The 275,969-nt window shown below is 50.6% G+C and overlaps 21 protein-coding genes, 1 long non-coding RNA gene and 3 other non-coding genes across 59 annotated transcripts; 11 read left to right on the plus strand and 14 right to left on the minus strand.

Annotated features, from left to right (window-relative positions):
- The first annotated feature begins 6,025 nt into the window (after positions 1-6,025).
- LOC144988042 (uncharacterized) lies at positions 6,026-7,303 on the plus strand. Its single transcript, XM_078938113.1, has 2 exons — positions 6,026-6,155; positions 6,340-7,303. The coding sequence occupies exons 1-2, from the start codon at positions 6,026-6,028 to the stop codon at positions 7,170-7,172; spliced, it is 963 nt and encodes a 320-aa protein (XP_078794239.1). The 3' UTR covers positions 7,173-7,303.
- Positions 7,304-15,743: 8,440 nt separating this feature from the next.
- On the minus strand, positions 15,744-18,072 carry LOC101175551 (protein Tob1). The gene is made up of 2 exons (XM_004086784.4): positions 17,847-18,072; positions 15,744-17,452 (listed from the first exon to the last, which is right to left on the minus strand). The coding sequence occupies exon 2, from the start codon at positions 17,394-17,396 to the stop codon at positions 16,434-16,436; it is 963 nt and encodes a 320-aa protein (XP_004086832.1). The 5' UTR covers positions 17,397-17,452; positions 17,847-18,072; the 3' UTR covers positions 15,744-16,433.
- Positions 18,073-25,194: 7,122 nt separating this feature from the next.
- On the minus strand, positions 25,195-44,832 carry spag9b (sperm associated antigen 9b). 11 transcript variants are annotated; one of them, XM_078937179.1, is made up of 30 exons: positions 44,161-44,832; positions 39,211-39,331; positions 38,388-38,458; positions 38,158-38,249; positions 36,388-36,535; positions 35,125-35,455; positions 34,947-35,040; positions 34,697-34,821; positions 34,438-34,452; positions 34,303-34,360; positions 33,740-33,892; positions 33,608-33,665; positions 33,376-33,506; positions 33,221-33,277; positions 31,599-31,784; positions 30,650-30,779; positions 30,496-30,582; positions 29,270-29,431; positions 29,037-29,208; positions 28,677-28,971; positions 28,326-28,451; positions 28,165-28,245; positions 28,025-28,092; positions 27,808-27,956; positions 26,959-27,130; positions 26,771-26,884; positions 26,096-26,272; positions 25,880-26,008; positions 25,665-25,817; positions 25,195-25,544 (listed from the first exon to the last, which is right to left on the minus strand). In XM_078937179.1, exons 1-29 carry the CDS (start codon positions 44,458-44,460, stop codon positions 25,699-25,701), a joined length of 3,921 nt encoding a protein of 1,306 aa, XP_078793305.1. In that variant the 5' UTR covers positions 44,461-44,832; the 3' UTR covers positions 25,195-25,544; positions 25,665-25,698. The 11 variants fall into 11 exon arrangements, 9 of the variants coding, with proteins under 9 accessions (XP_078793305.1, XP_078793303.1, XP_078793299.1 ...); XM_078937177.1 differs by having other exon boundaries at positions 26,096-26,275; positions 31,599-31,786; positions 33,220-33,277; XM_078937173.1 differs by having other exon boundaries at positions 25,880-26,272; positions 31,599-31,786; positions 33,220-33,277.
- Positions 44,833-45,455: 623 nt separating this feature from the next.
- On the minus strand, positions 45,456-51,377 carry daglb (diacylglycerol lipase, beta). Of its 2 annotated transcripts, none has more exons than XM_011473465.3 (15): positions 50,720-51,377; positions 50,500-50,651; positions 49,944-50,118; positions 49,610-49,877; positions 49,408-49,530; positions 49,205-49,332; positions 48,998-49,124; positions 48,852-48,935; positions 48,662-48,739; positions 48,518-48,598; positions 47,298-47,425; positions 47,157-47,199; positions 46,979-47,051; positions 46,650-46,903; positions 45,456-46,027 (listed from the first exon to the last, which is right to left on the minus strand). In XM_011473465.3, the coding sequence occupies exons 1-14, from the start codon at positions 50,812-50,814 to the stop codon at positions 46,668-46,670; spliced, it is 1,791 nt and encodes a 596-aa protein (XP_011471767.1). In that variant the 5' UTR covers positions 50,815-51,377; the 3' UTR covers positions 45,456-46,027; positions 46,650-46,667. The 2 variants fall into 2 exon arrangements, with proteins under 2 accessions (XP_011471767.1, XP_004086833.1); XM_004086785.4 differs by having other exon boundaries at positions 47,157-47,225.
- Positions 51,378-51,626: 249 nt separating this feature from the next.
- On the plus strand, positions 51,627-51,698 carry trnaq-cug (transfer RNA glutamine (anticodon CUG)). The gene has a single exon. It is a non-coding gene; the product is annotated as a tRNA-Gln (tRNA).
- Positions 51,699-51,867: 169 nt separating this feature from the next.
- Positions 51,868-52,916, plus strand: mrpl58 (mitochondrial ribosomal protein L58). 2 transcript variants are annotated; one of them, XM_020701982.2, is made up of 6 exons: positions 51,868-52,010; positions 52,118-52,142; positions 52,216-52,275; positions 52,351-52,433; positions 52,483-52,676; positions 52,743-52,916. In XM_020701982.2, exons 1-6 carry the CDS (start codon positions 51,882-51,884, stop codon positions 52,825-52,827), a joined length of 576 nt encoding a protein of 191 aa, XP_020557641.1. In that variant the 5' UTR covers positions 51,868-51,881; the 3' UTR covers positions 52,828-52,916. The 2 variants fall into 2 exon arrangements, with proteins under 2 accessions (XP_020557641.1, XP_004086834.1); XM_004086786.5 differs by having other exon boundaries at positions 52,507-52,676.
- A 110-nt stretch (positions 52,917-53,026) lies between these two features.
- Positions 53,027-53,098, minus strand: trnam-cau (transfer RNA methionine (anticodon CAU)). Its single transcript has one exon. It is a non-coding gene; the product is annotated as a tRNA-Met (tRNA).
- Positions 53,099-53,525: 427 nt separating this feature from the next.
- On the minus strand, positions 53,526-53,598 carry trnar-ucg (transfer RNA arginine (anticodon UCG)). Its single transcript has one exon. It is a non-coding gene; the product is annotated as a tRNA-Arg (tRNA).
- A 955-nt stretch (positions 53,599-54,553) lies between these two features.
- On the minus strand, positions 54,554-65,484 carry LOC101157929 (cerebellar degeneration-related protein 2-like). The gene is made up of 6 exons (XM_023949580.2): positions 65,171-65,484; positions 59,054-59,166; positions 57,276-57,424; positions 57,044-57,208; positions 56,763-56,970; positions 54,554-56,096 (listed from the first exon to the last, which is right to left on the minus strand). The coding sequence occupies exons 1-6, from the start codon at positions 65,247-65,249 to the stop codon at positions 55,329-55,331; spliced, it is 1,482 nt and encodes a 493-aa protein (XP_023805348.1). The 5' UTR covers positions 65,250-65,484; the 3' UTR covers positions 54,554-55,328.
- An 11,358-nt stretch (positions 65,485-76,842) lies between these two features.
- sap30bp (SAP30 binding protein) lies at positions 76,843-88,451 on the plus strand. Of its 3 annotated transcripts, none has more exons than XR_002289859.3 (10): positions 76,843-77,033; positions 77,452-77,567; positions 78,661-78,705; positions 81,886-81,925; positions 83,751-83,839; positions 85,317-85,408; positions 85,905-86,017; positions 86,086-86,302; positions 86,408-86,501; positions 87,097-88,451. XR_002289859.3 is itself a non-coding variant. In XM_004086787.5 (10 exons), exons 1-10 carry the CDS (start codon positions 76,940-76,942, stop codon positions 87,273-87,275), a joined length of 921 nt encoding a protein of 306 aa, XP_004086835.1. In that variant the 5' UTR covers positions 76,843-76,939; the 3' UTR covers positions 87,276-88,451. The 3 variants fall into 3 exon arrangements, 2 of the variants coding, with proteins under 2 accessions (XP_004086835.1, XP_020557643.1); XM_004086787.5 differs by having other exon boundaries at positions 86,086-86,144; XM_020701984.3 differs by lacking the exon at positions 78,661-78,705 and having other exon boundaries at positions 76,858-77,033; positions 86,086-86,144.
- Positions 88,452-91,318: 2,867 nt separating this feature from the next.
- Positions 91,319-106,866, plus strand: itgb4 (integrin, beta 4). 6 transcript variants are annotated; one of them, XR_013651449.1, is made up of 43 exons: positions 91,319-91,609; positions 92,565-92,647; positions 92,876-92,958; positions 93,042-93,143; positions 93,212-93,416; positions 93,486-93,582; positions 93,660-93,831; positions 94,174-94,437; positions 94,524-94,613; positions 94,682-94,804; positions 94,884-95,051; positions 95,125-95,201; positions 95,290-95,498; positions 98,854-98,957; positions 99,025-99,120; positions 99,182-99,314; positions 99,384-99,503; positions 99,678-99,796; positions 99,869-99,902; positions 99,982-100,176; positions 100,266-100,369; positions 100,442-100,500; positions 100,587-100,610; positions 100,685-100,833; positions 100,920-101,099; positions 101,367-101,515; positions 101,590-101,797; positions 101,870-102,417; positions 102,482-102,662; positions 102,756-102,893; positions 102,971-103,153; positions 103,407-103,535; positions 103,833-103,979; positions 104,393-104,536; positions 104,606-104,755; positions 104,875-104,979; positions 105,089-105,238; positions 105,306-105,494; positions 105,569-105,724; positions 106,008-106,172; positions 106,243-106,341; positions 106,409-106,593; positions 106,635-106,866. XR_013651449.1 is itself a non-coding variant. In XM_023949223.2 (43 exons), exons 2-43 carry the CDS (start codon positions 92,572-92,574, stop codon positions 106,537-106,539), a joined length of 5,886 nt encoding a protein of 1,961 aa, XP_023804991.1. In that variant the 5' UTR covers positions 91,319-91,609; positions 92,565-92,571; the 3' UTR covers positions 106,540-106,866. The 6 variants fall into 6 exon arrangements, 5 of the variants coding, with proteins under 5 accessions (XP_023804991.1, XP_023804990.1, XP_078793297.1 ...); XM_023949223.2 differs by having other exon boundaries at positions 101,870-102,187; positions 102,257-102,417; positions 106,409-106,866; XM_023949222.2 differs by having other exon boundaries at positions 106,409-106,866.
- Positions 106,827-113,439, minus strand: zgc:194990 (butyrophilin subfamily 1 member A1). 3 transcript variants are annotated; one of them, XM_023949227.2, is made up of 10 exons: positions 113,303-113,439; positions 112,562-112,658; positions 112,307-112,405; positions 112,135-112,242; positions 111,914-112,063; positions 111,700-111,840; positions 111,577-111,628; positions 111,247-111,273; positions 107,820-107,846; positions 106,827-107,691 (listed from the first exon to the last, which is right to left on the minus strand). In XM_023949227.2, exons 2-10 carry the CDS (start codon positions 112,622-112,624, stop codon positions 107,132-107,134), a joined length of 1,227 nt encoding a protein of 408 aa, XP_023804995.1. In that variant the 5' UTR covers positions 112,625-112,658; positions 113,303-113,439; the 3' UTR covers positions 106,827-107,131. The 3 variants fall into 3 exon arrangements, with proteins under 3 accessions (XP_023804995.1, XP_023804996.1, XP_078793320.1); XM_023949228.2 differs by lacking the exon at positions 113,303-113,439 and adding an exon at positions 112,732-112,865; XM_078937194.1 differs by lacking the exon at positions 107,820-107,846.
- Positions 107,818-110,349, minus strand: LOC144988043 (uncharacterized; the record flags this gene model as incomplete). The annotated part of the gene is made up of 1 exon (XM_078938114.1): positions 107,818-110,349. A coding segment is annotated over one exon (2,406 nt), but the record flags the coding sequence as incomplete, so codon positions are not given.
- Positions 113,440-114,264: 825 nt separating the features above from the next.
- LOC101160039 (histone H3.3A) lies at positions 114,265-116,153 on the minus strand. The gene is made up of 4 exons (XM_004084058.5): positions 115,902-116,153; positions 115,121-115,258; positions 114,891-115,044; positions 114,265-114,815 (listed from the first exon to the last, which is right to left on the minus strand). Exons 2-4 carry the CDS (start codon positions 115,246-115,248, stop codon positions 114,687-114,689), a joined length of 411 nt encoding a protein of 136 aa, XP_004084106.1. The 5' UTR covers positions 115,249-115,258; positions 115,902-116,153; the 3' UTR covers positions 114,265-114,686.
- A 230-nt stretch (positions 116,154-116,383) lies between these two features.
- Positions 116,384-125,025, plus strand: unk (unk zinc finger). 2 transcript variants are annotated; one of them, XM_078937188.1, is made up of 15 exons: positions 116,384-116,529; positions 118,913-119,122; positions 120,122-120,298; positions 120,360-120,490; positions 120,559-120,694; positions 120,861-120,978; positions 121,149-121,233; positions 121,312-121,580; positions 121,657-121,716; positions 121,969-122,152; positions 122,221-122,316; positions 122,409-122,594; positions 122,671-122,856; positions 122,964-123,224; positions 124,268-125,025. In XM_078937188.1, exons 1-15 carry the CDS (start codon positions 116,384-116,386, stop codon positions 124,630-124,632), a joined length of 2,610 nt encoding a protein of 869 aa, XP_078793314.1. In that variant the 3' UTR covers positions 124,633-125,025. The 2 variants fall into 2 exon arrangements, with proteins under 2 accessions (XP_078793314.1, XP_023804994.1); XM_023949226.2 differs by having other exon boundaries at positions 122,671-122,852.
- On the minus strand, positions 124,115-172,014 carry unc13d (unc-13 homolog D (C. elegans)). 6 transcript variants are annotated; one of them, XM_078937181.1, is made up of 35 exons: positions 171,876-172,014; positions 171,698-171,802; positions 152,897-152,923; positions 149,655-149,714; positions 149,523-149,573; positions 149,347-149,454; positions 149,211-149,270; positions 149,047-149,113; positions 148,570-148,750; positions 148,453-148,497; positions 148,307-148,378; positions 148,168-148,237; positions 147,985-148,089; positions 147,812-147,904; positions 147,640-147,740; positions 131,947-132,064; positions 131,725-131,846; positions 131,544-131,634; positions 131,422-131,478; positions 131,249-131,346; positions 131,058-131,109; positions 130,853-130,983; positions 129,834-129,951; positions 129,611-129,763; positions 129,440-129,535; positions 129,162-129,368; positions 128,935-129,009; positions 128,779-128,858; positions 128,586-128,700; positions 128,252-128,323; positions 128,096-128,179; positions 127,907-128,027; positions 127,713-127,836; positions 126,042-126,259; positions 124,115-125,157 (listed from the first exon to the last, which is right to left on the minus strand). In XM_078937181.1, exons 2-35 carry the CDS (start codon positions 171,755-171,757, stop codon positions 125,048-125,050), a joined length of 3,342 nt encoding a protein of 1,113 aa, XP_078793307.1. In that variant the 5' UTR covers positions 171,758-171,802; positions 171,876-172,014; the 3' UTR covers positions 124,115-125,047. The 6 variants fall into 6 exon arrangements, with proteins under 6 accessions (XP_078793307.1, XP_078793308.1, XP_078793309.1 ...); XM_078937182.1 differs by having other exon boundaries at positions 171,698-171,798; positions 171,876-171,981; XM_078937183.1 differs by lacking the exon at positions 152,897-152,923.
- Positions 172,015-173,363: 1,349 nt separating this feature from the next.
- LOC144987780 (uncharacterized) lies at positions 173,364-181,588 on the minus strand. The gene is made up of 2 exons (XM_078937187.1): positions 181,473-181,588; positions 173,364-176,747 (listed from the first exon to the last, which is right to left on the minus strand). The coding sequence occupies exons 1-2, from the start codon at positions 181,500-181,502 to the stop codon at positions 173,478-173,480; spliced, it is 3,300 nt and encodes a 1,099-aa protein (XP_078793313.1). The 5' UTR covers positions 181,503-181,588; the 3' UTR covers positions 173,364-173,477.
- Positions 178,640-182,099, plus strand: wbp2 (WW domain binding protein 2). 5 transcript variants are annotated; one of them, XM_078937198.1, is made up of 9 exons: positions 178,659-178,866; positions 179,743-179,854; positions 179,920-180,055; positions 180,131-180,223; positions 180,293-180,442; positions 180,523-180,645; positions 180,924-180,994; positions 181,545-181,614; positions 181,725-181,934. In XM_078937198.1, the coding sequence occupies exons 1-8, from the start codon at positions 178,808-178,810 to the stop codon at positions 181,590-181,592; spliced, it is 792 nt and encodes a 263-aa protein (XP_078793324.1). In that variant the 5' UTR covers positions 178,659-178,807; the 3' UTR covers positions 181,593-181,614; positions 181,725-181,934. The 5 variants fall into 5 exon arrangements, with proteins under 5 accessions (XP_078793325.1, XP_078793327.1, XP_078793324.1 ...); XM_078937199.1 differs by having other exon boundaries at positions 178,640-178,866; positions 179,746-179,854; positions 181,545-182,099; XM_078937201.1 differs by having other exon boundaries at positions 178,640-178,866; positions 179,746-179,854; positions 180,927-180,994; positions 181,545-182,099.
- trim65 (tripartite motif containing 65) lies at positions 181,708-186,343 on the minus strand. Of its 3 annotated transcripts, none has more exons than XM_078937191.1 (8): positions 186,226-186,343; positions 185,033-185,478; positions 184,864-184,959; positions 184,332-184,562; positions 183,957-184,125; positions 183,791-183,880; positions 183,282-183,499; positions 181,708-183,199 (listed from the first exon to the last, which is right to left on the minus strand). In XM_078937191.1, the coding sequence occupies exons 2-8, from the start codon at positions 185,453-185,455 to the stop codon at positions 182,891-182,893; spliced, it is 1,536 nt and encodes a 511-aa protein (XP_078793317.1). In that variant the 5' UTR covers positions 185,456-185,478; positions 186,226-186,343; the 3' UTR covers positions 181,708-182,890. The 3 variants fall into 3 exon arrangements, with proteins under 3 accessions (XP_078793317.1, XP_078793316.1, XP_078793318.1); XM_078937190.1 differs by lacking the exon at positions 186,226-186,343 and adding an exon at positions 185,560-185,744; XM_078937192.1 differs by lacking the exon at positions 186,226-186,343 and adding an exon at positions 185,600-185,739.
- Positions 186,344-186,633: 290 nt separating this feature from the next.
- Positions 186,634-195,596, plus strand: mrpl38 (mitochondrial ribosomal protein L38). The gene is made up of 9 exons (XM_078937195.1): positions 186,634-186,793; positions 187,274-187,462; positions 187,528-187,659; positions 194,109-194,311; positions 194,387-194,459; positions 194,680-194,725; positions 194,808-194,966; positions 195,206-195,342; positions 195,416-195,596. Exons 1-9 carry the CDS (start codon positions 186,709-186,711, stop codon positions 195,550-195,552), a joined length of 1,161 nt encoding a protein of 386 aa, XP_078793321.1. The 5' UTR covers positions 186,634-186,708; the 3' UTR covers positions 195,553-195,596.
- Positions 195,597-204,660: 9,064 nt separating this feature from the next.
- Positions 204,661-205,482, plus strand: LOC144987786 (uncharacterized). The gene is made up of 3 exons (XM_078937205.1): positions 204,661-204,816; positions 204,886-204,944; positions 205,010-205,482. The coding sequence occupies exons 1-3, from the start codon at positions 204,761-204,763 to the stop codon at positions 205,369-205,371; spliced, it is 477 nt and encodes a 158-aa protein (XP_078793331.1). The 5' UTR covers positions 204,661-204,760; the 3' UTR covers positions 205,372-205,482.
- A 466-nt stretch (positions 205,483-205,948) lies between these two features.
- LOC144987787 (transmembrane protein 273-like) lies at positions 205,949-209,359 on the minus strand. The gene is made up of 5 exons (XM_078937206.1): positions 209,182-209,359; positions 207,426-207,470; positions 206,435-206,542; positions 206,335-206,357; positions 205,949-206,253 (listed from the first exon to the last, which is right to left on the minus strand). Exons 1-5 carry the CDS (start codon positions 209,228-209,230, stop codon positions 206,176-206,178), a joined length of 303 nt encoding a protein of 100 aa, XP_078793332.1. The 5' UTR covers positions 209,231-209,359; the 3' UTR covers positions 205,949-206,175.
- LOC144987784 (uncharacterized) lies at positions 208,373-219,174 on the plus strand. Of its 2 annotated transcripts, XM_078937202.1 has the most exons (3): positions 208,373-208,617; positions 209,621-211,064; positions 211,940-219,174. In XM_078937202.1, exon 3 carries the CDS (start codon positions 212,037-212,039, stop codon positions 217,716-217,718), a length of 5,682 nt encoding a protein of 1,893 aa, XP_078793328.1. In that variant the 5' UTR covers positions 208,373-208,617; positions 209,621-211,064; positions 211,940-212,036; the 3' UTR covers positions 217,719-219,174. The 2 variants fall into 2 exon arrangements, with proteins under 2 accessions (XP_078793328.1, XP_078793329.1); XM_078937203.1 differs by lacking the exon at positions 209,621-211,064.
- Positions 219,175-223,225: 4,051 nt separating this feature from the next.
- Positions 223,226-227,369, minus strand: LOC144987785 (bone morphogenetic protein 2). Its single transcript, XM_078937204.1, has 5 exons — positions 225,456-227,369; positions 225,161-225,300; positions 224,586-224,702; positions 224,329-224,497; positions 223,226-223,734 (listed from the first exon to the last, which is right to left on the minus strand). Exons 1-5 carry the CDS (start codon positions 225,736-225,738, stop codon positions 223,319-223,321), a joined length of 1,125 nt encoding a protein of 374 aa, XP_078793330.1. The 5' UTR covers positions 225,739-227,369; the 3' UTR covers positions 223,226-223,318.
- Positions 227,370-260,290: 32,921 nt separating this feature from the next.
- On the plus strand, positions 260,291-274,378 carry LOC144987788 (uncharacterized). Its single transcript, XR_013651454.1, has 2 exons — positions 260,291-272,227; positions 272,556-274,378. It is a non-coding gene; the product is annotated as an uncharacterized LOC144987788 (long non-coding RNA).
- The last annotated feature ends 1,591 nt before the right edge of the window (positions 274,379-275,969 follow it).

The following is a 275,969-nucleotide window of genomic DNA, read 5'->3' on the forward strand; positions in this document are numbered from 1 at the left end:
AGGAGAACCACAGGGAGGAGGAGAACCAAAGGGAGGAGGAGAACCAAAGGAAGGAGGAGAACCAAAGAAAGGAGGAGAACCAAAGGGAGGAGGAGAACCACAGGGAGGAGGAGAACCACAGGGAGGACGAGAACCACAGGGAGGAGGAGAACCAAAGGGAGGAGGAGAACCAAAGAAAGGAGGAGAACCAAAGGGAGGAGGAGAACCACAGGGAGGAGGAGAACCAAAGGGAGGAGGAGAACCAAAGGGAGGAGGAGAACCACAGGGAGGACGAGAACCAAAGGGAGGAGGAGAACCAAAGGAAGGAGGAGAACCAAAGAAAGGAGGAGAACCAAAGGGAGGAGGAGAACCAAAGGGAGGAGGAGAACCACAGGGAGGACGAGAACCAAAGGGAGGAGGAGAACCAAAGGAAGGAGGAGAACCAAAGAAAGGAGGAGAACCAAAGGGAGGAGGAGAACCACAGGGAGGAGGAGAACCAAAGGGAGGAGGAGAACCAAAGGGAGGAGGAGAACCACAGGGAGGACGAGAACCACAGGGAGGACGAGAACCAAAGGGAGGAGGAGAACCAAAGGAAGGAGGAGAACCAAAGAAAGGAGGAGAACCAAAGGGAGGAGGAGAACCACAGGGAGGAGGAGAACCAAAGGGAGGAGGAGAACCACAGGGAGGACGAGAACCAAAGGGAGGAGGAGAACCAAAGGAAGGAGGAGAACCAAAGAAAGGAGGAGAACCAAAGGGAGGAGGAGAACCACAGGGAGGAGGAGAACCAAAGGGAGGAGGAGAACCAAAGTCAGGAGGAGAACCAAAGGGAGGACGAGAACCAAAGGGAGGAGGAGAAACAAAGGGAGGAGGAGAACCACAGGGAGGAGGAGAACCACAGGGAGGAGGAGAACCAAAGGGAGGAGGAGAACCACAGGGAGGAGGAGAACCAAAGGGAGGAGGAGAACCAAAGTCAGGAGGAGAACCACAGGGAGGACGAGAACCAAAGGGAGGAGGAGAACCACAGGGAGGACGAGAACCACAGGGAGGACGAGAACCAAAGGGAGGAGGAGAACCAAAGGAAGGAGGAGAACCAAAGAAAGGAGGAGAACCAAAGGGAGGAGGAGAACCACAGGGAGGAGGAGAACCAAAGGGAGGAGGAGAACCACAGGGAGGACGAGAACCACAGGGAGGACGAGAACCAAAGGGAGGAGGAGAACCAAAGGAAGGAGGAGAACCAAAGAAAGGAGGAGAACCAAAGGGAGGAGGAGAACCACAGGGAGGAGGAGAACCAAAGGGAGGAGGAGAACCAAAGGGAGGAGGAGAACCACAGGGAGGACGAGAACCAAAGGGAGGAGGAGAACCAAAGGAAGGAGGAGAACCAAAGAAAGGAGGAGAACCAAAGGGAGGAGGAGAACCACAGGGAGGAGGAGAACCAAAGGGAGGAGGAGAACCAAAGTCAGGAGGAGAACCAAAGGGAGGACGAGAACCAAAGGGAGGAGGAGAAACAAAGGGAGGAGGAGAACCACAGGGAGGAGGAGAACCACAGGGAGGAGGAGAACCAAAGGGAGGAGGAGAACCACAGGGAGGAGGAGAACCAAAGGGAGGAGGAGAACCAAAGTCAGGAGGAGAACCACAGGGAGGACGAGAACCAAAGGGAGGAGGAGAACCAAAGGAAGGAGGAGAACCAAAGAAAGGAGGAGAACCAAAGGGAGGAGGAGAACCAAAGGGAGGAGGAGAACCACAGGGAGGACGAGAACCAAAGGGAGGAGGAGAACCAAAGGAAGGAGGAGAACCAAAGAAAGGAGGAGAACCAAAGGGAGGAGGAGAACCACAGGGAGGAGGAGAACCAAAGGGAGGAGGAGAACCAAAGGGAGGAGGAGAACCACAGGGAGGACGAGAACCAAAGGGAGGAGGAGAACCAAAGGAAGGAGGAGAACCAAAGAAAGGAGGAGAACCAAAGGGAGGAGGAGAACCACAGGGAGGAGGAGAACCAAAGGGAGGAGGAGAACCAAAGGGAGGAGGAGAACCACAGGGAGGACGAGAACCAAAGGGAGGAGGAGAAACAAAGGAAGGAAGAGAACCAAAGGGAGGAGGAGAACCACAGGGAGGAGGAGAAACAAAGGGAGGAGGAGAACCACAGGGAGGACGAGAACCAAAGGGAGGAGGAGAACCAAAGGGAGGAGGAGAACCACAGGGAGGACGAGAACCAAAGGGAGGAGGAGAAACAAAGGAAGGAAGAGAACCAAAGGGAGGAGGAGAACCAAAGTCAGGAGGAGAACCACAGGGAGGAGGAGAACCAAAGGGAGGAGGAGAACCACAGGGAGGAGAAGAACCACAGGGAGGACGAAAACCAAAGGGAGGAGGAGAACCAAAGAAAGGAGGAGAACCAAAGGGAGGAGGAGAACCACAGGGAGGAGGAGAACCAAAGGGAGGAGGAGAACCACAGGGAGGAGGAGAACCACAGGGAGGAGGAGAACCACAGGGAGGAGGAGAACCACAGGGAGGAGAAGAAACAAAGGGAGGAGGGTAACCACAGGAAGGAGGAGAACCAAAGGCAGGAGGAGAACCAAAAGGAGGAGGAGAACCACAGGGAGGAGAAGAACCACAGGGAGGACGAGAACCAAAGGGAGGAGGAGAAACAAAGGAAGGAAGAGAACCAAAGGGAGGAGGAGAACCAAAGTCAGGAGGAGAACCACAGGGAGGAGGAGAACCAAAGGGAGGAGGAGAACCACAGGGAGGAGAAGAACCACAGGGAGGACGAAAACCAAAGGGAGGAGGAGAACCAAAGAAAGGAGGAGAACCAAAGGGAGGAGGAGAACCAAAGGGAGGAGGAGAACCACAGGGAGGAGGAGAACCACAGGGAGGAGGAGAACCACAGGGAGGAGAAGAAACAAAGGGAGGAGGGTAACCACAGGAAGGAGGAGAACCAAAGGCAGGAGGAGAACCAAAAGGAGGAGAAGAACCAAAGGGAGGAGGAGGACCAAAGGAAGGAAGAGAACCAAAGAGAGGAGGAGAACCAAAGGAAGGAGGAGAAACAAAGGGAGGAGGATAACCACAGGAAGGAGGAGAACCAAAGGCAGGAGGAGAACCAAAGGGAGGAGGAGAACCACAGGGAGGAGGAGAATCAAAGGGAGGAGAAGAACCACAGGGAGGACGAGAACCAAAGGGAGGAGAAGAACCACAGGGAGGACGAGAACCAAAGGGAGGAGGAGAACCAAAGGAAGGAAGAGAACCAAAGTCAGGAGGAGAACCAAAGGGAGGAGGAGAACCACAGGGAGGAGGAGAACCAAAGGGAGGAGAAGAACCACAGGCAGGACGAGAACCAAAGGGAGGAGGAGAACCAAAAGAAGGAAGAGAACCAAAGAGAGGAGGAGAACCAAAAGAAGGAAGAGAACAAAAGAGAGGAGGAGAACCACAGGGAGGAGGAGAACCAAAGGGAGGAGGAGAACCAAAGGGAGGAGGAGAACCACAGGGAGGAGGATAACCAAAAGGAAGGAGGAAAACCAAAGGGAGGAGGAGAACCACAGGGAAGAGGAAAATCAAAGGAAGGAGGAGAACCAAAGGGAGGGGAAGAACCACAGGGAGGAGGAAAAAACGGAAGGAAGGAGGTGAACCAAAGGGAGGAGGAGAACCACAGGGAGGAGGAGAACCACAGGGAGAAGGATAACCACAGGGAGGAGGAGAACCAAAGGAAGGAGGAGAACCAAAGGGAAGAGGAGAACCACAGGGAGGAGGAGAACCAAAGGGAGGAGGAGAACCACAGGGAGGAGGATAACCACAGGGAGGACGAGAACCAAAGGAAGGAGGAGAACCAAAGGGAGGAGGAGAACCACAGGGAGGAGGAGAACCACAGGAAGGAAGAGAACCAAAGGGAGGAGGAGAACCACAGGGAGGAGGATAACCACAGGGAGGAGGAGAACCAAAGGGAGGAGGAGAACCACAGGGAGGAGGAGAAACAAAGGGAGGAGGATAACCACAGGAAGTAGGAGAACCAAAGGCAGGAGGAGAACCAAAGGGAGGGGGAGAACCAAAGGGAGGAGGAGAACCAAAGGGAGGGGGAGAACCAAAGGGAGGAGGATAACCACAGGGAGGAGGAGAACCAAAGGGAGGAGGAGAACCACAGGGAGGAGGAGAACCAAAGGGAGGAGGAGAACCACAGGGAGGAGGAGAACCAAAGGGAGGAGGAGAACCACAGGGAGGAGGAGAACCAAAGGGAGGAGGAGAACCACAGGGAGGAGGAGAACCACAGGGAGGAGGAGAACCAAAGGGAGGAGGAGAACCAAAGGGAGGAGGAGAACCAAAGGGAGGAGGAGAACCAGGAGGAGGTTCTGAAGAGTAACGTTCTGTCAAAGATTTTTTTATAGTTTTTTTATAACATAACACTAAAACGTTGGGGTCAAATTTTCATTTTTCCAGTTTAAAACACGGATCCAGAGAGACGTGAGAAGCTCCGCCTTCACAACCATCATTTAGACGGTTATCTGAGCGAAGGACAACGTCGTATTGAAAAACGTTCTTTTACTCAGCTGTTCCACCCAGAGGCCTGTTCGGACGCCTGATTGGACGCCTGATTGGACGCCTGCAGACCGCCGCCCGTCTTTACGTCACTTACGTTTTACCTGCTTGCTCAGATCCGCCATGTTCTCCAGCTGACACGTGTTGGCACAGCGCTGGAGGCGTGGCTGACTTCATCCATGACGCCATACGGATGCCAGTATGAGTTTCTGCGTCTGATCCTCCATAAAACGTCTGATCATCCATTCATGCTTCCTCCATTCTGACCCGGCTCACCACGGTTCTGCCTTCACACCTGGCAGTGGACCTTCACGTGTTCCTCTGGACCTGGAGAGAAGAACTGTGACTAAACTCTGTTCTCCTGACTCCATTAGAGACGCCTAATTACAGCAGGTTTCCCTGGGAGCTCATTCTACAGACGTGTGTATGGAAGCATTTCTGTGGCATAATTAAAAATAAAAGTCATTACAGAAATGCTTTTTCGTTCAAATGAAAGCTTCAGTGAAGTCGGTTCCTGTGACTTCATGAGGACCACGATGGAGACGGCGAGCTAAACATCTTTGTTTTCTTTAACATCCACATACAGCTGCTCTCAATCCCAACATTATTGCACCTTAAACCCGACTTGGAGAGGATTTTCTGTACTTCATGAAGTTCTGTAGCGATTCATAAAGAAGCTCCGCCCACAAAGTAAAACCCTGATGTCTGGCTAAAATGGACCCATGGATCAGATCTACAGCAGAACCTTTCAGCTGTCTGTGTGTGTGTAGGTCTGTGTGTGTGTAGGTCTGTGTGTGTGTGTGTTTTCATTCATTCATCTTCTTCCGCTTATTCCCTTTCGGAGTCACAGGGATGGTGGCCAATCCCGTCCACTATATGTATAATGTGACTGACTCTGCTACATCTGAGAGGTTCTGCTGCATCCGTGAAGTTCTGGTGGATCTTTGAGGTTCTGCTGCATGTGTGTTGGCCGTGTGAGAATGTTTCTGTGGGGTTCTGACCGAACAAAGGTCCTGCAGAATTCCTTTAGATGACTTCAGGGTTCAGAACCAGGCCTCTTTAGTGTCTTTGGGCCAGAACCTTGAGGGGAAGGATCCTCCACCGCAGACTGGAGATAAGAACCCTTCAGAACATCACTGAAGGACTCGACTGGACTCCTCGGTTTCCCTGAAGCTAGATGAAGATTTTGTTCTTTTCGTGGAAGAGGAGCTCGGAGGACTTGGAGTCCCTGGTTCAGGTGGAGATCAGGTTGCAGGGCAGGCCTTTGAAGGATGGCGAGGTGTGAATGGAAAGACTGACGGACGTACCTGAGCCCGTCAGCCGGCCCCCGCAGACCAAAGCCTCTCCGGTTTCTGTCCCGTTCACCTGAAACCGGCCGTCAGTCACGGTACGACGGCGGCACAGTGCGGCGCTTCCTCCTCTACATCCTCCAGAACAACAGGATCGGTTTACCGGTTCTCTTGGCCCGTGTCGGTTCTGACTGCAGCTTTGTTCGTCCTGAAGACTTTGACACACGAGCTTCAGCGCCGCGATGTTCATCTCCATCCTCGGCTGCAGCAAAGTCACTCTGACAGGATTCATCAGCCATGATGGACGCGGCGGTTGTTACAGCGCGACCTCTGACCTTCTGCTGCAGAGACGTCTCTCTGATGAGCAGCCAAGCAATCCACTTCCGTCACGGTTTATTTATTAGGCCAATGCTTTTATCCAGACGGACTGACGGCGAGCTGGAAGCTCAGCAGCTTCAGCGTTTGGGGGACAGTCTGACCTCTGAAGCCGACGTTCAGGTGAAGGAACCCGACCAGAAGTTGTGAGCGGGAACCTTTAAACCCAGCAACAAATGAGAACAAACAGCGCTTCGGTTTAACAGATCATGGAAGCAAGACGAAGCTCAGGAAGTGAAGCAGGAAGTGAAACAGGAAGCGAAGCAGGAAGCGAAGCAGGAAGCGAAGCAGGAAGCGAAGCAGGAAGCGAAGCAGGAAGCTCAGGAAGTGAATCAGGAAGCAAAGCAGGAAGCTCAGGAAGTGAAGCAGGAAGTGAAGCAGGAAGTGAAGCAGGAAGCGAAGCAGGAAGCGAAGCAGGAAGCGAAGCAGGACGCGAAGCAGGACGCGCAGCAGGACGCGAAGCAGGACGTGAGGCAGGAAGCGAGGCAGGAAGCGAAGGAAGTGAAGCAGGAAGCTCAGGAAGTGAAGCAGGAAGCGAAGCAGGAAGTGAAGCAGGAAGCGAAGCAGGAAGTGAGGCAGGAAGCGAGGCAGGAAGCGAAGCAGGAAGCGAAGCAGGAAGCTCAGGAAGTGAATCAGGAAGCGAAGCAGGAAGCTCAGGAAGTGAAGCAGGAAGCGAAGCAGGACGCGAAGCAGGACGTGAAACAGGAAGCGAGGCAGGAAGCGAGGCAGGAAGCGAAGGAAGTGAGGCAGGAAGCTCAGGAAGTGAAGCAGGAAGCGAAGCAGGAAGTGAAGCAGGAAGCGAAGCAGGAAGTGAGGCAGGAAGCGAAGCAGGAAGCGAAGCAGGAAGCGAAGCAGGAAGCGAAGCAGGAAGTGAAGCAGGAAGCTCAGGAAGTGAATCAGGAAGCAAAGCAGGAAGCTCAGGAAGTGAAGCAGGAAGCTCAGGAAGTGAAGCAGGAAGCGAAGCAGGACGCGAAGCAGGACGTGAAACAGGAAGCGAGGCAGGAAGCGAGGTAGGAAGCGAAGGAAGTGAAGCAGGAAGCGAAGGAAGTGAAGCAGGAAGTGAAGCAGGAAGCTCAGGAAGTGAAGCAGGAAGCTCAGGAAGTGAAGCAGGAAGCGAAGCAGGAAGCTAAACAGGAAGCGAGGCAGGAAGCGAGGCAGGAAGCGAGACAGGGAGCGAAGCAGGAAGTGAGGAAAGCTGCTCCTTAACACGCTGACACTTCTGCGCCAACATGGAGGCCAAGCGGTTAAGGAGCTGGTTTAGCTCGTGCTGGTTTGCGGCGCCTTCCGTCCATGAAACCAGGGTTCAACTCCGGGCTGCTCCCTGTTCCCTTCTCTACCTCTGAGCCGGTCCCAAGCCCGGTTTGAGAAGGTTGCGTCAGGAAGGGCATCCGGCGTAAAACACTGCCAAATTTACCATGCGACTTGTTCGCTGTGGCGACCCCTGATGGGAGAAGCCGAAAGTGGAAGATGGAGGCCAAGCGGTTGAACCAAACTGGCTGCTGGGGTGTTTTTTCCCATCATGCCTCCTGCTGTCAAACAGCAGCACATCTGGAGCCTCCTCACATGGAGGTGGCAGCTTTCTGCTCATTATTTCATTGCAAGAAGAGATTATGGGATGCGGTGGCTGCAGATCCACCGCTGCATTCAAACGTTGAGTTTTGCTTCCATAATCTGAGAACGTTTTAAATCTCTGAAATTAGACTTTTAGAACTTAAACTTCTCTTTTGTTGGAAATGTAATGACTTTAGTTAAACATTTATTTTAGTTGTATAGAATTTTTTTAGAAAACCTCTATGAAGAAATGACAACCAGGATGAAAGTTTGACGGTTTCAGACGTTCTCATGTCCGTTTGCGTGTTTGCAGTCAGGAACTTCACTCGGGTTCTTTGCTGCTTCATTTGATCGCAGGAACTCGAAACTTTTTATGTTCTTCGTCCCCTTGGTGACAGTTTTCCTTCAGCAGGTAGAAAAACAGAATTTATGGATCCATCAACAGAAAGAACTCGTGAAAGCCCCACATCATCACACTCTCACCGCCGTGTCCGAATGTTGCTCTGCTAGTCTTTCTCTGAAAGTCTTTGCTTGGGTCCAGATGGAAAAAGACCCAAACCTTACAGGACGTTGATCACTGGGGCCCCTGGTCCTTCAGGTGGATCTCTCTGGAAACCTAAAGACGTCTTTGTGATCCTGTCAGTCGTTTCTGCGATGGAAACATCTCAGGAGCGTCCAGAGACGTTTGGGCTAAGATCTTCTTCTTTAAGGATTTTATCCTTTAAAACGTCAGAGTCTTGTTTTTTCCCCACACATTTCTGTGGGTCTGAAGCAGGAACAGTTCAGGACAAGAAGGTTTTAGGTCTTAAACCCTTCGGGTTAATTACTTCTCTCCTAAATATTTTAGGCCAAATTTCTGCTCAGAGACCAAATATCTGATTTCTGATGGTTTATATTTTACTCTGATCGTTTGATGGTTTATCATAAACGTTGCCGTTTGGTTCTCAAAGATTCTTCCTCCAGCTGTGGAGTTATGTGAGGCTACTGGAGCTGCAGTTCCTCCTCTAGTCTCTGGAGGAAACACCGCTTTTGTTTTCAAACCTCCGTCTGACCTGAGAGGTCAGTGGATGTTTCCCTGAGGCGAGCAAAACCGGCGTGACGCCATGAGCGGCGTCAACAACCAACCGTGGAATGTTGAGACGCCACATTCCCCGTTGGAGACCAGAGCTTCCCGGACGACAACCGCAAACATCCACAGTGCTGAGGGTGGAGAAATCCTCATTTCAGTGAAAGTTTTGGACAGAATCTGCTTCCTTCAGCAGCAGGACGGTGACATCATCAAGAATTCCCATCTACCCAAAAAACATCAGGAAACTGTTTCTGTCTTCAGCTCGGCGATTCACAGGGAAGCAGCTCTGCACACACCCACTGCCAATGACTCACACACACACACGCACACACACAAACACAGCATCTCATCCCACAGCTGACAGCTCGCTAAGTTTACATCCCATAATATCCAACACAATCACTTTGCTGAGACAAGCAGATGAAATACAACCGTTTGTCTTCGTAAAAGCTGTTTGCTGCCTGTGATAAACGTTTGTTTTTGTAAATATATATATTCGAATAAAACAAAAGACAAATGAATAAATAATAAACGCTGATCGATGTTGACATTTTGTTGGAAATGTCTGTAAAAGACAGTAGAACAAAAATGTTCAAGGATGTTGAGACAAAAAAGGCAGAAAATCATAGAAAATAATGAACATGAAAGCTACTTTGACCAAAACTACACTCAAAGTGATCCTGATGAATGTGTAGAGATGAACCAATGAACCATCCAGGATAGACCCCGCCTTCACTCAACAGTGGCTGGGATAGGCTCCAGCAACCCAAAATGGGATTAAGTGGGTTTTGAAGACGGACGGATGAACAGTTCGGTTGGATAAAACATGCATTTCTGAAGGAATAATGGTGTCAGGTTTAGAAACAAATCATCAAAACATCATATTTGCTGATGATGCATCGTTTCTTTTCTGTAAGATGATCCTTTTTATTTTATTTTATCAAATTTCTTCAGGAAACAAGGACTCGTCCCCAAAAAACCATTGTGATCTCTGATTTACAGAACGCTGTTCTTAGCAGCATAAAACACCTGAATGCTCATCCTGCAGGTGACGCCATCTTTCATCTCGCAGGTTTGAACCCCGGGTCCTTGAGTTGATGGAAGACCCACTTTTGACAGAATCCCGGCAGAAGTGACCTTCTCCTCGGCCGCAGATAATCCTGCCTCAGAGGCGTCTGATTCATTGCCGCACACGAGCAGCGGGAGAAGGTCGCCGTCAGACGGAGGTCAGGGTTTTTGACTCAGACCTTTGTCCGTCTTTAAAACATCGCCGTTTGGCCGTTTAAACGCAGCCACCATTGCCTGTCTGGCCCCACCCCCTGTTAACCTCCACTGGGTTTCCCTGTTCCTCCTCATCCTCCCCCTCTTCCTCCTTAAAATGCAGCCGCATGTCTCCTCGCCACTTTGAACTGAAGATGAAAGCGTTGATCCTGTAATGAGGATCCTAACAGCAGAGCTGCATGTCCAATCAGAGCAAACGCTGCCGCCGCATGAAAGGGATGTAAGCGTCCTCATGCGACTCCAGCACGTCCCTCCCTGCGGCTCGCCGTGGACGGCCGGCGCCCGTAGAGCGATGAACGCAGACTTCCGGCTCGCAGAGCGTGATGGAAGGCCGTCTCCACTGTGCTGCAGGCAGAGACGCTCCTGCAGGAGCTTGGACCAATCACTGCTCACTAACCTCGTCCGGCTCCAACATGGCGACGTCCGTGTGGCAGAAAAACGGCGACTGAACTGGCTTCATTTGGCTGGAGCCGGAGGTAAGGCATTTTCTTGGGGTGACGTTACACGCGCTCAGTCCACGTCTTTGATACAGTCGATGGTCCGCCCTCTAGTGGTCATGAGTGGTATTGTAGTTTTATTGTCTGTATTTATATAAGAGTAAACATCGATCACTGTCACCTTACCTGCTGTACTATGACGACAACACAAGTCCTGTCCAGGAACATCACATTAGTTCTCTCTGACGAAGGTTTTTATTTGAAACAATTGTTGAAAATATTGACTTTGGTCTTTCTCCACAGACGGCGTGTTTTTAAAGGAAACGCCGGTTTTTAGATGGTAAAAGCGTTTTCTCAAACAGACGAGTTCTGTAGTGCAATGGAACCAGAGGTGAGGAGGAGAACGTTCTTTTCTTCCTTCTTTCTGCCTGGATTTGAAGACGGCCGTCCAGCTGTCCAGCTTCAAATCTGACGCAAGCAGCAAAGATGTGAATCTTTCTTTTCTACCTTGACCTTTCTCTGGGTATCATGAAGCGCATCAGGAGACTATTTTCAATCCAGGATGGTGAAATATTGGAGGAGTGGGCGGGGCCTGTGTACCACGCCGCACTGAGTCATCTCTGGAAAGGTTTCTGTTTTCTCTCTGGTGGCAGAAACCTGCAGGGATCCTCTCAGAGGAAATGACACAGCAGGAACATCAAACAGCAGAGAAACGTCCAGAGCCGGAAGAAGAGAGGGATGAGGGAAAAGAGAGAACGAGCAGAGGACGAGCGAAGCTCCTGCAGAAACGCCACAGCTTCCCTCCCCAGTCTGAGGACTGACATGTGGCTTTGATGACCTTCCCAGAGGTCAGAGGTCACTGAGCATGTCATTGGTGTTGTCATGGGGGGACGGGCTCAGGCTCTGAATGTCAAGAAGAATTATTGTTTTTAAAAGTTAGATGTAGTAAAAATGTTTCTTTGGTTTTTTTCTCATTTTAGTTTCTAAAACGGAACATTTGTGGTTGAAAAGTCAAACGTCAACAAGCTGCTTTGAAAATGTCTTCAATTCAAAACAATCACTTCATCTTTTTCCGCTTAGTCATGGTTTCACTCCGTAAAAACCGTCCCTCTGTTTTCTTCGTCTCCCTCCTGCTTTTCTCGTCTTTCCAGACGTCAACAGGCCGCATTCCTCGCATAGCTCCCGCCACGCCCAGAGCTGGGGAGTGGGCGTGGCTTCACAGCAGCAGGTGATGTGGGTGACCTGCAGCATTAGCATAGGAGGAGTCCCTGCAGAGGAGGGGGGTGGGGGCGGCGAGGATTCTCCTGTGATGACGCAGAAACGCTGCAGCGTCTATTTTTAACTCTATTGATGTGCTCCGCCCCCTCGGCGCTGTAACCTTCAGCTTCAAACCAAAACAAACAGAGAGGCGGGGGGGGGGCCCTGTGGAGCTTATGGAGCTGATGAAAAATGGATCATGTCTGCATGTGGCAGAGATGCGGCGTTTCTCTGAGGCTGGGGGATGATCTCCTCTGAAATGAGATGGCAGCAGATGAAAGCAGCAGCTGACGGACGCCGAACGCCGTTTTCATTAGAGCTCCGGCTGCAGGTTGATCCCCGACACAGCTCCTTTATCCTCTGGTCGGCCGCTCTTCCAGCAGAACGCTGAACTCCTTCCTGAGGTTCATGCGGCTGAGCCTTGGCTCCACGAGCCTCTCAAATGACACGTGCTCGCCGCTCTGTGGCGACCAGGAACAGGTGCTCCCCTCCCACACGGAGCACGCTGTGGGTCAAAACCCAACGGCACCAAAGGACCAAACGTCTCTGAGGGTCCTCCTGGACCTGACACCCGACGTTTCTGGAGGGTTTCTGTCACCAAACTGTCTGAAGGACACAAGACCGTCGTCGGCTTTTAGAAAGATTCAAATCTGAGAGGTTCTGATGACTCCTACAAAATAAAAGTTGTGTTCTGACGGAAGAACTTCTCTGGATGAAGAAGACACGTTTCAAATCCACAAGATGTTCAGCTGATGTGACGAAGCTCAAAGACACCTGGACCACCGACGACCTGATGACCTGACAGACCATCGGCCTGACAAAACCACCTTAAAAAGTGTTGGCTGGACGGTGGTCTGTGACCCGGTTTTTAAGGAGTCAAGGAGTATTCATTGCCATTTTCAGTGAACAGAGTAGATTCACAGAATAGGAATTTGCTGCGGTGCCAATGTGTGACATAAAACACTTAAGGATGGAAAAAATAAACAAGAGTAAGCAAAAAAACAACAACACAAAGGTCAGAACAATAAATAGAAGTACAACAGTGCAAACTGAGGATGGAGAGGGTGCAGGTGATGGTCAGGTGATGGTCAGGTGATGGACAGGTGATGGTCAGGTGATGGACAGGTGATGGTCAGGTGATGGACAGGTGATGGACATATAAGTGAAACGTTTAAGAGGGGAGTTAAAAAGTGTTCATGAGTCTGACTGCAGAGGGAAAGAAACTGTTGTGGTGTTGTGAGGTTCTGGTCCTGATGGACCTTAGCCTCCTGCCTGAAGGGAGGGGCTCCAGTAGACCATGTCCAGGGTGAGTCGGGTCGGCTGCTATCCCACCTACACGTCCCCGGGTTCTGGAGACGTAGAGGTTCTGGACAGATGGAAGGCTGCAGCCAATCACCTCCTCAGCTGAGCGCACAATACGCTGCAGTCTGTTTGTGTCCCTGGTTGTAGCTCCAGTGTACCACATGGTGATGGAGGAGGTGAGGATGGATTCTATGATGGCCGTGTAGAACTGAACCATCATCTGGGCCGGCAGCCTGGCTCTCTTCAACTGCTGCAGGAAGAACATCCTCTGCTGGGCCTTTCTGAGCAGAGAGCTGATGGACGGCCCCCACCTGAGGTCCTGAGTGATGGTGGTCCACTATGGTGATGGGAGAGACTGAAAGGAAAGCAGCTGTTTGACAGAAACAGCTGACCTCTGTGACCTCTGTGGGTGCTAGCTAACGCTGCGGTCACCATGCTAACCCCCCCCATCAGATGACCTCACCTCCCCAAAGCCGGCTGTGATGTGATTCTGACCCTCCTCTTCCTCCTCTCCTGCTTCCCATCAGGCTCTTCCTCCGTTGTCAAAAACATCTTCAAATCTTTCAGCTGACTCATGAACAGTCAACAACCGTTTTTTTATTTGTCCCGTTTCATAGATGAACTTTTGAACGAGTGAAACTGGAAAGGAGACGTTCCTTCAGACGCTCCTGAATCTCCCCCGGCAGGAGGCGGATCTGTGGAAACGTGACGCTCCTGTCCGGACGGCGAGGAGAGAGCAAGATGGAGTCACAGCACGGCGACGCCCCGGACGCCAGGAGCCGCTCAGCTGGTGTGACAGCGGACCATCTGTGGACCTGAGTATCCCAGAGAGCTGCAGAGGAGCGCACACACACACACACACACACACTCCTAACCCTGTGTGCGTGTGTGTGTGTGCTCCTCACACACTCCTAACCCTGTGTGTGTGTGTGTGTGTGTGCTCCTCACACACTCCTAACCCTGTGTGTGTGTGTGTGTGTGTGCTCCTCACACACTCCTAACCCTGTGTGTGTGTGTGTGTGTGCTCCTCACACACTCCTAACCCTGTGTGTGTGTGTGTGTGTGCTCCTCGCACACTCCTAACCCTGTGTGCGTGTTTACCAACAGACCTCCACATGAACCGTGACGTCATTCTTCCATCTGTAGTGACTCACACCTCGCCATCTAACCCTCAGCTCCTCCCCCTTGTTCGGCCCTCCTCTGATGTTGGCGCCGCTCCACGTCACGGTCCAACGCCTGACGATCAAACTCTGATGATCCTCACTGAGACCAGAACCCCGCAGAACCTCCCAACTGGGAGAGAGCTGTCAATCAAAACATGCCGAGTCAGAACGTCTCTGGAACGCCAGACTTTCTGTTCAGGGTTATGTTGGGGGAACAGGAGGAGGGAGGGATCTGGTGAGGGAGGGGTGTCCCGTGTTTTCTGTCTTAATGGTTTTATGGCCATTTTATTTGCTTTCATTTAAAGCTCCTTGTGTTTTCCATTTGAATGAAAGGCACTAAACGAATAGTTTGAGTTTTTGTTGGAATGGAAGCCCTGACGGCGGCCCCTTACGGCGCCCCTGACGGTGGCCCCTTACGGCGGCCCCTGGCGGCGCCCCTGACGGTGGCCCCTTACGGCGGCCCCTTACGGCGCCCCTGACGGTGGCCCCTTACGGCGGCCCCTCTGGTGGAGCTTCAGCTTCGCCTCGGTTGGTGATCTAAACCTCCACAGGTTTCAGAATCTGCAGCAGGAAACTCTGAAATGGGAGAACATTTCATAGATTTGCCAAACTGGATCACTGACATCATCCTTTCCATGGTGTTGCTGTGGCAACCCTGCAAAGTTCTTGACAGTGAAGCAGCAAACTCCTGCAATCAGGCTGAAATTGTTTCCCGGAACCGTTCTCCAGAGAAACCCGGAAGGGATCGTCAGAACGACGACAGCCTGAAGCGTCTGAGAGGGACGATCACGAAGCTCCGCCCCCTCACCTGCTGAATTATTCAAACACTGAAGAGACTCTGACATGCCCATCGTGGCCGTTATACAGAAACATTAGGCCCCGCCCCAAAGGCACCAGCTCCATAGCAACCAGAACACACGAGGCTGACGAAGGCGTGAACCTGTTTTCATACCAAAAGCCAAACCTGATCAGGGTTTTCCAGACTGTTTCACAGCTGCCATGGCCCCATCGTTGCCATGGTTACGCCAGTCTCGCCTGACCAGGGCCTGACTGCAGAAACGTCACGGAAACATTTCCTGTTCTGCCAGTTTTGAGTGTTTTCCGTGAGAGCTTCATGGAAACCCAAGCCGCCCCGTTTCTTATTGATGAGCATCTGTTGCCATGGAGACGGATCATGAAAGAGGGCCGACGTGTTTGGACGTCAGCTCTGCGGGGAGGACATGCGTCTGCTTGGACAAAGACTTTTATGTACGGGGGTTTTATTAGAAACGTAGCTGAGCCGTTTCCATGGCTACAGGACCTGATGGGAGGAGTCAGTGAGGTCAGGTAGGTCACTCCAGGCCTCCGTCTGATGAGGTTTTTGACTTTGCTTTGGTTCTGCAGTAGCGAGACCCGTCTCAAAACACGGGTCTCGAATTCTGGATGACCCGCTTTAGTTCTGAAGCTCTGTCCTGCTCAGCTCCAGCGTTTGGACGGCGCCGGCCCGCCTGTGACCCGGACCCACAGAAGCACAGCAGACGGCGAGTTCAGCCGGAGTTTTTTTATTAAAAAGATCAGGGTGCAAATATCAAATAAAAAAAATAAAGACAAGCATTTTAATAGCATTTAATACAAACTTAATATAAACTATTTCAGTCCCTCGACATTAAGACACTGACTCAAAATACTTGTTATACCGTTTCTGTTTCATTTATCAAGTATTGCACAATTTAGGTACAAAATCAATATTCATAAGATTACATTTTCTCCATAATAGCAAAAATCTTCAACGTCTTAACAGAAAATACGATTCATCTTTGAGAAAAAGCAAACGTTTCTACAGCGTGGAGGAACCGCGGGCGCCGTTCTTCAACCGTCGTTACAAAAGGAACCGAAGGAGAAGCTGCTGCAGCCGTCAATCATCCGGAGTAGAAAGATAGAAATGCAACACCGTCATAGAAACAATATAGACTCTGGAATCTTACAAACTCTGTACTAAATCAAGTTCTACGCTTAGAAAAGAGCCAGAACCACGCGGCGCAGAACCCGGCCGCCGGTTCCGCTTCATCGTCTTCTGGAGGATTTAAAAAAAACTTGTGCTTGTTGGCAAAAAGAAAAAGGATGAGTTGAACTCAGGACGCCGTTCCACAACAAACTCAAAGGCGCCGCCGTCCCCCCAGGCGCATGCACGTCAGTCCCGTCTACCTGTGTTTCTGTCCTTCTGGCTGGGGGGGGCTCAGTTGGCCATGACGGGCTGAAACTGCTGGTTGGAGTGCTGCACGCCGCCCAGGCCCAGCCCGTCCATCAGGGACTTGTCGTTCAGGCCGCCGTAGGCCGCCAACACGTCAAAGGCATTGTTGTACTGCAGCGCCCCCAGGCCCAGGGCGCCCTCCCCCGGGAAGACGGCGCCGGGGCTGGCCTGACCCTGCAGGCTGGAGAACACGAACTCCTTGGCGTTGGGGGAGAGGGCGGAGTTCTGGCCCGGCCCGTACAGAGAGTGCATGGAGGAGGACATGGCTTTCTGCTTCAGGAGGGAGGACACATTCACACCCAGGTGACTGGTGGGGGAGGCGCGGGCTGCCTTGCTGCCCCCCCCACTGCCGCCGCGGCTGCTCTTCATCTTTGTGGAGCCGAACTTGGTGGCGGCGAAGGTGGCGGTGGTGAAGGTTAAGGGCTGGGCGGAGCGCGGCATGAAGGACGGGCTCACCGCCGCCGACTGTCCAAACGGCGGCGAGGGGGAGCTGGACTCGGACGAGGCCCCCGCCGGGTCGCTGATGGGCATGAAGACCTGCGCCTCGGGGTTAAAGCTGTTCTTGATCTCCCTGTCCAGCTCCGAGCCGTTCTCGCCGTTGTCGTCCACGTACAGCACCTTCACCGCCCCCTTCTCCCCGATCTGGTAGGACACCTCGAACGGGTCGATCCACACGCTCAGGTCCTGGGGGAGGTTATTCCGGACGTCCTCGATGTCCAGTCCGCTCTCTTTGGCCGCCCGCTCCACCACCGGGTCCACCTTCTCCCCCACGTGGATGCACCTGAAGCCGGAGCCCTTGTAGGGCTTCTCGGGGTACCAGTGGCCCTCGTACTTCCGCCTCAGCTGGCGCTCCAGCTCCTCCCCGAAGATGTTGACGCGCCTGCGCGGCAGCTTGTTGTACAGGTAGGAGATGATGAAGTTCAGAGCCACCTGGATCTCCAGCTGCATGTCTGCGTCACACGAACCTCCGGGTTTCAGCAGAACTTCAGGTTCGGTCCAGGATCCTGGAATGAGAGCAGAACCGTTCAGAGGCGATGGCGGTCCGGAGGCACGTGGGGCCTGACCTCTGCCGGTGTCACCCCCCCCCCCTCCCCTCCCGTCTGAAACAACGTTACATAATCCGCGTTACCGAGCACATAGACGGACGGCGGAGAGCGCGGGCCCGGCACGCGCTCGCTTCGGTGAATGTTTAGCTCTGCCCCGGTAATCGGTGACCCGTTCACTGCCGGGAGGAGGGCGGAGGCAGCGACGCGAAGCGGCGGTGGTTCGGAACAGACGGTGTCAAACAGCTACGGATCCGGACCGAGCTCGGTTCTTATTCTACAATAATACGCGAGACTCGGAGAATTCCGGCGGTTTCCGCTCCGCCTGTTTATGGCGGCGGGACGTTTTACTCACATTCATTGAGGTCCGCGCCGCTCCGTCTCGGTGCTCCGGGACTCCTGCCGCTCTGTTCTGGAGATTTCCGAGGGCGATGAATATAAAAAAGATTCGGTTCCGTCGTCGTGTCTATTCCTGCTGGCTGTCCGTCGCGGGGGGAGGTGGTTCGGGTCCGGTTCGTGGCGCTGACTCCCCGCAGCCTGGGAGTTTTTACAACTCTGCCCTTTAAAACTTCGGGGGATGTGCTTTTATAGTACCCATCCGCCACGGACACGGTGAAGGTGGTGATGCGGCTCGCAGAGGTCAACACCCAGAGGCGCGTTTCTATTGGATGAGCGTCTCTACGTCACTGGCAAACATGTTTTCTCCATCGATGATTGGCTGAAGCAGTTGTCAATCAGCAGTGGTTCAACACAGCAGAGGTTTGCGTTTCAGGTGCGAACAGACGAGAAGATTTGGTTTTACGGACTTTGTGCTCATTTATTTAGACAAATAGAAAATAAAAACTTTGGAAAACAACTTAGTCATAAAAACGATAACATTTCAGTTTATAAACGTTCCTGAAGACCCGTTTTGTTCACCGAAACAAACTATCGACAGTTAGAGAATCAAAAACTAAATTATTTTAAATTCATTATAGCCTCATTTGTTGTTACTATAATCCGGAATTAGTCTAAATTTAGTTTTAGTTTTCTCAATCCGGGACAAACAGATCTAGTTCTTGTCCACGGCGGAAGGATACCCCAGTCTGAGGTTGTGTTTCTCCCTTCTGCCAATGACATTTGGATGTTTTTCTGTTGGAGCGCTGAAGCTGAGGTTCTCCGTCCGTAGAACCGGTTCTCCTCTGCTCGTTCTCTAAGTCTGAAAAACTGTTCTGACGTCATCTGCTTAGCTGCTCTGCAGTGGAACCTGAAGTCCACTAAGATGAAGACATTTTTCTGTTTTCATAATTCTATGGAAGGCTAAAAGTGACGAAATTATGTTGGTCTAAAGTGCAAAGAAAATCAACAAATCAGTCAAAGCAAAAACATTTTAAAGATCACAATTTAAAAAGCCCAACAATTAATACATATTTTTCTTTGAGAAATTGAAACCAAATTCCAGACACTAAAACACAATTCTAAAGGGAAAAAAACAACAAAGAAGAATAAGAAATAAAATAAACAAAAAACAAAAGGAAATATTTCAGAAAACATTAAAATAAAATGTTAATAATTTGCAGTTAAAAGATGAACAAACGTCTTCATCCAATCAGTGATGTCCCATAATTCTTACCTTTCCGGTTTCTTATGTAAAAGAAACATTTTGTTTTCCAAAATGTTTCTTTTTACCTTTTGCTTCTAGAATTCAGTTTTGATTCCTGTTTGTGTATTACTTGCTTTGCGTTTTTAATTGTCGTAATTTTTAAAATGTTTTCCTGTTGAGTGATTTGTTGATGTGATTTGAACTTCAGGGCCACCGTTCAAAATCCACCACATATTGTTTAAAATCACAAGTTTACTTGTTTACATTTTTTTGTACATCTAAATGTTATGTTTTCTTTTAAGAATAAAAAATAGATTTGTTTTAAAATATGTATATTCCTAGTTAAAAATATGGAATTTTTAAAATTAAAAATAGGTTTTTATTTAATGAATTAAACTAAGATAAAACATAAACAAACGTAGGACATACATATTTTTGGCCTTCATATCTCCATAAATTACTCAGTATTTGTATTAATTATGATCACATTCAAAAGATATGTTATGATTAAAATTTACTATTTTTTATTGTTATATTTCATACAATCTCACAGCACCTATTGTCTCTTTTATAATGGTGATGAATCTTTATTTTTTAGTGTAACTTATGCATATTTATTGTATAGTTGCTTTAGCTAATAAAATTCTCTGTTTTTTTTAGATGCATGTCATTTAAAAAATGGTCTCCTTCATCAAACACACTAACTCTCTTCACTTTTAATTTGATTCTTTTCATGATTTATTTCTCTTTTCTGTGACAGTTTATATTTATACAAGTTTATCTTTTTCCACCAAAGACTCTTACATGACACGTTTCCTTTATTTTGACATGTTTGTCCTCATTTTCTGTAAATGACTTTCATAGTTTGGGAAACTCATTTTGTCCCATTTGGTGCTCCGTACTTCAGGATCTGGTCAGATTCCTGAAGCAGATGATCTGATCTCAGACCTGCTCTGAGGAAAAATCCACAACAGGAACACAAACGTTTCCTGTCTGTTCTGTCCACCATGTGTTTGGAAAATGTGATCAATCAAAGCCAAGAACCCGATCGCTGCTCCATAAACACAGTGGAGGAGGTGCAGGAACCTGCAGGAGGAGGAGGTGCGGGAGGCTGCAGGAGGTGCAGGAGGCTGCAGCCACACAGAGACTTCTTCTAGTGTCCAGATTGCGTCTCGGTGGGGGTGAGAGATGAGTCTCCGGTGATGGATGACCCTCCTGCTCCTTAAACACACCGTGGGAGTCCTGGAGACGCACGAGGCCACCGGGCGGGACGGGCTTTACTCCGTCACGTGATGCTGAGAGTGAAGGGAATCCAGACTTTTCTGTCAGGTTCGTGTCTCCTTCTTGTAGCTCTGAACTCAGTGATGCTGAGAGTTTCTACCAGTACGGAGAGACCGTGAGGGGCGGGGCCTCCCGCCGGCTACAGCCCTGCGGGGCCGTGGACGGATGCTTCTGCACGGTTGTCGGTGTGGAATGACGCTTTCTCTGCTCTGACTGAAATGCCGTGTTCCTCGTGGGCAGCGTGTCCGTAGTGGCAGAAGCTGGAGCTGCAAACACGCGTCGGCTTCACATTTGGGCCCCGGCCTGCAGGGAGCCATCTGGATGAGCTGGACGGTTCCACATAGGGACCAGCTGTGCTCCTCCTTTAGATCAGCTGTGCTCCTCCTTTAGATCAGCTGTGCTCCTCCTTTAGATCAGCTGTGCTCCACCTTTAGATCAGCTGTGCTCCACCTTTAGACCAGCTGTGCTCCTCCTTTAGATCAGCTGTGCTCCTCCTTTAGATCAGCTGTGCTCCTCCTTTAGACCAGCTGTGCTCCACCTTTAGATCAGCTGTGCTCCTCCTTTAGATCAGCTGTGCTCCTCCTTTAGATCAGCTGTGCTCCTCCTTTAGATCAGCTGTGCTCCTCCTTTAGATCAGCTGTGCTCCACCTTTAGATCAGCTGTGCTCCTCCTTTAGATCAGCTGTGCTCCACCTTTAGACCAGCTGTGCTCCTCCTTTAGATCAGCTGTGCTCCACCTTTAGATCAGCTGTGCTCCTCCTTTAGATCAGCGGCGGTGACGTCACTGTTCGGAGGAGTTCGGCGCCGTCATCAGAAAACTTTAGGAGGGAACCTGAACGCACCACCTGAGATGACCTCCTGTGAGCTTCGTCTGTGGCCTCAACGCAGACGTCTGTTCACGTTTATGATGCGCGTCACATGACTGCTCTCTACGGAAGCTTTGAAGGGACTAAATATTACAAGAAGAACTGTAATCTGAATAACAAGGATTTGTCTAAAAGGACAATGAAATGAAATGTTTTATGCAAACAAACATTAAAATATGAAACATTAACCGTCAATTGGGGACCAAATCCAAACCAAACCAAACCACTTCTTTCCTCGGGTCGACTCGATTGTTTGCATGTGAGCAGCAAGCAGGCCTGAACTGAGTTTAGGTGGTGCTGGTTCTGACGGTTACCATGGAGACGTGACCTTTGTTCAGGCCACGGTTCTGGATCCAGATGTTTCACAGAGTTTGATCCAAAACTGCAGCTCTAACATTTCATTGAAGACACTAAAATCCTGCTAGTTTCAGTTGTTTTCCTGTCAGATTCCAGTCAATCTGTTCCAGAGGAGTTTTTCTCTCCAGCCGGCCCGTCTCTGATCCTCTGGACGGGACGGTTTCCTCAGGCGGGTCCAGAGCAGAAACCTCTCGGGTTTCCTGCTGATCTCAGTTTCAGAGCAGGATAATTCATCATGCATTATTGAGAGACAGAAGCGGGACTTGAACGGCCTTCACTGCAGCTCCTCCTGTGCTGGTGAGGAGTTCAAGGTCAGACAGGGAGTCCTGTAACTCTGTGTTTTTACTCACACACACTTTAAGGGGATTAGCTGGAGATCAGGCTCTGGTGGCAGCGATGAAGAACCCTAATCCTCCTAATCGTCTTTCAGGACAGTCCTGGTCGGCTGACGATAACCGGCTGGAACTGTACGTTTGAGGAGAAGTGAGGAGCAACCTGCTCCCCGATCGTCGTCTCCTCATGGACAGCAGGAGGACGTCCATCCCACCCACAGACGGGTTCAGCTGTTGGCTCTGAAGAGCTGATGGCGTTTAGGACGAGCTGGAAGAACTCAAGTCAAAAGTAAAACCAAGCAAACAGCAGAAATATAAAACTTTGGGTAATTGGCCATGAAATTGATTGGTAAATATATATATATATCCATCCATCCATAAATACATCAATATTACTCTGAATAAAAATAGACATGACCTCTTTACCAACACAGATTCAGGTCTTTGGAAATCCATAAGTATTAATGAATAGTGGACGACCTGGTCGCCGAAGGACGGACATCTTCCTCTGCAAACATCTGAATAAGAGGAGCGGCCGTTCAGACTCTGACAGTGACGCCATTGAAGAAACAGAACTGAAGAAAATCATTTACAACCTTTCTAGGCCCAATCCCACCCCCCACAGTAACTGGGGGGCCTTTTGTCCACTTCTCCTGGTGAAACGAAGACACTTTACAGGAAGAAAGTCCACTTTCTGCTCCCAGGTCTGTTCTGGATCCAGTCAGAACCGCCGTTCTTCTTTGTGGTTCTGAGCGGTGGAAACACAGAAAGCCGTGTGACCCCTGACCCTCTGAGGCAGGTCCATGAGTGAGTGTGTGCGTGCACGTCTGCGCCTGCACGTGCACGCACACACGTGCAGGCGCAGACGCAGCACTCAGATCAGCTGTCTGCTGGCATCCGGACCGGGTTTCCTCATTCAGCCCCCCACCCCCCTCCTCTGTGCAGTCAGCTGCTGCACCTCATGAACATGGAAAACATGGAAGCGAGCCTGAACCCAGAACACGGCGTGGAAACCTTCTCAGCTTCTGCTGCTCCAACGTCTGACGTCAGACAAACGCCTCAGTCTGTAGAAACGGAGGTTTTTCAGCTTTACTGATCCAGTTTTTGGCTCCAAATTTGGCATTTTTTCATTTCATATCAGCCGTTTATTTGACTAAGATTCATTTGTTTCTTCACGTTCTACAATTTAGCGTTTGAACCTCTTAAAATGATCCATTCTTGGCTGTTTTTCATGCTCTCCGGGTGTTTTAGGTCAAAGCTTCACTGCAGTTCAGCTGAAGTCAGAAAAACTAGAGGATGGAATCTGAAACCCCAGAGACACGCCATCCTCCTCAATCCCAGCAGGCTTTGCAGCACCATGGTCCCCAAGATGAAGGAGAACTTCTACTCAACTGGACCCGGGACGTCTGACTGGTCCGGGTCCAGCAGCTCCAGGAGGACCTGAGGGTCGAGAGCCACGCCCCTTTTCCAGTCCTCCTGGACTGGCTGATGCAGACTGTGTGTTAGTGGAGAAGGTCTGAGCTCAGGCTGCTGACCCCGTGACCTTTCTCTGGAGGAGATGGATGGAAGGACGGAGGCATTTATGTTCCAGTGAGATCAAACTCACAACAGTGTCAGTGAAAGAAAACGAAGCTCTTCTGTGAGGTTGGTCATATTCTAGAATCATTTTGATTTGAGAGCGTTTTGCTGCAGACGTTCTCGTCTCCTTTCCCCTCGGAGGTCGTTGGTTCCCACAGCGGTCCTTCACCACCATGATTCCAACGGTTCAACTAGTTTGAAACAACTTTGAACTTTTACATGTGTGCGTGTGTCAGCTGTGAATTCCATCCCTGCTCCTTCACATTACGTAGTAAACTGTAGAGGGCCTGGAGAAGAGCCTTGGGGAACTCCACATCTAATTTAAATGTCACACCAAAAGCGTGTTTGTCGTAATGATGTCGCTTTTCCCAGTTCAAATTGTGTGATGACCAGCAGGAAACATGGATGGAGAAGCCGAAGATGGAATCTGGATTCTGTCACATGACTTTTTCTGAGTCCCTTTGCTCAAAGGTTAAGGTTTAAACTCAGCTATAATATTCATGTTATATAGTTTTTTTTACATATAAATTGTAAATTTGTTTTCAAAAAGTAAAAGTCTAAACATGAGGAGCTCAAATCAGCACTTTTCTAGATCAAGTCTGCCATCTAGTGTTGGCAAAGAGAAGTGCAGGTTTTCAACCATTTTTGCCTCAAATTCTCTCAATGTTGACATTTTTCTTCACAGATTCTGGTGAACGGCTTCAACACGACCCATTCTAACTCCAATGAGTTTAAACGTTAGGGGTCCTTAAGGAAGAAGGGCGCCGCCTCCACGCCGTCTGCAGATCAGCAGCAGAAGGACAAACACTCAGACTTCATGGTTTCCACATGTCGGCTTTTATTTTCCGTGTACAAAGATACATTCTGAGCTGCAAAGAGGCAAACAACAGAGATATATACTGACATGGCGAAAATGAAACACACACACACACACACACACACACACACACACACACACACACACACACACACACACACACACACACACACACACACACACACACACACACACACACACACACACACACACACACACACACACACACACACACACACACACACACACACACACACACACACACACACACACACACACACACACACACACACACACACACACACACACACACACACACACACACACACACAAGTTAGCTTTAACGATTGCATTCCTGTTTTGTCTTAAATAGACTCAGCTTTGCTCCAAACCACTTAAAATAAACTTAAAATTCATAAAAAGACAAACTTTTTTCCCGGTTTGAGAGGAAACATTTAAATGTGATGAAGATTAGAAGCCCCTCCCACTACCAAAAATATCATTTTCCTCATAAGAAAGTCTAAAAATAGATCATTGCACAAGAGTTTGTCACCTGCAAAGCCGCCGCTCGCCGCCGGAGCTCGCCGCGGTAGCAAATGGAGCGACCTTCTGAGAAGAACACATGATCCGTGGCGCCCGGCCTCCACGCATCTAGGCCTCTGGCAAAGGGGGGCGCTGCAGGACGAGTTTATTGCTTCTGATTTCCCGCCTGAGTCTCTGGGATGAAGAGCATCGCTGGCTTTGGCTGCTTTCAGACCTTCAAACCGGTGAGGATCCGGCAGATTTCTCTGATTATTTACTAAAGAAACGGATAGAAACGGTTTCTGACCACAGAGAAACCGTCACATCAGCTGATTGGACGACTTTGATGAAGGTCTGAGTTTGAGTCTCTTTCTGTCATTTACGTCTTTATTTATTGGTCTGCATGTCTCAGGGATTGTTGCTACGGTAACAGTCTGGTCTTTGTCGAACCGCTAAATGTCCGCAAACAAGCGGATGATGGAACGGAGGAAGTTTAGACCGTTGAGAAGCACAGTGATTGATGCAGACGCAGCGGCGGAGGATCAGAAACGTCTCTGATCCTCAAAGCTGAACTGAAAACCAGTGAAAAACATCCTCAGAAGAGGAGGCGGCGAGGAGCGGCGCCTGCAGGAGTGCAGACTCATCTCACCATAGCATGATGCATAGTTCATGTCGCTGCAGGGGGAGGAGCTGACCCGGGGTCAGGGGGAGGGGCTGACCTGGGGTCAGGGGGAGGCGCTGACCCGGGGTCAGGGGGAGGGGCTGACCCGGGGTCAGTGGGAGGCGCTGACCCGGGGTCAGGGGGAGGCGCTGACCCGGGGTCAGGGGGAGGGGCTGACCCGGGGTCAGGGGGAGGGGCTGGTTTGGTGAAGCTCACTCGCCGCTCAGCAGGACCTGCCACACGATCAGGTGGCTGCGCTCGGCTTTGGCTGGGGAGGCCTGCAGCTTTAGGAGGGCGGCGTCCGCCTCCTGCGCCTCGCCGTCCTCGTCACCTGCAGACGAAGGCGCGTTAGAGGTTGCGGGTTTATGGCTCCGCCTCTCAGAGTTCACCCACCTATTCTGAAGTCGATGTAGCCCTCCCCTCCGCTCATCACCAGCACGCTCTTCATTCCCTCCTGACAGGAAGCGTCGCTCTTCTCTCCGGCCGCCTCGCCGCCGCTGGACGAAGGCGGGACGGCGTGACCTGGAACCGAACAAAGCATGAGAGTCGGCGCCACAGCAGAGACGGCAGACGTCCGTCTCCGTGGGAACGTTCCTGCAGATGGCTCACCCGGCACTGCGGCGAAGAACTTGACGGCGTCGCGGTGTCCGTGGAAACAGAGCTGCGCCTGAGCCATGGAGCAGTAGGGGATGACGGTCCCGGCCGTCACTCTGTCGCCGCTGTCGTCTCCGTACAGGCGGACCACGGCGCCCGGAAGGTTCCCGGCCGCTTTGGAGGCCTTGCTGGCTGCTGGTGGAGGACAGAGAGACGCTCAGAAACGGACAGAGAGACGCGAGCTCACCGGGTTCACGTCACGGCCCGGTTCTTCTACGTTCTAATTACTGCGTGGGTTTACGCCGTCGCCATGGCAACATGAAATGAGTCAGATCTTTCCTGCTCCATTCTTAAATCTTAAACGGACCACAGCACGGTTGCTATGGTAACCAGGGTGGAGTCAGTGGTCTAACAGTGGATCATGTTTCCATGTTTGAGGTTGAAATGATTGTTTTTAGAAACTTTGTACACTAACACGCGATGACATCACAACTTCTACTGGACCACATTACATAAAAAGAGGTTTACAGAAACGGTTCACTGGATCACAGAAATGTGACTGGCTGAAAGTGACAAAAAGGTTTCCTATGATCCAACAAAAACCCTGTGGGACGACCCGAAGGAAGAACTCCGATAGAAAAACAGGGGCAGAGCTGCGTCACGTGACCCGTTAGGAACCGCTGCACTCACTCTCCGTCAGCGGGATGGAGATGATGACTCCGTTCCCGGTTCCGATCCACAAGCGGTTGCAGGACATCATGAGAGCCGTGATCCTCACGAAGGAGAAGCCCAGTTTGCCCGTTCCTGCAACGGAACCACCAGTCAGAACCCCGCGGTCCGGACCGCGAACCGGAGCGGCCGGACCGCGGGGAACCCACCCAGCATCTTGCTGACGTAGGGCTCGATGTCCACGTCCTGCAGGTGCTGGTAGGTGCGTGCGTGGAACAGCCGGAGGGTGGAGTCCAGCCTGATGGACACCCAGATCCCGTCGCCGTGCCAGGCCAGCTGCCGGACCTGACTGTCCTGACGGGGGTGGGCGTCGAAGGACTTCTGGGGGGGGTCGGTCGACAGTCTCAGAGAAATGTTTGTCTGAAAGCCTAATTAATGTCATCGATGCATTGAAGCTGCCAGCGGCGTTGTATGACCCCCCCCTCCCCCTTTTTTACCTGCCCCCCATACATGAGCGTCTGTTTTAACCCCCTCAACCCCCCTGGTCAGAACTGCACTTTTTCTAAACTGCAGCTTTTCTGGTGGGTTGATCTCCATAGCAACCGTTTTATGTGGCGGTCGTCTGGTGGAGACGGACAGGTGGACGTCATCTTTGGAAGAATCTGCAAAAGTTAACTTTTAGGTTTCCCTGGTAACAGAGGTTTTTGTTAACCACGCCCACATTCCTGATATGTTCATATGGATTACAGTTTCACAATTCTCCACTTTTGTGACCCCCCCAGCCACCAAAAGCTACAGACGGAGCTTCCAATGAGGCTGGAGGGACTTTTGTCCTTTTGATTGAGGTTAGGCAGACTCTTCCCAAGGTCAAAGGTCACCAAAACTTTAGTAGTGGTTGTAGACCTCAGCTGGCGGTGTGTGCGTAAAGGTTTGTGACTCAAAAGGCTTCTTTAGTGTACTTTGAAACGTTTTGAGCCCCGTTCCTTTTTTTGATGGTTTCTCCCGCCGTGATGTCATCACATCACTGGCTGAGGGCGTGTCTCCAACTGTGTCCTCACCTCCACCCTCATGGCCTTTGGCTTCACCACGTAGATCTTGTTCCTGTAGCCGCACCACACCGCGTCGTGCACGACGGTCATGCAGCGAATGGAGTGGGCCGGCCGCCCCAGGTCCAGCAGGTGGTACCGGCCCAGGTCCCACTGTCCGTCTGTGCAGACACGCCCGTTAGAACCCCTCCCGCCGTTCACTCACAGGTCATAGGAGCCCCGCCCTCACCTGCCCCTCGGCGGAAGATGGCGATGGTCCCGTCGGACATGCTGACCAGAACGCGGCCCTTCACGTGTCTGCGGGACAGAGGGTCATTGGTGGGGGAGGGGCGGCGAGGAGAGGACCTCCACCACTTTAAGTAGACTTACACGATGCAGAAGACGGACTCCTTCAGCTTGATGGAATGGAGACGCCTCCTCCAGTGAGCCACGGAGGAGTGGACGTACAGGCTGTGGGGGGGGACGGTCACACACAGGTGGGTGTGTGTGTGTGTGTGTGTGGGGGGGGGGGGTAAATAAAGGACACCTACTGTCCGTCCTGAGCTCCCAGCCACATGGTGGGCTGAACGCTGCTCATCCTCTGAGCCTCCTCCATGGTCAGCTGCTCCTCCTGCTCAGGGTTCGATTCCGCTCCGTCCCTCGGGGGTTCCCCCTCCCTGCTCCAAACACAAACTACTGTCAAGAGTTCTGGAGGTCCAGAGATCACTGCAAAGGTTCTGCGCCACTGAAACTGAACCCTCAGTCTGAGTTCTAAAGGTTCTGGTTCTTTCTAGTCTGTCGGATACAAATCCCCTCCAGATGGTTCTGGTCCGTCTTTCCAAGCAGGTCCAGTTGTTCTGCTGAACACGTGTTGGTTCTGCTCGGGTTCTGCAGCGGCTCACCTCTCTAAAGAACCTTCCCCGGCTCCCAGCGGGTCGGAGAAGCTGGTGTCGGCGTGGACGCTCCTCAGACTCTCTCCCGCTGGTTCCTGGGCTGCTCTGGAATCCACACAGAGGTTCTCACCCGGACCGGCGCCGGCGCCCTCGGCCTCGCAGCCCACCACTGTGATCCCGCCCAGGATGCTGTCACCGGACGGCGAGCTGCTGTCGGCTGAGGCGGAGCTGCCATCTCCGGCAGGCCCCGCCTCCGGGTTTGGAGCTCCTTCTTCTTCAGCGGGATAGTCCGTCTCTCTGGCGCCTGAGAAGACGAATCTGGCTGCAGGTCAGAGGTCACAGGAAGCGGTTCTCCGGCGGATGTCTTACCTGGCACGCTGGTGATGCAGAGCACGTGAGCGTTACAAACCACGAAGCTCTCCAGGATGTTGCCGGGCTGGTTGGCGTCGATGACCACGACTTTGGAGGCGGACTGGGTGCTGGTGCAGATCCAGACCAGGGAGGACAGCCGGTCGTGGTGCTGCAGCTCCTTCTGCTGCTCCTGCAACGCGGACAGTCAGGCCGCCGGCTTCAACCGCGGAGGCGTGCCGGTCCGTCCGTACCTGCAGCTCCTGGTCCAGCTTCTCCAGGCTGCTCTGGGAGCCCGCCTTCTTCTGGGGACCCTCGGAACCGGACAGGTCGTGGTAGAACACGCTGGCTCCCACCAACAGGCCCCCGTCTCTGGTCTTTCCTTCAGACAGGTTCACACCGGCGGCGCACCACAGCTGGGGAGATGAAACGTTTGGTGCTAATCCAGAACGGGGAGGATGAAGAGAACCGCAGTCTAAAGGCCTGTACACACCAGGACGAATATTCGCCAGGCGTTATTCGCCAGCGTTTTTCACCACGTTTTTTGTGTTCACACCCAGGAGATTTTCGCTGACGATGAGCCGAGCGAACATGCAATTTCATTCCCTGACATTAGATGGCGCTTAATGTAAAACAGAAATACTCCTGTACACAAGGTGGCGCTGCGCAACTTCACGCTTCTTAAAGTCGCTTTTCACTCAGAAGAAGAGAGCAAGTATTTACACGCTTGTCAGAATCAATCAAAGAAAACATGAATATTTCAAGCACCAGTAGCTCCAACTGGTGCTTGGTTCGGGGATATTTTAGAATGTCCGTCATTATTGCTTCGCGGCTGTGTAGACGCTACTTGGCGTCTATCTTCTTCGCTGGTATATGTGCTCAGCAAGGCAGTTTTGTGTTTGAGCGCCCCCAAGTTGTGTTTTACTGTAACTTCAGAGGCTCCAGACACGTGTGCAAAAGCGCCGTTCTCATTGGTCGAATAGATTTCGACGCGACGTGACGAAAAAAAAAAAATCGAACCCGAGGTGTTTTTTAAAAAGTGACGCTTTGACGGGTGGCGTTTTTTTCGCGTCGGTGTGCACACTCACATTGGTGCCCTTTGTTTAGTCACGAGGCGTTAAACGTCGGCGAAAATCGCTGGCGAAATTAGTCCCGGTGTGAACAGGCCTTAAGCGCCCGTAATCCAGATTATGGAACATATTCTGCATAATTAATGAAGCTTCACTTAAACTGGATTAACTATGAAGTCTGAATGAGAGAAATTCTGATTAAAACGGATTTTTTAAAACATTTTTTAAAATGTTTCATTTTCACCAAATTAACCAGAAAACTTGTTTGTTGACTCTGTCAATCAAGTGCCGTCACCATGACAACCACACCAACATGAACGCAGATTAAAAATAAGATTGTTTCTCCGTTTTAAGGTCAATTGCTTCATTTCAAACATCATTTTTTGCCGTATTTCGGTTTTCTGCAGCACCTTCATGGAAGCCTCCTTCTCGTCCAGCGGCCGGAGGAAGACCGGCACCGGCAAGTTCTTCATCTTCTCCGCCTGAGCGCCGTTTCCCTGAAAGGTCAGAAGCAGCTCAGAGACTCTGCAGGAACACGGAGAGCGTCCGCCGGCGGCGCCTCACCTTCAGCTTCTTGGGCAGGCTCCACCCGTACGCCTGAACGCGGCCGTCCTCTTTCTGCACGTGGGCTTTGACCTGCTGGTATTGCGCCCTCTTCTGCTCCCTCCGGGTCACTACGCTCTCCGCTGGAGCCCTGCACCACCAAAACACGAAACACACTTCCGTCTGAGCCAAAACAGCGCCACCGAGTGGTTCAGACCGGAACTTCACCTCCCTCGGTTTCGTTTATCAAAAAACGAAATGTTCTGGTTCCTATTAGCCGAACTCGCATTTTATTCCATTTACATTAAAGTGCGTTTGTGTTTATTTTGAAGTTTTTACACCAACGTGAGAATCCTGACTTTGTTCTGTGTTCAAATCCTTCCAACCTGTGCCGTGACGGGTTGGAAGGATTTCCTAGCCGTGGTTTTCCAGAACCGTTCCAGAAACAAACATTTGTGTCAGACTAGAGCAGTCGGTGCCGCAGAATCAAAGAGGCGTGTTCATACATCCAAGTCTGTCCGCCTCGCCGTTAAGACCGCAGCCGCCGTATCAACAGCGGTTTCTGTGGGTGTGGAGGAAACTGCAGGAACGTTTGGAAACGTTCAATTACAATACAGAACTCCGTCTTTGGTCCATTTCTATTAAGAGTCGAGACAAAAGGCCTTCAGAAAAACTGAATCTGTTCTATTTGCTGTTAAAAATGTTCATGATATTCATTGTTTTATACATTTTCACTCATCTTTGAGTAAATCTATTTTAAAGTGACTATCTAGACTAAAACGGTTACTTTACAAACACACTGAACCTCAATCCAGTGGAAATGAAGGATTTTTATCCATAAAAGACTTTTTTTATGTTTTGTTCCGAGTGAATCGGTGAACTACAGAAGCAAAGAAGGACTTCCTTTTCCTGACGTTCGATGTGTGAAAGCGAGGCGTGACGGAGCGGCGGCAGAGCGGCGTGGACTCACTCCTCGTTCAGGAAGTCGAATGCCTTGCTTTTGTCGCTGGGCAGCTGCTGCAGGGTGCTGCTCTTCTTCTTGATGGACGGCTGGATGTGGGAGGTGGGGGCGTTGTACTTGACGTTCACCGGAGCCTCCGCCGCCGCCGCCGGCTTCTTCCCTCCTCCGCCCGACGAGCTAAACAAGCGGCTGAAACTGGAGGTGTAAGGGGGGGGGCGGGAAGTGGGGGGAGGGGAGGGAGGAGCAGACACACAAACGTATAGACGGGTGGACACAAGCGGAGCGCCGACATTCACGGGTCAAAGGTGCCGACTCGGCATGCTGTAGACGTCTGGGAGGGGGCTGCACGGGGGGTGGGGGGCTTTAGCCAGGAAGTTAGTGAGCGGCGCAGCAGGCAGGACTACAAAACACTTCTGCAGGTGATCCAGGTGCCACAGTCACTCCACCCACCAGCGTCACAACATCCTTTACTCAACGGAGACCAACTCGCCATCAGGCGGTCAACTTTGACCTTTCCACCTCAGATGGCGGGTTCGGCTCCGTGATGCGCTTTATAAGAAAACGCCATTTTCCTGCCCAGGGGTACCGGCCCGGCCAACGCTCCAGTGTTGACGCTCGTTCACGCGGTTAACGCCGTTCCAGCGGATTCTGAGGCAGAGACCAGCTGCCGATACGCTGGATGTCAAGAGACTTTTACTCTGTTCCTGTACAGTCGTTGGTGTGAATATCACAATATCACACCGTGTGGTGAATTTTACGTGAACGATTACGTTACTGTGTGAAGTGTTTAACGTAACGTGCGGCGTGGAGAGAAGCGGACGCCAATACGCAGCGCTTTGCATTCCCTGCAGCAGTAAAGCTCACAGAGCTCATGTTTAGGCGTCGCCGCTGTTGAAGGGTTAAACCCCATTGACATGGTTTAATAACCCGTGCCGGGCACGGCGGTGGAGAGATGATGATATGGGACAGTTCTGAAGAACTGAATCGGGACCGTCATCATATATGGAGTATATTTACTTAACAGGAGGTCACCTTTCTCAGGTGTTTCTATGTGAGAAACCGTTTTTACCAAAGACTCTGAATCACTTTCAGAACTTTCCTAATAAATTTGGTGAAAAAGCACAGATTCTATCATGTTAACAGCTTCCTAATCCCCCCCATTTCAGCCCCAACACACCTCCTGCAGACAGATGCCACAGCAGCAGGCAGAGTAAGGGGGGACACAAAGAAACAGAAGGAAGACTCGTCAGATGTCGTTCGTTAGCCCCGCCCCCCAAACGATGTGCATTTTCAAACCAAACGTTTAATCCAAAATCCAAACAGGAGAGCGAGACAGCAGGACGACGCAGAGACCAAAGTTCTGCCCGGGCGCCGGTTCACACAGCAGCAGCCAGACATTTGTTCTTGCATGCTGAAGAACAATCGTCTCCAGACTGGGACAAGAAGAAGCTGAAAGAACTAACAGCTTTGTCCTGCAAGAACAAGCGTCTGCTGCTGGCGTTGAACCAGCAGCCTCTGTGCCCGGCTGCCTTCCAGGCTCTCCTGGGTTCGGGTTTCGTACCCATCACAAAAGTCTAAAAGAAAAGACGTCTGCTGCTGAGGAGCTGCAGCCAACCCAAAGAGAAGCTTACAACTGCCAGAGGCTGGACTTCTTCTTCTCCGGGAGAGCGGGGTTCTCCTTGGACGCCCTGAGACGGCAGAAGAAGGGAGGCCTTATTTTCTCAGAACACCTCCTCAGACTCCTCCTCCTCCTCCTCCTCCTGCTGTGCTTCGTCTCCAGCCTCACCGGATCATTTCGGTCCACCGGACGGCTTCCTGCAGCTCCATCAGCCTCTCCTTGTACTGGTTCCTCTCCATCAGGACTCTGGCCATCTCCACCCTGGTGAAGCGCTTCCTCTGCGCCGTCGGGACGTCGCTCTGCGGCCAAAGCAGACGGGTGATGCAGGGATGTGCGCCTCCACCCAGAGAGGAGCAAAGTGGGCTCTCCTCTGACAGCAGGGTGTGGGGTCTGGACTCACATCGTCCTCGTTCTCGTTCTTGACCTTCTGCTTGGCGTCCTCCAGCTCCGCTCGGACTCTGCAGGAGACAGGCAGGCCGTGAAGGGAGGCTCCTCCCACAGAGCGGCCCAGAGGGGGGAGAGGAGGACTCACGTTTTCAGCTCCTCCTCCAGCTCCTTGTTCTTCTCCTCCAGCTTGGTTTTGGCCTGGATGACGGCGTCCAGTTCTCCTCGCAGAACTTCCTTCTCGCAGGCCAGGTCGTCCACCTGAGCGATCAGGTCGTTCTTCACCACGTTCAGAGCGTTTCTGCAGGAGGACGCAGACGTTCACCTCTGAGCTTCCCGACTTCCTGGATGAACCTCACAGCTAAAGGAGCGGGGTCTGATTAAGAACAGCACCCCCCCCCCACCGGCAAACCGGATTTTTAATCTGAAATGGTTCAAGCGCAGAAAACGCAAAGATTTATCTTTGCGTTTTCACCTAATTTTTTTGGAAAGATATGAAAGCGAAAACATTTTCTTAGGTGAAAAGAGAGGAGCTTCCATTCTGCCGACACAGGCGTGTCACCTGGATCCAGGTAACCTTTCCCTGCACACTGGCAGCGTTAGCAGCCCGATGTGACGCCCACAGCTCTGCCCTGAGGAGCTCCAGAAGTGCTGAGTCATGTTTGGGCTCACAGGCCTCCATCAGGACCCGGAGCTGTCCGTGGTACTAACTTGGTCTCCAGCAGCTGCGCGTTCTCGTGGATGAGGTGCTCCACTTCCCGACCCATTCCTGAAAAAAGCGCACAGACGTGAGGACGGTTTCACAGCAGCTGGTTCTGGTTCTTCTGACGGGTCCTGCGGTCTTACCCAAGTAGCTGCCGTCTGACAGTCATGAAAAGCAGAACCACAGTTAAAGCTCAGAGCATTCCTGCTCCTCACTAGCCTTCATCTACACCTCCAGTACGGAGCAGCGCGGGGACATTACAAATACAGGGGGGGTTCTGACGGCACCCACCAGAAAACTCGTCTGCGGTGAAGGTCCGGTCCAGCAGCACAGACGAGACGGTTCAGAGAATTCCACAAAGCGGGAGATGTTTCCGTAAAAAGAGTGGGAGCAGCTTCTCACCCAGCAGGTCGGCGCCGTCGTCCATGTCGCTGATGAGGTCATTTCCTGCAGACGACAGCTCCTCGAACAGAGAGTCGGTGTTCCGGTTGAAGGCCGGGTTCTCCACGCCTCCTTTGGTCGGCGTGCTGCATGAAGAGCAGACGCCTTCAACTGAGGACGATGATGTTTGACCCAGAAAGACCCGACCTGAGCAGGAAGCTGCAGACCGGAGGTCCCAGAGGTCCCAGAGGACCCGGAGGACCGTGAATACCTGGTTCCTCTGCAGCCCTCCAGGTCCATGTCCAGTTCCGGGGTGGACTCGATGATGGCCTGCACCTCAGAAGGTTCTGCGGCCTCAGACCCGTCTACAGGAACCAGAAATCACAGGAGAGCTTTAGCGCTGCCGAGCTGGCGCCCCCGTGTGTCTGCAGGAGGACGCTGCGACTGACCGTCACCCTGCAGGGGGGGGTGAGCAGACTCCTGGTCGTCTGACCCAAATTGGCCCCACCCTCCTTCCCGCCTTGCAGCGCTGGTCTGGGTTCCTTCCAGAAAAACTCTGTTCAAGTCCAGATTCTGCTGCTCTGATGGTTCCGGGTCCTGGGGGGGCTTCACCAAAGACTCCAGGGAGACGTCTGCAATGACAGAGGAGGAGGCGGGTCCGGTTCTGGACGGCGGCACGGCAGAGCTGCTGGGTTTGGACTCTGAAGCTCCGGTTCTGGAGACATGGTTGGTGGAGGAGCCGGACTTGGACCTTCCATTGGGGAAGTGGGCCAGCTCATCCTGAAGGAGGAGGTGCAGGTCAGGCTGATGCACGGCGCGGCCCCACGCGCTAACACGCCAACATGCTAACACGTTAACCTCTGAAGACTGAGAACGAACATGGAGGGAGGAGGAGCCAAACAGGCCGACTGCTGCGTCACGTTTAGTGAGCAGAACCTTTTCTGCTATAACTGTTAAAAAGCAGAACGTGCAAATAACAGACCGACTTCAGACGCAGAAATGATTAGATTAGATCTGACAGAACGACGAAAAAAAGGAAACATCAGGAAGACGAAAATACGACAACATTGATTTAAAGGAGACGAAAATTAATGAATCAATCACACACACACGGGGGAGCCAGTTTAGCTCGTGCTGGTTTGCGGCGCCTTCCGTCCGTGAAACCCGGGTTCGACTCCGGGCTGCTCCCTGTTCCCCTCTCTACCTCTGCCGGTTCCAAGCCCGGTTTGAGAAGGTTGCGTCAGGAAGGGCATCCGGCGTAAAACATTGCCAAATTTACCATGCGACTTGTTCGCTGTGGCGACCCCTGATGGGAGAAGCCGAAAGTGGAAGTAAAAATCACACACACACGGACACACACACACCTAGACACAAACACACACACCTAGACACAAACACACCAACAGTGGGCTCGTGCTGGAGTCCGGCTGTAGACAAACGTTCATCAGATGTTAACATTCATGGGGGGGCCTGCAGGAAACTCGGTCCCCATCAGCAACAATGCACACAGTCTGCCCCCCCCCCCCCCCCCCATATGGTACCACTTCCCGTACTTCCTGGGCTTTGAGCCACATCTCTCAGACTTCCACACAGAAGCTGCTAGAACGCTCCCAGAAGAGCCCCCCCCCCCCCCCCCCCCCCCGAATGGAGACGTTCTGGCGTCCATTCTGAAGCTCCGTGACCCCCCTGTACACCCCCCAGCCCAGTGGTACCTTGAGGCTGGTGTTGGACCGCGGATGGCTGAGGCTACTGAACCTCCAAGGCTCTGAAGGAGATTCCAGGGGATCCCTGTGGAGGTCAGAGGTCAGCCCTTCACCCCCAGGAAGCTGGAAAAGGCCCATGGAGAGGGGCCGCTCCCTCCTGCAACACAGAGGGAGGGGCTGCTGTCAGGCCAGAAGGCTTTAGAGATCAACCAGTGAAGGAGAAGCAGCTTCATGACTGTGGAAATAATTAACGGATGTTTCCATGTCAGATTCTGATCAATCATCCATCAATAAACATTTCTACAACATGAAAACAGTTTTAGTGAACCAAGAAATGATTCCCTAAATGTTCCATCCTCATCTAATCTGAAAGAACAACCTGCAGGAACCAGAGCTGCTGCAGGAAATAGTCTGTCCCCGGAGGAGACTATCGCCAGAAAAACAAGGTTTTCTGGAGAACAGAGCAGCCAGTGAGAGGCATGGAACCCAGAGCAGAACGTAGAACCCGGAACAGAACGTGGAACCAAATATAGAACAGAACGTGGAACCAAATATATAACAGAACGTGGAACCCAACATGGAACAGAACGTGGAAGCAAACATGGAGCAGAACGTAGAACCCAGAGAACAACGTGGAACCAAACATAGAGCAGAACGTGGAACCAAATATATAACAGAACGTGGAACCCAACATAGAACAGAACGTAGAAACCCAGAGCAGAACGTAGAACCCAGAGAACAACGTGGAACCAAACATAGAGCAGAACGTGGAACCAAATATAGAACAGAACGTGGAACCAAATATATAACAGAACGTGGAACCCAACATGGAACAGAACGTGGAAGCAAACATGGAGCAGAACGTGGAAGCAAACATGGAGCAGAACGTAGAACCCAGAGAACAACGTGGAACCAAACATAGAACAGAACGTGGAACCAAATATATAACAGAACGTGGAACCCAGAGAACAACGTGGAACCCAACATAGAACAGAACGTGGAACCAAATATATAACAGAACGTGGAACCCAACATAGAACAGAACGTAGAAACCCAGAGCAGAACGTAGAACCCAGAGAACAACGTGGAACCCAACATAGAACAGAACGTGGAACCAAATATATAACAGAACGTAGAACCCAACATAGAACAGAACGTGGAACCAAATATATAACAGAACGTAGAACCCAGAGCAGAACGTGGAACCAAACATAGAACAGAACGTAGAACCCAGAGCAGCTAAAACAAACAGCTGATGGTCTAGAGCAGAAGTTCTCCAGCTGGAGAACCGTGGAACGTTCTCCTGATGCGAGCCGCGCACCAACACACCAACATACCAGCGGCGCCGGGGTGAGGAGGGCAGGGGGGGCAGGCCGGGGACGCCCGCGGCGCGGACGGAGAAGTGAACGAGCAGCAGCACCGACAGAGACACCAGAACGGCGGAGTTGATGACCACGGCTCCGCCCACAAAGCCAAAGAGCAGCAGCAGCACGCACCCGGGGGTCATGGCCCCGAGCCGCCGCGGGGGGGTCAGCGAGAGCGTCTGCTGAGTCACATCCAGAGACGAGGGAGCTGCAGTCCCAGCTGATCCTCAGCAGCACTCTGCCCCCCCTCATGCTTTGGGTGACAGGCTCCTCCCCCTGTCTCTCTCTCTCTCTCTCTCTCCACAGCAGAAAAGTGTTCAGCCAGCAGGTCATGGGGGGTCCAGCCTCACAGCTAAACACTGTTGCTTACTAGCCCCGCCCACATGGACCACCCGTCTCTCAGCCTCACACTGACCGTGTTCGCGCCGACGAGGCCGGGTCCGCGGGTTCTGCCGGAGCGGCGCCGTGTTTGCTTCTCTCCAGGTGCTCCATGTAGCTGTGGATCATCTGGAACGGGACAGGGAGGAGCTTTGTGAAATCGCCATGGAGACGAGGGCAGCAGGAGCCGCCCACAGAACCGCCGGTCCAAACACGGACAGCAGGTTTCAGGAAGGGTCAGCGGCGCCGCGGCGTGGAGAAACCCACCTCTGTGTGTCTGTGGTGGAGAGCGTTGTACTCCTTCTTTAGCTCCGCCTCCCGCTCCTCAAACCTGCCGACTGCAGCAAGAAAACAACATGGGAGTCAAAACCCGACATCAACAGAACCACCAGAACCCATTTGTCCTGATCCGTCATTGGTCGGACCGGGATGAGAGTTTCACGTTGTTTCACCCTGTGGAGAAAAATCCGTGAAGTTGACAAGAAATAATCTGTTGTTTTATGAAAAAAAACTCAAAATGAAATTTAAATCATTTCAAAAAAGAAAAAATCCTTTTCTGAATCAACATGAGTAAAGAGTTATTTAGGAATAAAAAATAAAAATAAAAAAAAAAATCAGAAAAGGGAAATGAATTAACCTTCATGCTATCTTATGACCCCCCCCCCTTCCATTGGCGTGTTCTCCCTACCATGACAAAGGTGGATAAAGGTGGAAAGATTTCATGTAATCCATGGACACCAGTGAAGATCACAAATCATTGAAGAAAAAAGGTTCAGAGCTCTGTCTAGTGGGTCTAGATGACCCAACTCCCAATGGTAAAGTGCCTAGGATAGCACAAGGGTTAAGATGTTACCATGACGTATAAAAACATTAAATCTAGTTGTAATGCCACCAGTCAGCCAGCAGGGGGTGCTGACAGAGAAAGAGACGTCTGCCTGACGTCTCAAAGCAGAGACAGACAGGAAGAAGAGAGACAGGAAGACGCTGGACGTCCCCGCCGCCATTTGAAGCTCGCCGTCTCAGCGGTTGACAGATAAAGGCGTAGAACCACAGGTACGGCAGTCGTAGAGCTGCGGGCCGTCACACTCACTCTGGTCTGCGTAGTTCTTGGTCTTCAGCTCCATCTGACGAACCACAGACTGCAGCGTCACCAGCCGAGCCTGCAGGTCCTTCTTCTCGCCGTCCTGGGAGTCCTCCAGCGCGATGAACCTCTGCAGACAAGCAGACGCTGCAGTCAGCCGCAGACAAGCAGACGCTGCAGTCAGCCGCAGACGGACTCATGGGGGTCTGGGCCTCCAGACACCACTCTGGACTTTCTCACAACACCGTTGTTCACACTACAAGGAACCTAGCCCCGTGTGACCCGGACGTCACATGACTTTGGTCTCAGAGATGGAAGTTCCTACCCCCCCCCCCCCCCCCGATCACCTGCAGATAACGAGCAGCTTTGTCTCTGAACGAACGCCACGGCGCCGCCTGAGGCAGAACTGCAGGTCTGATGTGGATCAGATTAAATCCTGCGGACGGCGGGATGAGGTCACTTCCTGCCTCAGGTTAACATTTTCCTGCCGAGCCACCTGAGCGAGATAATGGCGGGAAAACGGCCGTCACCTGAGTCACACCTGAAGCGTTCGACTCTGCTGAAGGTTTTTCAGAAGCATGGATGGACTTAAGCAGAACGTTCTGTCCTGCTGATGAGGAGGAAGAACCACGGAGAAGAACGGAGCAGCAGTGGAACTGGACCTGGTGACAGAACCCCCCCCCACACACACACACACCCCAGGGGTAACCTGCAGAACTGCCCCGGCTCCAGGGGGCCATCCCGTTCTGGAGAGGATCTGAAAGTGGGCAGCTTTGATGTTAGAGAACCCGGTTCCTCCAGGAACCTGGATGCAGCCCGGTTCCTTAAGACCCCCCCCCCACACACACACACACACAAACACACACACTGCTCCTCATATGACGGCGCTCCGGAGAATGACTGTTCCAGCGCTTTAAGGCGCTCTCCTCCAACAATGGCGTCTTTGACGGCGGGCAGCAGCTCCCTCGTGCACGCAGACACATGCTCACCCCCCCACCCCCACCCCCACAAAGACCGAGCAGGGCATCAACGCTCCATCCACAGGGACAGAAATGAGCTCCTTTAGGGGTTTCTGGCAGCTGGGGGGGTTGAGAGCGGTGAAACCCCCAGACTCCCTTCATCTGCTCCACACAGCCGTCTGCAGCTGTGGTTCAGTGGTCCACCTCACGTCCAAGCGCTCTGCCGTCAGCTCTGAGGATGCGTCGGAAAGAGCTGCGATGACACGCTGGTCGTCCGATTATTCCAGATGGGAAAAGTATCTGCAGCTGCAAACCCGTTAGATTACCCCCCTCCCCCCATGACTGTTTAGAAGAATCACATGACGGTCCACAGACTGTGAAGATGTCAGTGGATCCCGACGTTCCTGCAGATTTCCTCGATTCTTCAGATGCAGATCAGCTTTTCCAACATCTTCATTTGTTTCAATCCTTTCAAGTCTATTCCAGAACTTTCAGGACTAAGAAAGAGCTGTTTTTGACTCCTCCCACTTCCTGTTTGAATACGTTCCTCCCGTGGGCTCCATGCTGAACTAGCAAACATCCTGATGGACATCTGCAGGTTCTGATCCAGTTCTGCTGGGTTTGGTTCCTCAGACTTTAACAAACATTCACAGAAACTGATTCAGACGCAGCGTTTCTGCAGCTCTGCTGTGTTTTTGAAGCGTTGGTTGAGTCTGCAGGCTCAGAGGTCCGGATGAACGCCTCTGTCCGTTAAGGGGAGGGAAGTGGTTCTGAAAGGACAGGAAGTGGTTCTGAAAGGACAGGAAGTGGTTCTGAGAGGACAGGAAGTGGTTCTGAGAGGACAGGAAGTGGTTCTGAGAGGACAGGAAGTGGTTCTGAGAGGACAGGAAGTGGTTCTGAGAGGACAGGAAGTGGTTCTGAAAGGACAGGAAGTGGTTCTGAGAGGACAGGAAGTGGTTCTGAGAGGACAGGAAGTGGTTCTGAAAGGACAGGAAGTGGTTCTGAGAGGACAGGAAGTGGTTCTGAAAGGACAGGAAGTGGTTCTGAAAGGACAGGAAGTGGTTCTGAAAGGACAGGAAGTGGTTCTGAGAGGACAGGAAGTGGTTCTGAGAGGACAGGAATGGCGTTTTTCCTGTCCCCAGTTTCCCTCCTCCTGCTGAGAACTGGGATTCCTGCTGGACACAGAAAGGGGCGGGGCTCTCTCCAGCGTCCTCTGAGCCAGCGCCGTGGGTCTGAGAGCTGGGATTCAGGTGTGAACACCTGTTCAGGTGAGGCAAAACCTGAAGATCTGAAATGTGTGACCTTACGAGGTTTATGAAAATTAAAGTTAAACATGCAGCAGTTACGCTTTTTATAAACTGCATTTTTTTCAATATTTATAATTTTAGAAGTTAAAACGACGTCCTAATTAGGGTTGTGCCGATGGACGATGGTATCGTCCACCGTGATGGGTGAGTAGCATCCCGATGGAGAGACACCATCGTGATGCCACGCCCCCGCCACGTTGCGAGTCGACACCATAAGCCGCGGTTACATGTGCAAAATATCTTGATGGGATCAATGGTCGGTCCACTTGACTAGTTAAGTGCGGGAGCGGACTACTTCTTTTCTATTTTGTTTGTTACATTTTTTGTTAAAGTCACTTCCCTCAGTTTATACTGGATCATTGCGGATGAGTCATTAGTTGGGAAATAAAATAAAGTAATAAAGTAAAATAACGAATAGCAATTATATAAGAACGAAAAATTTAAAAATAGCCCCCCCCACGATGATATCATCGTCCATCCCGATGGTTGCAAGCAAACATCGTCAACGGCCAATTTAGGGGACATCGCCCAACCCTAGTCCAAATAAAAGAAAATCACGTCATACGATATATTACCGTAAATTCCGGACTACAAAGCGCACCCGATTACAAGCCGCACCCACCCATATTCACGTGTTTGACTGCTTTTATACATATACAAGCCGCGTCAGAGTACAAGCCGCGTCAGAGTACAAGCCGCACATGTGATAGCCGATATTGTCATCCTGACAGATCACGGCCAGAATCCCAGAGTGAGTGCAATACATTAGCACATTGTGGGTGGTGCCAGTTTTGCCTCTGGGTCACGTATTTGAGTGTATCGACATCTGACAAACAGCATGGACCTATATTCTGTTCACAAGTCCCTCAGTTATGGTGTTTTTATTTCATTTTTTTTTTTTACTTATTGACAATCTAGGTATCTAACATAAAATTACAAACAGTAACCATATAATCAACATTACATCCCTCAGTTATGATGAGGAAATTTACATCCGCGATTCCACATTTCCCATGAGTCTTAGGGGCTAAAGACGGGGCCAACGCCCGGCTCGCCATTCTGTTGTACGTGTTTAAGAATGAGCAAGTAGCAGAAGTGCATGGAGGGGTGAACGGGAAAAGCTCTCCTTCCGCTTGTGTCGCGGCAGCGTTATGGGAGTAACAGGACTGGTTAGAAAACACAACGGTAAAATAAAGCAGCGGCGACTGAAAAGCGCGCGCCTCAGCGCGATACGCGCGCCTCAGCGCGGCGCGTGCGTCAGAATTCAGAAGCCTCTGCGCTCCGCTCCCGCCCCGCGCGCTCCTTGTCTCCCCTTCCTATCTACTCCGACACCTCTGGCCAGCGCGGCTTCAAGGAGGAGCACTTCGTCCCCGTTGCGCCGGTGGATGGAGCAAATCGTTTCTGTGCAAAGCAATCGGACTTAATACTGTACGTTTTGTGTATGAGGGGCGGATGCGTTGTTACGTGTGGGAGCCATCAGACTGCCATCGGCCCCGCAGCTCAATCAGCAGGAGAAGATGTCTCCAGCTCACACGGAGGCTGTGAGTTTTTCAAAGCAAAATTCCGCTTTTACGGTTTCCTTAGAAACCTTAAATGGAGTGTAAATTCACTCCATGCGCGGTTCTCTCCGTCACGCAGCAAACCGGCTTTTCCAAACCCGTTGGTGACGGTGGACTTTTTTACGCTGCTTTTAACGATTGCTTTTAACTTGAAAGCTTCATCATATTGTTGCGGCGATCACGTGCACGTTGGGTCTAATGGCCCCAAAGGATTCTGGGATGCGGCCGGGCATGCGTGTTTCATTTTGTTGAACCATGACTGAAGTGTCTAAGACCTGAAGTCAAGTCCATGCTGTTTGGCTGCTAAGAGGTGTGTTGAATAAAAATGCCTTGAGCTTGGTGTTAGATAAAGAATTCAAACTATTCACTGAGTTCGAAAATACGTGCATGGCGGCCGCTAATTAAATCCATAAATTAGCCGCGTCACTTAAAAAGCCGCAGGGCTGTAAACGCAGGAAAAAAGTAGCGGCTTGTAGTCCGGAAATTACGGGTAATCCAGATTTTCGGTCTTTTAAACAATGTTTAGCATCCGGTAGAGGTTGTTCCTTGGCGGTCCGGCAGACGGACGCACCCTCACGATGGAGGTCAGGAACTCACGTTGGCGCTTGAACTGTGGCGCTGCGGGTCAGAGGGGTCACCTCCCCGTCAGACGCACAGGTCCAACCAGAGGTTCTGCTAAAAAGATCAACTTTCAGGTCTCTGAACCACATTCCAGGTTAGGGTGACCTCACATGACCTGCAAAGGTCAGGACCGGCTTTCTAAAATCAGTCTGTGTGTGTCAACGTTTCCACCAACCAGGATGAATCTACTGGTTTCTAGGGGTTCAGAAGGTCCAATTTACACAAACACAGATTATTAATCCTAATCCCGCCAGATCGATGGATATTGTGAATCTGAGAGGACTTGATAGTTTTTCTATTTTGGATTAGAAATGAAAGATTTGGTCTGATTACTGAATATAAACATTTAAAAACTCGTGATTATTCGGATGAACTGAGGCCACCGGCTGGGCGTTACCATGACAACGGCTGTCTGCCTCCACAGCCCCTCCGACACAACTTCTCCGCGGAGACGCTGCGGTGGACTCCCCGCATGCTCTGGCGGGTCGTTCGGGGGTCCTGCGGAGCACCCACCTCCTCCGCGTGCTTGCGCAGCGCCTTCTCCCGCTCGTACTGCGTGACCAGCTGCTCGTTGTCCTCCTTCAGCAGCTCCAGCTCCACCTCGTGCTCCTGGTTGACCGCGAACACCGAGTCCAGGTTCTCCAGGACGGCCACGACCAGCGGCATCAGCTCCTTCACCACGTCCTCGTCGTACTTCTCGATGAGCCGCTCAAACTCGCGGTAAATGGAGCTGGCCAGGCCGGACACCCGCTCGGACATGACGGCGGAGCTGCCCGGGTCGTCCTGGTACAGAACCGCGTCGTCCAGCTCCATTTTTCGCCCGCGCGAGCACTTCTTTTCCCGGCTAATGAGTTAGCCGCGAGCCTCCGCTGGCCGCGGGAAGTTCGCCCGCACTTTAAGCCAAAGCTGTCCCTCCAACAGTCATCTTTAGTCGGTGTTTGTGCTCAGGGGAGTCCCCAAAAACCCACCAACTCCGTGTGAAGCCGCCGGACGGGCGGCCGGTGGACTTTTCCGGCGCTGTAGCCCAGCAGCTAGCAGCCCTAAAGTCCTGACTTTGACTCCTGATTAGTTTCCCGATCAACAGATGAGCCTCTGCTGCGTTCACGTGCTGTCGGAAAACGGAATCTCGAGAGTAAAAAAAAACAAAACAAAAAAAAACGTGACGTGACGGAGACGATACTGTGCAGCTAAAGCGAATCCTTAGCACATTTATACCCGATTTGAAATTATATAAGTGTCTTCGGGGGCGGAGAACAAACTGCGTCAAACAAGACACTCGTGGTTTCCAGCATCTCTAAAAACAATAGGCGCTTTATTCCATTAAATGTGTTCGCCTTGATGGCAACTTTAAATGTATTTTCATCACTTTTTTGGGATAAGCGATGCAGGTTTGAGAACTTCAATAGTTCACAGAGGAGCCCAGCTATAATCTATTCACAGTTAATAAATGAACGAGCCTCATTGAAGACATCATGGGCGATGACGTCACATTCCATAAAGAGTTGATGGAAATAAAAACACGTGCAAATATTCAGATCTGATCTGTAAAGTAATAATAGACAGTAAGAAATATACTACTGCTAGGTACTATTAATACTAAGAAATATGAATATTATTAACATTTTTCTGTTTTTATGCAATTCTTACCTTATTTTTGGTTTTTTTTACACATTCTATAGGAACAAAATGTAGATGTTATTTTTGCAAAGATGATTTTCCTCATAAATTCCTGATGGTTCCTGATGCTGTGAGGTCAAACTATGCTAAATATTTAACATTTCACACGATTCAATAGTGAAGCAGGACGGTTTGTCATCAATGCCTTTATTTGTGTGAAGGCATTGAAAGCAACTTTATGCAGACATCAGCTGATTTAAGGAAATGACAGCCCCCACCCAGCACAGATGACCCCCTCCTCGGCTCTGCCCGCCCAGACGAGGAGGACGCTGTAAACCCGCTGAGCGGTTCCCCCCTCCCTCTGATGCCAAAACAGCACAGAACACGACAGTCCACATTCACGCGTCACGGCAGGTTCTGCCGTCAAAACGAAGACGCCTCTTCAAAATAAAAGTGCAGCAGAACCAGTCGGCCTCATCCTCCGTTTCCCCTCCACCGCCGCTGCGACCACACCAAATAAAATCGCTGAGTGAAATAAAATGGAGGGTTAAAGCGCCGTCGGGCCTCCAGGTCTCAGCCGCTGTTGTTCCGGCTGCTTCCGGGGGCACAGAGGGGGGAGGAGCGGTCGCGGGTCAGGCTGTTGAGCGCCCCCAGCACGATGTCGGGCATGTGATCCGACAGCATCCTGGGGCTGATCAAAATACTCCTGAACGCCATCTCGCTGGACCACTCTGCCCGGTACCGGACCTGGGAGAAGCAGGACCTGAGGGAACCAAACAAAGTTCTGAATCCTCTCTGTGTAACTCCGCTTCTTCTGTGAGGAGCTCTGAGATCCAGATCTGAGGGAACCCCGTCAGCTGAGGGAGGGGGGCTCACAGAGGAAGAAACTTTACTAACAACACTTATTTGATACAATCCTGAATTCAAACATGTTTAAAGAACCAAAAAGGGACAAAAATAATGAGAAAGAAAGAGAACAAATACATTTCTGATCTTTTCCTGGGTGGGTGGGACTAACCTCAGTCTAAAGCTGATTGGGTGGATTTGGGGAATGAACTGTCAGTTTATTGATGCAGCTAAAAATCGACATATACTTGTTATACATGTTTGAGTGAATTTAAGTGTTCCAGGTAATGCAGGTGCTTTCCACCAGGGGGCAGTGTTGACTCGTTTTAGGGTCAATATGCTTAAACAAGAACACAAGTTGTGTTTTATTTCCTGATGACACATAAACGTTACATAAATATTTCTGTGATCAAAAGCTCATTTTCAGTTGAATGAATCCTTGTTCCTGCGAGCTCCTGATACCAGTCAGCTGTAACGTGAACTTCTGGGGGCGCCTTTTCTAAACACAACCTCAGAAAGTAGAAGATCAGGCCACTGACCTCCGCGATGGTCCGTCTTCAGTGACGTGCAGCACACGGCCTGGCAGGAAGAGGGGGAAGTGCACGGGCGCGTGGGCGGGGGAGTCGTCGGACGCCAGGCTCTGATAGGACGAGGAGTGGCGAATCATGAGGGACTCCTCCCCGAGCAGCGGCTGGCGGAGCGTCTCCTCGCGCCTGTTGTCCATCTCGGTGGGGAAATCGTCCGGGTCGCCCCCGAAGAGTTCGTACCAGCACCCTTGCAGGAGGATGCGGTACTGCAGCAGACAGACCGATCAGAACACGCCACCAGGGGGCGCTTCACGCCATCGCCACAGCTCTGAGGCTCTTACTTTGGGCTTGTTGCAGTTTGAGACCATCTTCAGGATCCGCTTCTTCAGGTCTTCCATGTTGGGAATGCTCAGTCTGAGAAGGGCGACAAAAACAGACGAGACGCTTACGGACTCTGACGCCTTCATGTAACGTGACCGCAGAGCCGCAAACATCAGACGGGCCTCCTGGCCTTCTTACCTGGGAACCAGATCCTTTCCCAGGACGATGGAGACCACGAAACCTTTGGAATAATCAGCCAGAGCTTTACTGCACAAGCAGAAAGAAACGCTTTCAGTTCAAGAAAAAGTCCGACTTGTGTGAAAGCGGAACCCGTCTGACCTGAGGAGGCCCCCTGGTGGAGAGAAGGCATAGCACTGCAGGGTGGGGAAGGAGCTGCGCAGCAGGATGGCGAGCACGGAGGCGGTGCCGGCGCCCAGACTGTGACCTGTGATCACCAGCTTGTACTCCTGATCACAAGACAAGCAGGTTTATCTGATGCAGTTCTTCACAAACGCTTTCTGTGTGAATGTGGAAGAAACGCAGCGCCACAAAGGTTTAAACGAAAGCTTCTGTGTTTGACCCGTCGCCTGCAGACAAACTGGGTGTTTGCTTTTTGAGGAGGGACGTGAAAATAAAGAGAGTAGATGAAACGTGGAGGAAAAACCGCTAAAGTGACTGAAACGGTCAGCAGGAGTTCTGAGCTGAAGTCCATAGACTTATGGCACCTAAAGAAAATCACAACATAAACGATCACTTAACAGAAATGAATCAACATACCACAGCTGGGAGAATCAGCTGATGGTTTTCTGGAACTTCCTTTCCTGACATTGTATCTCTGACTCTAACAGATTTGACGTTTCGTCGTTCGGCGCTTCGGTCTGGACTAAACCAAAACCTCTCAGCGACGCCGGCTTTGATGGGAACTTTTTCCTTCCTTTATGTCAGGGTCGGTTTTCGTGACCAAAAGCTTCTCTGCAGATGGATTCAGTCGGGATGTTTTACTCCATCGTGTGATTTCCTCTACAGCAGACCCCAAAACTTCCTCCAAACACGGCGGCGCAGACGGCCGAGCTGTCTGCAAATCAGACGACCTGCAGCAGCTGGTGTCCGTCTGCTGTCCGTGAGGAGGAAACGGCGGTCGCCTTGGATACGCAGCAGCACCACTGTGGATCTCACATGGCGATTACTTCTGATCTGCATTTGGCAGACGGGAAACAAGATAAGTTGGAAAACGTGTGGAGAAACGTCTGCGTTGTGTTTTGATGTCACCGGGAAGAGCGGCGACGCCGGGTTTTGGCGTGCATGCAGACGTCTGAGCGAGCAGCAGACGGGAGGAGTGAGGAAAATGTGTCTTTTTTTAGAGGCAACAACTGAAACCGTTTGTTTTTCCTTCAAAATAAAGGAAAATAAATAAAAGTTTCCCCCTTATTTTTCTGCTTCAAACGGAGACGTCATGAGTTTGTTGTTGGTTTCTGGATTACAGACACAAACGGCGGCTGTCAGCCCAGTGCAGAAGAACCCCACCTCCCTCCCTGGGGGGTTTCTGAGTGCGTCCTCACCGGGGCGATGGAGAAGGCCTGGTTCAGGATGCCGTCGTTCACCAGCTTCCTGTAGATGTAGCCCGCCGCCTGGCACATGCCCTGCAAACACACCGCTGTCAGAGCGGCTCCTCCCATCCGCACAGACGCGCTCTGAAGCCTCACCTTGTGGGCGTAGCAGGCTCCGGACACGCCCTCCACGGGCAGCTGCTCGCACTCGGCGGACAGGTCCGTCAGGACGTCCTGCAGGAACGAGCAGCAAACGTCTGTGAGAGACTGACACGGCCGCCGCTCCGCCACCGACCCAAAGAAGATCAGGAGACACTGACGCAAACCATCTGAAGGCGCCGCCCACCTTTAAGGAGAGAGTCCCTCTGACCGCCACCACCACCGCCTCTCTCTTATGATCCAGAGCCACAAAGAAGGGGATTTCGTAGATCTGGAAGGCAGAGGTCCAGTGAGCACAGAACCGGGACACGGGACCGGCAGATGGAGCCGTACCTGGTTGTGGAAGCTGACGTGGATGAAGTCCCGGTACTGCAACCCGGTGCTCTCCAGGATGGAGGCGAAGTGGCAGCCGAGGTGGTCCCCGCCCACGATGTCGTAGTCTCCGGCGTGGCTCCGACAGCTGCAACAGGAGCACATTGGGGTTTGGAGCGGGCCGCTCGGCGCCGCCGGCACGGGCGAAAGACGGAGGCGGGCTCTGACCAGTCGCCGCTGAGCTTGCAGGGCGCCGAGAACGGGTTGGAGTAAACGTAGAGCGGCCAGCCGTACGCCGCGGCGGCAAAGGTCATGCAGTGAGCCGCTTTCTCTAGCTCCGCCTCCAGGTCCTGCTCCTGTAGGCAGACAGGAAGCTTTTGACGAGCGGTTGCTTCACTTTTCCCGCTTCTACAGAAGCGACGATGACTTACAATCGGGGAGGAGGGGCTGTGAGAGAGAACGCCGTCCGGGTCTCTGCTCAGCTCCACCTTATCCTGCTCCTGATGCAGCAGAGCCAAACCGGCGGCGATGTCGCTGGGAACCAGATCTGTGTCCTGCAGCACCAACACAAGGTCAATCAGTGGCGGCGAGGACTTTCACCATCACGTCTGCCTCACGGCGAAGCTTCCTCACAGAGAAGAAGTCGCTGAAGAGCTGCGAGATGCTGGCGAAGGCGGCTCTGTGGCCTTCGTCCTGCGGCAGGCAGCAGCAGAGCAGCCGCAGGCGGCATTCCCAAACCTTCGCCGCCACGGAGCGAGCCGTGGACAAGAACTGGGCGCCCTCGCTGCTCTCCATGTCGCGCACCCCCAGCGGCTCCGTGAGCTCAGGCTGACGGCCAGAACTGCCCATCGGGTCAAAGACGAAGACCACCCCCACCCCTGTGAACAGCAGGATGACCCAGCTGGGGGCAGAGCAAAGGTGCTGATTAAACAATCCAACACCCCCCCAAGACACACCTGTCTCTCACCTGGCTACCACAGCAGAAATGACTGCAGCCACGGTGGCGGGGTCGCAGCCCCCGCCGCTGTCAGACACCCAGACGGCCCCCATGCAGGCCCACACCAGCTCGGGCAGGTAGAGCGCCGCCCGCAGGTAGACCAGCGCGGGCATGGAGCGCCGCGGGCCGGGGTTGGTGATGGTGCCTGAGAGACGACCAGGTCAAGTCAACTTTATTCAAACTCAGTCAAACTTTATTTAATCAAACATTAGAAACCAAATAAAGACAAAAAACCTCTCAATGAAGTGCTTTGACTACAATGCTTGAAATGAATCAATAAATCAAATCAATGAAGTATACCAAAGTAAAGAACATATTTAAAGCTTTTCCAGGTATTGATCACCATAGCTACAGATGTGAGACATTCACGGAGGGGGGGGGGGGGCTCAGAGAGGCGGGGGCAGAAGTTGCTCACATCCTATCTATTTCTCAACGACTCTTATTTTGAAATCTCAGCTGCTGTTCTCTGACACCTTCTTTCAAATCTGGCTTCTCCTGAACATCTGGATCGGAACCGGAACCTCACCTTGAGCACTGACGAAGACGATGGCACACAAACAGAGGATGATGAGCATCAGCACCACCAGCAGCCCCACCAGGTAGGCGTGCAGGACGGCCCCCCCTCTGCAGTCGAAGCGCCCCTTGTGAAAAGTGAACAGGATGAGTGTTCCGAGCCACCTGGAGAGAAGGGGCGGGGTCAGCGGCAGAGACGGCGAGGATGATGATGATGAAGGCTGACAACAGACCACAGGACGCGGAGGAAGATCTCAAAGGCTCCCGGGAAGACCAGGTCATCGCTGGCGATCACCCAGCGCCGCCCGAAGGCCACCATCCCCGGCATGTTGACGCCGCTCCCCGCTCTGAACAGACCTCTGCGCCGCTACGCTGAAAGCCGAGAGCTGTTGAGCAACAGCAGCATCGCGTCAGTCATGACTTCATCCCGCGGGAAGCGCGTGCCCCTCCGTCAGCTTCCTTCCTGCCCACGACGGTCTGCGGAGCTCAGGCTCCGTCTTCAACCAAACAATCAAACTTATCAGAATGTCGATGAGCTTCGAAACGGCATCAAAAATTATGTCGACATAAACAAAAGACACTATGGGTTTTTAACATTTACGCATGTCTTCGTCGATTTTAACCGATTTTTGTAGCTAAACGTAAACCAAACGTTAGCATCATCATTATGTTGATGCTAAAAACATTTCGGCTACTTCCAGGAAAAAAGACCGAAGAATTTCAAGCAACTGACGGTTAAACGATCATATATCAAAATATATTTGTACAAAAATCACAATTTTGATAAGGTAACAAAAGGGAATGTAGAATTTAATCTATACAAATTCGTTCTGTTTTTAGTACTGCCGTAATAGTGGTGTGCGCCTTTAAACACTCGGTGGAAACTGAGAGAAAGAAACGTTCCGCTGGGGACACTTTATTTTTTTAACTTTATTTTTTTAACGATGTAGCCACTCAAATGCAACCAAATGAGGCCCCTTTGCACGTATGGCTTTTTTTAAGGTTCTATTTGTAATTGAAATGAATAAAATAAGTGAGAATAAGTCGATAAAAAATGTATTTGCTCAAAGACACTCATGGACATTTGAATTTCGGCTGGAGAAGTAGATATAAACACGCCGGCCCCAAAAGGAGCTAGTTGGTTCCATGGTGTAATGGTTAGCACTCTGGACTCTGAATCCAGCGATCCGAGTTCAAATCTCGGTGGAACCTGTCGTTTTTATTTAGATAGTTTTTTATGTTTTTGTAATCCCTTTTTTTTTGCTTACAAACCAACCAACCACAGAAGTCATACGACCGTGTGATACACGTGAAGGAAGAAGTGATTAAAACTAAATCTAATGCACAACAGGATGGTTTCGACGTCACTTCCTTGGTAGGTGACGTTAATTCATCATGGCGGCAGCATGTCTGACACGACGCGTTTGTTTACTGTCAGATAAAATGACTGTTGTTAGAGCCAACGGTTTAACATTAATGCAAATAAACGCCTTTTCTGTCACCAAATGGGCACACGCCTCCGAGGTCAGTAGAATAAAAAAAAGTCATTTATTTTCCAGTTAAAAGTCCTTCATCTCATGATGCAAATAAACTAAAAGCAGAACTAAAAGCTCTTGGTTGTGATTTTACAGGACACTAAAGTGCACATTCCAGCAGGTAAGAAGGCCCTCTGATGCCAATTTTAAATGCATGTTTATAGTATGTCTTATAGTTGTTTATGCTGTGGTAGAGCGGCTGACAGTCACATACAGCAGGAGCAGTGGTCCAGGAGGACAGCACGTCAATAAAGGTGAATATTCCGTTAAAGAATGTCCTGAAGGAAGTGCTGGTTTCTGGGTTCAGGACTTTCATCCCACACTCACAGTGAACACAAAGGCAAAGGTCCGCTTCCACGTGCACACAGCAGACTGGATACCTGAGGACATTCGACTAAAAGTCATAGAAAAGGTGTGTCTTCAGGTCTGGTTTCCCCTTCATACCTTCTGGTTCATCTAAGATCTTTGCGGGTTTTAAACCACAGAACAGAAGCCGCATGAATAAAGCCGGGGAGCTGCTGGTGAGCTCAGAGGTGAGCAGAAGTCAGCACAGGAATCTCTCCGACTGCCTGCAGAAGATCTCCACCATCCTGGCAGAAGCCAGTGAGAAACCTCATGAACCTACAGCGGAGGACGTGGCTCTGCGGGCAGCCAGGTACTGTCCACCATCACCACCCGGCCTCAGTGTTTGTGTCTAAGCCAGGAATCTGATCTGTTTCAGGTTGAAAAAGAGGAAAGAAGAACGCCTCAAACAGAAAAAGATCCATTCAGGAACCAAACAAAGCAGAAGAGTGGACTTTGATTGACAGATTATTCCTGTTTTTGTGAATATATTTTCCATAAAGATGTACAATATTGTATTCATGTTCCGCTAATAAAATATACAGTATATCAAGTTTGATCTTTGCTGCTCGCTCAGTATATTAATTCACGTACAGCCTTAAGTTTAAAGAAATTCACATCGATACGGTGGCAACAAAAAGCGATGGTGGAAAACGTAACACATAGCAGAGGATGGTTTCGATCCATCGACCTCTGGGTTATGGGCCCAGCACGCTTCCGCTGCGCCACTCTGCTGTGTTCGACTTTTAGCAGGTCAGCAGGTCCAATATCTCTATAATATATTTGTACAATCCACAATGTATATATAATACATTGTAATATATATGTCTGTGGTGTATTTACAATGCCACACATGCGTGCGTGTGTGGACTGGAGCTCAATGGGACAGATGACAAGGTATAAAGGTACATCAAAGGTAAAGGACAACAAATATGTGTGTTAAAGTAAAGATCGACTTAGATTTTATTTTCGGTCAGTTTAGCAGAAGTTAAAATGGCGATCACTGTGTCCGAATTACCCCCCTAAGTTAGTGGGGTGGTAATTAAGAGTTATGCATCAGGGTGGGAATTCAGACACAGTCACAGGTCAGCATTAAATAATACAAATTTATTGTGTTTTTTCCTCTGGCCTACAACACACGGTTAAATGGAGAGACAAAAGACGACCACGAAGGGACTCGAACCCTCAATCTTCTGATCCGAAGTCAGACGCCTTATCCATTAGGCCACGCGGTCTGTATGTCAAAGTCGGCGTTGCAGGACATATTCCTAGATGCCATCACAACCGGCCTAACTGTGGTTAGATTGGGTGTGTTTCAGATAAAAATTAATGTTGGCATTCATGTTTCTTACCTGCAGATAGTCGATGTTTAATACACAAATTACATAAATGCACATCTTTAGCAACACATTTACACCCATGAAGGACTGCCAATCGCAAGGACATTTAGCAAATATAAATCTCTTCTGTAACAGGCAGTGTTTTCTGTGTGAGTCATGTGTGCTATTTACAATCACACCCAGCTGTTCTGTAATGTTAGACAACAACACCCGCGCACGCGCGACATTCTCAATGGATTTTATTTCAGACGCTCGTGTTGAAAAATGGATTTACTGACCGCGATGTAATGTTTGTTTTTCACCACTAGAAGGCGCAGGTGTGAAGTCGGGAGTTAAGGTTCCGTCATTAAAAAGGTTTGTTATATAAAAGCTGTGATACATGTTTTAAAATACAAATGACTGAATCGATGAAAGGTCTCTGAGGCTCTTGGACTCGACGCCAGAATAGGAGGAAAAGTCCAGAATCTTTCCAGTTATGGTGTAAGAAAAGAACCAACACCGAATGTAGCGCGCGCCAAAGATAGCCTAAACGTGAAACATGTGAGCGATTCTGGAACATAATTAAAAATAAAAGTCAAAACCAGAAATACTGTTTCATTTGCAAAATAAAGCTGCATTTTTTTTGACTCAAAATTAAAATGAAAAAGAAATCCGTCAAAATGCTTTTTCATTTTCTTCTTCAACACTGCGTATTCTGTCACTTAATTAAAGTAGCAGAAGTGTATAATACATTCACTTCTGTATAATACATACTTCTATTGACCTTTTATGGTCATTTTCACAGTAATGTGTATCGTTTTTTCCAATAGTTTTGCTCATTTTTTTCACAAATGAACAGAAAAACACAGTATTTCCTTAATGCTTTATTAATGCTTATGGACACAATAACATGTATTAAATGTTTGTGGCAAAGTAGCTGATGAACTCACACTCAACAGATTTAAACCAAATAAAAGCATGAAGCAATATAAATAGTTGTTTTTAACGTTGACATACAGGCACTGCAAAGGTTCAAATCCTTCAGGCACACTGTTTGACCGGAAACGCCATCTGAGGGTGAGACGCTCCTGCAGAGCCTGCAGAGGATGATGAGGGTTTCCTCTCATGATGAAGAGTATAAAACGTTTAGTTAAAGACACACGGAGGGAGAAGCTGCTGCAGCTGTGAGGAAGGTGAGCCTGATAGTTGGAGAAGACCGAAACGTTCAGGTTCTCCGCGTTTGCAGAGAACCTCCACAGTGTCTGTCGGGAGGTCAGTCTGATGATAAACGCCTCAGAACTCAGCTCCTTCTCCTGGATGTTCTCCTCCAGCCTCTGCTCCCCGATGAGGAGAAACAGAAACCGCTGTAGAGAGCGGCGCTCAGGAGGACTGTGACAGGAAGTGACCCAAACAGAAAATAACCACGTCACGCTTTCATTTCTGCGGTTCTCCAGGAGACGTGAGGAGGCGGCTGAAGCTGCAGCAGATGGTTAGCACCATGGAGGAGCAGCGCCCACAGCAGGAGGTCCTCCGTGAAGAAGCTCCTCCTCCTCGTGAAGACGGTCTGACGGTCTTCTGGTGGGGTGGTGCTCTTTTTCAGATCATCTGAGCCCCCCCCCGGCTGCTTCTTCACCTCCTGCAGACCCTCAGTGTTTGCTGGATTTTCCCGATTTTCCCGATTTGCTGACTTTGGCAGCTTTGGTGGCTTTGATGTCCATCTTGGTCTTCTGGATGCGAGAGAAGATCTCCTTGAAGAGGGCCTTGTACTCCGGCGTGTTCTGGCCCAGCCGCTTGTCCACCGCCTCCACCTGCCTGCCGATGCTCTCCAAGGCCTCGGGGGTGGAGGGAGACTGGGTCGGTGTGGGGGGAGGCGCCGGGGCGGGGTCCGCGGCACAGTCTCTCATGGACGGATCTCTGGAGACGGGGCGGGAGGTCTGCACGCCGGCGTGGCACAGGCTCTCCTCGTGACGCCGGCACTTGCCCAGCAGCTCCTCGTACTTCTCCAGCAGGGCGTGGTACTGCTCGTCCACCTCCCTGAGGATGGACATGCCCCTCTTCCTCACGCTGTTGGCGTGGAGCGCGTAGCTGCCCCTCCTGCGGCCGGACGCGTCCCGGGCCACGATGGCGTTGAGCGCCGTGTCGCTGCAGCTCTTTCTGACGGGGTTGGACTCTGGCAAAGCCTCCCCTCCCACCCCTACCCCCCCTTTGGCGTCCTCCCTCACGCCGCCCCCTGATTCCCCGACGCCCACTTCCAGGAAGGTGTCTGTTTCCGGGGTGATGCTGAGGACGGTCTGGGTCAGCGCCACGCCGTCGTCCTCACCGCCCATCAGGAAGGTGCGGGCGCGGCGGAGCTGCTGGAGCTCCTGCAGCTCGCCCTCCAGCTCTCGAACCCTCGCCTGGCAGCTCTCAGCGTCCTGCAGGGAGAGGAGCGTTACACCTGCAGCTTCAAGTGATGCACAAGGACAAAAAACCCATTAACCCTCCTGTTTGCTGGACCGAGTGGCCCCGCCCCCTTGGCGTTTCAAACAGGAAGTACCCACAAATCCCGTAGACTTGTATGGAGACATAAACAGCTGTTCCTCAGTCATTCTATTGGTCAGGAGAACCGTTCTGGATCTGATTCCTGTTTTTCTTCTTTAAAATCCTCTTTTTTCAGGATTTTTTTTCTGTAGTTCAACTTATTCATTTCATAAACTGACCAATCAGATGCCTCAGTAAAAGTGGGCGTGTCCGGCTGGTCCCAACATCCACCATTTAAAATGTGAGACAGATTTTGTGTTGGCCTGCTCACTCCTGATTGGGGAGAGTGGTTGCCATAGAAACGATGACTCACACCGACTCGGACCAATCACTGCTTACAGGCAAAGTCTGGCTCCAACAGAGCGGCGTCCGTATGGCAAAAAAATGGCGACTAAATTGACTTCATTTGGTTGGAGCTGGAAGTGAAGTCGCTCAGTCCAGTTCTTATACAGTCAATGGTTCGGTCCAAACCAGACTTCAGATCAGAATCCAGAGAACCATCAAAGGAAACCAGACCTGGACTGAAGCTGCTAAACGTCTCCCTCTGGTTCTGATCTCACCTGCACTCGGGTCTGCAGCCGGGAGAACTCTGCCACCAGCAGGTTGCACTCCTTCTCCACCCCCTCCCGCTGAGCCCGCTCTGCCCGGACCGCGGCCCGCAGGGCCGACACCGCCTCCCTCAGGTGCTGGTTCTCCTCCTGGAACGGCTGCCGCTTGGCCTCCACGGTGAAGCTCTCAGCTCTTCCCACCACAAACTCGTCCTCGTACCTGACGGGAGCACAGACACGGTCACCCCTTCACCCCCGCGGTGCTCCGCACTCCCCGCCCTCCCCGCTCCCACCTGGGCGCCGTGCACAGCTCCCTCAGGCAGGGGAAGGAGTGGATGGTCTTGCGCCGCTCCCTCTTCTCCCTCTTGACCCGGAGCTGCTCCATGGAGCGAAGCTGCTCCGCCTGTGTAGACAGAGACTCCACCTGGTTCTGCAGCGCCTCGATGGTCACGGTGAGCCTGCAGAAGGGGGCGGGGAAAGGTCAGCGTGTCAGCGGCGAGGGGGGGAGGCGGCGGGCGGGCTGACCTCTCGATCTTCTGCTGCGAGGCCTTGCTGTCCGTCACCAGGCTCAGGTTGGTGCCCTCCAGCTCTCTGGCCGTGCCGTCCAGCTGCTCGTACACTTTGGCGTGTTGTTCGTTCATGTCCCGCAGAACGTCCAGCTGCTTCACCAGGTACTAGAACCGCACAAGCAGACGGAGCGTCCAGACAGATTCTGCAGCTTTTACACCTGTTCTGTCCCACCTTTGTTGTTCAGCAGACGACTCTGAGGCAATAAACACCTGACAGACGCTTCAGTGCTGACCTCCATTAACCATGTCCTAAAACAGGGGTCGGGAACCTATGGCTCGCGAGCCATATATGGCTCTTTTGATGGTCACATGTGGTTCGCAGACACATTTTTAATTTTTTCTTTTTCATTAGACCAGTCCTTCTTGGGCGCGATGCGATGGCAGAGCGCGCAGTAGTAGCGGTGCTTAGAGAGAAGGATCTGCGCCAGCGCTATCAGTTACTATTATCTATTATTTCACAGAGTTTGTAGCAGCCGGAAACCTGTGAATTGCCGTGCCTAAAACTGCGCGCTCCCGTCTCTGAGAAAGAGCGCGTAGATGCGGGGACGGGATGTGTGAGGGAGAAAGCAGAGGGTGAGGGTGGAGTTGTGGGCTCGGTCAGTAAGGTGAACCGCGCAGGGATTGTAAAAACATAAAACCCGCTGCCCGTCACTCACTGCAGCGTGTGAGTGTGTGTTTGGCTCCGTATCTGCATGTGAGCAGTCTTTCTCACATCTACAGAACATTCAGACCTAAGATCACGTTTAAAGTCTCAACGCCTGCATGAAGCAGAAACTCACCACGTATCAACCAGACTAGACCATCAGCAAAACTACCACGAGAAATACTCACCATTTATTAGCAACAGCATAACAATGTTATTAAAAAGAATCCTCAGACTTATTGTACTTTAAAAATGTTGAAATTAAATCAAATGCACACATTCATTTGTATATTTAGTTTTAAACATATTGTAGAAGACTGAGTTTAACGTGGCTGTTGGGCCGCGTTAAAAGTTCTGGAGTTCCTTGAACGCATCAAGCAGAGATCTGATTGGCTCTCAGTTCTGTCGCTCAGCCTGTTGTTAGGTAATTTGGACCAATGGGGTTCAGCTATGGGCCGAATAAGGGAAATGGGAGGGCTGGAGCGGGAGCAGGTGAATATAAAGTTGGGAGAAGCGCTCTCGTCTCGTCTCGGCGGGAGAGATCCAGGAGTTGCTGAATTAATTTACGGCATTTGTTACAGCCTGCATTAACCAGAATAAAGAACCTTAAAAGAGGTTAAGTCTCCGTGTGGGAAAAGGACGCTACATTATTATATGGCTCTTTCGAAATTACATTTCAAAATATGTGGCGTTTATGGCTCTCTTGGCCAAAAAGGTTCCCGACCCCTGTCCTAAAATGTTTCTGGTCCTTTCCTTCACTCAGTTTAAACGTTGAAGTAGCCATGACACTACCACCGCCGTGCTTCCCAGCTGCAGTGAAAATGAATCTGCTTCTAGATGTGAGTTTAGCCTCTTTTTCTGCTGCTCTCCTCCTAACCGACCCGAGTGTGACCGCAGCTGAACGTCTGTTTGTCGTTGAAGGTCAGAAATCGGTTCAATCTTTTGCCGTGAAACCCTCCAAATGTTCCAGAAGCATCACTCTGAGTCCAGATGACAGTCAGACTGGAGGAGCAGGACTGAAGCTGAAGTGGAGACGCACAAATGTTGTCTACATCACACGCAGTAAAACATGGAGAAGCTGGTGGGTTCACCTCGATCTCCTGCACCTGCTCCTCATTGGTGATGTACATCTGCTGCAGGGAGTCCTCCAGCTCCTTGTTCCTCTCCAGCAGAGTCTTCCCCAGCTCCGCCGCCAGGTGAAGGTCTGGCCATGGAAACAAGAAGCCAAAGGTTAGAGGAGGAGTCGCTCTTCATCGTCTCCCTCCAGACCCCAGCCTGCCCATCAGCCCCACTCCTCCTCCTTCTGCCTCAGACGGACAGACTGAGATGAAGGCCAACCGTCCTCTTCCTCTGCAGCTGCAGCGGCGTGAGCCCAGAAGGACCACGTCTACCCACGCGGCGGTACATGGGACACCGGGACGAGCCCTGATGGATGCTGGGACATGTGGGAGACCTGAGTTCCTACATCGTTTTTAGGGGTGAGGGCGGGACTTTGGACCCTGTGAGGGTTCAGAAAGGACTTAAAGCCAGAGGAAGTCATTTCATCCTAAACTAGGATCAAACCGCCGCCATGTGGAGTTAGCATACTAGCTTTAGCCTTGGTAGCGTTTGTACAGTTCATGAGTTCAAAGGTCAAATCAAAAGGTCAGGTGACCTGCTAGCATCAAACTAGCCCAGTCAGACGGGGATGATGACACTCATCTGTCAGTCAAAAGGCCACGCCCCCTTTTTAATCCTCAAACATGCTTCCATTGTAAAGTTGGAGCATAAAGTGAGCCGAGGCCTCCTGGGGGAGCAGCCCCCTAGTGGTGACCAGCTGAACTGCCCCGGCTCCAACTACACTGTTGGGGGGGGTCTCCTGGGTTTCAAAGCAGCTTTAGCTTCCTGTTGCATTATGGGAGCACGGTTACTGTCAGAATGCGGTTAGACCATGGCGTTTTCATGTTTGCTTTGGGGCCACCATGAGAGAAAACATCTTCAACATAAACCTGTCAGATTATGGAGAATCATCCAGATGAGAAAGTCAAAATGTTATAACATAGTAAAACAATTATTATTAGAAAAAGATGTCAAATTATGAGAACAAAGTCTACATTTTAAGTCAATAAAAAAGTCAATATTTTGCTAGAATAAAGTCATAAATGTATTTTTTTAAACTGATCCTTTTTTGTAAATAACTGTACTTTTACAAACTAAAGTCCGATTCTAGCGCTTCCTCTGCAAACTCAAACGGGTTACGTCTGTTGAGACACTTCAAAGCCACATTTCACTTTTCATTTTTAAACTGGAGCAGAAATCTACGACTTTGACTTCTTTCTGATCATTTCCGGACTCTGTTCTGGTCTGTTTTCCTCTCCCATGGGGACGGAAACGCTCCTCGTTTCTCCTCGTTTCTCCTCGTTTCTCCTCCTCCTGTCCTGCAGCAGCTCCATGAGGCGTCATTCCCACAGATGCAGGAATTCCTGTGGGTCGGAGCTTCAGGATTCCTCAGCAGAACATGAGGTTCTCCACGCTCCTCACAGAGCAGCTGCTCTGGACCTGTGATGTGGAAAACATCTGGATGTGTCCGTGTCTTCCTCACAGGGAAGACTGGAAACAGATGCTGCTGCTTTTCAAAGCTAAACTCCCCAAAGGTTTCAGAAATGTTCACACCGACCTCTTCAAGGACCTTCAGGCTCACGTTGATGACAGAAGATCATCCAAACTTTGACAGAGACAGAAATCAAGCGACCGACATCTGTTTTTGTGTTGAAGGCCTCCAGGATCTCCATCAGTGCTGATGACGTCTCACATGTGAGCAAAGGGAAGAGCAAGACTCACATGTTCCTCCAGAGTTCTCAGAGACACGTAGGAGAGCAGACGCGGGTCCAGACGACCCACAGAACCTTACAAACACTGACCAACGTTCTCTTTTTGTTGCTCAGAGACAAACGCAGATCCAGGAAGCAGCAGGAAGCTCCTCGCCGGTACCGAGACGGTCCGCTTCCTTCCTGTTTGACAACTCAACGCCGACTCATGGAAGCTTCAATTACAGCTACCACGCCCGCTTTTATTTTGGAAATATCAATTGTTTTAAAAAATGCTGGTGCATCTCAGAGACTTCCAGCTCGGTTCTGGTTCTAGAGATGCTGTTCTTGAAGGAGGGATGGAGGCTCGTCTCCTGTCTGTCAGACCTCACATCCCGTCCGTCTCCACAGAGACTCTCCTTTCATTTGAACGTTTTACTGTGAAAATCATTTGAATTTAAAGAAGTGGAAAATGGGAATGATAAAGTGGGAGGGGCTAAAAATGGTTAATATTCTGTTGTTTTCTGCAGAGTTTTGATTGACAGCGTCTGCTAAACAGTAAAGTGAGTTAACATCCAGAGGATTAGGCGAAATCAGATTCACCGTAACCACAGTTACTGGGAAACGGGCCAACAGAACCGTCTGCACTCAGGCCCAAAGCCTCCCAGCCTGAGTGACAGCTGTGTCCCCCCCCTGAAGGAGTCAAGGCCTCCTCTCTGCTCCATCAGCGCCTCCATCTTTCCGCTTCCACATCTATATTTCCACGCCAGCACAAGAAACGTCACGATCCTCTTCACGGGCAGCACCAAGAAGTCCGGTCCAGCAGAACGGCAGCATCAGCACCCCTGAGCTGGAAAGACTGGAGAACGAGTGATGGAGGGATGAGCGGAGAAACGAGGCGGCGACCATGATGACTCAGCAGTCTGTCTGCCTTCAGAGGCTGGAGACCCTTAGTCAGCATTGAAGAAGCTTCTAGAGGCCAAACGCAACGAGCTCCTCCGGTTCTATGGAAGCGATTATGTAGCATAAATAAAAAGCAAAGTCAAAACCAGAAATGCTTTTTCATTTTCAAAATGAAAAAGCATTTTTTGACTCAAAAATAAAATGAAAAAGCAATCCACCAAAATGCTTTTTCATTTCCTTCCTCAACACAGCTTATTCTGTCACTTAATTAAAATTAAAATGAAAATGGTATTTGACATTTCATTTTCAAGACGTTCTCTGGTAAATGTGTAGCATAATTCTTTTAGAAATGTCTAATTTGACAATTAAAATGGATTAATAGAAATGCTTTTTAATTTTCAAAATGTAGCTGCATCAAATGACTCAAAATTAAAAAGAAAAAGCAATATTTCAAAATGCTTTTTCATTTTTTACCTAAAACCGCTTATTCTGTGTCCTAATTAAAACGAAAATGCAAAGAGGGGATTGCATTTGCATTTTAACATCCACCCCGCGCAGCTCGTCACAATATTCATTTAGGGAAAGCAATAGCAGAGGGGAGGCGGGGCGATGACGTCACTGCTTTCTCCGTGTGTCCGGCCGCTGACTGACGCACACACGCGCACCAGGAGCAGACTGTGTTAGCGGCAGAGACGAGGGTTTTGTGATGGTTATGCACTTCTGATGAGTTTCCACAGCTTCTCAGGACTAAGTAGCTGCATGTCCGCCTTCTGCGGTCCTCCTCCGGCCGCACCGCGGACAAGCTTTTTTCTTCGGACCGCCAGCTCAGCTGCCTTCGCACAGCGGAGCGCGAAGCTCCTGATGATCGCTGAAGGCGGAAATGCTGCTGCGATCTGAGAAACCATTATATGAATTTGTGTTTCCAGTGGTGTCCAGAACAAAATAAAGACTGATGTAATTCACAGATATTTACACATTTATCTGCAGCTTCGCGGTGAATTTACTGTTTGATGACAGCTGGAGCTCCATCAACAGACAGTAGATTTCTCGATGCTAAACGTTGCTGGTTGGACCAAAAACACTCACTCAGCGCGAAGCTGCAGGAGACTATCTTCATAATGTGCTTTTATTACAGTTATGCTAATATTTTACGGCCTGCTCTGCTCGATTATATGTTTTTAAATCCGTGCGGTCAGACGACGCTAAAGTTGGCTTACGATTCACAGCTTCTGATTCGCGAGGGAGCTGAAGGAACATTCTGCTGCATTTTTCACATTAAGATCACCTAAAACCGGGTCCTGTTCACAAACCGCTGGACCTGGCCAGCTCAAACCTGGATTCCTGGATCTTAATAAATCAAACAGCAAATTCACCGCGAAGCTGCAGATAAATGTGTAAATATCTGTGAATTACATCAGTCTTTATTTTGTTCTGGACACCACTGGAAACACAAATTCATATGATGGTTTCTCAGATCGCAGCAGCATTTCCGCCTTCAGCGATCGTCGGGAGCTTCGCGCTCCGCTGTGTGAAGGCAGCTGGCGGTCCGAAGAACAAAGCTTGTCCGCGGTGCGTCCGGAGGAGGACCGCAGAAGGCGGACATGCTGCTATGTAGTCCTGAGAAGCTGTGGAAACTCATCAGAAGTTCACAACCATCACAAAACCCTCGTCTCTGCCGCTAACACAGTCTGCTCTTGGTGCGTGTGTGTGCGTCAGTCAGCAGCCGGACACACAGAGAAAGCAGTGACGTCATCGCCCCGCCTCCCCTCTGCTATTGCTTTTTCTAAATGAATTTTGTGACAAGGTGCGCGGGGTGGATGTTAAAATGCAAATGCAATCCCCTCTTTGCATTTCTGTTTTAATTATGACACAGAATAAGCGGTTTTAGGTAAAAAATGAAAAAACATTTTGAAATATTGCTTTTTCTTTTTAATTTTGAGTCATTTGATGCAGCTACATTTTGAAAATTAAAAAGCATTTCTGTTAATCCATTTTAATTGTCAAATTAGACATTTCTAAATGAATTATGCTACACATTTACCATGGACCTTTTTGAAAATGAAACGTCAAATACCATTTTCTTTATCATTTTAATTAAGTGACAGAAAAAGCTGGGTTGAAGTATAAAATGATAAAGCATTTTGAAGTATTGCTTTTTCTTTTTAATTTTGAGTCAAAAAATGCAGCTACATTTTGAAAATTAAAAAGCATTTCTATTAATCCATTTTAATTGTCAAATTAGACATTTCTAAATGAATTATGCTACACATTTACCATGGACCTTTTTGAAAATGAAACGTCAAATACCATTTTCTTTATCATTTTAATTAAGTGACAGAAAAAGCTGGGTTGAGGAAGGAAATGAAAAAGCATTTTGGTGGATTGCTTTTTCATTTTATTTTTGAGTCAAAAAATGCTTTTTCATTTTGAAAATGAAAAAGCATTTCTGGTTTTGACTTTGCTTTTTATTTATGCTACATAATCGCTTCCATACGGTTCTGACTGAGATGATGGAGACGCTCTGCTGCAGGAGGAGCAGCTGCAGGAGGAGGACGCTGCAGGAGGAGCAGCTGCAGGAGGAGGACGCTGCAGGAGGAGCAGCTGCAGGAGGAGCAGCTGCAGGAGGAACAGCTGCAGGAGGAGCAGCTGCAGGAGGAGCAGCAGCAGGAGGAGCAGCTGCAGGAGGAGCAGCTGCAGGAGGAGCAGCTGCAGGAGGAGGACGCTGCAGGAGGAGCAGCTGCAGGAGGAGCAGCTGCAGGAGGAGCAGCTGCAGGAGGAGGACGCTGCAGGAGGAGCAGCTGCAGGAGGAGCAGCTGCAGGAGGAGGACGCTGCAGGAGGAGCAGCTGCAGGAGGAACAGCTGCAGGAGGAGCAGCTGCAGGAGGAGCAGCTGCAGGAGGAGGACGCTGCAGGAGGAGCAGCTGCAGGAGGAGCAGCTGCAGGAGGAGGACGCTGCAGGAAGAGCAGCTGCAGGAGGAGCAGCTGCAGGAGGAGGACGCTGCAGGAGGAGCAGCTGCAGGAGGAGGACGCTGCAGCTCACGACCCACAGGAGGGAAACAGAAATCCATCCCAACAAAAGCACAAGAGTGGAACAGTCCGCTGATGGTTCAGTCCGTCGCTCCAAAACAGAGGAGAGCAGGAGCTGAACCTCCTGCAGGAGGTTCCTGGAGGAGCCTCGGCTCCAGCAGGAACCTGCTTTTGGAACCTCCTGCAGGAGAGAAGGAACAGTAAGGTTCCTTAACCTCCTGGCGGAGCCTCGGCTCCAGCTGGCACCTCCTGCAGGAGGTTCAGGACCTCCGCTCCTCCTACGTCTGAACATCCCAAAGCGTTCGGTCCGCTTTCCTCCAGAACTGACATATTTGTATCTTAAAGGTTCCGTCCAGATGAGCTAACATCTTTAGCTTGGATCGCATTAGCTTAACAGAGGGGGTTTCCCGCCTTTGTTAATTGTTCCGAGGCCCAGCGGGCCGCCGGGACCGGGGGCTGCTGTGGTGGTTGGGGGGGCCGCGTCGCGCCTTACCCTGCTCCAGGTCCTGCTGGTCGTACCAGGGCTCCTCCTCCTCGGTGATGAACTCCTCCATCCTCCCCGGGCTCAGCATGGGGGTCGCTCCTGAAAAATGAGGGAACAATGGCCGCCCGGCGGGCTGCTGGGGCGGCGATGGATGCGCGCGGCTCTGTCGTCCTCCTTTCCGCTCCTCCGGGTCTCCTCCTCACTCTGCGCCTCCCCCGCCTCCCATCCAGCCGGTCCAGCCCCGCGCTCCAGCCCGGACGCGGAGCTCCGAGCTGCGGCTGCGCTGCTGCTGAGACGTGGCAGCGGCGCCCTGCGATGCGTTCAGGTGCAGCTCGGTTTTCTCTCTGCTGTCAGCTGTTATACCAGCTTTATTCACAGTCAAATATCAAAACTCTGCGCTATAACAACAACTCTGTTGAATCAACGGAACCAGAACCGGAGCATTTTCTGGATGACAGGTCACACAAACAGCGATGGGGGTTTGGGTCTGACAGGGTTCTGTTATTCAGGCCCGCTGAATGTGGTCTTTGGTAGAACTACTGATGGGTCCATCGACCTTTAGAGTCCAGAAGCACTGAGGTCCGAACCCTGTCTGTCAGCACAGCTGGCACATCTGGAAATTCCCAGCTTTTGAGCTGACTTTGAAGAATGATAGCGCAGTTATTTTATTTATTTTCGAAAATCTTTATTGAAGATTTACAGGATCATATTATAAAATCGAGTCAACTATAAAGTACACAGATAGAAAAATGAAGTTGCTATTCTGCGCATTCAAAAAATTCCAGGGTGTCAAAAGTTCATTTCTTGTTGAAGTTCTCGTAGTAAAGCAGGTCTCACCAATATTGAGACTGAACGTGATGGTAAAGGTGTAAAAAACATTTAAATAACATTATAATTCCTTCATTCCTGCATCCATGACTACTGCGAGTTCTTTGGGGGAAACTGGAATATTATGACTATATATTCTTCCATCCACTTTGCTCTACATCTCATAAATGCACCTTTTCCTTCTATTCCTTTTTCTAGTTTGTTGTTAAATTTGAATAATTCCCAGTTAGGACTGAATACATTGTTGATGCAGTAGCTTAGAATGATTTGATCATTTTTCTTGTCATTTCTATAACAGTGTTGTGGGACAGAAGACTGTTATTTATTTCCAGCGCTGAATGTTGGACATTGGGGAGAATTAACTTTAGGGAGACGATCATTTGGTCAGAAAAAGGAGCTGCATGAGAATTCACATCAACATCAAGGCAAGTTTATTTGTACAGCACAATTCGTACACAAAGTAATTCAAGGTGTTTCACAAAACAGAAAAATGCATTAAAATCACAATACATCATAGAAATAATCAACGTTAAAAAAAAAATTGAAAATTGATTTAAAAATAAAGGAAGGAAAGGAAAGAAAAGTGCAGATAGGACCTTTCAGTCATATACACGGCTAAACAGAAATGTTTTAAGTCTAGATTTGAACATGAACACAGAAGAGGCCTGTCTTACGCCTTCAGAGAGGCTGTTCCAGATTTTAGCTGCAGAATATTGAAACGCTGATTCCCCTTGTTTAGTTCTGACTCTGGGAATCAACATCAGTGACATTTATTTTTTTATGTGAGCCAATAACCAATCAGAGATTATTTAGAATAATAAACAATGATTTGAATGAAGGGAGTTTTGCTCTAAATACATCTACAATTTCAAATGTATCCATGAAATGTTATAAATATTTATTGTTGTGGTTTGTTTTTAGGAGGCTGTCTATCTAAGGTTTTGTCATTAACAACATTGAAATCACCACCAAAAATCAAAAAGGCCTCAGAATATTTTTTAAGCCACAAATACATTTTTTCATCCCATAAATCAAATAACAGACTGTTTTCTAAAGGAGAGTTGTAGCCAAATACATTAGAATCGATCAGATAGCGCAGTTATGCTGCGTTCACACCTAACGCGAGTGACGTGGCAGAGGCGGCCGGTTTAACGGTAACAGTCCGGTCCAGCAGCAGCGCGAGTTCAATACCTTCAATTTAAATCAACCTTTATTTATACAGCAGTTTCATACAGAATGTAATGCAAAGTGCCGTCCACAAAAATAACATAACAAAAGTACAATAATTCAATAATAATAATAATAGCCCTTCCCCACCAACATACAAACCTCAACCCCATCTCACACCCCCACCCCCCCAATGCTGATGAACATTGGCAAACAGGCTGAGCACAGTAAGGCAAATGACCATCGTTCAAATAAACGGTGGTCCAGCAGCGATGCCTGAGAAGAAGCCTGTTTCCAAAGAATAGTCGCTAAAGCGAGTCCTCAGGCTGGACGTGTCTCCTATCTGTGACGCACAAAGACACGATGGACGAGAGAATCACTTCAGACTGAACAAAATCCAGCTTTATTTTGATAGTCCACTTCCGCTTAGTGACACGTATATTTGCATGATAGCTACATATTTAGTTTGGAGATAAATATTTGATTTGTACTCACAAGTTACAAAGTTTAAATGTTTACTTTGGGAAATAAATATTTAGGTCAGATCTAAACATTTAAGTTGCGAACTAAATGATTAACTTTGTAAAATTATATACTTAGTTTACCAACTGAACATTTAGTTAATAGACTAAATATACACAATAACAAGACTAATTAATTTTAAGTTAAATAGTTAGCCTGCTAACTAAATATTCAGTTAGTTAATGTAACATTTATAAATACATGAGTTAAAAGGTGAAAATGTGCATTTGAAAAATAAAACCTGTTATTTTTCTCCTAAAACCGACTAAATAACAGAAAATACTGCTGTTAATATTTACACCTCTACTTTAAAGGAAGCTTTCAGTTTGAACTGACATTTACGTCCAATTGTCCTCTAAGGCTACAACAGATTCACCACTAGAGGGCGACACCCCCCAAGACTCTTTATGTTGCATACAAAACAGTACATTTTCTATAAAAGGAAATGCCACGCATGCGCAGGTGAAACACACTGCTTTCAGGTTAACTCTTATTTGATCATTTTACCATGTTGCATGAATTTCTGTGAAAAAGTGTTTAGACTCAAATTTTGGAAGCGATTTCCCCAAGAAACAGAATCAGTTGTCGGTCCATGTTGTGGTTAGAACAGCCATAAAGTGAGTTTTATTCTGAAAGGTCCTAAACGGCCCTGATGGCTGAGCGTCTGTCCTGCAGGGATCAGGATCCCGTCTCTACACGGCTCTCATTCAAACCTCATCTGTGTCCTTATAAAGGAAATGTTCATGAACAAACTTCTGCCACAAAAGCCTCTGCTGTCCCTGACTTTTCATGTGGGGGGGGGGGGGGGGGGGGGGTCTGCAGACAGAGATGCTTGGGCTGGGGGGGGTTGAATGCTGAACAGCAGCGACTGACATAAACAGGACAGACGAGTGATGGACGGACAAAAGAGTCTCTGACGGATTTCCAGCCTCCGCTCTTCGACTTTCAAGCCGTAAATCTAATTTCATGAAACATTCCTGCATTTTCCAAGCTGAGAGCATCAAAGAGCAGGAATGTGAGGGAAACCTCTCAGTTCTGTTATTATGGGATGGCCTGGAGAGAGTCCATGGCTGAAGGAGTTCAGTCTTTAATGTGAAAAGGTCTCAGATGAACACGGAACAGACGATGAAAGCAGAGCAGAGGAAGACCGCGGCACAGCTTTGTTGGAGGAGTGAAGGGTCATGACCCCAGACACACTGAGGGTCACGGCAAAGAGGAAGACGAGGGTCTCAGTTTGGTGTTTGCCATTGTTACGTCAACAGTCTGAGACCATGGGGATCTTCAGACGGACCTCTGGATCCGGCACAGATGCAGTTCTGACACACGCCAAGGAGCTGTCTGGTCTTCAGAACCAAACAAGTCAAACGCCCCGAGAGACCAGATGGACCTTAGATAACTTCCCTCATCTGGGTCCAGAACAAACCTCCACCTCTCTGCTCAGAATCCTCCCGTTTGTCTTCATCTGTCAGTCTGTCCATCGCCACGGAAACAGGAAGGAGTTCAAACACAGCTCCTCTCTGGACCAGCCTGCAGCCTCAAACCAGAATGCTGCAAAGCTGTCAGAGAGCATCTGCTCTAAATCAGAGACGGACTTTTATTTTCTTTCTCCAGAATCAAATCCTGTTTTTGTCGACTTTTCTTGGCTGGAATCCAAACTGCTGCTCCCAGAAACGGGCCTGAATGTGGCGTCTGTGTTTGGTTTGGCTTCAGGTCCACGCCTTTCCTGGAAGGACCTGGACTCTGGGCCAGCCCTCCGACATTCTGGACTCTTCCCCGTGAGGAACCTTAAACGGCATCTCCGCTAAAACCGTCCGGACTCGGGTTTTCCCTGAAGTGTCCCGACTGTGGGCCGGTTCTGGAGCTGCAGACCTGCTCTGTCTGTCAGACGGTCCTGCAGCTCTCAAAGTCTGTGCAGAAAGGCATTGTGGGTAATGAAACAGTTAAAGGTACTAGCTCTAAAAGGACATTCAGGTCAGCTGGCGGGACAACATACAGACACCCCCCCCCCCCCCCCCGCCCGGGTTTCGTCTCCATGGAGACCGAGAACAAAAATAAAGAGGCCCCAGCACAGCTGGTCTGCAGCGACAGAGCGAGAGGAGGAGGAGGAGGAGGAAGAGGAGGAGTGAGTGAGCGCTCAGATGTACAGAGGGGGAGGAAAAGGAGGAGGCGCACAAACTCCCCAAAGAACAAGAGGAGAAAGTGAGCTGCTGGGAAAACAGTGACACAGAAAGGATCGGATCGGCTCCAAACCTCCAAAGGAGACCAGGAGACGGAGGAGAACGTCTGAGAGGACAGGAGGTCTGAGGACAGGAGGACTGAGGACAGGAGGACTGAAGACAGGAGGACTGAGGACAGGAGGACTGAAGACAGGAGGACTGAGGACAGGAGGACTGAAGACAGGAGGTCTGAAGACAGGAGGACTGAAGACAGGAGGACTGAAGACAGGAGGACTGCAGACAGGAGGACTGAAGACAGGAGGACTGCAGACAGGAGGTCTGCAGACAGGAGGACTGCAGACAGGAGGACTGAGGACAGGAGGACTGAGGACAGGAGGTCTGCAGACAGGAGGACTGAAGACAGGAGGACTGAAGACAGGAGGACTGCAGACAGGAGGACTGAAGACAGGAGGACTGCAGACAGGAGGTCTGCAGACAGGAGGACTGCAGACAGGAGGACTGAGGACAGGAGGACTGAGGACAGGAGGACTGAGGACAGGAGGACTGAAGACAGGAGGACTGAAGACAGGAGGTCTGAAGACAGGAGGACTGAAGACAGGAGGACTGAGGACAGGAGGACTGAGGACAGGAGGACTGCAGACAGGAGGACTGAGGACAGGAGGACTGAGGACAGGAGGTCTGAAGACAGGAGGACTGAAGACAGGAGGACTGAAGACAGGAGGACTGCAGACAGGAGGACTGAAGACAGGAGGACTGAGGACAGGAGGACTGAGGACAGGAGGACTGAAGACAGGAGGACTGAAGACAGGAGGTCTGAAGACAGGAGGACTGAGGACAGGAGGACTGAAGACAGGAGGACTGAAGACAGGAGGACTGAAGACAGGAGGTCTGAAGACAGGAGGACTGAAGACAGGAGGACTGAGGACAGGAGGACTGAGGACAGGAGGACTGAAGACAGGAGGACTGAAGACAGGAGGACTGAAGACAGGAGGTCTGAAGACAGGAGGACTGAAGACAGGAGGTCTGCAGACAGGAGGACTGAAGACAGGAGGACTGAAGACAGGAGGACTGAAGACAGGAGGACTGCAGACAGGAGGTCTGCAGACAGGAGGACTGAGGACAGGAGGTCTGAAGACAGGAGGACTGAAGACAGGAGGACTGAAGACAGGAGGACTGAAGACAGGAGGACTGAGGACAGGAGGACTGCAGACAGGAGGACTGAGGACAGGAGGACTGAGGACAGGAGGACTGCAGACAGGAGGACTGAAGACAGGAGGACTGAGGACAGGAGGACTGAAGACAGGAGGACTGAGGACAGGAGGACTGCAGACAGGAGGACTGAGGACAGGAGGACTGAGGACAGGAGGACTGCAGACAGGAGGACTGAAGACAGGAGGACTGAGGACAGGAGGACTGAAGACAGGAGGACTGAAGACAGGAGGACTGAAGACAGGAGGACTGAAGACAGGAGGACTGAGGACAGGAGGACTGAGGACAGGAGGACTGCAGACAGGAGGACTGAGGACAGGAGGACTGAGGACAGGAGGACTGCAGACAGGAGGACTGAAGACAGGAGGACTGAGGACAGGAGGACTGAAGACAGGAGGACTGAAGACAGGAGGACTGAAGACAGGAGGACTGAGGACAGGAGGACTGAGGACAGGAGGACTGAAGACAGGAGGACTGAAGACAGGAGGACTGAAGACAGGAGGTCTGAAGACAGGAGGACTGAAGACAGGAGGTCTGCAGACAGGAGGACTGAAGACAGGAGGACTGAAGACAGGAGGACTGAAGACAGGAGGACTGCAGACAGGAGGACTGAAGACAGGAGGACTGCAGACAGGAGGTCTGCAGACAGGAGGACTGAGGACAGGAGGTCTGAGGACAGGAGGACTGAGGACAGGAGGTCTGCAGACGTTGGAGTCCAGCAGAGGATGCCGTCAGCTTCCAGAGAGCAGTGAGAAGTAGGTGAGTCTGTTTCTTCTTATTCTCTGTTATTCACATTTCAGAAGAAACTTGTTAAAAGGGGGGAGGGGGGCATGGCATGCAGAGGAAAACGTGCAGAAACTTTTTTCTGACTGCAGCAGCACAAACAGGAAGCCAGAGAAACATGTGGGCATGGTTAAGGTCCTCAGAGATTCAGCAGCTGCTCAGGTTCCTCTTAGTCCTGTTTCTCATCATGTTTTTACCCAGAATGCTTCACTCCGATCCTCTGAGATCTCAGACGCCTGGACTTCAGCCCATCCATTTCAATCATTGACTCTTTGGTCTTCAGTCAATCTGGAACCCTGACCTGCTGTTCAAAGCCCACACCATGATCCCTCCACCTCCATGCTCACTTCCTAATCTCTCGTCACATGGTTGTCGGCTAAACAAGCTAAAAAACTCACTTTCTGTTGAGCCGCTTCTCTCGTTCTGCTCCTGTGACTCAAACTCCGACTTGGACGAGGAGAGTTTAGTTCTGGGGCGCGTGGGAGCCGCCAGACGCCACGTTTCCTCCGTGGTTTGTCCCGTTTGTCTCCGTCTTTTTCACCTGAACATCTTCACCCGTGTCTCTCTGAGGTTCTCCGGCCACTTCGGTTTCAGTGTTTCAGACTCCGTCAGCGGCTGTTTCTGAAACTTGGCAGGAATCCTGGTGGTTTTTAGTCAGGCGTTTGGCGGCGGGGAACATTTCAGAGCTGGATGTGTGCGTGGACACACACCAAACAGTCCTGCCATCATCTCCAAACACCGTTTGTCCGTAAATCATCAGAGGTTTCATGAAACAAACCGAATCTAAACCATCAGTGACCAGGAGCTCCAATAAATGTGGAGGAAATGCTGCAGGGAGCAGAAGCCGTGAGATGAACAGCAGCCAATAGGAGCATTTCTGACACGAAGGCTTTTTCTGATCCAAAGCAGAATGCAGATGATTCTGATTCTGTTTTCACATAAAAAGATGGGAGTGAGTGTGACAGAAACCCGTTAGCTTGTGGTTCAGAAACAAATGAGTCGTGAGGCAAACATAGGACATTAATATGTTTCTATGTCAGAAACATACAGACATGACCAAACATTTCTGCTCAGAAATGAAACGTTTCTTCAAATGTTTTCCATACTTTTGCTGTTTTCATGGAGTCAGACTGAAGGAGAACTCAAACAGAATTATGCAAATGAGCAGAAAACCACATATTTGACCACTGTTCATGGCATGTTTGCCTCATTTTAGGGATGTTATTAAACTTAACTGATAAAAAAAAAACATGAATTCTGTTCAACTGAATGGAAAAACAGAGACTAACCACTAAAAAGAGCAGAAACATCAGCTGCTTTACATTTTCCAGCATTGATTCAACAATCAGAGATGTCATCATTTTTGTTTACATCATTATTGTTAGGAAATGTGTTTGTAAACAATCTGATCTGATGACGCCTACTGGTTGCTTAGCAACACAAGCGCTGCAGCAGTTGAGGAAAGTAAGGAAAGTCTCGTTTTTTTTGGCTCTGCTGCTGTTTTTTGCATCTTCTCAGGTTTGTTTCAGACTCAAACTGAACTCCTCATCAGTACCACCCCCGGCCCGGTATCAGTCAGCCGGGTCTCACCCACACACAGCTGCTGCGGCGCCACGACACGTCTGCTCCTGAAATGCCAGCCGGAAATAGTTTGACTGTTTATAGAGAGGAGGTGAAGGAGTGGACATGCGGTCTGTCCACACGCTCCCACTCACACAGGAAGTTACTGAGTGTGACTGAGCGTGCTCATGAGCGTGCTCGGGGAGCGTGCTCGGGGAGCGTGCGCTCAGAGGGAGGGAACGCCACGGTTACAGGGTTTGCTGGAGCTCTTTCCTCCAGCCTCCCTCCCTCATCCTCTGCCTTTGCTCCTGCAGGAGGGCCGCTTGCATCGAGGAGCCACCATGGAGGTGAAGCAGGAGTTCCAGAACCTCCTGGAGAAGGTGTGGATGAAGCTGCAGGGACTCGGACAGGCAAGTCCGCTGGAGCTGGGGGCCTTCGTCATCCTGGTCCTGTTTTTTGGTGAGTTTGGCTGGAAAACATGAAACTGGAGGTTCAATGACTTTAATTCCAGAAAGAGCTTCTGTCTGACTTGAACCCATCATCACATTATTTCCACTAAACGTGTGGTTAGTAATGACAGTTTACCACAGATCGTGACGTCACTTTGTCACAGCATCAGTTCATTTTAGCATTTAGGATTCATGATGTTGGACCGACTTGAATCTTTTCCTGGAAATTACATGATTTTCAGACTACCCCCCCCCCCCCCCTTTTTTTTAGCATTTTATCTTTGTTGGTTTTTCTTCTACAGTTAAACTTTTGCAGAAGATGAAATCTATGGTCCAGTTTTCATCGGCTGCTTCTTCATGCAGCAGCTGGACGTTTTACTGCAGTTTTCTCAGGTTGTTTGGTTCCTTAAATGAATAAGTATTGAAAAATAAAAATATAAAATGACGCAGACCTGACAGAAATGAACCGTAACGGTCTAAAAACGTCAAAACGTTGATGACCCTCGGTAGACGGACTTGCAGACAGATCCACTGACAGTGTTGGGTAAATACTTTTTAAAAAGTAATTAAATTACTTTACTTTAGTTACTGGGAGCAATTGTAATTAAATTACTTTACTCGTAGCCATCAGAATTCCTGGCCAATGAGTGAGGAGATCTGTAGTGATGTGGTTTTGCTTCCACGCTTTAGTCACCTTGACTGCAGTCTGAATACAGACCAAAGAAGGTTCAGGACTCCATCCGGACCAAATTAAGCGGGTCGGGTCTGGACCAACGGATCTATCCAGAGCACCTTTAGGTCTGGACTGTAGGATCAGTGACGCCTCTCGTCTGGTTCTCCTCACAGCCACGTTCCTCTTCATGATCCTGCTGTGCTGCATCCACTGCTGCTGCTGTGGGAAACCCAAATATCAGGCCTCAAGAGTTCAGCCCGTCTGAGAGGAGAAAACCGGACCAGCAGGACCCGTGGACTCCAGTTAACATCAAACGAGGCTCATCTGTGAAGATGGACGCTGCATTCATCGTCTGAACCGTGAGCTTCTGGATGACCTGGGACTCTGAGAGCTGCTGAAAATGTCAGAGGCTCTTCCTGAGCCCTCATCCTGTATCACAGCGCCCTCTGCTGGTGTGACAGTGCAACTACAGGAAGGTTCTGTTCATGGATCTCACTCCCATCAAAATGTACTTTTGGACTCACGCGGGTTAAAAGTTTGAGCCCATAACCATGAGGAGGAAACTTCATCCTTGTGTTGCTGATTTTGTGTGTTCATTGTGTTTGAATAAAACACTTCCACATGTAAATGTTCAGTCGTTGCTGTAGCTGCGCAGGAATCAGTGGACTTCCTGTTTGACTCCAACAGTCAGCGTTTATGGTTTAAACATTAACCCCGAGCTGGTGTTTTCACTTTGCCGTGGCGGCTGTCCTGGCGGCGAGGTGGACTCCACAGAGGCCTTCCCCGTGCAGGGTGACAGCGGACCGCCATGCTTGGCCTCCTCACGTCCTTCCACAGCTTTCTGTAGAGCCAAACGGGGACTGGAGCCGTCTGTTGGGAGTCGCTGAGCCGTGAACGGATCGTTTGGTTGGACATGGCGGGGCTGAGGTGGGTGTTTGAACAGGAATGTGTTAGTGGGGGGAAGGGGGGGAAGAACCACCAGCAGAAGGTTAAAAATATATAAATATATTTTTCTAAAACTATGTTTTGGGGTAACTTTGGGGCTGATTCCTCCCTTCCTGCACAGTTTGCTGGAGCAGCAGGAACCCACAGCTTCACCTGAGGACTGGGTGGACTGGTTCCTGCATCGCATGCAGCAGGAGCCCTGGGCCCTGGGGGGCTTTGTGGTCTTGGCTCTGTTCGCCTTGGGGACGCTGGCCTTGGCTTTCTTCGCTCTGCTGTACGGATGCTGCTGCGGCCCACGGAGGAGGAGGAGGCAGGAGGACTCTGTGATTTAGACGCCAGCAAACGTCTGGAGTCTATGAAAGGACGGATGGTCCAAATGCTGAACTTCGTTTTAGTTCCCCCCCTTTAAAAACACATGTACCGCGTGTGCCTGTGTGCTGTAAAACAACGTAGTGATGGGCTGCAGACGTGACAAATGAAACATCCGCGGCTTTATGACTCAACTCATGTCTACAGGAGTTCATTTATGGACAATTATCCTCAAAATGATGATTTGAAACCACAAGAAAGCAGTAAAATATAAAAACCTTCCCCTTTGTCTGCTGATGTCTCACTAAAATGAGGCATTTTATAACCAAACACAACTTCAGTTTACTTTGCTTTAGACAAAATCTAATGCAGCCCTCTATGGATGAATAAAAACATCACAGTGTGCATTTCTGTTTATTTCATCATTTCTCCTCATTAACGTGAAATGAAATCGTTGTTTCTACTAACAAGAACCTTTTTCCGGTTTGTATTTAAAGATGATAAACGATCACAAAAAACATTAATAGAACCTTCAAACAAAGAAAACAAGATTTAGAAAATGGTATTTCTTACAGCCAAACCATGAATGAATACAAATGCAAGTTTTTCTGTTCCATCAGACTTTCTTTTTTTGATTTAGAGAATGTTTTGAACATTTCAGAAAGAAAATCCCAAATTCGGAATCTGAAGGAACAGAAAAACTTCCATAAATACAGAACAAACATATTTCAATAAAAGTTATATTTTTGAACCATTACCACTAGCATGGATAATGTTTAAATGAGGTAGATGTGGATCATCTGTCACTCACCTATAATGTTCTCTGATCTATCGGGGGGGGGGGGGGGGGGGTGAGCTGCAGGAACAGCCGCTCAGAACCCTTTGCGGGTCAAACTCTAACCGTAATCCTCATCTTAACGCTTCCTCTGGGTCGGTCCGGCCCAGAAAAAGGTCCAGGACTCCCGCAGCTATTTTGAAAATTACGTGCCAATAGACACTGAATTGTTTTCTTTAAAAAAAAGTTACATAAAGGAAACTTTGAGTCGTCGTGTTTGGGCTTCGTGTTTACTACTCCGATCACAACACAGAAACGGCATGTGCGCATGCGCAGTTTGTGACGTTTGAATTCCGCGACCAAGCATCGCGTTCGACGGCGATGGCGAGCGGCAAAAAGAGCGCTCTTCTTTCGTCTTTAGCGGATTATGGAGACGATTCAGAACCGGACTCTGACCCAGAACCAGAGGAGTCGGGTATGTCAGAACTGTCTTTCGCTTTGGGCGACTATAGCTCGCCTTTTAAACCGGACCAGGAACGTCATGCTAAAGCTAACGTTAGCTGTAGCTAGCTTAATATAACCGACCTCCTTCATTATCTTTGGTAAAAATACTCTTTTGTTATTTTAATTTTGCCTGTTTCTAAATGTCAATAATAACATATAGTTAGACACCCGGCACAATTTAACAAGTATTTATTTACATAAAGGTAAACTTAACAGAGTTCAACATAAATTTATCGAATCGAACTGTATAATATTTACTAATTTACTGTAGTTAACGCGGATCCACATTTAGCTCCGTTTTCGGTGTGACGTAATTCACTCGGTGTCGTTGCTGATTCTGACCCGTTTTCTTCTTCCTGTCTGGGAATCTTGTGGTTCTGTCCGCTCAGAGGTCCATGGAGGAGGAAGCCTCGTTTTATACGGTTATGGGGAGGAGGACCTGAACCGAACCGAAGATCCCGGAAACAGAGAGTCTGAAGATGAAGGCATCAAGGAAAGCAACTCGGTCAGTATTTGACCTAATTCTGCCTGTTTGAATGTAGATGTGGACACAGCTGTGAGGCCCTTTGCCCTGCTGGAGGCAGAGAGTGAAGCAGCTGAGAACTGCTGTCTGGACTTTCTGTCTGTTTGTCGAAACATTTTAGTTCTGGTTCAAGTTTTTTGTGTCTGTGACTCTGATGGGAACAAAGGAAGCAGCAGAAACTCTTAAAAACAGCCTGATAGTCATAGTTCTGTCATAGTTTCAATAAATATCATATAGATGTTTTATATCAGCGGTGACCGACTGCGTTCATAAAATTTCACTTTCTTTTTATTTTTCTTTGTAGTCTCAAGAGTTTATTTGGTTATTTTTTCATCACATACTTTTGTTAAGTTATTTTAGAGGAGTTCTGGATCAAAAACAATCAAATCTAAAGGAAAGGAGCAAAAATAAAACTTAATCACATTCTAGGATAAAAATAATCTGTTTATTTTAACGATCCAGAATGAATCAACCGTTACTGTTCGGAACATGTTGGTCCTGAAAGCTCCTGCCTGACGGACCTGTTTTCATTTCTGCCTGAACGTCAATGTTAACCCGGACTCTGGTAAAAAAGCAGCCTTGGATGCAGAAGAGTCTTTAGTCTGCGTCATGGTTTGTTGACGTCTCACAGAAGAAGCACCAACTGGAACGCATCAAACCTGCTTTCTGTGTGGAGGTTTCAAAGGAAAACGGGGTTTTGATGCCACACATTTCCTTTCCTGTTGTGCTGAATATCCTTATGGATAAATGTTCAGGACTGGATGAACCTCGGAGCTTTGTGCTGCTTTCAGGTTTGGCTGGATGCTCGTTTTCTGCCGTCAGCAGCTTCATATGTTTCCAGGCCTCTTTCCTTTTGGTCAAAGTTTGGGCCTGTGGAACAGGTCGTTTGAAACGGTGGGGTTTTATTCCGAGCAGTTTCCTATGAGGAGACGGTGAAGCGTTGTGTCAGGGCAGAGCCATGTGGCCTTCAGAGTTTCAGCAGCAGACTCAGGTGTTTGGCAGCGGAGGATGAAGATGGCTCCTCCCTCCCCGCTGCTGTGCCACAGTGTTAACCTTCTATGTTTTTGTTTTGTAGGAAATGGACGGATCAGACGAGGGGAGGGACCCCGATGATTTTGAGGTATTTGAACCCCCACCTGCTGTGGGATGGATGCCGCTGCTGCTCACCTGTGTGGTGCTGGGACCTGACTAACACACCTGACAGCTCTGTGTGTGAAGGAGCAGTCTGCTAAAGTGTGCGGCGCTTTGAGCTGAAGTCCACACCGGCGCGTACCTGCGCACGCACACAGGTGTGACGCCCGCCAGCCTGCGGCGTTGAGGCTCGGTCCTCACCGGCAGCAGCAGCCTTAAGCCTCAGCTTTCTGCTAATCTGATCCTCTGCTGACGCATGAAGGTCGTCTGTCTGTTTTTCTACGCGGGGAAGCGAGACGACAGCAGGCGGAGCGTGTCTGACTGTTTATCAAAGGTTACAGGAGCAATGACGTTTAACACTTGTCTGTAATGAGACGTCCATCTGTTGACTGACAGAAACGCTGGTTTTCCTCGCTGATGGAGCGATGGCGTTTGGGTTCAGTGGAGTTTACTTCTCATGGTTGTTGCAGTGAAGTTTGTTTGCATCGTCTCTTCTCGGAGCCGTTTGCATCCACACAGATCCTTATACAGATCAAGTCCGGTTCTGGTTTTCTGTTGGTAAATAACAGCAGATATAATCAAAGATAGAGATGTTTAACCAAAAGCATTTCCAGAAGAAAATGCAGGTAGATGCCGTGTTGCTGAATGAAAATGAAACTTAAAGGCTAATGATTGGCAACAAAAGAAAGAAATGTTCAAAATTGACCTTAAATAAAATGAGAACAAATAAATAAAGTAAGAGAAAAATAGATATGTTTGTGTAAAATGCCAGAGCCGGGTATCGAACCAGCGAGCGTCTGCACCAAGGATTCCCCATGTGTTTCAATGGAGGCAGAAATCCTGGAATATCTGGAAAAGTTCAAGGATTTGAAGGACCAAAAGTCACAGCTGGAAAAAGCTGAAGATGCTGAACATTTGAATAGTTGAATGGATAAAATAGCTGAAACATTGTAGAAGTTAGGCAGCAAAACATGGAGGAAGATACTAGAAAAAAGAACGAGACACAGGAAAACTATGATTGGTTGAAGGATTTATAGATTTAAGCGATTAAAAACATCCTCATAATCAAACAGGTTTATGGTGCAGTGGTTTTTTCTGGCACTCAAAGACTTTCCAAATATAATTGAAGTTAAGTTGACAGATAAATAACCCAAAGAGGGACCTAAACAAATCCAAGTCACTCCACATTGAACTTCTCCTCATTTTTTGTCCCTCTCTCCCTTTATTTTTATGTTTTGTTGTTTCCATCTTCATCATCTGTCTTCTGTTTGGACTAACCGCCCTGAACCAGTCGGATCCCCGTCCGCCTGCCGGATCCTCATCCTCCGCTTATCAGCTTTTCTCTGCTTGTTTTAAATCCAGCTCTGCTTTTTCCTCCACGTAACACGGGAGTGAGGTTTCTGTGGTCATGAAGGGTTGATGGCGGGTTGGGTCTGGGTCGGCTGGGGGGGGGGTGGGGGTATGACAGGAGGAAGAGCCACAGTCTTCATGCTGACTCCAAAAGCATCAGATTTGCTGCTGGCTGTGGACGTGGAGTGTCTGTGGGTTTGACAAAGATGTGCTGTCAAGGTTTCACATGTCCAGATCCACTAACATCAGGTGTCAAAGGTCAATTGTAGTCAGGAATGTGTGCTGCTTGGGAATAGGTTTGATTCCTGATGTTCATAACTGAAGGGACCTTATAAACATGTTAATGTTTGAAGGGAATTTGTTAGCGTTGATCCTTTTTTACCTGTCAGGAGTGAATCTCTGAGCTGTTATTCAGAATCTACTCTGCTGTTTCTGGTATGTATGTGGTTTGTCGGTCATCTGTTTGCTGTTTTTTGGTCCTCCGTCTTGGTTGCCAGGTTACAGAAGGATTCCAGAGAACATCGGCTCCTTCTGTGCTGGAAATGCGGTTCCTTCATCTGCAGAGAGTTGGCAGAGCGGGCAGCATTTCTCAGTCGGTACACGACTCCAGCCGAGCTGCAGAGATTTACTGTTCCTCCTTTGAAAGTCCAGCCTGAGGCTTCACTGCAGGGATTTCAAGTAGAGCTGAGAGATATGGCCAAAAATAAATCTCTGAAAGCCCCCCCCCCACCACGAGAAGAGGGCTTTCAGTCCGTCACTGTGGTCTGAAGCTGCTGTAAAGATTCAAAGCTGCTGAGAAAACAAGGACAGCTTTACTGAAGGGGAGCAGATGGACAGAAAAAGCTCTTTATTCCTGATTCGGCCTCCAGGTGAAAAAGTCTCAATTTCCCCAAAAATACACGTCTAAAACAACAAATGAATCTGTTAAATCCATGAACCGCATAACCCTGACTTGAAGGGGAGAACTTCCACCACTAGGGGGCACAATCCCATGCTTTCATGTGGCTGTCCCTCATCTGGGTAAATGCTGATTCACACACAGAACTTTCACACCGGATGGTTCTGGTCCACAGGAACACGGATCAGCACCGGTGCAAACGGGGAAACAGATGAGCTTAGAGCAGCAGGTTAGGGATGGAAATGACTGATGGAGACATGGAAGGAGGACTGATGAATGAGGGACATGTTGGAGGAGAAGAGGAGGATGTTAGGGAGGGTTGGGGAGGAAGAAGAAGAGGATGAAGAGTGGAAAGGCAGTTGGTCCTGCTAACAAACCTGTGGAGGGAGAGGATGTCAAAGGAACGGAGGAGAAGAGTTCTGCTTCCATTTTTAGGAGAACGGAGGCGTGCAGAGGTATAGAAATAGAGGAATGACGCTGAGGTTATGGGACGAGTGGAGGTCAGAGGAACATCTGTGAGGAACACGAAGAGAACCACAGATGTTTGCTTTGAGGATGTTTCTGGAGAACATCTGGAGCAGCTGCTTTGGGTCTTTGAAGGTCCAGAGAGAGGAGCTGCGGTGAGGATGAGGAGCAGCAGAGAAGGAGGTTGGAGATGTTCAGGACATGGATGAGAGCTGGAGGATGGGGGAGAGGTGCATTGTGGGGGAAGCAGTGATGATGTTGGTGAAAGGATGCTGAGGGCGGAGCTACCAGGAAAGGGAGGGAGACCAAAGATGAGGCAGATGATCTGCTGTGGCGCCCCCTAAAGGTTAAAGGCAGAGAAAGCTGATGGGGCCTCAGGAAACTGCTTAGACTTTGAGGAAACCTAAATGTTTCTGTTTGTCCCCCCCATTCCTCTTCATTTGCTTTCTATTCCAGATCTCTGAGAAGAACAACATGGATCCAGGTGAGCTTGTTGGTGAGTGAAACAGTTATTTTCTCTCCTAACCTCTTAAAGTTCTAAAGTTTGTCTAAACGAACTCTAATTAGGTCACCAGTGTGGAGAGAGGATTTTCCAAAGCTAGAGGTCACCTAAAGGTCAGAGTGTGAGAGGTTCAGAGAAGCTGAAGGACGCGGAGGCTTTGGTTTTTCAGATCTGGAAATGACTTGTAGGAGAAGTCGGCTTTAGTTGACGCGGTTAAAACAGAAACGAATCCTCAAATGGGAAGCACGGCAGTGGTAGGATGATGACATGGGATTTGGTGTCTGTCTGTCCCTGCGCTTTCCTTCATGGTAGAGATGGTTCTGAGTAAAACGTTCTCGGCTTAAACAGGTTTCCTCAGCCTCAGCGAGAACTGATCTCCAAACTCCTCAGTCTTGGACTGGAACAAGGTTCCATAAGATCCGCTGGTTGAATAATTACAAATATGAGTCATCTTTAGAGGACATGAGCTTAATCCTGTAAATATTGAGTTTAGGGTCATGAGCTCCGTTCTGGATCATCTAAGGAGGCGTGTTCTCCTTGTTGAACACAGAATAGTGTCCTAATCTGAAGGGCGCCCCCTGCTGGATGCTAGTGGTAGAACATCATTAAAAAGATTTTGAGGCGTGTGGAGATTTCCGGATGAGTCAGCCGTGTTTGATTCAGAGATTTCTATTTTATGGAACAAAATGTTCTTGTGAAGCTGACTGAGCAGCGAGTCATCGCTCACCTGCACAGGTGTGCAGCATCACACAGGATGGGTGGGTCTGGGAGGGGCAGCTGTGACCACGCTGGGGCTCATGAGAGCTCGTCGTCCGCGTTCTCGCCTCTGCAGCATCAGAGTCTGGACCTGACCGCTCCTGCAGCCCGGCCGTCCCCCGTCCTCAGTAAATGCCAGCGTGTCTGAGAGCGCCCTTTGTCTGATCTCTGGAGGGGCCGACTGTCCCAGCAGCCCCCCCAGGGCACAGACTGTGACTTGTGGGGAGGACAGACGGTTGTTCAGATGGTGAATAGAATCTTGTCTCTGTTTTTTACTCATGGTCCAGCTTCCTGCTGCACTTGCTGTAAAAATAAACGGACATATTTGGGGAAAAGCACGCAGATCTTCATCCCCCCCCTCCTCCTCAGTGGGCCTGCTGGGGTGGGTTTGGCATAGCGAGGCCTGTGCGGTGGGTGCAGTCATGATGCGCGTGCATGTGAACAGTTTAATGAGATAAGTGAACCCCTGTGAGTCACCGGGCCTGTCCCGTCAGGCTTTTCCTGGAGGCCACAGAGTTGCAGCTCCTGCTCCAGAGGAGCTGGGAGCTCTGCTCCACCACGAGTCTGTGCTGATCCTGCCAGACCAACACAGCCGTCCCATGGGGGGGGGGCTGTCAAATGTGGTGAAAAGGGAGACACTTTAATCCCCCAACAGAACGGTTCTGTTCAGGAACAGAATGACGGTTTGAAACTGAGCCTCCAGGTGAAATGTTCCTCTGCTGTTTGGTTCAGGTGGGACCGCAGGAGGAGGAGGAGGAGGAGGAGGGGGGAGGGGGTGAATCTCCCCATGTTTGGTCAAGTTTCCACTCGTCTGCAGCATTCCTGTAGCTGCAGCGCCGTCTCTCTGACTGAGGGTGTGACGCCCAGGAATGCCTGGCCCGCAGTCAGGGAAACGGCAGCAGGAGCAGACAAAGGGGGCTCCCGGGGTGGGGTGGGGGGTCTGTTCATCATGCAACGCTCAACCGTCGCACCCTAGCTGGGGAGGGCAACCTTACACCATGCTGTCCTGTTAAAGATGCCCCCTCCACCCCCTGATTGTCCTGTGATGTTTGTGTTCCTGCAGCTCTGTTCTCAGAGAGGGTGAGGAACATGTCACCTGACGAGATCAGGATCCCCTCCGAGCCTCCGGGACGCTGCTCCAGCCAGCTGCAGGTACGGCCCGCACCGCGGGAGTCCAACTACAGTCCTGTTCTCCAACCCACGAACCCCCCTGACCCAGGTGACCTGCAGCAGATCTCACAGCAGGAGGTCACTGCAGATCACAAAGAGAAAGAAAACGGCTTTCTGTGACCACAGCTGAGATCAGGAGGCCGGTTTTCATTGGTTGGAACTCCTCACCTACTCCTCACCTACTCCCCAGGAGTCATGAGCAGGTGAGGAGCAGGTGAGGAGCAGGTAAGTCCTCTAAAGCCTCTGCGTTGCTGGTTTCTTCGCCTCCTATATCAGTGAAAGTGTCTAAACCTTCTGCAGGTAATCCCATAATCCAGTTCCTCTGGAACCAGATTACTGAAGTGATCTGGTTCCTCTGGAGAACCCCCTACCCCCCTGAGCACACCTGAACCCCCGCCTCTGATTGATTGATGAGGAAGAACGTGTCTTTGAGAGTCTTTCAGAACCCTGCAGAACGTCTGCTCTGAGGACTCGATCAGACCACAGAAGGGTTGAGGACGTGGCGTTCTCAGAATAACCCGTTTGTGGCCTAAATGAGAGGTTTCCTCAGGTCACAGAAGCTTCTGGTGTCAGCAGAGATCTGCCTTAATCACAGCAGAGCTCCACCTTCCTCCTCCCCCTCCTCCTCCTCCTCCCTCGGCGGTACATTCGGTACCTTTCACTCCTTTGAGGTCTGAGGCAGGTCAGGACACACCGCTCACCAGCGGCGCCCTGCGGCCCGACACTCCCGCCGCTGTCAGATGAACAAGCCATGATTCACCTGGACGCCCCTGAAACCCCCACCCTCGGGCTGTTGTTTTCATGACCCGCTTTGATCCGTTTTACCTCCAAAGCAGCGAGAGAGGGGGAGGGGGGGGGGTGTCATTCCAAACGTGTGCCAAATATCAAAAAAAACTTTATTAGTGGAAACAAACGCAGAAAGCAGCTTCACTATGAAAGAGTCCCAACACGGTGGTGGTGGTGTCATAGTCTGGGCTTTCTTAGCTGCTTCGGGACCTGGAAGATTGGTTCTGTTGAGCAGAACCACACCGTCTGGATCTTCCAGAAGTCCTGAGGCAGAAACCTCTCCGGATTCTCCTGGAGGTCCGCCTCAGAGCGGGTCAGGAGAACCAGAGGACCCTGTGACCCCCCCCCTCCAGCCAAAACACTGGACCACTGCTGGTGGGGGGGCAGAGGGTTGGTCTGATCTTTAAACGTGGTCTGAATGAAAGTTGGACAAACGTGTAAATAAATCGAGGGGTCATTGTTCACTGAGGGAGTCGCCATGGCAACAGAAGCAGCAGCTCAGAAAATGATAACAGACTGGAACAGCTGTCATGTTGTCCATGATGGAGGAGTCTGTGGTTTAGTGGAGGGGATGGTCAGACCCCCCCTCTGCCTGCTGCAGAAAGCAGCCTTTGTGTGGCGGCAGAGGGGGCGGAGCTACGGTTTCCTTCAGCCCTCTTTGTTTCTGTTGCAGGAGAAGATCCACAAACTGTATGAGAGGAAGCTCCATGGAGACTTTGACACCAACAGCCACATCCAGAAGAAGAAGGAGTTCAGAAACCCCAGGTATGCAGCCGAGGAGCCCCCACCTCCACAGATACTTCCTGTTTGCACCCAGCTGACAGAGAGACGGAGCGAAAAGTGTTCAGGAAACCGTCTGTCAGATGGGACGGCGTTCCAGAAGGGAAGGAGGCTTCAGGAGGAGCTGTGGTCCCACGGCGGTCTGTGACGCCGCTTTAAAGCCACAAACGTTCTTAGTAAACTCCTATGAGGGACAGAGGCCACACCTGACACCAGTCACATGACCCGAACATCAGACACCTTCACCCAGGAATAACAGTCCTGTCCCTCAGTGTCAGTGGGACGGTAAAGGAACTCGCACTGTGGTTCCAGGACCGCAGAGGAATTCTGGGAACTTGTGGCCTCTCTGTTTCTGACAAACAAACCAGACTGCAGACCAGAGACGAGGACTCGGTCCTGCTGGGGGTCATGACCTCCTGTGCAGATGGGGCGGCGGTGTGCGGTTGCAAACTCAGTAAACCCTCCTGCTGTTTTCTTCCAGCATCTACGAGAAGCTGATCCAGTTCTGTGCTATAGACGAGCTGGGCATGAACTACCCCAAAGACGTGTTTGACCCCCACGGCTGGTCAGAGGACTCCTACTACGAAGCTCTGGGTGAGTCGGCTTCTCTTTCCTTCACGCCTTCCTCCTGAAAACGGCTCATCCTCCTCCTGCTTCTGCAGCCAAAGCCCAGAAGGTGGAGATGGACAAGCTGGAGAAAGCCAAGAAGGAGCGCACCAAGGTGAGGCTGGATTCCTGCTGCCTGCCAGGGGCAAGTCTGCACCGGCTGCAGCTCATCCCTGTCAGCGTTCTGCACCAGAACCACCTTTACCGGCCAGAACCCGGCCCAGACAACGCCAGGAGAAACTGAAGCTCCTGCTTCCTTCTCAGCTGTGTTTAGTTGAGAACCGTCTGCTGTGGTTTTACAAACCTCTGAGGCACATTTCCATGACGGGCTCCTGCGTTTGTGTCTCTAATCTCAGTCTGCTGTGGTTTGTTCTGCAGATCGAGTTCGTCACAGGAACCAAGAAGGGAACCAACCCGTCCAGCACAGCAGCCTCCACCACCAGCAGCGGCAGCAGCGGCAGCACCGCCACAGGTGAGCCGGCTGCTGCCGGGGCACACGCAACACAAAAGCATCAGAAGCTTTGGAAAGGAGCAGAACTCCTGAACAGCAGGAGAACACAGATCCTCCTCCTCAGGAGGAACCGGGCTCTCCTGCTTGGTCCAGAAAGCAGGTCACTCCGTGAGACGGACAGAAGCAGCACACTCGTCTCTGATTGGACGAACACTGACGAACAGAGGAAGGAGTGTTTCAGGTTCTGCTGTAAATAGATCTGACGCCAAGAACTGGATCAGTCCTGATCCCCACTAGTTCTTAATCCCACAAAGGCTCTCCTGAACCTCCGCTGGGCACTTCTGCACTTCAGATATTCAGAAAAAACGCCACAGGAAGTCACATGTGGCCTTTTATTTTGAAAAACCAGCCGATTCTCTCCCGGCATGACCTGCTGGAACTCCTTCATCAGTCATTCCTGCTGCAGTTTAATGTTTTGACCGTTTTAACTCAGTACCTGTTTCCTTCTTTTACTGTCATTAGAAACTAAAATGGATTCAGAATAGAATCTTCAGGCCTCTGCTGACAGAGCAGCTGGAACGTGTGACGATGAACTGCTCTGTTTCTTCTCCTCCAGACGCCCAGAAGAGGAAGAGCAAATGGGACTCCGCCATCCCCGTCACCTTGGCCCAGCCCACCCTGATCACCACCTCTGGGACCCTGCCCGCCGTGGTTTCCGTGACGACCACAGCCAGCGGCACCAAGACCACCGTCATCTCTGCGGTGGGGACCATCCTGAAGAAAGCCAAGCAGTGAGGAGGAGGAGCAGCTTCAGGTTCTTCGGCTTTTCCTCAGACCAGGTCAGGTCCAGAGAGGAGCTTCCTGTGCTCGGACTCTGTGGAACCGTCCAGAGACTCTTTTTCACATTTTTGCGTTTGTACATACGGGAATAAACGGATGAGCTGTTGCCTTTTCAGGCGTGTCCTGTGAATGTTGGCGGGAAGCCACAGCATGTGTGCGGCAGGTGGAGGCTGCGCTGTCTTCACCTCAAACACGCCGCCCCTCCCATCAGCCATTCTGCTTTTCACATAGGGGGGGGCTGTTCTGTCACGGCAGCATCTGTTTTTCATGGAGTTGGTCGTCGGGGTGTAGCGGGCCGCTGAGGAGGGCGCGGCCCCGATTCCCGACCATCAGCCGAGTCTTGCCCTGGTTTGGCCCCGTCGGTCGTGTTCTTGGCTCTGAGTTGGAAAACCTTCTGCTTGTATCTCAACGTGTTTTTACAGAGCCAGGAATGCTGGAGGAGACGAAAACATCAGGTTGGCTGTGGGGTCTACAGCTCATGACTTTAAACCCTCCCTTTATTTCTAGACGCAGGTCAATTAAACACAAAGAAAAAACGTTTTCTGGTTGGAATGAAATGAACTTTCTCTTAAAATCCTGACGTCGTCATGTAAACAACAAACAAACGTGAACTTTCAGCAACATGTCTGAACCAATGATGGACGTGATGAACCTTCTGTTCACAGAACAGGAAGTGACATCACCGTTGTCATCTAAAAATGTTTGCGTTTCAATGTATGTACAGAATAAATCAATAAAAACCTTTTCTTTAGTTTCATAAAGAAAAGGTTAGCTGTATTCTGAAATCGAGAGATGTTTGTTAAAGGACCATAAATAAACTTTAAAATAACTGTCATTTGGTGGAGAGACGTGGTCATGTGACCTGGTGCGCACATGCTCAGAGCGTTCCTCTAAAGCTAACCTAACGGGTTCTAGTGTTGGGTTTTTTGTTCCAGCTTTAGTAAAATATTCAGGTATTGCTAGCTAATCATTAGCCTAGCATGCTAACGTTTAAATAGCTTAATTAGCTTTTCCATCTTTAAATGAAAGTAAATGTTTCATTGTTCTTGAATTTTCTTATGTCTGTTGCTGAAAGTTGCAAAACAAATGCACACACATATTAAATAATAAAGTTTACCCTCAAGCAGAAAAGTGGTTCATACAAATGTACTCCTCCTGTGTCTAAAACGACATAAACCCCTGCAGTAGCAGCAACATCTGTCCACCACTAGAGGCCTTCAGCTCTGATTGGGTTGTTCAACATGCCTCTCAACTGGTTCCACTCTTACCTCTCTGGTCCCATCTAATTTATTCAATTAAAAACATTCACTTCCCACACAGTTCCTATCATTACAGGTGTGCCCCAGGGCTCTGTCCTAGGACCCCTGCTATTTATCATTTACCTACTCCCTCTTGCTCAGATCCTCCGTAAATACAAGATTCACTTCTGTTGTTATGCAGACGACACTCAGCTCTACATCTCCACCAGGCCAAATTCCTCTCTACCTCCCACTTCCCCCACTGACTGCCTTCTTAAAATAAAGTCTTGGTTTACTGTTAATTTCCTAAAACTAAACAATGATAAAACCGAACTTCTGATCGGCACTAAATCCATTATAAACAGCATCCAGAACTTCTCCATTCCCTTTGAAACCTCCTCCATTGCCCCCTCCCCTCAGGTCAAGAGTCTGGGTGTCGCCTCTCCTTCACTTCACTCATCAACAGCATCACCCGGTCTGCCTGTTTCCACCTTCACAGCATCCGTGGTCTTCGCCCCTCCCTCAGTCCTCATTCCACAGCCGTCCTGGTTCACAGTCTGGTCACTTCCTGCCTGGATTACAGCTTTAACTCGCTTCTTCTTGGTTTACCACAAAAAACTACAACATGTTCAGAACTCAGCTGCCAGAATTATCCCTGAAACACATCACACCTGGTCTGCAGCAGCTCTAATAGCTATAGATCACTCAGCCAATTACAGACAAAATACTCCTCCTGACTTCCATCCACAACCTTCCTCCATCATATCTATCAGATCTTGATCATGTGGCCACACCCACCCGTACCCTCAGATCCTCCTCCTCCCTTCATCTGGATGTCCCCACTGCCTTGTCACTATGGGGGGGGAAGCTTTCAGCTGCTCTGGAACTATCTACCCCCTGACCTCAGAAGCATCGGCTCTTTCTCACAATTCACCAGGAAACTAAAAACTCATCTTTTCTAACTTGCCTATTTCCCCCATAACTTATTCTTAAAAGTTTATTTTATTGCTTTTATTTTCACTTTATGGTAGGCGACCTTGGGTTCCTAGAAAGGCGCCTAACAAATCAAAAGTATTATTCTTGTTATGATTGAGGCGCTGGGGGGCGGGGTCAGTAAACCAGATGGTTGAGTCAGGAGGGGGGAGCTGGTTCTAAAGGAGTTTTGTTCTCCTGCAGAGAACGCTCCATTCTGTTGAAGCATATCCGGTTGCCATGGCAGCGCTTGCTCTGTGGGGTCTGTAGAGAGAGGAAGGTGCCCCCCCCCCCCCCCCCCCCTTTAGATTCTTTAAAAGTTCAAGCACAGAGACGTTTAGGGGGAACGTCACACATTGAAGAGTTCTCTGAAGTTCTTCAGAGGGTTTTGATCATCGTCAAATGTGGACCATGAGTCCACCGCTGCAGAACCCTGCTGTGGTTCTGAAGGTTCTTCAGCTCCTGTGACTGCAGAGCTGACACCCCCCCCCCCCCAACCTCAGGGACCATCAGAACATCGTGAGAACCTCAGTCAGTTTGGTGGCTCTGGAGTTCTGAGTGGGTTCTGTTGGTTCTGGTCAGGTTGTGCTGGTGTGAAGGGTGCTGCAACCACAAAGCACCACAAACAACATGAACACCTGCACAGGTTGCAGGACGGCGAGACGTTCCAGGTGTGACCTCTGCCCTCCTTCTAGAACACGCCAGAACCAGGAGACAGACGGTTTGGATGCAGCTCCGCGTTTATTGAAACCATTTGGGTCGGTGTTATCGGAGCGCCACAGCTGGATGCAGTTACTGTGACGGCTCCGTGCACGTTATTTATGAACACACACACACACACACACATCTCCACATTAAAACTCTTTAGCTGCTTCTAGATATTATTGAAAGTAATTCTGTTGACTTCCACTCGATTTTTCATCGGAACAACATGAAGTCTATGATCAACCATTTGTGTAGCAGAATTTGTGTATTTGTTAGTTGTGGTTGTGTGTCTGAAGGTTGTGAAAAGCTGTTTTCTGGTGACTCCATTTCTTCTCAAGACGTCCTCACACTCATCAGGTATTTTAGCCTCATTTTTATTCAAATGAACATTTTACTGAAATTTCACTGAAAACTGAAACTGACAAATTAAACATTTTATTAAAAATATAAATGATACGACTCAAAGAAGCCTTTTTATAAGTGAACGTCAAAAAGAGGAGATGTTCTGATGTTCACAGGAGGAACGTGTCGTGATTGAAGACAGAAGCAGAATGAAGTAGTGAAGCAGAATGAAGCAGAATGAAGCAGTGAAGCACCACCCAGGTGGTTCTGGAATTGAATTCGAATGAAAGTTCCCGTTTTTTTTCCTAATCCGGCACCAGAACTGCAATGGGTCACAGGCTGATTTGTGGCGTGGTTCTCTCATGGTCAGACCTGCGGGGGCGAGGCCTGTCGGTGCAGGCATTCCGTTGCTGGGAGCGAGGGGCGGAGCGTTGCCATGGCAGCACCGGTGCAGCAGGGCACGGCTGAGCAAACAGCAGGCACTGTTTCTGCAGCCTGCAGGCACTGTTTTGCTCGCTGTGCCACGCCCAGGGCAGGGAGGGGCCAGCCTCAAGCCCACACAGGTGAACTCCTACTGAATGGAATGCAGGGGGGGGGGGGGCACACACAAAGGTGTGCAGCTTTCAGACAGATAGAGGAAACGGAAGTAAAGTAACTTTCTCTGTTAGAGCGCCTCACCTGTACAGTGTGGGTGTGTGTGTGTGCATGTGTGGGTGTGCACGTGGGGCTGAGGGAGGGGTCACAGCAGAGACACACACATATTCAGTCAGTCGCTCTGAGCCTCACAGTCTCCTCCTGCTCTGAAAGCTCGCACACGCTCAGTCTTCAACCCAGTCCCTGCAGGAGACGCAGGAGAACAGAGGAGACGCAGGAGGACAGAGGAGACGCAGGAGGAGCCTGGAACAGGACTTCTTCTCTGTGAGGAACTTTGAACCGGAGCAGACTCTGACGTGCAGACGGAGCTGCAGAGGAAGTCCTGTCCTCCTTCGGTTTGTGGACTTTGGGTCTTGGACTGAAGCCCAGCAGAAAGAGGTTTGATCCTAATCCTTTTGTTTGCTGCTGTTCTTTGGTTGAGCGGATCCGGTTTCTGTGAACCACATGCAGGTCCAGATTCAGGTCTTAGATCTCCTGTCACCTTTCAGGTTTTAGATCAACCACTGATTTCCCCCACCCGCCGTCTGCAGACGAGCACTAAAAGGCAAAAGTCTGAATTGACCTTTTTAAGGGGTAAAAATCCTCATGGCTGTGGGGGGGTGAGCGCCCCTCCCCAGTGGGAAAAAGCTGCTTTTTGTCTCCTGACACCTGAAGCGGATTCATGGAGGGATCCACCTGGAAGCTCAGGTTCACAGAGAGGCACCAAGTCCCCCCCCCCCCCCCCCCCCCCCCCCACACACACACACGTGTTTTCAGCTCGCCCATTCTCTCGCCTGGGGGAGAAATTCCTCCTCCCAGCCGTAAATTTGCAGTTTTCTCCAAACTGGCGGCGTGGTGAGGTTTACCTTCACGTCAGAACCCCCCCGCCAGCATAGCATATTCAGTCCCCCCCCCCATCAATCTGTTGATTCTGGATTCGATCAGTAGAGTCTGGTTCTTGAATTGATTGCCGACAGGATCTCTGTTGATGGATCCAGGACGCTCCAGACGTGTGTGTTTAGCGCCGCCACAAGGCGCCATTAAGTAGTGAGGCGAGAACGATGCAGAAATCTGCTCCAGCTCTGGTTTTCATCAGAACTGCCCGATCCTGAACCTGGACATCTGAACACCTGCAGAGATCACAGCAGGAGGATCTGAAGGATCAGGACCAGGATCAGGACCAGGATCAGGCAGACCTCTGTGACACCTCAGGATGGTCTGGAGGTCCATCACATCTCAGAACCACATGAGTGTTTTTGAGAAGTTCAGCCTCAAGAAGCTTTGGATGTGGATCAGTATTAGATTAAAATGTGGATCCGATGTGGTTCCGACTGCTTCTGGTTTCCGTCTGCAGGTAGGAGATGGGGACCTGGATGCTGCATCTCTCAGCCGGCTGCTGCCTGCTGCTCCTCCGTCTGACCGTCTGCGGCGCTGAAGGTAAAGATCCGTCTCTGAGATCAGGATCAGCTGATTCTGTCTTTGAAGCCGTTGAATGTGACGCGTGTCTTCAAACACGATGGCGGTCACTTCCTGCGCCTCACAGACAGCTGTCCGTCTGACGGTTGGTCCCTCAGCAGCAGCAGCAGCTCACCTGTCCCCACAGGTGTGTCTCTGGAAGTTCCTTCCTTTTCTGTGACTGACGTTCTTCTCCGCTTTCGCCCACAGCAAACTACTGCTTTGCAGCCAGAGGCAGCAACTGCAGTCAGTGTCTGCAGGCGGGGAAAGGCTGCGCATACTGCTCTGAAGAGGTGAGGGCAGACGCTCCTGTGGTTCTTCAGAACCTTTTTTGTCAGGTTCTCCATCAGCGGCCCGACTCTCGTTTCCGCCTCAGGTTTTCAGCGGCCCCCGCTGTGATCTGTACGAGAACATCCTGGCCTTCGGCTGTGGAGCGGCGGCCGTCATCACGGCTAAGAGCAGCATGTCCATAGAGCAGGTGGGTCTTCATCCTCGTGTTCCTCCTGCAGTTCCTCTGCTGTAGCTCACTTCAGTTTCTTCTCACAGAATGAGAAGATCAAAATGAGTCTGCAGCAGTCCCAGGTGTCGCCACAGCAGGTGAGCATGATGCTCCTGCCTGGCGAGGAGAAGCTCCTGGACGTGGAGGTCTTTGCTCCGACCAAAGGTCCTTTGGATCTCTACATCCTCATGGACTTCTCAAACTCCATGGCAGACGATCTGGACAACTTGAAGAAGATGGGGAACAAGCTGGGTGAGCAGGTGTCTGGGTGTTTTGAGCGAGGAGGAGCGCTGACGCTGAAGCAGATGTGATCTTCTGCAGCTAAGCTGGTGGAGCAGCTCTCTGATGACTACACCATCGGCTTTGGCAAGTTTGTGGACAAAGTGATCGAGCCTCAAACCGACATGAGGCCTTTAAAGTGAGAGAGAAGACATAAGGACCGCATGAAGGACCCAAAGTCCTCCTCCTCACCCTGTGTCCCCCCTCCTCCCGCAGGCTGAAGGAGCCGTGGCCCAACAGCGACTCCCCCTTTTCCTTCCAGAGCGTCATCAGGCTGACGAGCAACCTGCAGGACTTCACACGAGAGCTGCAGAAGGAGAGGATCTCCGGGAACCTGGACGCTCCTGAAGGAGGCTTCGATGCCATCCTGCAGGCCGCAGTGTGCGGGGTCAGTGAGTCTGGGGGGGCCGCCTCCATCCGCCGATGAAGCTGATGACATGCAGTCTGATCGACCTCCTGTAGCTTCTCTGAAGGAAGGTCTTCTCCTGTTGTTGACCTGCCGGGTCTCAAGTTTCTCTGTGACTGCAGTCAGTGAAGCAGCAGATTCTCTTCTGTCCATGGTGGAGAGGTGGCCTCCAACCTCCTCTCCAAGGTGCTCAGGTGCAGCCGCCTGGAGCTGCTGTCACTTCCTCTTTTGTTCCGGCCAACAAAAATAATCCCCGATTGAGGAAAATGTCCAAACTGGTCGTCTTGATGCATCTTTTCTGCCTCCATTCTTCACCTGCTGCAGGAGAAGATCGGCTGGCGTCAGCACAGCACGCACCTCCTGGTCTTCTCCACCGAGTCGGCCTTTCACTACGAGGCCGATGGCGTCAACGTGCTGTCCGGCATCCTCCCAAGAAACGACGAGCAGTGTCACCTGGACGACCAGGGCCGATACACTGAAGCAACCACCCAGGACTACCCCTCCATCCCCACGCTGGTCCGCCTGCTGGGAAAGCACAACATCATCCCCATCTTCGCCGTCACCAACCACTCGTACTCGTACTACGAAGTCCGTGGTGTTCAGATGTTCAGAGGCTCTGCTCCTGGCTGAAGCGTCGGTCACTGAACCTCCATGTTTCTGGAATTTGCCTGCAGAAACTCAAAGCGTATTTCCCCATCGCTGAGGTCGGGCTGCTTCAGGACGACTCCTCCAACATCCTGCAGGTCATGGAGGAGGCCTTCAAGGTGAGAGTCTGCAGGTGGCGCTGTCTGGGTGGAAACCGTTCCTCTGTCTGATCCTCCCGGCCTTTCAGAGTATTCGCTCCAAGATGAGCATCCGTGCTGAGGAGCGGCCCAAAGCCTTCGAGGCTCAGTTCCTGAAGACCAGCGGGGAGGTGGCAGATTTTGGAGACTTCCAGTTTGAGCCTGGGATGATTGTAGGTGTCTGAATGCCTCATGACCCATGTTGGAGCTCAGGGGGTGTTGGACATGACTGCATTCTCGTCTGCTCTCAAGGGAAAGTTCAAGATGATTCTGAAGGCCCGGCGAACCATTGATGACGAGCTCGTCTGCAATATGGATCCAAGTGATCAGAAGGGCACCATGAGGGTCAAACCCACGACCTTCAACGCCGCCATGAGCATTAAGGCCTCCGTTCTGTGTCCTTCCTGCAGCTGTGAGATGGTCAGGTTTGCGTGCATGAGCTGCAACGTTCACTGACTGTCATGGTGGACTCATGTCCAGATGTTTCCTGCAGACTCCCATCCTGAAGTCGGACAGATGCCACAGAAACGGCGACCTGGTGTGCGGGAAGTGTCAGTGCCACAGCGGCTGGTGAGTCCACCACAGGGATGTTCAGGACAAGCGAAGACACACCAGGTTTCTGCTCGATTTGAATCCTTTTCCCTCGTTTCTCTTTCAGGCTCGGAAACTTCTGCAACTGTTCAGAGAAGGATTCTGTTCTGGACACCAACCAGTGCATGGGCCCTGGCATGACGCAGCCGTGTTCAGGCCGCGGCGACTGTCAGGCGTGTGGAACCTGCATGTGCTACAACCCTGAGCAGTTCGAGGGCCCGTTCTGCCAGTACGACCGGACACAATGCCAGAGGCATGGCGGCTTCCTCTGCAATGGTACCGCAGCTCGCCAGACATATCTTGTGGAGTCCCTCAGGGTTCCGTCCTGGGCCTTATTTTATTCATTTCTTATATGATTCCATTTGGGAAACTAACTAGCAGATGTAGCCACATTTCCGATCATTTTTATAGAGTAGACATCAACATACATTATTCTAAATTATTGGATTGACTACCATTAAATTGTTGTTACTTAGCAACGGTTTATACTTGAATAGGCAGAAAACAGAAATGTGCATTTTTTGGAAACTCACTTCCTGTTTCATGACGTGGAATCAGACGTATTTCCTGATTGATGACATGGAATCAGACTCACTTCCTGTTTCATGATGTTAAATCAGACTTGCTTCCTGTTTCATGACGTGGAATCAGACGTATTTCCTGTTTGATGACATGGAATCAGACTCACTTCCTGTTTCATGATGTTAAATCAGACTCGCTTCCTGTTTCCTGTTTGATGACATGGAATCAGACGTACTTCATGTTTGATGACATTGAATCAGACGTACTTCCTATTCAATTCAATTTTATTTGTATAGCCCAAAATCACAACAACAGTTGTCTCGATGGGCTTCGAAGTAAAACATGAACTCAAAAGGATCATGAATACAAAGAGTTCAATAGGAAAATACTTAAATGAACTAACAAACTGACTAAGTTATACTGGCATCCCTGCCCTTAGACCCCCCTTCCTGTTTTATGACGTGGAATCAGACTCACTTCCTGTTTTATGATGTTAAATCAAACTCACTTGCTGTTTCGTGGAGTGGAATCAGACTCACTTCCTGTTTCATGACGTGGAATCAGACTCACTTCCGGTTTCATGACGTGGAATCAGACTAACTTCCTGTTTTATGATTTGGAATCAGACGTACTTCCTGTTTGATGACGTGGAATCAGGCTCACTTCCTGTTTCATGACGTGGAATCAGACTAACTTCCTGTTTTATGATTTGGAATCAGACGTACTTCCTGTTTGATGACATTGAATCAGACGTACTTCTTGTTTGATGACATTGAATCAGACGTACTTCCTGTTTGATGACATTGAATCAGACGTACTTCCTGTTTGATGACATTGAATCAGACTCACTTCCTGTTTGATGACATTGAATCAGACATACTTCCTGTTTCATGACATGGAATCAGACTCACTTCCTGTTTCATGACATTGAATCAGACGTACTTCCTGTTTCATGACATTGAATCAGACGTACTTCCTGTTTGATGACATGGAATCAGACGTACTTCATGTTTGATGACATTGAATCAGACTCACTTCCTGTTTCATGACGTGGAATCAGACATACTTCCTGTTTGATGACATTGAATCAGACGTACTTCCTGTTTGATGACATTGAACCAGACGTACTTCCTGTTTGATGACGTGGAATCAGACTCACTTCCTGTTTCATGGATTGTAATCAGACTCACTTCCTGTTTGATGACGTGGAATCAGACTCACTTCCTGTTTGATGACATGGAATCAGACGTACTTCCTGTTTGATGACATGGAATCAGTCTCACTTCCTGTTTCATGGATTGTAATCAGACTCACTTCCTGTTTGATGACGTGGAATCATACTCACTTCCTGTTTCATGGATTGTAATCAGACTCACTTCCTGTTTGATGACGTGGAATCAGACTCACTTCCTGTTTCATGGATTGTAATCAGGCTCACTTCCTGTTTGATGACATGGAATCAGACGTACTTCCTGTTTGATGACATGGAATCAGACTTACTTCCTGTTTCATGACATGGAATCAGACGTACTTCATTTTTGATGACATGGAATCAGACGTACTTCCTGTTTGATGACATGGAATCAGACATACTTCCTGTTTGATGACATTGAATCAGACTAACTTCCTGTTTGATGACATTGAATCAGACGTACTTCCTGTTTGATGACGTGGAATCAGTCTCACTTCCTGTTTCATGGATTGTAATCAGACTCACTTCCTGTTTGATGACGTGGAATCAGACTCACTTCCTGTTTGATGACATGGAATCAGACGTACTTCCTGTTTGATGACATGGAATCAGACTCACTTCCGGTTTCATGACATGGAATCGGAGGTACTTCATGTTTGATGACATGGAATCAGACGTACTTCCTGTTTGATGACATGGAATCAGACATACTTCCTGTTTGATGACATGGAATCAGATTAACTTCCTGTTTGATGACATTGAATCAGACGTACTTCCTGTTTGATGACGTGGAATCAGACTCACTTCCTGTTTGATGACATTGAATCAGACTAACTTCCTGTTTGATGACATTGAATCAGACGTACTTCCTGTTTGATGACGTGGAATCAGTCTCACTTCCTGTTTCATGGATTGTAATCAGACTCACTTCCTGTTTGATGACGTGGAATCAGACTCACTTCCTGTTTGATGACATGGAATCAGACGTACTTCATTTTTGATGACATGGAATCAGACGTACTTCCTGTTTGATGACATGGAATCAGACATACTTCCTGTTTGATGACATTGAATCAGACGTACTTCCTGTTTGATGACATGGAATCAGACTTACTTCCTGTTTCATGACATGGAATCAGACGTACTTCATTTTTGATGACATGGAATCAGACGTACTTCCTGTTTGATGACATGGAATCAGACATACTTCCTGTTTGATGACATTGAATCAGACTAACTTCCTGTTTGATGACATTGAATCAGACGTACTTCCTGTTTGATGACGTGGAATCAGTCTCACTTCCTGTTTCATGGATTGTAATCAGACTCACTTCCTGTTTGATGACGTGGAATCAGACTCACTTCCTGTTTGATGACATGGAATCAGACGTACTTCCTGTTTGATGACATGGAATCAGACGTACTTCCGGTTTCATGACATGGAATCGGAGGTACTTCATGTTTGATGACATGGAATCAGACGTACTTCCTGTTTGATGACATGGAATCAGACATACTTCCTGTTTGATGACATGGAATCAGATTAACTTCCTGTTTGATGACATTGAATCAGACGTACTTCCTGTTTGATGACGTGGAATCAGACTCACTTCCTGTTTCATGGATTGTAATCAGACTCACTTCCTGTTTGATGACGTGGAATCAGACTCACTTCCTGTTTGATGACATGGAATCAGACGTACTTCTTGTTTGATGTCATGGAATCAGACGTACTTCATGTTTGATGACATTGAATCAGACGTACTTCCTGTTTGATGACATTAAATCAGACGTACTTCCTGTTTGATGACATTGAATCAGACATACTTCCTGTATCATGTCATGGAATCAGACTCACTTCCTGTTTCATGAACTTCCTGCCTCCACGCTAAACGTGTCTGCCTTTCACCCCTTCAGACCGCGGCTCGTGCTTGATGGGGCGTTGCGCCTGCACTGAGGGATGGGAGGGCGACGCCTGCGAGTGTCCCAAGAGCAACCAGACCTGTTTGGACAGCAGAGGGGTGAGAACCTCCACCGGGGTATGCGGTTCCGTCACCTCGCCGTCTAACATCTGTGTGTGTGTGTCAGGGGATCTGCAGTGGGCGGGGTAAGTGTGTTTGCGGCCGCTGCGAGTGCCTTGATTCCGGCACCGAGATGACCTCCACCTGCGAGCCCAACTTCCAGGTGAGCTTCCTGTCACCTGCAGGGCAGAGAACCCTGCTTCTCCTCTGACCTCCTGCTTCAGTTCCAGCTGGGCGCCTGCGAGGCCAGCAAGAGCTGCACTCAGTGCAAAGCCTGGAAGACGGGCGAGAAGAAGGAGCAGGCCAAGTGCGACAAGTGTCTGTTCAAGGTGGAGCTGGTGGAGGAGCTGAAAGAACGTAGGCAGCAGGAGCCAAGCACCCGCAGCCCCACGCTGACCCGATCTGACAAGCTCTGTCTGCTTTCAGGGGAGACGGTCGTGGATTCCTGCAGCTTCAGGGATGAAGATGATGACTGCACGTTCAGGTACACCGTAGAAAGCCTGCCCTCCTCCAAAGAGCTGCTGATCCAGGTGCTCAAAGATAAAGGTGAGCCGATAAACGGGAATTTTGAAAACCCCCGTTTATGTCTCAGATGAGGACGGGTTTACGGTTAAGATGATCAAGATTCTGAGGGTTCTCCAGAACCGGCATCAGGCTGTACGTGTTTTTGCTGAAATGAGGAGGTGAGAGTCAGACCAACGCTGTGCTTTGACCCGTCAGAATGTCCTCCTGGTGGCCTCCTCTGGCTGCTCCCGCTCCTCCTGTTCCTCCTGCTGTTGCTGGCGCTGCTGCTGCTCTGCTGCTGGAAGTACTGCGCCTGCTGCGCCTCCTGCTGGCAGGTAAAGCCTCCCACCTGAGAGCAGGCGGACGCCGCTCTGGCCTCCCTCTGACCACCTTCTGTCTTCACACAGAGCTGCCTCGCCCTGCTGCCGTGCTGTAGGAGGGGTAAGAGGCTCGTCATGTGACTGTGACATCACAGTTCCACCCCTCCCACCCGGGTGACCTCCCGCTGTCGTCTCTCCAGGTCGCATGGTGGGATTTAAGGAGGACGAGTATTTTTTTCGCCAGTCCTGCATCAACTCAGACCACTTGGACACCCCCATGGTGAGGACCGGTCCTCTGAAGGGGCCCGACGTGGTCCGCTGGACGGTGACGGACAACGTTCACCGGGAACCGGATCATCCCGCCGCTCTGGCCACGCCCAACAGCCAAGAGACGAGTGAGTGTCCTGCTGATGCCTCGCCACAACGGCAGCAGGGGCTCTTACTATGAAAAACGTCCTAACCTTCTTCCTTTGTCCCTGTGAAGTCAAGTTCCCCATCTCCCTGCGGCTCAACCGCCCCTTCAACGAGAACCTGTCCTGGCCCGAGTCCGTGGAGGCGGAGCAACTCAGCAGTGAAGTCTCTGAAAACGTGAGTGGCGTTGTCTGTTAAGCTCCTCCCATCAAAGACTGATTCACCAGAACCGACCCCCCCTGTCCTCAGCTGAACGAGGTGTACAAGCAGATCCCAGGAGCCCACAAGGTGAAGCAGACCAACTTCAGGTTAGGACCCCCCATCTCCACCCGCCCCCCAGAACCTGCTGCTGTCAGTCTGTTGGTCACAAACTGACGCTGCTCTTTTCTTCCAGGGTGCAGCAGAACGCTGGGAAAAGGTAAAATCCTGGTTCCTGGTTCCTCCTGGAGAACATTGTAGTCATACTTCTGTGTGTGTCCCCCCACCCCCCAGGAAGGATTACGCCATCGTGGACACGGTTCTGGCAGCCCCGCGCTGCAGCTTCAAGGACATCATCAAACTCACGGAGAAGAACGTCCAGTCCGGAAGCTTCCGCAACCTCAAAGTGGCGCCCGGATACTACACGGTGGCCACAGACAGGGGTTTGTGTGTGGGGGGGTCACGGTTACGATGGCTGTGCTCGTCCGTTCTGCTGGTGACCCTCACGACCGCCTTTCTCCTGCTGCAGAGGCGGCCGGAGCCGTGGAGTTCCAGGAGGGCGTGGATCTGGTGGACGTCCACGTGCCGCTCTTCATCAAAGACCAGGACGATGACAAGAAGACGCTGCGGGTGGAGGCCATCGATGTGCCGCTGGGAATCGCAGAGATCGGAAAACGGCGGGTCAACATCACCATCATCAAAGAGCGCGGTGAGAAACCCTCTATGGGGTAGGGGGTGGGGGTCAGGAGCAACCGTCTGACCTGAAGAGGAATGAAGCTGCAGCTATGAGCGCCTTTATTTTGAAAAGTCTGGGACATCAGAGAGACGGATCTCCTCACAGGGTGGGAGCAAACGGAGACCTCATAGCCCCCACAAACGTTTGAAGGGGTGGGGGGGGGGTCACATTCAAACGGTGCGAGCAGAAGGGGACAAACGGTTCGTTCCACCTCCTGAAGCAGTCTCTGCTCCTCCTCAGCCTCCAGCATCTTCTCCTTCCTCCAGCCGACCTTCAGCTGCAGCCGGCTGGACGGAGTGGCCAGCGTCCCCGTCACCAGAGACATCGTGGAGGACGGACGCGCCCAGGTGTCCTACAGGACACGAGACCTGACAGCACAGGACAAGAAGGTGGGGGCAGCTTCTGCGCGTGCAGTCCTGCTCCAGCAGGAGGCGCCGTAACACTCTGTTTGTCTGGACTGCAGGACTTCGTGGCCACAGAGGGAGAGCTGACCTTCGGTCCTGGAGAGACCCAGAAGGTCATCCCGGTCCCCCTGCTGGATCCGTCCGAGATGGACGGCTTGATGGACGACAGGCGGCCTCGGCAGTTTGCGGTGGACCTCAGTAACCCGCGGCAGGGTGCCAAGCTGGGACGCCATCCCAGAACCACCGTGACAATCACAGACATCCCAGGTGAAGGAGGCGGAGCCTGTCTTACCGGTCTCTGGAGGAGATCTTTCTTTGAACGTCTTTTTCTCCATCCAGAACCAAGTGTGGTGATGTTCAAGAAGACCGCCCAGACCTTCTCCAGCACAGATCAGGTCTACCACATCCCTGTGGTCTGCACTCCCGACCATGACGATCCTGTTACCGTCAAGTGGCGAACAAAAACGCAGCAGCGCTCTGAGCTCTCTGGTCCTCTGAAGTTCGGTCCTGGAGAGACGGAGAAGAACATCGTGATCAACTCACAAGCCCTTCAGGGACTCGTCCAGCCGAAGTCCTTGCAACTCGAGCTGTTCGACCCGAGCAGCAACGCTTCCCTCGGAGACAGGAGGACCACGCTCGTCAACATCTCAGAGGAAGGTGAGACCCGTCACTGTCCCGGGAGAAGGCGGAGCTTTAAGGAGCCACTGACACTTCTTCCATCTCCAGAAATGTCCCAGGCTCCTCAACGGATGGGTTACGTCAGTCCGAAGGCCACCTCGCCGGGTGGTTTCCTTCTCTCTCCAGAAAACGTGACGGCCAAAGCCACCGGACCGAGAAACATCCGCCTGAACTGGGAGCCCCCACCCGGAAACCCCATAGGATACAAGGTACCTCCATTCATCAGACTCAGACCGGTTCTTCCAACCCTCAACTTTCCTTCTGCTGTTTCAGGTCAAGTACTGGATCTATGGAGACCAAGAGAAAGACGCTGAGATCTTAGATGTGCATAGTCCTCAGGCGGAGCTGACCAACCTGTACCCGTACTGCGACTACGAGATGAAAGTCTGCGCCTACAACGCCCTCGGAGACGGATACGAGTCCAGCATGGTTCCCTGCCAAACGCTGGAGGACGGTGAGGGTTCATGATCATCTGGATGTTTGTGGACTTCACTCACTCTGGCGTCTACGATCATTCTTCTTCCTTGCTCTCCCTGCTCTCCTCCAGTTCCTGGAGAACCTGGTCGCTTGGCATTCAACGTCATCAGTCCCACCGTCACTCAGGTCAGCTGGGCGGAGCCTGCAGAGCCTAATGGCGTCATCACAGCCTATGAGGTCCTGTACACCCCCATCAACGACGATCAGAGTGAGCAGAAACTGCACAGCTCGGCCTGCTGGCGGCTTGCGACCTTGTCTTACCCGAGACTTCTTCTTGCCCCGCAGAGCCGGCGGGGGCTGCTAAGAAAGTGATGATTGACAGCCCCAAGAAGAGGATGCTGCTGATCGAGAACCTCCAGATCGCCCAGACGTACCAGTACAAGGTCCGGGCCCAAAACAAGGTGGGCTGGGGGCCCTTTAAAGACGCCACCATCAACCTGGCATCGCAGCCCACCAGACCTCTGTCCAGTAAGTCTGCAGGATGGTCCTGATACTGATCCTGCTGATGGTCCTGATGCTGATCCTGCTGATGGTCCTGATGCTGATCCTGCTGATGGTCCTGATGCTGATCCTGCTGATGGTCCTGATGCTGATCCTGCTGATGGTCCTGATGCTGATCCTGCTGATGGTCCTGATGCTGATCCTGCTGATGGTCCTGATGCTGATCCTGCTGATGGTCCTGATCCTGAGCCACTCTGACTCCAGACCGCTTCCTCTTTAGTTCCCATCATTCCTGACGTTCCCATTGTGGATGCCGAGGAAGGCGAGGAGTATGACCGGTTCTTGATGTACAGCAACGACGTGCTGAGATCTCCCTCTAGCTCGAAGGCGCCCAGCGTCTCTGGTGACGGTGAGTCCCGCCCCCTGTGGAAGATGTTTCCGTTTTCAGACCATTTTTCACACAAACTGATTTATTGTGTCTGATCTGGCTAAATATTGGGGTACTTAATCGTTTCTCTAGAGCTAGAGTTCCCTTTCAGTTTCCTGTTCTGTCAGAGCTTTGGAACTTTTCAGGGGCTAAAGGTTCCCCCTCCCCCTCCCCCACCTCCATCCTGGAGGAGCTGCGAGCTTCTTCTGTGGCTCCTCCCCCTGAGGCGTCCAGCGTCTGTGTGATGAAGCGGTCCTTTTGACCGGTGTCTCTCCGAAGGCTGGCAGCACGTGCAGCTGGTGGGGTCGGAGCTGGACCTCCGTCAGGTGTCCTGGGGGAGGCGGGTGGAGATCATCCCAGGTCGGCTCAGCACAGACGGCGCCGAGGAGGCCCCCCACCCCAGCTCCGCCCGCACGCCTCTGCCAGGTGAAGACCGCTGCATCGAAGCGACCGGCCGGCTGTCAGCGAGGGACCCCCTTTCCTCATTTGCTCTGCTGCTGCCCCCCCACCCCCCACTGAAGGCATCAACTGCCCCGCCTCCAGTTGATGATCAGAGGAAGGTTTCTGGGGACCTGTCTTTGTCCGCTCCTGTCCCACCCAGCTGGGGGGTGGGGGTTACCCTCTGCGCTGGCAGGCCACGCTTTCTGCAGGGGGGGTGGGGTGAGGATAAACTGTCCTCTTCCTGATCGAGTGTCCACAGGTGTTCCAAAGACCTCAGTTCCCCCCCCCCCCCCCCCCCCCCCCGAGGGGTACCAGTCCGGTTTTACTTTGACGTTCTGGTTCCATAACGTTCTGAGGTTCCTTCAGTTAAACCCACCTCTCTCTGCGTTCTTCCAAAGATCACAGCTTCCTCTTTCATGGGGGGTCAACCACACACAACCTGTCGACATCGTCCTCCCCCATGTCCACCCTCAGCTCCGCCTACAGAGGAGCTGGCAGCTCCTTCACCACCGAGACAAACTCCGCCTACTTCTCCGGATCTGGTGAGTGGACGTCCTGAGGGGGGGTCCAGACGGGAGGAGGATCTGACTCCTCCCCCTCTGCTCCTGCAGGTAGCACCATCAGGCAGGTGGGGGTCGCCGGAGGAGCGCACACCACTGAGGTGGTGATGAGGAGGCGCCTGGGGAGCAGAGGCTGCGTGGAGGAGAACATCCGTGACTCCATCGTGATGGGAGACGCCTCCAGCAGCTTCACCAGCTTCGGTAAAACCAGAACCATGCATGAGTCTGCAGGGTGGGGGGCTGTGCTGACTGTCGCTCTACCCCTCCCTCTGTTCATCTACGCCCCTCCCTTTCCCCTCCCCCGCTCGCCGCGCCCGCAGGTGGCTTCGGCTCGGCTGGGATGCAGAGCTCCCAGCAGTTCGGCTTCGGCCGGCCGGCGCATGACGTCAGCGAGGCGCTGTTCAGTCTGGACCGGGTCCTGCAGGGTGAGTCTGCAGAGGACCCGCATGGAGGCGCCGCTCTGTGGGCTGGGGGGTTCTTCCTGCTTCTGTCTGAGTCTTTGGGGGGGTCCCTGTAACAGGTTTCTCTCCTCAGACGCCAGAGTCTCTCCTGGGGTGCCAGACACCCCCAGCAGGCTGGTGTTTTCTGCCCTGGGTCCTACTGCCCTGAGAGTCAGCTGGCAGGAGCCGCTCTGTGAGAAACCCATCCTGAGTTACTGCGTGCTGTACCAGCTGCTGAGCGGAGGTAGGTGCACCTCCTCTGGGCTCCTGCGGCCTCCTGCGGCGCTCCTCATTCTCATGTCCTCCTGCAGGGGAACTGAAGCGGATCAACGTCACCGACCCGGCGGAGAACTCGGTGATGATCCACGACCTGCTGCCCAACCACTCCTACCTGTTCAAGGTGAAGGCTCAGAGCGAGGAGGGCTGGGGTCCGGAGAGGGAGGGGGTCATCACCATCGAGTCGGCAGTGGACCCCAGGAGCCCCCTCAGCCCCGTGCCAGGTGGCGTCCCGTCCTGTCCCTGTGTCCATGCTGTGTTCATGAAGACGTGCTGATTCTCCTCCGTGTCTCCGCAGGGTCCTCGTTCACCCTCAGCACCCCCAGCGCCCCCGGCCCCCTGGTGTTCACCGCCCTGAGCCCTGAGGCGCTGCAGCTCAGCTGGGAGAAGCCCCGCCAACCCAACGGAGACATCCTGGGTTACGTGGTGAGCTGTGAGCAGCTGCACGGCGGAGGTGAGCAGTGGTCGGGGATTCTTCATAAGGTTTGCTAAACCTGAAAGCGGCAGCAGCAGCCCCCACCCAGACTGACCAGAACCTCTTATAGGACAAGGACAATTAGCCCTAATCCATCACACTCCCACCTCCCTGTCTGACCGCACTGGTTTGGATCCAGGAGTGACGGGCCGGTTTATTAAATGAAATAATCGTCTGAACCTCCGTGTGTGATTTAAAGATCTGAGGAAAAGCGTCCATCTGCTGGGTTAAAGACCTCCGCCTCACTTCCTGTCTCCCCCAGGTGACCGGCGCTCCTTCCAGGTGAGCGGCGACAGCGCAGAGACCAGCCTGATGGTCCCGAACCTGACTGAGAACATCCCGTACAAGTTCAAGGTCCAGGCCCGGACGACGCAGGGCTTCGGCCCCGAGCGGGAGGGGATCATCACCATCGAGTCCCAGGATGGAGGTCAGCTGACTCGTGACGCCGCACGTTATGGCGACTCGCCTGACGACTAACGGGGCGCGTCTCTCCGCAGGTGCTCTGTCGCAGTACAGCAGCCAGTCCGCCACGAGGAGGGAGGTGTTCCAGATGCCCACAGAGGTCAGCTCCTCCCACAGCGACGCCTTCTTCTCAGGTAGGACCCCCAGCACCTCCTCATTTCTGCCCCCTTCACTCTCTGACCCCACCTGCCCAACCCACAGATGGCATGATGATGACCACACGGCACACGGAGGCGGGTGCCATGATGACGCGACAGATCACACGGGGGGTGGTTCAGAGAAGCGTGACGGGGGGGGTGTCTGTCACCAGGGAGATGATCTACGAGTCCTAAGATGTGTTTAGATCCCAAAGCACCTTTAACCTGAACTTCTGCAGGTATTCCCACCTCACCCAACCGGCCTCAGCCCCCACCCTCACCCAACCGGCCTCAGCCCCACCCTCACCCAACCGGCCTCAGCCCCCACCCTCACCCAACCGGCCTCAGCCCCACCCTCACCCAACCGGCCTCAGCCCCCACCCTCACCAACCGGCCTCAGCCCCACCCTCATCCAGCTGCCCTTTTGGAGGAGATTTCTGCTCCATTTGTACATTAAAATGTCCTTTTTACTTTCAGACATATTTAATATTTGTACCAATTTTATTTTAGCAAAACAGAAAATGATTGACAGCTTCCAGAAATGTGTGACATGGATGCAGTTTGTTCATCTGAGCTGTTGTCTCATCAGCATGCATCGTCTTTGCGTTTGATCTCAATAAAGTTTGACTTAAAAAAACCTGGGCATGGATGACGTGACTGAATATTTCCAGCAGCTTTGGTTTGATGAAGACGTTTTGCTGAAGAAGCTTGAAGGACGAAGAGGATTCTGAAGCAGGCGCCGGACATCTTCGTCCTCACTGCAGGGAAGCCCGGTGGACCAGAACCTTCAGGCCCACAGGCAGGGTCCGGGGCAGAGGCAGGGCTCCCGGACCCCCGCGGGCCTCACCACCAGGTCCCGGACCACCTCCACAGTCCCGAACAGCGGGAACAGCTCCTCGCAGAAGCTCTCGTTATAGGTGAACAGATGCGAGCGCTTCTCCACGTCGTAGAAGGACAGCTGGCCTTCCTCGTAATCCAGGTACACGCCCACCTTCCGGGGCACCAGGTCCTTTGGCAGGAGGGTTGGGGGCACCGTCAGGGCCTTCAGGTCTGAGCCCCTCTCCAGGCGCAGGGTCAGGTACCCCGTCTCTGTGTTGAGGGGCCGGAAGCCCTGCCTCACGGCTGATGCTTTGGCCACGCCCACGCGCCAGTCCCGCTCGCCCACCTCCACCTCCCAGTAGTGGCGTCCGGAGGCGTAGCCCTCCCTCCCTACGGCGCACCACCAGCCGTCGAAGCGCTGCGGACACGGACACACGAGGCGGCGCTCCAGGCCGCACCTCACGCGCTTCTCATCGCCGGAGAGGAGCAGGTTCGGGTTCGCCGAGTCCGGGTCCAGAGTGACCTCATCTGCAAAACACGCCAACAGTCAGGTGACCACGCCACGTCTCCAAACAGCAGATTATTCACACGCATTCAGGTCACTTCTACAGTGCCGGTCAGACTGGTTACCATGGAAACATTGAAGAGCTTCATACCTGCTGCTTCACAAATCCAGTTCCAGACTGTAAAACACATTTAGACAGAACCGTCAGAGGTCAGAGGTCACGTGTAACCAGCGTGCCAGCAGCAGATTACAAATCTAAAATATCGTCAGCGTGGTCAGAAATGCAGACAGAGCCAGTCGCCATTACGAAACCGGCCGACAGCGGGAGACGACGGGGCGACTGCAGGGCGACGGCAAGGAGACGGCGGGGCGACGGCGGGGCGAATGTAGGGCGACGGCGGGGAGACGGTGGGGCGACAGCAGGGCGACGACGGGGCGACGGCTGGGCGACGGCAGGGCGACGGCCGGGAGACGGAGGGGCGACTGCAGGGCGACGACAGGGCGACGGCGGGGCGACTGCAGGGTGACGGCCGGGAGACGGAGGGGCGACTGCAGGGCGACTGCAGGGCGTCTGTAGGGCGTCTGTAGGGCGACGGCGGGGCGACTGCAGGGCGTCTGTAGGGCGTCTGTAGGGCGACGGCGGGGAGATGGCAGGGCGACGGCAGGGCGACGGCGGGGCGACGGCGGGGAGACGGCGGGGCGACTGCAGGGCGACGACGGGGCGACTGCAGGGCGACTGCAGGGCGACGGCGGGGCGACGGCCGGGAAACGGAGGGGCGACTGCAGGGCGACGACAGGGCGATGGCGGGGCGACTGCAGGGAGACTGCAGGGAGACTGCAGGGCGACGGCGGGGTGACTGTAGGGCGATGGCGGGGAGAAGGCGGGGCGACTGCAGGGCGACGACAGGGCGACGGCCGGGAGACGGAGGGGCGACTGCAGGGCGACGGCGGGGCGACTGCAGGGAGACTGAAGGGGGACGGCGGGGTGACTGTAGGGCGACGGCGGGGAGACGGCAGGGCGACGACAGGGCGACGGCCGGGAGACGGAGGGGCGACAGCAGGGCGACGACGGGGCGACGGCTGGGCGACTGCAGGGCGACGACAGGGCGACGGCCGGGAGACGGAGGGGCGACTGCAGGGCGACGACAGGGCGACTGCAGGGTGACGGCCGGGAGACGGAGGGGCGACTGCAGGGCGTCTGTAGGGCGACGGCGGGGCGACTGCAGGGCGACTACAGGGCGTCTGTAGGGCGTCTGTAGGGCGACGGCGGGGAGATGGCGGGGCGACGGCGGGGCGACGGCGGGGCGACGGCGGGGCGACGGCGGGGCGACTGCAGGGCGACGACGGGGCGACGGCTGGGCGACTGCAGGGCGACTGCAGGGCGACGGCAGGGCGACGGCAGGGCGACGGCCGGGAAACGGAGGGGCGACTGCAGGGCGACGACAGGGCGATGGCGGGGCGACTGCAGGGAGACTGCAGGGCGACGGCGGGGTGACTGTAGGGCGATGGCGGGGAGAAGGCGGGGCGACTGCAGGGCGACGACAGGGCGACGGCCAGGAGACGGAGGGGCGACTGCAGGGCGACGGCGGGGCGACTGCAGGGAGACTGCAGGGCGACGGCGGGGTGACTGTAGGGCGACGGCGGGGAGACGGCAGGGCGACGACAGGGCGACGGCCGGGAGACGGAGGGGCGACAGCAGGGAGACGACGGGGCGACGGCTGGGCGACTGCAGGGCGACGACAGGGCGACGGCCGGGAGACGGAGGGGCGACTGCAGGGCGACGACAGGGCGACGGCGGGGCGACTGCAGGGTGACGGCCGGGAGACGGAGGGGCGACTGCAGGGCGACTGCAGGGCGTCTGTAGGGCGTCTGTAGGGCGACGGCGGGGCGACTGCAGGGCGACTGCAGGGCGACTGCAGGGCGTCTGTAGGGCGTCTGTAGGGCGACGGCGGGGAGATGGCAGGGCGACGGCAGGGCGACGGCAGGGCGACGGCAGGGCGACGGCGGGGCGACGGCGGGGCGACGGCGGGGCGACGGCGGGGAGACGGCGGGGCGACTGCAGGGCGACGACGGGGCGACGGCTGGGCGACTGCAGGGCGACTGCAGGGCGACGGCAGGGCGACGGCGGGGCGACGGCCGGGAAACGGAGGGGCGACTGCAGGGCGACGACAGGGCGATGGCGGGGCGACTGCAGGGAGACTGCAGGGCGACGGCGGGGTGACTGTAGGGCGATGGCGGGGAGAAGGCGGGGCGACTGCAGGGCGACGACAGGGCGACGGCCGGGAGACGGAGGGGCGACTGCAGGGCGACGGCGGGGCGACTGCAGGGAGACTGCAGGGCGACGGCGGGGTGACTGTAGGGCAACGGCGGGGAGACGGCAGGGCGACGGCGGGGCGACGGCTGGGCGACTGCAGGGCGACGGCGAGGCGACGGCCGGGAGACGGAGGGGCGACTGCAGGGCGACCACAGGGCAACGGAGGGGCGACTGCAGGGCGACGACAGGGCAACGGCGGGGCAACGGCGGGGCGACGGCCGGGAGACGGAGGGGAGACGGAGGGGCGACTGCAGGGCGACGGCGGGGCGACTGCAGGGCGACGGCGGGGAGACGGCAGGGAGACAGCGGGGCGACGGTGGGGCGACGGCAGCTCTGATTGTAAATTTATGGAAGCCTTTTTGTCATTAAATCAATATCCTTGATATCAGACTGTTTTAAGCCAATAAGTAAAGCCAATAGTACAACTGGTTAACTAGTAATGGTTAAAAATGTACACTAGTTTACTAGTGGGGACTTTTTCTGCTAACTAGTCAACTAGCGAACTAGTCCTCAGCTGGTGTTCCAATATGCTAATGTGGAGGAGTGATGTAATCATGAAAAAGTCCTCCTATTGGCTGTGCAGCAAAGCTCCACCCAGGATTAACCCTTCTGGTTCCAGTTTTTATTATTCCTTCACAATAAAGAGAAATATGCGAACATTGCATCAGAATAATTTGTGAAAATGTGTCCAAAACAGACAAAGAGTGCTCACTGGTTACATTTTTATCCATCACTAGTTAACTGGTTGTAGTTTTGTTATTACTGGTTAGGCCTGATATCCAGCATGTTGACAGAATACTAAACAGGTTTGTCATAAATGTTTTCGACCGTTCATACGGAGGCGGGGCTGTAGCTGGGGGCGGTGCTTCACAATACAGTTACTTACATACACAGTTATATGGAGTACATGGAAAACCAAGTTACAAACTCAGATCAAACAAGCTCATCCTTGCTCATTCACGTCAGCCCCTCCCCCATAAAAGGAGACCCTCAGAGCTGCAACCCGTTATCGCCGGGGGCCCGCTGTCAGCAGTCAGGGTTGCTAATCGGATGTGACAGTGGGACGCAGGGGGCGCCAGTCTGAAAGCGGGATCACACGACCTTCGGGGGACCTGGACACCCTCCTTTTAGTCAAATGTGGCGCGCGTGAAGAGGCGCGTCCGTGCAGAATAACCTTCTGAGTCACTTCCAGACGACAAACAGGTGATTCTGGATCAAATGATGCTCTAAAACAGAAAAAGAGAAGGGGGGGGTCTGAACTCACCGCTGTGGGGGATGTACGGAACCGCCCCTGTAGGGAGAAACAGGAAGAGCATGAAAACACACCTGAGGAGCTGCTGGACTCTGCTTTCCCGCTTTTCTCAGGTTAATGTCTGAGAAAAGCGGCTGAGGCCCCACCCCCGGTTGAGGTCTGACAAGTTCCTGCTTTAGCGCCAACGTGCAGTTAGCGTCAGAATGTACCACCAAAACACACTGAGGCTGGAATTACTGGAACAAGCGAATGTGTTTCTCTGGTCTCTTGTTAGGAACAGACAGGTGAGGCTACAGGTGAGGCTGTGGGGCTACAGGTGTTTGCGTGTCCGTGCGCGCGCACCCATCCTCTGGCTCCTCTGCTTATTCAGCAGCCACGTCTTCGTCACGTCCTCCTGCACACAGACAACAGTCACGCGCCTGAGACTCGGCCCCACCCCCGGGACTCGGACACGCCCCCACGCACCTTCACTGGCGCGTCTGCGTTCAGGAGGGCCAGCATGAGCAGCTCCACGGCGGGAAGCAGCGTGGGCAGGCGGCCCCTCTTCCACTGCAGCTCCAGGTCGTCCAGCATCAGCATCGTGGGCTCACCAGGCCACAGGGGGGGCTGCACGGAGGCGGGGCCACGCTCAGGTCAATTTCTAGCAGACACGCGCTCGGAACTGGGTGAGGCGGCTCACCTGAGTCCTGCTCCTAATCTCCCGCGTCCAGTCCATGATGACCCTCTTGTGGGGGCCCATGTCGTACTCGCCCCCCGACTCCAGCATGCAGAGCAGCTGCTCCCTCCAGGCCCGCTTCTCGTACTGGAACTCGGACGGCAGGATCTTGTGCTGAATCACAAACACAGACGTCACCCCGCGCCGTGCACGCGCACGCGCTCCGCCTCCCGCGTACCATGTACCTGCACCCTCCTCTCCAGCACAGCGGCCCAGTCCACGATGAAGTCACGGCACACGTGGGGGGGCCACACGTCTTCGCAGGTCCAGATGTGGGCCAGGATGTTGGACCTCTGCAAGGGAGGGGGAGGTGAGCGCGCGTGGTGGGGGGACACGGAGGGGCGGAGCCGCGCTCACCTGACAGAGTCTGTTCAGCTCACGCGCCAGCTCCATGATGAAGAGCTGGCTCTCCACCAGCGGCTCCTTCTCCTGCTGCGTCACGCGCCTGCGGGAGCCCTGCAAGGCGCACGCGCGCGCCCCGCGGGCGCGAACTGGGTTAGAGTTTCGTGACTTGTTCTGAAGGTGTCACGCGATGGTCACAGGGACCATGTATGTATGCATGACATTCTGATGGTGTTTACATTGAAATGTTGTGGCGCGCACGCGCAGTACCTTCAATCGGACCTTCAGCTTCTTGGCGGGCTCGATGAGAAACTGCAGGCAGTCCTTCATCATGCTGGCAGCGGGACAGGGAGGGGGGGTCAGTGCCCTATGGAGTGATAATGAAAAAGCTTAAGCGCGTGCACCCCCCCCCCCGCGATCGATGGAGACAGCAGATTTACGCGCGTGCGGAGGAGAGCTGCGCTGCAGAACTGTCATCAGGCTCCCACAGCGCTGCGGGCGCGCGCGGCCAGTTTGGAGGTGTCGATGCATCAGCACTTTTGGAGGGGGGGTGTGGGGTGTGTGGAGGGGTTTGTTGTTGATTCAGCAGTCAGCCTGTCCGCTTGGGGGGGGGGGGGGGGGGGGGGGGGCAGCGGAGCCAGAAGATCAGAACTTCTCCCAAATTCCCCCCAAACTCCTCCTCAGAAGGCACGCGCCCCCGTGACCTCTGAGTATGACCCTTCCCCCCACCCCTCACGTTGGACACTCTGCGTCCTGATGAGATTAAAGAAAATCCGGGATTACCGAGAGACTGCAGCCCAAAGACGCGCACGAGCGCAGGAGTCCTGCTGCAGGTCCGAGGAAAACTTTCAGAAAATGATGAAACACAGTAACCCCCCCCCCCCCCCTCCCGCCCTCTCCATATCTCCCCTTTAACCCCCAAAGTGGCAGCAGTAACCGGTTAATCAGGTGGAGAAGCGCCGATAAACCGGGATTCTGGTCAAACGCTCTTTAGACGCAGCTGAGTCTCACCTGGTTGCGACGGAAACCCGGTTCCTCTAGAAAAGCGCGCGCTTCCTTTGCAACGTTTCCTCCGAACTTCTTCGCCGGACTGACATCCTCCGCGGACGGAGATCTCCTGGACGGGTGTCGGGGGCGCGGCGGACGGGGGCGCGCTTTTGCCGCGCTGCAGGAGCGGAGGTGCGCCGCCAGAGGGCGCCAGATCACAAATCATGAAGAATTCAGTTTTATGTGAAGAAGTTCGATTTTATATTTGAATTCAACACTTATCTTCCTGTTTATTTGTAGTAATTAACATTAAGGAAAAAAAATATTTCTTTTTGTGTTCAGGTGCGAAATTAATTTTTCATACAAGCTTTGGGCAAAATACACCGGAACTAACTTTCATTTAAGTTTGGAATAGTTTTTGAAACTCACTTCAACTGGTCCAATAATGAGGCCCCTCCCTCTCTGTACTCAAGCAGCTACACTGGTTACGCATCACTTTGTTATTCATACCCCCCCGCCCCATGTCTCTGGATCTTTCCCCATGGGGAGCAGGGCATTCAGTCTTTCTGCCCCACAGCTCTGGAACCCCCCCGGATTATGGACTCTTGAATTGAACGTCCGATTTCTAAATTGGTGCTTCCGTTTGATGACCTAAAGTTGTGAGGCTTTCAAAATGTATCACAGAAAAAGTGGTTTGCTGTTGGGGGTTGCCAGTCCTCAGGAATGAGGAGAATGTGGGCGTGGCTCCACACCTTACCAGGTGCAGACGTTTGTCGACCTTGACTGTGTGCTGCTCCACATAGGTGAAGCCCTTCAGAACCCCATCAGACCTGCTGCTAATGAGCATTTAGCCAGCCCCCGGCTTTGATCACCTGCAGCCTCACCTGTCTGCTCCTCACAGGAACACAAACACATTTCCAGTCGTCCACCTGCTACAACAAACATCTCCACACTTCAGAACCAGATAAACCAGAACGGACTCGTGATTCTACTCATAAAGACATTTAATAGAAACGTGACAACATTCCATAAATAGTATTAAATGTAGCTGCCAAGATTTGGGGGTGGGGGGGTCTGAGGAACATGGTCTGCTCCCTCCAGAGCACAGAGGGACCTGAACACCCCCACACTGCAGTGAGGCCATCTGACACATTCATGGTACAATGACTGCCCCTTCCCAGGATGAACCCCCAGAATGCAATCAGCTCAAATGTTGTACAATGAACTGAGGGAGGGGGGCAGGTGGTTGAAGCCGCCTTTAGTGTACATGAGGGGGGGGTTGTGGAATGGTTGGTTTATTGATCACTCTAAAAATACAAAATTCAAAGAACTTATAAAAACCCAAGAAATAAAAAATGTCCACAAGATGGTCAAGTGTGATAAATAGGATCTGCGGTGATGGGGGGGTCTAAGCCCTCTCCCCCCTTATCCTGCGGGCCAGCTGGATGTCTTTGGGCATGATGGTGACCCGCTTGGCGTGGATGGCGCACAGGTTGGTGTCCTCAAACAGACCCACCAGGTACGCCTCGCTGGCCTCCTGATGAACAGCAAACAGAGGTTTCAGGAAGATGAACTGGCCCTCTCAGGCCACCGTCCCGCCTGAGGCCCCTACCTGCAGGGCTCCGATGGCGGCGCTCTGGAAGCGCAGGTCGGTCTTAAAGTCCTGGGCGATCTCCCTGACCAGCCGCTGGAACGGCAGCTTACGGATCAGCAGCTCCGTGGACTTCTGGTAGCGGCGGATCTCCCTCAGAGCCACGGTCCCGGGCCTGGAAAACACGCCGGGAGGGAGGGGTTACAGGCGTTCAGGCCCACCGAACCACGGGGCCCGCCGCGTGAGCTCACCTGTAGCGATGAGGCTTCTTCACGCCGCCCGTGGACGGGGCGCTTTTCCGGGCGGCTTTGGTCGCGAGCTGCTTCCGCGGAGCCTTTCCTCCGGTGGACTTACGGGCCGTCTGCTTGGTACGAGCCATGGCGAACGCTCTGGAAGCCCAAAAGACTCGGTTCAGGTCTCAGAACGACAACAGCAGGGCGAGGGGACGGTCACTGCCCGCCTGCTGGGAGTTCCCCTCCCCCAGGCCGAAACCCCCCAGCAGTTTGACGGAAAATTAACGGAAAAACACAAGAAAGCAGCACAGTAAAGCTGAATCTCCTACAAACGCCCGCCGTGATGCCAACACCCCAGAACTTTCTGCCCGGCCTCAGCCCGCCTCTCCGGCTCACCGCCTTCACCCTCATTTCAAAACAAATGGCGCCGAAGCTCCTCGGCTCTTCGTCTGCGCCATCTTTGTTTCCGACCGGCCTCCACGGCTTTCAACTATTTTACGGAACTCTGAGGGAAATCCTACTTCGATTGTGACTTAACACGATTGTCTATGAATGTCAGTTATATGCAGTCACAAGTTTACTCGTTTTAACCAAAAATCAGCATTTAATCAGAGAATAAAACGTTACATTCTCACTGACTCCATTGTTCTATTTTTAGCTAATAGGCTAATCTGCTACCGTAACGGATCGACATGACGGCCGTTCAGACACAGCAGATCGTGAGGAGGTTTAAGTACAAAAATATTAAACGGTACTTTTTTATATTCCAATACAAATCGCAATAAAGATGTTAAATTACCTTCAGTGTGTTTGTTGACCACTTAATAAAGCCAAATCGCTGTTGGTGAAAGGGAATTTTTTGCTGAGACAGTGGCCGAGGCCGAGTATTTATACATTCTCTGACGTCACTCTTGTAACGACTTGAGCAGCGATTGGTTCAGCTGTCAAAGAAGACACGGGGCAGCCGATAGGATGTAAGTAGTAAAAAGCACAAAATTAAGTGGTTATTTTTCTGTTTTTATTTTCGAGTTTGATACAAATATTTTGTACGGAGCTTCTCTAAATTAAAATATTCAAAAGTAAAAACGTTTCTGGTGTTTTTTCGGAGTTTTTTGTTAGCCTGAATCTGGACTCCATGTCCCGTAGTTCCGTGTTTTTGTCTACTTCCCCTTGTTTTGCGCATGCTCACATTGATGGACAATGCGGATTTCGAAGCTAATAAAATTAGCTAGCTAGTAAGCTAAAAACAATCTTTTTGTTGTTAGGCTTTAAACCGAGGAAATGTCTAAAACGCATCCACCGCCCCCGGTATCTTCGGCAGCGACGACCACCGGGGGTCCCTCTTCGTCCTCGTCGCCTTCGCCCGCTGGGGGTTCGACATCTCCCGCAACCGTGAACGTGCAGCCCGAGAAACCCCAACATTACACGTACGTAGCAGTTAGCTGCATTAGCTGAGTGTACACAACCTCTCACGTTGTTCCACACTCTTAGCAGCAGCACAACCTCGTTTGTTTAGCTAATGAGCGTTACATTAATGCTAAATAAGCAGAGCATCGCGGTTCTGCGGTTAGGAGCCTGTTTACATGTCGGTAGGAATCGGATAACTGAGAGAGTAATCAGATTACTGCATGAATTGATCTGTCATGTTTGCACGTACCTCAGTCATAGTTTTTTAATTTATTGATCCGACTTCTGCCAGTTCGCATTTCATTTCCGTTTAGCTTGTTTTCTATACATCTCCTCTGCTGATCGATGCTGAGAGGAATCAGCTGTTCCGGATCTTCTCTGAGGACCTGACGGGTCTCAGTGGACCTCTGGGGGTCTCAGTGGACCTCTGAGGGTCTCAGTGGACCTCTGGGGGTCTCAGTGGACATCTGAGGGTCCCAGTGGACCTCTGAGGGTCTTAGTGGACATCTGGGGGTCTCTGAGGGTCTCGGTGGACCTCTGGGGGTCTCAGTGGACATCTGAGGGTCTCGGTGGACCTCTGAGGGTCTCGGTGGACCTCTGGGGGTCTCAGTGGATCTCTGGGGGTCTCGGTGGAACTCTGAGGGTCTCGGTGGACCTCTGAGGGTCTCGGTGGACCTCTGGGGGTCTCAGTGGATCTCTGGGGGTCTCGGTGGAACTCTGAGGGTCTCGGTGGAACTCTGAGGGTCTCGGTGGACCTCTGAGGGTCTCGGTGGACCTCTGGGGGTCTCGGTGGACATCTGAGGGTCTCAGTGGACATCTGAGGGTCTCAGTGGACATCTGAGGGTCTCGGTGGAACTCTGAGGGTCTCGGTGGACCTCTGAGGGTCTCGGTGGACCTCTGGGGGTCTCAGTGGACCTCTGGGGGTCTCAGTGGATCTCTGGGGGTCTCAGTGGACCTATGGGGGTCTTGGTGGACCTCTGAGGGTCTCGGTGGACCTCTGGGGGTCTCAGTGGACATCTGAGGGTCTCGGTGGAACTCTGAGGGTCTCGGTGGACCTCTGAGAGTCTCAGTGGACATCTGAGGGTCTCGGTGGACCTCTGAGGGTCTCGGTGGACCTCTGAGAGTCTCAGTGGACATCTGAGGGTCTCGGTGGACATCTGGGGGTCTCGGTGGACCTCTGGGGGTCTCGGTGGACATCTGGGGGTCTCCGTGGACATCTGAGGGTCTCGGTGGACCTCTGGGGGTCTCGGTGGACATCTGAGGGTCTCGGTGGACCTCTGGGGGTCTCAGTGGACATCTGAGGGTCTCGGTGGACCTCTGAGGGTCTCGGTGGACCTCTGAGAGTCTCAGTGGACATCTGAGGGTCTCGGTGGACATCTGAGGGTCTCGGTGGACCTCTGGGGGTCTCGGTGGACCTCTGGGGGTCTCGGTGGACCTCTGAGGGGTTTGCTCCTCCAAGAGAAGACAGAAAATCCAAACCTCCGTTGACTGAATAGGTTTGGCTGTAGAATCCAGTGGGGAAAGGTTTGCTCCCTGCCCCAAAAGTCTTTCATCACCAATACAAGTGAAAGAAACTTTATTCAAAATTATTCATACATTTTGTCCACTGAAACATTTATTTAAAGCCAAATTTAAAAAAGATCTGGAACTAAACGGTCATGTAGTCGTTCCTCACAGCCTCCTCTGTTTGAGTTTTGCTCCGTCACTCAAACATTTTGGAAAAATTTAAAACATTTTATACCAACCATCAATGTGACTATAAATTATTCCATAAACTTATTATTTTTATGATGCTGACAAAAAACAGTAGTTCATGTTTTTTTGTCAATAGTATTAAATCCTGTTGGAACAGTTGAAGCATGGTCACTTTAGAAACTTTAACAGACTCCTTTACCTCTATTATTTTGTTTTATTTTTAATTATTCAAGCAGTTTTTTTATTGCTATTACTATGGCTCTATTAAAAACTTTTATTCATTTTCCTGGCAAATGTGAAAATTGGTATTTTGCATGTGAAAGATTTGTTAATACAGTTTATTTAAAAAAAGAGAGAAGACAGCAGCTGTTTGTTTTTGCAGAAATCATCTGCCTTTGTCTTCTGTTTAGCCATCCCTCATTTTTGGACCATTTCACATAAAGAAAGCAACAAAGTAATCAGATAAACAGAAAAACACACATGAAGAAATCAGATTACTGCCAAAAATGTTCTTATTATCTGTCATAGATTAGATTTGAACTCTCCTGTCTCATATCTCTGTGGATCAACGCTGAGCTATTTCGGTTTCAATTCTGACGTCAAACTGAAGTAAAGTCGTGTTTTTATAAACGGAACAGAACCTGAAGTGAGCGTGAAGCCAAGCAGTCCAGGGTGATGAAGACGTTTCTCTGTCTGCTTCTTCCTCAGATACCTGAAAGAGTTCAGAACGGAGCAGTGCCCCCTGTTCGTCCAGCATAAATGTACACAGCACAGACCTTTCTCCTGTTTCCACTGGCACTTCCTGAACCAGCGGCGCCGCAGACCCATCCGCAGACGGGACGGGACCTTCAACTACAGCCCGGACGTTTACTGCACCAAATACGATGAGGGGACGGGCGCCTGTCCCGAAGGAGATGAGTGAGTGACCCCAAAAGACGTTCCTTCACGCCGCCTCCATCAGAGCTGAACTACTGAGCTTCATGCAGACCGGAACGGTTCTGAGCGGAGACGTCGTCATTCTGGGGGTTTGGAGAAAGATTCTTTCATGAGCAGCTGCTGAATTTGACATGAATCAAGTCATTTTCCTGATGTGCTTTGAACAGATGTTTGTGGAAAATACAGATAGAGATATTCTTTATTGATCCCACGTTGGGGAAATTCAATTATTGCAGCAGTTCAGTGCAAATAGGGGCAAAAAGGAGAAACAACAGCAATGTGCAAAAAGAATGAAAGGGTGTTTAAAATGTGCAAATGACATTTAAGAACATGAAGAATCTACACCTATATACACTTAACACAACGTGTTATACGTAAACTAAAGTACAGACAGAATATTGGGATGGGCTGTGTTTGGTCCGTTTGTGGGAGCTTGAGTTCCTCTTTCAGTTCGGTTTTGATTTTTGGTGGGAAAGTTTTCCCCTAAGAAAGGTGGATTTTTTCTTTCTCCTTCCCATCATCCTCTCATGAATCACAGGGTGTGGGGGGGCGTGGCTTTAGCGGGAACATGCTGCAGCAGCAGCTTTTGGGTCGGTTCTGCCTACAAGGCAGCAGGAAGTCACAAAGGTCTGCAGAGTGACGTTTCAGTCTCAGCTCAACAAACGTTTGCAATAGGAAACTGACACCAAGCTGTTTCTGACGACGGCCAAACGGTGGTTCTTTTGCTGTAGAACCATAGTTGTGCTGTGGTTCTGCGGTTCTCTTGGTTTCCCATGGCGGGCTCGTCCTCAGACGGCTTCCATCGGAGATCTTTATGTTCCTGAACTGCAGGAAGGTCAGAGCGAGCAGCCAAACGGAGCGATCCTGAGAGTTCTGCAGGGACCGGGTTCTGACAGGGACCAGGTTCTGACAGGGACCGGGTTCTGACAGGGACCGGGTTCTGACAGGGACCGGGTTCTGACAGGAGCTCTTGTCTTCCAGCTGTCCCTTCTTGCATCGAACGGCGGGCGACACCGAGCGACGGTACCACCTGCGCTACTACAAAACCGGATCCTGTATCCACGAGACGGACGCCAAAGGCCACTGCAGCAAGAACGGCTCGCACTGCGCGTTCGCGCACGGATCACATGACCTGCGCACGCCCGTCTACGACATCAGGTACGGACGCTGGCCCGCCCGTGGCGGCGAACGCTGTGCTGACTCTGCTCCTGTGCTGCAGGGAGGTGCAGGTGATGGAGTCTCAGGGCGGCGCGGGGAGCGGCGAGGGGAGCGGGGGGGACTTGCAGTCGGGCCAGGCGGCGAGCACGGCGCTGATCGAGAAGATCCTGAGCGAAGAGCCGCGCTGGCAGGGTGGGTGTGAGCCTCGGAGCAGCAGAGCTCCGCCCCCTCCCCGTCCTCACCCTGTCCCTCCTCCACAGATAACGGCTACGTGCTGTCCCACTACAAGACGGAGCTCTGCAAGAAGCCCCCCCGCCTGTGTCGTCAAGGTTACGCCTGTCCGTACTTCCACAACAGCAAAGACAGGAGGCGGAGCCCGCACAAGCACAAATACAGGTAAGACTGTGGGGGGGTCATTTCTGCCGCTTTAGTTCAGATGAGTCAGCAGAAAGGAGTCAGCCATGATTCTGCACATTTGTAGTGAGTACTGGGGGGGCAGGGTGGAGGTGTGGGGGGTGCTGACCCGGTTCTTTTTGAGAACCATGCGTCTGTACCGCCGCAGAGCGCTCCCGTGTCCCGCGGTGAAACAGAGCGAGGAGTGGGGGGACCCCAGCAAGTGCGAGGGGGCGGAGGCGTGTCAGTACTGCCACACCAGGACGGAGCAGCAGTTCCACCCCGAGGTGGGTTTACACCAACGCCACACGTGGTTCCGCCTGCTTCTGGGTCCAACCAGTCGTGAGTCTTTGTGGACGGACAGACAGCTGTTTCTGCCGCTAGAGGACGAACGCTGCGTCGCTGGGCGGCGTGCTCTTCCTCCGCAGCAGCTGACCTCTCAGCGTCTCCTCTGCAGATCTATAAATCCACCAAGTGCAACGACATGCAGCAGAGCGGCAGCTGCCCCCGCGGACCCTTCTGTGCCTTCGCCCACGCCGACAGTGAGTGCCGCTGTGTGCCGCTTCTCCCGCCCGCCGTTCTTCAGCGCCTCACCCCGTCTGCGTTCTCGCCCTCCGCAGAGCCCTTCGTTCCCGAGGAGCCCGCTTTCCCCGGATCCCCTCCCTCCTCCAGACCCCCGGACCCCCTCCCGGGCCAGGAGGCCTGTCAGAGTCCCGGCAGTCGCTCGGACCCCTTCTCCCCGACGGCCACGTCCTGCTCCGCGGCGCAGGGCCTGCTGGGAAGTGTCCTGTCCATGTGCGAGGACGCCAGCGGCAGGGCGGAGCCTCTGTGTCCGTGGGCTGGAGAGGGGGGGTACGGCAGGGCCCCTGGATTCGAGCGGGAAGATCATGTGAGGAGAACGGCAGAACCCAGATGCAGAACCGTCTAATGAAGAAGCTTCAGAACTCACTGATGTGTCCTTTCAGACCAAACAGAGGAGCTTTGGAGAACAACGGAGCCGAGAGTTCTCTGCACAGAGCAAGCAGGTACACACACACACACACACACACACACACACATGTACACACACACACATCTACACACACACACGTGTACACAAACACACACATCTACACACGCACACATGTACACAAACACACACATCTACACACACACACGCATCATGTACACGCACACATGTACACAAACACACATGTACGCACGCACACACATGTACACACACACACACACTCCCAGCCTCTGCAGCCTCAGACTCTGGTTCTGGTTCTGGTCTTCAGGACCTGCTGGTCTTCCTGCCAGTCGGCAGCCCGTTGAGTCTTTCCTCCAGCATCCCGTCCAGTCTGGCAGCCACCCCCCCAAGCCCCGCCCCGTTTGGACCGCCTGGGTCGGGCATTTCGTCGGGCATGAACGCCAACGCCCTGCCCTTCTACCCCACCAGTGAGACGGTGGAGTCGGTGGTTGGTGCGTGACAGAAAGCCCTCCCTCTTCACGGCGTTCTCCAAACGTGACGTGTCCGTTCTTCTCTGCAGAGTCGGCTCTGGACGATCTGGACTTGAACGATTTCGGCGTGTCGGCGCTGGAGAGGAGTTTAGAGAGCAGCCGCTCCAGTGTGGGCGTCATGTTAGGTACTACACATCAGTTCCTGAAGGTGGCGGGGCCCCCTGTGGGCGGAGCTTCTGCTGATGAGCTCACGCAGAGCCTCTGATTGTCTCCGCAGGAGGCAGCCAGCTCCAGAGTTCTGCCCCCGTCAACATTCCCGGATCCTTCAGCGGCGCCGCTCCTTTCAGCTCGCCCTCGCCATCGCCCCCTGTCAGGCCGCACGCCTCGTCTTTCTTCTCCACTAACCTGTCGCAGCCCAGCCAATCAGAGAGCTCCTTCCTGGGCCCCTCCCACAGCTCTTTGGGTGCGTGGCCTCGGCTGCAGGAGTTCAGGTGTTTCAGGAGCTCGCCGTGACTCTGCTGCTGTTTGTTGTGTTGAAGGTCTGAACGGCATGAGCACCAGCATCTGGGAGCACTTCCCCCCCGCCCAGGGCTCCCCCGGGACGCCCCCCGCCCTGCTGTCGTCCGGCCTGTCGGCGGAGGCCGGCCGGCTGAAGCAGGAGCTGGAGGACGCCCACAGGGCGCTGAAGCAGTGGGGTCACAGCTGGAGGCACACAGCTCAGGTAGGTATGTCTGCCCGGCGGAACGCCTCCGTCCGGCGCCCGCTGCCCCGGCGCCCGCTGCCCCGGCGCCCGCTGCCCCGGCACTGATCTTCCCTGCTCCCCTCCTCACAGGCGTGGACGGCGCTCAAAGCGGAGGCGGAGGAATCGCGCTCCAACGCCACGCGAGTGTCCATGGAGGCGGAACGTGCACGGCAGGCGGAGGAGGAGGCGCAGCGGCAGATCACTCTCCTGCAGGAGGCGCTGGAGAGCCTGCGGAGCGGAGACAATCCCCACCTGGCCCTGCATCAGCTGCAGCTGCTGCACCGGCTCCCCCTGGAGGCGGTGCAGAGCCTGCAGGCGCAGCTGTGTGCCTGTCTGCACGCCGTGGAGCAGGTAACTCCTCCCCCAGGTCTCCTGGTGGAATCGCATAAACCTTCATGTTGAGGGGGGGGGGGGGGGGGGGGGGTTGGGGGGTCAGCATCAAACTCATAACATGAACATCTGAGACGTCTGAACAACACTTGAAACCAAAGTCTTTCCATCAGAGCAGCTGAGGCTGAGTCGCTCCTCCTCCTCCTCCCCTTCAGACTCTGAGTTCTAAGAAGCAGCAACCCTCCCACTGAGTTCAGACTGAACCGAAGAAGAGCCAAAATACGGGAACGTCGCAGATGTTCTCCGTCAAATGGTCCTAGTGTGGGAGCAGCTGCTTAAGGAGAAGTCTGAGGAGCGACGGGGGTTTGTCAGGTTCTCAGAGTCGTGCAGAAGGTTCTAGTGAAGGTTCTGGTGGAGGTTCTGGTGGAGGTTCTGGTGGAGGTTCCAGAGGAGGTTCTAGTGGAGGTTCTAGAGGAGGTTCTAGTGGAGGTTCTAGTGGTTGTCCTAGCGAAGGATCTGGTGGAGGTTCTAGTGGAGGTTCTAGAGGAGGTTCTAGTGGAGGTTCTAGTGGTTGTCCTAGCGAAGGATCTGGTGGAGGTTCTAGTGGAGGTTCTGGTGGAGGTTCTGGTGGAGGTTCTAGTGGAGGTTCTAGTGGAGGTTCTAGTGGTTGTCCTAGCGAAGGTTCTGGTGGAGGTTCTAGTGGAGGTTCTAGAGGAGGTTCTAGAGGAGGTTCTAGTGGAGGTTCTAGTGGAGGTTCTAGTGGAGGTTCTAGTGGAGGTTCTAGAGGAGGTTCTAGTGGAGGTTCTAGTGGTTTTCCTAGCGAAGGATCTGGTGGAGGTTCTGCTGAAGGTTGTAGTGACCTGCAGGTTCCTCGGGAACCAACAGAAAAAGGAGGCAGGAGCAGACAGTGATCCACAAAACACTTTTATTGGGTTCTGATTGCAGGATGAGCTCATTTCAGGATTTCTTTAATAAATATTTTCTTTACCTTTTTTGTTTTTATGCTTAATAAAATACTGCTGAGGGTTTTGTCCCTGAACCCGCTAACCGTGGCGCCTCCACAGGTGGTGTACAGGAAGCAGAGGAGGTGCTGCGTGACCTGTGGGGAGCAGGGCTCGCTGACGCTCCCCTGTGGCCACGGCCTGCAGTGCGAGAGCTGCTCCGCCTCCACGGAGTGCCCCCTCTGCCCCGAGCAGACCCCGGAGCCGCTGTCCTGACCCCGGGACCGGTCCGTCCTGATTCCACACAGACCAGCCGGCGTGGCGACGCAGCGCCGATCCGGACGCCCATGGCGGCAGCTCGAAGCAGGGAGGCGGAAAATGCGGGCGGCGAGGCGGCAACGCTTCTGTCTTTGACCACAAACACTGTTGAGAGCTGGAGCAGACCAGCTGTCACTTCTGCTGGGGGAGACGGGATGATCGGACACTAAACAGCAGAACCTTTGCAGAACCTTCGACCTGCCTGAAGCTGCTGCTTCACGTTCCAGATTCAGATCAAGCAATACGGAGCCTGAAGGTTCTGGACGGCCGCTGGCTCGTCTTCCGGCCCAAAACGCTCAGGTTTCCCCAACAGTCTGCAGGAGTTTCCAGACCCCTGAGCTGCTCTAAAGCTCGCTCTGCCAAACATTCCCTGACCTGAGTGTGGGTATAATATATCATATATATTATATAGAATATGTAGTAAAGGGAGGTTCTCTCTGGCACTGACTGGAAGGTGTTGACGATCACTGTGATGGTCTGAGGCGCCGCTCGCCGGCGCCGCTCCATCTTTCAGAGTCTTTCTGTTTTTGGTACTGATCATTAAAAGTCTATTTTTGGAGGAAGAGCGCGGCGTCCGCATCTTTGTCACGGCTGAACGCCCTCCAGGGATTGTTTCTCGCGCTGGCGCCGCTTCTTCACAAACGCCTGCGCCTCCCGCTCCCCCCTCCGGGACTCCAGCAGCTTCAGGATGCCGTCTTTTTTTTTGGGGGGGGGCACAGAAACACAGTGAGGTCACATGTTAGTGAAGCTGGAAGGAAGGTTCAGGTAAAACTGAACATTTCCTAGTATTTTACTGCAAGTTAAAAAAAATATTCTAAAACCTTAAAGGCTTCAGATTCACACAAATGTTAGTTGGAATATAAATTAAACATTTTTTCTATTGGAAGTGGACATTTTTCCATTTTTTGGTTGTAATATTCGGCTGCTCCCCAAAAGTTGACCAAAAATCATGAAATTTGCCTTTGCAGCCCAGAGGAAGATCGTTTTGGGTTCTCTGGGGTCAAACGAGGCCGTTTTAAAACTAAAGGTTCATTTTTAGGTTTAAAAATGAACCCTAAGAAATGCTAAAAAATGTAAAGAACAGCGAACATTTTTAGATGATAATGGATAGAATTTATCATTAACAAAAAACTGTAAAAACTAAAGTGGTAGATAAAAAAAAAGAAGTGATTCAGTCGTCAGTACATGAATCCATCGTCTGCATAGAGTCAAACTGCAGTTAAATTCAGGAGGAAGCTTCCTCACATGAGTGTGTGAGTTTGTTATGAGAAATCATCTGGAATGTTCTCTCAGGGAGTAAAGCCTAATATGTGGAGGGAATGTAGCTTTTTATCTGGTCAAGGTTCCCTCCGTCTTAACTATACGTGGATCCGCATTCCTGTCAGGAACTGCTGTAGGAGTCGGAATGGGAACTGCTGATGACATCATCAAAAGGGGACCTTGACAGCTGTGAAGCCACATTTCATCAGCAGCAGGAAGCTGTCTGATCACACTTGTGTTTGTTGGTTATAGTTCTCATTTAGTCCAGGAGGGTCGGTGAACGGTTCTGACCCGCGCTCCCCTGTGCTCCGTGACCTACCGTTGGGTTTGGGATGCATCAGAGGCAGGCGTAGCTGAGCCGGAGCAGCATCCGGCCGTGAGCTCAGGTCCTCCTCGGTTCCTTCAGAGACGCCCATCACATTGCTCAGGGACAGAAAGGCCTCGCCCTCAAAGTCGTCTGCACTTAGGGTGTCGTGGTCCAACACCGTGACCACCAGGCAAGCCCCTGGAGCCTGGCACTGCTCCGGGGAAATCAGGCTGTCGTCAAGAAGGATGGAAAGGATTTCAGTTAGGCTTGAATTCTATCCAAAGTTAACGAAAGCATTCGCTCTACACAAAGTAAAATCTGTTCACTCAAAGCTTCAGCCTTAGTCACATCCACCCGTCAGGGCGTAACCCGGAGTCCTACTGGTTTTTGGGTTGTCCGGTCCGTGGAGGTCGTAGAGGAGCGGCTGCATCTTCCGGGCAGCACAGGTGTGTCTGACAGATACCTTAAGGCTCGTACGACCACCTCAAGGGACGCCATGAAGATGGATCCTACCATTGTCGTGTGTTAGTAAGTGTATCATGAAGTATTGGTGAGGATGATGGAAGTGACACGTACAGGTGAGGCTGTGGTACGGCGTCCTCACGCCACACTCTAGTCGTTAGTGAGGCGTGAGTTCCTTAATGACCACAAATGCTGCACGCATGTGGTGTGCACGTGATCCGTACAGTAAGTGCCCGTCCCATGCCCCCACAAACTACACTGATGGTCTAATTTCTTAGCACTAACGGCTCCTTGTTCAGTCTGCAGGATTTGGGGGGTAAGTAAATGAGAAATCTGTACGACACGCCTGGCCTGCGTCTCACCTACGTGTTCTGGATGACCTGTCGCCCGCAGCATGAACCTAGAAAAAACATGCATGGACATTTTCCCTCTGGGTTCACTGAGCGGTCTATGACCTTCATCTTTCATGGGCTCACCTGTGTGCCCCGTACAGGTCTGACCATTTTCACCCACAGAGCCGCCACCAGTGTGTGAATGTGTGTGGGACTGTGACTGTGAAGCGCTTTTGGCCTTGAAGAAGGTAGAAAAGCGCTATATAAGCATACACCATTTCCCATTTACAGACAGCTGCATCCACCTGAACGGACAGCTGGGACTAAAGACTTTAGGAGGACACGGAGAACCCTGGTTCTGACAAACAGCCTGTTTAACCCAGGGAACCCGGACGAGTCTGACGAAGACAGAACGTGTCCGTCGAAACAGGTCAGGTATGTTTAAACATAACCCGTGTCTGATAGCAAAAGAACCAAGAATTTGGCCTCTTGAACCGTTACCCACTGGTGAGAGAAGTGTTTACTCAGGCCGAGTTCTGGATTTCAAACGTGGGGTTTGTAGGGTTCCTGTCCAAAAGGCTTCTCTGGTGCAGTGGAGGAACCCGTCCAACCAGCTGACCTCCATTAAGGGCTTTGTGACCTGGACGACCAGGAGGCTGATGACACGGGTGTCTCTGTCACTTCTGCAAGTTTTAGTCAAGTCCCAAGTCTTCAAGTGAAGTCTGTAGAACATTGTTCCCAAGTCCCAAACATCAGGACCAGGACGGAGCAGGACCAGTCAAAACTCATCAATGAATGTGAGACCTGGAGGAACTCGAGTTCGAGTCACAGGTCTCTTCCCAGTCTTGTGATTCTGTCACATGTGAAAGGAAAGCAAAGACAGACTCACAAGTCGAAGGACTCGTCAAACAGAGGATTGAGGTCGCAGCTCTTGATCTGAGTGACGCGAGGCTCCACCTCAGGAAAGACGTGGTTTGGTTCCAGACACAGATGAACAAACGGGTCGCTGGAACCTGGCAAACATTCCAGCACAGGTCAAACAGGTCAGTGCTGCTCCGCGGCGCCGCTCTGCACTCGCCTCACCGTTAGAGTCCATGGGGATCAGGTTAACCGCGTTCAGCACCTCCACCCGCAGCCTCTGGTCCGAGCTCCTGTAGGAGGCGCGGAGGGTGACCGCGCCGTACTTCTCTCCGCTGTACGTCCTCTGCACGGCAAAGAGCTGAAGTGAGGAAGAGGAGGATGGCGGAGCTGCTCCACCTGCTCCAAGCTCACCTGCTCCGACGTTTTCTTCTGAAAGAACTTCTCGATGAGCTGCCGGCTGCTCAGAGAGTTCTTCTCCAGGTAGGTCTTCAGAGTCTGAGGGAAAAGGCAACCATCAGACGCCGAGGGGGACAGGAAACGAACACATCTCTCATGAGTCCAGCACACCTTGTACTCGTCCGAGTGCAGACTTTTCAGAGGAAGTCCGTTCCCCTCGGCGTGGAAGCACTGCTCCAGACACTGAAATACACAGACACAAAGGTCAGCAGGTCACCGATCGACACTCCACAGTTTCATGTCCTGAGAACATCAGGATGTTTGGACCTTCAGTCCAAGAGTTGGAATCCTGACCACATTAATCCAGACTATCTTCTCATCTCTAATCGCCTCTGAAGCTTCAAACCATTGGATTTTCTCACACAACACTTGGCTGCTCTTCACGAGTCAGAGGCTAAATCTGGAGCAGAAATGAGGCCCAAAAGCTTGAACCTGGTGGACGTACCTGCAGCGTGTACAGCAGCCTCTGGCAGAAGACCATCTGTCCTTCCTGCTGAGAATACTGGTTTGCCGTCTGATAGAGGATTTTCACCGAGTTGTTCCACAGAGGAGTCAGGAGGCTGGACACACCAGAGGAAAACAGAGTGTTTGGAAAGAGTTCCACCACCACATGTGGATCTGCAGAAACACCAGGACACCTGTTGAAGTTCTCCGGCACCAGGTTCTCATTCATGTACTGCAGCTCCTGTTCCAGGTACCGCATGAGAGGAGCAGCAGCCTGAGAACCAAGAACAGGAGGAGGTGACGCCGAGCAGTTATCTGTGGGTGTGGAGGAGGTGGAGTCGAGCTCTTACGTCCTCGGAGGACTTGGAGGGAATTCTTCTTCTGGTGGACATGCTTCTGACGTACGTCTCGATGTCTGTGTTCAGCTGTGGAGACACGGTTCTCCATCAAAGTCCAGGCCTGGCTCACAGACACTAGATTTTCCGTTTTTGCCTCCCGTCGCTCATTCGGAGCGTGTTCTTCTGCTTAGCCCTGATGCTCTCATCCCGGGCCGATGGGAGCTGGGCTCCGGCCTCACCTGCTTCCCCAGCGTGTCCAGCGCCGAGCGGATCTCGCGGCTCAGGCTGCTCTGCGCCTGCTGCAGCTGGGAGCTCAGCGTGTTGTTGAACTGGCTGTCTGCGATCACGTTGACGAGCCGCGAGCGGAGGCCCTCCCAGTTCAGCTGGGACGGGAGCTTGCTCAGGTGTGTCCTCAGGTGCTCCAGGTCATTCACCACCACACACAGCTGCAGGGGGAGAGGTCAGGTTTGAGCGTCCAACTCTCTGCACCAGCAGACGCCATGGAGGCTGTACTCGCCATGTTGATGGCGATGCTGTGGTCGGAGTTCTCCGACAGAACCCGGACTCTGTCCTTCAGGAGTTGGCAGTAGCTCCCCACAATCTTACAAACATCCTGAAACACACATGAAGCGGCAGCATGAAGCGGACTGAGCAGAAACACCTGAGCTGTCCGGGTAAAAGGCAGCACCTCCGTGATTTTGACCATCAGCATGAAGGACTCCTCTGGGTCGGGCCAGGACAGCTGCTCCCACAGCTGGCAGATGGGCTGGATGCAGGAGACCAGGTCCACGGCGGAGGAGCTGTGCTTGATGAGCTCCGAGCCGGTCTGCAGGGGCTGCAGCTGACATCAGAGCAGAGCCGTCAGTACACCGTGCAGGTTCTGTGGTGCCGGGCCACGTTGGCAGCGTTACCTGGTCCACCTGCACCGCCCTCTCCACCCTGTCCTTGGTGGTGCTGAATGCCTGGTTCAGCCAGTACGGCATCGCCTCTCTGAAGTCCTCATGAAAGTTCGAGAGCTTCAGTGACCCTCTGAAAACGACAGGAAGCAGTCAGACTGCGTCTGGGAACTGAACTGAGTGGCCCCGCCCCTCTGGCGTTCCAAACAGGGAGTACCCGAGGCTCCAAGAAGCCCAAATCCCGCAGATGTCTACAGAGAAATGACAGCTGTTACTCCTCATTCTATTGGTCAGAATAATAATTCACCTTTTTGTTCTACATCTTCTTGATAATCCTCGTGTTTTTTCACAATATTTTTTCTATTATTCAAGTTATTCTATTTATAAACTGACCAATCAGATGGCTCTATAAAAGTGGGTGGAGCCTAAGGGAAACAAAATCCAACATTCCAAACGTTTGATTGACAGATTGTGTGCAGCCTGTCCTCTGGTGGGAGGGGTTTGGCCTTCCAACAAGCTTACTCCTGATTGATTAGAATGGTTGCTATAGAAACGATGAATCAGACTGACTCAGACCAATCAGGGCTGACTGACGTTTGGTTGGAGCTGGAAGTGAACCATTTTCTTTGTGGGGGGGCGCTCTGTCCAGTCCTCTGATGCAGTCGATGGCGGTTCTGCATCAGCCGCCGCTGCCTCCTGCTGCCTCCGGCCTCACGTGTGCCCCCGTTTCCTGTGGTTGCCCCCACACTTTCCTGCTCACCAATCAGCAACTGACATGAAGTTTATTGGCTGATCTCTGCTCCCCTGGAACTCTGATCAGCTGTTATTTTGACTCTCACACAGAATGGATTTCATTGGATTCCGTTTAAATTTGGGCTCAGTTTGAGCACAGACCCTTTCCGCTTTGAGGTTTGCTCCCTGTGACCTTCTGTCTGATGACTTCAGATGTTTTTGGAGCAACGCTGGAAAATGAAGTGAAGAAACCCTTTTGTGTGTCCTGGCTGTGGTGCAGGTGAGAGCGTGAAGCCTCTGACCTTCTCTGTAGGAAGGCCTTGTTCTTGTGGATGCCGTGTAGGTTCAGGTAAATGGGAAACAGGCATTTGGAGAGACTCAGGTCCATGTGACCCTTCATCAGCGATAACGTCTTCATCACTTCCTGTGCAAGCTACAGAGGAAAGAAAGGCGAGGTGAGAGGGGTCACTTCCTGAGGAAACTCGCACGTCTCTGGCTTCGTCTTACCAGGGAATCAAACTTTTGGTAGACGACCGTGAACACGTCCACCTGCATGGCACTGTGGTAGAAACATGATCAGTATTCATGCAGGTACAGTTCATTGAAATGTTTATTTTCAACCATTCAGATCGTTTTCTGTGGTCAGACTCTTTATGGTTGGACGCTAGGGGGCTTGTACGCCAGGTTTTTGCACTCACCTGAAAAATACTCGGTTCCAGACGTCCTTGTTGCTCTTGATGTCTCTCTGCACCTCCACAATCAGCCTGGAGAGGGCGCTCCCCATCTCTGTCAGGTCCTGTGTGAGGAGGCGTCACGGTTTTCAGGAAACACGGAGCAAAGCGGTAAATGTGACATGTGAGTTTGACTCCACCTTGGTCATGGGCTCGTGTAAACCCTTTTTGACGGTGAACCAGTCCTCGGTGCCTGTCTGTGTGAGGGTCATAGGTGAGTAAGGGAGCTGCTGCTGAAGACCTCCTGAGGTTCCTGACTCACCTGTAAGGCCTCACAGATCTCATCCTGAAGGTCAAAGTTAGCTGGGTTCAGTTCCTGGAAGGCCTTGGTCTTACAGATCTGAGCCAGGATCCTGAAAAGAAGCATATGGGATTCATAGCCGAGGGGCCGCTGTGATCCCTTACAGCAACCCCCCCTCTCTTTAAGCTCCTGACCCCCCTACCTGAGCAGAGTGTGCAGCTTTGGAGTGGCAGAGGGAGTTGGGGGGAAGATGTCTCTGTATTTGGCCACCAAACATAATCCATATTGAAGGAAACCATGAAGAGAATCACTCAGCTCCCCTTTCTACAAAACAAGGTCGGAAATCAAACCTCCTGCTTTTAGTGACAGAAGGTTCTGATGGACGAGCCACGAAGGAAGACCATGTGTGTGTGGAGCTTCATACCTGCTGCTGGGGCAGCGTCACCTGATGCCAGTGGTACTCGATGCTGGTGAGCTGCTGCAGCAGCACGGACGAATCCACCTCCAGGCTCTGGTACAGCCGGCTGTACGCCACCCACTTCCTGTAGGGAACGGAGAACTTTGTTCAGAGCGAACGCTGCGCCAGACGATGAGTCTACACGCTACTGCATGCTACTCCAAACAAGACGCTATTATACACATCATGCTACTCCAAACAACACGCTACTCCAAACAACACGCTATTATACACATCATGCTACTCCAAACAACACGCTATTATACACATCATGCTACTCCAAACAACACGCTATTATACACATCATGCAACTCCAAACAACACGCTATTATACACATCATGCTACTCCAAACAACACGCTACTCCAAACAACATGCTATTATACACATCATGCTACTCCAAACAACACGCTACTCCAAACAACACGCTATTATACACATCATGCTACTCCAAACAACACGCTATTATACACATCATGCTACTCCAAACAACACGCTATTATACACATCATGCTACTCCAAACAACACGCTACTCCAAACAACACGCTATTATACACAACATGCTACTCCAAACAACACGCTATTATAAACAACATGCTACTCCAAACAACACGCTATTATACACAACATGCTACTCCAAACAACACGCTATCATACACAACATGCTACTCCAAAACAACACGCTATTATAAACAACATGCTACTCCAAACAACACGCTATTATAAACAACATGCTACTCCAAACAACACGCTATTATACACATCATGCTACTCCAAACAACACGCTATTATACACAACATGCTACTCCAAACAACACGCTATTATACACAACATGCTACTCCTAACAACACGCTATTATACACAACATGCTACTCCAAACAACACGCTATTATACACAACATGCTACTCCAAACAATACACTATTATAAACAACATGCTACTCCAAACAACACGCTATCATACACAACATGCTACTCCAAACAACACGCTATTATAAACAACATGCTACTCCAAACAACACGCTATTATACACAACATGCTACTCATAAACAACACACTATTATAAACAACATGCTACTCCAAACAACACGCTATTATAAACAACATGCTACTCCAAACAACACGCTATTATAAACAACATGCTACTCCAAAACAACACACTATTATACACATCATGCTACTCCAAACAACACGCTATTATACACAACATGCTACTCCAAACAACACGCTATTATAAACAACATGCTACTCCAAACAACACGCTATTATACACAACATGCTACTCCAAAACAACACGCTATTATAAACAACATGCTACTCCAAAACAACACACTATTATAAACAACATGCTACTCCAAACAACACGCTATTATACACAACATGCTACTCCAAAACAACACACTATTATACACATCATGCTACTCCAAACAACACGCTATTATACACAACATGCTACTCCAAACAACACACTATTATACACAACATGCTACTCCAAACAACACCCTATTATACACAACATGCTACTCCAAACAACACGCTATTATAAACAACATGCTACTCCAAACAACACGCTATTATAAACAACATGCTACTCCAAACAACACGCTATTATAAACAACATGCTACTCCAAACAACACGCTATTATACACATCATGCTACTCCAAACAACACGCTATTATACACATCATGCTACTCCAAACAACACGCTATTATACACATCATGCTACTCCAAACAACACGCTACTCCAAACAACATGCTATTATACACATCATGCTACTCCAAACAACACACTATTATACACATCATGCTACTCCAAACAACACGCCATTATACACATCATGCTACTCCAAACAACACGCTATTATACACATCATGCTACTCCAAACAACACGCTATTATACACAACATGCTACTCCAAACAACACGCTATTATACAAAACATGCTACTCCAAACAACACGCTATTATACACATCATGCTACTCCAAACAACACGCTATTATACACATCATGCTACTCCAAACAACACGCTATTATACACATCATGCTACTCCAAACAACACGCTATTATACACATCATGCTACTCCAAACAACACGCTATTATACACAACATGCTACTCCAAACAACACGCTATCATACACATCATGCTACTCCAAACAACACGCTATTATACACATCATGCTACTCCAAACAACATGCTACTCCAAACAACACGCTATTATACACAACATGCTACTCCAAACAACACGCTATTATAAACAACATGCTACTCCAAACAACACGCTATTATACACAACATGCTACTCCAAACAACACGCTATTATACACAACATGCTACTCCAAACAACACACTATTATACACATCATGCTACTCCAAACAACACGCTATTATACACATCATGCTACTCCAAACAACACGCTATTATACACATCATGCTACTCCAAACAACACGCTACTCCAAACAACACGCTATTATACACATCATGCTACTCCAAACAACACGCTACTCCAAACAACATGCTATTATACACATCATGCTACTCCAAACAACACGCTATTATAAACAACATGCTACTCCAAACAACACGCTATTATAAACAACATGCTACTCCAAACAACACCCTATTATAAACAACATGCTACTCCAAACAACACGCTATTATACACATCATGCTATTCCAAACAACACGCTATTATACACATCATGCTACTCCAAACAACACGCTACTCCAAACAACACGCTATTATACACATCATGCTACTCCAAACAACACACTACTCCAAACAACACGCTATTATACACAACATGCTACTCCAAACAACACGCTATTATACACATCATGCTACTCCAAACAACACGCTATTATACACATCATGCTACTCCAAACAACATGCTACTCCAAACAACACGCTATTATACACAACATGCTACTCCAAACAACACGCTATTATAAACAACATGCTACTCCAAACAACACGCTATTATACACAACATGCTACTCCAAACTACACGCTATTATACACAACATGCTACTCCAAACAACACACTATTATACACATCATGCTACTCCAAACAACACGCTATTATACACATCATGCTACTCCAAACAACACGCTATTATACACATCATGCTACTCCAAACAACACGCTACTCCAAACAACACGCTATTATACACATCATGCTACTCCAAACAACACGCTACTCCAAACAACATGCTATTATACACATCATGCTACTCCAAACAACACGCTATTATAAACAACATGCTATTCCAAACAACACGCTATTATAAACAACATGCTACTCCAAACAACACCCTATTATAAACAACATGCTACTCCAAACAACACGCTATTATACACATCATGCTACTCCAAACAACACGCTATTATACACATCATGCTACTCCAAACAACACGCTACTCCAAACAACACGCTATTATACACATCATGCTTCTCCAAACAACACGCTACTCCAAACAACATGCTATTATACACATCATGCTACTCCAAACAACACACTATTATACACATCATGCTACTCCAAACAACACGCTATTATACACATCATGCTACTCCAAACAACACGCTATTATACACATCATGCTACTCCAAACAACACGCTATTATACACAACATGCTACTCCAAACAAGACACTATTATACACATCATGCTACTCCAAACAACACGCTATTATACACAACATGCTACTCCAAACAACACGCTATTTTACACATCATGCTACTCCAAACAACACGCTATTATACACATCATGCTACTCCAAACAACACGCTATTATACACATCATGCTACTCCAAACAACACGCTATTATACACAACATGCTACTCCAAATAACACGCTATTATACACAACATGCTACTCCAAACAACACGCTATTATACACATCATGCTACTCCAAACAACACACTATTATACACATCATGCTACTCCAAACAACACGCTACTCCAAACAACACGCTATTATACACAACATGCTACTCCAAACAACACGCTATTATAAACAACATGCTACTCCAAACAACACGCTATTATACACAACATGCTACTCCAAACAACACGCTATTATACACAACATGCTACTCCAAAACAACACGCTATTATAAACAACATGCTACTCCAAACAACACGCTATTATAAACAACATGCTACTCCAAACAACACGCTATTATACACATCATGCTACTCCAAACAACACGCTATTATACACAACATGCTACTCCAAACAACACGCTATTATACACAACATGCTACTCCAAACAACACGCTATTATACACAACATGCTACTCCAAACAAGACACTATTATACACATCATGCTACTCCAAACAACACGCTATTATACACAACATGCTACTCCAAACAACATGCTACTCCAAACAACACGCTATTATACACAACATGCTACTCCAAACAACACGCTATTATAAACAACATGCTACTCCAAACAACACGCTATTATACACAACATGCTACTCCAAACTACACGCTATTATACACAACATGCTACTCCAAACAACACACTATTATACACATCATGCTACTCCAAACAACACGCTATTATACACATCATGCTACTCCAAACAACACGCTATTATACACATCATGCTACTCCAAACAACACGCTACTCCAAACAACACGCTATTATACACATCATGCTACTCCAAACAACACGCTACTCCAAACAACATGCTATTATACACATCATGCTACTCCAAACAACACGCTATTATAAACAACATGCTATTCCAAACAACACGCTATTATAAACAACATGCTACTCCAAACAACACCCTATTATAAACAACACGCTACTCCAAACAACACGCTATTATACACATCATGCTACTCCAAACAACACGCTATTATACACATCATGCTACTCCAAACAACACGCTACTCCAAACAACACGCTATTATACACATCATGCTTCTCCAAACAACACGCTACTCCAAACAACATGCTATTATACACATCATGCTACTCCAAACAACACACTATTATACACATCATGCTACTCCAAACAACACGCTATTATACACATCATGCTACTCCAAACAACACGCTATTATACACATCATGCTACTCCAAACAACACGCTATTATACACAACATGCTACTCCAAACAAGACACTATTATACACATCATGCTACTCCAAACAACACGCTATTATACACAACATGCTACTCCAAACAACACGCTATTTTACACATCATGCTACTCCAAACAACACGCTATTATACACATCATGCTACTCCAAACAACACGCTATTATACACATCATGCTACTCCAAACAACACGCTATTATACACAACATGCTACTCCAAATAACACGCTATTATACACAACATGCTACTCCAAACAACACGCTATTATACACATCATGCTACTCCAAACAACACACTATTATACACATCATGCTACTCCAAACAACACGCTACTCCAAACAACACGCTATTATACACAACATGCTACTCCAAACAACACGCTATTTTACACATCATGCTACTCCAAACAACACGCTATTATACACATCATGCTACTCCAAACAACACGCTATTATACACATCATGCTACTCCAAACAACACGCTATTATACACAACATGCTACTCCAAATAACACGCTATTATACACAACATGCTACTCCAAACAACACGCTATTATACACATCATGCTACTCCAAACAACACACTATTATACACATCATGCTACTCCAAACAACACGCTACTCCAAACAACACGCTATTATACACAACATGCTACTCCAAACAACACGCTATTATAAACAACATGCTACTCCAAACAACACGCTATTATACACAACATGCTACTCCAAACAACACGCTATTATACACAACATGCTACTCCAAAACAACACGCTATTATAAACAACATGCTACTCCAAACAACACGCTATTATAAACAACATGCTACTCCAAACAACACGCTATTATACACATCATGCTACTCCAAACAACACGCTATTATACACAACATGCTACTCCAAACAACACGCTATTATACACAACATGCTACTCCAAACAACACGCTATTATACACAACATGCTACTCCAAACAAGACACTATTATACACATCATGCTACTCCAAACAACACGCTATTATACACAACATGCTACTCCAAACAACATGCTACTCCAAACAACACGCTATTATACACAACATGCTACTCCAAACAACACGCTATTATAAACAACATGCTACTCCAAACAACACGCTATTATACACAACATGCTACTCCAAACTACACGCTATTATACACAACATGCTACTCCAAACAACACACTATTATACACATCATGCTACTCCAAACAACACGCTATTATACACATCATGCTACTCCAAACAACACGCTATTATACACATCATGCTACTCCAAACAACACGCTACTCCAAACAACACGCTATTATACACATCATGCTACTCCAAACAACACGCTACTCCAAACAACATGCTATTATACACATCATGCTACTCCAAACAACACGCTATTATAAACAACATGCTATTCCAAACAACACGCTATTATAAACAACATGCTACTCCAAACAACACCCTATTATAAACAACACGCTACTCCAAACAACACGCTATTATACACATCATGCTACTCCAAACAACACGCTATTATACACATCATGCTACTCCAAACAACACGCTACTCCAAACAACACGCTATTATACACATCATGCTTCTCCAAACAACACGCTACTCCAAACAACATGCTATTATACACATCATGCTACTCCAAACAACACACTATTATACACATCATGCTACTCCAAACAACACGCTATTATACACATCATGCTACTCCAAACAACACGCTATTATACACATCATGCTACTCCAAACAACACGCTATTATACACAACATGCTACTCCAAACAAGACACTATTATACACATCATGCTACTCCAAACAACACGCTATTATACACAACATGCTACTCCAAACAACACGCTATTTTACACATCATGCTACTCCAAACAACACGCTATTATACACATCATGCTACTCCAAACAACACGCTATTATACACATCATGCTACTCCAAACAACACGCTATTATACACAACATGCTACTCCAAATAACACGCTATTATACACAACATGCTACTCCAAACAACACGCTATTATACACATCATGCTACTCCAAACAACACACTATTATACACATCATGCTACTCCAAACAACACGCTACTCCAAACAACACGCTATTATACACAACATGCTACTCCAAATAACACGCTATTATACACAACATGCTACTCCAAACAACACGCTATTATACACATCATGCTACTCCAAACAACACACTATTATACACATCATGCTACTCCAAACAACACGCTACTCCAAACAACACGCTATTATACACAACATGCTACTCCAAACAACACGCTATTATAAACAACATGCTACTCCAAACAACACGCTATTATACACAACATGCTACTCCAAACAACACGCTATTATACACATCATGCTACTCCAAACAACACGCTACTCCAAACAACACGCTATTATACACATCATGCTTCTCCAAACAACACGCTACTCCAAACAACATGCTATTATAAACAACATGCTACTCCAAACAACACCCTATTATAAACAACATGCTACTCCAAACAACACGCTATTATACACATCATGCTACTCCAAACAACACGCTATTATACACATCATGCTACTCCAAACAACACGCTACTCCAAACAACACGCTATTATACACATCATGCTTCTCCAAACAACACGCTACTCCAAACAACATGCTATTATACACATCATGCTACTCCAAACAACACACTATTATACACATCATGCTACTCCAAACAACACGCTATTATACACATCATGCTACTCCAAACAACACGCTATTATACACATCATGCTACTCCAAACAACACGCTATTATACACAACATGCTACTCCAAACAAGACACTATTATACACATCATGCTACTCCAAACAACACGCTATTATACACAACATGCTACTCCAAACAACACGCTATTTTACACATCATGCTACTCCAAACAACACGCTATTATACACATCATGCTACTCCAAACAACACGCTATTATACACATCATGCTACTCCAAACAACACGCTATTATACACAACATGCTACTCCAAATAACACGCTATTATACACATCATGCTACTCCAAACAACACGCTATTATACACATCATGCTACTCCAAACAACACACTATTATACACATCATGCTACTCCAAACAACACGCTACTCCAAACAACACGCTATTATACACAACATGCTACTCCAAATAACACGCTATTATACACAACATGCTACTCCAAACAACACGCTATTATACACATCATGCTACTCCAAACAACACACTATTATACACATCATGCTACTCCAAACAACACGCTACTCCAAACAACACGCTATTATACACAACATGCTACTCCAAACAACACGCTATTATAAACAACATGCTACTCCAAACAACACGCTATTATACACAACATGCTACTCCAAACAACACGCTATTATACACAACATGCTACTCCAAAACAACACGCTATTATAAACAACATGCTACTCCAAACAACACGCTATTATAAACAACATGCTACTCCAAACAACACGCTATTATACACATCATGCTACTCCAAACAACACGCTATTATACACAACATGCTACTCCAAACAACACGCTATTATACACAACATGCTACTCCAAACAACACGCTATTATACACAACATGCTACTCCAAACAACACGCTATTATAAACAACATGCTACTCCAAACAACACGCTATTATAAACAACATGCTACTCCAAACAACACCCTATTATAAACAACATGCTACTCCAAACAACACGCTATTATAAACAACAGGCTACTCCAAACAACACGCTATTATACACAACATGCTACTCCAAACAACACGCTATTATACACAACATGCTACCCCAAAAAACACGCTATCATACACAACATGCTACTCCAAACAACACGCTATCATACACAACATGCTACTCCAAACAACACGCTATTATAAACAACATGCTACTCCAAACAACACGCTATTATAAACAACATGCTACTCCAAACAACACCCTATTATAAACAACATGCTACTCCAAACAACACGCTATTATACACATCATGCTACTCCAAACAACACGCTATTATACACATCATGCTACTCCAAACAACACGCTACTCCAAACAACACGCTATTATACACATCATGCTACTCCAAACAACACGCTACTCCAAACAACATGCTATTATACACATCATGCTACTCCAAACAACACGCTATTATAAACAACATGCTATTCCAAACAACACGCTATTATAAACAACATGCTACTCCAAACAACACCCTATTATAAACAACATGCTACTCCAAACAACACGCTATTATACACATCATGCTACTCCAAACAACACGCTATTATACACATCATGCTACTCCAAACAACACGCTACTCCAAACAACACGCTATTATACACATCATGCTTCTCCAAACAACACGCTACTCCAAACAACATGCTATTATACACATCATGCTACTCCAAACAACACACTATTATACACATCATGCTACTCCAAACAACACGCTATTATACACATCATGCTACTCCAAACAACACGCTATTATACACATCATGCTACTCCAAACAACACGCTATTATACACAACATGCTACTCCAAACAAGACACTATTATACACATCATGCTACTCCAAACAACACGCTATTATACACAACATGCTACTCCAAACAACACGCTATTTTACACATCATGCTACTCCAAACAACACGCTATTATACACATCATGCTACTCCAAACAACACGCTATTATACACATCATGCTACTCCAAACAACACGCTATTATACACAACATGCTACTCCAAATAACACGCTATTATACACAACATGCTACTCCAAACAACACGCTATTATACACATCATGCTACTCCAAACAACACACTATTATACACATCATGCTACTCCAAACAACACGCTACTCCAAACAACACGCTATTATACACAACATGCTACTCCAAACAACACGCTATTATAAACAACATGCTACTCCAAACAACACGCTATTATACACAACATGCTACTCCAAACAACACGCTATTATACACAACATGCTACTCCAAAACAACACGCTATTATAAACAACATGCTACTCCAAACAACACGCTATTATAAACAACATGCTACTCCAAACAACACGCTATTATACACATCATGCTACTCCAAACAACACGCTATTATACACAACATGCTACTCCAAACAACACGCTATTATACACAACATGCTACTCCAAACAACACGCTATTATACACAACATGCTACTCCAAACAAGACACTATTATACACATCATGCTACTCCAAACAACACGCTATTATACACAACATGCTACTCCAAACAACATGCTACTCCAAACAACACGCTATTATACACAACATGCTACTCCAAACAACACGCTATTATAAACAACATGCTACTCCAAACAACACGCTATTATACACAACATGCTACTCCAAACTACACGCTATTATACACAACATGCTACTCCAAACAACACACTATTATACACATCATGCTACTCCAAACAACACGCTATTATACACATCATGCTACTCCAAACAACACGCTATTATACACATCATGCTACTCCAAACAACACGCTACTCCAAACAACACGCTATTATACACATCATGCTACTCCAAACAACACGCTACTCCAAACAACATGCTATTATACACATCATGCTACTCCAAACAACACGCTATTATAAACAACATGCTATTCCAAACAACACGCTATTATAAACAACATGCTACTCCAAACAACACCCTATTATAAACAACACGCTACTCCAAACAACACGCTATTATACACATCATGCTACTCCAAACAACACGCTATTATACACATCATGCTACTCCAAACAACACGCTACTCCAAACAACACGCTATTATACACATCATGCTTCTCCAAACAACACGCTACTCCAAACAACATGCTATTATACACATCATGCTACTCCAAACAACACACTATTATACACATCATGCTACTCCAAACAACACGCTATTATACACATCATGCTACTCCAAACAACACGCTATTATACACATCATGCTACTCCAAACAACACGCTATTATACACAACATGCTACTCCAAACAAGACACTATTATACACATCATGCTACTCCAAACAACACGCTATTATACACAACATGCTACTCCAAACAACACGCTATTTTACACATCATGCTACTCCAAACAACACGCTATTATACACATCATGCTACTCCAAACAACACGCTATTATACACATCATGCTACTCCAAACAACACGCTATTATACACAACATGCTACTCCAAATAACACGCTATTATACACAACATGCTACTCCAAACAACACGCTATTATACACATCATGCTACTCCAAACAACACACTATTATACACATCATGCTACTCCAAACAACACGCTACTCCAAACAACACGCTATTATACACAACATGCTACTCCAAATAACACGCTATTATACACAACATGCTACTCCAAACAACACGCTATTATACACATCATGCTACTCCAAACAACACACTATTATACACATCATGCTACTCCAAACAACACGCTACTCCAAACAACACGCTATTATACACAACATGCTACTCCAAACAACACGCTATTATAAACAACATGCTACTCCAAACAACACGCTATTATACACAACATGCTACTCCAAACAACACGCTATTATACACATCATGCTACTCCAAACAACACGCTACTCCAAACAACACGCTATTATACACATCATGCTTCTCCAAACAACACGCTACTCCAAACAACATGCTATTATAAACAACATGCTACTCCAAACAACACCCTATTATAAACAACATGCTACTCCAAACAACACGCTATTATACACATCATGCTACTCCAAACAACACGCTATTATACACATCATGCTACTCCAAACAACACGCTACTCCAAACAACACGCTATTATACACATCATGCTTCTCCAAACAACACGCTACTCCAAACAACATGCTATTATACACATCATGCTACTCCAAACAACACACTATTATACACATCATGCTACTCCAAACAACACGCTATTATACACATCATGCTACTCCAAACAACACGCTATTATACACATCATGCTACTCCAAACAACACGCTATTATACACAACATGCTACTCCAAACAAGACACTATTATACACATCATGCTACTCCAAACAACACGCTATTATACACAACATGCTACTCCAAACAACACGCTATTTTACACATCATGCTACTCCAAACAACACGCTATTATACACATCATGCTACTCCAAACAACACGCTATTATACACATCATGCTACTCCAAACAACACGCTATTATACACAACATGCTACTCCAAATAACACGCTATTATACACATCATGCTACTCCAAACAACACGCTATTATACACATCATGCTACTCCAAACAACACACTATTATACACATCATGCTACTCCAAACAACACGCTACTCCAAACAACACGCTATTATACACAACATGCTACTCCAAATAACACGCTATTATACACAACATGCTACTCCAAACAACACGCTATTATACACATCATGCTACTCCAAACAACACACTATTATACACATCATGCTACTCCAAACAACACGCTACTCCAAACAACACGCTATTATACACAACATGCTACTCCAAACAACACGCTATTATAAACAACATGCTACTCCAAACAACACGCTATTATACACAACATGCTACTCCAAACAACACGCTATTATACACAACATGCTACTCCAAAACAACACGCTATTATAAACAACATGCTACTCCAAACAACACGCTATTATAAACAACATGCTACTCCAAACAACACGCTATTATACACATCATGCTACTCCAAACAACACGCTATTATACACAACATGCTACTCCAAACAACACGCTATTATACACAACATGCTACTCCAAACAACACGCTATTATACACAACATGCTACTCCAAACAACACGCTATTATAAACAACATGCTACTCCAAACAACACGCTATTATAAACAACATGCTACTCCAAACAACACCCTATTATAAACAACATGCTACTCCAAACAACACGCTATTATAAACAACAGGCTACTCCAAACAACACGCTATTATACACAACATGCTACTCCAAACAACACGCTATTATACACAACATGCTACCCCAAAAAACACGCTATCATACACAACATGCTACTCCAAACAACACGCTATCATACACAACATGCTACTCCAAACAACACGCTATTATAAACAACATGCTACTCCAAACAACACGCTATTATAAACAACATGCTACTCCAAACAACACCCTATTATAAACAACACGCTACTCCAAACAACACGCTATTATACACATCATGCTACTCCAAACAACACGCTATTATACACATCATGCTACTCCAAACAACACGCTACTCCAAACAACACGCTATTATACACATCATGCTTCTCCAAACAACACGCTACTCCAAACAACATGCTATTATACACATCATGCTACTCCAAACAACACACTATTATACACATCATGCTACTCCAAACAACACGCTATTATACACATCATGCTACTCCAAACAACACGCTATTATACACATCATGCTACTCCAAACAACACGCTATTATACACAACATGCTACTCCAAACAAGACACTATTATACACATCATGCTACTCCAAACAACACGCTATTATACACAACATGCTACTCCAAACAACACGCTATTTTACACATCATGCTACTCCAAACAACACGCTATTATACACATCATGCTACTCCAAACAACACGCTATTATACACATCATGCTACTCCAAACAACACGCTATTATACACAACATGCTACTCCAAATAACACGCTATTATACACAACATGCTACTCCAAACAACACGCTATTATACACATCATGCTACTCCAAACAACACACTATTATACACATCATGCTACTCCAAACAACACGCTACTCCAAACAACACGCTATTATACACAACATGCTACTCCAAATAACACGCTATTATACACATCATGCTACTCCAAACAACACGCTATTATACACATCATGCTACTCCAAACAACACACTATTATACACATCATGCTACTCCAAAACAACTCGCTATTATAAACAACATGCTACTCCAAACAACACGCTATTATAAACAACATGCTACTCCAAACAACACGCTATTATACACATCATGCTACTCCAAACAACACGCTATTATACACAACATGCTACTCCAAACAACACGCTATTATACACAACATGCTACTCCAAACAACACGCTATTATACACAACATGCTACTCCAAACAACACGCTATTATAAACAACATGCTACTCCAAACAACACGCTATTATAAACAACATGCTACTCCAAACAACACCCTATTATAAACAACATGCTACTCCAAACAACACGCTATTATAAACAACAGGCTACTCCAAACAACACGCTATTATCCACAACATGCTACTCCAAACAACACGCTATTATACACAACATGCTACCCCAAATAACACGCTATCATACACAACATGCTACTCCAAACAACACGCTATCATACACAACATGCTACTCCAAACAACACACTATTATAAACAACATGCTACTCCAAACAACACGCTATTATAAACAACATGCTACTCCAAACAACACCCTATTATAAACAACATGCTACTCCAAACAACACGCTATTATACACATCATGCTACTCCAAACAACACGCTATTATACACATCATGCTACTCCAAACAACACGCTATTATACACATCATGCTACTCCAAACAACACGCTACTCCAAACAACACGCTATTATACACATCATGCTACTCCAAACAACACGCTACTCCAAACAACATGCTATTATACACATCATGCTACTCCAAACAACACACTATTATACACATCATGCTACTCCAAACAACACGCTATTATACACATCATGCTACTCCAAACAACACGCTATTATACACATCATGCTACTCCAAACAACACGCTAATATACACAACATGCTACTCCAAACAACACGCTATTATACACATCATGCTACTCCAAACAACACGCTATTATACACAACATGCTACTCCAAACAACACGCTATTATACACATCATGCTACTCCAAACAACACGCTATTATACACATCATGCTACTCCAAACAACACGCTATTATACACATCATGCTACTCCAAACAACACGCTATTATACACAACATGCTACTCCAAACAACACGCTATCATACACATCATGCTACTCTAAACAACACGCTATCATACACAACATGCTACTCCAAACAACACGCTATTATAAACAATATGCTACTCCAAACAACACGCTATTATACACAACATGCTACTCCAAACATGACGTCTAGCTAAAGTGTGAGTAGATCACGGTTTCTCTTTTTTTTTGGATGAGAGTTAACGCTGTGAACATCTTCACTCTTCCAACGTGGAACAAACCATGAATCATGAGCAGGGGAGTTGCTACTTACCCCAGGTCCTGAAGGAAAGGTGAGAGGTCGTTCTGCGTGGCGTAGAGTTCCAGCAGAGTCTGAGCCTCGCCCCCCAGCTCGCCCTTCCACGGAGCAGAATTCTGGGGCAGAAGAGTACGCTTGAAAATCCCAGAACCAGGCGGTGTGAGGACAACCGTGAGACGACGTTCACCTTCTGTTTAGAAATGTAAGCCTGGACGAACTGCTGCAGAATCCCACAGTAGTTGATGTAAGCGCTGCGACCGGCACTCAGCGTCCCGTCTCTCTGTTGGAGCAGCCACAGACCCCACCGTCAGCTTTTCCTTCTGCACCCTGCCTGAGGAGCAGGACTGAAGCTGATCTTACACTTTTGTGGATGAACTTGAGGTTGAGGTGGCACTGGCCGCGGTCTGGGTACGTCTCGGTTCTGGGCTCCAGGTGGTACCAGCTGTCCTCTGTGCAGTGAAGGTCCTGCAGAGCCATGAGATCCATCAGACACAGAAGACAAGGGAAGAAGCAGGAAGAAGAAGCAGCAGGAATGTCCACCACCTGGAGTTTTAGGATAATGTTCCCCAAAAAGTCATCGGTGCCCTTCTCCTTCTTTGCATCTTTGATCATCCTGAGGAGAGAAGGTTCAAACATTCAGCTTCGGTCTGGGGTCAGGAGCTTCTCTGGATGTGCACGGCACCTCTTCAAACTGTTGAAGTTGGTTTTGATCTCCTCCAGCTTCTGGCTCAGAGACACCTCCTCGTCTTTGTCCCTGCAAGAGGAAACCACAGCAAAGTGACGGCGAAGAAGACGGCCCTGCAGGGAAGCTGAAGCGCTCCTTCTCACCACATTTCAAGGTGGAAAGTGGCTCCATGTGTCTTCTGAAATTCTCTAAAACACGGAGAAAAACCGTGAGCGGCGCTCTCTCCACCATGATGCTGTTGGACGTTTAACAAAACTCACAAGATGAAGGTTTGATTCCATACGGGTTTGAGGGTCTGCTTCTGGATCTCCGTTTGGTAGATCTTGTCGTCTGATGTGACGTCTTTGACCACAAACTTTAACTGTTTGCTCTTGGAGCAGCGTGTGCGGCTTTCCTCCTCCTCCTCTAGGATGGTCAGCAGACAATACGGGTCGCTGAAGCCTGGGAAAAGGGGCAGAAGGTCTCATCAGGTAAGGCTGAAGCTTTTCCAGGTGTTATCTTTCCAATCTATGACCACAAGTGATCAATAAACACATGATTTAAATGGAAAAATAGAATTCTACAGTAATTTAGCAGAGAACAATCATTTGGTTTCTACTTTGTTTCTTCTTCAGCCTCACCTGATCAGAGAATATGGCAGTAATCTCATATTATCTGGGTTTCTCACGGTTACTTCTGAACCACTCGGTATCGTGACTCATCACATTTGTGTGGAGCTCAGACGAGGTCAAACTCACCGCTCACGTCTTTTCCCAGGATTCCTGTGGCTTCCTTCACTGTAGCCTTCAGACAGTAGACGGGAGGCTGTTGGGGTCACAAAGAAAGGAGAGTCTGGTCGGATCCTCGCACCACAGGAAGGACGCCAGTCGTCTGCAGGAACACGCCCACTTCCTTTTCTTACCTCGGTTTTCTCGACTTTATCCATCAGAGTGGCGTGCTCAGATTCTGTCATAGCGAAAGCCTGGGGAGAGCAGAGGAAGGCGTGTGAGGGCTCCTGCACGCGCTCAGATGTGGGCGGCGTGAGGCGGGATGCTTACCTCCTGCATGTACTTGTGAAGCTGGCTGTCTGTGAAGACGTCAGGCGAGGACGGTTTGCCCATCCGGTGTTTGACGGTGTACAGCAGCTCCTTGTAGAGCGGCTTCAGCTGAAACAGAGAAGCTGTGGTTGGAAAACCGCCGTCTCATTAAAGAGGAAGCGAGCGACTGGAAGAACCTCAAGCTCCTTGTGTCTCTTTGCTCTCTCTTCTGGGTCTTCCTTAAGGTCCTAAAGGAAAGGAAAAAGTCCAGTGTTTCTGTGGCTTTGGAAGTGTGGATATTTCAGAGTTTGAGAAGAAGTGCTGCCCACCATTCTGCCTTTAACATTCTTCCTGGTCAGCCCAAGTTTTCGAGCGTGAGCAGGAGAAAGCTGGAGAAAAAACAGGAGAAATGTTAAATCCATCTCCAGATCATTCTCAAAACCTTTTTTTTTGCACTAATAATTCTCAGCTTTATTCTAAACCTCTGAGTTTCTAAAAAACCTGTCTAGTTCTTAAAACGGTTACTTTTCTCAGAGGAGTTTTCTGTAAAAAACAGCTGCTGTTGGAATCAGCCAAAAACCTGAAATGGTTTTGGTTTAGACTGAACCCGACTTTCAGGTCTAAACTGTCTCTGCACATCCCTGACTTTCAGCTTTTGCTTCATCTTCTCTATCCCATAATATCAATTGTTCCGCTCTTTGTTTCCACTAAACGCATGAGTCACTTTCTGAACAACATTTGTTTGGTCATTTCTGCTGCTTCAGACTCAACCAGCCTCCAATTTCTGATGGTAGAACTTCTTAGTCCTGAAGTAGACTGTTCTTTCTGATTACCTGCTTTTAGAATAACCTAGATGCTAAACAGGAGTCTGTGTTGCTTTTTAATCGATAGAACCCATTAGAATGTTCTCTTGTGTGGTTCTAAAGTTAGAGTTTCACACAGAAGTGAGTGGATTCATGTGAACCTGCGGGCTCTAACCCAAGTTCCTTGGTGTTCGTGTTTGGTGCGTGATGATCCTGAACTCCATGTGTTGTGAACATCGACAGTCTACGAGAACACGAGTGAAAAAAACGGTTTACATCTGGCTCAAATGAAGTCAATTCAGTGGCCGTTTTTGCCTCACATGGACGCTGCCATGTTGGAGCCAGATGTAGCCGCAGTTCCATGTGCAAAATGTCTTTGATCGGATCAAAGATCGGATCAGAATTGAACTGTGTACGTGGGCCCAGAAAAACGTTATCCGATTATAACAAACCTTTACCTACGCCACACCTTCGGTTGGAACAAATCATTGTGACATGCGCAAAACTCTTTAAAATACCGGAACGGCCGTAGAAGAAGAAATATTGAGTTTGGCTGTAAACAAACAGCTGGAGCATAGAGCGAGATGATCTTCTAAACGTGATTTTATGATTTTTATGATTATATTTAGGTGATTGTTCACTCATAACATCATTTTTAATCCGTGTGGTCAGTGATTTTTTTGTGGCGGAGCCGGAAGAAGGGTTAGGAGTAGGCTAACACGTACTAACAAGAGCAATTGGCCGTGGATGAACTTAAAATCCATGCACTCAATGCTGCAGTCTGCATCTTGGCTTCAAAGGATATGTGGGAACGACATCAGCCTTTATTTTGTCTGGACACAACTGGAAACACAAATCCACATGATTGTTTACACGGTTTCTCAGGACTCTGCAGCATTTCTGCTTTGAAAAGTCGCCTCCGTTAGCTCACACTCCGTATCAAAGCACCCTCTCCTGCCCACAAACACAAAGCTATGAGTCCGGCTGCTCTGCTCAGAGACGTGCTTCACACAGGTGGAGCAGCCGGTCGGTCCTCTTCACGCTCCAAATCCTCCTCTGGAGCGCCGGGCAGGTTTCTGCATGACGTAAATCCAGAGCAGTAGAGACCCACAATCAGAATAATTCTAGAATAATTCTATGCACCACGAACGGATCAACAATCAGCATAACCATTGATCATTGATCCCAATGAGTCTGATCGGGGCAGAGTATTCTGAACGGCGTGTTTACATGACGCTATTCTGTTCCGATCAGGCGCTCATTCCGATTACTTTTGTCCGTGTAAATGCAGATATTGATTGGTCAGAGTTATTGTTTCTATGGCAACCACTCCCACAAATCAGGAATGAGCTCAGTGGAATGCCACACCCCTACTAATTGAAAGCGAGCTACACCAACTGTTCATCATTTTAAACATTGGACATGAGGGGCAGCAGGCTCCACCCATTTTTAATTGAGGCATCTGATTGGTCAGTTTATAACCCGAATAACTTGAACTGCAGAAAGAACCGGGCGGCGGTTGTTCCCTGCCGGTTCCCGTGTGGCGTTGGGGGGATTCCGGCTGCCGCTGCTGGTGCGGTGGGGGTCTGGGTGTGGGGGTGGCTGGGCACTCTCCCTCCTTCTTTTCACGTTCCACCACCCATTTTAGAAGAACATAAACACTCACCTGAGCACAGGTGTTAGCTCACCTTTGCACTAACAGTTTGCATGACTGAATGACTGAAATATTTCACACTAGTTGGTTTTAAGGCATAAGTATGCGTGTGAACACTATCTGTTTTGTGTACATGTCGACAGGTGGACATTTTTGCAGCTAGCAGGTGTGTTTATAACATTTGAGTGTGTGTGTGGACAGGCTCCGCCCCCTTTTTTTTTTTTTTTTTTTTTTTTTTTACTACATTTGAACCTTACCATAATGATTAACAACCAGTAAACTTGTTGCTGTATGCTGCTTCATGGTCTTACCCCCCTTCCCCTCCTATTATCACCCCCTACCCCCCCTCTCTCTAACGTCCCTCTCTCTTCTTCCCCTCTTTCCTTTTCCGTCCGGTCCAACACCAAAGATTTTCAGACATGATTGAAATTAATAAAGTTTGGCCTCAATTACAAAAGGGGTTTATTCAGACATACCTTTGGTTGGTCTGAAGATTAATAACCCCTCTTGTTAAAGTAAAATATGTCCAACCCAAGAGGCCCTCAGCTCTCATCTGTCTGCCCAGCTGTTGGACAGGACAAGTTAGAAAAAAAAAAAAAAAAGAATATAATTGGAAAAAAAAAGAGGATTATAAAGAAGATGTAATAAAAGGTATCAGAACAAGAATGGTTCTTCTGACCAATAGAATAAGTAACAGCTGTTTATTTCTCTAGAAGTCTATGGGATTTTGGCTTCTTGAAGCCACTTCCTGTTTGGAAAGCCAGGGGGCGGGCCCACTCCCTCCAGCTATCAGTGACAGTCGATGGTCTTAAAGAACCTGCTACTCTTTCATTGAAGAACATTGAAGGACTCCTGTGTGGGACTAAATGAGTAAATAACCTGAAGCATTAAAGAGTTAAAGGCAGCAAAACACAAGTAAGTGAAGCGATCCTCATCACTTATAGTTCAGTGAGGGTCTGCTGCCTCGTCAGTGACAGGTCATGAATGTAGATGGATCTGGAACCTGTTTTATTGTAAATGAACTTCAAAGTTTTCAGGGTGGAGCAGAGACGCTGGTACAGAACGAACATATTCAGACAAAAATAAACAATTAAAAAAAAGGTTTTAGATTCACCTGCCGTACCCGTCTGAAGCCTTGTTCCTGCAAAAACAACAGCTGTGCATTAAAAACTGAAGTCAGAAGAACGTGTCACAGGCAGAAGAATGTTTCTTAGGCAGGAGAACGTGTCACAGGCAGGAGAACGTGTCACAGGCAAGGAGAACGTGTCACAGGCAGGAGAACGTGTCACAGGCAAGGAGAACGTGTCACAGGCAAGGATAACGTGTCACAGGCAGGAGAACGTGTCACAGGCAGGAGAACGTGTCACAGGCAAGGATAACGTGTCACAGGCAAGGATAACGTGTCACAGGCAGGAGAAAGTGTCACACGCAGGAGAACGTGTCACAGGCAGGAGAACGTGTCACAGGCAAGGATAACGTGTCACAGGCAAGGATAACGTGTCACAGGCAGGAGAACGTGTTACAAGCGGGAGAACGTTTCTTAGGCAGAAGAACGCGCATGAGAATGTGTCACAGGTAAGAGAACGTGTCACAGGTAAGAGAACGTGTCACAGGCAAGGATAACGTGTCACAGGCAGGAGAACGTGTCACAGGCAGGATAACGTGTCACAGGCAGGAGAACGTGTCACAGGCAAGGATAACGTGTCACAGGCAGGAGAACGTGTCACAGGCAGGAGAACGTGTTACAGGCAGGAGAACGTGTCACATGCAGGAGAACGTGTTACAGGCGGGAGAACGTTTCTTAGGCAGGAGAACGTGTGACAGGCAGGAGAACGTTTCTTAGGCAGGACAACGTGTCATTGGCAGGATAACGTGTCACAGGCAAGGATAACGTGTCACAGGCAAGGATAACGTGTCACAGGCAGGAGAACGTGTCACAGGCAAGGATAACGTGTCACAGGCAGGAGAACGTGTCACAGGCAGGAGAACGTGTCACAGGCAGGAGAACGTGTCACAGGCAAGGATAACGTGTCACAGGCAGGAGAACGTGTCACACGCAGGAGAACGTGTCACAGGCAAGGATAACGTGTCACAGGCAAGGATAACGTGTCACAGGCAGGAGAACGTGTTACAGGCAGGAGAACGTGTCACACGCAGGAGAACGTGTCACAGGCAAGGATAACGTGTCACAGGCAAGGATAACGTGTCACAGGCAGGAGAACGTGTTACAGGCGGGAGAACGTTTCTTAGGCAGAAGAACGTGTCACAGGCAGGAGAACGTGTCACAGGCAAGGATAACGTGTCACAGGCAGGAGAACGTGTCACAGGCAAGGATAACGTGTCACAGGCAGGGGAACGTGTCACAGGTGGGAGAACGTGTCACAGGCAAGGATAACGTGTCACAGGCAGGAGAACGTGTCACAGGTGGGAGAACGTGTCACAGGCAAGGATAACGTGTCACAGGCAAGGATAACGTGTCACAGGCAGGAGAACGTGTCACAGGCAAGGATAACGTGTCACAGGCAAGGATAACGTGTCACAGGCAGGAGAACGTGTCACAGGCAGGAGAACGTGTCACAGGCAGGAGAACGTGTCACAGGCAAGGATAACGTGTCACAGGCAGGAGAACGTGTCACACGCAGGAGAACGTGTCACAGGCAAGGATAACGTGTCACAGGCAAGGATAACGTGTCACAGGCAGGAGAACGTGTTACAGGCGGGAGAACGTTTCTTAGGCAGAAGAACGCGCATGAGAATGTGTCACAGGTAAGAGAACATGTCACAGGTAAGAGAACGTGTCACAGGCAGGAGAACGTGTCACAGGCAGGAGAACGTGTCACAGGCAGGAGAACGTGTCACAGGCAGGAGAACGTGTCACAGGCAAGGATAACGTGTCACAGGCAAGGATAACGTGTCACAGGCAGGAGAACGTGTCACAGGCAAGGATAACGTGTCACAGGCAAGGATAACGTGTCACAGGCAGGAGAACGTGTCACAGGCAGGAGAACGTGTCACAGGCAGGAGAACGTGTCACAGGCAAGGATAACGTGTCACAGGCAGGAGAACGTGTCACAGGCAGGAGAACGTGTCACAGGCAAGGATAACGTGTCACAGGCAAGGATAACGTGTCACAGGCAGGAGAACGTGTTACAGGCGGGAGAACGTTTCTTAGGCAGAAGAACGTGTCACAGGCAAGGATAACGTGTCACAGGCAAGGATAACGTGTCACAGGCAGGAGAACGTGTCACAGGCAAGGATAACGTGTCACAGGCAGGAGAACGTGTCACAGGCAAGGAGAACGTGTCACAGGCAAGGATAACGTGTCACAGGCAGGAGAACGTGTCACAGGCGGGAGAACGTGTCACAGGCAAGGATAACGTGTCACAGGCAAGGATAACGTGTCACAGGCAGGAGAACGTGTCACAGGCAAGGATAACGTGTCACAGGCAAGGATAACGTGTCACAGGCAGGAGAACGTGTCACAGGCAGGAGAACGTGTCACAGGCAGGAGAACGTGTCACAGGCAAGGATAACGTGTCACAGGCAGGAGAACGTGTCACACGCAGGAGAACGTGTCACAGGCAAGGATAACGTGTCACAGGCAAGGATAACGTGTCACAGGCAGGAGAACGTGTTACAGGCGGGAGAACGTTTCTTAGGCAGAAGAACGCGCATGAGAATGTGTCACAGGTAAGAGAACGTGTCACAGGTAAGACAACGTGTCACAGGCAGGAGAACGTGTCACAGGAAGGAGAACGTGTCACAGGCAGGAGAACGTGTCACAGGCAAGGATAACGTGTCACAGGCAAGGATAACGTGTCACAGGCAGGAGAACGTGTCACAGGCAAGGATAACGTGTCACAGGCAAGGATAACGTGTCACAGGCAGGAGAACGTGTCACAGGCAGGAGAACGTGTCACAGGCAGGAGAACGTGTCACAGGCAAGGATAACGTGTCACAGGCAGGAGAACGTGTCACACGCAGGAGAACGTGTCACAGGCAAGGATAACGTGTCACAGGCAAGGATAACGTGTCACAGGCAGGAGAACGTGTTACAGGCGGGAGAACGTTTCTTAGGCAGAAGAAAGCGCATGAGAATGTGTCACAGGTAAGAGAACGTGTCACAGGTAAGAGAACGTGTCACAGGCAGGAGAACGTGTCACAGGCAGGAGAACGTGTCACAGGCAGGAGAACGTGTCACAGGCAAGGATAACGTGTCACAGGCAAGGATAACGTGTCACAGGCAGGAGAACGTGTCACAGGCAAGGATAACGTGTCACAGGCAAGGATAACGTGTCACAGGCAGAAGAACGTGTCACAGGCAGGATAACGTGTCACAGGCAGGAGAACGTGTCACAGGCAAGGATAACGTGTCACAGGCAGGAGAACGTGTCGCACGCAGGAGAACATGTCACAGGCAAGGAGAACGTGTCACAGGCAAGGATAACGTGTCACAGGCAGGAGAACGTGTTACAGGCGGGAGAACGTTTCTTAGGCAGAAAAACGCGCATGAGAATGTGTCACAGGTAAGATAACGTGTCACAGGTAAGAGAGCGTGTCACAGGCAGGAGAACGTGTCACAGGCAAGGAGAACGTGTCACAGGCAAGGATAACGTGTCACAGGCAAGGAGAACGTGTCACAGGCAGGAGATCGTGTCACAGGCAGGATAACGTGTCACAGGCAGGAGAACGTGTCACAGGCAAGGATAACGTGTCACAGGCAGGAGAACGTGTCACACGCAGGAGAACGTGTCACAGGCAAGGATAACGTGTCACAGGCAAGGATAACGTGTCACAGGCAGGAGAACGTGTCACAGGCAGGAGAACGTGTTACAGGCGGGAGAACGTTTCTTAGGCAGAAGAACGCGCATGAGAATGTGTCACAGGTAAGAGAACGTGTCACAGGTAAGAGAACGTGTCACAGGCAGGAGAACGTGTCACAGGCAGGAGAACGTGTCACAGGCAGGATAACGTGTCACAGGCAAGGATAACGTGTCACAGGCAGGAGAACGTGTCACAGGCAGGAGAACGTGTCACAGGCAGGAGAACGTGTCACAGGCAGGAGAACGTGTCACAGGCAGGAGAACCTGTCTTAGGCAGGAGAATGTGTCATAGGCAGAAGAATGTTTCTTAGACAGGAGAACGTATTACAGGTGGGAAACAACTCTTAGACAGAAGAACGTTTCTTAGGCAGAAGAACGCGCATGAGAATGTGTCACAGGTAAGAGAACGTGTCACAGGCAGGAGAACGTGTCACAGGCAGGAGAACGTGTCACAGGTAAGAGAACGTGTCATAGGCAGGAGAACGTGTCACAGGCAGGAGAACGTGTCACAGGCAGGAGAACGTGTCACAGGCAGGAGAACCTGTCTTAGGCAGGAGAACGTGTTACAGGCAGGAGAACGTGTCATAGGCAGAAGAATGTTTCTTAGACAGGAGAACGTATTACAGGTGGGAAACAACTCTTAGACAGAAGAACGTTTCTTAGGCAGAAGAACGCGCATGAGAATGTGTCACAGGTAAGAGAACGTGTCACAGGCAGGAGAACGTGTCACAGGCAGGAGAACGTGTCACAGGCAGGAGAACGTGTCACAGGTAAGAGAACGTGTCACAGGCAGGAGAACGTGTCACAGGCAGGAGAACGTGTCACAGGCAGGAGAACGTGTCACAGGCAGGAGAACATGTCACAGGCAAGGATAACGTGTCACAGGCAGGAGAACGTGTCACAGGCAAGGATAACGTGTCACAGGCAGGAGAACGTGTCACAGGCAGAAGAACGTGTCTTAGGCAGGAGAACGTTTCTTAAGCAGGAGAATGTGTTACAGACAGGAGAAGGTGTCTTAGGCAGGAGAACGTGTCACAGGCAGAAGAACGTGTCTTAGGCAGGAGAATGTGTTACAGACAGGAGAAGGTGTCTTAGGCAGGAGAACGTGTCATAGGCAGAAGAATGTTTCTTAGACAGGAGAACGTATTACAGGTGGGAAACGTCTCTTAGACAGAAGAACGTCTCTTAGGCATGACAACGTGTCACAGGCAGGAGAACGTGTCACAGGTAAGAGAACGTGTCACAGGCAGGAGAACGTGTCACAGGCAGGAGAAAGTGTCTTAGGCAGGAGAACGTGTCACAGGCAGGAGAACGTGTCACAGGCGGGAGAATGTGTCACAGGCAGGAGAACGTGTCACAGGCAGGAGAACGTGTCACAGGTAAGAGAACGTGTCACAGGCAGGAGAACGTGTCACAGGCAGGAGAACGTGTCACAGGCAGGAGAACCTGTCTTAGGCAGGAGAACGTGTCACAGGCAAGGATAACGTGTCACAGGCAGGAGAATGTGTCACAGGCAGGAGAACGTGTCACAGGCAAGGATAACGTGTCACAGGCAGGAGAATGTGTCACAGGCAGGAGAACGTGTCACAGGCAGGAGAACGTGTCACAGGCAGGAGAACGTGTTACAGACAGGAGAACCTGTCTTAGGCAGGATAACGATTCACAGGCAGGAGAATGTGTCACAGGCAGGAGAACGTTTCACAGGCAGGAGAACGTGTCACAGGCAGGATAACGATTCACAGGCAGGAGAATGTGTCACAGGCAGGAGAACGTGTCACAGGCAGGAGAACGTGTCACAGGCAGGAGAACGTGTCACAGGCAGGAGAACGTGTTACAGGCAGGAGAACCTGTCTTAGGCAGGAGAACGTGTCACAGGCAGGAGAACGTGTCACACGCAGGAGAACGTGTCACAGGCAGGAGAACGTGTCACAGGCGGGAGAACGTTTTTTAGGCAGGAGAACGTGTGACAGGCAGGAGAACGTTTCTTAGGCAGGACAACGTGTCATTGGCAGGAGAACGTGTCACAGGCAGGAGAACGTGTCACAGGCAGAAGAACGTGTCTTAGGCAGGAGAACGTGTCACAGGCAGGAGAACGAGTCACAGGCAGGAGAACGTGTTACAGGCAGGAGAACCTGTCTCAGGCAGAAGAACGTGTCACAGGCAGGAGAACGTGTCACACGCAGGAGAACGTGTCACAGGCAGGAGAACGTGTCACAGGCAGGAGAACGTGTTACAGGCGGGAGAACGTTTCTTAGGCAGGAGAACGTGTGACAGGCAGGAGAACGTTTCTTAGGCAGGACAACGTGTCATTGGCAGGAGAACGTGTCACAGGCAGGAGAACGTGTCACAGGCAGAAGAACGTGTCTTAGGCAGGAGAACGTTTCTTAAGCAGGAGAATGTGTTACAGACAGGAGAAGGTGTCTTAGGCAGGATAACGTGTCACAGGCAGGAGAACGTGTTACAGGCGGGAGAACGTTTTTTAGGCAGAAGAACGCGCATGAGAATGTGTCACAGGTAAGAGAACGTGTCACAGGTAAGAGAACGTGTCACAGGCAGGAAAACGTGTCACAGGCAGGAGAACGTGTCACAGGCAGGAGAACGTGTCACAGGCAAGGATAACGTGTCACAGGCAAGGATAACGTGTCACAGGCAGGAGAACGTGTCACAGGCAAGGATAACGTGTCACAAGCAAGGATAACGTGTCACAGGCAGGAGAACGTGTCACAGGCAGGATAACGTGTCACAGGCAGGAGAACGTGTCACAGGCAAGGATAACGTGTCACAGGCAGGAGAACGTGTCACACGCAGGAGAACGTGTCACAGGCAAGGATAACGTGTCACAGGCAAGGATAACGTGTCACAGGCAAGGATAACGTGTCACAGGCAAGGATAACGTGTCACAGGCAGGAGAACGTTTCTTAGGCAGAAAAACGCGCATGAGAATGTGTCACAGGTAAGATAACGTGTCACAGGTAAGAGAGCGTGTCACAGGCAGGAGAACGTGTCACAGGCAAGGAGAACGTGTCACAGGCAAGGATAACGTGTCACAGGCAAGGATAACGTGTCACAGGCAGGAGAACGTGTCACAGGCAGGATAACGTGTCACAGGCAGGAGAACGTGTCACAGGCAAGGATAACGTGTCACAGGCAAGGATAACGTGTCACAGGCAAGGATAACGTGTCACAGGCAGGAGAACGTGTCACAGGCAAGGATAACGTGTCACAAGCAAGGATAACGTGTCACAGGCAGGAGAACGTGTCACAGGCAAGGATAACGTGTCACAGGCAAGGATAACGTGTCACAGGCAGGAGAACGTGTCACAGGCAAGGATAACGTGTCACAAGCAAGGATAACGTGTCACAGGCAGGAGAACGTGTCACAGGCAGGATAACGTGTCACAGGCAGGAGAACGTGTCACAGGCAAGGATAACGTGTCACAGGCAGGAGAACGTGTCACACGCAGGAGAACGTGTCACAGGCAAGGATAACGTGTCACAGGCAAGGATAACGTGTCACAGGCAAGGATAACGTGTCACAGGCAAGGATAACGTGTTACAGGCGGGAGAACGTTTCTTAGGCAGAAAAACGCGCATGAGAATGTGTCACAGGTAAGATAACGTGTCACAGGTAAGAGAGCGTGTCACAGGCAGGAGAACGTGTCACAGGCAAGGAGAACGTGTCACAGGCAAGGATAACGTGTCACAGGCAAGGATAACGTGTCACAGGCAGGAGAACGTGTCACAGGCAGGATAACGTGTCACAGGCAGGAGAACGTGTCACAGGCAAGGATAACGTGTCACAGGCAGGAGAACGTGTCACACGCAGGAGAACGTGTCACAGGCAAGGATAACGTGTCACAGGCAAGGAGAACGTGTCACAGGCAGGAGAACGTGTCACAGGCAGGAGAACGTGTTACAGGCGGGAGAACGTTTCTTAGGCAGAAGAACGCGCATGAGAATGTGTCACAGGTAAGAGAACGTGTCACAGGTAAGAGAACGTGTCACAGGCAGGAGAACGTGTCACAGGCAGGAGAACGTGTCACAGGCAGGATAACGTGTCACAGGCAAGGATAACGTGTCACAGGCAGGAGAACGTGGCACAGGCAGGAGAACGTGTCACAGGCAGGAGAACGTGTCACAGGCAGGAGAACGTGTCACAGGCAGGAGAACCTGTCTTAGGCAGGAGAATGTGTCATAGGCAGAAGAATGTTTCTTAGACAGGAGAACGTATTACAGGTGGGAAACAACTCTTAGACAGAAGAACGTTTCTTAGGCAGAAGAACGCGCATGAGAATGTGTCACAGGTAAGAGAACGTGTCACAGGCAGGAGAACGTGTCACAGGCAGGAGAACGTGTCACAGGCAGGAGAACGTGTCACAGGTAAGAGAACGTGTCATAGGCAGGAGAACGTGTCACAGGCAGGAGAACGTGTCACAGGCAGGAGAACGTGTCACAGGCAGGAGAACCTGTCTTAGGCAGGAGAACGTGTTACAGGCAGGAGAACGTGTCATAGGCAGAAGAATGTTTCTTAGACAGGAGAACGTATTACAGGTGGGAAACAACTCTTAGACAGAAGAACGTTTCTTAGGCAGAAGAACGCGCATGAGAATGTGTCACAGGTAAGAGAACGTGTCACAGGCAGGAGAACGTGTCACAGGCAGGAGAACGTGTCACAGGCAGGAGAACGTGTCACAGGTAAGAGAACGTGTCATAGGCAGGAGAACGTGTCACAGGCAGGAGAACGTGTCACAGGCAGGAGAACGTGTCACAGGCAGGAGAACATGTCACAGGCAAGGATAACGTGTCACAGGCAGGAGAACGTGTCACAGACAAGGATAACGTGTCACAGGCAGGAGAACGTGTCACAGGCAGAAGAACGTGTCTTAGGCAGGAGAACGTTTCTTAAGCAGGAGAATGTGTTACAGACAGGAGAAGGTGTCTTAGGCAGGAGAACGTGTCACAGGCAGAAGAACGTGTCTTAGGCAGGAGAATGTGTTACAGACAGGAGAAGGTGTCTTAGGCAGGAGAACGTGTCATAGGCAGAAGAATGTTTCTTAGACAGGAGAACGTATTACAGGTGGGAAACGTCTCTTAGACAGAAGAACGTCTCTTAGGCATGACAACGTGTCACAGGCAGGAGAACGTGTCACAGGTAAGAGAACGTGTCACAGGCAGGAGAACGTGTCACAGGCAGGAGAAAGTGTCTTAGGCAAGAGAACGTGTCACAGGCAGGAGAACGTGTCACAGGCAGGAGAATGTGTCACAGGCAGGAGAACGTGTCACAGGCAGGAGAACGTGTCACAGGTAAGAGAACGTGTCACAGGCAGGAGAACGTGTCACAGGCAGGAGAACGTGTCACAGGCAGGAGAACCTGTCTTAGGCAGGAGAACGTGTCACAGGCAAGGATAACGTGTCACAGGCAGGAGAATGTGTCACAGGCAGGAGAACGTGTCACAGGCAAGGATAACGTGTCACAGGCAGGAGAATGTGTCACAGGCAGGAGAACGTGTCACAGGCAGGAGAACGTGTCACAGGCAGGAGAACGTGTTACAGACAGGAGAACCTGTCTTAGGCAGGATAACGATTCACAGGCAGGAGAATGTGTCACAGGCAGGAGAACGTGTCACAGGCAGGAGAACGTGTCACAGGCAGGATAACGATTCACAGGCAGGAGAATGTGTCACAGGCAGGAGAACGTGTCACAGGCAGGAGAACGTGTCACAGGCAGGAGAACGTGTCACAGGCAGGAGAACGTGTTACAGGCAGGAGAACCTGTCTTAGGCAGGAGAACGTGTCACAGGCAGGAGAACGTGTCACACGCAGGAGAACGTGTCACAGGCGGGAGAACGTTTTTTAGGCAGGAGAACGTGTGACAGGCAGGAGAACGTTTCTTAGGCAGGACAACGTGTCATTGGCAGGAGAACGTGTCACAGGCAGGAGAACGTGTCACAGGCAGAAGAACGTGTCTTAGGCAGGAGAACGTGTCACAGGCAGGAGAACGAGTCACAGGCAGGAGAACGTGTTACAGGCAGGAGAACCTGTCTCAGGCAGAAGAACGTGTCACAGGCAGGAGAACGTGTCACACGCAGGAGAACGTGTCACAGGCAGGAGAACGTGTCACAGGCAGGAGAACGTGTTACAGGCGGGAGAACGTTTCTTAGGCAGGAGAACGTGTGACAGGCAGGAGAACGTTTCTTAGGCAGGACAACGTGTCATTGGCAGAAGAACGTGTCACAGGCAGGAGAACGTGTCACAGGCAGAAGAACGTGTCTTAGGCAGGAGAACGTTTCTTAAGCAGGAGAATGTGTTACAGACAGGAGAAGGTGTCTTAGGCAGGAGAACGTGTCACAGGCAGAAGAACGTGTCTTAGGCAGGAGAATGTGATACAGACAGGGGAAGGTGTCTTAGGCAGGAGAACGTGTCATAGGCAGAAGAATGTTTCTTAGACAGGAGAACGTATTACAGGTGGGAAACGTCTCTTAGACAGAAGAACGTCTCTTAGGCATGACAACGTGTCACAGGCAGGAAAACGTGTCATAGGTAAGAGAACGTGTCACAGGCAGGAGAACGTGTCACAGGCAGGAGAAAGTGTCTTAGGCAGGAGAACGTGTCACAGGCAGGAGAACGTGTCACAGGCAGGAGAATGTGTCACAGGCAGGAGAACGTGTCACAGGCAGGAGAACGTGTCACAGGTAAGAGAACGTGTCACAGGCAGGAGAACGTGTCACAGGCAGGAGAACGTGTCACAGGCAGGAGAACCTGTCTTAGGCAGGAGAACGTGTCACAGGCAAGGATAACGTGTCACAGGCAGGAGAATGTGTCACAGGCAGGAGAACGTGTCACAGGCAAGGATAACGTGTCACAGGCAGGAGAATGTGTCACAGGCAGGAGAACGTGTCACAGGCAGGAGAACGTGTCACAGGCAGGAGAACATGTTACAGACAGGAGAACCTGTCTTAGGCAGGATAACGATTCACAGGCAGGAGAATGTGTCACAGGCAGGAGAAAGTTTCACAGGCAGGAGAACGTGTCACAGGCAGGATAACGATTCACAGGCAGGAGAATGTGTCACAGGCAGGAGAACGTGTCACAGGCAGGAGAACGTGTCACAGGCAGGAGAACGTGTCACAGGCAGGAGAACGTGTCACAGGCAGGAGAACGTGTCACAGGCGGGAGAACGTTTTTTAGGCAGGAGAACGTGTGACAGGCAGGAGAATTTTTCTTAGGCAGGACAACGTGTCATTGGCAGGAGAACGTGTCACAGGCAGGAGAACGTGTCACAGGCAGGAGAACGTGTCACAGGCAGAAGAACGTGTCTTAGGCAGGAGAACGTTTCTTAAGCAGGAGAATGTGTTACAGACTGGAGAAGGTGTCTTAGGCAGGAGAACGTGTCACAGGCAGAAGAACGTGTCTTAGGCAGGAGAACGTTTCTTAGGCAGGAGAATGTATTATAGGCAGGAGAACGTTTCTTAGGCAGGAGAATGTATCACAGGCAGGAGAACGTGTCTTAGACAGGAGAACGTGTCACAGGCAGGAGAACGTGTCTTAGACAGGAGAACGTGTCACAGGCAGGAGAACGTTTCTTAGGCAGGAGAATGTATTATAGGCAGGAGAACGTGTCACAGGTAGGAGAACGTGTCACAGGCAGGAGAACCTATCACAGGCAGGAGAACGTGTCTTAGACAGGAGAACGTGTCACAGGCAGGAGCACGTGTCACAGGCAGGAGAACCTATCACAGGCAGGAGAACGTGTCACAGGCAGGAGAACGTTTCTTAGGCAGGACAACGTGTCATTGGCAGGTGAACGTGTCACAGGCAGAAGAACGTGTCTTAGGCAGGAGAACGTTTCTTAAGCAGGAGAATGTGTTACAGACAGGAGAAGGTGTCTTAGGCAGGAGAACGTGTCACAGGCAGAAGAACGTGTCTTAGGCAGGAGAACGTTTCTTAGGCAGGAGAATGTATTATAGGCAGGAGAACGTTTCTTAGGCAGGAGAATGTATCACAGGCAGGAGAACGTGTCTTAGACAGGAGAACGTGTCACAGGCAGGAGAACGTTTCTTAGGCAGGATAATGTATTATAGGCAGGAGAACGTGTCACAGGCAGGAGAACCTATCACAGGCAGGAGAACGTGTCTTAGACAGGAGAACGTGTCACAGGCAGGAGCACGTGTCACAGGCAGGAGAACCTATCACAGGCAGGAGAACGTGTCACAGGCAGGAGAACGTTTCTTAGGCAGGACAACGTGTCATTGGCAGGTGAACGTGTCACAGGCAGAAGAACGTGTCTTAGGCAGGAGAACGTTTCTTAGGCAGGAGAACAACTCTTAGGCAGGAGAACGTGTCACAGGCAGGAGAACCTATCACAGGCAGGAGAACGTGTCACAGGCAGGAGAACGTTTCTTAGACAGGAGAACGTGTCACAGGCAGGAGAACGTGTCACAGGCAGGAGAACGTTTCTTAGGCAGGACAACGTGTCATTGGCAGGTGAACGTGTCACAGGCAGAAGAACGTTTTTAAGGCAGGAGAACATTTCTTAGGCAGGAGAACGCGCATGAGAATGTGTCACAGGCAGGAGAACGTGTAGCAGAACGTGTCACTGGCAGCCATCACCACTTCAGAGCTGCAAGTGATTGTTTTCATGTTCCGATGAGGCCTCCTGTGAGGAACTTCCTCATTTTCTGATCATGAAAGTGATCGTTTCTTAGGCAGGAGAACGTGTGACAGGCAGGAGAACGTTTCTTAGGCAGGACAACGTGTCATTGGCAGGAGAACGTGTCACAGGCAGGAGAACGTGTCACAGGCAGAAGAACGTGTCTTAGGCAGGAGAACGTTTCTTAAGCAGGAGAATGTGTTACAGACAGGAGAAGGTGTCTTAGGCAGGAGAACGTGTCACAGGCAGAAGAACGTGTCTTAGGCAGGAGAATGTGATACAGACAGGGGAAAGTGTCTTAGGCAGGAGAACGTGTCATAGGCAGAAGAATGTTTCTTAGACAGGAGAACGTATTACAGGTGGGAAACGTCTCTTAGACAGAAGAACGTCTCTTAGGCATGACAACGTGTCACAGGCAGGAAAACGTGTCACAGGTAAGAGAACGTGTCACAGGCAGGAGAACGTGTCACAGGCAGGAGAAAGTGTCTTAGGCAGGAGAACGTGTCACAGGCAGGAGAACGTGTCACAGGCAGGAGAATGTGTCACAGGCAGGAGAACGTGTCACAGGCAGGAGAACGTGTCACAGGTAAGAGAACGTGTCACAGGCAGGAGAACGTGTCACAGGCAGGAGAACGTGTCACAGGCAGGAGAACCTGTCTTAGGCAGGAGAACGTGTCACAGGCAAGGATAACGTGTCACAGGCAGGAGAATGTGTCACAGGCAGGAGAACGTGTCACAGGCAAGGAGAACGTGTCACAGGCAGGAGAATGTGTCACAGGCAGGAGAACGTGTCACAGGCAGGAGAACGTGTCACAGGCAGGAGAACATGTTACAGACAGGAGAACCTGTCTTAGGCAGGATAACGATTCACAGGCAGGAGAATGTGTCACAGGCAGGAGAAAGTTTCACAGGCAGGAGAACGTGTCACAGGCAGGATAACGATTCACAGGCAGGAGAATGTGTCACAGGCAGGAGAACGTGTCACAGGCAGGAGAACGTGTCACAGGCAGGAGAACGTGTCACAGGCAGGAGAACGTGTCACAGGCAGGAGAACGTGTCACAGGCGGGAGAACGTTTTTTAGGCAGGAGAACGTGTGACAGGCAGGAGAATTTTTCTTAGGCAGGACAACGTGTCATTGGCAGGAGAACGTGTCACAGGCAGGAGAACGTGTCACAGGCAGGAGAACGTGTCACAGGCAGAAGAACGTGTCTTAGGCAGGAGAACGTTTCTTAAGCAGGAGAATGTGTTACAGACTGGAGAAGGTGTCTTAGGCAGGAGAACGTGTCACAGGCAGAAGAACGTGTCTTAGGCAGGAGAACGTTTCTTAGGCAGGAGAATGTATTATAGGCAGGAGAACGTTTCTTAGGCAGGAGAATGTATCACAGGCAGGAGAACGTGTCTTAGACAGGAGAACGTGTCACAGGCAGGAGAACGTGTCTTAGACAGGAGAACGTGTCACAGGCAGGAGAACGTTTCTTAGGCAGGAGAATGTATTATAGGCAGGAGAACGTGTCACAGGTAGGAGAACGTGTCACAGGCAGGAGAACCTATCACAGGCAGGAGAACGTGTCTTAGACAGGAGAACGTGTCACAGGCAGGAGCACGTGTCACAGGCAGGAGAACCTATCACAGGCAGGAGAACGTGTCACAGGCAGGAGAACGTTTCTTAGGCAGGACAACGTGTCATTGGCAGGTGAACGTGTCACAGGCAGAAGAACGTGTCTTAGGCAGGAGAACGTTTCTTAAGCAGGAGAATGTGTTACAGACAGGAGAAGGTGTCTTAGGCAGGAGAACGTGTCACAGGCAGAAGAACGTGTCTTAGGCAGGAGAACGTTTCTTAGGCAGGAGAATGTATTATAGGCAGGAGAACGTTTCTTAGGCAGGAGAATGTATCACAGGCAGGAGAACGTGTCTTAGACAGGAGAACGTGTCACAGGCAGGAGAACGTTTCTTAGGCAGGATAATGTATTATAGGCAGGAGAACGTGTCACAGGCAGGAGAACCTATCACAGGCAGGAGAACGTGTCTTAGACAGGAGAACGTGTCACAGGCAGGAGCACGTGTCACAGGCAGGAGAACCTATCACAGGCAGGAGAACGTGTCACAGGCAGGAGAACGTTTCTTAGGCAGGACAACGTGTCATTGGCAGGTGAACGTGTCACAGGCAGAAGAACGTGTCTTAGGCAGGAGAACAACTCTTAGGCAGGAGAACGTGTCACAGGCAGGAGAACCTATCACAGGCAGGAGAACGTGTCACAGGCAGGAGAACGTTTCTTAGACAGGAGAACGTGTCACAGGCAGGAGAACGTGTCACAGGCAGGAGAACGTTTCTTAGGCAGGACAACGTGTCATTGGCAGGTGAACGTGTCACAGGCAGAAGAACGTTTTTAAGGCAGGAGAACATTTCTTAGGCAGGAGAACGCGCATGAGAATGTGTCACAGGCAGGAGAACGTGTAGCAGAACGTGTCACTGGCAGCCATCACCACTTCAGAGCTGCAAGTGATTGTTTTCATGTTCCGATGAGGCCTCCTGTGAGGAACTTCCTCATTTTCTGATCATGAAAGTGATCGTTTCTTAGGCAGGAGAACGTGTGACAGGCAGGAGAACGTTTCTTAGGCAGGACAACGTGTCATTGGCAGGAGAACGTGTCACAGGCAGGAGAACGTGTCACAGGCAGAAGAACGTGTCTTAGGCAGGAGAACGTTTCTTAAGCAGGAGAATGTGTTACAGACAGGAGAAGGTGTCTTAGGCAGGAGAACGTGTCACAGGCAGAAGAACGTGTCTTAGGCAGGAGAATGTGATACAGACAGGGGAAGGTGTCTTAGGCAGGAGAACGTGTCATAGGCAGAAGAATGTTTCTTAGACAGGAGAACGTATTACAGGTGGGAAACGTCTCTTAGACAGAAGAACGTCTCTTAGGCATGACAACGTGTCACAGGCAGGAAAACGTGTCACAGGTAAGAGAACGTGTCACAGGCAGGAGAACGTGTCACAGGCAGGAGAAAGTGTCTTAGGCAGGAGAACGTGTCACAGGCAGGAGAACGTGTCACAGGCAGGAGAATGTGTCACAGGCAGGAGAACGTGTCACAGGCAGGAGAACGTGTCACAGGTAAGAGAACGTGTCACAGGCAGGAGAACGTGTCACAGGCAGGAGAACGTGTCACAGGCAGGAGAACCTGTCTTAGGCAGGAGAACGTGTCACAGGCAAGGATAACGTGTCACAGGCAGGAGAATGTGTCACAGGCAGGAGAACGTGTCACAGGCAAGGATAACGTGTCACAGGCAGGAGAATGTGTCACAGGCAGGAGAACGTGTCACAGGCAGGAGAACGTGTCACAGGCAGGAGAACGTGTTACAGACAGGAGAACCTGTCTTAGGCAGGATAACGATTCACAGGCAGGAGAATGTGTCACAGGCAGGAGAAAGTTTCACAGGCAGGAGAACGTGTCACAGGCAGGATAACGATTCACAGGCAGGAGAATGTGTCACAGGCAGGAGAACGTGTCACAGGCAGGAGAACGTGTCACAGGCAGGAGAACGTGTCACAGGCAGGAGAACGTGTCACAGGCAGGAGAACGTGTCACAGGCGGGAGAACGTTTTTTAGGCAGGAGAACGTGTGACAGGCAGGAGAACGTTTCTTAGGCAGGACAACGTGTCTTTGTCTGGAGAACGTGTCACAGGCAGGAGAACGTGTCACAGGCAGGAGAACGTGTCACAGGCAGAAGAACGTGTCTTAGGCAGGAGAACGTTTCTTAAGCAGGAGAATGTGTTACAGACTGGAGAAGGTGTCTTAGGCAGGAGAACGTGTCACAGGCAGAAGAACGTGTCTTAGGCAGGAGAACGTTTCTTAGGCAGGAGAATGTATTATAGGCAGGAGAACGTTTCTTAGGCAGGAGAATGTATCACAGGCAGGAGAACGTGTCTTAGACAGGAGAACGTGTCACAGGCAGGAGAACGTGTCTTAGACAGGAGAACGTGTCACAGGCAGGAGAACGTTTCTTAGGCAGGAGAATGTATTATAGGCAGGAGAACGTGTCACAGGTAGGAGAACGTGTCACAGGCAGGAGAACCTATCACAGGCAGGAGAACGTGTCTTAGACAGGAGAACGTGTCACAGGCAGGAGCACGTGTCACAGGCAGGAGAACCTATCACAGGCAGGAGAACGTGTCACAGGCAGGAGAACGTTTCTTAGGCAGGACAACGTGTCATTGGCAGGTGAACGTGTCACAGGCAGAAGAACGTGTCTTAGGCAGGAGAACGTTTCTTAAGCAGGAGAAGGTGTCTTAGGCAGGAGAACGTGTCACAGGCAGAAGAACGTGTCTTAGGCAGGAGAACGTTTCTTAGGCAGGAGAATGTATTATAGGCAGGAGAACGTTTCTTAGGCAGGAGAATGTATCACAGGCAGGAGAACGTGTCTTAGACAGGAGAACGTGTCACAGGCAGGAGAACGTTTCTTAGGCAGGATAATGTATTATAGGCAGGAGAACGTGTCACAGGCAGGAGAACCTATCACAGGCAGGAGAACGTGTCTTAGACAGGAGAACGTGTCACAGGCAGGAGCACGTGTCACAGGCAGGAGAACCTATCACAGGCAGGAGAACGTGTCACAGGCAGGAGAACGTTTCTTAGGCAGGACAACGTGTCATTGGCAGGTGAACGTGTCACAGGCAGAAGAACGTGTCTTAGGCAGGAGAACGTTTCTTAGGCAGGAGAACAACTCTTAGGCAGGAGAACGTGTCACAGGCAGGAGAACCTATCACAGGCAGGAGAACGTGTCACAGGCAGGAGAACGTTTCTTAGACAGGAGAACGTGTCACAGGCAGGAGAACGTGTCACAGGCAGGAGAACGTTTCTTAGGCAGGACAACGTGTCATTGGCAGGTGAACGTGTCACAGGCAGAAGAACGTTTTTAAGGCAGGAGAATGTATTATAGGCAGGAGAACGTGTCACAGGTAGGAGAACGTGTCACAGGCAGGAGAACCTATCACAGGCAGGAGAACGTGTCTTAGACAGGAGAACGTGTCACAGGCAGGAGCACGTGTCACAGGCAGGAGAACCTATCACAGGCAGGAGAACGTGTCACAGGCAGGAGAACGTTTCTTAGGCAGGACAACGTGTCATTGGCAGGTGAACGTGTCACAGGCAGAAGAACGTGTCTTAGGCAGGAGAACGTTTCTTAAGCAGGAGAATGTGTTACAGACAGGAGAAGGTGTCTTAGGCAGGAGAACGTGTCACAGGCAGAAGAACGTGTCTTAGGCAGGAGAACGTTTCTTAGGCAGGAGAATGTATTATAGGCAGGAGAACGTTTCTTAGGCAGGAGAATGTATCACAGGCAGGAGAACGTGTCTTAGACAGGAGAACGTGTCACAGGCAGGAGAACGTTTCTTAGGCAGGATAATGTATTATAGGCAGGAGAACGTGTCACAGGCAGGAGAACCTATCACAGGCAGGAGAACGTGTCTTAGACAGGAGAACGTGTCACAGGCAGGAGCACGTGTCACAGGCAGGAGAACCTATCACAGGCAGGAGAACGTGTCACAGGCAGGAGAACGTTTCTTAGGCAGGACAACGTGTCATTGGCAGGTGAACGTGTCACAGGCAGAAGAACGTGTCTTAGGCAGGAGAACGTTTCTTAGGCAGGAGAACAACTCTTAGGCAGGAGAACGTGTCACAGGCAGGAGAACCTATCACAGGCAGGAGAACGTGTCACAGGCAGGAGAACGTTTCTTAGACAGGAGAACGTGTCACAGGCAGGAGAACGTGTCACAGGCAGGAGAACGTTTCTTAGGCAGGACAACGTGTCATTGGCAGGTGAACGTGTCACAGGCAGAAGAACGTTTTTAAGGCAGGAGAACATTTCTTAGGCAGGAGAACGCGCATGAGAATGTGTCACAGGCAGGAGAACGTGTAGCAGAACGTGTCACTGGCAGCCATCACCACTTCAGAGCTGCAAGTGATTGTTTTCATGTTCCGATGAGGCCTCCTGTGAGGAACTTCCTCATTTTCTGATCATGAAAGTGGTTTGATGCCAGCAGCAAGCAGACGCCGTTTGCTCGTTTTTGGACCTTACAGGAAATCTGGCGTCGCTGGACGAGCAGATCCGTCTGTTGACGTCCACAGCACAAACAAAAGCTGCATTCTGCAGACATTTGCATTAAATGCAAAGCATGACACTCTGCTTTCTTTGGAACACGGCAGACTCGCCGTGAATCATGGTCATGCAGTCATGCCAGACTGTGAATCAAACTTAAAATGGGAACAGCCTCCCCCCCCCACACACACACACACACACACATGTGGTGAAGGTTTTACAAAAAGTTTTTGAATGGATGGATGATGATGGATGGATGGATGAAAGAAAAAAGCATTGCTCTACATCACAAACAGATCCGTCTGGTAACCATGGTGACTGGTCTTCACAGGGCCGCATGTTCTTACCTGTTCAGGTGTTTCCAGCTGATGGCGTGCTGTGCTGGTCTGATCCGTCGGGCTCGCCATGGCGCCGGTATCTGGTGATCAGCCCGATGGGCCGCTGCGCTCTGACTGAGAGGAAGCAGAGCGTGAAGTCCTGTCACTCAGCAGCCGGAAGTCATCACTTCCTGCAGAAGGTGGTAACCTTCGGCGGTGAGAGCAGCGTCTCTCTGCAGGCTGCAGCAGCTCGCTGAGGTTTTTCCGTCAGCCGCCGCCCCTTCACGTCCAACTCCTAAAGTTTTCTTCTGGTTCCGGTTCATGAGGGACAGAGAAATGAACGGTGCCATAAGGTCTGACATGATGCGGAAGCGTCGCCGCTGGGGGGGTTGCAACACATCCTGTGGACTCACACTCAGGAGTTGTAAAGAGTTCCATCAACACGACATTTACACAACAGTGCAGCAGCCCTGATGCTAACACAACCACGCAGCAGCTGGTGCCGACATGTGGCCACCACCAGACATTCCTCTACCTGCTTCAGGACTTCTTCCAGAACCGAACCGGGCCAGAACCACTGTGGGATTTCAGACAACACCAGCAGATGTAAAGCTAACGGATCACATCAAGTTTTAGCTTTTTAATGGTTTTAAATCATCTTTTCATTCAGATTGTGATTAGGAATATCATTATTTATACATAAACTAGTTATGACAGTACAGGACACCAAACAGGCTTAGAAACAGTCATTTTCAGAGAAAACATCAGAATCTTTTTAAAAAACCTTTATCTGCTTCTTAAACTCATCTTCTTCCATATTTGGTCGCTTCCTGAAATGTTTCTACTGTTTCTTTATTTTTTCTCGGTTCAGTTTTTACTGGCTGAAAGTTTCAACGACCAGAAAAACCAGAAATGAGAAGTGTCTCTGGAAACCGGGGGTTCAAACCCCTGACCTGAGGGGTGCATGTGGGTTTCAAAATAAAACATAGATGCCGCCCCCCACCCCCGCTGTGAAAAAACTGAACTGGTTTGGACAAACGTGGCTCTGTCACTCGTCCCCTTGGTCCCGCTCATCCCGGACGAACCTCCAAACCGTCCGTCACACTCGTTTCCCTCTCCATGCTTCGGGGCGAAACATGGAGAGGGAACCCCACAGGGCAGAACCCCACAGAGCAGAACCCCACAGAGCAAAACCCCACAGAGCAGAACCCCACAGAGCAAAACCCCAGAGAGCAGAAACCCACTGGATAGAACCCCACAGGGCAGAACCCCACAGGGCAGAACCCCACAGAGCAGAACCCCACAGAGCAAAACCCCACAGAGCAGAACCCCACAGAGCAAAACCCCAGAGAGCAGAACCCCACTGGATAGAACCCCACAGGGCAGAACCCCACAGGGCAGAACCCCACAGAGCAGAACCCCACAGGATAGAACTCCACAGGGCAGAACCCCACAAAGCAGAACCCCACAAAGCAAAACCCCACAGGGCAGAACCCCACAGGGCAGAAACCCACAGAGCAGAACCCCACAGGATAGAACCCCACAGGGCAGAACCCCACAGAGCAGAACCCCACAGGAGAGAACCCCACAGGAGAGAACCCCACAGGGCAGAACCTCACAGAGCAGAACCCCACAGAGCAGTACCCCACAAGGCAGAACCCCACAGGGCAGAACCCCACAGAGCAGAACCCCACAGGATAGAACCCCACAGGGCAGAACCCCACAGAGCAGAATCCCACAGAACAGAACCCTACAGGATAGAACCCCACAGGGCAGAACCTCACAGAGCAGAACCCCACAGAGCAGAACCCTACAGGATAGAACCCCACAAGGCAGAACCCCACAGGGCAGAACCCCACAGAGTAGAATCCCACAGGGCAGAACCCCACAGGGCAGAACCCCACAGGTCAGAACCCCACAGGGAAGAACCCCACAGAGCAGAACCCCACAGGGCAGAAACCCACAGAGCAGAACCCCACAGAGCAGAACCCCACAGGATAGAACCCCACAGGGCAGAACCCCACAGAGCAGAACCCCACAGAGCAGAACCCCACAGGGTAGAAACCCCAAGAGCAGAACCCCACAGGGCAGAACCCCAACAGAGCAGAACCACACAGGATAGAACCCCACAGGGCAGAACCTCACAGAGCAGAACCCCACAGAGCAGAACCCCACAGAGCAAAACCCCACAGAGCAGAACCCCACTGGATAGAACCCCACAGGGCAGAACCCCACAAAGCAAAACCCCACAGGGCAGAACCCCACAGAGCAGAACCCCACAGGATAGAACCCCACAGGGCAGAACCCCACAGGAAAGAACCCCACAGGAGAGAACCCCACAGGGCAGAACCTCACAGAGCAGAACCCCACAGAGCAGTACCCCACAAGGCAGAACCCCACAGAGCAGAACCCCACAGGGCAGAACCCCACAGGGCAGAACCCGACAAAGCAGAACCCCACAGGGCAGAACCCCACAGGGCAGAACCCCACAGAGCAGAACCCCATAGGATAGAACCCCACAGGGCAGAACCCCACAGAGCAGAACCCCACAGGAGAGAACCCCACAGGGCAGAACCTCACAGAGCAGAACCCCACAGAGCAGTACCCCACAAAGCAGAACCCCACAGGGCAGAACCCTACAGAACAGAACCCCACAGGGCAGAACCCCACAGAGCAGAACCCCACAGGATAGAACCCCACAGGGAAGAACCCCACAGAGCAGAATCCCACAGAGCAGAACCCTACAGGATAGAACCCCACTGGGCAGAACCTCACAGAGCAGAACCCCACAGAGCAGAACCCTACAGGATAGAACCCCACAAGGCAAAACCCCACAGGGCAGAACCCCACAGAGTAGAACCCCACAGGGCAGAACCCCACAGGGCAGAACCCCACAGAGCAGAACCCCACAGGTCAGAACCCCACAAGGCAAAACCCCACAGGGCAGAACCCCACAGAGTAGAACCCCACAGGGCAGAACCCCACAGGGCAGAACCCCACAGAGCAGAACCCCACAGGGCAGAACCCCACAGAGCAGAACCCCACAGGGCAGAAACCCACAGAGCAGAACCCCACTGAGCAGAACCCCACAGGATAGAACCCCACAGGATATAACCCCACAGGGCAGAACCCCACAGAGCAGAACCCCACAGAGCAGAACCCCACAGGGCAGAAACCCCAAGAGCAAAACCCCACAGGGCAGAACCCCACAGAGCAGAACCCCACAGGATAGAACCCCACAGGGCAGAACCTCACAGAGCAAAACCCCACAGAGCAGTACCCCACAAGGCAGAACCCAAAAGGGCAGAACCCCACAGAGCAGACCCCCACAGGGCAGAACCCCACAGAGCAGAACCCCACAGGATAGAACCCCACAGGGCAGAACCCCACAGGAGAGAACCCCACAGGGCAGAACCTCACAGAGCAGAACCCCACAGAGCAGTACCCCACAAGGCAGAACCCCACAGAGCAGAACCCCACAGGGCAGAACCCCACAGGGCAGAACCCGACAAAGCAGAACCCCACAGGGCAGAACCCCACAGGGCAGAACCCCACAGAGCAGAACCCCACAGGATAGAACCCCACAGGGCAGAACCCCACAGAGCAGAACCCCACAGGAGAGAACCCCACAGGGCAGAACCTCACAGAGCAGAACCCCACAGAGCAGTACCCCACAAGGCAGAACCCCACAGGGCAGAACCCCACAGAACAGAACCCCACAGGGCAGAACCCCACAGAGCAGAACCCCACAGGATAAAACCCCACAGGGCAGAACCCCACAGAGCAGAATCCCACAGAGCAGAACCCTACAGGATAGAACCCCACAGGGCAGAACCTCACAGAGCAGAACCCCACAGAGCAGAACCCTACAGGATAGAACCCCACAAGGCAAAACCCCACAGGGCAGAACCCCACAGAGTAGAACCCCACAGGGCAGAACCCCACAGGGCAGAACCCCACAGAGCAGAACCCCACAGGTCAGAACCCCACAAGGCAAAACCCCACAGGGCAGAACCCCACAGAGTAGAACCCCACAGGGCAGAACCCCACAGAGCAGAACCCCACAGGGCAGAACCCCACAGAGCAGAACCCCACAGAGCAGAACCCCACAGGGCAGAAACCCCAAGAGCAGAACCCCACAGGGCAGAACCCCACAGGATAGAACCCCACAGGGCAGAACCTCACAGAGCAAAACCCCACAGAGCAGTACCCCACAAGGCAGAACCCCACAGGGCAGAACCCCACAGGGCAGAAACCCACAGAGCAGAACCCCACAGGGCAGAACCCCACAGGATAGAACCCCACAGGGCAGAACCCCACAGGGCAGAAACCCACAGGGCAGAACCCCACAGAGCAGAACCCCACAGGGCAGAAACCCACAGGGCAGAACCCCACAGGATAGAACCCCACAGGGCAGAACCCCACAGGGCAGAACCCCACAGAGCAGAACCCCACAGGAGAGAACCCCACAGGGCAGAACCTCACAGAGCAGAACCCCACAGAGCAGTACCCCACAAGGCAGAACCCCAGAGGGCAGAACCCCACAGAGCAGAACCCCACAGGGCAGAACCCCACAGGGCAGAACCCCACAGAGCAGAACCCCACAGGATAGAACCCCACAGGGCAGAACCCCACAGAGCAGAACCCCACAGAGCAGAACCCCACAGGGCAGAACCTCACAGAGCAGAACCCCACAGAGCAGAACCCTACAGGATAGAACCCCACAAGGCAGAACCCCACAGGGCAGAACCCCACAGGGCAGAACCCCACAGAGCAGAACCCCACAGGTCAGAACCCCACAGGGCAGAACCCCACAGAGCAGAACCCCACAGGGCAGAAACCCACAGAGCAGAACCCCACAGGGCAGAACCCCACAGGATAGAACCCCACAGGGCAGAACCCCACAGGATAGAACCCCACAGGGCAGAACCCCACAGAGCAGAACCCCACAGGGCAGAAACCCACAGGGCAGAACCCCACAGGATAGAACCCCACAGGGCAGAAACCCACAGGGCAGAACCCCACAGAGCAGAACCCCACAGGGCAGAACCTCACAGGGCAGAACCCCACAGGGCAGAACCTCACAGGGCAGAACCCCACAGGATAGAACCCCACAGGATAGAACCCCACAGGGCAGAAACCCACAGGGCATCTGCTTTGACGGTCATTTTCTTTCTGTCTGTTGTTCATCAACTACAATAAACACAAACAGATGATTTCATTTGGGTTTAAAAAAGGTCGAGGAGTTTGAGGCCCCTGCTTCAATGTGGCCCTCCCATGAGATGAGTGGTGGAGTGGCCTCTAGTTTAGATGGGTTTGGGACCAGGGGTGGCTGTGGTGCAGAGGACGACCATTTGCTTTGAAGACTAATTAAGGCACGTGGTTGAGTGGAGAAACATTTGAAGGAAGAAGATTCAAAGTCTGGATTGCATGACGGAACTTCAGTCCACATGATTGGAAGGAAGGTTGCAGGTTCGATTCCCACCTGGCCGCCCCGTAAGTGTCCTGGGGTGAGACACTGAACCAGGTTGTTACAGGTGGCATCATGGCGTAGATGTGGGAGAATAAAGTGTTTTGAATTTCACAGCAATAATCATTTTTTTTTTTTTTTTTTTTTTTTTTTTTTTTTTTTTTTTTTTTTTTTTTTTTTTTTTTACCTTGTCCTGTCCAACAGCTGGGCAAACAGATGAGAGCTGAGGGCCTCTTGTGTTGGACATATTTTACTTTAACAAGAGGGGTTATTAATCTTCAGACAAACCAAAGGTATGTCTGAATAAACCCCTTTTGTAATTGAGGCCAAACTTTATTAATTTCAAACATGTTTGAAGATCTTTGGTGTTGGACCGGACGGAAAAGGAAAGAGGGGAAGAAGAGAGAGGGACGTTAGAAAGAGGGGGGGAAGGAGGGTGATAGTAGGAGGGGAAGGGGGATAAGACCATGAAGCAGCATAGAGCAACAAGTTTACTGGTTGTTAATCACCATGGTAAGGCTCAAATGCAGTACAAAAAGGGCGGAGCCTGTCCACACACACACCCAAGTGTCAAACACACCTGCTAGTTGCAAAAATGTCCATCTGTCGACATGTACACAAAACAGATAGTGCTCACACGCATACTTATGCCTTAAAACCAACTAGTGTGAAACATTTCAGTCATTCAGTCACGCAAACCGCCAGTGCAAAGGTGAGCCAACACCCGTGCTCAGGTGAGTGCTCGTGTTCTTCTGATATGGATGGTGGAATGTGTAAAGAAGGAAGGAGAGCGCCCAGCCATCCCCACCCCAAGACCCCCACCGCAGCAGCAGCGGCAGCCGGAATCCCCCCACGCCACACGGAAACCGGCAGGGAACAACCGCCGCCCGGGCGACCAAGCCCGCCACCCAGGCCAGGGCCAGCAGGACCGCCGCAAGGCCCCCCAGAGCCAGAGAGCAGGGAGGCACAGAGGGAAAGAGAGGGCCGCCCCAGCCCAACCAGGAGAACAGCCCCCCCGCCGCGCCGGGAGAGCCCAACGCAGTGCCCCACCGGAGAGGGACGCCCACAGCCCCAGACGAGCACCCCACCACCACCCAGGAGTTCCGGGCATCCCCCCGCCCCAACCCCAGGTACGAGCCAGGACCCCCCAAGGGAGACCCGCCCCGCACTCCAGGCAGCCATCCGCCCGGCCCACGGTTGGTCCAGGGAGGAGCAAGGCAGGGGCAATATAATAATCATTTCTACAGGGATCTTGCAGCGCACGTCTCAGATCAGCTGATCCGTGACGTAATCGGTCTATAGACTGTAATAGAATCCAGGAGGTTCTGGTTCCTTCCGTCATCCTCCTGCATCAGGCCACGCCCCCTTATCTATTTAAACGGTCGGTACTTTTAGATTCAAGAATAAAATGTCTTTTTTGGAAACCACCACAAATGCATCTTTTTAACTTTATTCGTTTCTCCGTCCATGTGGGCTTCAGGAGTGCGTGACGTCATCCCGCACGTTTACGTCAGCGGCGGAAGAGCAGGTGCTGCCTGCAGTTATCCTCACATCTAACGGTGTCCGCGCAGCTAACGGGTCAGAGCGCCTTGTCCGCGTCCACTAACCAGACCGAACCAGCACCGAACCGGGCTGCTTCACCGGGACAGGACGCCTGGAGGCCCGCAGCCATGACTCTGAACCAGAACCACTCGGAGTCCGGCGGAGTCATCATCAACAACAGCGAGAGGTGACGCTAGCCGCCGTTAGCCGCGCGCCCGTTAACCTGCGCGAGTCACGCAAGTTAGTTTAGCTGCTGCGCAACACGCAGGCACGCGCGCCGGGGGGCACGCGCGCAAGCTAACGAGATGTGTTTACAGGAAGCTGCTTCTAAAAAAACATTTCAAAATAAATGACGATGAACACGAAGCACTTTATTTTGAAACAAACGCCCATTACTAATCATGTCTTACTGTTGTGATTCGTGTTGTTCTGAATGTCAGAACAACACTAATAGTTTTAGTTGCTTTTTGATGCTACATGATGATTGTTGGATGACAGTGTTGAGTGCACGGCGCCGCTCTTTGGGTCACATCTTCCAGAACTTTCATGGTTTTGGTCAGCTCTGTCCCAGGACTATGGAAGCATTTCTGGAGCATAATTAAAAATAAAAGTCAGAACCAGAAATGCTTTTTCATTTTCAAGATAAAGCTGCGTTTGTTGACTCAAAACTAAAATGAAAGAACAGTCCGCCAAACACGTTTAATGTTTCTTCTCGACCCCGTTCATTCTGTCACTTTATTAAAGAAAATGGAATTTGACATTTACTTTTCAAAACGTTGTCTGGTTAACGTGTAGAAACATCCAGTTAGAAATGTCTAATTGGACAATTGAAATGGATTAACAGAAATGCTTTTTCATTTTCACAATAACTGCATCTAATGACTGAAAATCAACATTAAAATCAATCCTTCAAAATGCTTTTTGGCTTTTTTCATCACGGCCCGTTCTGTGACATAATTCAAGCGAAAATGCAAACGGGGGGGGGGCGGGGATTGACTTATTTGTAACTCCAGAAATGCTCCCATGCAGGACGGCATCAGGCTGACGTGTGTGTTTGTGTCAGCAGCGTGTTGATGAGTCAAGACAACGTGGAGCTGGTCTTCTGCGACACGGACGGTCTGCCTGACGTCTTCAGGAAGAGCAGGAAGGGCAGCATCTACCTGACCCCCTACCGGGTGAGTGAGGACGTCAGCTGTGAGGGGGGGGCGCGGTTCAGTCATGTGACTGTGATTTCTCCCAGATGATCTTCGTGGCTAAAGGCCGAGACGGGCTGCAGTCTTTCATGACGCCCTTCTACCTGATGAAGGGCTGTGAGATCAAACAGCCGGTTCTGGGGGCCAATTACATCAAAGGCAGCGTCACCGCAGAGCCTGGAGGTAGGGGTGCTGAACACGCGCGTCACGTCTGACCGTGCACATGCGTGTCTGTGACGTGTGGGGCGTGTCCTGCAGGCGGCTGGGAAGGCTGTGCCACCTTCAAGCTGGGGTTTTCCTCCGGGGGGGCCATAGAGTTCGGGCAGTACATGCTGCAGGTGGCGGCTCAAGGTGCGATGAAGAAAACCTTCAGGCTGGTCCGTCTGCAGCCTTGAGCTGATGTTGATCCTCACCTTTCAGCCTCCAGAGGGCAGCCCGTCACTGCAGGCTTCGGAGGATGCCCCTTCATGGCCAACGGGGCTTATGCTCACGCTCCTCCTCCTCCCACCAACGGAATGTACCCCGCAGGTCCTCCTCCTGTCTACTCCTACCCCAACCCGCCTCCTCCCGGTAGGGTCACTGCAGTCCCGTCAGCCGCTCCGTCTCTGCGCCGTTCACCGGAGCTGCTCTCCTTTGCTGTGCTTTCCCAGGGGGGTTCTTCCCCAGCCCCGCAGCATTTGAGGCCTCTGCAGGCTACATGCCCCCACCTCCTTATTCTGCTCCTTTGGGCCAGCAGCCTCCTCACGACCCGGACCTGCCCTCCTCGGCTGCAGGTGAGCTTCAGAGGTTCTTTGACAGACGGATCCATGGTTCTAGCTGGCTTCTCATAACAGCTGACAGGCTGCTGGTGTCATGTGACTCCTTCACAGAAACACACCTTAGCTTTGATGTTTGGAAAGTCATTTGATTTTATTTAAATCGTCACTAAACATCACCTGTTCTGTTACATTAAATAAGAAACAGACTATGAATCCCTAAAGATGACTTTAAATTTAAGCTCCTTACGTTCATATTATTGAAGTACCCCCCCCCCCCCCCCATGTGTTTGCAGCAGAGGCCAAAGCAGCAGAGGCAGCAGCGAGCTGTGCCCCCCTCCCTCCCACACACGTGTACCTGCCTGAGGTGAGTTTCCAGTTGTTGTTTCTCTTTGAAACCTTTTTTCTACATGGTGGTGGTTACCATGGCGACCACGCCCGCCTGACTGGAATTCTAGCTGTGAGAACACTGGACTGGTTTGGACAAACGTGGCTCTGTCACCCGTCCCCTTGGTCCCGCTCATCCCGGACGAACCCCCAAACCGTCCGTCAGACTCATTTCTGTCTCCATGCTTCGCCCAGAGCAGAACCCTACAGAGCAGAAGCCCACAGGGCAGAACCCTACAGAGCAGAAGCCCACAGGGCAGAACCCCACAGGGCAGAACCCTACAGAGCAGAACCCCACAGAGCAGAAGCCCACAGGGCAGAACCCTACAGAGCAGAAGCCCACAGGGCAGAACCCCACAGGGCAGAACCCTACAGAGCAGAAGCCCACAGGGCAGAACCCCACAGGGCAGAACCCTACAGAGCAGAACCCCACAGAGCAGAAGCCCACAGGGCAGAACCCCACAGGGCATCTGCGTTCTGACGGCCATTTTCTTTCTGTCTCTGATTGGTTCCAATGTTCTTCTGTGCAGGACAAACCTCCTCCATACTCCCCCCCAGGAGATAAGAAGAACCAGTAGAGCGGCCGACCTGCATGGTCTCGGGGGTTTAACTGGACCTGACCGACCAGAACCATTCCTTTCACTTCCATGCAAACCCGGTGAACCTCTGCATTCCTCCTGATGTGTGATGAGCTTTCTCTTCTTCTGCAGCACCTGAACTCATGGAAAGTAGGAGGAGGTCTGACAGGCTGAGGAGGTCCTCCTGCAGGAGCAGTGAAGCTCTGTGGTCCAGACGTTCACAGGAAATGGATCTCTGAGAAACCAATGATGTCACTTCCTGTTTAGTTCCTCGCCAGCGTGCTTCAGTCGTCTGTCCGTCGTCATAAACACTAGATCCAATAAACTGGGACTTGTTTCTAACCCCCCCTGTCTGTAACCCCCCCCTGCAGTCATTAATCTGTCTCTGATTCTCTGGGACCACCGAGACGCTGAACACAAACGCTTCTTTTCATGTCCTGTTGATGCAGCTGACGGGATCCGATCGCCTGCATGAACAGAACTCTAATAAACCCACTTTCATTCTCATCTCTGTGTGTTCTGACATGGGGGGGGGTTAGCGGTTTCCCAAAGAAGCTGAATTTTCAGATTTCTGTTCCTGAGAACATCTGCAGCAGAGTCTGAAGTCCTGCAGGACTAAAAAGGTTCAGTCTGAACCTGAAACGGGATCCAAACTCCAGAACTCTGCAGCGGTTCTGCTCCTACTAGAACCTCTGTTCAGGTCCGCTGCTGCTTCAGTCATTTTCAGCTCAAGCTGCTCTGGAGAACCAACGGGGAAATGGCAGAACCACAAAACAGAGAAACACAGACACAAGAAGATCCACAACCAGAAACGGTTCCTGAGAACATCTGAGCCGGGTCACAAAACCGGATCAGACCTGAATTCTTCTCCTGAAACCTGAGAGCAACTGATGGGACGTCAGACCAGAGCTTCATCTACACGGGTTCCTGAGGAGAACCAAAAGGAACCAGTCATCTCTGAAGAAGCTCCTCACTGCTCCTTTACCCAGCATGCATTTCCAAACTTCTTCATGGCTCGGTTTGGTTCTCCTCTCTGGAAAGTCCGTCTGCAGGAGAACAGAGATCCTCGTTCTAGACTTCAGGTGAACTTTGACACCTGCAGAACTGAGAGGACTAGCAGAGCAAACCGGATCAGACCAGAACCAGGGCAGAACCCTTGACATCCGGTCAGAGTGCAGTCGTCCTTTGAAACATTTTCAAACTAGATCCATAAATGTTCTCCGATCTGAGGAGCAGCAGATGGTTTGTCTCCTCTCAGGAGGTTCCTGTGCTGCAGCGTCTCCTCCGCCTCCTCTGGGTCACGTGGAGCAGATGCTGATGCTGACCCCCTCCCCTATCCAGCAGACGGGGAACAGCTTGTGGGTGAAGGCGCAGTGGAAGGCGTGAAGCCTGGCCTGCCCGTCTCCGTAGTAGGTGAGCGTCCCCGCCTCGTAGTCCAGCAGCATGCCGATGCGGCGGTGGTGGGGGGGCGCGGTCAGCACCTCCCGCCGCCCGTCGTGCCACGCGCAGAGCTGCCTCTCGTCCAGCTGCAGGCTCCAGGACAGCTCGTTCATGCCCACCATGCAGCGCTTCCCCTTCTCCTTCCGGGGGATGCTCTCGTAGGTCACCTGAGGGACAGACGCCACACGGCAGGTTTAGGACAGCCGTCAGGCCGCCGCGCACGGACGCTCAGAGAGACGCGGCGTTTACCCCGAGGTAGGCCCAGGGTTTGGACACCTCCAGCTCCCAGTAGTGCCGTCCGTGGGTGAAGCCCTCGAAGCAGAGGACCTGCCAGGTGTGATCGAAGCGGGCGTCGTTCGCCAGGACCGGCCGCGGTCCGGACGTCAGGTGCTCCGCCCTCCGATTCTCCTGGGACAGCAGCAGATTCCCGTTGGCCGTGCGGGGGTCAAAGGTCAGGGAGCAGCGATCTGCAAGGAGCAAGGTCCAAGTATCAGTGCAGGTCCGGAGCAGCAACCCTCAGAGAGGGAAACCGTCACCGCTACGTGTTTCCAAAGCAACCAGCTGGAGACGGCGAGATGGCGAGAAGCCTGAATGATCCTAAAAACCTGCTTCAGACGCGTGTTAATGAGGAACCACAACAGGACGGTTCAGAGAAAACTCAAATAAGATTCTTTTCCCTGAAAACACTGGAACATTTCTGTCTGTGGGAAACCCGACAGGAAGCCTCTGGACCCTCATGAGCATGGAGGAGGACTCACAGGCGCTGAGACCTTCCCTCCCTCCAGACTGGCACGGAGCTGCAGGACTGGGAACCACAACCAGAACGGGCCTCTTGTCGTGAGGAGAACCTGGACCAACAGAGCGTTCGGGTTTGAAGTTCACGGAGAACGAGTGGCCGAGGAAATGCTCCAAGAGTCGTGTTACCGTCTCTGTCCTGCCCCACCATCATGTTCACGGCTCTGTCCAGGTCCTCAGAAACCAGCTTGGAGATGCGGGACAGGACTTCCGTCACGCCGTTTAACCGCTCCTGAAGGTTTGGTGACATGTTGGTGGGAATTTCCTTAAAATGAGGAACTTCTATGAGGGTGGATTCCTGAAGAAAAAAAGAGAAAATGTCGTGAATCCTGAAAAGCTGCTGCTCCACCATTCAGCTACAGGAAGCCAGAAGGGACAAAAACAGATCCACCTCTGAGCCGTCGTCTGACAACAACTTCAGCCACTTGGTAAAGAATACCAGTTTTCATGAGCTGAACTCTCTAAGCCACGCCCATCTGGCAGTCCAGAGGCGGAGTTCCTCACCCTGATGAGCTCCGTGTCGGACAGGTTGTGCACGTCTGTAATTTGGCTCCGGCACTCTCGGAGTTTCTCCCGCTGCTCCTCGAGTTGGGAGAGGCGACCTTTGGCCTCGCTGACGGCCGCCTCCTTCTGCTCCTCGATGAAGAGCCGCGTGGCCTCCTGCTTCTCCACCAGGATCTTGATCAGCGTGGAGAACTTCAGGTCGACCCAGGCAGACGTCTGCTGAAGAGTCACCTGTTGGTGGAAAACGCTGGATTCAGAGCCGGTTTGTGGAGTTTGGATGTGATCGGGAGGAACCACGACCGTGGAACCTTCTGATCATTGGCGAGTCTTTATGACTCTGCAGGGTTTTATGTCCCGCCGCCGGGTAGCACCTGCAGGCATTACAACGCAGCTCGCTGCTTTGATTCTGAGATAATCTTGTTTGTGATCCTCAGGAGGAAGCAGCATCTGTGCAGCTGCAGACACAACCTGAACCTTTGTTCGGACATTTATGTCGCCTCCGCAGCAGAACCGGGCTGAGCTGAGAACCCACCTGAGCCTGACTGATGTTGTCTGCCAGCTCCGCCACACTTTTCTGCGTCTCCTCCAGCAGATTCCCCACCTCGTTCCCCTTCCTCTCCAGCAGCAGCTGTGGACAAACACAAAGAGGTGTTGTAGTAAACAGGGGGGGCGTGTGTGGGGGCGGGGCGGTGCTGCTTCACCTCCTGGTTTTCCCGCTCCGTGTCCAGCAGGACCTTCTCGTGGTTCAGACACTGCAGGATCCCACATTCGTAGCACACGGACATCTTGTCCTGCCTGCAGTAATAAACCAGAGGCTTCTTATGCTGATCGCACAGCAGCATGGCTCTGGCCCCGTCCACCCCCCCCACCGCCGGCTCCCTGCAGGCGGCGCTGTTGGCGGCCTCCGTGAGAACCGACAGGGACACGTTGCGCTTCAGAGCGGGCTGGGTGGAGAACTCCTCCTTGCACATGGGGCACTGGGGGCCGGCGTCGCTCGGCCTCTTGCTGTCCCAGTGGAGCGTGATGCAGTTCTTGCAGAAGGTGTGGCCGCAGGGGATGGTGACGGGGATCCGGAAGCGCTCCAGACATATGGCACAGGTCAGGTTGGAGTTCTGGGATTCCATCTTTGGACCAGGAGGACGGGAATCTGCAGAAAGAAAGAGGAACGTTTGAGCTCCAGAAACCCCCTGAATCCCAGCAATGGAAGGTGATGGTTGCAGCAGCAGACCAATCACAATCCAGACATGTTCTGGAGCTCTTCCCACAACCTGACGGCTGTGTGCTTCCATCGGCTCAGGCTGGAAGATCAAACTCCTCAGCAGAGCGAGGTGAGGCAGGAAGCGGTCCACAGCAGGGACACTGAAAGTGATGCTGCAGAGGATGATGATGATGAGGAGGAGGAGGAGGAGGAGGAGGAGGAGGAGGAACTTTGAGATCTTTCGTCCCAAACCCGAGAGTTTGATACAACTGATTGAGATTGAGCAGCAACCAGTCACCCTCCAGATGATCCCTCTGCTGCACAGCAGCCTGACTGAGAACGCTGCTGCTCCAGAGGAAAATCTACGACCACGTTGGAGCCAAAATGACCAAAAGCTTCACAGATTCTCCATCTTCACATACAAAGTCAGAGTTTGACTCCGATAAAACCCTCAATCTGAAGCCGATTAGTAAAATTATCAGTGAAACCCCTCAGAGCTAAATATAAGCAAAGAAAAATCACATCTTAGCCAGGAGGAGGAAGCTAGCATTAGCTTTGTTAGCTTTCTTCTGTCTATCAGCCCGGCCAGTCACGTGTTCAAGGTCACGTGTCCAAATATTAAAACACAAAAACATTTCTGAAAGAACACAAAATGCAAACAACAACACCCCTCCGAAACAAAACAACAATACTTGCCACAGGAACGGACTCGCTCGTGCCCAGCGGCACACCTGAATGACAACAGAGGAACGTCTTGATGACGTCACGCGCAGAACGCCTTCACGGACCGTAGGAAAAAAGAAGATTGTGGTGAGATGAGCGCAGATATAAATCATTGCGTCTCTGGTTTTAATAATTTAAGCAACAATAAAAAAGTATTTCCTTTCTTTGTTTGTAATACAAAAATGACTTGTTTTCTAAAAACACAAAACGCGTTTGCCATCAAAGCAGAACATTAACACAATGTTATGACTTTAATGGTATTTAAAAAATACATATGTGTATTTTCCTTGAATTATCAATGGTCTCAAATGAATCATCATCGCAGATATCCACAAGTTTAAATGTTTATTCGCTTTTTCTAAATGCTTTGATTGATGTTTATCGAAGCTCGTTTGAGAAATCGCCCTCTCGGCTACTGTAGCCACCGGAAGCAGACGGAGGAGGGGCGGAGTCAAGATGGCGCTGCGCGGTGTAGCTTCGGTTGCCCGGAGAAATTCCGCGGATTTGTGGTTCCGAAATGTCCGAACATTTGTCACAACCGGTACGGAGACACAGGCTGTTGTTTTTATTCAAAAATGACAAACTTTGGGTTTGTAGGACATTTGATTGTGCGCATGCGCCTGTGTCTTTCTCTAAGGGCGAACTTGAAAATCCAAAAAACAAATGTATCGCTTTTGATTTTTTTTTAAATAGTTTAGCGTGATACATTGAGTCACATTTATTTCTGTTTAAAGAGAAGAAAAAAATGAACGAATCCTTTAAGAAATGTTTTAGATGTGTGTGACGTTTCTCCACTCGGTCACGTGTGAAACATCCCTTCACATGTTTTTCATGTGGAGCACGTGAACATGTGATGGGATGTTTCTCATGTTCCACATCATGGTAAACTGTAAAGGTGTGAACCTGGCCTCCTCTCGGCTTCTTTAACCTTAACTCTGTGACTCAGACTTGAGTGGAACCACATGATGTTTCCTCCACCTTCAGAACTTGAAGGTTTTTTCTGACCTTCTGCCCCTCCCAGTGCACCTGTGCCGGCGCGTCCCCCCTCTGGGTCCAATGCCTAACGAGGACATCGACGTCTCCAGCCTGGAGTCCCTGGAGAAGTACCGCAGCTTCACGCGTTACTTCAGGGCCGCTGAGGAGGCCCAGAACCAGCCGGCCTGGTGGAAAAGCTACCGGAGCTACCGGGACGCCGCCGACCCGGAACACGGTGAGGAGGAAGCTGCCGCGTCCGTGGATGAAGACGGGGTTCACGGCGCTTTGTTGTGTTTGAAGGTGCGGAGCGCGTGGACATCGGACTGCCGTACCGCGTCTCCAACAGGAGGAAGGAGGTGAAGGAGAGGAGTCAGGTGATGAAGAACAACAAGAGGAGCGTGGAGCTGGAGAGAGCTGCTCGTCTGCGGACGCGTAAGATCTGAGCTTCATTATGTTCCTGTGACATACAGGCCTAATGTAAAGCGGAAACAGGAGTTATAATAAACATGATGGATAAACTTTACTTCCTGCTTTGGATTTACTTCGTTCAGATGTTTATGCCTCAGACAACTCAAAGCTAAACGACTCTACAAGAAAACTGGGCTCACTAATCACGGGGACATGTATTGTAACCATATCCTCCAATACTTTCTCCGACCTTTTCTCCGGTTTGATAAATTCCGCTAAAGGCAACTAACTTTTTTCCATCCTCTCACGTACAACAACCTGCCAGAATTCACTTCCTCCTCATTTGTTCTCCTCTCATTTCTGTAACACTCTAGAGTCTTACTTCTCAAAAATCCACGACATTCACCAACAACTTCAATCCAACTCCAGTCAGAATGTAACGGCAGCAGCTCTTCTCTCCCCTCATCAGCTGTTCTCAGCATTTAATAAACCATCAGTTCATCAAATCCATGAACTCAGTAAAAATCCAAAACCTCCTCCTGCCAACTTGACCCAGTCCCCACTGCTCTGGTCAAGGCTATTCCCCCTCTTTATTCCCCCCCCCCCCCCCCTCATTACTAGCATCATTCCCGCCTCCATGAAGACTGGAACTGTTCCTCAAAACTGCAGCTGTCACCCCCACACTGAAAAAAACAGGCTCTGATCCAACCAACCTGAATAACTACTGTTCCACTTATTGCAAAAATCCTTGAAAAAACTGTCGCCTCTCACCCTCCTCATCCTCCTCCCCTCCTCACCCTCCTCATCCTCCTCCCCTCCTCACCCTCCTCATCCTCCTCCCCTCCTCACCCTCCTCATCCTCCTCACCCTCCTCATCCTCCTCCCCTCCTCACCCTCCTCACCCTCCTCCCCTCCTCACCCTCCTCACCTCCTCACTTCCTCATCCTCCTCCCCTCCTCACCCTCCTCATCCTCCTCACCCTCCTCATCCTCCTCACCCTCCTCACCTCCTCACTTCCTCACCCTCCTCATCCTCCTCCCCTCCTCACCCTCCTCATCCTCCTCCCCTCCTCACCCTCCTCATCCTCCTCACCCTCCTCATCCTCCTCACCCTCCTCACCTCCTCACTTCCTCATCCTCCTCATCCTCCTCACCCTCTCACCCTCCTCACCCTCCTCCCCTCCTCACCCTCCTCACCTCCTCACCCTCTCACCCTCCTCCCCTTCTCACCCTCTCATCCTCCTCACCCTCAACACCCTCCTCATCCTCCTCACCCTCAACACCCCCTCACCTCCTCACCCTCCTCATCCTCCTCACCCTCCTCACCCTCCTCACCCTCCTCACCTCCTCACCCTCCTCACCCTCCTCCCCTCCTCACCCTCCTCACCTCCTCACCCTCCTCACCTCCTCACCCTCTCACCCTCCTCATCCTCCTCACCCTCCTCACCCTCCTCATCCTCCTCCCCTCCTCACCCTCCTCATCCTCCTCCCCTCCTCACCCTCCTCATCCTCCTCCCCTCCTCATCCTCCTCCCCTCCTCACCCTCCTCACCCTCCTCCCCTCCTCACCCTCCTCATCCTCCTCACCCTCCTCATCCTCCTCACCCTCCTCACCTCCTCACTTCCTCATCCTCCTCCCCTCCTCACCCTCCTCATCCTCCTCACCCTCCTCATCCTCCTCACCCTCCTCACCTCCTCACTTCCTCACCCTCCTCATCCTCCTCCCCCTCCTCATCCTCCTCACCCTCCTCATCCTCCTCACCCTCCTCACTTCCTCATCCTCCTCATCCTCCTCACCCTCTCACCCTCCTCACCCTCCTCCCCTCCTCACCCTCCTCACCTCCTCACCCTCTCACCCTCCTCCCCTTCTCACCCTCTCATCCTCCTCACCCTCAACACCCTCCTCATCCTCCTCACCCTCAACACCCCCTCACCTCCTCACCCTCCTCATCCTCCTCACCCTCCTCACCCTCCTCACCCTCCTCACCCTCCTCACCTCCTCACCCTCCTCACCCTCCTCCCCTCCTCACCCTCCTCACCTCCTCACCCTCCTCACCTCCTCACCCTCTCACCCTCCTCACCCTCCTCCCCTCCTCACCCTCCTCCCCTTCTCACCCTCTCATCCTCCTCACCCTCCTCATCCTCCTCACCCTCAACACCCCCTCACCTCCTCACCCTCCTCATCTTCCTCACCTCCTCATCCTCCTCACCCTCTCACCCTCTCACCCTCCTCAACACCTCCTCACCTCCTCATCCTCCTCACCCTCCCCACCCTCCTCCCCTCCTCAACCTCCTCACCCTCCTCCCCTCCTCCCTTCCTCACCCTCCTCACCCTCCTCACCCTCCTCACCCTCCTCACCTCCTCACCCTCCTCACCCTCCTCCCCTCCTCACCCTCCTCACCTCCTCACCCTCTCACCCTCCTCACCCTCCTCCCCTCCTCACCCTCCTCCCCTTCTCACCCTCTCATCCTCCTCACCCTCCTCATCCTCCTCACCCTCACCTCCTCACCCTCCTCATCTTCCTCACCTCCTCATCCTCCTCACCCTCTCACCCTCTCACCCTCCTCAACACCTCCTCACCTCCTCATCCTCCTCACCCTCCCCACCCTCCTCCCCTCCTCAACCTCCTCACCCTCCTCCCCTCCTCCCTTCCTCACCCTCCTCACCCTCCTCACCTCCTCACCCTCCTCATCCTCCTCCCCTCCTCACCCTCCTCACCCTCCTCACCCTCCTCACCCTGCTCACCCTCCTCACCCTCCTCACCCTCAACACCCCCTCACCTCCTCATCCTCCTCACCCTCCTCACCCTCCTCATCCTCCTCATCCTCCTCACCCTCCTCATCCTCCTCCCCTCCTCACCCTCCTCACCCTCCTCACCCTGCTCACCCTCCTCACCCTCAACACCCCCTCACCTCCTCATCCTCCTCACCCTCCTCACCCTCCTCACCCTCCTCCCCTCCTCACCCTCCTCACCTCCTCACCCTCCTCATCCTCCTCACCCTCCTCACCCTCCTCACCCTCCTCCCCTCCTCACCCTCCTCATCCTCCTCCCCTCCTCACCCTCCTCATCCTCCTCCCCTCCTCACCCTCCTCATCCTCCTCACCCTCCTCATCCTCCTCCCCTCCTCACCCTCCTCATCCTCCTCACCCTCCTCATCCTCCTCCCCTCCTCACCCTCCTCACCCTCCTCACCCTCCTCACCTCCTCATCCTCCTCACCTCCTCACCCCCCTCCCCTCCTCACCCTCCTCACCTCCTCACCCTCTCACCCTCCTCACCCTCCTCCCCTCCTCACCCTCCTCACCTCCTCACCCTCTCACCCTCCTCCCCTTCTCACCCTCTCATCCTCCTCACCCTCCTCATCCTCCTCACCCTCAACACCCTCCTCATCCTCCTCACCCTCAACACCCCCTCACCTCCTCACCCTCCTCATCCTCCTCACCCTCCTCACCCTCCTCACCCTCCTCCCCTCCTCACCCTCCTCACCTCCTCACCCTCCTCACCTCCTCACCCTCTCACCCTCCTCACCCTCCTCCCCTCCTCACCCTCCTCCCCTTCTCACCCTCTCATCCTCCTCACCCTCCTCATCCTCCTCACCCTCAACACCCCCTCACCTCCTCACCCTCCTCATCTTCCTCACCTCCTCATCCTCCTCATCCTCCTCACCCTCTCACCCTCTCACCCTCCTCAACACCTCCTCACCTCCTCATCCTCCTCACCCTCCCCACCCTCCTCCCATCCTCAACCTCCTCACCCTCCTCCCCTCCTCCCTTCCTCACCCTCCTCACCCTCCTCACCTCCTCACCTCCTCATCCTCCTCATCCTCCTCACCCTCCTCATCCTCCTCCCCTCCTCACCCTCCTCACCCTCCTCACCCTCCTCACCCTGCTCACCCTCCTCACCCTCCTCACCCTCAACACCCTCCTCATCCTCCTCATCCTCCTCACCCTCCTCATCCTCCTCCCCTCCTCACCCTCCTCACCCTCCTCACCCTGCTCACCCTCCTCACCCTCAACACCCCCTCACCTCCTCATCCTCCTCACCCTCCTCACCCTCCTCACCCTCCTCCCCTCCTCACCCTCATCACCTCCTCACCCTCTCACCCTCCTCACCCTCCTCCCCTCCTCACCCTCCTCACCTCCTCACCCTCTCACCCTCCTCCCCTTCTCACCCTCTCATCCTCCTCACCCTCCTCATCCTCCTCACCCTCAACACCCCCTCACCTCCTCACCCTCCTCACCTCCTCACCCTCCTCCCCTCCTCACCCTCCTCACCTCCTCACCCTCCTCACCCTCCTCCCCTCCTCACCCTCCTCACCTCCTCACCCTCCTCATCCTCCTCCCCTCCTCACCCTCCTCACCCTCCTCACCCTGCTCACCCTCCTCACCCTCAACACCCCCTCACCTCCTCATCCTCCTCACCCTCCTCACCCTCCTCACCCTCCTCCCCTCCTCACCCTCCTCACCTCCTCACCCTCTCACCCTCCTCCCCTTCTCACCCTCTCATCCTCCTCACCCTCCTCATCCTCCTCACCCTCAACACCCCCTCACCTCCTCACCCTCCTCACCTCCTCACCCTCCTCACCTCCTCACCCTCCTCACCCTCCTCACCTCCTCACCCTCCTCCCCTCCTCACCCTCCTCACCTCCTCACCCTCCTCACCTCCTCACCCTCTCACCCTCCTCACCCTCCTCCCCTCCTCACCCTCCTCCCCTTCTCACCCTCTCATCCTCCTCACCCTCCTCATCCTCCTCACCCTCAACACCCCCTCACCTCCTCACCCTCCTCATCTTCCTCACCTCCTCATCCTCCTCATCCTCCTCACCCTCTCACCCTCTCACCCTCCTCAACACCTCCTCACCTCCTCATCCTCCTCACCCTCCCCACCCTCCTCCCCTCCTCCCTTCCTCACCCTCCTCACCCTCCTCACCCTCCTCACCTCCTCACCCTCTCACCCTCCTCACCCTCCTCACCTCCTCACCCTCTCACCCTCCTCCCCTTCTCACCCTCTCATCCTCCTCACCCTCCTCATCCTCCTCACCCTCAACACCCCCTCACCTCCTCACCCTCCTCACCCTCCTCACCCTCCTCACCTCCTCACCCTCCTCCCCTCCTCACCCTCCTCACCTCCTCACCCTCTCACCCTCCTCACCCTCCTCCCCTTCTCACCCTCTCATCCTCCTCACCCTCAACACCCTCCTCATCCTCCTCCCCTCCTCACCCTCCTCACCCTCCTCATCCTCCTCCCCTCCTCACCCTCCTCATCCTCCTCACCTTCCTCATCCTCCTCCCCTCCTCACCCTCCTCACCCTCCTCATCCTCCTCATCCTCCTCACCCTCCTCAACACCTCCTCACCTCCTCATCCTCCTCACCCTCCTCCCCTCCTCAACCTCCTCACCCTCCTCACCCTCCTCCCCTTCTCACCCTCTCATCCTCCTCACCCTCAACACCCTCCTCATCCTCCTCCCCTCCTCACCCTCCTCACCCTCCTCATCCTCCTCCCCTCCTCACCCTCCTCATCCTCCTCACCTTCCTCATCCTCCTCCCCTCCTCACCCTCCTCACCCTCCTCATCCTCCTCATCCTCCTCACCCTCCTCAACACCTCCTCACCTCCTCATCCTCCTCACCCTCCTCCCCTCCTCAACCTCCTCACCCTCCTCCCCTCCTCCCTTCCTCACCCTCCTCTCTTCCTCCCTTCCAATCATGTCTATCAACAGCTCCAGTCTGGCTTCTGTCATTTCCACAGAAACAGCCTCCTTAAAATGACCAACAAGGTTTTCTCACCGCTGACTCTGGTTTAGCTTCCATCCTCCTTCTACTCTGACTGCTGCCTTTGATACAATCTCACCCCCCCCCCCCCCCCCCCCCCTCTGGAAAGACGTTCAACCATCAGAATCACTGACTTACCCCTCAGCTGGATCCAGTCCTATCTTTCAGGCCGCACCCATTTCATCCAATTAGAGTCATTCACCTCTCCCACAGTCCAATTACCACAGGTGTGCCCCAAGGCTCTGTCCTGGGGCCCCTGCTATTCATCATTTACCTTCTCCCCCTTGGTTAAATCTTCCGTAAACACGACACCCACTTTCACTGCTATGCAGATGACACCCAGCTCTACCTCTCTAAGCCTGCCTCCCTCTCCAAATGCCTCCTTGAAATGAAATCCTGGTTCACTGCAAACTTCCTTCAATTAAATATAAATACATTTCTCATCGTAGGAACAAGCCCCTCCCTAAATAAACTCTAACTTCTCCTTTTCCCCTGATGTCTGCCCCCCCCCCCCATAGGTTAGAGTCTGGGTGTCATCCTTACAGCCCTCTCTCCTTTACTGCCCTCATCCATCTCATCTCCCAGACCGCGTCCCTCCACCTTCCACACATCGCCGTCTCCGCCCCTCTCTCACGTTCAGGAACCCATCCTCCTCCTCATCATCAGAACGGTTCCTGCTCTTCATCTCTGGTGTCTCTTCTTCAGTGAAGGTCTCTCTGGATCGGGTTCAGGACACCTGGGAGAAGACCAGCGGGCCGTTCCACGTCCAGAGGATCGCCGACCATTACGGCGTCTTCAGAGATCTGTTCGCCGACGCTTACTTCCTGCCGCAGGTCACGCTCCGCATCTGCTACGGCCGGGACGGCGCGGCTCGGGTCCATCACGGGAACCGTCTCACTCCCTCTCAGGTGAGTCCGTGGCGCCGCAGTGGCGGGCTTTGGGTGTGGACTCCGCTGAAGAAGCTCCTCCTGGCTGCTCTGCAGGCGGCGTCTCCTCCTGAGGTCAGCTTTGATGCAGAGCCGGGCTCCTTGTGGACCCTCCTCCTCACATCTCCAGGTCAGCGTCCTCCGTCTGTCCGCAGAGCTTTCCTCCTCCAAACAGGTTCCAGTTCTGGAGGTTCTGGAAGATCCAGGAGATGAAGACGAAGATGGCTGCAGGAGCTCTGCCTCCTTTCATGAAAACCTCCTTTCATGAGCTATTTCTCTGCTCACGCTTGGTGGAGGTGAAGCTGCAGGAGTCTCTCCTGGGTCCTAAAGCTGCCGTGTTCTGGTTTCAGACGAGCATCTTCAGGAGACCCGGGCAGAGTACGTCCACTGGCTAGTGTAAGTACCTGTCCCTCAGAGAGGAGGTGTGGTCCTGGGGGCGTCGCCCCCCCTCTCTGAGGCGTGGTTGCGTTCTCTGCAGGGGGAACGTCCCCGGCGCCGCCGTGCAGGAGGGGGAGGAGCTGTTTCACTATCTGCCCCCGTTCCCGGCCCGAGGAACCGGCTTCCAGCGCTTCGTCTACGTCCTCTTCAAGCAGGAAGGACTCGTGGACTTCCAGGAGGAAGTCCGACCGTCACCGTGGTGAGCTTCTGCCGTCACCACGGAAACGGCGGCCCAAAAATACCCACTGATGCTCGATCATTTTCAGAATCCTAAAATATTGTTGCACATTTTTAAGGCTTTTCCTTCAGTTCTTCTAAAGTTTCTATTTAAAAGCAGAAATTGACATAACCTTTCAAAATAAAAGACAGATTATTTGCTGTTTGGAACCAAAGGAGGAGGAGCTTCAGTTTGGTCTCATGCGTCTCCTCTCTCCTCAGTCTGTCCCTGCAGGAGCGCACGTTCAGGACGCTGGACTTCTACAGGAAGCACCAGGACCGCATGACGCCTGCAGGCCTGGCGTTCTTCCAGAGCCAGTGGGACGAGTCGGTGACGGACACCTTCCACGGCGTCCTCTGTGAGTCCAGCCGCGGCAGAAGCCCCGAGTCCGTGTGGGAACCGGTCATGTCAGGTCTTCCTTCTGCCTTCAGGTATGAAGGAGCCGGTGTTCGAGTTCATCAGACCTCCAGTTTACCACCCGCCCCAGGTCAAATACCCCCACGGACAGCCGCTGCGCTACCTGGACCGCTACAGAGACGGGCGGGAACACACCTATGGGATCTACTGAAGAGCCTGCAGAAGCCGTGACAGCAATAAAACATTTGAAAGCTCTGTGGAGTGTTCAGTTGTGCTGAAGCTTTCCTCTGAGGTCTCTTAAATAGAAAAATTCACCAGGTGACCACTAGGGGGGGTTGTCTGTGTAAAACAGCTTCCCAGCAGGAAAACTTCCATCAATGTTCATTTGATGACATGTGACACATATGCAACAGAATTTTGAAACATGTGACGTTAAAAACTGAGGGGTTCAGGAATAAAAAGCTGGGGAATAAACTTCCATCAACAGAGACAAACAGGAAGTGAATTCTGTGAACTTCCTGCCTTTCAGGTCAAAGTTGTAAATTTATATTCAGGTCAACATTCCTTAATCTGATTGGCTGCTGACAGGACGAAGGAGCTGATTGGTGGATCAGATGAGATCCGTTAAATCCGTTTATGTGCTGTTCTGAGGACCGGATACACATTTCTGAAACAGACCCATCAGTTCCAGAAGAAGAGTTTGGTCACAGCTGCTGCTGACGGAGCGTCTGAGCAGGAAGATGGACGTCGTCACAACAGCAGGAGAAACGATGATTCTGCCACGGAGCTCCAGGAGGAAACGGAAAGACGGGAGGCAGGAACGCCGTACGACCTACAAACACCAGAGAGTCAGAGGACAAGATGGACAGAAGAACTGAGGATCCTAGATGGAAGAACGAGCTGAGGGATCGGAAGCAGACTCCTCTTCACAGACGCCTCCTCACAGACGCCTCTTCACAGACGCCTCCTCACAGACGCCTCCTCACAGACGCCTCCTCACAGACGCCTCCTCACAGACGCCTCTTCACAGACGCCTCCTCACAGACGCCTCCTCACAGACGCCTCCTCACAGACGCCTCTTCACAGACGCCTCCTCACAGACGCCTCCTCACAGACGCCTCCTCACAGACGCCTCCTCACAGACGCCTCCTCACAGACTCTTCCTCACAGGCTCTTCCTCACAGACGCCTCCTCACAGACGCCTCTTCACAGACGCCTCCTCACAGACGCCTCCTCACAGACTCCTCCTCACAGACGCCTCCTCACAGACTCTTCCTCACAGAATCTTCCTCACAGAATCTTCCTCACAGAATCTTCCTCACAGACTCCTCCTCACAGAATCTTCCTCACAGACTCCTCCTCACAGAATCTTCCTCACAGAGTCCTCCTCACAGAATCTTCCTCACAGACTCCTCCTCACAGAATCTTCCTCACAGAGTCCTCCTCACAGAATCTTCCTCACAGAATCTTCCTCACAGAATCTTCCTCACAGACTCCTCCTCACAGAATCTTCCTCACAGAATCTTCCTCACAGAATCTTCCTCACAGACTCCTCCTCACAGACTCTTCCTCACAGACGCCTCCTCACAGACGCCTCATCATAGACGCCTCCTCACAGACCCCTCCTCACAGACCCCTCCTCACAGACGCCTCCTCACAGACGCCTCCTCACAGAGTCCTCCTCACAGAATCTTCCTCACAGAATCTTCCTCACAGACTCCTCCTCACAGACGCCTCATCATAGACGCCTCCTCACAGACCCCTCCTCACAGACTCCTCCTCAGACTCTTCACAGACGCCTCCTCATAGAATCTTCCTCACAGACGCCTCCTCACAGACGCCTCCTCACAGACTCCTCACAGACGCCTCCTCACAGAATCTTCCTCACAGACTCCTCCTCACAGACGCCTCCTCACAGAATCTTCCTCACAGACGCCTCCTCACAGACGCCTCCTCACAGACGCCTCCTCACAGACTCCTCCTCACGGACGCCTCCTCACAGACGCCTCCTCACGGACGCCTCCTTACAGACCCCTCCTCACAGACGCTTCCTCACAGACCCCTCCTCACGGACGCCTCCTCATGGACTCCTCACAGACGCCCCCTCACAGACGCCTCCTCACAGAATCCTCCTCACAGACTCCTCCTCACAGACCCCTCCTCACAGACGCCTCCTCACGGACTCCTCGTCACAGACGCCTCCTCACAGACGTCTCCTCACAGAATCTTCCTCACAGACTCCTCCTCACAGACGCCTCCTCACAGACGCCTCCTCACAGACTTCTCCTCACAGACACCTCCTCACAGACGCCTCCTCAAGGACTCCTCGTCACAGACGCCTCCTCACAGACGTCTCCTCACAGAATCTTCCTCACAGACTCCTCCTCAGAGACTCCTCCTCACAGACTTCTCCTCACAGACCCCTCCTCAGACTTTTCACAGACCCCTCCTCACAGACGCCTCCTCACGGACTCCTCGTCACAGACGCCTCCTCACAGACGTCTCCTCACAGAATCTTCCTCACAGACTCCTCCTCACAGACGCCTCCTCACAGACGCCTCCTCACAGAATCTTCCTCACAGACTCCTCCTCACAGACGCCTCCTCACAGACTTCTCCTCACAGACACCTCCTCACAGACGCCTCCTCAAGGACTCCTCGTCACAGACGCCTCCTCACAGACGTTTCCTCACAGAATCTTCCTCACAGACCCCTCCTCACAGACTCCTCCTCAGACTCTTCACAGACGCCTCCTCATAGAATCTTCCTCACAGACGCCTCCTCACAGACGCCTCCTCACAGACTCCTCACAGACGCCTCCTCACAGAATCTTCCTCACAGACTCCTCCTCACAGACGCCTCCTCACAGAATCTTCCTCACAGACGCCTCCTCACAGACCCCTCCTCACGGACGCCTCCTCACAGACTCCTCCTCACGGACGCCTCCTCACAGACGCCTCCTCACGGACGCCTCCTCACAGACGCTTCCTCACAGACCCCTCCTCACGGACGCCTCCTCACGGACTCCTCACAGACGCCCCCTCACAGACGCCTCCTCACAGAATCCTCCTCACAGACTCCTCCTCACAGACCCCTCCTCAGACTTTTCACAGACCCCTCCTCACAGACGCCTCCTCACGGACTCCTCGTCACAGACGCCTCCTCACAGACGTCTCCTCACAGAATCTTCCTCACAGACTCCTCCTCACAGACGCCTCCTCACAGACGCCTCCTCACAGAATCTTCCTCACAGACTCCTCCTCACAGACGCCTCCTCACAGACGCCTCCTCACAGACGCCTCCTCACAGACTTCTCCTCACAGACACCTCCTCACAGACGCCTCCTCAAGGACTCCTCGTCACAGACGCCTCCTCACAGACGTCTCCTCACAGAATCTTCCTCACAGACTCCTCCTCACAGACGCCTCCTCACAGACCCCTCCTCACAGACGCCTCCTCACAGACGCCTCCTAATACACCCTTCCTCACAAACTCCTCCTCAGACTCCTCACAGACGCCTCCTCACAGATGCGTCCTCACAGACTCCTCCTCAGAGACTCCTCCTCACAGACTTCTCCTCACAGACCCCTCCTCAGACTTTTCACAGACCCCTCCTCACAGACGCCTCCTCACGGACTCCTCGTCACAGACGCCTCCTCACAGACGTCTCCTCACAGAATCTTCCTCACAGACTCCTCCTCACAGACGCCTCCTCACAGACGCCTCCTCACAGAATCTTCCTCACAGACTCCTCCTCACAGACGCCTCCTCACAGACTTCTCCTCACAGACACCTCCTCACAGACGCCTCCTCAAGGACTCCTCGTCACAGACGCCTCCTCACAGACGTCTCCTCACAGAATCTTCCTCACAGACTCCTCCTCAAAGACGCCTCCTCACAGACGCCTCCTCACAGACCCCTCCTCACAGATGCCTCTTCACAGACGCCTCCTTACAGACCCCTCCTCACAGACGCCTCCTCACGGACTCCTCGTCACAGACGCCTCCTCACAGACGTCTCCTCACAGAATTTTCCTCACAGACTCCTCCTCACAGACCCCTCCTCACAGACGCCTCCTCACAGACGCCTCCTCACAGACGCCTCCTCACAGACGCCTCCTCACAGACTCCTCCTCAGAGACTCCTCCTCACAGACTTCTCCTCACAGACGCCTCTTCACAGACGCCTCTTCCCAGACGCCTCTTCACAGACGCCTCCTCACAGTCCCCTCCTCACAGACGCCTCCTAACAGACGCCTCCTTACAGACCCCTCCTCACAAACTCCTCCTCAGACTCTTCACAGACGCCTCCTCACAGACTACTCCTCACAGACGCCTCCTCACAGACGCCTCCTCACAGACGCCTCCTTACAGACCCTTCCTCACAAACTCCTCCTCAGACTCTTCACAGACGCCTCCTCACGGACTCCTCCTCACAGACGCCTCCTCACAGACCCCTCCTCACAGATGCCTCTTCACAGACGCCTCCTTACAGACCCCTCCTCACAGACGCCTCCTCACGGACTCCTCGTCACAGACGCCTCCTCACAGACGTCTCCTCACAGAATCTTCCTCACAGACTCCTCCTCACAGACCCCTCCTCACAGACGCCTCCTCACAGACGCCTCCTCACAGACGCCTCCTCACAGACGCCTCCTCACGGACTCCTCGTCACAGACGCCTCCTCACAGACGTCTCCTCACAGAATCTTCCTCACAGACGCCTCCTCACAGACGCCTCCTCACGGACTCCTCCTCACAGACGCCTCCTTAGAGACCCCTCCTCTCAAATTCCTTCTCAGACTCTTCACAGACGCCTCCTCACAGACTCCTCCTCACGGACGCCTCCTCACAGACGCCTCCTCACAGACGCCTCCTCACAGACTCCTCCTCACGGACGCCTCCTCACAGACGCCTCCTCACGGACGCCTCCTCACAGACGCCTCCTCACAGACGCTTTCTCACAGACCCCTCCTCACGGACGCCTCCTCACGGACGCCTCCTCACAGACGCCTCCTCACGGACGCCTCCTCACAGACGCCTCCTCACGGACGCCTCCTCACAGACGCCTCCTCACAGACGTCTCCTCACAGACGCCTCCTCACAGACGCTTTCTCACAGACCCCTCCTCACAGACGCCTCCTCACGGACGCCTCCTCACAGACGCTTTCTCACAGACCCCTCCTCACGGACGCCTCCTCACGGACTCCTCCTCACAGACGCCCCCTCACAGACGCCTCCTCACAGACTTCTCCTCACAGACACCTCCTCACAGACGCCTCCTTACGGACTCCTCGTCACAGACGCCTCCTCACAGACGCCTCCTCACAGAATCTTCCTCACAGACTCCTCCTCACAGACGCCTCCTCACAGACCCCTCCTCACAGACGCCTCCTCACAGACTCCTCCTCACGGACGCCTCCTCACAGACGCCTCCTCACGGACGCCTCCTCACAGACGCTTCCTCACAGACCCCTCCTCACGGACGCCTCCTCACAGACTCCTCCTCACAGACGCCCCCTCACAGACGCCTCCTCACAGAATCCTCCTCACAGACTCCTCCTCACAGACCCCTCCTCAGACTTTTCACAGACCCCTCCTCACAGACGCCTCCTCACAGAATCTTCCTCACAGAATCTTCCTCACAGACTCCTCCTCACAGACGCCTCCTCACAGAATCTTCCTCACAGACTCCTCCTCACAGACGCCTCCTCACAGACGCCTCCTCACAGAATCTTCCTCACAGACTCCTCCTCACAGACCCCTCCTCAGACTTTTCACAGACCCCTCGTCACAGACGCCTCCTCACAGACGTCTCCTCACAGAATCTTCCTCACAGACTCCTCCTCACAGACGCCTCCTCACAGAATCTTCCTCACAGACTCCTCCTCACAGACGCCTCCTCACAGAATCTTCCTCACAGACTCCTCCTCACAGACGCCTCCTCACAGACCCCTCCTCACAGACGCCTCCTCACAGACTCCTCCTCACGGACGCCTCCTCACAGACGCCTCCTCACGGACGCCTCCTCACAGACGCTTCCTCACAGACCCCTCCTCACGGACGCCTCCTCACAGACGCCTCCTCACAGACGCCTCCTCACAGACTCCTCCTCACGGACGCCTCCTCACAGACGCCTCCTCACGGACACCTCCTCACAGACGCCTCCTCACAGACGCTTTCTCACAGACCCCTCCTCACGGACGCCTCCTCACAGACGCCTCCTCACGGACGCCTCCTCACAGACGCCTCCTCACAGACGTCTCCTCACAGACGCCTCCTCACAGACGCTTTCTCACAGACCCCTCCTCACAGACGCCTCCTCACGGACGCCTCCTCACAGACGCTTTCTCACAGACCCCTCCTCACGGACGCCTCCTCACGGACTCCTCCTCACAGACGCCCCCTCACAGACGCCTCCTCACAGACTTCTCCTCACAGACACCTCCTCACAGACGCCTCCTTACGGACTCCTCGTCACAGACGCCTCCTCACAGACGCCTCCTCACAGAATCTTCCTCACAGACTCCTCCTCACGGACGCCTCCTCACAGACGCCTCCTCACGGACGCCTCCTCACAGACGCTTCCTCACAGACCCCTCCTCACGGACGCCTCCTCACAGACTCCTCCTCACAGACGCCCCCTCACAGACGCCTCCTCACAGAATCCTCCTCACAGACTCCTCCTCACAGACCCCTCCTCAGACTTTTCACAGACCCCTCCTCACAGACGCCTCCTCACAGAATCTTCCTCACAGAATCTTCCTCACAGACTCCTCCTCACAGACGCCTCCTCACAGAATCTTCCTCACAGACTCCTCCTCACAGACGCCTCCTCACAGACGCCTCCTCACAGAATCTTCCTCACAGACTCCTCCTCACAGACCCCTCCTCAGACTTTTCACAGACCCCTCGTCACAGACGCCTCCTCACAGACGTCTCCTCACAGAATCTTCCTCACAGACTCCTCCTCACAGACGCCTCCTCACAGAATCTTCCTCACAGACTCCTCCTCACAGACGCCTCCTCACAGAATCTTCCTCACAGACTCCTCCTCACAGACGCCTCCTCACAGACCCCTCCTCACAGACGCCTCCTCACAGACTTCTCCTCACAGACCCCTCCTCACAGACGCCTCCTCACGGACTCCTCGTCACAGACGCCTCCTCACAGACGTCTCCTCACAGAATCTTCCTCACAGACTCCTCCTCACAGACGCCTCCTCACAGACGCCTCCTCACAGACGCCTCCTTACAGACCCTTCCTCACAAACTCCTCCTCAGACTCTTCACAGACGCCTCCTCACGGACTCCTCCTCACAGACGCCTCCTCACAGACTCCTCCTCAGAGACTCCTCCTCACAGACTTCTCCTCACAGATGCCTCCTCACAGACTCCTCCTCACAGACGCCTCCTCACAGACCCCTCCTCACAGATGCCTCTTCACAGACGCTTCCTTACAGACCTCTCCTCACAGACGCCTCCTCACAGACTCCTCCTCAGACTCTTCACAGACGCCTCTTCACAGACGCCTCTTCACAGACGCCTCTTCACAGACGCCTCCTCACAGACGCCTCCTCACAGACGCCTCTTCACAGACGCCTCCTCACAGACTCCTCCTCAGACTCTTCACAGACGCCTCTTCACAGACGCCTCCTTACAGACGCCTCCTCACAGACGCCTCCTCACAGACGCCTCCTTACAGACCCCTCCTCACAAACTCCTCCTCAGACTCTTCACAGACTCCTCCTCACAGACGCCTCCTCACAGACCCCTCCTCACAGATGCCTCCTCACAGACGCCTCTTCACAGACGCCTCTTTCAATGACGCCTCTTCACAGACGCCTCCTCACAGACGCCTCCTTACAGACCCCTCCTCACAAACTCCTCCTCAGACTCTTCACAGACGCCTCTTCACAGACGCCTCCTTACAGACGCCTCCTCACAGACGCCTCCTCACAGACGCCTCCTTACAGACCCCTCCTCACAAACTCCTCCTCAGACTCTTCACAGACTCCTCCTCACAGACTCCTCCTCACAGACGCCTCCTCACAGACCCCTCCTCACAGATGCCTCCTCACAGACGCCTCTTCACAGACGCCTCCTCACAGACGCCTCCTCACAGACGCCTCCTTACAGACCCCTCCTCACAGACTCCTCCTCAGACTCTTCACAGACGCCTCTTCACAGACGCCTCTTCACAGACGCCTCCTCACAGACTCCTCCTCACAGACGCCTCCTCACAGACCCCTCCTCACAGATGCCTCCTCACAGACGCCTCTTCACAGACGCCTCTTTCAATGACGCCTCTTCACAGACCCCTCCTCACAGACCCCTCCTCACAGACCCCTCCTCACAGACGCCTGCTCTTCTGGTGTCGGTCCTCGATTTCTTGCTGTTCCACAGGAACCACCTGCTGTAACATTTGGTGTTCCCCAAAGGTCTGTTCTGGCAACATTTCTTTTCTATGCAGAAGACACCCGGGTTTACCTGCCCACTTATTAAATCTGGGGGCAAGTGAAATCTGCCCCCGCCCCCTTTTTCAGAGATGGAAGGGGTTTGTCTTCTATCCTCAAACTCAACTTCCAAGAACTGCAGTTCTACTTTTTAAATCTGCTTTTTCATGACTCACATCAGTAACATGACACCAGTTTGGTTTCTTCCACCGGTGCATTCATGTCTGACTGTTCAAGCTCCCCCCCCCCCCCCCCCCCCCCCCCCCCCCCTTTTGGGTTGCCTACCTTCAGCAGGTTCAGAAATTTGCGTCCAGAACAGAATCTCAAACTGAGCCGAAACAGCTTCATTGCTGCTCAGTCATTGGAGAACCGATTTTAGGCTCCTCCTTCTCACTGCATGCCCCCCCCCCCATCTCTCTGAAGGTCAGAATCCTGAACAGAACTTCTGCATTTAATGCTGATTCAGCTATAAGCAGCACTCAGGATGGATCCATGGATCATAAAAGCCCAAACTTCTCTGGTAGAGGAACCCGAGCTGACATGGGACCACCATTCTGTGGGAGAGGCTCCTGCAGGAGGTTTATCTCCTGCAGGAGGTTTATCTCCTGCAGGAGGTTTATCTCCTGAGATGTCTGTGGTTTCCCTCCGTTTGAGGGAAATCCTAACCAGGAGGCTCAGAAATGCTGCATCAGATTCTCCTGACATTTCTGCATCTTCTGCCACGAGTGAGGCTCTGGTCCTGAACCAGAAAACCCCACAACCATCTCCCTGAATGAAGATCAGAAGAAATGAACACAGAACCACTGAGACTCTGGTTGCTATGGAAACCACGAGCAGTGGAACAGGTGAGGTCAATGAGTGATTAGGCCAGAGGAGGATCTCCAAACTCGGAGCAGATAAAAGTCCAGGCGTCTCTGCTCTGGACAGACAGCTGAGGGTGGAAAGTGTTGAAGGTCTTTAGGTCACAGATGGAAACCAAAGGTCACGGTCTTAGCATGAGGACGGCGGTTATTCGGGTTCTGCAGTAAGTTGTGTTGTTGGTTGTGAAGTCTCAGGTGTTCCTGTTCTGGTGTTAATGGTTCTGTGTGAACAGGTTCTCCTGCGTTGCTTTTCTGCTCTTCGTGGCTGCTGACTCGTATCCCGTCAGGAAAAGTAAGTGTTCTTCTGCTTCCTGGTGCTGCTGAAGGTCCCAGGTCTGAAGGAACTCTGTGGTTCAGGTCCAACTGGAGCAGGGTTCCCCTCTGGAACTGGCTTTGGGGGCGGAGCTCCTTCTGGATCCGATCATGGCCTCTCTGACGAGCAGGAGGCTGACATCTATGACCTGATCGCTGACGGCATGAGCTATGAGCCGGAGCGCCCCTTCCCACGCTTCGCCTGGACCTCTGACCACGTGCCTCTGGGCATGGTGGAGGAACGCCCAGTCTTCCCGTCATCCCACATCGTCAAGTCCAGCAGCGGGTACCAGCGAGCTCGGGACTTCCGCTCTGACGCCAAATACTCCCAGGATATCTTTGACCACATTCCTCTGCCTGAAGCCCATCAGGGGTTTCCGATGAGCAAAGAGCAGAAGATGTACTGAGGGAAAGGCCGCGCCCACCTGAAGGAAGACACCTGATCCCTGCAGGTGAAGCTGGAGCATCAGCTGTCTGAGACTCCGCCCACTAAAGAATAAATCTGAGCATTAATGTCATGTCTGTCTGAGATTCTTAAACTGGTTCTGATTGGAGAAACTTTAAAACTCCAGATTTCATGTTGACATGTTGTTCCTGCAGGGGTGGGGGCACTAGCATTAACTACCCCTGTGGCAGGAGAAACTGCCCCCCACACACACACACTCCTTTTGGTCTGGACATTTTGTGCCTTTCAATGATGCCAAATGTAAAGGGGGCGGGGCTCTAGTTGAAGGTCAAAGGTCTGCAGTTCAGCCTTCTGGTCCATGATGCTTCAGTCGAACGCGCTCATGTCCATACTGTGGACCGAGATGAGCTGAAGGCTTCTTGTGTTTTGAAGGTTTTACTGTTAAAACGTGGTTAGACACACGAGGCTTGTATTTAAATAAACCCCTTTTGGGATTTCGACTAAAGTTAATCTTAAATTTCCAACTTTTTTTTTTTTTTTTTTTTTTGAACCGGAGGGAAGAGTTGAGGGATGTTGGGTATGTGTTACTCCAGTTTATTCTGAACTTTATATTTAAACTCGGGCTGAGTTTAATTCTCTTCAGTCCCTTTGGGTCTCAGGAGGAACGCTGCCCCCTACTGGAGGAGCTTTGACCTGAAGCGTCAGTGAAAACAGCAGCTTTTTTGTGGGAGTTCTTTATGTAAAGGTCTTTATCAGCAGGAAACTCTTCACATTCAGGAAACAGTGGAGATGATCTCTGTGACCCTTAACCTTTGCTGCCATTGGACGCCATTTCCATCGGATGCTCTGAATTGCTGACGTGGCTCAAGACCTGCAGGTGGTTCTGTGGTCAGAAGGTTTGTTAGACGATTCTGAGCTGTTGGTTCCAGAGCGTCCATGAGGGAACATGAAGGGAACATCTCACCTTAGAAGTCTTTCGGCTACATCCTGCAGAGAACCCCACATGAGACATCAGCTCAACCATGTCAGAGGACGGAACGTCTCGTGTCTGGAAAAGGCCTCACCTGAGCACATTTCCAGGACTTGCCGTCTGACCATGCAGACCTTCGTGGCGATGAACACGGCGGCCAAGAACAGGCCAATCCCGCCTCCGATCAGGATGTACTTCAGATCTGGAAGAAAAACCAGCAGCAGCCAAAGGGCCTGAGTGACGGAGCAGAGACACGCCCCCACCTCCTGACCTGCTGGAAAGCACACGTCTGAGGATGCAGGACGGCGTCACGGCGTCACGCCTCCTTCAGCCGCTCAGACGGAAACCCAAACCGAACACGTGGGATTCATTGAGAGCAGAAAGTTCCTGAAGGTCAGGAGGCAGCAGGAACCCCAGATCGGGCCAAAGATCACATGACGTGACTGCAGCATCAGAATCAGAACTGATGGAGTTAAAGCTCCACGTGTTTCCAGCTAACGACACACCTGAGGAACAGCTACTGAGGAGCAAACTAACAAGACTAAGAAAAACCAAAGTCAGGATCAGTTATTCATTTCCAGCTAAAATTATTCTTCTAAATGTGTTTCTGTTTTTTTTTTAAACCTGTTTATAGCAAACATGAACCATTTCTTTACTTTCCTAAACAAATCTTTTAAATTGAGCTTTTCTTCATTCATGTTCTTCTCTAATGCAAACATTCAGGTTCATTTCAGACTTGAAGGGATTCAGTTCTGATCCATCCTGGTCCCAAACAGAACCTCGGCTGAGTTTCTAGAAAAGACTGATGTTCTCCTTCATCCTGTCTGTCTTTTTCAGCTTCAGGTGACCACAGAGCTTCAACTCTGAAGTCAGCCTTCTGCCTCACTTCCATCCGGTTTGGAGATCTCTATCCAATCAGCAGGAGATCTGCATCCCATAATAACCTGAGCTCTGCAGAGACCGCAGTCTGTCAGAAGGTTGAACTTATGAGGAAACATCTCAGGATGAGAGGAGAAATGTCTCCATGGAAACCGAAGCTGAGCAGAGCTTTTCTTGATGAACCTGAAGATTCTGAAGTCACTCACCGAATCCGTGTCCAGGATCTGCTCCCTCCGCCGTCAGCACGCACTCTGAAACACACCGTTATCCGTCAGACCAGGCCGGCTGCACAGACAGGAAGTTGTGAGCCGCACTTCCTGCTCCTCATCAGATGACAACAAACCCCGTGAGGCTGTCAGAGGCACATCTGCTCTCATGTTCATATGTGCATGACCGACCCCCCCATGCTATCAACGGCCCCTCTATGCTGAAGCTTTGAGCATCTCTGGATGCTCAGGAACCCATGGCTCTGTGGCAGCCAGAGCGTCCGTCACGCTGAGGTAGTGCACCGGAATCAAACCTCCAGCAGGTGTGGATCATTGACCGGACCAGAGAACTGGACTGAGAGAGTGGCTCCTGAAGGACCCCCTCCCACGAGGACGGTTGGTTTGTTGGTTTGACTCCCCCATGTCCAAAATGATGCCCCCTCCCCATCCAGAGGGTGGCGGTCTGCTCTCCTTTGTTTGGTTTAGCATCCAATAATATGTAGAAGAAGAAGAACTTGTTTGGGTTACATCACAGCCAGCAGATCCGTGCACCACCAGAACCCTCAGAACCCTCATCTGGACCTCCTCTGCTGCTGCTCAGATGGTTCAGGTCTACAGCGGTCAATAAAGTCTGAATTCCCGAAGGTTCTTGTTTGATTTCTGAAAAACGGGCTGAAGGAAACCCGGCTCATTAACGGCCCTTCAGCAGACGAAGGCTGAGCGTTCTCTGTAAGTCCAGCTGGGAAAGGGGCGGCCTGGTTCTGGACCCGGGTCTAAAAGTGCAGACAGCGCTGCATAGACAGAAAGCAGAAAAATTTATGCCCCCAGCGAGCCCTCGGCCCCCCAGCTGCTCCCTCAGGAGCCAAAATAAGTGGAGTGGCGGTCATAACGCGGCATGCACGCTCAGCAGGGGGGTAAATTTAGGCCACATGTGACACTTCTGACTCCTCCTCCTTTTCTTCCAAAGGATCGTCAGTCAAACAAAGCCTCCCAGAGGAACCGGGGAGCGGCCGACCGGCAGAAGCTCCAGAATCCGACCGATTCATCTGCTCCTTCGGCCTGAAGCCGCCTGGCGAACGGCGCCAGATCGGGTTTCCAGTGACCCCAGCGTGACCCCTGACATAATGCTCCACATCAAGAGGGTCATGCAGGGCGGGCGGAGCGGCTCACCGGGGCTCATGGGAAATGTGAGGTAAACAGAAACGCAAACATGGTGGATGTTTTGTTACTGTCGCAGAGACAACCATGAACAAACGAGTCGACCTAACGAACACAAAAGATCCATAAACGTCTGCTTTTCAGTTTATTCCAATTCATCCTAAACCCTGTTGCTCAGTACCATATGTGGCAGGTGGGGGGGTCGTGGGGGTGGGGGCTTTAAACGCTGATCATGAACACTGAGGTCGGTCAGATGGCGTCCTCAGACCAGCTGGTCGCTCGCAGACTGCTGCATCCGTGAGCAGAGAGCATTTTCCACTGAGAGGGTCTGAACCAGCAGCTCAGGTGCTTTCTGTCAGAACCAGAACCCGTGGCCCGGGTCCTGTGTGCCTCCTCTCTGAATAATTTTACCTGTTCTGTTCCAAACTCCTCATTAATCTGGAGCTTTCATAAAGTAATCTGAGTAAACGTAAAACAGTTCAACCCCATCCAGGCCCTGTTCTGGAGTCAGAACCGGCTCCAGCGCCGCCATCGGTCCCAGTCAGCTGTTCTGGACCGGCTCCGGTCCGCAGGGAGCAGAAGAACTCAAGTGACTCACCTGACAGCAGGACGGCCCAGAAGAACGCCAGCGGGCGACCAGCGTTCATGTCTGCGTGGCGTTCTGGTCGCCTTCAGGCAGCCTGTCAGAGGCTTCCTGCCTTTGTGGGGAGAGGCGTAGCTGCTGCTCTGCAGGCGCCGCTTATCTCCACCTCCTCCTCTTAGCGTGTGCGGCTGAACTTTCTGCTGCCAACAGCAGATTCACGCCTGAAAGCGTTGACCTGGTTCTAGTCTGAGCGGAACAGGAAGTCGCTCTGATTGTTTGGTTCTGATCAAACATCAAAGAACGGAAACCAACAAAGAATCGTCTGAAGACCACTTTCTGTTCGATCTGAGCGGCATCACATGATGGAAAAACATCTGATTAGCAGTTCTGAACACCACCCAGCTCCACCTTTCAGCCTTTCTGAGACTTCTCGTCTTCTTCATGACGCCTACAGAAGATCCTGGACCAGGACTCCCTGAACCAGGACTCCCTGGACCAGGACTCCCTGGACCAGGACTCCCTGGACCAGGACTCCCTGAACCAGGACTCCCTGAACCAGGACTCCCTGGACCAGGACTCCCTGGACCAGGACTCCCTGGACTCCAGCACTCACCAGGATGAAGCTGATGTTCTCCCTCTGACCCCCCCAAACCCCCATAAGTCATCCTCCTCCAGCTTCCTGTCTCCATGGTCTGATGTCTTGGTGGGGGGAGGGGTCGTTTGAAATGATGATGATGATGACACAAAGCCCTCAAGTTTGTCTCAAATACTTTCATTGATCAGCGGCTGTTTTCTCCGCTTTCCTCCCACAGTCCAGAAACACGCCTTAGAGGGTGATTGATGTCTCCAGGTGTGATTGGGGGTCCCTGTGACAAACCCCGCCCACACACAGCTGCAGCTGGGATAGCCTCCAGCAACCTCACAACCCTGGAAGGGATCAAGTGGGTTTAGAAAACGGTTGGATGATTGGCGGATTTCACTGAGCAAGTTGCCCCAGCTTCCTCAACCATGACCCCCCAGTAAAGATCTGGAGGGCTTAGCTGGGCTCCCCCTGTGAGTTTATCCTGAAGCTGCAGAACTTCAACACCTGAACTTCTGGATCAGAAGTTCCAGATCCAGATCCAGATTATTAGTTTAATCAGAAAGTCAACTCTGACAAAAAAAACCTTTTTCTGAAATGAAAACAAACAGAATGATTGTGAGACGTGTTGTCATGATGTTTGTTTCGATCCTCAGTCTATCTCCGGATCATGACCGATTTTCTATTATGGGATGTCTGGGGTCAGCTGTCCGTTCACGCAGAAGGCCAGTAAACAAACGGCTTCCTCTGTTCTGTGTGGAAACTCACAGCAGCTGATCTGGATCTGCGTTCTGGTGTCTTCATCCTCGTAAACAGACATGAAGCAACAAGACCCCCCACCCCCGACCTGAATGAGCGGCGCCACCTGGTGTCCGGCCCGCTGACCCATTCCCCTGCTCCACTTGACCCTGTCATGTTTCTGGAGGTGCCAGACGGTGCCGAGGGTCTGCATGGGAGCCTATGAGCGCCCACCGCTACAAAAATAACCAATGAGCGCGTCCGGGTGGTGCTGCCGGCCACTCGACACCCCGGTTACTCCTCTGTGAGCGGGCTGGACGCTCTGCTGATGCTCAGTTTGGACACACTCACTTGTGTGTCTATTTTGGTATTTTCTGAGCTGCGGCTCAGGAACCCGGCCGCACCAGAACACCTGAACAGGACTCTGGGCTTTGAGTCACTCCGCTCGGTTTCCTGTTGTTTCCTCTCAGCCTCATTGGGAAAAAAGTTGGTGACCGGCGGTACCCGGAGTGTTTGTGATGCCACTGGACCCTGGGATTATTCCGGAGCTTTGACAGAACATGACAGAGCCATCATCCAGGTGAGGGGGTGAGCTTCTAAAGCTCTGAAGACCAGACCAACGACCATCTCTGAATGGCGCCTTTATAAGAGCTCAGATTGAAATTGGTGTATTCTGGTGGCGGCTTCCTGCAGCTCACTCATTCCTGAGGTATAAATACTCAAACAGATGCTGGGAAAGTACCGCCGTTGCTAACTGATCTCTGGTCATGAGAGCTGGACAAATGTTGGCAACGGCGGCGTCCTGGAAAGCCAAAACATCCAGCATCTCAAGATACAGTAAAGTCACGCCATGCGGGCGACTTCAGCTTCACATGACCATAAAGAGCCGGTAATCCTGAAGCCTTGAAGGATTTCACCTCAACTATTGTCCGTTGATGGTGTGACACTGGTTTCAGGGTCAGTTTGCAGAGTTTCCAGTCAGATTCAGGGGGGCGTGGGAAGCTGAAACCTTGAAGTTTGTGTCTGTCTCCTGGCTCAGGCCTTAAAAATAGGTTAATGAGTTATTCTGAGGCCTCGGCCCTGTTGCTGAGTTCCAGCGAAGCAGCAGCTGCTGAGGTGGTCTGCCGACTCACTTCCTGCTCTGAGCCGCAAACGCAGGTGAGGTTTTTGTGTTGCAGATGTGCAGTCTGCACACTTTCCTGCACGAGAAAGCTTTTCCTCAGCGACTGTCTAAATGGAAATGATTGATGTTGAAAGTGACGTTTCTATAAATAGAGCTCTGGTTTTTCTGCCCTGACAGCCAGTGTTGCTGCTCGCAGCCTGAAGTACTGTACCGGGCTTAAAATAGCCAAGTGAATGGTCTGAAGTGCAGCAGCGAGCGAGCCCCTCATGTTCTGCAGATAATCAGGGCAGGTTGGTGGGTGTGGTAACGCTGTGGCGTGTTTGGGTCTGCAGGCTGCAGCGCCTCCCTGGTGTCGGTCGGAGCTGAAGGGAAGGTCCAGAGCGGCGGCAGCTGGAGCCGGCCCGTCATGCCAAACGCGCCACTGACGCCATGAGCTGTGTGGAAAAGCGACACTTGAACCACCGGATGGGAAGCATGCTCCACCATCGCTTCCCCAACGGCTTCACGGACCTCCTCATGGACGAGGCGGACCGGGAGGTCAGCAGCCTGACGGACAGAGCCTTCCGCAGTCTGTGCGTCGGGGACGACGCTGTTTACAGCGACGACCTTTTGCCCGGATACTCGCCCTTCAGCTGCCACAAACCGCTGGCTGGGGAGCCGTTCAGGAAGAACCAGCAGAAGGCGGCGAGGCAGCACAAACATGACAAGAGCGACACAAAGCAAAAGAAACACATGTCGTCGCTCCTCAGGGCCTTAAGCGCCGCAGAGGAGAGCTGTGAGGGGATGCTGATGAGAAACGGAGTCACGGCGGACTCCAACGGCGAGTCCTGGGACAAATCTGCCCTTCGCAGCATCCAGAGAGAGCTGTCAGAGTTCTCCTCCAGCTACCAAAGCAGCCTCGATGACCATCAGAAGAACCATCGGGCTGCTTCTTCAAACAAAGCGGGAAAAGACGCCAATCTTCCCTCCGGAAAATCAACCAAATGCAAAAACGGGAGAGTTGCAGTCAAACTACGGAAACTCAACATCAAAAACTTCTTCCTCCACAGTGAACTGAGTCCTTTCCAGACATGGACAGACTTTAACCGCTTTCCCTTCAGCCAGGAGGACGCCGTCGCCAATATTCTGTCAGCAGACATCCCCCCTAAATGGCACAACCTGCCGTTTTACAAGGAGCTCACCGGAGCGCGTAAAGGGGGGGCTCTGCATACTGAGGAGACCCAGACACGCCCCATTGCCCCCCCTCCTCCACCAAAACTCCTGCCAAAGCCCGCAGCCCCTCCGGCTGAGAAGAGGTGCTCTTCAGAAGGAGGGGAAGGGTCTGCTGCCCCCTGGAGGCGGAACAGGTCCAGGGCAAAAAGTGCTGTTCCTGCCAATCAAGCTGCAACTGCAGCTCAAGACCCCCATCCAAAAGCAGCGGATGAGAGTCTGCTGTCGCTCCAAAAGGAAGTGAAATCAGCGGAGGTGAAAGCTGTGGAGGAAGTCAGCTCTCTGGCCTCGACTCCGTTCAGCATCTGCCAGCTGATGACTCCCGTTATCCCCTCCAGACAACCAACGGAAACATCAGAGGTCCTCCAGGCAGTCCTCTCCCCTCCTGCCTTGGATCTTCCAGGCAGGTCTCAGTCTGAGGCCAAAGGGACGCCTGAACCCCCAGTCAGGCGGGAGACCTACAAGTCCCTGGCTTCTAGCATCCTCTTCAACTTGAAGGACAACCGGAAGAGGGTGAAGAGCCGTTACAGCCCGCCGAAGTTCAAGACGCTGGAGTTACCTGAGGGGGGCCGCGAGTCTCCGCCCTCAGAGAAGCTCTCCCACGCTGGATCTGAGGGGAATGCCTCTGGTTTCAACACACCTGCCTTTCAGGCTGTTTGGAGTCCCATTTTAGAGGATTCCTCCAACCCAGATTCCTCAAAACAAGCCGCCAACAAACCTCTGCCAGACGACTATCTGCTAACAAACCTGCTGCAGAACAAATGGGATGAGAACTCTGGTTCTCCGTTAAAACACATGAAAGCAAACAAGAGCCCCCTGACGAAAACGCAGAACTACCCCTCTCTGAGTTTATACCGGAAAGCAAGTGACCTAAAAGCTCCCCCAGAGTCTGTGCGCAGCGGCTCGGCGCCGCACGCCAACCCGCCAAATGAGGCACATGACAGGAAGATTCCTGCAGACGTTCTGCCAAAAAACACACCGCTTTCAGCCAGTGCTCAAATTCCCACAAAAGATCATCCAACATCAGTTTCCTCTGACATATCGACGCAGCAAACAAACAAGAAAAGAGCCCTGGAGGTCCCAGAGAAAACCAAACGGGCGGTGAAAGACGTGGAAGAAAGAGGCTATGAGGAACAGGCGGAGCCTAAGAAGAAAGAGGCCGATGGTCCAACCGCGAGTGCCATGGATGTGATCAGAGCGGCAAGGGAAGCTATTAGTGCTGCTAAAAATAAAGCCTGGTCTGCAGGTCATTCAGACTCAGACGTTCTGCGAGGAACGGACGACCACGTTTCCAAAGAAACGCAGAGACGCCAGAAAGAAAGTCTGGACCCGGAAAGGGGCAACGTCTCATCTCAGAACAGAAAGAAAGAAAAAAGCAGCCACAGCAGCAAAGAGCCCCCCCCAGTTCCAAAGAGGAATTTCACCAAAGCTGACGTCCAGCCGCCCCACGACAAAAATTCAACCCAAGAAGCCGAAAAAAGCCACGAAATCGACTCAAAGGAACCAGATTTAGTCCCAAAAGAAAGGAAAGAAGGCAAGCCCAAACACGCCTTCTCAGCCAGACAGAACAACTACATCAAGAACCAGAGATGTGCGGAGAAGGTCGACGAGGGAGCAGAGGAGGAAGAAGAAGGCAATCCGAAAGTGGAGGCAGGGATGAGGGTGGATGAGGGGATCATAGCAGGAGAAAGACCAGATGGAAGGAACATAGTCAACAATTTACAGGCTTTAAAAGAGCTGGAAAGGGCGAGACTGGGTGACTACAAGCTGGAGGTTCAAACCATAGAAGAAGAAGCCAAAGCCAAGAACGACTTGATCTGCAGGCAGCTTCAGAACATCAAGAAGGAAATGCTGTCCATGAGGGGGAACACCTCTGCCAAGACGAAAATATTTGCCAAGAAAGAGAAGAGCCAACAGGAGGCCATCCCGAGGTCAGACGGTAACGTCAGCGTGAACACAACACGCGTCAACGACAACTACGACAAAGCCAGGATGGCGCTCGAAGAGGTCATATCTGAGCGGGAGAGGAGGAGGACTGAATCCAAAGATCAGGATGCAAAGTCAAGACTTCCAAACAGTTCTCCTGAGAAAACCTTTGTGCAGCGCGGTAAGACAGAGCTGGATTCCACCAGGAAACCACAGGAACCCAAAGACGGACTAAAAGAACAGCATCAGCAGAGACGGATCTTCTCCCAAACGGAACCCGCTGAGACCCACAGATCAGGCGGTGTGACAGCGCTTCCAGACACGGACAGATTTACCGACCAGGTTAACTCAAAGCTGAAAGCTGCAGCCAACCACAACAAAGCAAAAGATCATGTGATCGAGAAGGAGGAGAATAAAAGAGAAGAGAAAAAGTTAGAGACTCCTCCTGTTCCTCCCAGAAGCAAAAAAGGACACAAGAGAGACGGGAGCACAGCGAAAGAGAAAGACGAAGCCGTCTGTCCTAAAGAGACAGAAACTGAACAGCACAAAGATCCGGTCAAGGAGAAACCTTCAGGTTCAGAAACCAATCCGGGAGGATCCTCAGTCTGTGGTTTCCAAACACGTGAGACTTCCTCAACCGTCACCGAGTCTGAGGGTTCAATGTGTTTGTCCCCTAAAGTCAGAGCCAAAGACGTGAAGAAAACGAGCTTTCAGGTGAAAAGAAGCCCCAACGAGGAAGGCGACCTCGGTACCTCTGAAGCTCAGGAAACATCTGCAATGAAGGTTCCTTCAAAACCAGAACATGGAATCCCATCCGGCTGGAGAAAACCTCCAAAAGCAGAGGAAGAACAGGACAAAGGAACCATTGAAGATTTGAATGTCCATACAGAAGGTCAACTGGAAAGTCCCAGAAACGATGTGTCACCTCTACTTCAGGTGAACGGCATCCCCCTCCCCCACAGCCCACCTGATCAGGCCAGCTTGTCCTCCAGGTCATCCTACTTTTCTGTGGAGAGTACGCTCCACAGGAACACGGAGACGGAGTCAAACATCTACCACTCTTTGGAGACCTTGACTGGAGAGCTGGAGGAGGTGGATGGAACAGGGGGGAGCGATTCAGGAAAACCAGAGGTGGAAGGTCTTAGGGATCAACAGGTGACTGAGGAGATCCCACAACCTCCAAAAGAACCGAATGTTCAGGAGAACCTAGGAGAGAACGTCAATGAGAAATCCAATCCTGAAGAAAGCCAGTCAACGTCTTCTAATAACACCTTCTCTCCCACTTTGGGAATCCCGGCTCTGTTTAAAGTCAAAGATAACAACTTCAAGCTGAGGAAGGCGGTGCCCCCCTGGTCCCCCAAGGGGAACCGCTCAGAGAAAGCAGAGGAACTTCCTGCAGCGGTTGAAAACCCGGAGCTCCGTATGGGAAACGAAACTTCACCCAACAACAGCCAAGGGACTGAAGTCCTCCCCCCCAAAGAGCCTTCATCAGACCAGACAAGCTTCTCACCTTCAAACCTCCAAACCGAAAGCACAAATAGACCCCAACCAGCGGGTTTCCTCGCTGTTCCGCAGGAGGAAGAGGGACTTTCTAGGCTGACTCCATCTTCTGAAGGTGTGGACAGCGGAACCACCAGCACAGCCGACACCGTCAACGAGGTGGTTCTGACCAACGGAGCTCCAGCTGAACGTGCTGAAGCTACAGCTCCGAGTGAACGGTCAGGTTCTACCTGCAGTGGTAACGACAGCCAATCGGGGCTCCCCAAACCTCCGGCTGTCCTGCCCAAAACCGAGAAGGCAGTTCTGAAAGCCATCAAGCTCACAAACAGGAGGATGAAGAAGGAGGAAACCCAGAAGTTCTCCAAGTCTTCTCAAAGTAGAGGCAAAGGTAAAGCCGAGCGGCACAGACGCGACAAATCAGACCACAAAGGTGACGGCGTGAAACTCAGCCAGACCGATGAGAAAAAACATGGAGAACAAACTGGAGACAGTCGGCGCTGTGAAGAGGGCCAAGAGGATGCATCAAAACCCGCCAAAAACCCTCCCAACCCAGCAGAAGCAGACCAGACGTCTCTCCGGCAGATCCAGAATACAGCAGAGAGCAGCCGAGGAACCGAACGGCGATCTGGTATGGCTTCAGACAGACGAGGCCGCAGCGGTCCTGAGCACAGAGACTACAGCAGGGACAGGGTCATAAGCAACATCCCCGTTTACAAGGCCCATGTGGGGGAGAGGTCAGCGTCCGACAGGCCGTTCAGTCGATCCCTAAGCAGTGACAGGTATTTGGGAGGTAAAACGGAGCGCAGGCTGAGTGCCGATGTTCCAGCGAACGAGAAGCTTGATCCCAGAACCGAGCGCACCGAGAAATCCATCAGGGATGAGCTTCAGCACAGAGGCAGGGCCAAAAACAAGCCAACACGAGAAAACCCGCTGAGGAGGAGCCACAGCATCGATGCATACGGCACAGAAGCACGCCACCCGTCCTCCCTGTCCCGCCAGTCCAGCCACTCTGGTCAGTTTTCTCACCAGTCCAGCATGGAGCACGCAATCGTCACGCAGTCTTTCCCCATGGCCCAGCGAAAGATCCTCCAAGATCCTGACTCTGGGCAGTACTTCTTTGTGGACCTGCCGGTTCAAGTCAAAACTAAAACCTTCTTTGACCCAGAGACTGGAAGCTACGTGCAGCTTCCAGTTCAGCCCCCAGAGGGCGCTTTTCCTCAGCCGTCCGCAATGGAAGTCCTGACGCCTCCACTGGTGGTTTACCACAGCTTTGTGCCTGTACCTCTGTCCCCCATGGCCCAGAAAGCCACCATCCACGCGCCGCAGATAGAACCACATGAGCAGAGACACATGGACAGGTCGAGGCCGCTGCCCTGCAGGGAGGGGCGGCCATATTTAGAGCCTGCTTACGGTCAACACGAGCGCGTGATGGTCGGGGACTTTCTGGGCACGGAGGAGCTGGACTGTCCAAGTTGATGGACGGCGTACTGCAGTCCGTAGTGTTTGTTGCATTCCAGAAGTTCTTTTTGTAATGCTTTATCAACAGTTTAATTTTTTTCCAGCTGATTTTTCAGACAGGAAGTGGAAAAAAAAAACAGGTCTGGAACTGAGCTTCTTCAAACAGAAACGGTTGGTTTTGTGCAACTTCCTGAGACTCTGAATTGTTAACTCCACTGTTACTGCGCTCCAAAATGTCAAGAGGTAGAATCATTCCCTGTATATGAGAACTGGACTGAGTGACTCCTCCCCCCTGGCGTTCCAAACAGGAAGTGCCTAGAAAATCCCAGACTTCTATGGAGAAATAAACAGCCGTTACTCAGAAGGATCGTTGTGGATCTGAAACCTTTGTTTAAACGTGTTCTTTATGATCCTCATTTGTTTCAGGATATTTTTATGGCTCTTCAGGTTATAAACTGACCAATCAGTTGCCTCAGTGAGAGTAGGTGGAGCCTGGTTGACAGATTTCATGTAGCCTGTTTTGAAGAGGGGGGGGTGTGTCCTTCCAACAAGCTCACACCTGATTGGTGAAACTCAGACTAAATCAGGCTAATCCCTTCTTCATGACGACGTCTGGCTCCACCATGGCGGCATCTGTATTGCAAAGAAACGACTCGACTTCGTTTGGATGGAATAAACCATTTTTCCACGGGGGTCACACTGACTCAGTCCAGTTCTCCTAGACAGTCGATGGGTTGGATGTAAACGTCACCAAGACGACCCCACAAAAGCAAAACGCCTAACTTCACAGTAACTTCAACCACTTTTGACGTGTTTTCACAGATCATACAAACGAAGGAGGTCGATCTGCTGAAGATCGCGAGGCCTTGAAGGAAAGGCCGGTTCAATCCTTTGACATGTCTTGATGGGTATTGGGATTCTTTGTAATCGCGTGGGTTACGTGACAAAGGTGCAAATGTTAGAAAGCAAAGAGAGACTGGATCAAGTGTAAACGGAGAGGATGTGTGGGAATATGTCTCCCTGTTTGTTAATCCTGATCTTTGTTGTGTTGAACTGCTGTGTCATTTCAACACACAAAGGTTTTGTGTCCATGAATGTATATTTTGGCCAGAATGATCAGACTTTCAAAAGACTTTGGTTGGGATTGTCCGGTTAATTTGGCGTGCCGTTTTGAGCACGGGTCATTTAACCTTCACAGATTCTCGCCAGTTTTAAAGAAAAGTGGCTGTAAACATCACATGGTTGCATCTCCAACTATGAGTTTGGAATCTTTCTTTTTCATATTTTTGCATGATTAAGTTGCAGCAGCTTAAGGTGTCTATGAATGTTGGTGACAAACCAACTGTTGTTTTTCTAAAGTGTACAGCAGTGGAAAGAACTGGTGTTGCAGGTTAGTGTGGCCTTTTCCCAGCTAGAAGCAACCCGGCTTGTCTTGTGTCTGTGATCCATTCCAATAAAATACAGAAAAAATCTCCTTTTAGTGTTTTTTTTTCACCCTGGATTTAGTGAGGATTGATGCCAGAGGAGGTGTCCATGATCAGAAAGCAATCCTGGATACCTCTAAGGGCATCATCCCGCCAATACCATGGTCACATGATAAATAAACATTCAATCAATTGTTAGAACTCTAATTTGGTTGTTTTTAACATTAAATCACTTTTAACCCTTCTGTTATCCTATGACCCCCCCCCTTCCATTGACATGTTCTCCCTACCATGGCAAAGGTGGATAAAGGTGGAAAGATTTCATGTAATCCATGGACACCAGTGAAGATCACAAATCATTGAAGAAAAAAGGTTCAGAGTTCTGTCTAGTGGGTCTAGATGACCCACCTCCCAACGTTAAAGTGCCTAGGACAGCACAAAGGTTACCAAGCAGAGCACTATTTGATAGGCTGTATTATAGGTTGTCATGGTAACGGCTGCAGAGCCGGCACCGGCCTCACGCTGCTGGAGCCAATCAAAGGGGTTTTATACGCTTAACATCATGCCAAGTGATCCAAAGCATCATTCCAGAGAGAAAGGTCACTTCTTCCCGTTTGTTTTTGTCCAAATCATTCAATCCATCCATTTATCCATCCATCCATCATCCATGCATCCATCATCCATGCATCCATCCATCCATCCATCCATCATCCATGCATCCATCCATCCATCCATCCATCCATCCATCATCCATCCATCCATCATCCATGCATCCATCATCCATCCATCATCCATCATCCATCCATCCATCATCCATCCATCCATCATCCATCCATCCATCCATCCATCCATCCATCCATCCATCCATCCATCCATCATCCATCCATCCATCATCCATGCATCCATCCATCCATCATCCATCCATCCATCATCCATGCATCCATCATCCATGCATCCATCCATCCATCATCCATCCATCCATCCATCCATCCATCCATCATCCATGCATCCATCCATCCATCATCCATGCATCCATCCATCCATCCATCCATCCATCATCCATGCATCCATCCATCCATCATCCATGCATCCATCCATCCATCATCCATCCATCCATCCATCCATCATCCATGCATCCATCCATCCATCCATCCATCCATCCATCCATCATCCATGCATCCATCCATCCATCATCCATCCATCCATCCATCCATCCATCCATCCATGCATCCATCATCCATCCATCCATCCATCATCCATCCATCAATCCATCATCCATCCATTATCCATCCATCCATGCATCCATCCATGCATCCATGCATCATCCATCCATCCACCCATCCACCCATCATCCATCCACCCACCCATCCATCATCCATCATCCATCCATCCATCATCCATCCATCCATCATCCATCCATCCATCCATCCATCCATCCATCCATCCATCCATCCATCATCCATCCATCCATCATCCATGCATCCATCCATCCATCATCCATCCATCCATCATCCATGCATCCATCATCCATGCATCCATCCATCCATCATCCATCCATCCATCCATCCATCCATCCATCATCCATGCATCCATCCATCCATCATCCATGCATCCATCCATCCATCCATCCATCCATCATCCATGCATCCATCCATCCATCATCCATGCATCCATCCATCCATCATCCATCCATCCATCCATCCATCATCCATGCATCCATCCATCCATCCATCCATCCATCCATCCATCATCCATGCATCCATCCATCCATCATCCATCCATCCATCCATCCATCCATCCATCCATGCATCCATCATCCATCCATCCATCCATCATCCATCCATCAATCCATCATCCATCCATTATCCATCCATCCATGCATCCATCCATGCATCCATGCATCATCCATCCATCCACCCATCCACCCATCATCCATCCACCCACCCATCCATCATCCATCCATCCATCCATCATCCATCCATCAATCCATCATCCATCCCTCCACCCATCCACCCATCATCCATCCATCCACCCATCCACCCATCATCCATCCATCCATCCATGCATCCATCATCCATCCATCCATCCATCACCCATCCATCCATGCATCCATCATCCATGCATCCATCCATCCATCCATGAATCCATCCATCATCCATCCATCCATCCACCCATCATCCATCCATCCACCCACCCATCCATCCATCCATCCAACCATCATCCATCCATCCATCCATCCATCATCCATCCATTATCCATCTATCCATGCATCCATCCATGCATCCATGCATCCATCCATCCATCCATCCATCCATCATCCATCCATCCATCCATCATCCATCCATCCATGCATCCATCCATGCATCCATCCATCCATCCATGAATCCATCAATCATCCATCCATCCATCCATGAATCCATCAATCATCCATCCATCCATCCATGAATCCATCCATCATCCATCCATCCATCATCCATCCATCCATCCATTTATCCATCCATGCATTCATCCATCCATCATCCATCCATCCATCATCCATCCATCCACCCATCCACCCATCATCCATCCATCCATCCATGCATCCATCATCCATCCATCCATCCATCACCCATCCATCCATCATCCATGCATCCATCCATCCATCCATGAATCCATCCATCATCCATCCATCCATCCACCCATCATCCATCCATCCACCCACCCATCCATCCATCCAACCATCATCTATCCATCCATCCATCATCCATCCATCCATCCAACCATCATCCATCCATCCATCCATCATCCATCCATCAATCCATCATCCATCCATTATCCATCTATCCATGCATCCATCCATGCATCCATCCATCCATCCATCCATCATCCATCCATCCATCCATCATCCATGCATCCATCCATCCATCCATGAATCCATCAATCATCCATCCATCCATCCATGAATCCATCCATCATCCATCCATCCATCATCCATCCATCCATCCATCATCCATCCATCCATCATCCATCCATCCATCCATCATCCATCCATCCATCCATCCATGCATCCATCCATCCACCCATCCACCCATCCATGCATCCATCCATCATCCATCCATCCATCCATCCATCATCCATCCATCATCCATCCATCCATCATCCATCCATCATCCATCATCCATCCATCCATCATCCATCCATCCATTTATCCATCCATCCATCATCCATCCATCCATCCATCCATCCATCATCCATCCATCCATCATCCATCCATCATCCATCCATCCATGCATCCATCCATCCATCCATGAATCCATCCATCATCCATCCATCCATCATCCATCCATCCATCCATCCATCCATCCATCTATCATCCATCCATCCATCATCCATCCATCCATCCATCCATCCATCATCCATCCATCCATCCATCATCCATGCATCCATCCATGCATCCATCCATGCATCCATCCATCCATCCATGAATCCATCCATCATCCATCCATCCATCATCCATCCATCCATCCATCCATCCATCCATCCATCCATCCATCTATCATCCATCCATCCATCCATCATCCATCCATCCATCCATCATCCATCCATCCATCCATCCATGCATCCATCCATCCACCCATCCACCCATCCATGCATCCATCCATCATCCATCCATCCATCCATCATCCATCCATCATCCATCCATCCATCCATCCATTTATCCATCCATCCATCATCCATCCATCCATCCATCCATCCATCCATCCAGATGGATGACAGAGCGAGCTCGGTCCGGGCTCTGTAGCTGTTACCATGACAACGCGGTATCAAATAGTCCACTTTCTGTGCAAAGCGATTGAAACGGAAAAACTAAAACTATAATCAAGTTCTAAAAATGGATGAAATACTTTTTTTCTTTGGTAAGTGACCACAGTATCAGCAGGATAATGACCATAGAGGTGTCCACGATCAGACATGGACAAACTGCTTCACATCGGACGGTTCAGCCTTCCCCGCCGTCCGTTAACTTCTGATGAGGCACATGTCGGCGGGCATTAGCCCTTACTTAATGGACCCTCTTCAGCCAATCAGCAGCTTGGATTCTGGTCAAACAAACCCTGCAGCTTTGTTAAAGGAATGTCTTTTAATTGGATAAAATAATACAATATTTAAAGGTTTGCACACAAACACAGAGTTCGACCCCTGACCCCCCAGCAGTCAGTGACAGCCGCAGCTCAGCGCCACCATGTCGTCGTACTGCTTCAAAACCACGTTCTCCTCGTCGTCAAAGTACAACAAGCTGATGGACTGGAGTCTGTCAGGGACGCAGCACGGCGCCCCCACCTCGCTGCCGGGGATCCTGAGCGCGTGCATGATGGAGCGCACCGTGGCGTGGTTGGTGGCTCTCAGGCCCACCCCCAGAGGGAAGGGGCAGGAGCCTCTGCAGTGGTAGGCGTTGTACCCGCGGGGCGAGATGATCCAGCCCGACCAGCCGATCTCATCAAAGTCAACAAAGAGGGGCGCCCGCTGGCAGGACTGGGGACGAGGGCGGGCGGGGGGGTCGAAGGATGCACGCCGCCTCCGGCTGAGGTGGGCGTTAGGCTCCAGTGCAGCAGCTGCAGGCCGGGACAGTCCTGTTAAAGACGGAAATCTTTAATTCCTCAACCTCTGAGTTTGAGTGAAACCAACAGACACGGGAACCCCCCCACCCCACCCCCGTGATCCAACCGCTTGTGGGTCACCTTCAAGGGGCTGTAAAGAAACCAGGTCTGGTTGTGAGCCGGATGACACAGTTATCTTCACACCTTCGACTGAGTTTGGAGGTCCACACAAACTAGACTGTTTTATTTCCTCATTTCTAACAGGATGCAGCTGCTGTGAACATCAGTAACGGCTCCTAGTTCAGTCTGCAGGATTTGGGGGGGTTGAAAAAAGGATAAATCTGTGCGACACGCCTGCGTCTCCCCTGACCCCCCCTTACGTGCAGAAGTGTTCTGTATGACTTATCGTCTGCAGCATGACCGTAGAAAAAAATGACCATTTGCTCTCTACGGCGTCACTGAGCGCTCTACCACCTTCATATGTCCTGCAGGTCACCTGTGTGTCCCGTTCAGGTCTGACCATGTTTCACCTGTTAGGACAGCTGGGACTACTGCTTAAAAAAACCTCCCAAATCCTTCTAGCATGTTCTTGTCTGTCCACAGGACAGTCGACAGTGGAGCCTTTACCCCGGTGTGACTGGTTGACTGCTGTTCCACCATCATCTGAGAAAATAACCAGATAGGCGTTTGTGTCTGTCGGGTCTCCTGTCACTGAGCTCATCCAGGGACCAGAGGACTGGGAGGTCACCACCAGGAGGCCATGGTTCTCCTGACTGTTCCGGATCCACTTGGATACCTGAGGTTTAGAACATTCACATCAGGGATCAGGAAACGGTACCAATAGTTCTCAAAGGCATAAATAAACATGGAGGAAAGGTTTTTACGATCTGCGTGACGTGGAAGACTTCCCATCCTTGAGTGTGCAGTGGAACCAGCCTGGAGGCGATGATCTGTGTTCTCCATGGCTTCACTTTGCTGTCCAGCACTTCACACAGTGAAACCTGGACATTCACACCAGACGTTATATGTTGGAGTTTCCTGTCAGTGAACGGGGAAATTCAGCTCCACTCTATGGAAAACCATTTGAAGGACGTCCTCATACTGAGCATTCCCACATCATTACACTGACACCTCCATGAGGGCGGGGCACTAGACTGCTTGCACAGGGGTGGTGTGGCGCGGTCATCATTGTGGTTGGGTCTTTGTTTTTAACTCTTATTGTTGGGTTTAGGTATTTTAATAACATTTTTGTATCTTTTCTTAAAGCACTGGTCGGTTTCCTGTGTCGGAGAGTCCAGCGCTTTTTTGATTTCTAGTTTTCTGGTGGCGGCACTTGGCAACAACGAGGAAAGCCTAATGCCACATGGTCATATGTGTACATATGTAGAAAAAGTAAGAAAAGTTGTGGTATAACTGGATGGATGCATGGAGAATAAAAAAAGAAAACAATTTAAGGTACCTTATAAAAATGACGCCCTCGTGACTTTCCCACGCGCGGCTTGAGTTTCTTCCTGAACCAGCGGAGCTCCGCTTTGATCATCTCCTCCTCTCTGCTGAAGGATGACAAGTTGAAGAAGTGAAAGTTTCCCCCTTCATGACCTGCGGACCAAAGTGAAGATGTGAGGAAACCCCGGATGTCATGCGGGATTTACGCACAGACGTGTGCGTGCGGAAAGATTCTGCGCGGTTTCATATCTGTCACGCAAACACTCGTGAACGCACGACAGTCATCCGGCACCTGTCCGTCTGCTTACCTTTATCCTCAAAGCTGCGCACGACGGTTCCGTCCAGAAGCTCCTTCTGGCTCCTCGGACCTCCTCCGGACACCGCATCAAAAAGATCCAGCATGAACCGCGGCGCTTTTCTGCGCGGAGCCGCTGTGGGTCGGAGTGGGTCGATCAGAGGCAGCGGCTCCTCCAGCCTCCGCCTCGTCTCCGAACCGCTGGTCGCGCCCGGTGCTGCTGCGCCGCGCGGCTCTGCTGCGCGTGCCAGCAGGAGGCTGAGGAGGACGCAGAGGCGCAGAACTGCCGCAGACATCTTTACGCAGAAGAAGCGGAGCTGTTGACCTGCGGGGCGGCCGGCGCCGTTTGAATACCAGGCTGCGGCCGCGCTCACTTCCCGGGAGATGATTGGACCGTGATTGATGACGGAGACACAAAAGAAAGGTGAAAATGACCCTAGAGTCCGCTCAAAGATAAGAGAGGACTCATTTCCCGCTCATCCGCGTGCAGTCCATCTGCACCTGCGTGTTTATCAAGTCCGTGGAAATGTTACTTTCTGTGTCATATTGTTCCACGCAAATACAGTTATCTCGGTGATGTTTTTGCGCGCGGCGCGTGCGCGGCTCAGCCGTCTGTCTGTTATCAGCGTGAAGCCAGTTGTTAAGAGCAAAGAAACAATGACGCACACGGAGCGCGCTTTCTAAAGCCACCTGTTAAAACGGGCGTCTCCACAAAACCGTCCTGCGCCCCCCCCCCCCCTCTGCTGTTTGAACAGAGAGTTTGCACCGGGTCGGAGTGACGCGCTCTGCGCCCCCTCCCCCCGCGGCGGCTAATCTGAGCTGATCTCTGATCAATCAGCTGCGACAAAAGGGATCAAATTCTCCAGATGATCAGGCTGATCGATGGCGCAGTCAGATGCTGATGATCCGCGTTAGGAGAGGATGATCTCCTCTTTCAGAGGCCATCACTCACGTTTAGGGGCTCCTCTGCTCCTCTTTTATCACTTTTAGCCCCTCATGTCAGAAGCCATAAACGCTACAAACGAGGAGGTCAAAGACTGATGGGATTTGTTGACAGAAGCTCTTAAATATTTTCCTCTTTTAGCTGTTAAAGTGTTTTTTCCATTTAAAAAAAGAAAAAGTTTGGATCAGGAAGATTTTCAGAAAAGGTTTGCCCAAGAAGACTTTCGTCTGAAGCTTTTCAGACATCTCAGAGATTTTAAAACAGGTGATTTGTTATTTAAATGTAGGTTTGTCTCAGAATTCTGCCCTGTAGTGGTTTTTGTGGTGTTTTTTGTCTTTCCTGCCTACCCGGTTTCCTTAAAACACTCACAGGAGACATGATTGGGTTACTTTTTGAAGCAATACTCATATTTTGGGTATTTTAACCTCTTTATGTTTCTTTCCTGTTTATTTTCCTGAAGTCCATTTTTCACCTTGGAGTTGGATTGAAAGGTCTGAACAATAAATCAGAAATTTATCGTTATCGCAGTTTCCAGCTGGGCAATAGGCTTATCGCAAAGATGGCAAAATTCCGATAAATGGTTACGTTAAATGTGCTAAAACAATTTTATGGCAGCTTGAAGTATTTAACTAATCAAATAAATCCATTTGTGCATTTGACCAATCAGGTGGAGCCTTTTATGTATCAGAAAGTGGAACACAAACATTTGTGTGATACTGGTTAAAATGACAAAAAAACTTTCGTCAGTCTTTGTGTTTTCATCAGTTTTGTTGATTCTTTTGTTCTAAATGAGGTTTGCAGCTGGGTAGCTCGGTTGGTAAGGTAAAGGGCTGCCACGGGTTCGATTCCCGGAGGGGAGTAAACAATGGTAATGGGGTAATTACCATATCAATGGCGAGCAATTAACATCACCCAGTGGGGGTCCTTGGTCAAGACCCTTAATGCTACCGCCTCCCGAGCGCAGTTCAGTTGCAGCTCACCGCTCCCCCACACTCAAAAAACGTTCACTTTGAATGAACATAAAAAAATTATGGAAAGGATTTCCACATGATTAGATTGCGTTACTTGAACAAAAATGAATCATGTTGGTCCTACTTAATTTATTTAGGTTGGCTCAACTTAATGTATTTAGGTTCAAACTAATAAATTTAAGTTGATTCAATTTAAATAGAGCAGTTGCACCCAACTTTAAATTGATATTGTTGCTCACTCTGAAAAGAAAAAAGTTGATCCAATTTAATTGAATCACTTCAATTGGTCACACCTAAGTAAATTAAGTTTATTTAAATTGAATTTCTATTTACTTCTATAATTTTATTTATTCATCTGTAATTGATATGTTGTTCCAAAGTTACAACCAATGGGTCTTTTAATTTTCACATCAAAGACATGAATTACCCAGCAAAGTCCCACATCACAAGACAGGAGCTCAATTACCGCGAACTCTGTGTTAAGTATTGGAACATTAACAGTTTGCCACACAGGGGGGTTGGTCTTCATCCTCTACCAAACTTTAACTCATGGTGCAACAAAAAATAAACATAACAGTTTAAATCACTAGTTAAAACAGAGTAACACAGCTAGACAATAAAACCCATGGACAAAAACTCACACTTAGACCCCAATCTGCCCAGATAGACAAAGAAAATGGTATCCCACAGTTCCTTGCGATTACTAATGCATCCAATTTAATGGTATCATGTTGGATCAACATGATTGAAATTAGTAACTTTTAAATGGATTATTTTTATGTACAATCGACATGATTCATTCACGTAAGATTTACAAACATAAAATTTTCTGGTTGAAATGACAAGTTACTTTTTCGTTAACTTAATTGGCTGGTAATTTCCTTTTTTTGAGTGCAGGGGAGGGGTCACATGTATACAAGAGTTTCCCCATTGAGGGATAAATAAAGTATCAATTATCATTATTATCCAGTAAGAAGACAAACGTCTATGAACTGTAAAACCATATCATAATCAATAGTTCTGTAGATCACCAATCGTTGAGCTTCATGAATCAGATCCACAGCTCTACTTGTTACTTTGATTCCTTCTTGGTGACTTTTCAACATTTGGATTGTTTTACTGGTTTTGATGCAACCCCTAAGGTCCCACGTTGTGGTGAATGCAGAGGGACATCTGACAGAACCGAACCAAAACCAATGACAATCACCAACAGAACTTTGATGGCGGATCAGCAGTGACCCGGGTTAACAATGACCCACACTGATGGAAGGAGGCTTCTCCACACACACATCCATTGCCCTGTCTCCTTTGCAGAAGAACAGCCCCACATCATGATGATTCCAGCCCCGTGCTTCACAGTAGGTGTGGTGTTCTTGGGATGCAGCTCAGCAATCTTCCTCCTCCAACATGAGAGTTTTGGTCTCATCTGACCTCATGACCTTCTGCCAATCCTTCTCTGGATCATCCATACTGTTTCTGGAGAACGCTACACGGTCTGGACACGTGCTGAATTAAGCAGGGGGATCTCTGGACTTCTGCAAAGGTGTAAACCCATGATGTTATTGTTTGTTACCATGGTAACCTGTGTCACTGTGGCCCATTTCCTCCGTGTGGCTCTGGGCTGCTTCCACGCCATTCTCTGGATTGTCTGTTCCATCAGGCGAGGTGTTTTCGTGAGCTCCAGGTGGAGGGAGATTGTCACCAGAGCCAGTGTCCACACCTGATCCAGGTACTCAGCAACTATCAGCAGGGTGACAGGCCATGAGGTTTGAATTTCAGATGCTTAAACTCAAGTTGTAATCAAGAATCTAGAAGTGTAAAAATTTTGCAGGTTCTCTGGAATCACAGGTCTTCTAGGAAAAAAATAATTTGACATCTTTTCTGTAGTGAACTTTGAGGTTTTTAAATAGGGAAAGATTTATGTCAAATTTAGCAACAACTTGAACAATTGATTTCTTTAATTTATGTATAAACACAAATAAGACTAAATATTAGGATCACTGAACTGAAGTCTTTCAAAACTTCTTATAGTTTATGTAAATGTTCAGGTCTGGCCTACCTGGTGATGTTGGAATGGCAGGTTGCAGTGCTCCCAGCTCACCAGCAGGGGGTGCTGTTGACCAGGACATCGGAAGTGTTCTTGCAGCTTTGGAGGATCTCACCAGGGGCCTCATTTATAAAACTTTGCGTAGGATTTGCGTCAGAAGTGGCGTACGGATGAAACATAGGACGTGCGTACGCACAGAAATATTCGGAGTTATAAAACCGTGCGCACGCACATCCTACGCATCTTTCCCTTAATAAATCACAACCGATTCTAAATGCTGCGCAGCTTTTGCGGCTACATGACACGCCTATAGTTGCCCATAAATAGTCCGTGAAACGCCCACAAATTAATATTCATGGCTTGCTAAATCATGGCAAACACAGAGGGGAAATCAAAAAAAACGTAACTTCACTCAATGTGAAGTAGAAGTTATCGTTGGCGAGGTGGAAAAGAGGAGAATAATGTTGTTTGGAGGGCACAGTGTGGGCATTACTAATGCCGAAAAGGCACGTGAGCGGCAGACGGTGGCAGACGCCGAAAATGCTGCAGCCTCACAACCTTGGACCGTGGCCGAAATAAAAAAGAAATGGTCGGACATCAAAGTCGAGGCAAAAAAACGTCTAGCGCTGCATCGGCAGAGTGTGTCCGGGGGGGGGGGGGGGGGGGACCGGAGCTGACCCCTCTTGATGAGAAACTGGCCGCTATTATTGGGGAATCCCTATTAAGTCCCCCTTATCGGCGTCCTCCTCCGCCTCAGTCACCTGACTGAGACGGAGGGGACGTCGACGCGCCAGGGTCAGGGTGACACAGCTAAGAGAAATAATTCAAATGAATGCAGTCAAGTCACATGTATGCAGGCTACACAATTACAGATTATTAATATAGAACCATTTTATTTTAGTTGCTGGGTGTTCCAGCGGGGCCAGTGGTTACGATGCTGCAGCTGAGCAGCCGTCTGGACCCAGCGTCTCCACGGCACGCGGCTCTCAACCCTCCAGCAGTGGACGCGTCCTCACCGATGCAGTCCTTGAAATGCAGAGGGAAGTCAGTAGTTCAATCAGAGAGGTGGCCAAGGAGTTGGGCGAAATCAAGACCGCACTGACTGAAATAAACTGCACTATGAGGGAATGTTTGAATAAATAATATTTTCCACACCTTTTGTTGTTCTTTACAAGCGACGCATCACTTCCAAACGCTGGCGCACAGCAGCAGCAAATGGCTCAAATACGTGGGGATGGGGTTCAGGGTCGGGGCCAACACAGCAATCAGCGCCAGGGGGTAGAGGCACGTTTTTAAGCTGTGCCACATTGTGAAGCACAGCACATGCCAGCACGATTTGGCACACACTGTCACTTCCACGTGTTTCTTCCATCTGCCGACGGTGTCGCCATTTCTCATTTCACCCGTTTTTGTACGTACGCCTGGGTCAGAGCTTGCGTGGAGGACCGCACATTTTCACGTAAAGTTTGCTTTTTATAAATCTCAACTATTGCGTAGAGAGTGGCGTACGCCTTCTTTTGTGCGTACGCAACCTTTAGAAATGAGGCCCCTGGTTCAGGTAACCAGCATCAGGTCGGACAGACACTGGTCTACATTACTTTGTTGGTTTTTGCTCTGGATTTCATTATAAAGTTTTATTCCAAACATGAATGGGACTTTTTGAATATTTAAGCCTCTATCCGTTATTATGAATGGGAGGATTTTCCTTTTTTTGCGTACGGTGGCATCTTGAGGTTCCTGCAGATGTGATGGCTGTTTCTCTGCCGTGTTCGCCGCAGGCCGCCTGGCTCCACATCTGACGGCTTTGTCCACGTGTTGATGACTCCAGCTGGTGTTAAATGCAGTGGCCGGTGGAATGAGAGGCACATGGAAGGCATTTGCTGCCAGTGCTGGCCGCTGCCGCACTGAATAATGAGCAGGTTTACAGTCACAGGAAAAGTGGAAACATACGACGCCGGCGTGGAAGTCAGCCGGCGTGTTGCGTGATCTTTTACCAAACTCTACCTGCCGCCCGTAACCACAAACAAGGTGGGTCAGCTGACCTTTCAGGGGCTGCTGTAACCAGAGTTGACCTCCTTGCACACAGAGCCACACCCAGAACCAATCGTGTGGTTTCCATGCAGGATTCTGGGTCATTTGTTTCACATCATCGTTCTGCAGCAGAATTGAAAAACTTCCTGAAAGTTTCACAGGAGGTTGGAAAAGTGTCCCAAATATCCTTCATTGATAGAAAACAGCTGGGATGAGCGACGCTGAGCTTCAGCTGGTTGGGAAGATGATTTTCAGTTTAGGAGCTTGCTGGTCCGTCATCGAGGATCAGTCCAGTTGGAGTTTCTCATTGACCCCCCCCCCCCCCACACACACACACACGTTCAGGCGTTTCTTCTCTGGTTCTTGAAGCTTCTGTGGAGCAGCTTTAGTGCTGAATGCCACATGCAGACTGTCGCTCTGAACAACATGTCATGGTTTGGGTTTCTTTGCCTTAGCCTTAGCTTCCATTTGGTTTCTGTCATGTTTGAGTTCTGTTTCCTGTTTTATTTTGAAAAGCTTCCTGTTATGTCAGGGCTTTGACTTTTACTTCCCTGGTCCCAGTCTCCCGTGATCATGTTCACCTGTGTCTTGTCAGTCCTGTTTGTATTTAGGTCTGGTCTCTGCCTTCCTCTGGTGCTGGTCTGTTACCGTTGGATTCCCAGACAGTTGGTTTGGTTTGGTATGGTATGTTATGGTAGCCCTGCTCAGCAGCACTTTTTGTAGGTTTGAGTATTAAAACCCCTTTGTGACTTGGAACTGCCTGCCCCCTCATCTTTGCATTTTGCCCCCCCCCTGTTGTCTGAACGGGCTTCACATAAAAACATCAAATCAGTCCCAAATACTGTAGCTGACTATAGACTAAACTGGGCATCCGTCCCCTTAGACGCTCCTCCTTCTAACCCAAGTGAGTTCATCAGATGGCGTGTGTCTGGTCACATGATCTGTGGGTCACATGATCTGTGGGTCACATGATCTGTGGGTCACATGATCTGTGGGTCACATGATCTGTGGGTCACATGATCTGTGTCTGAAACAGTGAGGTGTGGAAATAGTCCCACATAACATGTAATATAAAGGATTCATCAGCAGACCTCAAACTGTTCCAGATGGATCCGTTGACCCTCATTCAGGTTTTCACTGTTGAAGATCTGAATTCCTGTTATAGACCTGCAGTGTTCTGTGGAGGGGGGGGTCTGTGAGGAGGGGGCTGAGCTCGGTTCCGTCAGTCGGACCTGATACCACGGTAGAGAGTGGGTTTGTGCCGTGGTCTTACTGCACGCCGCAGCTGAACTCTCTCAGTCTTTCAGCTCCTTTAGAAAAAGAGGTTTCATTTGGCAAAGGTTGGGGTTTTCTGACTCCTCCCCCCACCGTACCGTTCTGTCCTTGAGCCAACCAGACGCCGCTTCCTCTGCTTCACTGTGGTTTTGAAGATCTTCCTGACGGCGTGGAGGTTTGCCCTCCTAACCTGGGTGGTGTTTCCTGAAAGCACCTGCTCCTCATCATGGAGGTCATGATCATGCTGGAGCTCCTGTGTTCTGCAGGAACTCATGCGTGTCTGATTGCTGAAGTGCTTTGGTGTTCTTTCCCTTGTTGGAGCTGCACTTCTGTGTTTTTATTTAGTCTGTGTTCTCGTTGAGAAGATTTTGTTTTTCTTTCTGCATGTTGTTCAAGTTCAAAGCTTTGAGGGAGGAGCTTATATGTGCAGGAACCAAAGTTTTCAGTGACTTTTACCAGGAAATGGTTGCTAATCCTTAAAGTCTGTAGTCCCATCTGTCCCTACAGGTGATACGGCTGTCTGTCAGTTATGATGAACAAAAATAACTATCTATAGGACATAAATGTTTAATAAATACTCAAAGCTCCTGAAGTAAAAAAAAGAGAAAACAGAAATGATTCTGAATAGTTATGAAGCAGGCTTTGCTCCACATGTGGTTCCATGTTTAACATGAAGAAGTTCCTCTGTGCTTCACCTTAAGGCCGTCCCTCTGCTGGGGATCCTTCCTGTCGTGGGTCCTTCTCCGTTTGTCTTTGTTCTTCTGTTTTGAAGATGGACCTCATGCAGCTCCTGAGCAGCAGCTGCAGATGAAGAATCAAACATCTGGAGACTCGTCTTCCTCTGTGTTGAGGAAGAAGAGGCTTCATCTGATGGTGAATCTCCATTCTAATCCATGAAGAGTCAATGTTAGTCTGATGCTTCAGTGGGGTGAGGGTGGGGGTCTCCTCTGTAATATGCAGACCTTTGAGGGTCTTCCAGCAGAAATCCTTTCTTCATCTTCATCTTCATTTTCATCTTGTAGTAAAAGTTGCAGGTCTGCTTTATGTGACCAAATAAAGAGGAACATCTTTATCTGATGTCAATCATTTTCTAGAGCAAACAGGTTTTGGGTTGACTAGCCTGAGTTCAGAGCTTACCACATGCTAGGTTAACTGGAACAGGCCCCCGGGGGGGTTCCACATCCATAAATAATATTCAGGTCCCAGATGTCATTATGCAGGCTGCTTACTGCCTTGTAGACACTTAAATTATGGATGAGGACATAAATAATTCACTTTATTATTTAAATCAGTGTTTCTCATCTATGTGGAACAAGAAATACAAACTAGACAGAAAAAATTAAGGTTTTTACTCATAAACCAAAATAAACCCTAAAGTTTTCACCTTCACCAAGCAGCAGTAAATTCTGGGATGCGTCGTGTTGCCAGATTTCCTGTAGTTGTTATGTTTATCACCACCACTCATCTGATGGAACGACGGCGGCTTGTCACGTATGGTCAAAGATTAAGACCGCCAAACGTCAAACAGACACGAGCCACGGCTCCAGTCTTTCATCACCTCCAAAAAACGGCAAGCTGAGCCACAATTCAAAAGACTGTTGAGGGCAACCGCAGTACAGAGGTAGAGCGGTAGACCTCTGATGGCAGGATCGCTGATTTGATTCCCACTTTGCCCAACTTTGTGTTGAAGTGTCCTTGGGCAAGTCACTGAACCCCACGTGGTGGTTAAGGTAGGAACCAGTGTTTGGCGACATTGATGTGTGAATGTGTGTTCATGGGTAAATGGGACTGTGACTGTTAAGCTTTTAGGACCTATAGAGGTGTGTTGGAGGTGGAGGTGTGTTGGAGGTGGAGGTGTGTTGAAGGTGGAGGTGTGTTGGAGGTGGTGTGTTGGAGGTGGAGGTACGTTGAAGGTGGAGGTGTGTTGGAGGTGGAGGTACGTTGAAGGTGGAGGTGTGTTGAAGGTGGAGGTACGTTGAAGGTGGAGGTGTGTTGGAGGTGGAGGTACGTTGAAGGTGGAGGTGTGTTGGAGGTGGAGGTGTGTTGAAGGTGGAGGTGTGTTGAAGGTGGAGGTGTGTTGGAGGTGGATGTGTGTTGGAGGTGTGTTGAAGGTGGAGGTGTGTTAGAAGTGGAGGTATGTTGAAGGTGGAGGTGCGTTGAAGGTGGAGGTATGTTGGAGGTGGAGGTACATTGAAGGTGGAGGTGTGTTGGAGGTGGAGGTGTGTTAGAGGTGGAGGTGTGTTCATGGGTAAATGGGACTGTGACTGTAAGGCTCTTAGGACCTTTAGAGGTGTGTTGGAGGTGTGTTGAAGGTGGAGCTGTGTTGGAGGTGGAGGTGTGTTGGAGGTGTGTTGAAGGTGGAGGTGTGTTGAAGGTGGAGGTGTGTTAGAGGTGGAGGTGTGTTGGAAGTGGAGGTGTGTTGGAGGTGGAGGTACGTTGAAGGTGGAGGTGCGTTGAAGGTGGATTTGTGTTGGAGGTGTGTTAGAGGTGGAAGTACGTTGAAGGTGGAGGTGTGTTGGAGGTGGAGGTGTGTTAGAGGTGGAGGTAGGTTGAAGGTGTGTTGGAGGTGGAGGTGTGTTGGAGGAGGAGGTGTGTTGGAGGTGGAGGTTTGTTGAAGGTGGAGGTGTGTTGGAGGTGTGTTAGAGGTGGAGGTACGTTGAAGGTGGAGGTGTGTTGGAGGTGGAGGTGTGTTAGAGGTGGAGGTGTGTTGGAGGTGGACGTGTGTTGGAGGTGTGTTGGAGGTGGAGGTGTGTTGGAGGTGTGTTGGAGGTGGAGGTGCGTTGAAGGTGGAGGTGTGTTGGAGGTGTGTTGGAGGTGGAGGTGTGTTGGAGGTGGAGGTATGTTGAAGGTAGAGGTGCATTGAAGGTGGAGGTGTGTTTGAGGTGGAAGTACGTTGAAGGTGGAGGTGTGTTGGAGGTGGAGGTGTGTTAGAGGTGGAGGTGCGTTGAAGGTGGAGGTGTGTTGGATGTGGAGGTATGTTGAATGTGGAGGTGTGTTGGAGGTGTGTTAGAGGTGGAGGTACGTTGAAGGTGGAGGTGTGTTGGAGGTGGAGGTGTGTTAGAGGTGGAAGTGTGTTGGAGGTGTGTTGGAGGTGTGTTGGAGGTGGAGGTGTGTTGAAGGTGGAGGTGTGTTGGAGGTGGAGGTGTGTTGGAGGTGGAGGTGTGTTGGAGGTGGAGGTATGTTGAAGGTGGAGGTATGTTGAAGGTGAAGGTGTGTTGGAGGTGGAGGTGTGTTTGAGGTGGAGGTGTGTTGGAGGTGGAGGTAAGTTGAAGGTGGAGGTGTGTTGGAGGTGGAGGTGCGTTGAAGGTGGAGGTGCGTTGGAGGTGGAGGTGTGTTGGAGGTGGAGGTGTGTTGGAGGTGGAGGTGCGTTGAAGGTGGAGGTGTGTTGGAGGTGGAGGTATGTTGAAGATGGAGGTGTGTTGGAGGTGGAGGTGCGTTGAAGGTGGAGGTGTGTTGGAGGTGGAGGTGCGTTGGAGGTGGAGGTATGTTGAAGGTGGACGTGTGTTGGAGGTGGAGGTGCGTTGAAGGTGGAGGTGTGTTGGAGGTGGAGGTATGTTGAAGGTGGAGGTGTGTTGGAGGTGGAGGTGCGTTGAAGGTGGAGGTGTGTTGGAGGTGGAGGTGCGTTGGAGGTGGAGGTGTGTTGAAGGTGGAGGTGTGTTGGAGGTGGAGTTGTGTTGAAGGTGGAGGTGTGTTGGAGGTAGAGGTATGTTGAAGGTGGAGGTGTGTTGGGGGTGGAGGTGTGTTGAAGGTGGAGGTGTGTTGGAGGTGTGTTGAAGGTGGAGGTGTGTTGGAGGTGTGTTGAAGGTGGAGGTGTGTTGAAGGTGGAGGTGTGTTATAGGTGGAGGTGTGTTGGAGGTGGAGGTGTGTTGGAAGTGGAGGTGTGTTGGAGGTGGAGGTACGTTGATGGTGGAGGTGCGTTGAAGGTGGAGGTGCGTTGGAGGTGTGTTAGAGGTGGAGGTAAGTTGAAGGTGGAGGTGTGTTGGAGGTGGATGTGTGTTAGAGGTGGAGGTATCTTGAAGGTGGAGGTGCGTTGAATGTGTGTTGGAGGTGGAGGTGTGTTGGAGGTGGAGGTGTGTTGGAGGTGGAGGTTTGTTGAAGGTGGAGGTGTGTTGGAGGTGTGTTAGAGGTGGAGGTACGTTGAAGGTGGAGGTGTGTTGGAGGTGGAGGTGTGTTAGAGGTGGAGGTGTGTTGGAGGTGGACGTGTGTTGGAGGTGTGTTGGAGGTGGAGGTGTGTTGGAGGTGGAGGTGCGTTGAAGGTGGAGGTGTGTTGGAGGTGTGTTGGAGGTGGAGGTGTGTTGGTGGAGGAACGTTGAAGGTGGAGGTGCATTGAAGGTGGAGGTGTGTTGGAGGTGTGTTTGAGGTGGAAGTACGTTGAAGGTGGAGGTGTGTTGGAGGTGGAGGTGTGTTAGAGGTGGAGGTGCGTTGAAGGTGGAGGTGCGTTGAAGGTGGAAGTGTGTTGGAGGTGGAGGTGTGTTAGAGGTGGAGTTGTGTTAGAGGTGGAGGTGTGTTGGAGGTGGAGGTGTGTTAGAGGTGGAGGTGTGTTGAAGGTGGAGGTGCGTTGAAGATGGAGGTGTGTTGGAGGTGGAGGTGTGTTAGAGGTGGAGGTGCGTTGAAGGTGGAGGTGCGTTGAAGGTGGAGGTGTGTTAGAGGTGGAGGTGTGTTGGATGTGGAGGTACGTTGAAGGTGGAGGTGTGTTGGAGATGTGTTAGAGGTGGAGGTACGTTGAAGGTGGAGGTGTGTTGGAGGTTGAGGTGTGTTAGAGGTGGAGGTGTGTTGGAGGTGGAGGTGTGTTGGAGGTGGAGGTGTGTTTAAGGTGGAGGTGTGTTGGAGGTGGAGGTGTTTTGGAAGTGGAGGTGTGTTGGAGGTGGAGGTATTTTGAAGGTGGAGGTATGTTGAAGGTGAAGGTGCGTTGAAGGTGGAGGTGTGTTGGAAGTGGAGGTATGTTGAAGGTGGAGGTGTGTTGAAGATGGAGGTGTGTTGGAGGTTGAGGTGTGTTGGAGGTGTGTTGGAGGTGGAGGTGCGTTGAAGGTGGAGGTGTGTTGGAGGTGGAGGTGGGTTGAAGGTGGAGGTGCGTTGGAGGTGGAGGTGTGTTGGAGGTGGAGGTGCGTTGAAGGTGGAGGTGTGTTGGAGGTGGAGGTGTGTTGAAGTTGGAGGTGCGTTGGAGGTGGAGGTGCGTTGGAGGTGTGTTGGAGGTGGAGGTGCGTTGGAGGTGTGTTGGAGGTGGAGGTATGTTGAAGGTGGAGGTGTGTTGGAAGTGGAGGTGCGTTGGAGGTGGAGGTGTGTTGAAGGTGGAGGTGTGTTGGAGGTGGAGGTGGAGGTGTGTTGGAGGTGGAGGTATGTTGAAGGTGGAGGTGTGTTGGAGGTGGAGGTATGTTGAAGGTGGAGGTATGTTGAAGGTGGAGGTGTGTTGGAGGTGGAGGTGTGTTGAAAGTGGAGGTGTGTTGGAGGTGGAGGTGTGTTGAAGGTGGAGGTGTGTTGGAGGTGGAGGTGCGTTGGAGGTGGAGGTGTGTTGAAGGTGGAGGTGTGTTGGAGGTGGAGGTGGAGGTGTGTTGGAGGTGGAGGTATGTTGAAGGTGGAGGTGTGTTGGAGGTGGAGGTATGTTGAAGGTGGAGGTGTGTTGGAGGTGGAGGTGCGTTGAAGGTGGAGGTGTGTTGGAGGTGGAGTTGCGTTGGAGGTGTGTTGGAGGTGGAGGTATGTTGAAGGTGGAGGTGTGTTGGGGGTGGAGGTGCGTTGGAGGTGTGTTGGAGGTGGAGGTATGTTAAAGGTGGAGGTGCGTTGAAGGTGGAGGTGTGTTGGAGGTGGAGGTATGTTGAAGGTGGAGGTGTGTTGGAGGTGGAGGTGCGTTGAAGGTGGAGGTGTGTTGGAGGTGGAGGTGTGTTGGAGGTGGAGGTGTGTTGGAGGTGGAGTTGCGTTGGAGGTGTGTTGGAGGTGGAGGTGTGTTGAAGGTGGAGGTGTGTTGGAGGTGGAGGTGTGTTGGAGGTGGAGTTGCGTTGGAGGTGTGTTGGAGGTGGAGGTGTGTTGAAGGTGGAGGTGTGTTGGAGGTGTGTTGAAGGTGGAGGTGTGTTGGAGGTGGAGGTGTGTTGGAGGTGTGTTGAAGGTGGAGGTGTGTTGGAGGTGTGTTGAAGGTGGAGGTGTGTTGGAGGTGGAGGTGTGTTGAAGGTGGAGGTGTGTTGGAGGTGTGTTGAAGGTGGAGGTGTGTTGGAGGTGGAGGTGTGTTGGAGGTGTGTTGAAGGTGGAGGTGTGTTGGAGGTGGAGGTGTGTTGAAGGTGGAGGTGTGTTGGAGGTGGAGGTGTGTTGGAGGTGGAGGTGTGTTGGAGGTGGAGTTGCGTTGGAGGTGTGTTGGAGGTGGAGGTGTGTTGAAGGTGGAGGTGTGTTGGAGGTGGAGGTGTGTTGGAGGTGGAGTTGCGTTGGAGGTGTGTTGGAGGTGGAGGTGTGTTGAAGGTGGAGGTGTGTTGGAGGTGGAGGTGTGTTGGAGGTGGAGGTGTGTTGAAGGTGGAGGTGTGTTTGAGGTGGAGGTGTGTTGAAGGTGGAGGTGTGTTGGAGGTGGAGGTGTGTTGAAGGTGGAGATCAATGCTGCTTAACTCCATAAATGTGTTTCCTTTGGATCCAATCAGAAACAGAGCGTCTGCTACAGAAAGGTGAGCTGTTGTGATAAATCTTGACCTCTGTGGTTCTCATGTTGGTCCAACACTGAGCTCTGCTGATAAAGCTCAGGCTGGGAAATCATCTGGGGTTCAATCTGTCAACTGTCACATATTTTTGGTTTAATCTTGCAGCATTTTGATGCTTTTTTCCATCTAAAAACACATAAAAGCCTGATGGAAGAGGATAAAGAAAGCGGAGCTTCTGATTCGCGGTCAGCTTCTCTGCTTTCTGGCCGAATGTCTTAGTAGTGCGATTAAAACGGGAATCTGATCCAGGCTGGTCGCCCCTGTCGGAGAGGGAAACGGCTTGTGGAATCCGTCCAGCACATACATCCATTTTTCATCATCACCCTCTTCTTCCTCCACCATTGCAGTGCTGAGTTTCTAATGGGACTCTGGTGAGCCAGTGGGTCATTCAGGAGCCAAATTCTCTGCAGTCCTTCATCCTTTTCCTCCATCAGATGGTTTCTAGCTCCTTCTAAGTCGTCTGTCTGGAAAGAAGAAAATCCACCAATAGGACCTATAAAAGACCTAAAACGAATATTTCAATTAATGCAGAGCCACCAAAGGTTTAGTGGAAGACTGAGGCTGAGAAAGATAGACATCAAATCCATGGCTGTGCCTCTTTTCCTCCGTGGCTTTTCGTTTTAGGCAGATTGTGGTTTTGTTGCAAAGCCTCCATAAACAGTCTCAGACAGGCCTCATTTACAAAGAGATGCTTGGAGCTAGAAGGTATTGGTTGAGTGTAAACGCTCTCAGCTATACGGATTTATAAAGTGTTTGCATAAAGCGTAAGTGGTGCAGACATGAGGCCAAACAGAAGTGTTGAAGGTGGAGGTGTGTTGGAGGTGGAGTTGTGTTGAAGGTGGAGGTGTGTTGGAGGTAGAGGTATGTTGAAGGTGGAGGTGTTAAGTTTCAGCCAGAATGAGCCAACAGACTGATAACCGTTTGCTTGAACAGCAATTATGCTAAATTATTAAGCAGAAACGTTTCTGCAACTGAACCTTTGGTCAAACTCTGGTGCATGTGACTCCAGAGACAATAGACATCCCATAATACTCTGAGTGAAGAGGAAGCAGCCTTCAGCAACTAAAGTTTATTGGTAACTCAGACCATTTCTAAGACACAACAAGACCAAAAATCTGATCATTCTTCATCATTGAGTTCTCTGGGCCTCTGCCTGCTGCAGTACTGTCCCTCTTTCCCCTCTGGGGGAGGGATTCCAGATTCCACTTGACTCCTCTCTGCTCCTGCTGCTACATTTGACTGTGGACCCCCCCTCTGGCTCGTCTGTGCTCCTGTACCTGACTGTGGACCCCCCCTCTGGCTCCAGCCGTCCCCCAACTCCATCTGGATGAAGCTCGTCTGCTGGACTTTAACCATGTAGTTGTAGAGTTAGATAAGCTAACTCTTCTCCATGAGTTCTGGTCCATCGTCTGTCTGTCCTGGGGGAGGATCCCTCCTTCATGTGGACCCCCCATGAGGTTTCTGCTTTTTTCCCCCCTGGAATCTGGTTTTTAGGAATTTTTCTTACCACAAACTCGGCTGTTTGGAACCACAAGTTATCTGGACTTCCTACTTCCTGCTGGGGTCGCGCTCTTCCTCACTTCTTTTCCTGCAAGTCTTCCTCCACTGCCCCCTTCAGGAAAACAGGGACTCACAAACAACTGACCCAGGTTTTCTGGACGTCTCTCCTTTTCCTGCAGCTTGTGCGCTCGATGCAGTTTGAAATGCACGCCGTCGTTCACCGCGACTTGGATGATGTCCCTCTGGTCCTCGCCGGCAGTCTGTGAACATCCACGCCGCTGCAGCCGCTGCCAGCCAAAGCTTTCCTCCACTCTTTGGTCTGTTTTTGGGGGTTTCAGACTGGTATGATGATGATGATGATGATGATGATGATGGTAGCTTTGGTTCTATCTCCCCATCTAGAAGAACTTTGAAATCAAAGTGTTCTCCTAAAAGATTGGTACTTCTTTATCTTGTCAGCCCCACAGATGTCTTTTGGTTCTTGTTGGTTGAGACGTATGATGACATTCATCCCGGGTCAGTGCTGATCCAGATCAACTCATCGGAAATCCTGGTTTCTGTCCGTATTTACTGAGCAAAAAACCTTAAAGGGAAAACGGTTAACCCTTTAAGACCAGAGCTGCAGCTGCAGGATGGGCGTTCTTTGAATTACCGTGACTCTTCAACCGTCTACAGAACAGCTTTCTAGCAGATTCTGAAGCATCGAGAAGCAACTTTACTCTGACATGCAACATTTTGTGTTAGTGAAGTGTATGTGCAACCAAAGTACACCAACTGATCCAGAGACGAAGCAAAGCGGCTGTTCTGAGTCAGAATCCACTGGAATTCCGTTAACCGTGTAAATAGTTGAGGAGCTCCTGCGGTTCACAGAGTGAGTGGGATCAAATGATGGAGTCCATTTTCCTATGCAGCCTTTGGTTATTGCTGTCAGATTTCATGACAAAAAGTGGACGGAGAAAAACCCCAGCCGGGTGGAGATAAGCTTTCATCCTCTGCTGTTTTATTATTTCAATGTTTACAGTTCTGTAAATATTCTGGAGGAGTATTTTCACACCAAAGGAAATCGTAGGAAAGTTAAAAAAAACTTGAAAAAAACCATAAAGTTTGCTTCAAGAAGTCCACAGAATGTGCGCCCAAGAAACGGTAGTGCGGCAGGGCCCCGTGCGGTTGAGCAACGACCAAAGGGTCGGGGTTCAACCCCCCCCCCCAGTCAACTGTCATTGCGTCCCTGGGTAAGACACTTCACCCCCCCGTGTGAATGTCCCGGTGACGGTCAGAGGGGCGTGAACCGGCAGCCACGCCTCTGTCCGTCTGTAGTTACATCACCATGAATGAATGAATGAATGATGGACACATTGGAGGAACTGGATCCATTATTTTTAACTTTCCTGGCAAATAAACATCAAGTCTTTCTCTTATTGGTGTGGAACTGCATATAAAGATATTTTCTCAGGAAGCTCCTGAATCGTAGATCTTTAGTTTTTTCTCTGGACTGAAGCCGGCCTGTCAGATCTGGACGACTCTGTTCCCTGGATAAATCAGGTCAACTAAAGCCTCCATTTAGTCTTTAGCAGGGTCACTTGGATGAATTTGAACATTTGAGAGTCATCAGTTTTTGACAGGGAAGAACAGGATTTGACAGAAACCGTGGAGTGGGCGCCCGTTCCCAGAGGAAAACTGCAGAATGGCCATGAATCATCCAGCAGCGTCTGATGCTTTAGGGCTGGCAGCTTCATGTTGCTCTTCATTTGGATTCTGATGCTTTCAAAGTCTCCAGAATTGCAGCGACCGCAGTCATTTGTTTGGGATAAACAGAGCTGCTGCTGTCTTTGGAGCAGACACATGCTTCTTTTTAGAGGAGCTTGTATTGTGAAGCCAGTAAATCAGAAGCAACCATTGGACTGCAGTCAAAGTAGAAACGAGGACAAAATGACTGCCTTTGTAATCATGCTGCGGTTTAATTATGTTAAACATCAATGTACTTTAAGATTTATGCTGAGCAAATGTGGGAAACATTATTTCTGTGTAGTTAAATATGATAAATATCAAAGATGTCTTTGTCATTTATGCCAAAAACTTGACTTTTGGGTAAATGTACTTCTGCTTTACCTTAAATTACCTGAACTTCACGCTTCAGAACCCAAGAAAACAATGGATCCAAATAAAATCTATTAAATAAGCATTATTGGTCTGACACTGTTTTATTACATGAAATGACATTGATTAAAGTGGAAAAAGTTGCTTTTCTCATTTGTGGAGCTTTTTTCCCTGCTGTTTCCTAACTGCAGGTTGTGGAGCAGGGTGCCATGGATGAATGCTCATTATTTATTACAAGTCCTTGTTTTTTGCATCGTTAGAAATGTGAGAATATTCCTGGCAAACAGGCCCAAATGCAACCGTCTTTCTTCAGCTTTGGGTCCACAGATCTGGAGGGTTTTGCTTGAACGCTTCCTCTCTGTGTTGCTTCATCCTTTGACCTGCTCAGTCTTTTACACGGATCCCTACGAAAACTGTTTTGAAGTAATAAACATTCAGGGAAGTGGAATCCATTTGTCACAAGTGGTCTGCCGTCAATCAATGTTCTGATGACGCTGATTAGAAAGACGCCGCTGCAAGTTCTCCTGGGTATTTTTATGAAGAAACGCAAAGGATAAGAAAATATACATTCAAAGAAACGTATGAATCATTTAGTTCTTTGTGTAATCTTGGTGTGAAAAGAAAGGTAATGTGTGTTCCACAGACTTCTGTTCTTTACTGTTACTATTCTCCTGGAAAATAAATGTGAGCGCCGACGGTCTGTAGATGTCTGCGCCAAGAACTGAGGTGAATGGTCGATGGTGATGCTCATGTAACACTTTAGTACCTTGATTAAGGCCCAAAGCGCTTTACAGTCCCATTCACCCACAAACATTATTCACACACTTGAACAACCGTTACCGCTGCAGGTAGACGGACTCACCTGGAGGGTCTGAGAAGTGAGACTCCTTCAGACGGCCGCTCCTCAAGATCCGTTTACACCAAACCAGTCAGTATTTCTACATGATCAATTTTCAAACGGTTGGCACTTCCATCCTTCCATACGTCGCTACCAAATCGGAGCGAACGAGTGTTCAATGGACACGACTTGTTCGTGTCGTAGAAATGTGCACAGCGACACGTGAAGGTTTTAATCGGGGAATGTCCTAACATGCGTGTTTGGGGAGACTTTCATTGAAGCGCTTTTCTGAGCCTGGTGTGAACGTAGCATCAGAACCAAACAGCAGCGTTGTTTGGAGTGTTTTTTCTCTAAACTGAAGACTACATCACAACCAAAGACCAGCCTTTGGTGTCCCAAGAGGACGACGCCCAAAGAAAACAGTCTCCTCCTCCCGTCAGCCCTGAGGTTGTCTTCTACAGATTTACTGTTGAGGTCTTTACGACGATCTGCTAACCAGATTTCTGCCCAGACAGTCCAGAACTTACAGCAAACATGCAACCAGTGGCAGTCTGTAACGATACAATGTGGGACCAGAACCAGTCCTCCCAGAACCTGGGAGAGGAGAAGATGACAGGACCTCAACCCTGTTGGACACTTGTGGGATCAGCTTTGATGTGCTGTTTGTGGTCAAATGACCGGCTGTGACATCAGGAGAACAAACATCAAAACACCTTCTAGATCAAGCGTTTAAAGTTCAGTTGTTTAAGTTACTTATGTCTGATGACAACAATTGTCCAAAGCGAAGAAGTTCCATCCCATTTGGAAGGTGCATTTCTAAAGTTGACCTGCTGGGGGCGGTAAAGCATCGTGTGGATGTTCTCCATGGAGCCTCTGCCCTCTATTACAGGAAAGAGATCATCATTGATGCCGTGAGCTGCTTTCTCTACTGCTTCTCCGCTCAGCCCGGGATTGAGCAACAGCTACTTCAGCTTCTATTGCTGAAGAAATGCCCCCCCCAAGACGGACCAACCCCGAGTGCCAGAAAGCTGCAGCAACATCCTCAAGTCAAACTTTAATACCAGTAAATCCACGGCTGCGTTTCTTCAAAGAAGGAAAAAGGAACGTCTCAAAGCCTAAATCCGTTTTTTATCCGCTCTCTTGGTTGTGGAGCCAAAAGCCTGGTGCCATGCCGTCCACCAGAACCTACAGAGTGGGGGCTCTCTTCACCTGCTTTCATATCAGCTCACCTGTAAAGACAGGCTGTTACCTGAACACAGGTGGACGTGTTCAGGGAAACTCCGTCTCAGCTAATAACCATCGTCTGTTTGGCTGAATCAGCATTGAGTCTGCTCCAACAAGAACAGATGACTGACACCGCCGTGACCTCCGTGCGCTGCCTGGCGCTGCCCGTGCGCTGCCCGTGCGCTGCCCGTGCGCTGCCCGTGCGCTGCCCGTGCACTGCCCGTGGCTGTGATGGAGGACTCGATGCCTTTTCTTCGAGTGTTGACGGAGACACAGCTGCCCCTCACATCACTGCAGCTCTGCTAAGACCTCTCATTAGTCCTAGCCGCCCTGTCATCTCCTACTGCTGCTACCCCCCCCCCCCCACAAGGAAGTGACTCACACACACTCAGAGGAGAAGCCCCGCCCTCACAGGTGTCCTCACAGGGGAACAGTGCAGATCTAAAACCCCTCCAGGATTGCTTGATCCTCTTCAGTTTTCCCCTTCCTGTCTGTTGGGCTCCTCTGGCTTCCTCTAGGCCTCCTGGAACTTGCAGGGATCTGCTTTGCTGTCTCCTGTAGAGACTCTGGTGTTCTGGTGCAGCCATCAGCTGCTTCTGTCCAGATACGAACAGTTTGAAGGGAACAGCTTTGGCATGGCAGAGAGGGACCAGGAGGAGCACCTCTGGCGTCATTTCATGAACGTTTTCAATTCAAGTTTACTGTTGATTTATATTTGCTTTGACATCCAGCCAAGCGCCAAACACTTCAGTTCAAATATCGCAGTAGAACCGCCATGGTGAGCACGCTGCCCAGCCCTTCAGAAAGAAGAGTTGGTCTGAGTTTCTGACAGCTGCTGCGGTTCTTAGCTGCTCTAAAATCTAAAGGAAGGCTCCGGCCTTGGAGGCTTCAGAGAGGGAACAACTTGGCAGGACCTGGCTGTGGCAGATGGTAGTGATTCAGCAAGAGAGCATTTAAAAATCAGCTGGACTGTTACAGCAGACCCTGTGGAGCCCAAATGGCTTCAAGATTACAAGCAGTAGCTCCCTTTTCCAAGCTGAACTGCAAAAAGAGTAAAGAAGGAAAAGGGTTAAACGCTAGATGATCAGGTTAACTACTTACTGTACTAAATATTGATCAGAAAACTCCAATAAATGGGAGGAGTTAGTCAGTCGCTCCGTCTTTCCCTGATAGTCTTCAGTGAAACGTTATGAGCCTCTGTAAAAACCTGCATGAATGTTTGAGCATAAATCTCCACTTATTGCTAATTTCCAGTAATTATGGGTTAAACTGCCTCCAAAAGTCCCTGATTGTCCTTTGCAGAACAATTCCAGCTGCCTCTGCGTCACAGAGGCCTTTTCCACGGACCACTCCTTCCACAAACACTCATGAAAACGGATTGTTTTCTTCTTTTGGAGAACGAACATTTATTTGGGGTCAGCTAAGATGAGTTTCACCGTCAGACTGCTAACGCAACGTCAGGAGCGTCAGACATCCTGGCTGCCTCCATGTCCCCCGTCTTCAGGCAGAGGAGAGGATTCACCGCCGTGAGGCCGGAAGAGGGGAGGAGCTGGACTGAACGTCTGCCTCCTGTTGGCCATGCCAATCCAGTGACACCACACTGTGACACCCCCTCGTGTCCCATCTTCTCCTCCTTTTGTTCTCTTCTCTCCTTCTCATCTTTGAAATCATCAAATTCACCAAACAATGTAACCCTTGTGCTATCCTAGGCACTTTAACATTGGGAGTTGGGTCATCTAGACCCACTAGACAGGGCTCTGAACCTTTTTTCTTCAATGATTTGTGATCTTCACTGGTGTCCATGGATTACATGAAATCTTTCCACCTTTATCCACCTTTGTCATGGTAGGGAGAACACCTCAATGGAAGGGGGGGTCATAGAATAGAACAAGGGTTACAGTTACAAAAATGTTTTTTCAAATAGAAGACAAAAAGCTCCAAATAACAATAAAATACTTCAGACTAAAAGTCATTTGAAGGTTTTTCATAATAGTGCTTAAATTGCTAAAATCTGTCACTTCACCTGATAAAAGTGCAAAATGTGTCTTAAATGGTAATTAAGCTAAAGAAAACTGCAAACAAATGCTATGTTAACTGAAATGTGATTACTGTCACAAGATGCAAAGAACAGAATAACTAATAATGACTAAATGGACTATTGTAGTAGGTTTAGGGGATGTCATCTGGACTTGGTTTTTAAAGTTGGAAGACGTTTCACCTCTTATCCAAGAGGCTTTGTCAATTCTGAAATAGCTGGTCTAAGAGCTGCTATATATGCGCTCATGGGGGGAGGAGTCAGACCTGAAACTGGAGGTGTTGTCCACTTAGCCTATGTGGTTTCGGGTCGTTAATAGTCCTTTGTCTTCAGCTGGGGGTTGGGGAGCCAGTGACTCCGTACCCAAACTGGTCATCTCTTTCAGCTGTTAACGACTCAGGTGGAACTGGTTTGGTTTGTTTAGGTTTCAGAACACTGCCGTAGATGGATGGAAGAATAAACCTGAGACCACCATTCTTATTAAGAGAAGGTTTATCCTTCTTGACAAAGATGGCTTCTTTCACTCCTCGCTCAAACCATCCTTTCTCTCTGGCTAGAATTCGGACTTCACTGTCCTGGAAAGAGTGGTTTGTGGCCTTCAGGTGGAGACGCACTGCAGACTCAGGTCCACTTGGGTTGGCTCTGCGATGTTGGTAAAGCCGCTTGTGTAGAGGTTGTTTGGTTTCTCCTATATACTGTTCCTTGCAGTTCTCTTTGCAGTAGATAGAGTACACAACATTACTCTTTTTGTAGCTGGGAATTTTGTACTTTGGATTAACCAGTTTTTTGTCTGAGGGTATCCATCCAGTTTCAGGTCTGACCCCTCCCCCATGAGCGCATATATAGCAGCTCTTAGACCAGCTATTTCAGAATTGACAAAGCCTCTTGGATAAGAGGTGAAACGTCTTCCAACTTTAAAAACCAAGTCCAGATGACATCCCCTAAACCTACTACAATGGAACCAACCTGGATGAATGAGAGTCTTCATAGACATAAACGGACTATTCTTTATTCTGCTTAAAATCTGTTGCTATGGATTTCCTGTTTCGCGTTGAGCTTCTGCTACTGAACCCAAAGCCCCGTGTGGTTCTGGTTAACCCTTCAATGCCGGCACACAACAGCACTCCGTCTTCAAACTACCGTAACTCTTCAACCACTTACTCCAGCGATGTGGAGAAACAGCAGCTCTGCTATGAAGACTTTATGTTAATGACCTGCACATCGGCCCAAAGCTGTTTTTCTCCACATCAGAATCCTTTGGGATTGCATGAACTGTGGAAATGGTTTGCAATGCAAATGAATTAAAATAAAAAGATATTTGGTCATGAATGCGTTCTACTCTCCCCGTCTGTCTGATGCAGTCATGGTCACACGCCAGTGACACGTTCATGAACTGCAGCAGACGTTTCTGCAGGCGCTTATCCCGCATTTCATCTGCAGACGGCTCTCTTTGTCTTCATCCAGTAAAAACAAATTATACGGTAATGTTCAGCTCCACTGTTGACTTTTGATTCCTGCTGGACATTAGGAAGGAGCCATAATGAAAACACACAGCAAACGGTAATCTGGCATCAACGCCGCACCAGAAGGACAGTGTTCCAGCAGATCTGCCTTTGTCACTCATCCACTTTATATCTGTCAAAAAGATGAAAGACAAAAGAACCTCAACCCTCCACAGGGGTCCAAAATGCCTCTGTGGCGTCTGCTGTTTTTCTTACCTGGACTGACCATGTTTGAAGAAATTAACCAAATTGCACGTGAATAAAAAAATGGCTTTGATACGTTTAGCTCCTTCCCGGTGTCTCAATGAGCCGTGGCCTGATCCTGAACAGAATTGATGTTATCTTCATTGGGTTTCAGCCCTGATAGAGTGGAAAGTGCTTCTGGCTCACTCTACTTCTGGACCACACAACCCTCCTGAACCTGTGGCCAAAACAACCCACTGTGTACTTCTGTCTGTGTTATTGCTGGTTGAGGGTCGGCCTGTAAGCCGCCTGCCCATCCTCTGTCCTCACGCCCTGCAGGCAGACGTAGAAATACCGCAGACGATCTGGTTCTGGTCCTTCCCAAATAAAATGATGTCACAGTGAACAGTCTGACATCTATTCTAGATCATTCCAGATAACGCTGTCTGCGCAGCCTCTGCTGAGAGACACACGTGCCAAAAAGATGAAAGACTGAGCAGAAAGTGCTGGTTGATGCTCCCACAAAAGCATTTTAGACCGTTTGGAGTGTCAGGAACTGGTGGTGTAGGACCCAAAACGCAGGAGACTGCATGGTGACAGCAAGTTAGACGTTCAATAAATAGGCTTGAAAAGACAAAACCAATGAAGAAACAAACAGGAAACACAACAGAACGGAGCAGATGACCTGGAGACCAGACACTTAAAAGACCCGAGGGTAACTAAATGAAACGAAGCTGGGAATCGAACCTGAAGCTGGTGTGAATGAGGGACAAAAACCAAAGGTCACAACGCTCACAGAAAGCTCATGTTGTTCTAAAGATGATTACAAAAAAAGCTCTTTTGATTTCAGTTCAGCTTCAGCACCAAATTCATGGATGGATGAGAGGACCATCTGATCTGGTCTGTAACACTCCGCTGATTGGACGTTTCTGTCTGTGTGGCGTGTTCAGACGACCTCGACTGTCAATATAGAGCTTCATAAAAACAGATGGAACCAAATCATTTCCAACACCTTGATACCTTTAGCCCCATTTGCTAAAATCTCAATCTCCCTACAGCCCGGTAAATATTTCTACGGCTCCATAGTTTGCTGACGGGCCTGTCCGACCAGAATCCCACGTTGATGAGGAAGTCCCCGGACGTGTAAAAACATTGACTGAAGCCGGTTTTCAGACTCTGCTCGACAGCTTTCAGTAGACCTACAAGATCAAAACTTTGTTAGTTCAATGAAGTTCATAGTGTCTGACTTCTTGGTTCTGCTGTTATCAGACACGCGTGTGTTTATGTCACATACCTGACGGACGTCGAAACATGTCAGGTATGTGACGTAAACACAACCGTGTCTGATGACAGAGGAACCTAAGTAGCCATAAAACATTGTTGAAAAAACTGATGTTGGTCATTAACGTTTCCTTATAAAGTACGTTTGTGTTAATCACACCATTCAGATGTGTGTAACAGCATTTGGAGTTGCTGTGTGTCCAGACATACATGTCTAAGACCTGCTGTTTGAAGTCTTTGACACGGCTGTTCATGCCTGTGATTCCAGGAGAAACGCCTCTTCCCCTCAGAGACCTCCTGCACCGCTGTGGTGCCCTGGTTTGAAGAGGTTGCAGGTTGCATCACCCATTCAGCTCATTCACCTTTGAGGAGGCCAAGAAAAAAGCAGAGCATGATGTCAGATGAAGGCAGTGACGTCTGAAGCAGGAAACCCAGCTGGAAGGCAGAAACGCACCAGGAAGGGGGAGAAGTCCTTTTCCGTACAATGTTTGAATCTCACAGACGCAGCAAAGGCTCTTTTCAGGGAAAAAACACAGTGGAGCCAGAGAAAGGTTGAAATGACGATGACCTGGAGGTTTAAGATGACCTGGAGGTTTAAAATGACCTGAAGAAGGAATCAGATCAAATAGTCTCAGAAGTAAATATTAAAATGAGGGTTTAAGCAGAGCTGTGGAACTCTAATGTGAACAACAACCATGGGACATTCAGCATAGAATGAGACTTTCATCAATGAACAACCTTTTGGTTCTGTCAGCCAGACTTGACCTTCTGACCTTCTGGACGGCTGCTGTTTGGATTCAGAGGACGGCCGTGTCAGCTGGTGAGGAGTTTCTCAGAATGACCAAGCTGGTTCAATTTGAGGAAAAACAAAAGACGCCAAAACATTTGGACCTTCATGGTCAAAACGGGCCTCTGACCGAGACCACCAATGAACGCCCACTAAAACGTGCGCTTGTCCACCAGAGTTCAATGAAAGGTCACTTGAGTGTGGAAAATGGAATTGCCCTCCCCCTGGGGCTGTACAGATTCAGATGAGTGCCGGCCTGATAAGCAGGAACCACACGCAAACACGGCGTGTGTTGTGACTGGGAGAGATCGGCCTCCCCAGGTCCAGCGGCAGTCACCGAGCAGCAGCCCATTTGGGCTCATTTGTCACTGGAGTTGCTCCCTAAAGACCCTCACTTTGTTCTCAGACGTGTTGGGGCCACATAAAATCTGAATTAGACCAGGCGCCTGGCTAAACCCACTTGGGTAAAATTAGGCATGAGGACCGGCTTTCTCTCACAGCCTTTTTTTAGGGGATTAGATGACGTTTAGAGTTATTGGAGGGACTAATATGCATGATAAACACAGCTGATTATTGAGAAAATGAGGGTGTATTTTATTGGCCTCACCCAAAGGCTGTGGGCTGGGGCTGGGGGGTTGGGGTATTTAGTTTAACAGGCTCAGTCAAGGTCCTCGCAGGAATTATAATGCCTTATTTAAAGCTTGATGGGGGAACAGGGCAGTGAACTACAGCTGAACCTTCAGAGGCCTTGGTTGGAACAATGTCTTTGAGCGCCTGCCTATTGGCCTGCTTTCTGTAGTTCTGCTTTGTTTTTTCAAAGTGACCCCATGGTCCTTTTCGCTGTCGCTGTGGTATCAAATGACACCCTGTACTACCTATTTTAAGAGCTGTGAAGCACACGATCCATGTCAGGCTGCAACTGTATACAAAGTTTGCAGACAAGGCAAACACTTTTCCAGTCAGTGGTTCACAAACTGGAAGGTGTTTCTCCAAAAACCAACAGAAGAACCGCCTCTCCTGCCGGTGCCGCTCATTAACCACGCCAGCTAAGGGAAAAACTTTAGTAATTGGATCAGTAGCCGTGGCAACAGAGTGACATCATGTGGTCAGAAGCAGGTGCCTCATTCGGTCCACTGATCAGGGAGAAGTTGGAATTAACTTCTAACTAGGCCTGCAATTAGATGCTAGTTAGGGGCTGTTGTCGATGTTTATGAAGTGTGAGGGTTACAGGATACAGGCCTGTTGTTTCTCCATGGGGTCGGTGTCAAAGGTCAAAGAGAAGGAGGCCTGAACTGAGTAGAGTCCAATAACAGCGGAAATGGTGATCCCTCCAGCACAGAGACCAGGTTTCCAGTCTGTCTGGTTGTTGTCAACGTTCAGACGGGACGGGCTGTTTCGCTTTATAGTTAGTCACATCTGGCTCCCAGCTATCAGTCCCTGATCTCATTTGAGGAGGGGTCTTCAGCTGAAGCGTGTCCTGTGTAAAAGGCAGTCAGAGTCTAGACGTTTCCGGTGTTTGAAAGCTCTTTTCTCTGCTATCAAAAACAATTTCCATTCAGCATTGCTGGAGTCTTCCATCGTCTTCAGTGGAAACTGCATCTCTCAGAGCTACATAGCTCTTTGGAGGGGGGTGTGAGGGACAGAGGACATCCCTGGCTGGAGCCCCCCCTCCATCCAGGACGTTTAGTGCAGCGGGGGTCAGCATAAGACATGCAGCATCACAGAGGACCCCCTCATCCATCATGGCTGATCCCTGATCCCTACGGATCACCAGCCACGGTTCGACACATACGTGTACCCAACCCCCCGCGTGTGCATCATCTAAAACAACTCGTATCATCACGCAAACCATCTTTGCTTAACACGCGTCAAAGTCGCGGCTGGACGTTTGTCCAAAAGTGAGTTCCTAAACCTGTTGCTTTTACCTTTTTACGGAGCCAAAAACCTTCTAATAGTGTGCAAACCTCCTGAAGGTACTGTGTGTGTATCTCTGTCTACTGCTATATGTGCTGTCAGCTGTCCTGTCAGCCCGACCCAAACCTTTGGAATCAGTCATGGCTGCACTCCTGTGCTGTTAACCGTACCCATGCCTTGTTTTCTATTGTGATCTAGTATTTTTGTACTTCTTTATCTGCCTTTTGCCGATCATTTTAGCGAGTCAAGTGGTTCCTCTCATCATTGATCCTGCATTTAACAAAAGAAAACTCTGTTCCTCAGAGCTGTCAGGGTCCCACCGTCCATCTGAGGTCTTCAGTTGAAGGTCCGGTTCTGGTGAGAATGGACCTGCTTCCGTCCCAGTGACACTGTCTGGGTCTGAATCAATGCAAGCATACAGGAAGTAACCAAGTTTCTACCTGTGTTGTAGAAGGATACAAAGCTAACACGGCAAACGGGTTCACCCTTAAACACCGTACATGTTGATGGCGACAGGAAACAGAACGCGCTCTGAAGCACCGTAACCCTCGGCCGTTCACACGTCGTCATTCTGACGGATTCTGACTTCAGAATCAGTTGGTCTACGCTGATTGGTCAATCCCTTCACTGCTGTAAAGTGTTGCATATCGGCTCAAAGCTGCTTTTCTCTGTTCTGTTAAAATTACATCAATGGTGTGAATGGTTAAAGACTTACAGTGTCTCAAGAAGGTCAACACTGCAGCTGAAGCTCTGATGTTAAAGGTTTAACAGTCCACTCCAGTACCGTCTGAGCTCAGCTCTAATGCAGACGACGTCACTGAGCAGTCTTCTCTGTGCAGAGCTCGTAAATTTGAACAAGTGTCTCATTAGTTGCGTCAGGCAGGTGGAAGTGTGGAGGCTATTGCAGTGAGTGACTGTCAGGCCCACGGCAGTCATCATTTTTCAGGTCTTTGGAGCCTCACAGAGCAGCACACCAGTTTAAACCATTTGCAGAAAAGGGAGCATCCACTGGGATCTTTCTGGCAGCATGTCTGGCCACAGAACAGAACCATTACCTTCTTCTCACTACCTTTCTCTAATCCTGCATCTCAGCTTACCTCTGACGTTTCCTCGCTGAAGTCTAGACAGAAGGAAGCAGAGGAGGAAGAGCCGCCAGAGCCAAGTCATGTGCTGCTGAAGGTGTAGACGAGCGAAGCCCACGCTCACACGGGCCGACTGAGACCCGGTCCAGCCGGAGAAGCAGACAAAGGCTGGGTATTGGCGTTGGTGGCGTGGTCCGGTGGCATTCCCAGGACCCAGTGGACAGAAGCCATTAATCAGAGCTGGCAGCGATGTTAACGACCAGAGATTCATGTGGGAGCCGTTCTACCACCTGTTCTCTACGACAACAGCCAGGAGTACAGAAACAGCCGGAAAACAAAGCTATTTGGAAACTCGTTTCCACTTCTGGCTCCTGTCTGTAAAAATGGTCATGATTTGGACAGTTGTGGTGCGCTGGCCCGTCCACCGATGAACTGAAGAACCGGCGGGAACAGAAAATTCCTGGGTGGAAGTCGTAGGCAGCTTTGTCTTATTCTTCACAGAAACTAGAATGGCAAATCGACGGCTGATCCAGTTGGACTTTTCTGGTTTCTGTTCAGAACAGCAGAGTTTAAAAGATGAAAAAGTGATTCTTGTAGAACAGCTACGATGCGCTCAGCTGTTCCCTCTGCTGCAGGGGAAGTCTGACCGTGTTGAGCTTCTTCTCGCTGGGATTTTTGATGACAAACTGAGGACAGATTTCTTCAGAGAATTTCTGAGAAGTCTAGAAAAGTTTGAAATCTTTATTTTCTGGGACCTTCCTCCAACCTCCCTAATGGTTTGAACGTTAAAAAATGCAACACCAATTTCTTTTCACGAGAAGATTTGGCCCAATTATTTTGAAGTTATGATAGATCCATTTGCATGAACAACAGAACCAGTCAAGGTGATGAGATCCCAATGTAATATTTATGGGAGAATTTCCCACGGTCACATTTCACCAGCTGTGCTTTTGGTCCGTGCTTCAGCCGGTTTCAGTCTGGCCCGGCTCGGCCCGGCTACTCCTGGTAGTCCCATCAGATCCCGTCTGGGTTTGGCGTGACTTTGAGGAGTCTTTGGGCTTTCTAGTGTTTGTAGCGCTTTTCACACGCCAAAGCAGCACGGTGGCAGCAGCGCCACCTACTGAGCATTCCCGATGCAACCTCTTGACCTTGTTGTCCTGAACGGAGCATTGTTGCTCTGCAGAGAGTTTTCAGATCGAGCAGCAGCATCAGGTTTGCTGTGGTCCAAATGGGTTCTGAATTTATTGCAGATAGTTTCTAGCCTGTTGTTCAGACCCAAAAGAAGGTTTTACTAAAAGTCAATAAAGTCAGAAGATCCAGTCAGAGTGAAGTGGACAGAAGTCTCACGGGATGCCATGAATGTCCACCATGGATGCGTGTTTAGGTTATTCTTTAGAACGTTTAGGTTATTTTAAGGTTCTTTTATCCTATTTCAAATTCCAGTCATTCAATAGTGAGGCTCCACGAACCCTCCAAAGACATGAAGACGTCCTCCAAATGAAAGGACATCTCCCACTTGCATGAAGACACTTTACAGCCGCTATAAAAAAAGACTTGTTGGATACATTTTTAGAAAAAAGGCGGCATTAAGGCGACAGGTTTGTCTCTCAGACACGTCTTCACATTCTGAAGTCCTCTCCAGCTGAACAGCAGCCCACGGATACAGAGACCATGTGTGATCACATGTTCCAGACCTCCTGCATTACATCACCCCCCCTTTGGTTTCACACCAATAGAAGACATCAGGCTCTGAGCACATGTTGACCGTCAGCATCGTCCTTCTTCACAGTTACAGCGTTTCCCACACGGTGGCATCCCAACCTACGTCATCGTCCTGGAGAACAAAGCAAAAGAGCTTCCAGCTGTTTCACCAACAACACGGGCGCTCAGCAGCCTGGAATGAAGTGCAAAGGATCTCAGCTGTTCCAGGACTACGCTCAGATTCAGGGATTCTTCACCCAGACAAACACCATCCTGTCTGTCACTGCTGCATGATGGGATTTAAATGAAAAGTCGATGTAAACACACGTAAATGCGTGCACCACTACACACATTTTAAGACCCTTTTTGGGTTTTTGTTTAAATTGAGCGTCCATTAAATGATTTTTAGCCCTTGTGCTGTCTTAGACCCCCCCCCTTCCATTGAGGTGTTCTCCCTACCATGACAAAGGTGGATAAAGGTGGAAAGATTTCATGTAATCCATGGACACCAGTGAAGATCACAAATCATTGAAGAAAAAAGGTTCAGAGCACTGTCTAGTGGGTCTAGATGACCCCACTCCCAACGTTAAAGTGCCTAGGATAGCACAAGGGGTAAAGTTAATCCAGTTGAACTTTGATCAATCGGGACTCGGTTTAGGTTTCGTGTTAATTCACACAAGTACCAGCCATTTAAAATTTGTTCATGGAGGAGAAATAAATAATTGCGCTTTGTGCTCGGTTGGGATTGCACGACACCAACTCTTTCATTTATCTGAAGTCAGCTCTGAAAGAAAAAGCCTGTGTCGCCAGATTTGTGCGTTTCGACATCCTAAACCGTGACTCTTCCAACTGGAGGTACATGCACTGGTATCGGGTAGCGGCAGTGCAGTGTGGACACCGTGCGCTGAAAGTGCATTGAAGAATACCTGTTAGCGTGTTCTTAAACACGCATCACTTGTCTGGTGAGAACGTAGATCTACAACAATCTTCATCAAGACGGTCATAAGAAGCTCTGCCAGTGCCAAACTCTGCCCTTTGGTAAATTAGGCTGGGAGATTTGGACAGATGAAGATGATGATGAAGATGATGATGATGATGATGGCTTTTTGAGACCTTAACCTGTGAGTGGAGGTGCTTCTCTCCAGTCTCTCCACATGCATGTCCACAGGTGTCCTGGAGTGTCTTTTTAGGTCAAACTGAAGTGGACTTTCCTCCTGTCTCTGTCTAACACGTTCTTAGTGTTTGCTTTGTTTTTTTTGTCATTTTCAGGTGGTGACGAATGCAGAGCTCACGGAAATGGAAGAAGAGGATTGGACCGCACCTGGAACTTAAGTAGGACGCTGAACAGGTGAGTTGATTAGACTGAACCGCCCGCAGGGAAGAGGAACCAGGTAAACGCACTGCTGAGCTGCCTGCCTGAAATGCTCCCAGGGTCGTTCACTTCTTTTGATGAAGTTCTGAACGAGCGTCAAAAGCAGGTAGTTTTCAGTCTAGTTCTGCAGCAGAAGTTCTGCATGGTTTTGTTGGACCTTTGAGGAGATCTGATCCAGTCTTCTCCAACACATCTTGTTTCAGAATCAGAGCTCCCTCTGGATGTCTCGGTCCCAGCTGCTCCAGCTAAAATCTAATCTCTGATTGGCTGAGAGGTTCTGAGTTCAGACCGTGGTGGTTGAGGTTGTACTGGAACCTTCTCCAGACGACGGTTGAACCAATAAGCCAAACAGATGTTTTCACAGCAGTGAAATGTCCAAGAGCTGCTCAAACAATGGATGGAGATGGATTGATGGACGGACGGCCAGATGAGGAGGATCACTGGATGGACGGACCACAGAAACAAATCATTCAGGATCTGACCAAAGGCTTAAGGCACCAAAGCCTCGCTGCACCTCTCCGAGTGCGTCTGCACTAAACTTTCCTCTGGCTCTCTATTTTCCAGGGCTTTCCCTCTTCGCTCTCACACATTCACCCCCAGAACGGCAGACTCTGGTGAACTTTCTCCCCCAGGTCAGGCGGCAGAACAGCACAAAGTAGGATCTATGTTCTGCAGTTGATATTTGTGTTGGAGGCGCCACGCGGCCTCAGCAGCAGGTTAGCTGGAGGTAATTACACCTATACGCCACCAATATCCCCTCCTATTACTGCTCACTAATGGGCCTGACTGCTGTGTGTGTCTGCCTGCCTAACACAAATACAGCCACACTCACCACTTTGTCCAGGCGGTGGAGCCCGGTGACAGCATCACTTAGCTTCATTCTGTCACATCGGGCCTGCTCATGTTTTCCTGAGGTGGGGCGTCACCCCCCCACACCAGGACTGTGTGTTTTACAGACTTTTCAGGGGATTCCTGTTGTTTTAGGAAAAATGTTTCGTCTTTTTCCCCCATGTTTGGATTTTTCTGCATCCACGTCTGCTGAAACGTTCCAACAGGTAGTGTGGGGGGGCTGTTGCTAACCCTGTTGGAGTTTTTGTCATGTTTGTATTTTTGAAACTGAGACTGAGGAAAGGAGTTCTTGACTGCCTGAGAAAGCGTGAGCGTCCTCCAACCGTAACCCATACTCAGTAAAAACGTCTCTCCTAAACCCAAAACAGGAAATGACCTCACTGTTTCATGTTTACTCTGGTGTCACCTCTGAGTTATTCGATCTTACGAAACACGAGGAATGTTTTTTTCCACAAACATGTTACGTCTTCTGTTTTTCCAGCTCAAAATGTGGAAATGAGCTGATCTCTACTGTTAACTGTCAGATCAACCCTTCATCAGCTTCAGCTGGAAACTCTTCGTCAAAATATGATCCTCGTCTTTTATCTCTCAAACTTTTAGCTTTTTATTTCAGATTTAGCCCTTGAAGCATTCATCACTGTTAGTTCTCTTTATATTATATAATATTCAGACGCTTAGTTAGTATTTAAGTTTAATAAAGCTGCTAACACAGTTGAACTCTGCAATACTCAACGTTGGGAGGATTTTTCTTTGTCACAGAGTCTCATTCAGGCTTTCCTCCATTTCTCAGGGATAGATCTGTGTTTGTAACTCATCTTTGTGTTTCGGTGTCATGTTCGGTGCTGCTTCCTTCATGTTTAGCAGCTTTTTTACGCCGTGACACAAAAGTCGCTTCAGTGGCTCCTGAACGTCACCAAGGACTGATCCTGAGGTTTTTACCGCGGTGTAATGTGCACAAGTCCCAAATCTGAACTGCATTTCTGAAACCTGTTCTCATTTAGAAAGCCTGTGATGGATGTGACATTCCCCCTGCTGTTTGAGGAGGTCTGTTGGTTCTTGGTCGTTGTTTTTCTGACAAAAGCAAGCTGCAGTTGTGTGTCTCTGTGACAAACAGAAAGTGTCAGATTTGCCTCTAGCGTGTCCGCTGCAGCCTGTTTCATCTCCTCACCGACAAACGGACGACCAGAAGAGCTGGCTTTGTCGTCTTTGTGGATTTTCCATCCCTGCGGGGAAAGTTAGCCGGCTTCTGTCTGTTTCTGTCTCCAGGATTTGGTTTGATTCATCCCATTTCAAAGTCTAGCAGCAGATCCTAGCTGGAGGATGGATCCTCTGAAATCAGATGCGAGCAGCTGCTCTTCAAGTGTTTAGGATCTTGGAAACCCAGAGGAATTCTTCCACTTTAGTGGGACACTCCACACTCCTGCTCCGCCCTGTTAGCATGAATCGTAAGCGTTTGGCTCAGTGGGCGCTAACATGCAGACCAGCTTCCAGGCTCAGAGATGGGAAAACGGAGGCTGCAGGCTCAGATTTTACACGCTGTCTGACAGGAAGTCCAGCTGACTGAGTCCCAGACTGCAGGCTGCGGCGTGGAGCGACCCGCTCTGATCTGCATGGAAACGTTTGAAAGCTGAAGCCATTGTCACGTCTTGGCAGTCCTGCATGTAAACACACATGTGGCACATGCACAGAGCCCCCCCACTCTAAACACCTGAGTCAGCGAGACTCCATTAAAAAAGGCAAACAAACACGGTGGATCCTGATTGGTCGCTCGTGTAAATAAATCCGTCCCGTTAGCGGACGGGAGGCTGTTTTCCTGCGCTCTGTTTAGTGTTGCTCTTTCTGTGGTGAGATCTGGTTTAAGTCAAGCAGGAGGCCCGGCCTCACACTCATCATAAGAACGGACACCCCCACAGACCTGCTGCATGCTGCAGGAATGCACGTGGAAGCAGCGTGACCACGCCCACTCCGTAGAACCTCAGGTTAGACGTTCTAAAGAGGAAGCGCTGACACTCACCTCTTCCTCCCTACGAAGCTGCTCAGGAGCTTTTAGCCATTTGTCTGCTGTAATTTTGTGAAGTTGTTTCAGATCAGATCAAACACTAGCGCTTATATAAAGATCTGTTCTTTTTGTCAAGAATAGCGTTTTTAAAATGATTTTTCACCCTATCACTGCTCCTGAAGCAGCATGTTATCCAGCATGTGGCATGTTATAGCTTCATCACTTTCTTTTCAGGTATTTAGCTGTTTACTCTTTGGGTTTGGTCACTTGCAGTTCCTCAAATGACCACAGGAGGCTCTCAAACAAATACATGAGAGGCCGGTGGCTGAACAATCTCTGTGATACGGAAAGATAACGTTTTTCTGTTTCCAGATTCCAGCAGAGAACTGAAGGATGAAAACATTGTGGGTGGTCCGGTCCGTGGGGGTCGTGGAGGAGCAAATCCAGGGGGGCTCATGTGTGTCGGTCCTTGAGGCTCGTACCATCACCTCAAGGGACGTCATGATAACGGAACGCACCTCCGTCGTGCGTGTGGTAAGTGTTTTGTGAAGTATTCATAAGGATGGGGGAAGTTCCACACGCTCATGACGTACAGGTGAGGCTGTCGTACGGCGTCCTTCCTGACCACAAATGCTGCACGCACGTGGTGTGCACGTGATCCGTGAGCACAGGTCGTCCACTCTGATTGTCTCATTTCTGACAGTCAGGCTGCAGCGAGGAGTGTGCACGTGTCACAGGACCATCAGGAACAGCTCCTGCATCCCCCCATCGCCCCCCTTCCTCACCCGACGTGATGGACGTAAGCTTCCATAAAACGATCATGTTCCGTCTGCAGCTCTGACTTTGGAGCCCAACAGAACCTGCAGGTCGGTCTGAGCGGCAGATACAAGCTGGTTTCCATTCATGACAGAGGTCAGCCAAGTCTCTGACCTTTCAGGGTGAAATATCGCACAAGGCCGCTCAATAATCTGGAAATCTTGGGGATAAGAGCACATGTGTACTTTTGGCTGAGCAGAGGTGCGTGTCACTGCAGCGCACACGCACATGTGGAACAGAATCCGGCAGGATAACGTGAGCAGAATCCAGACCTGAGACCACCCGTTGTGCAGACAGGAAGTCAAATAGGATCTACTGAGAAATCAGCTGTTTCTCCTGAGTGGGGGGTGACATGGGTCCGTGTCTCTAATCCCAGCTGGTGACCGGCAGAACGCTCCACCAAAGACACCAGCGGCTCCTGGGGGGTCACGGAGCAAACATCTGCTCCTGGGACGGCGCTGCTGTGGGAGGGGCCATCACCAGAAGCCTGCAGTGATGCCAGAAGACGTTTCCTCTGAACATTCAGTTTGTTTTCTAAATGAAGAAGCAAAAGGGAACAAATAAGAAACAAATGTTTGTTTGTCTGCTGGACTTTCAGAGGGAGAAACGTTCTGACTCACTGCCGGTTAACCTCCTGCTGCAGCTAGTTTGACTGAAAGAACCCGGTTCTGTTCAGCCCAGACATGGAAAGCAGACGTCAGTGTTGACACGCGGCAAACACCGCCTGGATGCTCACAGCTCTGAAACTGGAGCTGTGCGTAATGATAGATAATCACTGAGTTAACATGCGTGAGTCCATGATTCAGGCCGTGGAAGATGGCGATGGAACCCAGACCCAGGTGGAGACGACGTGCACACACGCCACAGATATGTATGTAGGACTGCAGAAATGCATGTGCAGCTATTCTTACATCCACCATAATGGCTGGAACAAACGCGTCGTGTTTGTTTGACCTTCAACCTTTCCACAGATCCCGGCCTCCTCTTCCAGTAACTCTCCCCTTCTCCTTCCAGTAACGGCTTCTTTGTGGGTTCAAACCACAGAACGCCGCGTGACGGAAGCCGCTGAGGTGGAATCCAACCTGACATGTGAAAGTGTAACGGTGATTCACACGCTGGATCCATTATCGCCGCGGAGGAACGGTTTGATGGAAAACTGTCAAAACAAAAGCCCAGATCCCAGAATATTCCACTTCTGGCTGAAGCGCAGCCGCCGAGCTGTGGTGTGACCTCAGAGGCCGGGTCATTAGCGAGCGGCGCGGCCATTGGCCGGTTGCGGTAACAGCGGAGGTTTGTGGCTCCTGCCTAATCTCGGGGGAGGGCTTGTAACGGTGCAGAACAACAATAGGGCCCATGCTGTGTTTAGTCTGCGTCTGCGGGGGCTTACAGCAGATTCTGCACTTTGAAACCAGACCCGCTTTCCTACCAAAGACTTTAAGACTCTGCCAGCCAGCTTATTGCATCTTAGTTGACTTTTCATCTGTTTCCAAGACCCACCAAACACGCCACCACACCGTCAGACCCAAACCAGAGGCAGATTCACGGCTCGCTCATCTCATGTTTGGAGGCTGAAGGGGGCGCCGGTGAGACTGTTTTAGACCAATGAGGAGGTTCTGGCAGAGGTGCGCTGCACACCTTACCCTTATCTACAGGATGGTCCTGGTCAGGAAGTTCTCTGGACCAGAACCACATGGATCCACATGCCAGGCTGCTTTTAGAAAGAAGCATTTTGGGAAACATTCAGTTCAAACGTTTACCAAGAAGACTGGAAGAAAAGTCGATCAAGGAGTGAGAGATTCATGAGAAGTTATCACAGATTGATGTTTCTCCCTTTGCTCACAAAGATTAAACTCTTTAAGGAATCAGAATTTTAGATTTATATCGGTTTTTGAGTTTCCAGCCCGCTGGGTTTGAACATTTGTCTGTCAGAGTGAGCACAAACACCCCCGCGGGTTTGTTGCAGCCAGCATGCGCAGTCGACATGCGCAGCCAGCATGCCCAGCCGGCATGCGCAGCCGCCATGCGCAGCCACCATCACCATGCGCAGCCACCATCGCCATGTGCAGCCGCCATCGACATGCGCAGCCGCCATGCGCAGCCAGTCTGCTGAGGTTCACAGGGACCGTTTGACCGGAGAACCAGCCTCGTTCCGGTTATGAGCAGTGCCTGTGGTGGGCTGCCCCCCCCCTTCCTCTGCCATAGAAATCCACAGCACAGAAGCGGTCAGGTGTGGAGTCAGTCGTTCTGGTTTTCTGCAACTTTGCTCAGAGTCTCAGGGGAAACCAAACAAACGGCTCTGCAGGCCACCGTAACCCTCTGAACCTTTAGCTGGTCCTTAATGTTAAATAAGAAACCGGTTTAGAAATGGGAACTGGATCCAGCGTGAAACCAGAATCGATCAAAATGATCCTGTAGAGACGGTCACACAGGGCGCCACGGCCGATGAAGTCACAACAATGGGCGCTGGCGTGCTGAGTCTCCGTTTGCGGCAGCAGCAGCTCTTTGTCTCAACATCTGCCCCCAGTTTACGGTGACCTCTGCTGACCTCATTTTCCAACCTGCACAGCAGTCGGGCCAGAACCAGAACCCCAACAAGCAGAGAACAGGGAGAGAAGTGAGGCGGAGGCAGAGGCTGGACATCCAGGTTGGATTGTAACTTCATCTGAGGCATGACTCAGCATTTTGTCTGCGTTCACGGAGCGTCATTGTTCTGCAGACTTCTGTTTAAATTTTACATTTCACTGGATATGATTGTTCATGAAAAAGTCTTTTCCTTCAGTGAAAATCTAAAACGTTGGGACTTTAAGCTGGAACGTCTCCTTTCCTTTTCTGTCAAATATCAGCTACACATTTGAAAGAAAACACGGCCGTGTGAGCAGCAGGTAGAGGGAAGAGGTTGGGATTGTTCCCACATTCCTGTTTGAATGAAAAGCAGCTTCCATCCTTTTCCTGCTTCATGAGGCTTCATGAGGCTTCGTGAGGCTTCGTGATGCTTCGTGATGCCTCCACCCTGTTGGGGTGTCAGTAGAACAGGAGGACACAGAGGTTCCAGGAAAACGTCAAACTTTCTTACCATTTGAGTTTGGGTGATAGTTAAACCTTTGAAGTTGGGTTTAGCCGTGACAAAATGGTGTTTTTTCCAACATTTCCTTTTCTTTTTGCTTTAGCTGAACGTTTCTGCTCCAGAATTGTTGGTCTGAATGTGAGAACAACAAACAGCTTCACATCATTTCAGTATTCATGTCGAACCAAACCAGAGCTTTTCATGCAGTCATGCTCACAAATCAACCGTGTCGCAGAACCACTGAGTCCCTCGCCAAACGCTAACAGCCACACACTTTAAACCTCCGTAGATGCCATCAATCAAAAGTCTTTTGCAGGAGAATCCAGTAAAATCATGGAAGTCTCTTTCTTTGACCCGACTTTGCTGCAGCGTTCTTTATCCAGTTTGGTGAACACGTCAAAAATCACACGTTTCCTGATCTCACGGAGGACACGCCCACATCTATAAGGTCAATGCTTGAAGGGTCCAGAATGGAGAACCGGTCCATGTGGAAGAACCAGAACAGCAAAACACAATGAGAATCCAACTTCAAACATTTTTAGAATAGTTCCAACCCTTGTGAATTCTGTAATCAGGGGGGCCTAAATCCAGGCCTGGGGGGCCAGCTTCCTGCCTTATCTGTTGCTGATCACCTGGATCAGGTGTGTCAATAAGGTTGCAGGATGGTTGGAGAACATCTTGGGCGCCGCTGCTGCTTAGTAACAGTTCAGTAACAGAAACGCTTGGCTGATGTCTAAGCTCCTCCTCCATCTGTGGCGGAGACGAGCTGCTCGACGTGGTCAAACCTGCGTCGTCAGGTAGCGTCTGCAGGGGTGGGGGCGGGTGTCTCATTACCTGCTGGTGCAGCCTAATGGGGCTTTATGTCCAGAGGACGGCGTCCCACAGGACACATTAGGCTGCAGATCTCTGTGTTTCAGGAACAAAGCTGTCCATTCAAATACCAGATTGCTCCAATTTAGTGGTTAGTTTTACGGCTCCGTCGACACAGGAGGGATGTCTGAGTTAGTTTGTCAGAAATGACTCTGAAAGTCATAAACTACATCAGTGAAAATGAAAAAGAAACATAAACATCTCCATCTTTGCAAACATGTTCCTTCATCCAAACACTTCAGTGTTTAAAAAAAAACAACTCAAAAGCTCAAAATGTGAAAATTGTGATCGATATGTCAATATGATCAATGTTTTGACGATGTGGTCCAAAAATGTGACTATGGTGTTTCCGTCACCATGGCAACAAGCAGCATTTTCAAAGTCTGACCTGTGTTCAGAGCGTCCTCAGAGGTTGTTCATTAGGATGCTGTTCCTGCAGAGCAGCAGGACTTCATCAGAAAATCACCTCTGCGTTGTGGGCTGCTGGTAAAAAGTGAGCCTGTCTCCACTTCCAGCCAGTCTCCCCCGCTAGCTTACAGCCCTCATAAGCTAACATCAGTGAACATTACCCATCCGTCCAGTTCTGATCCAGACTCCAGCTCAGACCAGGAAAACAAAGACCTTCATGGATCTGTTGGTCTGCAGGTGGATGATCAGAAAGGAGCAGATCAGGGACACTTGGCCCCGCCCAGAGTGTTTTCTACGTCACAAATACGATGGTTTTCATTCTTTCATCTGCTCGTGATTCACAATATGAATAAAGAAATACTCAGAGCTGCAGTTGTAATCCTAATTTTCTTCATAAAGGTCCGTTATTATGAGAAAAATGCCTCAGGAACACGATAAAAACACAAAAACACCATTTTCATTGGAGCACGTCTTTACTTAGTGATCTGATCTGAAAGAGACCGTCAAAAACATCACTCCAAACTCTCCCTTTAGGATTAACTCTGACTCACAAATCAGATTGTTTGGTCGTGGGTCACAAACACACACGCTTCACATGCTGAGATCGCAGTTCAGCAAACACAGAAGACGCAGTTGTAGCTCGGATGTAGTTTCTTCAACCGTCAGCCTGTAGGAGACGTTCATCCAGCAGCTCCAGACGCGTCGGCGTCCTCTACTGCTCTCCTCTCACTATATGGAACACATATAGACGTCGGTCCATGTGGAGCTTTTCTTCTGTTGTCTTTCTGGACTTCAGATCTAAAGAGGAAATGTGGTTCAAACAGGAAGTGGCAGGAAGAGGTCAGAGGTCACGCTTGTTTGTGTGTTGAAGAAACTTCACCAGTTCATGTGGAGATGATCCTAAACTACTACAGTAGCAGCACTGTGGACTGGAGGAGCAGCACGGCCTGCTGAGAGGAGGGGTCTGTTCACGGGTCTATGCATGTGGGTGTTTACACATGTGTGTATACACACACATGCACATATGCACATATGCACATATGTGTGTGTCTATACATGTGTGTGTATGTCCATATATATATGTGTGTGTGCATGTATCTGTGTGAGTGAAATTGTCTGTGCTGCATGTAGGGCTGTGTGTGCGTTTGTGTGTGTGTGTTTGTGTGGTGGAGGAACAGTCCATATAAGGAGGTTCTTGACCTCTTCACCTTTGGGTTTCTGGAGGAACCGGCAGAACCTTTCGGGTTCCTCTGCATCTTCACGGTTGGTTCAGTTGGAGGTTTGTGTTTTGGGTCAAACTGTGAAAACGTCCAAATGATCCACCTGTAAACACGGTGTGGAGAGTCTTCCAGAGACTTTGGCTTCTCTTCAGGTGGAATGTGGTGAATTTGATTTTGGCTGCAACCGTCCTTGATTGCCCCCTCCTCCAAATCCAGAACCATTAACCTGCCAGCATCTCCTGACCCTGGTTTGAGCGCTCCTACACATTTGGCGAGGCTGGACCCGAGTCGTGGCGGCGTTCCCGTCAGCGGGCCACATGGTGGAGATGTGCCATCAGAAATCTCCATCTGCTTTGAATCCCAGAGGAGAAGCTGCAGGCCAGCCAGACTATTAGACTCCAAATACCCTGCAGCCCCCTCCCCCTCCAACCCCCCCACATGAGTCAAAGAGCCTTTCTTCCTTGCAGCTGACGGCAGGAGCCTGAGGAGGCTCCGCCCACATTATCCCAGCAGCCTTGTTGCATTACTGCATCCACTGATGACACCAGCGCCACACCTGATCATCAGGTGAGACACAGCGCCACCCGTGAAAACCGGCTAATGTGACACCAAAGCCGGGAGAAGGACCACCGCAGCTCAGGATGGAGGATCTGCCGGCAGAGGATTTCAGAGGAACCTCCACCTCTCTGCAGACGGAACACCTGGAAACAGCTGTTTGCAAATGTTTTCAGGAACTCCTCTTTTTCCTGGTTCTGTGTTGTGTGTCTGCGTTGTGTGTCTGCGTTGTGTGTCTGCGTTGTGTCACGCTACACTTCCACCTCACACACACTGAACGTCCAAAGCGTCATCGACGAGCCCCACCGGCGACCCTCCCGGACGAGCCGGCCTCTGTCCCTGTGCCTATGAGGGCTCCCCCCCCGTAGCCCCCTCCTCCCAGCTTTGCTGAAGCAGCAGGATGGACCTGCAGCCTGGAGTCAAACGCTCAGCTCAGCTGTAGGTCCACTTTACACTGAAGCAATCATCTACAGAAGCCCGGTAGAGACATTTCACTAGAACATTTGTAAAGACCACGTTAGATCTGTCAGGGGATCCGGGTTCTTCCACGTCACAAACGTCCAAACGCTCCAGCCACTCAGCAGAGGAGGAGGAAGAGGCGTCTCCTCCTCAACCCTTGTTCTATCCTAGCCACTTTACCATTGGGAGTTGGGTCATCTAGACCCACTAGACAGTGCTCTGAACCTTTTTTCTTCAATGATTTGTGATCTTCACTGGTGTCCATGGATTACATGAAATCTTTCCACCTTTATCCACCTTTGTCATGGTAGGGAGAACACCTCAATGGAAGGGGGGGGGGTCATCTAAGATAGCACAAGGGTGAAGGCTGTTTAAAAAAAAAACAACATTATTGAGCCAATTCTGATGGTTAATGTGTAGATTCTCGTTCATTCAAGTAGCTTCCATTAACATCCAGAAACCTGACTTATCTTTTCTTTTTGAAGACATAATGTCATGACTTGCAAGGCTAGGCAGACCCAGACGCTGAAACCCGGAAGGACGACAGAAGGTGAGTAAGGATAGGTAAGAGTTTATTTTGCTCCGCTGATGGGTGATGTTCCGGTACGGCAGGGAGGTGGCGTGGCTGGAGAGGGTCCGTGGATCCGGGGCGAGACCTGAGGATCGGCGATGGCTCGAGACGAGGCTGGAGGTCCGGCTAAGGCTCGTGAGGCGGCTTGGCGTTCGGCGAGATTCCCCAGTGAGGCAGGTAACTCCCGATGGGCGTCTGCTTGGCGAGTCCAGATTTGCGTGTCCACTCGTGGCATGAGATTCCATTAGAGGCAACGAACTCGCGTTGAATACTGGTCCTGGAGCTCCTTATGAAGGTCTGGCAGGCTGATGAATTGAGTGGCGGCAGCTGAGGTGAATTAGGCCAAGCAGAGAGGGGAGGGGGGAGGAACCTGACAGAGGCACCATGACAGTACCCCCCCCTCGACGACCGCCTCCAGGCGGTCCAGGGCGGCGATCAGGATGGGCCCGGAAGAAATCCTTGATGAGGGACGGGTCCAGGATGAGAGAGCGCGAGATCCAAGACCGCTCCTCAGGACCGTAACCCTCCCAGTCAACCAGGAACTGGTGCCCGCGACCCCGACGCCGGACGTCCAGAATCCGGCTAACCGTGAAGGCGGGGGCGCCGTCGATGACCCGGGCGGGTGGTGGGGAAGCGGACGGCGGGCACAGAGGACTGTCCTGAACAGGTTTGATTTGGGAGATGTGAAACGAGGGGTGTACCTTGAGAGCTCGTGGCAAACGAAGTCGGACACAGGTAGGATTAATGATCCTGTCAATGACGTAGGGTCCGATGTACCGTGGAGCCAGTTTCCGGGAGGTGGCTTGGATGGGAATGTTGCGAGCGGAGAGCTATACCCTCTGACCAGGCTGGTAAGTGGGCCCCACCACCCTGTGTCGATTGGCAATGCGGCAGTTGCTCCCCTTGGTGCGGAGGAGAGCAGCTGTGGTCTGTTGCCAGATGCGTTGGCAACGCCGGAGATGTTCCTGGACAGACGGCACCGCCAAATCGAGTTCCTGGGACGGAAACAGAGGTGGTGAGTACCCGAGGGCGGCTTCGAACGGAGACACCCCAGTAGCGGAGGACGAGTGTGTATTGTGGGCATACTCAATCCATACTAAATACTGGGACCAGTCCTTGTCGTTCTGTGCCGCCAGGCAACGCAAAGCTGCCTCCAGTTCCTGGTTGGCCCTCTCCGCTTGACCATTGGACTGGGGGTGATATCCAGAAGTGAGGCTGACCGTGGCCCCCAAGGCGGAGCAGAAGGCCTTCCAAACCTGAGAGACGAACTGAGGGCCACGGTCAGAAACAATGTCCAGGGGAATGCCGTGATGCCGGAACACCTGATGAACCAGGACTTGAGCAGTTTCGGTGGCTGTGGGCAACTGGGCAAGGGGAATGAAATGAGCCATCTTGGAAAACCGATCAATGACAGTGAGGATGACGGAATTACCCTGAGAAGGGGGCAAACCGGTGACAAAGTCCAAGGCAATGTGTGACCAGGGACGGCTGGGGGTAGGCAATGGTTGAAGTAGTCCTGCCGGTGCAGAATTGGATGACTTAGAGCGGGCGCAGGTGGTACAGGCAGCCACAAACTCTCGAACATCCTTGTCCATAGAAGGCCAGAAAAACCTTCGACGGAGGAGATTGAGGGTTCTCTGGACGCCGCCGTGGCAGGACACCCGAGAGGTGTGTCCCCAGGAAATTACTTCCGACCTGAGAGAGGTAGGGACATACAGAGTGCCATCAGGGCAGGGGGCATGATCGGGTTCCTCACCTTGGGCCTGGATGACACGGTTTTCGATGTCCCAGGTAAGGGCGCCCACGATACAGGTGGAAGGGACGATGGTGGCTGTGGACTTGTCCGAGGAGCTATATTTGCGGGAAAGAGCATCGGGCTTGACATTCCGGCTACCGGGTCTATAGGTTATGGTGAAATGAAAGCGATCAAAAAATAAGCACCAACGAGCCTGTCGAGAGTTAAGCCTCTTAGCCGTCCTCAGGTATGCCAGGTTCTTGTGGTCCGTCCAGACGACGAAAGGGTGTTCAGCCCCCTCCAGCCAGTGCCTCCATTCCTCCAATGCTAACTTGATGGCCAGCAGCTCCCGGTTTCCCACATCATAATTTTGCTCTGCTGGTGATAATTTTCTAGAAAAGAAGGCACAAGGCTTGAGCTTACCGGTGTGTTGCTCTTTCTGGGACAAGACCGCTCCGACCCCTGAGTCCGAGGCATCCACTTCCACGATGAACTGGCGAGAAGGGTCGGGTTGAATCAGGATAGGAGCTGTGACGAAGAGCCCCTTGAGCCGATCAAAAGCCTGTTGAGCTTCCTGGGTCCATTGAAAACTTTGAGTGGTGGAAGTGAGGCGTGTAAGGGGTGCTGCAATACTGCTATAATTCCTAATGAATCGCCTGTAAAAATTGGCAAAACCAAGGAATTGTTGGAGTTTTTTCCGGCTGTTTGGGGGTTCCCAATTGGAAACAGCTTCGATCTTTGAAGGATCGGGTCGAATTCGTCCCGCCTCTATGATGTATCCCAGAAACTGTACATGGTCGACGTGAAATTCACATTTCTCTGACTTGACATAGAGTCGATTCTCCAGGAGTCTGGTGAGAACCTGGCGGACGTGTTGTTCGTGTTGGGTCTGATTATTAGAATAGATGAGGATGTCGTCAAGATAAACAAAAACAAACCGGTTCAGAAAATCACGAAGGACGTCGTTAACTAGTCTCTGGAAGACAGCGGGGGCATTAGTCAGCCCAAAGGGCATGACCAGATATTCATAATGACCTAGTGGAGTGTTGAATGCCGTCTTCCACTCGTCTCCCTCCTTAACACGGACCAGGTGATAAGCGTTGCGTAAATCCAGCTTGGTGAAGACACGAGCTTCCTGAACAGAGTCAAAAACAGATGAAATAAGAGGTAGAGCGTACTTATCTTTTATGGTGATTTGGTTGAGTTCCCGATAATCGATACAGGGGCGTAGTGTCTTATCTTTTTTCTCCACAAAGAAGAAACCAGCAGCCACAGGGGATGACGAGGGGCGTATATGACCCAGGGATAGTGCCTCCTGGATGTAGCTCTCCATAGCGAGTCTTTCGGGTCCGGAGAGGTTGAATAGTCGCCCCTTAGGGAGGGTGGAGCCAGGTTGTAATTTTATTTCGCAATCATAAGGGCGATGGGAAGGAAGAGCGCAGGCTTTAGTTTTGCTGAAAACGTCCTGTAGATCGTGATAACAGGTAGGGATATTTTCCAAATTGACAGCAGTATGATTTTCAGGGGACTGCCGATAAGTGGCGGGTATAGCGGAAGAAAGGCAATTAGCCAAACAATATGCGCTCCAATTGGTGATTTGTCCAAGGCTCCAATTAAACTGTGGGTTGTGAAGCTTTAACCAGGAAAACCCCAGGATAATCGGGGTGTGTTTGGAACGTGTGATGAAGAATTGGAGGGTTTCTCTGTGATTACCGGAAGTGAGTAGCTGGACGGGTTTGGTGCGGTGTGTAATCCGAGAAAGGTGCTGACCTCCCAAGCCGGAGGCCTCAACAGGGTTATCCAAAGGTTCTGTGGGGATACGTAGTTTAGTGACGAGATCCAAATCAATCAGGCTTTGTTCGGCACCGGAGTCTATGAGGGCCTTGGTGCTATGGACTTCTGTTTTGGTACAAAGTTTAACAGGAATGTAGAGGAAATTAGGAGTAGTAAGAATGGTGGAACATTCCCCAAGCGACTTGTCACTAGGGGGGGAAATCAGGAGTTTACGTCGCGGGCATTTAGAAACTAAATGTCCCAGAGCACCGCAGTAGTAGCATGAACCTTCTTCTTGACGCCGTTTTCGCTCCCCCGCCGACAGTTTAGAATGTCCAACCTGCATCGGTTCCTCCGAAGTGAAATGATCTGCTTTGGTTGGTGACTGGCGCGGAATAACAGAAAAATAAGGTTGGCTAGTGGATATGTGTTGATTACTCTGGCGATCGTTATGCCGTTCACGAAGCCGGGAATCAGACCTGAGAGCTGCAGAAACAAGCTCTTCGAACGAGTTAGCATCTGGTTGGGTGCATAGATGATCCTTAATGGATTCGTTTAGAGACTGGTAGAATATTCCTTTTAATGCTATATCTGGCCAGCCTGCTTCAACTGCCAGGACACGAAAATCTATAACGTGGTCACTTACTGACCGACCATGCTGTTTTAAATTTAACAGGCGTCTGGTGGCTTCCTCTTGCTTGCGAGGCTGATCAAAAATTAGGCGAAATTCATGAATAAAATGTTCATAACTAAGGTGAGTAATGGGATTAGCTGATATAAAGGCTTGAGCCCATTGTAGGGCTTTATTTCTGAGTGAGTTGATGATGAGAGTGATTTTACTGTGGTCCGTGTGATAATACCTGGGAGCATGTTGAAAAATGAGCTGACACTGTAATAGGAAGCCGCCACAGGCTTTGACGTCACCCGAAAACGGCTCAGGTTGGAGCCGGAAGTTTTCCGTAGCATGGGTGGGATCGGAAGCGGAAGTGTAGCTGTTGCCGGAAGATGGAAGGTGAGTACCTGTAGCAGAGTTAGCATATTGTCCGGTTAAATCAATTAGAGCTTGCGTCATACCGTCTAAACGGCGGAATAAGTCCTGCTGAGCCGACGCCATTTGAGTGAGGGTGTTAGCTTGATGTCCTAGCATAATCCCTTGCTGAGTTACGGCGAGGCGAAGTTCCTCCGGGTCAGCTGGGTCGGGGTTCTGGCGAGTTCGTTCTGTCATGACTTGCAAGGCTAGGCAGACCCAGACGCTGAAACCCGGAAGGACGACAGAAGGTGAGTAAGGATAGGTAAGAGTTTATTTTGCTCCGCTGATGGGTGATGTTCCGGTACGGCAGGGAGGTGGCGTGGCTGGAGAGGGTCCGTGGATCCGGGGCGAGACCTGAGGATCGGCGATGGCTCGAGACGAGGCTGGAGGTCCGGCTAAGGCTCGTGAGGCGGCTTGGCGTTCGGCGAGATTCCCCAGTGAGGCAGGTAACTCCCGATGGGCGTCTGCTTGGCGAGTCCAGATTTGCGTGTCCACTCGTGGCATGAGATTCCATTAGAGGCAACGAACTCGCGTTGAATACTGGTCCTGGAGCTCCTTATGAAGGTCTGGCAGGCTGATGAATTGAGTGGCGGCAGCTGAGGTGAATTAGGCCAAGCAGAGAGGGGAGGGGGGAGGAACCTGACAGAGGCACCATGACACATAAACCTTTATTTCAACTGTCATGCACGTTCTCTCCCTGCGGTCATGCTGCAGGTCGTAGAGACACTTCAACAACACGTACGGCTGAGTTAGGGTTAAGCAGAAGAGATGCAGGCGTGACGGATGGATTTTTTTTCTTTAATACGTTTCGGTTAGTATGTTGATTTTAAAACAGACCTTTTGTTTTTTTTTTCTCATTTTAGAGACAATTGCAGCGATAGATTGATGCCCCTCAGGGAAGAACGTTTTCCAGAAGGTCTTGACTTTCTCCAGCATCCCTTCATCGGAGCTTCAGGCTGTTCCTTCTCTCTGTGTTCCATCACAGAAGTTTCAGCATCATCCAGTAGGTGGCAGTGTGCCATCTGTCTTTGGTTTACCGTCCACCAACGACTGAAAGAAGAAGAGCTTGCGCGTATTTTAGGTTTTTAACAATGAGACAGACCATAATAGCGTTTTTCCACAGAAACCCCAAAACACTCCAGACGGAACAGAACTGGTGTCGGCTTCTAGGGAATTCCAGACGTTTCTGCGGCTCGTCTAACAGGAAGTCCACGTGGCGTCTTCGTGAGAGTCACATGACCTACCGCTGCTGGGATCTCCTGTTCTCCCATAATTCTCAATAAACCCAAAACCCGCTCTGGATGTCCCAAAGACAGGTTTGACAGGTTTAGGTAGCAAACATTTACAGCTCATGGGAGGACAAGCATGCTGCAGTGTGTTTACAATCATTCAGTTATTTATCAGAAAACATCAGTTTTGAAATAAAGACATCTGAGTTTAAACTATTTTCACGTCTGTAATCTGATTGGTTTACTTGCTTTGGCATGAACTTCTGCTTCTCAGATTTAGGTTTCCTTCGTTTTGCCGTTTAAACCCATCAAGCTATCAGATGGATTATTAACCAATCAGAAAGGCCGTCTCTGCACCCCCCTCTCCCTCTATTTATGACACAAACTGTGAGAATCCATGAGACTGCTGTCAAAGGTAATCATGTTTCTGAGCCTTTTCTTTCTCACAAACGTATTAAGGACTCATTTTGTAATCAGTCACCACAACGGCAGCTTGGAGAATTATCTTTCTATTTTTTTCCACATTATGCTCATTACGTTTTATTTTCACGGTCTACTGGAAGAGATTGAAAACTTTGACTGAATGGGGAAATTCCAAAATGTCTAGTTCTGGTGTTTCGTTCCCAATCTTCTGTCTGATAAGATCAGGATTTGGCTCCAGTCTGAGAATAACTAAGTGTTGTAATCAGCTGATCCCCACTGGACATCCATCAGATAGCTAAGACCGTCAATGTAGACGTCTGCTGGACAACACCTCCACCGTTTATTCTCCCTTTATCGAGTTCTGCATTTCCAGGTCTCCTACACTTCGACTTGTCGTCTAATCTCTGGATCTTTGTTAACGTCTATTTCAGTACTTTTATAAACTTGTACTAGCTCTAAAATAAACTCTGTGATTTCATGAGTTTTTTTCGTGTTTTTGACGACTGATCACTAAATTCTACAATTCCACTGAAGTCCTCATGGAGTTTAACCCTTGTTCTATCCTAGACACTTTAACATTGGGAGTGGGGTCATCTAGACCCACTAGACAGTGCTCTGAATCTTTTTTCTTCAATGATTTGTGATCTTCACTGGTGTCCATGGATTACATGAAATCTTTCCACCTTTATCCACCTTTGTCATGGTATTTACACCTTTGTCATGTATTGTCCCTCTTTTCCTCTCCCCTCCTGGGGAGTGGGAGTGCTGCCAGACTCCAGTTGGCTCATCCGTGCTCCAGTTCCTGACCGTTTACCTCGCCTTTGCTCCTGCTCCTACACCTGGCTGTGGATCCTGTCTCCGGCTCGACTCGCGCCTTTGACTGTCCCGATAACCACGGCTGGATGAAGCTCGTCTGCTGGACTTTTATATATGTAGTTGTAGATTTAGATAAGTTAATTCTTCTCTAAGATTTCTGGTAAATCGCCTGTCCGTCCTGGGGGAGGATCCCTCCTTCATGTGGGCACCCCTGAGGTTTCTTCGTTTTTTCCGGAATCCGGTTTTTTTGGGAGTTTTTCCTTACCGCGAAGGGGGGTCTAAGGGCAGGGATGCCAGTATAGCTTAGTCAGTTTGTTAGTTCATTTTAGTATTTTTCTATTGAACTCTTTGTATTCGTGATCCTTTTGATTTCATGTTTTACTTCGAAGCCCATCGAGACGACTGTTGTTGTGATTTTGGGCTATACAAATAAAATTGAATTGAATTGAATTGAATAGGGGGAACACCTCAATGGAAGGGGGGGGTCATAGGATAGCACAAGGGTTAAAGTTCTCAGAAATGTCCATCAGGTCACAATCTGACCTGCAACTTCCTGTGTGAATAGCATCTTCATTCAGAAGGATCAGAAGGTCTTCATCGGGACGTTTTCAACCCTCAAATCCTCTAAAGTCAGGTGCAGACAGAAACAGGAACAGGAGGCGGCAAAACCCCATTTCTGTGCTGAAACACTGAAACGTCACTTTCACCGAACTGCTTTTGGACGCTGTCAGATCCTCCTTTAGCGCGGTGGATCCTGTTGTTTGTGTTGTCATGGTAACGGTCCTCCAGTTTTGAAAGTACCACTGTTAATGCACCTTCTATTTGATTCTTTATGCTGCTTGACATGATGACATCATTATCTGTGATGATAAAGCGGCTAAACGGCGATCTGTTTTAGATCTGCATAAATCCATGTCTATAGGAAGCAGAATGCATAACCAGCAGTAAGGTGGAAAACGCCATGACTGGGCGTTTTAACAGACGTGTCCGTGTCCACTGAGTTTAGTTTTCCAGTCCAAAAGAAATCAAAGTACAAAATCGTTACTTGAAAACATGTTTTTACCAAATATTTGCATCTTTTCGTGTCCCACTGAGTGTTTCTGTTTAAAATAGATGGAAAAACAGAATCAATAATTGATTCTTTCCAGGTTTAAAAGAGTAAAAGTGTGAAATCCTAATTTAGCCTTCTTTGACTAAGACATGTAAAGATCATCTGACTTCCTGCTGGCGTGGCGGCTTGAATTATTACCAAAATC

This window comes from Oryzias latipes, chromosome 19 (assembly GCF_053564925.1).
Source record: "Oryzias latipes strain Hd-rR chromosome 19, Olatipes_Hd-rR_3.1".
Classification (NCBI taxonomy): Eukaryota; Metazoa; Chordata; class Actinopteri; order Beloniformes; family Adrianichthyidae; genus Oryzias; species Oryzias latipes.

Excerpts from the sequence above, each read along its gene's own strand:
- daglb (XM_004086785.4), bottom strand. The coding sequence starts at position 50,814 with ATGCCGGGGATGGTGGCCTTCGGGCGGCGCTGGGTGATCGCCAGCGAT. Across the intron at positions 49,125-49,204 it reads TGCAAGCTCAGCGGCGACTG|CTGTCGGAGCCACGCCGGAG; the intron begins GTCAGAGCCCGC and ends CTCCTGTTGCAG. Across the intron at positions 47,226-47,297 it reads CCACCAGGGGGCCTCCTCAG|TAAAGCTCTGGCTGATTATT; the intron begins GTCAGACGGGTT and ends CTGCTTGTGCAG.
- LOC144988042 (XM_078938113.1), top strand. The coding sequence starts at position 6,026 with ATGTTCATCTCCATCCTCGGCTGCAGCAAAGTCACTCTGACAGGATTC. Across the intron at positions 6,156-6,339 it reads TCTCTCTGATGAGCAGCCAA|AACAAACAGCGCTTCGGTTT; the intron begins GCAATCCACTTC and ends GCAACAAATGAG.
- itgb4 (XM_023949222.2), top strand. The coding sequence starts at position 92,572 with ATGGGGACCTGGATGCTGCATCTCTCAGCCGGCTGCTGCCTGCTGCTC. Across the intron at positions 93,144-93,211 it reads GCAGCATGTCCATAGAGCAG|AATGAGAAGATCAAAATGAG; the intron begins GTGGGTCTTCAT and ends TTCTTCTCACAG. Across the intron at positions 100,370-100,441 it reads GCAGTGAAGTCTCTGAAAAC|CTGAACGAGGTGTACAAGCA; the intron begins GTGAGTGGCGTT and ends CCCTGTCCTCAG.
- LOC144987787 (XM_078937206.1), bottom strand. The coding sequence starts at position 209,230 with ATGAACGCTGGTCGCCCGCTGGCGTTCTTCTGGGCCGTCCTGCTGTCA. Across the intron at positions 207,471-209,181 it reads CTGGGCCGTCCTGCTGTCAG|AGTGCGTGCTGACGGCGGAG; the intron begins GTGAGTCACTTG and ends GGTGTGTTTCAG. Across the intron at positions 206,358-206,434 it reads AGTCCTGGAAATGTGCTCAG|GATGTAGCCGAAAGACTTCT; the intron begins GTGAGGCCTTTT and ends GGTTCTCTGCAG.
- LOC144987780 (XM_078937187.1), bottom strand. The coding sequence starts at position 181,502 with ATGGCCGTCAGAACGCAGATGCCCTGTGGG. Across the intron at positions 176,748-181,472 it reads GAACGCAGATGCCCTGTGGG|GTTCTGCCCTGTGGGGTTCT; the intron begins GTTCTGCCCTGT and ends CTGCCCTGTGAG.
- LOC101175551 (XM_004086784.4), bottom strand. The coding sequence starts at position 17,396 with ATGCAGCTGGAGATCCAGGTGGCTCTGAACTTCATCATCTCCTACCTG.
- mrpl38 (XM_078937195.1), top strand. The coding sequence starts at position 186,709 with ATGGCGCTGCGCGGTGTAGCTTCGGTTGCCCGGAGAAATTCCGCGGAT. Across the intron at positions 187,463-187,527 it reads CGCCGCCGACCCGGAACACG|GTGCGGAGCGCGTGGACATC; the intron begins GTGAGGAGGAAG and ends TTGTGTTTGAAG. Across the intron at positions 194,312-194,386 it reads ACCGTCTCACTCCCTCTCAG|GCGGCGTCTCCTCCTGAGGT; the intron begins GTGAGTCCGTGG and ends GCTGCTCTGCAG.
- LOC144987785 (XM_078937204.1), bottom strand. The coding sequence starts at position 225,738 with ATGTCTGCGGCAGTTCTGCGCCTCTGCGTCCTCCTCAGCCTCCTGCTG. Across the intron at positions 224,703-225,160 it reads GAGGGCGTCATTTTTATAAG|GTTTCACTGTGTGAAGTGCT; the intron begins GTACCTTAAATT and ends GTGAATGTCCAG. Across the intron at positions 223,735-224,328 it reads AGTCAACCAGTCACACCGGG|GACTGTCCCGGCCTGCAGCT; the intron begins GTAAAGGCTCCA and ends CGTCTTTAACAG.
- spag9b (XM_078937173.1), bottom strand. The coding sequence starts at position 44,460 with ATGGAGCTGGACGACGCGGTTCTGTACCAGGACGACCCGGGCAGCTCC. Across the intron at positions 34,822-34,946 it reads GAGGGCTGCAGAGGAACCAG|CACGCCGACCAAAGGAGGCG; the intron begins GTATTCACGGTC and ends CTCTTCATGCAG. Across the intron at positions 29,209-29,269 it reads AGCTGGACCAGGAGCTGCAG|GAGCAGCAGAAGGAGCTGCA; the intron begins GTACGGACGGAC and ends TCCGCGTTGCAG.
- mrpl58 (XM_020701982.2), top strand. The coding sequence starts at position 51,882 with ATGGCGGCAGCATGTCTGACACGACGCGTTTGTTTACTGTCAGATAAA. Across the intron at positions 52,011-52,117 it reads AATGGGCACACGCCTCCGAG|GACACTAAAGTGCACATTCC; the intron begins GTCAGTAGAATA and ends GTGATTTTACAG. Across the intron at positions 52,677-52,742 it reads GTGGCTCTGCGGGCAGCCAG|GTTGAAAAAGAGGAAAGAAG; the intron begins GTACTGTCCACC and ends GATCTGTTTCAG.
- LOC144987786 (XM_078937205.1), top strand. The coding sequence starts at position 204,761 with ATGGAAACCAAAGGTCACGGTCTTAGCATGAGGACGGCGGTTATTCGG. Across the intron at positions 204,817-204,885 it reads GCGGTTATTCGGGTTCTGCA|GTTCTCCTGCGTTGCTTTTC; the intron begins GTAAGTTGTGTT and ends CTGTGTGAACAG. Across the intron at positions 204,945-205,009 it reads CTCGTATCCCGTCAGGAAAA|GTCCAACTGGAGCAGGGTTC; the intron begins GTAAGTGTTCTT and ends TCTGTGGTTCAG.
- LOC101160039 (XM_004084058.5), bottom strand. The coding sequence starts at position 115,248 with ATGGCTCGTACCAAGCAGACGGCCCGTAAGTCCACCGGAGGAAAGGCT. Across the intron at positions 115,045-115,120 it reads AAGAAGCCTCATCGCTACAG|GCCCGGGACCGTGGCTCTGA; the intron begins GTGAGCTCACGC and ends CGTGTTTTCCAG. Across the intron at positions 114,816-114,890 it reads CCGCCATCGGAGCCCTGCAG|GAGGCCAGCGAGGCGTACCT; the intron begins GTAGGGGCCTCA and ends GCTGTTCATCAG.
- LOC144987784 (XM_078937202.1), top strand. The coding sequence starts at position 212,037 with ATGAGCTGTGTGGAAAAGCGACACTTGAACCACCGGATGGGAAGCATG.
- LOC101157929 (XM_023949580.2), bottom strand. The coding sequence starts at position 65,249 with ATGCTGAGCCCGGGGAGGATGGAGGAGTTCATCACCGAGGAGGAGGAG. Across the intron at positions 59,167-65,170 it reads CCAGCAGGACCTGGAGCAGG|ACCTTCACCTGGCGGCGGAG; the intron begins GTAAGGCGCGAC and ends TTCCATGGCCAG. Across the intron at positions 57,209-57,275 it reads TCGCAGCAGAAGATCGAGAG|GCTCACCGTGACCATCGAGG; the intron begins GTCAGCCCGCCC and ends CCCCTTCTGCAG.
- unk (XM_078937188.1), top strand. The coding sequence starts at position 116,384 with ATGTCTAAAACGCATCCACCGCCCCCGGTATCTTCGGCAGCGACGACC. Across the intron at positions 119,123-120,121 it reads GCCTGTCCCGAAGGAGATGA|CTGTCCCTTCTTGCATCGAA; the intron begins GTGAGTGACCCC and ends CTTGTCTTCCAG. Across the intron at positions 120,695-120,860 it reads CCGCACAAGCACAAATACAG|AGCGCTCCCGTGTCCCGCGG; the intron begins GTAAGACTGTGG and ends GTACCGCCGCAG.
- unc13d (XM_078937181.1), bottom strand. The coding sequence starts at position 171,757 with ATGGCGAGCCCGACGGATCAGACCAGCACAGCACGCCATCAGCTGGAA. Across the intron at positions 152,924-171,697 it reads AGCTGGAAACACCTGAACAG|GAACAAGGCTTCAGACGGGT; the intron begins GTAAGAACATGC and ends TTGTTTTTGCAG. Across the intron at positions 147,741-147,811 it reads CTTACATTTCTAAACAGAAG|AATTCTGCTCCGTGGAAGGG; the intron begins GTGAACGTCGTC and ends CTTCTGCCCCAG.
- sap30bp (XM_004086787.5), top strand. The coding sequence starts at position 76,940 with ATGGCGAGCGGCAAAAAGAGCGCTCTTCTTTCGTCTTTAGCGGATTAT. Across the intron at positions 86,018-86,085 it reads CTCCTACTACGAAGCTCTGG|CCAAAGCCCAGAAGGTGGAG; the intron begins GTGAGTCGGCTT and ends CTGCTTCTGCAG. Across the intron at positions 86,502-87,096 it reads CAGCGGCAGCACCGCCACAG|ACGCCCAGAAGAGGAAGAGC; the intron begins GTGAGCCGGCTG and ends CTTCTCCTCCAG.
- trim65 (XM_078937190.1), bottom strand. The coding sequence starts at position 185,620 with ATGGAAGCACACAGCCGTCAGGTTGTGGGAAGAGCTCCAGAACATGTC. Across the intron at positions 185,479-185,559 it reads ACATGTCTGGATTGTGATTG|ATTCCCGTCCTCCTGGTCCA; the intron begins GTCTGCTGCTGC and ends TTCTTTCTGCAG. Across the intron at positions 184,563-184,863 it reads ACAACATCAGTCAGGCTCAG|GTGACTCTTCAGCAGACGTC; the intron begins GTGGGTTCTCAG and ends TTCCACCAACAG.
- wbp2 (XM_078937196.1), top strand. The coding sequence starts at position 178,808 with ATGACTCTGAACCAGAACCACTCGGAGTCCGGCGGAGTCATCATCAAC. Across the intron at positions 179,855-179,919 it reads TCTACCTGACCCCCTACCGG|ATGATCTTCGTGGCTAAAGG; the intron begins GTGAGTGAGGAC and ends GATTTCTCCCAG. Across the intron at positions 180,646-180,923 it reads CCTGCCCTCCTCGGCTGCAG|CAGAGGCCAAAGCAGCAGAG; the intron begins GTGAGCTTCAGA and ends ATGTGTTTGCAG.
- zgc:194990 (XM_023949227.2), bottom strand. The coding sequence starts at position 112,624 with ATGATGAAGGACTGCCTGCAGTTTCTCATCGAGCCCGCCAAGAAGCTG. Across the intron at positions 112,406-112,561 it reads AGCTGAAGGTCCGATTGAAG|GGCTCCCGCAGGCGCGTGAC; the intron begins GTACTGCGCGTG and ends TGCGCCTTGCAG. Across the intron at positions 111,274-111,576 it reads GCAGAGGAGCCAGAGGATGG|GGGCGGTTCCGTACATCCCC; the intron begins GTGCGCGCGCAC and ends TTCTCCCTACAG.